The sequence below is a fragment of the Gopherus flavomarginatus genome, chromosome 17 (genome assembly GCF_025201925.1).
Source record: "Gopherus flavomarginatus isolate rGopFla2 chromosome 17, rGopFla2.mat.asm, whole genome shotgun sequence".
Taxonomy (NCBI): Eukaryota; Metazoa; Chordata; order Testudines; family Testudinidae; genus Gopherus; species Gopherus flavomarginatus.
In genome coordinates, this window is record NC_066633.1 from 25,970,572 (window position 1) to 26,254,848 (window position 284,277).

At 50.0% G+C, this 284,277-nt stretch overlaps 4 protein-coding genes and 7 non-coding genes across 34 annotated transcripts; 5 read left to right on the forward strand and 6 right to left on the reverse strand.

Annotated features, from left to right (window-relative positions):
- Positions 1-13,244: 13,244 nt before the first annotated feature.
- Positions 13,245-167,240, reverse strand: LOC127036060 (zinc finger protein 250-like). 9 transcript variants are annotated; one of them, XM_050926536.1, is made up of 6 exons: positions 150,360-150,476; positions 55,025-55,141; positions 32,874-32,956; positions 17,558-17,684; positions 14,685-14,801; positions 13,245-14,315 (listed from the first exon to the last, which is right to left on the reverse strand). In XM_050926536.1, the coding sequence occupies exons 3-6, from the start codon at positions 32,895-32,897 to the stop codon at positions 13,276-13,278; spliced, it is 1,308 nt and encodes a 435-aa protein (XP_050782493.1). In that variant the 5' UTR covers positions 32,898-32,956; positions 55,025-55,141; positions 150,360-150,476; the 3' UTR covers positions 13,245-13,275. The 9 variants fall into 9 exon arrangements, with proteins under 9 accessions (XP_050782493.1, XP_050782491.1, XP_050782494.1 ...); XM_050926534.1 differs by lacking the exon at positions 150,360-150,476 and adding an exon at positions 56,474-56,683; XM_050926537.1 differs by lacking the exon at positions 150,360-150,476 and adding an exon at positions 56,323-56,683 and having other exon boundaries at positions 32,874-32,925.
- Positions 56,965-76,457, forward strand: LOC127036080 (zinc finger protein 2-like). Of its 3 annotated transcripts, none has more exons than XM_050926595.1 (6): positions 56,965-57,225; positions 58,151-58,306; positions 69,461-69,543; positions 72,972-73,098; positions 75,566-75,672; positions 76,081-76,457. In XM_050926595.1, the coding sequence occupies exons 3-6, from the start codon at positions 69,529-69,531 to the stop codon at positions 76,093-76,095; spliced, it is 264 nt and encodes an 87-aa protein (XP_050782552.1). In that variant the 5' UTR covers positions 56,965-57,225; positions 58,151-58,306; positions 69,461-69,528; the 3' UTR covers positions 76,096-76,457. The 3 variants fall into 3 exon arrangements, with proteins under 3 accessions (XP_050782552.1, XP_050782553.1, XP_050782550.1); XM_050926596.1 differs by having other exon boundaries at positions 56,968-57,225; positions 76,037-76,457; XM_050926593.1 differs by having other exon boundaries at positions 56,968-57,225; positions 76,042-76,457.
- On the forward strand, positions 61,311-229,132 carry LOC127036058 (zinc finger protein OZF-like). Of its 4 annotated transcripts, XR_007770000.1 has the most exons (8): positions 61,311-61,365; positions 142,527-142,636; positions 181,509-181,635; positions 187,541-187,654; positions 188,016-189,197; positions 194,894-195,001; positions 199,934-200,022; positions 208,057-208,179. XR_007770000.1 is itself a non-coding variant. In XM_050926528.1 (5 exons), exons 2-5 carry the CDS (start codon positions 142,556-142,558, stop codon positions 189,140-189,142), a joined length of 1,449 nt encoding a protein of 482 aa, XP_050782485.1. In that variant the 5' UTR covers positions 61,311-61,365; positions 142,527-142,555; the 3' UTR covers positions 189,143-191,409. The 4 variants fall into 4 exon arrangements, 1 of the variants encoding a protein (XP_050782485.1); XR_007770001.1 differs by lacking the exons at positions 199,934-200,022; positions 208,057-208,179 and adding an exon at positions 228,393-229,132; XR_007769999.1 differs by lacking the exon at positions 194,894-195,001.
- On the reverse strand, positions 79,933-80,004 carry TRNAC-GCA (transfer RNA cysteine (anticodon GCA)). Its single transcript has one exon. It is a non-coding gene; the product is annotated as a tRNA-Cys (tRNA).
- On the forward strand, positions 96,019-96,100 carry TRNAS-AGA (transfer RNA serine (anticodon AGA)). Its single transcript has one exon. It is a non-coding gene; the product is annotated as a tRNA-Ser (tRNA).
- On the forward strand, positions 106,189-106,262 carry TRNAI-UAU (transfer RNA isoleucine (anticodon UAU)). The gene has a single exon. It is a non-coding gene; the product is annotated as a tRNA-Ile (tRNA).
- Positions 117,731-117,812, reverse strand: TRNAS-AGA (transfer RNA serine (anticodon AGA)). Its single transcript has one exon. It is a non-coding gene; the product is annotated as a tRNA-Ser (tRNA).
- TRNAC-GCA (transfer RNA cysteine (anticodon GCA)) lies at positions 119,354-119,425 on the forward strand. The gene has a single exon. It is a non-coding gene; the product is annotated as a tRNA-Cys (tRNA).
- On the reverse strand, positions 216,172-228,000 carry LOC127036062 (zinc finger protein OZF-like). 11 transcript variants are annotated; one of them, XM_050926545.1, is made up of 6 exons: positions 227,963-228,000; positions 226,213-227,029; positions 225,460-225,660; positions 224,661-224,787; positions 220,532-220,645; positions 216,172-220,169 (listed from the first exon to the last, which is right to left on the reverse strand). In XM_050926545.1, exon 6 carries the CDS (start codon positions 220,156-220,158, stop codon positions 218,788-218,790), a length of 1,371 nt encoding a protein of 456 aa, XP_050782502.1. In that variant the 5' UTR covers positions 220,159-220,169; positions 220,532-220,645; positions 224,661-224,787; positions 225,460-225,660; positions 226,213-227,029; positions 227,963-228,000; the 3' UTR covers positions 216,172-218,787. The 11 variants fall into 11 exon arrangements, with proteins under 11 accessions (XP_050782502.1, XP_050782501.1, XP_050782504.1 ...); XM_050926544.1 differs by lacking the exon at positions 227,963-228,000 and having other exon boundaries at positions 226,213-226,297; positions 226,934-227,446; XM_050926547.1 differs by lacking the exon at positions 227,963-228,000 and adding an exon at positions 222,034-222,143 and having other exon boundaries at positions 226,213-227,446.
- A 35,139-nt stretch (positions 229,133-264,271) lies between the features above and the next one.
- On the reverse strand, positions 264,272-264,353 carry TRNAL-CAA (transfer RNA leucine (anticodon CAA)). The gene has a single exon. It is a non-coding gene; the product is annotated as a tRNA-Leu (tRNA).
- Positions 264,354-266,210: 1,857 nt separating this feature from the next.
- Positions 266,211-266,284, reverse strand: TRNAT-UGU (transfer RNA threonine (anticodon UGU)). The gene has a single exon. It is a non-coding gene; the product is annotated as a tRNA-Thr (tRNA).
- Positions 266,285-284,277: the final 17,993 nt, after the last annotated feature.

Genomic DNA, 284,277 nt, shown 5'->3' on the forward strand with positions numbered 1-284,277 from the left:
GAACTAAAAAAGAGCCACTGGGGCTTAGCAACCATGTAAAAGAAGCAATGAGAGATAAAAAGGCATCTTTTAAAAAGTGGAAGTCAAATCCTAGTGAGGAAAATAGAAAGGCGCATTAACACTGCCAGCTTAAGTGCAAAAGTGTAATAAGAAAAGCCAAAAAGGAGTTTGAAGAATGGCTAGCCAAAAACTCAAAAGGTAATAAAATGTTTTTTAAGTATATCAGAAGCAGGAAGCCTGCTAAACAACTCGCCGGGCCCCTGGATGATCGAGATACAAAAGGAGCGCTTAAAGACGATGAAGTCATTGCGGAGAAACTGAATTGATTCTTTGCTTCAGTCTTCCCAGCTGAGGATGTTAGGGAGATTCCCAAACCTGAGCCGGCTTTTGTAGGTGACAAATCTGAGGAACCGTCACAGATTGAAGTGTCACTAGAGGAGGTTTTGGAATTAATCGATAAACTCAACATTAACAAGTCACCGGGACCAGATGGCATTCACCCAAGAGTTCTGAAAGAACTGAAATGTGAAGTTGCGGAACTATTAACTAAGGTTTGTAACCTGTCCTTTAAATCGGCTTCGGTACCCAATGACTGGAAGTTAGCTAATGTAACACCAATATTTAAAATGGGCTCCAGAGGTGATCCCAGCCATTACAGATAGGTAAGTCTAACATCAGTATCGGGCAAGTTCGTTGAAACTATAGTAAAGAATAAAATTGTCAGACGCATAGAAGAACATAATTTGTTGGACAAAAGTCAACTTGGTTTCTGTAAAGGGAAATCGCGTCTTACTGATTAAAGTTCTTTGAAGGGGTCAACAAACATGCGGACAAGGGGGATCCAGTGGACATAGTATGCTTAAATTTCAGAAAGCCTTTGACAAGGTCCCTAACCAAAGGCTCTTACTAAGTTGCTATGGGATAAAAGGGAAGGTCCTTTCATGAATTGAGAACTAGTTAGAAGACAGGGAACAAAGGGTAGGAATAAATGGTAAATTATCAGAATGGAGAGGGGTAACTAGTGGTGTTCCCCAAGGGTCAGTCCTCAGACTAATCCTATTCAACTTATTCATAAATGATCTGGAGAAAGGGGTAAACAGTGAGGTGGCAAAGTTTGTAGATGATACTAAACTGCTCAAGATAGTTAAGACAAAAGCAGACTGTGACAAACTTCAGAAAGATCTCACAAACCTATGTGATTGGGCAACAAAATGGCAAATGAAATGTAATGTGGATAAATGTAAAGTAATGCACATTGGGAAAAAAATAACCCCAACTATACATACAATATGATGGTGTAGATGTGCAGACTCACTCCTGCGGCGCCTCTTGCTGGTCTCCCAGGGAATTAGCTCGATTTCCAGCTCTGGAGCACCCTCTGAAGGCTAGTGATCTGCCTGTCCTCCAGCCCCCATGTCTTCCTCTGGACTCTGGTGCCCTGTTAGCTGAGGGGCTGCCCTGTGCAACCCTCTGTACCTGTTGCCTTCTGCTAGGCTGCAGCCTGGGGCTTTCCTGGCTGGAGCTCCCCAACTCTTCTGCCTTTCCCCAGCCCTGCTCCACTCAGGTAATGGTCTCTAGCTCCCTACAGCCAGGCCCTTGTCCCTCTACAGGCAGAGGGAGACTGCTGAGCTCCTGGCTAACAGCCTCTTTATACAGGCCACAGTGGCCTGACTGGGACATAGACCACCTGCAGCCTCTTCCCAGTCAGCCCAGCTTAGCAGCTCCCAGCTACAGCCCCCTCCTGGACTGTTTCAAGCCCTTCAGGGCAGGAGCAGAGTCACCCCCTGCTACCGGGAGCGCTCTGTCTCCTTGGGCTGCCCTGCTGGCTGGAGCGTTCCCCCTTCTCTGGCTGCCTTGCTGGCTGGAGCACCTTCTCCCCTCCTGGACCACTGCTGCTGCTGCTGACTGGAGTGTTCCCCTCCTGGACTGCTGCTGCTGAGCGAGGGGTGGGGGGGCCTTGCTGGCCAGCCCCCACTCCTCCACCTCTGGAGGGAGAAGCCAGGACCCCCCACCCAACCGCTGCTACCACCTGTGCGGGGTCCTTCCTGCCTGGCCACCTGGGTTGCTGGCGGAGGAGCTGCTGCTGCTGTGTTTGCCTGCGGAGCTGCTGGAGCCTGGAGGAAAGCGAGGACTGAGAGGATCACCGGCTGCTGGGGGAGCAAACAGGACTCTGAAGACTGCCGTGGAGGGGGCCTTTCAGGACTGAGTAACTCTCTGACGGTGCTCTAGAGGTGGGGGTGTAGACTGTGTTTGTGGGGGCACAGGGGGTGTGGCGTGGAGCCTGCCCCCTGGTCCGTGTTCCCCCCAACCCCCACCACCACCGCTGCCCCCTCCACCCCCCCCAGACTGCTTACCATCTGCCTCGGTCCCCACCTCTGGGACTCAGCTGCTTACCTGGCCAGCCATGCCCTTTTGTCACCGTTTGGGCCTCCAGCAGCAGCCAGCCAAACCTTTTTGCCCTTGCACGAGTGCTCATGGGTGCACGCCCGCCCACCTGACTTCTTCCCCTCCGCGACAGGCCCCCTAGCCTTTCCCCTTGTTGCCTTCCCCATTGCCCCTTGTAGCCTTTTGCCCACCCCCTCCCCAGCTTTAGTTTGTTTGCCTGCCCCGCTCGTCTCCCTTTGCAGCCTTGTTTGTCCTGCCTCAGCCCTCCAACTAGCCCCAGCCCCTTGGTCCCTCTGCCCCACTCCCAGCCTTGTTGTGCCCCTTCCCTACGGCCCCTTCGCCCTGATCGGTCCCTCCCCTCGTGCACCTGTGCCCCTTTTGTGCGCTTGTGCCCCCTCATTTGTTTCCCCTCTTACACTGCACCCCCCAATTGCTTTTGTATCCCTCCCCTCCCCTAGTGCAGCTAGAGGAGCCGGCTTTTCCTTCCATGTCGGTGACTGACCCTCCCCCACGTCCTTCATAGTCCCCCTATCCGCCCCCCCACATTTCGGCACCCTCCTCCCCTTCCCACAGCCTAGCGGGGAGGAGTGGTTGACCTGCTTCCCCTCCCCTCCCTTTCTCCAGTGTTCCCCCTCCCTCCCTGCTCATCATGACGGGGGACGCAGTGGGTGGGACCCTTGGGACGACCCGTGCCCCCCCGTCCTGCCTGCTCCCTCGACCACCCCCCTGGTTTCTACCGCTGCCGCCGCTGCCGGACAACGTACCACCACTCTCGCTGAGGCGCCAGCAGTGGCGGGGGACAGGGTGTCCTCTGCTGCCGCCATGTCCCTCGCCCCCTCTGCTTCTGGGGGAGCCCCCCCAGCTGGCGGGAAGGGCCAGGGCAAGAAGAAGGGAAAGGGCCCCGCCAGGAAAACTAAGCCCTCCATGGCGGAGCCCGCCACCTCTGCTGCGGCCCCACCACCGGCCGCGGCGGCTCTCCCCGCTGTTTCCTCCACCAGCTCTGTGGGTGCCCCTCCCCCGGCCCCGAGGGCATACGCCAAAGTGGCGGCAGCCCCCCCGCCTGCCGCTACATCATCTCCCCAGCCCGCCGCCTCCGCTACCATCTACAGCGGCTGGGGCCCCTTCCCCACCTTGACCAGGAAACACGGTGTCCGTTGCTTCCTGGTGCCCACCTCGCCCCACGTGGAGACCTACGTGCAGGCGTTGGCGAGGGTGGTGGGGCCCACGGCCATCGTGGCGGCCTCCAAAATGTATGGCAAGGTTGTCTTTTTCCTTGCCTCGGAGGCCACTGCCCAGGAGGCGGTGGAGAAAGGCCTGGTGGTGGGGGGCGTGTTCGTCCCCCCCTGGAGCCGCTGGGTCCGTGTCGTCCTGACCTCTGTCCCCCCCCTTCCTCCCCAACGCCGCCCTGTTGCCCGCCCTCTCTACCCTGGGGAAGCCCATTTCTGTCATAAGCCCTCTCCCCTTGGGTTGCAAGGACCCCGCCCTCCGTCATGTCCTCTCGTTCCGCCGGCAGGTGCAGCTTCAACTGTGGCCGGCGGCGCGTGGCGGAGAGGCACTCGAGGGGTCCTTCCTGGTCCCCTATCAGGGGGCCCATTACCGGGTGCACTATTCGACGGGGGAGGCCCGGTGCTACCTCTGCCGGGGGACGGGGCACGTCCGGAGGGACTGCCCCTTGGCCCGTTTTGGAGGAGCGCCCGGGACCCCCGAGCCCTGGCAGGGTGCCGGCCCCGTCATTGCCGGTACCCCTGGCCGCCCGGTGCCCAGGGCTGCCCCTCCTCCTCCTCAGTCCATTACTGCTCCCACTCGGGCTGCAGGGGTACCTCCCTCGGCATGCCCAGAAGAGCGGGAGAGCCCCGTTGCCGCTGCCTGCACTCTGGCGGGGCCTATGGAGGAGGGTGTGGAAGGGGTACCGCAGGGTGTGGGAGAGGGCCCTCCCCAGGGGGTATCTTCCCTTCACTCCGGCTGTCCCACTAGTGCCCACCCATGTCCATGACCCACCAACCCTGCCCTCTGACCTGACCCCTGTTAACCAGCCCGTGAGCAACGCCATGGAGGGCTGGACCCAAGTCCAGGGTAGGCGGGGCAAGCGAAAGGCTCGAGCTCCGCTCCTACCACCTGATGCGGGAGCCCCCTGTAAGACCAGAAAGGGGGCCGCCGATGCCGAGCCTTCCGCCGTGCCCTCGGGGTCAGTCCGTCCGCCAGTGCCGGCCGGGGAAGCCGTGGCGGCACCAGAGGGTACCACCGTCCCTCCTCCGCAATCCCCTTCTGAGGGGGCCTTGGATGCAGTCCCCCCTGCTCCCTTGCCACCTGCGCCCCCTGCAACACTCGAGGCGATCATTGTCTCGGGCGCTAGTGGGGAGGACCCCGGGGTGGTGGGAGGCAAGCCCCCCTCCATATTAGAGGAGATCAAGGCCCTGGGTCTGACTCCGGTTACCCAGGGGAGGATGACCCTCCGCCAGCGGGCTTCGACCTAGCCGTTCTCACCCCGGCTCCCCTCTCCCCGTGTTCCCTCCTCCTGACTGCTGCGTTCCTCCCGCCTCTGAAGGTCCCCTGGACTCCCTGCCCTGCCTGGCCATGGATGGCACCCCGCTAACGGCCGCCGAGCCCGCTGGGGCGATGGCTGGTGCCTCGCAGCCGGGAGATGGGCTAACTGGGGTTTCCTTCGGTGGTGCGGGGCACCTGAGTTCCTTTCTGGGCGTGGGCCCCGCCAATGGTGTTCCATCTCCTGTTGCCGTAGCTAGGACGCCTACCGTTAAGCTTGAGCCCGGCATCACTGGGGACCCCCTCCCTACCCCCCTAACCCCCGCACCTGGCCGTGAGGAGCCACCTCCTGCCGGTTCAGCTCCAGTGGCCCAGGATCCATCTCTGTCCCTATCCCTGACCTCAGCCCCGCCCTTGTCCTTGACCCCGTCCCTGTCCCCTCCACCTCCCACGATGTTATTGCCGCCCCTGGGGCTGTCCCCTTCCCTTTCCCGGAGGATGACCCCCAGGGGGCGGCCTTTACATTTCACCATCCCGACCCCCTAGGGGCTGAACTCTTCCCTCCGCCGCCCCCCGTCAAGCTGGGGTCTGAGGCGGACCATGTGGCGCAAGCCCATCGGGCGCCACGTCACGGGTCTGCCCCTTGCCTTCCCGTCTCCATAGGCCCCAGGGCCGTGCCAGAGGCCCCACTGGTGGGTCACCGGGGGCCAGTGACCCCACCCCCCCATGCGCTGCGAGAGGAGCTGCAGGAGTTCCTGGACGATGTCAGGGGCTCCCGCAAAAAGGTACGGCTTGCTCTCCAGCGCTGGGGGGATTTCCACCAAATCCTCCGGGCCGTAAGGGCCCTCATGGGGGAGGGCAAGAGGACCGGGAAGCAGGGCGCCGCGTCTTACTACCGGGTCCGCAAATTCCGTGACACCTTGCTCACCTTCGGGGTGGGTCATGTCTTGCTGCACGGCCCAATGGGGGCCGTGGGCATCCCTGCCGGCGAGGATCCCCCCCCAGCTCTCCTCATGGCACTCGTCACCTTTGTCACGTTGAACACCTGGAGCTGTAGGGTGGGTTTCTGCAGGAGCCAGGTGCTCTCCTTCCTTCGGGGGGGGGGTACTCTGTGGTTTTCCTGTAGGAGACCCACACGGATCCGGCCGCCGAAGCCAGCTGGCGGCTGGAGTGGGGGGACGGGGTCTACTTCAGCCATCTCATGACCAGTAGTGCTGGAGTGGCTACCCTGTTCTCCCCCGACCTACGGCCGGAGGTGCTGGGGGTTGCCGAGGCTGTGCCGGGCCGCCTGTTGCACCTCCAGGTCCGCATGGACGGGCTCGTGGTCAACCTCGTGAACGACTATGCCCCGACATCGGCCCCGGAGCGGCGGCCGTTCTATCAGCAGGCGACTGCCTTCCTCGGCTCCTTGGATCCTCATGAGTGCCTGGTCCTGGGCAGGGACTTCAACATCATTCTAGAGGAGCGGGACCGCTCGGGGACCGAGCAGATCCCGGCCGCCGCGGACGTCCTCTGGGAGATCGTCAACCATCACTCCCTGGTGGACGTCTGGCGCGACCACCATCCGGACGATGTCTCCACGTTCACCTATGTCCGGGTGGGAACCCATCGGTTGTGCTACTCCTGGTTGGACCGCATCTACATGTCACGCTTCCACCTTTCACGGGCCCAGTCCTCCAGCGTCTGGCCGGCCCCTTTTTCCGACCACCACCTCGTTACTGTGACGGCCTCTCTCAGTGCGGAGAGGCCAGGGCCGGCCTACTGGCACTTCAACAACAGCTTGCTGGAGGATGTGGGATTCATGGCGTCCTTCCAGGAGTTCTGGCTGGCTGGCCTGGCGAGGGCAGCGGCGTGCCTTTCCCTCGGCACGGCGCTGGTAGGATGTGAGGAAGGTGCGCATCCGGCTCTTCTGCCGTGACTACACCCGGGGCGTCAGCTGACGGAGGGATGCGGCGATAGGGCAGTTGGAAAGGGAGGTCTTAGAGCTGGAGAGGTGTCTGGCCACCAGCCCCGAGGATACATCCCTTGGCGGAGTGTGCCAGGAGAGGCGGGAGGAGCTCCGGGTCCTTGAGGACCATCGGGCTCGGGGCGCCTTTGTTCGCTCCCGCATCCGCCTCCTTCGGGAGATGGATCGCGGCTCCCGCTTCTTCTACGCCCTGGAGAAATGGAGGAGGGCCAAGAAGCACATCACCTGCCTTCTGGCAGAGGACAGCACCCCCTTCACGGATCCGGCGGAGATGTGCGAGAGGGCTCAGACCTTCTACGCGCTCCTTTTCTCCCCGGATCCGACCGATCCTGCCGCTCGCAGAGTGCTTTGGGACGGGCTCCCGACGCTCAGCATGGGCAACCGGGACCGGCCAGAGCTGCCTCTCTCTCTGGCAGAGTTCTCGGACGCCCTCCGTCGCATGCCCACCAACAAGTCTCTGGGCACGGATGGGCTGAACTTGGGAGTTCTACTGCGTGTTCTGGGATGTCCTCGGCCCGGACCTGGCCAGCGTCTGGGCCGAGTCCTTGCAGGGCGGGGTCCTCCCTCTCTCGGGCAGGCGAGCCGTGCTCGCCTTATTGCCAAAGAAGGGGGACCTCCGCGATTTACAGAATTGGCGTCCCGTCTGGCTCCTCAGCACGGACTACAAAATCGTAGCCAAGGCCATCTCGCTGCGGCTAGGGGTTGTGCTGGAGGACGTGATCCACCCAGACTGGACCTACACTGTCCCGGGCTGTAGCATCTTTGATAACCTCTATCTGGCCTGGGATCTCTAGGAGCTTGGGTGCCGGGATGGTCTATCGTTCGCCCTCCTGTCCCTGGATCAGGACAAGACGTTCGACAGAGTGGACTATGGGTATCTCCTGGGCACTCTGTGAGCGTTCGGCTTCGGGTCCCAGTTTGTGGGTTTTCTCCGGGTGCTGTACGCTTCCGCAGAGTGTCTGGTCAGGCTCAACTGGACCTAACTGAGTCGGTCAGCTTCAGGCAGGGAATGCAGCAGGGGTGACCCCTCTCGGGCCAGCTGTACGCTCTGGCCATCGAGCCCTTCCTCTGTCTCCTCCGCTGGAGGTTGACGGGGTTGGTGCTTCGGGAACCGGAGCTGCGGCTGGTCCTGTTGGCGTACGCCGACGATGTGCTCCTTGTGGTCCAGGACCCGGGCGACTTGGCGCGGGTGGAGGCCTGCCAGGTGGTGTACTCGGTGGCCTCCTCCACCCGGGTCAACTGGGTCAAGCGTTCTGGCCTGGTGGTCGGGGACAGGTGGCAGGTGAGCCCCCTCCCCCCCGTGCTTCAGGCCATCTGGTGGAGCGCAGGTCCGCTGCTCAATCTTGGCGTTTACCTTTCTGCCACGCATCCGTCTCCATCGGAGAACTGGCAAGGTTTGCAGGACAGGGTGGTGGAGCGGCTCCGGAAATGGTCAGGACTCCTCCAGTGCCTTTCCCTTCGAGGGAGGGCACTGGTGCTCAATCAACTGGTCCTGTCCATGCTCTGGTACCGGCTCAACACCCTGGTCCCAGCCCCGGGCTTCTTGGCCGACCTCCGGAAGGTGGTTCTGGAGTTCTTTTGGCCAGGACTGCACTGGGTCTCTGCAGGGCTACTCCACCTGGCCCTGGAGAAGGGAGGGCAGGGCCTGAAGTGCCTGTGCACTCACGTCCACATCTTCCACCTCCAGGCACTGCAGAGGCTTCTTTATGGTGTGGGTAGTCCAGCGTGGAGAGCCCTGGTGCACGCCTTCCTGCGCCGCTTCCGAGGGCTCCGATACGACCGGCAGCACCTTTACCTCGAATCGAGGGGTCTTCTGCAAGACCTCTCCAGGCTGCCCGTCTTCTACCAGGACCATCTCCAGACCTGGAAGCTGTTCTCTGCGACCAGGTCCGTGGCGGCCACCGAGGGGGCAGATCTCCTTGCGGAGCCCCTGCTACACAATCCCCAGCTCCGTGTGCAGGTGGTGAAGTCCCTCGCGGTGCGCCAGAAGTTGGTCCTGGTGGAAGCTACCAGGGTCAGAGACCTCCTGGACTACAACCAGAGAGGCTGGCTGGATCCCCTGATGCTCGCTCAACGCATGTGGCTCTCCAGACCTTGCACTCCCTGGCGCGTACTCCAGGAGGTGGAGGCCGCTTTGCCGCCTGCTGCTCGGGCCTACCTCGACCGGGTCCTGCGGGAGGTCACACCCTGCCCACCCCCTATCCCAGGCCCTCCGGACCTTTTCATCGGGCCTCTGCCCCGTAGGCCCGACTGCCCCCCCCCGCCCCTTCTCCGCAAGCTGGCTGCACGACCTTCAGCCGGTCCGTTTCCAAACCACGCCAAGGAAACAACTCTATACGCTCGTGCTCCACATCCTTCACTTCCTCACCCTCGTGTCCCACCCCGATACAAAGTGGCGGGACCTCCTGCCATCTCTGGAGGGTGAGGAGCCCCGGTGGGCCAGCCTATACTGTACCCTGGTCCCGTGGCCTGCCGGGGATATCAGTTGGTGGCTCCTTCATGGGGCTGTGAGCACGGGTGTGTACTTGGCGCGGTTTACACCTGTCCCAGACACCTGCCCCTTCTGCAGCGTGACGGAGACCCTGGCGCACGTCTACTTGGAGTGTGCCAGGTTGCAGCCCCTATACCGGTTCCTCACTAATCTCCTGTTGTGTTTTTGGCTGCACTTTTCCCCTCATCTCCTTCTCTACTCACTCCCTATCGTGGCCCCACGAAGTCACGTGATCTCCTGGTCAACCTCTTCCTCGCCCTGGCTAAAATGGCCATCTACACGACCAAGGAGAGGTTGGCCGATGGAGACTCCGGTGACTGTGGGGCTTGTTTCCGATCCATGGTCCGTTCATGTGTCCGGGCGGAGTTCCTTTGGGCGGCGTCCACTGGTTCCCTTGACATCTTCAAGGAGCAGTGGGTGCTGTCCGGGATTCTCTGCTCGGTGTCCCTGTCTTCCCTTCTTATGACCCTTTGACCGCACTCCTGTCCCTGTTCTTTTATTAGTTGTCCCCCATAATCAGTGGGTTCTGTGGTCCTGTGGGTCCTCCCCTTAGGCTGGCGGGGGATCCTTTAGCATTGGGTGGGCTTCCGCCCATCCAGTTCCCAGAAACTCAATAGATACACCCAACAAAGTCTGTTTACCTATGTGTCTAATAATTGGGCTCTACAATTTCACCCAATTTGCCTGGTATTGAAGTTAGCTTTAGTGGCCTGCAATTGCCAGCTGCGTCTCTGGAGCCTTTTTTATACACTGCTCCAGCCAGGGACTAAAGGCAGCCCCAGACTTTACCTTTCTCCCTTCTGGGAAATCAAGTTCAAGTTCTACAAGGAGCTAAAGAAGCCTCAACTCTGCATCTGAATTAATATCACATTTCCCACTAATTGACAGAAACAAATGTTATTTCAATCCCAGGTGAGTCCACTTCAGTCATTCCTCTGCCCCATTCCTTCACCCTCCTGCCTTAGCTTAGGGCATTGTGCCATCCTGTGGGAGTTTCATTTCCCTTCTCAGTTTCACACAGAAACACAATTTCCTTTGCCATTCAATGAACAGCAAAACCTTTCTGTGTCTCCAGTCTGAGCCAGGGCATTCAATTCCATTGAAACCTTCTCTCTTGCAATGGCAACGGTCAGACAGAGGGGACGTGGCCACCTTCAGCCCTTAGAAGGCTAAGAAGGCTGAGATATTCACTCTCCTCTTTCTTCAAGCTGCTGTTGTTAGTCCATAAAACATGTACCATGGAATAAAAAGCTGAGTTTACTCCAGGGTGAGGTAAGAAAGGAGCCACCAACTCCCCGAAAAATCTCTGTGCCCCAGGGAGAACCTGCCCCTGCTATTGGAATCACTGATGTGCTTCAGCTACAATAGGGAAAGTATCTGCTCTCATGGGGATATAGCTCAGTGGTAGAGTGTTTGACTGCAGCTCAGGAGGTCCCTGCTTCAAATCCAAGTGTCCTCTAATACGCCTCTTATTTTTATTTTTGAACAAAGGGAAAACATTTTCATTTCCATTCTCCATTATGTTCAGGAGCTGACGAGCAAAGGCAACTTGGTGCAGGCTAAAGTCACCAGCAGTTTGGCTCTTTCACATTCAACCAGTGGCTGAGCCCCCAGGACAAGGCATGAGAAGACAGTGGCTGTGAGCAGGAAAATAGCCACCAAGAAGCTGGCTAAAGCTGTCAAGATCCTCAGGAAGGTCACCATGCTCATGTCTAGAATGTACTGACTGCAGCGGGGACCAAAAAGGCAGAGTTCTAAACTGCCAAGCCCCAGAAGGTGATCAAAATCCTACCTAAAATCAAGACAGGATAAGACTAATGTCATCTCCAAAGCCAGGGCTAAGAAGGTAACGCTGAGAAAGAAGTGAAGAGATTTCCACTGGGATGACTCCTGGTCCCCATAATGGCTCTTTTATGAATCACCATGGACCACCCAAAGAGATCCAAGTCCTGCAGGACAAACAGCCCCATGGACAGTATAATGAAGTGGTGGCAGTGGGGGGAAGCGTATCTCTTCCAGAGGGGAAGTGCTGTGTTTTGTGTAACACCTGCCAGGTGAGTGATGCACTGACAGGGCAGCTGCCCATAGCTCCCACATGAGCTCCTTCTCTTCGATCTGCTTCTGCTGTTATTTCAGAACCAGCACTAGTGGGAGTGTGTCCCTGTCACTTCACCAGCTGTAGAACAGGCTCTGTCTGCACCCCAGCTCTGATTAATCCCACTTTTTAATGTATTCCTACTGCGATACTTTCCTCATTCTTTGCCTAATTCTATCATTCCAGTCAGAGACTGAATATGGGGAGGAATGGACTAATTTGTGTGACATTTGGTAAGTTGCCATAGTATGTGATTGAAAACTCTGCTGGAGGTGGGCAGGAGCGTTACACACACAAAATAGCTAAGCTTTACCAAACTACCTGCTACACATTCAAACCTTCCTGTACACACACATTAGAAATCGGGGCTCTGAGAAATGACAACTTTCCTTTAACACAGATCATTGTTTTCTGTACTTCCAGAGGCAGTGAAATAGAAGCACATTACCTTTCAACAGCTGCTATTTCATATCAGCAGCAGAGCCCCAGTCAATTTACCACCCATAGAGCTGATTGTTTCTAACTGCAGGGTTAGCCAGACCATTCAGTAACATTATCGCTCTGTTTACAAAGCCTTTGGTTAGTGACGAATCATGAGACTTATCCCTTCCTGCTGTAATTCCACTGACTCCAGTGTTCTCTTTCCCCAGTTCTGGTTCCAAGAAAAGAAACAAATTAAAACAACCTTCAGAACTAACATGCTGTGGGAAAGTGGAAATGTTGATAGCTCAAATAATTCAGTTTCTTCTGTGTCTTGTGTGTGTCTATCTGCTTTGTGTGTGCGATCGGTGGGGCTTTTTGTTTGCTCTTGGCAGGTTCAACCCTGTCAGATTTGCCAGAGAAAACAGACACCCTGGCCTTCCAGGTTGGGGTTAGGCAAAGGAATAACAACCCTGTCCCATAGAAAACAAAAAATGTTACAGAAACAGTGGTAGGAACAGTGCTAGAGAAACTGGTAAATAATCACAATGCCCAGGCTTGAAGTAATCGGAAATACGGAAAAAAGCAAAGCTCAGGGGAGATTTGGGGTTTATTCTCTGAGCTTAGCCATGTGCTATAGTACAGGGAGCACTTTTGGAAGTCTCCCATCCCATAACTGGGGAAAGGAAAAGGATTCTTAGGTTCTAGCATGGATTGAAGGAGAATAGTGATGTGGAATAAGGGAATCCCTCTGACTTACCCTAACTACGTCTGTTGTTACAATGGGTGAAATGACATTTCTCCCTGCCCTGTTTCTGCTCTTTGTTATAGTTCAATATATTTTAAGCGCAGAAAATGATAATAAAAATATCTGTTCTCCAGCACAACCTGAAGCAACAACAGAACAACTAGGAATGAAACAATTTGTTCCCCAAGGGAGAACTCGATGACTAACAATTGCTTTGAAATGGGGGAACAGGATAACCGTGATGCTCAGGGTTTGTTTAGACTAGGAAAAGTGATGGAGTTTAGGTCAGGTCACGGGGAAAGCTAATGCCAACCACTGCACCTGGGCTGCATCTGCACTACAACTTTTTATACCAATATCACTAACTTGAGGAGCCAACGCCATGTACAGTCCTAGTGGATGGAAGGCATAGGTAGTTTTTGCCTCAGTGTACCCTGTTGGGATCAAACCTCTCTCCCCCCCCGGAGGTGATGAACATTCCTGCCTGGAAGGACACACACTCCTATGATTCAAAAGGAAAGGAATTGATAGAAAAGATCATAGGACTGACCCCAAAGAAGGATGAGCTGCAAAAGGCAGAAGCAGGCAACTCATCTGGGGGAGTTGAGAGACCACGGTGAAGATGATGCAAAAATCACTATGTGGGAATTAGCAAATGTGATTTTTAAAAAAAAAATTTTTTGGCCAACCTAGTCAAGGTATTTAATACAATTCTCTCTCATGTGGATTTTCTGATGTCTAATGAGGCTTGAGCGTGGATTGAAGCTTTTCCCGCACTCAGAGCATGTGTAGGGCTTCTCCCCTGTGTGGATTCTCTGATGTAAGATGAGGTCTGAACGATTAAAGAAACATTTCCCACACTCAGAGCAACCATAAGGTTTCTCACCTGTGTGGATTGTCTGATGTCTGATAAGGTGTGAGCTCTTACTGAAGCTCTTCCCACACTCAGAGCATGTGTAGGGCCTTTCTCCTGTGTGGATTCTCTGATGTGTGATGAGGGTAGAGCGGTGATTGAAGCTTTTCCCACACTCAGAGCACGTGTAGGGTGTCTCTCCTGTGTGGATTCTCTCATGTGTGATAAGGGTAGAGCGGTGATTGAAGCTTTTCCCGCACTCAGTGCACGTGTAGGGTGTCTCTCCTGTGTGGATTCTCTCATGTGTGATAAGGTTTGAGCTCCGATTGAAGCTTTTCCCACACTCACTGCACGTGTAGGGTGTCTCTCCTGTGTGTATTCTCTGATGTCTGATAAGGTGTGAGCTCCGACTGAAGCTTTTCCCGCACTCAGAGCATGTGTAGGGCTTCTCCCCTGTGTGGATTCTCTGATGTAAGATGAGGTCTGAACGATTAAAGAAACATTTCCCACACTCAGAGCAACCATAAGGTTTCTCACCTGTGTGGATTGTCTGATGTCTGATAAGGCGTGAGCTCTTATTGAAGCTTTTCCCACACTCATGGCACCTGTAGTGTGTCTCTTCCAAGTTGATTCTGTAGCTTGTTATAAGGTCTGAGAGGCTACTAAAGTTTTCCTCTGGCCTCCCCTGAGTCTCATAGGCTTTTGTTTTTTCTGAGAGTGCACAACTCCTGGAAACATTCCCTTTGGATCTTCCTGATAAAGTTCCATGTGGTTCTCCTTGCTCAGCATCTTCCTGATGGGGTTTCTCCTCCTCATTCTGACTCACCATCTCATCACCTGATGGGAGATAGAGAGAATCCAGACATAGATCACTACCTGCACCGGAAAGAAAGAAAATCTCAGAGAGAGGAATGGAAAAAGGGATGAACAATCCAAAATATGTGTGGGAGAGATCAAACCTATCAGGAGCTTATTTTCCCCAAAACCTTCCCCAGAGGACAGAGGAAGGGATCAGTTTTGGTCTGCATCTCATGAGAACACTCAGGAGAAAGTGAGATTGGGGAGCGACCTGCTGCCAGTTGTCAGTCAGAACAGGAGGGAAGCCATGAGTGACATCTGCCATAATGATTACACATCTGCAGGGAACAATCCTGAACTTGGAGAGCTCACAGGGTCTTTGTAGGGCATCTCAAATGTTTCCTGAATTCCCACACAGTTGTTGAGTTGGTTTAACCAAGTCCTCACCTGGGAAGGCAGCTCTTGGAAGCACTTCCTTCTCAGAGCCCTGGAGGTTTGGGACCCATGGCTCTTCCCCTCGTTCCAGCTGTGAGATCACATCAGGTTTGGAAATTGGAAACCCTACTGCAGGCAAAGAAAAACAGGGAGGTCAGTGGAATTTGTGGGATACTTGTCACAAAGAACAGTCCATGGTTTTAATTCCCAGCTCATTTTTAAGCAGTATCATCCCAAGGCCAGCTTCCTTGGCTCAAAGTAGCAGGAGAGTTATGATTATAATAAATCATATTCATTACCTTAGCGCCTAAGGAGCAACTAACAGTGGGTCCCCATTGTGCTAGGACAAGTAATAGTAGATGGCCCATTCCCTGAAGAATTTACAATCTAAATACACAAGACAGACACAGAATGGGGGAAGGGATAGAACCCACTGTTAGAATACAGATATTCAGGCCAGCCTGTAAAGCCTATAGTTTAAGAACTTAGGGGTATTTTTATCACTTTGCTACTTATAGGAGTATGAAAACAAAGAATCAAAATCACTGTCTGTATTTGTAAGGGCCTTCTCTTACTGTGACAGTCTCAGGCCTTGTTCTTAGGCTAAGGCCTTTGGCTAAGCAGCAGGGGCAGCCATAAGCTGGGAAGTGAAGAGTCACATCCTCACATCCCAAACCAGTCACACTGAAATAAGGTGCTATTGGGCTGTTAGGAAGATGATCCGGTATTGATAGTGCCCATCACCACCAGATAAAGAAACAGATCTCAAGATGGTTAAAGAAAACAGGCCTTGGCTACACTGGAACTTTACAGCGCTGCAACTTTCGTGCTCAGGGGTGTGAAAAAACACCCCCCTGAGCGCTGCAAGATACAGCGCTGTAAAGCCCCAGTGTAATCAGTGCCACAGCGCGGGGAGCACGGCTCCCAGCGCTGCAAGGTACACCTGTAGAAGATGTGGTTTATGTGCAGCGCTGGGAGAGCTCTCTCCCAGCGCTGGCGCTCCGACCACACTCACACTTGAAATTTCAAGTGTAGCCATACCCTAAATTTGATAGCAGCCTGTTTGGCAAGAAATCACTTCTCAATGCTTGTGGCTGTGAAACCCTCATTTTTGTGTTGTTTTATCTTTACGGCCACCACTTTACAATGTTAATCAGTCTGGTTCTCTAATTGGTTTTGTCTGCTGTATAAATTTTTTGCTAGGTGTAAGTTAATTGGGGTAGGGGCATACAATTGGTTAGAGAATTATGTTTCACTGTGTTAGGATTGGTTAATTAAATTTCAGTACAATGACTGGTTAAGCAAAGGTACAGCTGAGAATATTACTATATAAACTGAGTCAAACAGGAGGGGGAATAAGAACAGGGAACTAGGACACAGGGAAAATGCTCTGCGGTGTCAGAGCTGGTAAGGGGGACACGCCGCTGAAGACCCCAGGCGCCCTGAATCCTCTGGGCAGCCCTGGGTGACAGTCATTCCCTTGTCTCTGTCGGGTATTCCATTAATGTAGGTTACTCCCAGCCAGTCATTAATGACCCATTCATATCACCCCATGACAGCTACGTGACAAAACACCTCATATCTCCTGCTCTGTATAATCATAGCAATACCAATCACAGCAGGAAACTGAGGTGTGTATTGGCATCATACAAACATCACCAAAAGTCCCACCTCTATCTCAGACACACTGCTCACCGCCCCTGGAGAGAAAGCAAAGCACAGGAACTGGACGTTAGTCCAGCAAACACAGTGGAGGACAAGCTGCAATCCTCACACACTGGTCAAAAAGGAGAGGCATGTGGGTCCCTACCCATAGAGAGGGGCTGGCTAGAGGCCTGATACCTGGGGGGCCATTGCTTGAGCAGACCATGGAGGCAGGTCAAAGGCTTAGCTATCCCAGAACTGTGACATTGCAAAAGCACATTTTGGGGCATTAGGAAATCTAGTGACTCAGGTGTAATGGGAGGGAGAATTAAACTCCCCCAGTGTGAGGAGAAGGCTGGGGAATTAAACACTAAAATTCAGGAGCAACAGCCTCTAATGCTTCCGAAAAAGGAGAACGTAAGAAATAAGAACTGGGCTACGCAACCTCAGGAGGGACAGGCTCAAAAATCCAAGGAGCCTGGAGGGAAGACAGCTTGTGGCTGTTGCAGAAGGGGAGAGGGGGGACAAGACTCTCTCCAAGCTCTCACTCTTCTCAACCCCAACCTGATTTTATGACCTATGACCTAGTCTCACATCTTGTGGGCAATTTTATACTCGCTAGCGGTAAGATGTCAGAGTATTGCTTATTAGCTTGGAACATGCATGGAGGGGCAAGGAGGTGAACATAAAGAAATGGGTTCTTAAGGGCAGGTCAACACTACAGCCGGGATTGACGCTCTTAGATCGATCTGGCTGTGGTCGATTTAGTGATACGATTTAGTAAACGTAGCCTAAGCTTGCTACAGTTCAGGGCCTTATATTAAGTTGAGGCTTTGTGAGAGTGGTTATGCTGAAGTCTGGGATTTACCTGAGGTTTGGGTAGGAATTCAGGGTTAAAGGTCTGAGATCCCTCACAGCTCCAGATCCCTAAACCTCTCCTCCCTCCCAATGACCCACCCAGCCCACTTCCTGGGTGCCCTTCCTCTAAACTCCCCTCTCCTTCTTCCCATTACTCGCAGCCGGCACCACCTCCTGGCACCTTGGGAGCTTTTTGTGTTCCCTCCTCGTGTCTCATTACCTCGTCTCTCCCTGCTGCTTCCTAGCGTATGGGAGATAAGGAAAAAAAGGGGGGCAAAGAAACTTGTCAAAACGCGGATGATGAATAAAAGTATAAAGTTATTACTGCTCAGGTTCTTTAGAGACCCCACAGCTTCTAATAACCAGGGGACAGAACTCCTTACCCAGCGAGGTCACCGTCTCATAGTTTTCCTGCATGACATCCCTGTGGAGGGTTCTCTGAACAGAGTCCAGCAGAGCCCATTCATCCTTGGTGAAATACACAGCCACCTCCTCGAAAGTCACTGGCCCCTGAAAGAGAAAGAGTCCAACACTCAGGACCTGCTGCCGCACTCACAGTCCCACTATTCACAGAACAGCAGCACCAGGGAAATGGAAGCTCCGGGAGGCACATGTTAACAGAGTACCACCTCACCTTCCTAGAGCAGCCAGGAGGCATCAGAGGGTGGAAAGAGAGAAAGTTTGTGTCTCCCAGCTGACAGACGGAGGCAGGGTCATCACATTTATCACATAGCTACTAGCCAGAGCTTAATATAAGAGATGGGGCTGTCTCTGGACCCTGCTGGTGGCTCCCTGGTAGGAATCCCAACACTCTCCAAATAAAATATGTGGAAGAAAGGGGAAGTCAATAGTAAAGAATCTAAGTTCGAAGGTCAGAACTGTAGAAAGTTGGCAAGGGAAGCTATCAGAAATCAATGATCAACCAACGAAAATAAGAAGGAAGTTTTTAAAAGTACAAAATTAATCCTAACAATGGTAATGGTAAATTACTACATGGAAAAGGCAGAATTATCAACAATCATGCAGAAGAGGTAAAAGTGTTCAATAAATATTTCTCTCCTGGATTTGGAGAAAAACAGATGATGTATCATAAGATGTTGACGCTGACAGTCTTTCTATTCCAAAAGTAACTCATGAGAATGTTAAACAGCAGCTATTAAAGTTGGATATGTTTATATCAGTGGGTCCAGATAACTAGAGTTTTGAAAGATCTGCTGGAGGAGCGTGGTGGACTGTTAATGTTGATTTTAATTAGGACTTGGAACACTTGGGAAATTCCAGAAGACTGGAATAAAGCTAATGCTGTGCCAATATTTAAAAAGTATAAAAGAGATGACGCAGCTAATTACAAGTGTGTCAGTCTGAAATCGATATTGGGCAAGAGAATGGATTTCATTAATAAAGAAAGGAGGGTAATATAATTAGTACCCATTAAAGGTTTAGACACAATAGATCCTATCAAACTAACTGGATATCCTGATTGGATGAGATCAAAAGTTTGGTTGCAGCAAATAGTACTGGTGTAATATACGTAGGCATATGAGTTGGTTCAGCACAATATTTTGACTAGAAAGATACAAAATACACACAGCATACATTAAATAGATGAAAAACTGGGATTTTAAATAAGGAACCATGGTCAAGTGGATTTCTTTCTAGCGGGTTCCTGCAAGGATTGGATCTTGGCCTTGTGCTATTTAACATTCTTATCAATGACCTGGAAGAGAATATAAAATCATCACTGATAATGTTTGCAGTTGCCACCAAGACTTGGGGTGGGGGTAACTAATGAAGTGTCAGTAGGTTCAGGTTTCAGCACTGGGAGTCTGGGAAGTTGTCCCAGCCCTGGCTGCACGGTTATTTCCTGTTCCACAAAGAGGGGAAGTTTCATTCCCAACACCTGTGCCTTGAAATTAGGACCTATCTGACACTATAGCCCATATTCAGCATAGTGGCAGGATTATAATATGATTAGGACATGAGGCATTTTGTACAAGATGAGTCATGTGCGGTGTCACTGGAAAAGTTATGATTTGCTGAATATGATTATGCTACCTGTGTGCATGCATCATGTTTGTATCTGAAGTTATGGATATTGACTCTGTATCTGTCTTTCAAATGTGATTACTCTGGGTAACACTCACAATGAGCCTTTCAGGTACAACAACGAAGAAGCCAGACAGTGCTGATGATTCATCAACAAATACATGTGACCAGACCACATGACAATGAACTTCATTTTGGTACCTCTATTTTTCCACAAACTGGACTGGGAAATGAGCTTGGAACAAAGGGCTCCTGCCATATGGAAAAGCTACATAAGGTGGGGTGTGACATCATCTCTTGGCCTCATTCCCCACACAAGAGAACTCCTGGAAACACCTGAGGAACAAAGACTGCAGTGGGAGAAGTGCTGGTCGCAGGGTAAAGGGATTTCTAGCTTGTGTATGAAACTTGGTGGACTGCTTCTATCATCAGTCTGGGTGAAAAATTGCTAATTCAAATTCTATCCAGATAGTATGTTAGGCTTGGTGTGAGTTTTTGGTTATTTGCTAAGTAATCTGCTTTGATCTGTTTGCAAACACTTATCGCTGGGAAAGAACATAAGAACATAAGAACAGCCGTACTGAGTCAGACCAAAGGTCCATCTAGCCCAGTATCTGTCTACCGACAGTGGCCACTGCCAGGTGCCCCAGAGGGAGTGAAGCTAACAGGCAGTGATCAAGTGATCTCTCTCCTGCCATCCATCTCCATCCTCTGATGAACAGAGGCTATGGACACCATTCTTTACCCTTCCAGGCTAATAGCCATTTATGGACTTAAACACCATGAATTTATCCAGTTCCCTTTTACACATTGTTATAGTCCCAGCCTTCACAACCTCCTCAGGCAAGGAGTTCTGCAGGTTGACTGTGCGCTGCGTGAAGAACTTCCTTTTATTTGTTTTAAACCTGTTACCTATTAATTTCATTTGGTGACCCCTAGTTCTTGTATTATGGGAATAAGTAAATAACTTTTCCTTATCAACTTTCTCCTCATCACTCATGATTTGATATATCTCTATCATATCCTGCCTTAGTCTCTTCTTTTCCAAGCTGAAGAGGCCTAGCCTCTTTAATCTTTCCTCATATGGGACCCTCTCCAAACCCCTAATCATTTTAGTTGCCCTTTTCTGAACCTTTTCTAGCGCTAGAGTATCTTTTTTGAGGTGAGGAGACCACATCTGTACACAGCATTCGAGATGTGGGTGTACCATGGATTTATATAAGGGCAATAATATATTCTCAGTCTTATTCTCTATCCCCTTTTTAATGATTCCTAACATCCTGTTTGCTTTTTTGACCGCCTCTGCGCACTGCGTGGACATCTTCAGAGAACTATTCACGATGACGCCAAGATCTTTTCCCTGACTCGTTGTATCTAAATTAGCCCCCATCATATTGTATGTATAGTTGGGGTTATTTTTTCCAATGTGCATTACTTTACATTTATCCACAGTAAATTTCATTTGCCATTTTCTTGCCTAATCACTTAGTTTTGTGAGATCTTTTTGAAGTTCTTCACAATCTGCTTTGGTCTTAACTATCTTGAGTAGTTTAGTATCATCTGCAGACTTGGCCACCTCACTGTTTACCCCTTTCTCCAGATCATTTATGAATAAATTTAATAGGATTGGTCCTAGGACTGACCCTTGGGGAACACCACTAATTACCCCTCTCCATTCTGAGAATTTACCATTAATTCCTACCCTTTGTTCCCTGTCTTTTAACCAGTTCTCAATCCACAAAAGGACCTTCCCTTTTATCCCATGACAGCTTAATTTATGTAAGAGCCTTTGGTGAGGGACCTTATCAAAGGCTTTCTGGAAATCTAAGTACATTATGTCCACTGGATCCCCCTTGTCCACGTTTGTTGACCCCTTCAAAGAACTCTAATAGATTAGTAAGACACGATTTCCCTTTACAGAAACCATGTTGACTATTGCTCAACAGTTTATATTTTTCTTTGTGTCTGACAATTTTATTCTTCACTATTGTTTCGACTAATTTGCCCAGTACCGATGTTAGACTTACCGGTCTGTAATTGCCGGAATCACCTCTACAGCCCTTTTTAAATATTGGCGTTACATTAGCTAACTTTCAGTCATTGGGCACTGAAGCCGATTTAAAGGACAGGTTACAAACCATAGTTAATAGTTCCGCAACTTCATATTTGAGTTCTTTCAGAACTCTTGGGTGAATGCCATCTGGTCCCGGTGACTTGTTAATGTTGAGTTTATCAATTAATTCCAAAACCTCCTCTAGTGACACTTCAATCTGTGACAGTTCCTCAGATTTGTCACCTACAAAAGCCGGCTCAGGTTTGGGAATCTCCCTAACATCCTCAGCCATGAAGACTGAAGCAAAGAATCCATTTAGTTTCTCCACAATGACTTTATCGTCTTTAAGCGCTCCTTTTGTATTATGATTGTCAAGGGGCTCCACTGGTTGTTTAGCAGGCTTCCTGCTTCTGATGTACTTAAAAAACATTTTATTACCACCTTTGGAGTTTTTGGCTAGCTGTTCTTCAAACTCCTCTTTGGCTTTTCTTATTACACTTTTGCACTTAAGCTGGCACTGTTTGTGCTCCTTTCTGTTTGCCTCACTAGGATTTGACTTCCACTTTTTAAAGGAAGTCTTTTTATCTCTCACTGCTTCTTTTACATGGTTGTTGAGCCACGGTGGCTCTTTTTCAGTTCTTTTACTGTGTTTCTTAATTTGGGGTATACATTGAAGTTGGGCCTCTATTATGGTGTCTTTAAAAAGCACCCATGCAGTTTGCAGAGATTTCACTTTAGTCACTGTACCTTTTAACTTTTGTTTAACGAACCCCCTCATTTTTGTATAGTTCCCTCTTTTGAAATTAAATGCCACAGTGTTGGGCGGTTGAGATGTTCTTCCCCCCACAGGGATGTTGAATGCTATTGTATTATGGTCACTATTTCCAAGCGGTTCAGCTATAGTTGCCTCTTGGACCAGCTCCTGTGCTCCACTCAGGATTAAATCTAGTGTTGCCTCTCCCCTTGCGGTTTCCCGTACCAGCTGCTCCATGAAGCAGTCATTTAAAGTATCAAGAAATGTTATCTCTGCATTTCGTCCTGAAGTGAAATGTTCCCAGTCAATATGGGGATAATTGAAATCTCCCACTATTATTGGGTTCTTAATTTTGACAGCATCTCTAATTTCCCTTAGCATTTCATCATCACTATTACTATCCTGGACAGGTGGTCGATAATAGATCCCTAATGTTATATTTTTATTAGAGCATGACATTTCTATCCATAGAGATTCTATGGAACATGTGGATTCGCTTTGCGAACAGGGGCTGCTAACAGGGAGTTTCGCAAAGGAGTTCTCCAGGTGAAGGAGGAGCAAATACAGCATCTGTGGGGTAAGTGACTGTCTGTAGTGTGTGTGTGTTTGGGAGTTACTTGCTGTGAGCTGTGTCTGAGCCTGTGTTTGTCTGTCTGCCTGTCTGTCTGTTTGTTTGTTTGAAGGATCGTGTGCTGTGGCTGGCAGTTGGAGGCCGTGAGCGTCAAAGGAAAGTTTGAAAGCTCGAAGCCTCTGTTAATTGGCTGAGCCTTAAGCAGTGGGCTGAGCATTAACTCAGGCCAGGGCTTTATAAAGCCGCGCACAAGTGATCAAGGAGCTTTGCAAACAGGGGCTGCTAACAGGGAGTTTCGCAAGGGAGTTCTCCAGGTGAAGGAGGAGCAAATACAGCATCTGTGGGACCGTGTACTGTGGCTGGCAGTTGGAGGCCGTGAGCTTGAAAGGCAAGTTTGAAAGCTCGAAGCCTCTGGTAATTGGCTGAGCCTAAATCAGTGGGTGGGGCATTAACTCAGGCCAGGGCTTTATAAAGCTGCGCACAAGCGACCAGGGAGCTTTGCAAACAGGGGCTGCTAACAGGGAGTTTGGAAAGGGAGTGGGAAGGGGGTGGGGTCCCTTGTCGGTCCTACCTGTTCCCCTGTAATCCTCTTAAAACTTATACTCCAAACCATATTCCAAAACCCCTTTCTTTAAACCACCAATGCAGGCAGAAGCCCAGCAGCAGAGTGAGAGCTATCCAGTTTATTGCGCTGAGTGTAGCATGTATGATTACCTGCCTTGTGGGTGGGTGGTGTATGTGTGCAGTCAGTGCAAGGAGCTCCTGGCCCTCAGAGACCGCATACGGGCTTTGGAGGCCAGGGTGGCGGAACTGGAGGAGCTAAGAGAGGCAGAGAGCTATATTGATGAGGCTTTCCAGGACACTGTAGAATTGTCCCACCTCCGCTCAGACAGCCTCTGTGCTATTGAGGAGGAAGAAAGGCCCAGGAAAGCAGAGCAGTCAATGGGAGCAGAGGGAAACCTTCCCACAGTTGGGACCCTCCTTCCAGATGGTGCTGAGGTTGCCTCTCACACTGAGGTTACCTCTCCGGGGGAGGGAACTCCAGTTGCTAGGAAAAGGCAGGTGTTAATAATGGGAGATTCGATGATTAGAAACATAGATAGCTGGGTTTGTAATGACTGGGAGAACAGTATGGTGACTTGCCTGCCTGGTGCGAAGGTTGCGGATCTCTCGAGGCATCTAGACAGACTTATGTGTAGTGCTGGGGAGGAGCCGGTGGTCGTGGTACCTGTAGGTACCAATGACATAGGGAAGGGTAGAAGAGATGTCCTGGAAGCAAAATTCAGGCTACTAGGGAAGAGACTGAAATCCAGGACCTCTATGGTGGCATTCTCAGAAATGCTCCCAGTTCCACACACAGGGCCAGGTAGGCAGCCAGAGCTTCAGAGTCTTAATGCGTGGATGAGACGATGGCATAGAGAGGAGGGATTTACATTCATTAGGAAATGGGGAAACTTTTGGGATGGGGGGAGCCTATACAGCAGAGATGGGCTCCACCTAAACCAAAGTGGAACCAGACTGCTGGCACTAAACATTAAAAAGGTTGTAGAGCAGTTTTTAAACTAGGAGATGGGGGAAAGCTGACAGCTGCAGAGGAGCATGTGGATCAGACACAGATATCTCTTAGAAGAGAGTCTGATGATAGGGAATCTCCAGGTTATAGTCAGGAACAGAGGACGGAAGAGGATAATGTAAGGGCCGGATCAGATGATAAACAGTCACGTAAAAAAGAATCTGGCACATCAGAAAAGAGCAGACCAATAAACAGGGACAAGTTTTTAAAGTGCCTGTACACAAATGCTAGAAGTCTAAATAATAAGATGGGTGCACTAGAGTGCCTTGTGATAAAGGAGGATATTGATATAATAGGCATCACAGAAACCTGGTGGACTGAGAGCAATCAATGGGACACAATCATTCCGGGGTAAAAATATATCGGAAGGACAGAACAGGTCGTGCAGGGGGAAGAGTGGCACTATATGTGAAATTGCCTGTTTGTCTTCTCTCTCCCCTTGAGTGGCTTAGGTAACACACTCAGGTAACTTAGCTGTATGCATGGCACCACCTGCTGTCGTGTTGGGTGATAACAGGCCCTGGAGAGGCTGGCTGAATCTCCAGCAAAGCAGCGTGAGAAGGGCCAGCCCAGCTTGAGGGTTAGAGGGCACAGCGGTTCCCAGAAGCCCTCCAGACTGCATCCCAGGGTGACAACCCATCACACCCTAGAGTACACAAGTCTCAGTGGGTTTGTCACATCCTGTCCCCTGCCTTTCTCCACCCAAGTTATTTCCTGCCTCCCACCACCTCTAGCAGCTCCCATCAGTGGTAAGCTCCAGCCAGTTCCATGAACCGGTTGTTAAATTTAGAAGCCTTTTTAGAACCGGTTGTTCCAGGACAACCGGTTCTAAAAAAGTTTTTAAATTTAACAAAGGCTCGGGCAGCTGTCCACCCAGCCCCCGGCCCCAGCTCACCTCCCCCTCTCTTGTGAACGTTCCGTCCTCCTTCTCCTCCCCCTCCCCTGCTTCCCGCAAATCAAAAGCCTGAAACAAGCAGCAGGTAGGTAAGCCGGGCCGGGCGGGGGGGATGGCGCGCGTGGCTCAGTCTGGCTCCACCTGAGTGGCTCCCCCTGGCCCCGGCTGAGCGCTCCAGCCGGGTCCCAGCCAAGTACCTCTGACTCGGGCTGGTCCCGGCCGAGCGGCTCCGACCCGGCCCAGCACGGGCCCCGCAGCACTGGTCCTGGCTGAGCAGCACCAGCCCGGCTCGGGAAAGCCGGGTCCTGCGGCGCCAGTCGCGGTCCCGGCAGAGCTGACCCAGTCCTGGCCCCAGGCAGTGTGGTAAGGGGGCAGGGAGGGGGTGTTCGGTGGATTGTGGGGGGGTGGATAGAGGTTGGGGCTGTCAGAGGGCAGGGAACAAGGGGGTTGAATGGGGGCAAGGGTCCTGGGGGGCAGTCAGGAAGGAGCAGGGGTTGGATGAGGTGATGAGGGGCAGTCAGGGACAGAGAGAAGGGGTGGTTGGATAGGGCAGAGTTCCAGGGGGGCATCAAGAATGAGAGGAGGGGTTTGATGGGGCGGCAGAGGGCAGTCAGGGGACAGGGAAGGGGGGGATGGGTCAGGGGTCCCCAAAGGGGTGGTGTCAAGGAGCATGGGAGGGTTGGATGAGGGATGACCCCCGGGGGGGGCATGACCCCCTCGTGAGGTGAGGAGGAGGGAACCTGTTGTTAATATTTTGGCAGCTCATCACTGGCTACCACCCTCCTACACATTTACTGCTTCTCTCCCTCCAAGCAGAAAAGACGGTTACTCACCTTTGTAACTGTTGTTCTTCGAGATGTGTTGCTCATATCCATCCCAGTTAGGTGTGTGCGCGCCGCGTGCACATTTGTCGGAAGATTTTTTACCCTAGCAACACTCGGTGGGCCGCCAGGGCGCCCCCTGGAGTGGTGCCACTATGGTGCCGGATATATACCCCTGCCGGCTCCTCCGCTCCTCAGTTCCTTCTTGCCGGCTACTCCGAGAGTGGGGAAGGAGGGTGGGTGTGGAATGGATATGAGCAACACATCTCAAAGAACAACAGTTACAAAGGTGAGTAACCGTCTTTTCTTCTTTGAGTGCTTGCTCATATCGATTCCAATTAGGTAATTCCCAAGCCTTACCTAGGCAGTGGGGTCGGAGCAAGACGTTGCGGAATGTAAGATCGCTGAGCCAAAGACGGCATTGTCTCTAGACTGCTTGAACAGTGCATAGTGGGATGCAAAAGTATGGACGGAAGACCAGGTAGCTGCGCGACATATTTCCTGGATGGGAACGTGGGCCAGGAAAGCGGCAGACGAGGCTTGAGCCCGGGTAGAGTGGGCGGTGAGATGGCCAGTCGGAACGCGGGCCAAGTCATAGCATGTCCGGATACAGGATGTCATCCAGGATGAGAGTCTCTGGGAAGAGATAGGCATGCCTTTCATGCGCTCCGCAACCGCTACAAATAGCTGAGGTGAGCATCTGAAGAGTTCGGTCCTCTGGATGTAAAAGGCGAGGGCCCGGCGGACATCCAGGGTACATAGCTGTTGTTCCTGGCGCAATGTATGCGGCTTCGGTAAGAAGACTGGTAGAAAAATGTCTTGATTAATGTGGAAGTCAGAGACCATCTTGGGAAGGAAAGCCGGGTGCGGTCGCAGCTGTACCTTGTCCTTGTGGAATATCGTATATGGGGGATCTACCATCAAAGCACGAAGCTCCGATACTCGTCTGGCTGAGGTGATAGTGACAAGGAAGGCTGTCTTCCAGGATAGGTACAGCAGTGAGCATGTGTCTAATGGTTCAAAGGGAGAGCCCGTGAGCCTAGCTAATACAAGGTTGAGATCCCAGGTAGGGGAAGGGCGCTTAACCTGAGGGTAAAGCCGCTCCAAGCCCTTAAGGAATCTGGAAACTATAGGGTGAGAGAAGGTCGAATGGCCAGATTCCCCAGGATGGAAGGTGGAAATCGCAGCCAAATGGACCCTTATCGAAGAGAGTGCCAGGCCCTGCTCCTTGAGGTACCATAAGTAGTCCAAGATAATGAGGACCAATACGCCTTCGGGAATAAAGTTATGCTGAGAGCACCAATGGGAGAAGTGCTTCCACTTAGCGAGATATGTCGCCCACGTGGAAGGCTTTCTGCTTCCCAGTAGGACCTGTTGCACCGGGGTGGAACAGAGCAGTTTGGATTGGTTTAACCAGACAGCAGCCATGCTGTCAGGTGGAGGGACTGCAGGTTCGGGTGGTGAAGTCTGCCGAAGTCCTGTGTTATGAGGTCTGGGCAGAGTGGCAGAGGTATCGGGTCCGCTAGAGATAGGTCGAGCAGCATGGTGTACCAGTGCTGCCTCGGCCACACCAGAGCGATCAGGATTAGCCGGGCTCTGTCCCTGTGGAGCTTGAGCAGGACTCTGTGGACTAGGGGAAAGGGCGGAAAGGCATAAAGTAGACGACCTTCTCAGGGAATTAGGAACGCATCCGAGAGGGAGCCTGGGGAGCGACCCTGCAGGGAGCAGAACACCTGGCATTTCCTGTTCTCTCAGGAGGCAAAGAGGTCTATCTGGGGAAAGCTCCACTTCTGGAATACTGAAAAGAGGATGTCCGGACGGATGGACCACTCGTGGGACAGGAAGGACCCGCTCAGGTGATCCGCAACAGAGTTCTGGACTCCCGGGAGAAAGGAGGCTACCAGGTCTATCGAGTGGGCTATGCAGAAGTCCCACAGTCGCATCACCTCTTGACAAAGGGGGGAAGATCGCGTCCCTCCCTGCTTGTTTATGTAATACATGGCCGTTGTGTTGTCTGTGAATACTGCAACACAACAGCCCTGTAGGTGATGCTGGAAGGTCTGGCACGCCAGTCGGACCACTCTCAGTTTGCAGACATTGATGTGAAGCGCCAGCTCCTGCAAGGACCAAAGGCCTTGGGTGCAAAGGTGCCCTAAGTGAGCGCCCCAGCCGAGAGAGGAAGCGTCTGTTGTCAGGGACACAGAAGGCTGCGATGGATGGAACGGATGACCAGCACACACCAGGGAGGGTGTCAGCCACCAGTCAAGGGAGCCCAGAACACTTGGTGGAACCGTGATTATCATGTCTATGGCATCCCTGCGTGGATGATAGACTGAGGCGAGCCAAGTCTGAAGAGGACACATGCGCAGTCTCGTGTGCTTTGTAACGAAGGTGCATGCAGCCATGTGACCGAGGAGGCTGAGGCAGGTGCGGACAGAGGTTGCTGGGAAGCTTTCTAGTCATTGTGTAAGGGAGACTATAGCCTGAAACCACAGTGGGGGCAAGCTAGCCGTTGCAAGATTGGAGTCCAGCGTGGCCCCTATGAATTCTATCCTCTGCGTAGGTAGCAGAATGGATTTGTTCAGATTGATTATCAGGCCTAGACGGTTGAATAGGGCCTTGATGACGTTTACATGAGCGGTGACCTGAGCCTCAGAGGTCCCTCGAATAAGCCAGTCATCGAGGTATGGGAAGACATGTATTCGACGATGACGAAGGGAGGCAGCGACTACCGCCATACACTTCGTGAATACCCGAGGGGCCGAGAAGAGGCCAAAGAGAAGGACCGCAAATTGGGAATGTTGATGATTCACCACAAAGCGTAGGTACTGTCTGCGTGGAGGATAAATCGCGATGTGGAAATATGCATCCCTCATGTCGAGAGCAGCGTACCAATCTCCGGGATCCAGGGAAGGGATGATGGTTCCAAGGGATACCATGCAAAACTTGAACTCTCTCATGAATTTGTTCAGTCCTCGCAGGTTCAGGATAGGCCAGAGGCCCCCTTTTGCCTTGGGAATTAGGAAATATCTGGAATAGAACCCCTTGCCCCTTAATTCCTCTGGAACCTCCTCTATAGCTCCCATCGCAAGGAGCCTCAAAACCTCCTGGATGAGGAGTTGCTCGTGAGAGGGGTCCCTGAAGAGGGACGAGAAGGGAGGGTGGGAAGGTGGGGTTGAAACAAACTGAAGATGGTAGCCACACTCCACCGTATGGAGGACCCAATGTCCGAAGTTAGCTGGGACCACGCAGGGAGGAATGCGGCAAGGCGGTTGGCGAACTGAAAAGGATCCTGGGAGGTCATTGGTACAGTGCTCTCGGGCGCACCCGCAAAAGTTTGGCTTCGGTCCCGCTAGTGGCTTAGTGGGACCGGAATTGTTACCCCCTGAGGTCCAGACTGTTGTCTGTGAGAGGTACGACCTCGCCTTCTGGTGAAGTCTTGCCTTGGCCAAGGCGGGGGGTAGGGGCGCTGAGGTTGCGACCAGAAAGATCGTCTTTGACTCTGCGGCGTATGCATTTCCAGCGAACACATAATTAAGTGATTGTTCTTCAGACTCTGTAGCCGAGGGTCCGTCTTCTGGAAGAAGAGGCCCTGGCCATCAAAAGGTATGTCCTGTGTAGTGTGCTGAAGTTCAGGTGGAAGGTCTGACACTTGCAGCCACGATATACGCTGCATGGCAATTCCAGAGGTGACGGTTCTAGCTGCTGAATCGGCGGCATCCAGCGAGGCCTGTAGGGAGGTTCGCGCAACTTTCTTCCCTTCCTCCAGGAGAGCTGTGAATTCCTGGCGGGAGTCCTGCGGGACGAGCTCTGCAAACTTCCCTACTGCCTCCCAGGTGTTGTAACCGTACCTACTCAGGAGGGCTTGCTGGTTCGCCACCCTGAGTTGGAGGCCTCCCGCGGAATAGATCTTTCTCCTCAACAAATCCATATGCCTGGCCTCCCTTGATTTAGGAGCAGAGGCTTGCTGGCCATGGCGCTCCCGTTCATTGACGGACTGTATCACCAATGAACAAGGAGGAGGGTGTATATACAGGTACTCGTACCCTTTGGAGGGTACCATGTATTTACGTTCAACCCCTCTGGCTGCGGGCGGTACAGATGCCGGGGATTGCCAGATGGTATCCGCTCTAGCCTGGATCGAGCGGATGAAGGGGAGGGCCACCCTGGTTGGAGCCTCCGCCGACAGTATACTGACAACCCGGTCATCCACCTCAGGAACTTCCTCTACGGGCAAGTTGATATTGAGGGCGACGCGGTGCAGAAGATCCTGGTGTGACCTGAGGTCGATTGGGGGCGGTCCAGATGTAGACGTCCCCGCCACCGCTTCATCCGAGGAAGAAGAGGATGAAACCCCAGGGACAAGCAGGTCTTGGATCGACTCCTGGTCTTGGGGGATGTCCTGAGGCAGCGGATCTTGTGGGTCTGGTAAGTGGGCTGGAGATTCCTCTGTACCCGCCGGGGGAGGTCTGCTCACTGTGGTCTCTGGCGCCCGATGTTCAGAAGGGCCGGAGCGTGATGGTATATGCGTATCACTTTGGGTTTGGTGGTAGGCCCAAGGTGTCCAAAAGGGCCACTGATGAGGTCCCTGGTAGTTATCCGAATCCCCATATGATGCAGTGTCTGCATGGGAAGAGATCGATGGATGACGAGACGGCCACGGGGGGGGCGGAGACCATTTGATGTGGGTCTCTGCGTCTGCTCGAACCGTCCCTACGCGGTGCCGGAGAACGGTACCGAGAGTCGTGATGGTGCCGAGAGTGGGATCAGGACCTGCAACCAGCGCGGTGCCGGGAGGTCGACCGGTGCCTGGAATCGCCGTGCTGAGATCGCCTGCAAGAAGTACAGTGCCGCGAGTGGTGCCGAGATCTGGAACGGTGCCGATAGTACCTGGACGGCAACCGGGACCTCGAACGGTGCTGCGAGTACGACTGATACCTCGATGGGGAACGGTACCGGGACTGTGAGCGGCTGTGGGACCGGGATCGATGACGGGACCGGGAGTGCCTGTGGGACCTGGATTGGGACCGGTGGCGTTCTGTGGTACCGAGCGAGGAAGGTCTCATGAGGGCCGGCTTGGCTATGGACTGAGGAACCCGCACCGGCAGCGCCGGGGGTTGAGGCAGCTCAGGCTCCGTCAAGGCAATCAAGTCCTGTGCCGTGGAGAACGTCTCCAGAGTGGAGGGCACGATAAGCTCAACCACGGCACGTGCCGGGGAGCTGGTAAGCACCGGACTCGACGGCTCTTGTGAGGCCGGAATCAACAGTGCAGAGGATGTCGGTGCCGCGGCAGTTGACGGTGCCGGGAGATCCGACTTGGCTAAGCGCTCAGACTGCGGTGTAGACATAGCAGCTGCAGGAGGCTTGTGCTTCTTGCTCCATGGTGAGAGCTGTAGAACTGATGTGAATGAAATTATTTTTAGTTATTCACTGTATCATTGTAACTTCTGTTCACCATTTCATTACAATTGCCATTTTGCCTACATTGTAACTTCTGTGCACTATTGTAATTCAAAACTCATTTTAAAATACTTACTCCATTTTGTGGAAGGCTTGTGCTGCAGCCCCCATTTTTGCAAGTCATGCTGTAATATTATTAGTCTAGTTTAAATGTGTGAATGAGGTATGTATGGGTGATAGAATCAACCTCCAGCGCCAAGCCCGTCCTAATGAGATAAAGATCAAATACCAACGGCTGAAGACCTAGACAACAGCCCTAAGAAAAGTAAGAAGCATCCACCCTAAAAAGAAAAGGACAAAAGAAACAACAAAAGGAATATCAAAGCCAGGTCCGAGGCTGAAAGTCACGCCTGCAATTGACGGGTGATCCAGCACCAAACCCAGAGGCGACGTGACACAGAAGACCTATAGACTTTGAATCCAAACTAAAAGCCTATAAAAAGGAAGGGTGAGATGAAAGACTTTGGGTAACATTCTGCTATCAACATCAAGGGGCATCGGTGCGCGCCCGACAGAGACCCAGCTCCTCCTCGTGCTCAGCTTTCCTGGCCAGTTCGCTGCCACAAGCTACGATCCCAAGCTGCGAACTCAAGCCATGAACTCAAGCTACAATCAGGACTGGTAACTATCCAGCAGCTGCAGAACATTTGGGGTGTATGTGTGTGTGTGTGTGTGTATGTATAAGCATTGAGGTATTTGCTAGTAGTTATAGATCAATAATAAATGTGGCATCTTTGTCTTGACCCCTAAAACGATCCTGTGTGGGTTTGTCTGTACAACAGAGCGAACGGTGCCGGGTAGGAGCTTGGGCCGGTGATGGTTGATGTTGAGGAGCCTTCACTGTTGGCGTGCGCTCTGGTGCTGAGGAGGCACTTGTTCCCGGTGCCACTGGCGGTGCCGAAGACTGGGGAGTCAACGCCGCCTCCATCAGAAGTTGTTTTAGGCGAATGTCTCGCTTTTTTTTAGTCCGGGGCTTGAACGCCTTACAGATGTGGCACTTGTCCGTAAGACGGGATTCACCCAAGCACTTAAGGCAGGAGTCACGAGGGTCTCCTGTGGGCACCGGCCTATGACAGGCCGAGCACGGTTTGAAGCCCGATGAACCAGGCATGGGCCCCGGTACCGGGCAAGGGGAAGGGGCTAACCCCCGATCCCTCTTAACTATCTACAATAACTACTACAGAACTAATAACTAACACTAACTATACTTGAAGAAATTGAACTATATACACAATTACAATAGAAATGAGGGAATTGCTACGGAGGTGGAGATCAGCTAAGCTGCGCTCCACTGTTCCAACAACCGACACGGGCAGTAAGAAGGAACTGGAGCGGAGGGGCCGGCAGGGGTATCTATCCGGCACCATAGCGGCGCCACTCCAGGGGGCACCCTGCTGGCCCACCGAGCGTTGCTAGGGTAAAAAATCTCCAACAAACGTGCACGTGGCGCGTGCACACCTAACTGGAATGGATATGAGCAAGCACTCGAAGAAGAACCCACTATCAGCTCCCTGAGAATCCCTTACCTGAGCCAGCTCCATTGAAGCCATTTCCTTCCCCCTAGGAGGATGGGATGATCTGGAGCAAAACGTGGATGTTAATCTGTAGCCTGCCAGTGGGAGAAGGGCAATGTGAGAGAATTCAGACAGGGTTTCTCTCCTTTCCATATGTCGATTCCCCCCAGGATTTTCCCCTGCTAATGGACAATCTAGGTTCTGCCACACTTTGAAGCACAGAGTGACCTTATCCCAGTACAGATCTAGCCCCCTCCTACCAGGCTGTAACCCTCTGACACATGGTGAAACCCTCCCCTCAGCAGAGTTTCTCTGTTACACTTATCAAGTTTGCGGGCGATACCAAGCTGGGAGGGGTTGCAAGGACTTTGGAGGATAGAACTGAAATTCAGAATCATCCAGACAAACTGGAGAAATGGTCTGAAGTAAATAGGATGAAATTCAATAACGACAAATGCAAAGTACACCGCTTAGGAAGGATCAATCAGTTGCACACATACAAAATGGGAAATAACTGCCTAGGAAGGAGTGCTGTGGAAAGGGATCTGGGGGTCATAGTGGATCACAAGCTAAATAGGAGTCAACAGTATTGCAAAAAAGCAAGTATCATTTGGGGATGTATTAGCAGGAGTATTGTAAGCAAGACAGGAGAAGAAATTCTTCTGCTCTACTCCATGCTGATTAGGTCTCAACTGGACTAGTGTGTCCAGTTCTGGGGGCCACATTTCAAGAAAGATGTGGACAAATTAGAGAAAGTCCAGAGAAGAACAACAAAAATGATTCAAGGTCTAGAAAACATGACCTATGAGGGAAGATTGAAAAAAACTGGGGAAAACTCAGAGGGGACACAATAACTGTTTTCAAGTACAAAGAAGGTTGCTACAAAGATGCCAGAGAAAAATTGTTCTTCTTAACCTCTGAGGATAGGACAAGAAGCAATGGACTTTAATTACAGCAAGGGTGGTTTAGGATGGAGATTAGGAAAAAAACTTCCTAACTGTCAGAGTGGTTAAGCACTGGACTAAATTGTCTAGAGAGGTTGTGGAATCTCCATCACTGGGGATATTTAAGAGCAGGCTGGACAAACACCTGTCTGGGATTGTCTAGATAATATTGAGTCCTGCCTTGAGTGCAAGGTGTAGTAAGTGAAGGCCCTGATAAAGGCCCAGCATGAGGCCTGAGCTAAAGTAATGGTCAAGACTTTGCTATCGTAAAGCAAAGTTAGGCGGTGAGCAAGAGGCAGGCCATGCTCACAGAAGCTGGCAAGAAAAGGGCTGATGTTGCATAAACATATATCCACCTAGTGTATTAAAGTATAAACATGGTACCAGAACACCCTGTGCTGGAACATTCCACAGATAATAAGGAACAGGCTGACCCATCCCAATGACAAGGCCAAAAGGGTAATATGATGGATAGAGTTGTTTTGTTCGAACCAACAGGTACAAGGTGAGAGGCGGCACCTTATTACGTAGAGGCGTTGTACCTTGCTACGTAGAGGGGTTGCACCTCATACGTCAGGAGTGATGTGTAACTTGTTTGTACCTGTGTATAAGAATGTATCCCTGGGGCGGTGTCTTGGTCCGGCCAAGGGGGCAGTGGAAAGTCCCGCCACTGACTGAGTCAAGTCCATTGACTGGGGGCACATACTCGTAGTATGTCCTGTAGAGTAAAAATCTAAAGGGAACTATCATTTTGTCCCATACGGCAATAAACCTGGCCAACGTGCCTTCGTACCTTACTAGACTCTGTGGTCATTGGGGGTTCTCTTCGGGTCTGTCGTGTCAGCTATCTTCGAAGAGCTGGGACAGCACACAGAGGGAACACATGCACGCAGCCGAGAGATATCAACATTGAACAGAGAGGGCACCACACCGGTAGGCATCTGACAACACTTGTGACTCTGACCGCTGATCTCGTGAGTAAGCGAGCTGTCCGCTGTAGGAATCGCGATCTAACATGGCAGAAAATCTCGAGCTAGGGAACCCCCTGTCCCCTCCCTTATGATCCCCATGGAGTTTGAGAACTCTTGGACCCGCTGGATTGCCAGTAAAGGGGGTCCATATGAATTTAAAAAAGAGAGTGGGGAGACTTGCACTGGCATATGTACAGCGATGGTAGAAACCGAGGCTCTGAAAAATAGTAATAAAAGTAAAAAAGCAAGAATTTTGCAACTTATGTCTATGGCAGTAAGATGGCTTAGACAGTATGCTGGCCAAACAAGTAACAGAAAAAACAGGGGAAGTAGAAGATGCAACCCGGGCAGTCGAGCACTGGAAAGCCCAAGCTCTTTTAGCAGGGCAACAGGCAGTCCAGACTCATGATATGCTTGAGCAAGTAAAGCAGGAAGATAAAAAATTGGAGACAGCTGTAGTAAACCTGCAGAAGCAAAAAGTGCCATCCCCTGGTGTTCAAAGTACCTCAAGTGCTGTTACGGTGCCTGAGGAATGGGGACAGAAATGGAAACATGTGGCTCTTGCCAAATTAAAAGATGGAACATGGGACAGTTGGGATGGGCATTGCAATGGGGACATGTGGAATGACCCTGTTGAGCCATCCTTTCTTGACCCATGGGCAGGGGCTACCACACCGCAACCGCCACCTTATGATGTGAGCCAGGTTCTGGGCAAGCCCTCCCCAAAACCTAGATTAATTCCAGTAAAAACAGGAGAAATGGGTGAAAAAGGGACAGAAAGCCCCACTGAAAATCCTATTCCCCACTTTACCCTTGATGCTACCCCACATACAGATAGTCCCCCTGCATTAAAGTTATGGAATGAGGTGGGAACTACAATAAAAAAATTAACTGATCGGTTAAGGGAGCCATGGCCCTGCCGTAACTATGCAGAAAGGGAAAGGAATCAGGAACATAAAATTACATATACCCCTCATTCACCACGCCTGAGTGGCTTAACAGTCAGGCTCGACACTTTAAAGATTAATGAACTAACTGCATTAACCAGAGCTGTTGGACCTCCCCCCTCTGAAAATTTCAATGAGTTTATGGCATGGCTCCATAAAGGCTCGCAATTACTCAAAGCAGTAGGAATTGACATGTTGCAGGAACCACTTCTGGTGCAAACCCTTCTGAGACCCCTCAACTGTCATACCCTCGGTTTTGATGATGATGTTCCGCAGATGCTTAAATGCGTGGCTCAGAAGCACCTTAAGTTATCCAGTGAGTTGGCAGCCCTTAAAGGAATTGCAAGATAGCCAGGGGAAGCTCCAGCCAAGCTGGCTGACAGGATTCAAACTTATACTAGATTAACAGCAGGGTTTGCTAACTTGGAAGATTTGAAGCAGCTTGTTCTGGAGGCGCTGCCTCCTGGTGTGTTAGACTGGATGAATGCTTGGTGTGAGAATGGAGGTAAAGAGATACCTTGGGACGAATGGATTGCAAAGGTAGAGATGGCAGTGAAGCAGCAGGAAGGAACTCCTGTTAATGAGCTGCGTACTCAGTTAGGACAGTGGAAAACAGAGGGTCCTGGATACTCCCCCCGTGGTCGTGGCCAGGGTTGGAGAGGTCGTGGACTAAATAGAGGTGGAGGTAATAGAGAGAGTGCGTGGGTACCTTCTGGAGTTCTAAAACAGGAAAATTTGAACCTGAAAGGGGAGATTGAGAGACTGCAGGCACAGCTGCAGGCGTGTATGATTGGCAAGGAGTCTCAACAGGAAAAAGATAAGATAGCAACGAAGGTAGCTAGGGCGACGGTCCTGACATCAGTAGCGATTGGGTCGTTTAATCCTGATACAGTGGCATAGGACAGCCCTATCCACGACTCGGAATGCGTTTTTCAGCAACCCATGACAATAAATGTCTGGGGGCGCCCCCATTTAAGCATTCGAGTCGGGGAGGGGCTAATAGATTTTTTATTGGATACGGGGGCTGGAATTCCTATAGTAAAAGATGACTTTAATGCATATCCAGTTGGACAGTCGGTGCAAATACGGGGAATATCTGGAACTAACCCAACGTATAATGTTAAAACCCTTCCCCTCCAGTTTGGGATGCATACCGTTCACGAGAAGTGCGCTATTGCAGGGAGAGAGAATCTAATTGGGGCAGAAACTATTAAACGACTGGGATTAATCTTGGATTTTCCAAACATGCATTAGACAAACTCTCACTGTAACGCAAGGCACAAATGATATTAATCTGATCTCTGTGAGATTGGCTACACAGACGGTAAAAGCAATAAAGCCTAAACAACCACCTCCCACACCAAAAGGCTGGGAGAGCTGGTGGACTGAAATTCAAACCGTCTGGGCAGCGGATTCCCTAGACATGGGCAAAATGCAGACCTCTGTTACATTAGAGGGAGACATACCTCCATTCATAAAACAATACCCAATACCCCAGGAAGCAAAAGAATCACTAAGACAAGTGATAACGGAATTGGAAAAACGAAACTTAATCAGAAGGTGTTCAGCACCTAACGCGGCACCAATTTGGCCAGTTAAAAAACCTGTTGGAACATGGAGGTTAACTATTGACTATCGGGGGCTAAACAAAACTGCTAAGCGGGAGGCACCCGTAGTGGCAGCTTATCCTGAACTGTTGGAGGTGGTAACCTCTGACATGAAGTGGTTCTCAGTCCTTGATGTGGCAAATGGCTTTTGGAGTTTATCCTTAGACCCAGAGTCTCAATATCGAACATCTTTTGTATTCCAAGCTATGCAATATTGCTGGAATGTTTTGCCAGTGGGGTACTGTGACGCATCAACAATCTTCCATACTGTAGTGAGAAATATGTTGGAGAAAGAGGGGTTACTACAAACGGGAAGAATTGTTCAGTATGCAGATGACATTTTAATAGTCAGTAAAACAGAGCAGGAACATGAAGAGTTAATGCGGCAGCTGCTAACTAGCTGTCAAGCTTATGGCTTAAAACTTAACCCCTCTAAGTCTCAGATTAAACAGATAGAAGTGAAGTGCAGTATCTGGGAATTCAGCTCAGTTCGGAGGGAAGGTCTGTGGATAAGGAAAGAGTAAAATGCATTGTTAACCTGCCTATGCCGGTAGACACCAAATCTTTGCAGTCCTTTTTGGGACTCACTAACTTTTGCAGAGAATTTATGGTTGGATATGCAGAAAAGGCAAGTCCCCTGTATGAGGTACTAAAAAGACCATAGTGGACCTGGACAGAGGAGGCAAGTAATGCATGGGAAAGTCTAAAACAGGGATTAATGGAGGCACCTACCTTGGCCGCCCCTAACAATTTCCCCTTTATACTATATCCTAGTGTTAAGAATTTCTGTATCGTTAGCATGCTTATCCAGGATATGGGTGCTGGGGAAAGACCCATTGCGTATTATAGCAGGGCTCTAACTAGTCCAGAGAGTAAACTGGGGGTTTGTGAGCAAACTGCCCTTGCTGCTTACTGGATGCTACAAAAATCCCAGGCAATTGTTGGAGCAAGCAAGGTGATTGTAAAAAGTCACCATGCACTGGGGAAGTTACTCAGTCAGGAAAATCTGTCTAAAGGACACATGAGAGTTGATAGAACCATTCAATGGGTCTTTGCTCTCATGTCAAAGAATGTTCAATTAGTTCCACTAAAAGAACCAGAGACATCTGTATGGGGACTGACTGTAAATGGTCAGGAACACGTACATGAGCCTCAAAGGGAAGCGAAGGCGCATCCTGTGTTTAAGGCAGCGCCAACTGACCAAGTGATTGGGAAAACCATTTGGTTTGTGGACGGCAGCTCGTACTATGAGGAAGGAGAACGAGTCACTGGCTTTGCAGGGATTTGTTTAAATGGGAAGGAACCGAGCAGCGAGTTCGTCCAGTATAAATTGGCTAAAGGAGGAACACAGGTTGCAGAGGCGTCAGTGGTTTTGGAAGTTTTGAATAGAATGAAGGGCAAGCAATCTGAGCTCATAATAGGAACTGACTCTGATTATGTGTATAAGGGCACCACTATTTACCTCCCATGGTGGCAAAGTATAGGGTTTACAGGAACTGATGGTTCGGAAATTAAGCACAAAACCCTATGGCAGCAAATAGAAACATTAACAAGACATTATACAAAAATCCGAATGGTTAAAATAAAAGCCCATAGGAAAAAAGGGCCCTTGCAGTGGAGAAATGAACAAGTAGATACACTGGCTAAGGAGGCAGCCCTTACTGTCACACTGTGGGAACCAATGCCTGTGGCAGTAACCACTAGAGCACAGGCAAAATTAAAACAGGAAAATGAAGCAAACCACCAGAAAGAGGTACAAGGTTTACAAGAACTTCAGGCAAAAGATGATTCAACCCAGCAATGGATAACTGAATGCCCCTCACAGTGGCGGGGTGTCTCCTTAAAGAAAGAGGGAGAGCTTATCTTGGCTAAACCAGACAATGACTGGGTTCTGGTAATCCCACAACAAATAAAGTACCTTCTGTTAAGATGGGTACACGGGTCACTTGTGGGAGGTCACCCATAACTCGAGGAGGCACTGGAAAAGCTTAAAAAACTGGGATGGTGGCCGGAAATGAGGGAGGATTTGAAGTTGTATATTCATGGCTGTTTAACATGTGCTAAGCAGGATCCGGCTAGACGGAAAAGATGAGGAGAATTAAAGCATCAAGCCTTAAAGGGACCCCTGCAACGATTACAGGTGGATTTTGTGGGGCCCCTACCTATTACCCCCAGAAAACATAGATTTTTGTTCGTAATTGTAGATAGCTTCAGTAAGTGGGTAGAAGCATTTCCTACCAAACAGGAGGCTAGTTGGACTGCAGCAAAAGTATTAGTAACTGAGATTTTTCCACAGTGGGGGCAGCCACATAGCATTGATTCTGATAATGGCCCTGCTTTTATAGGACAAGTGTATCGTGATATGGGTACCTGGGCTGGTATTCCCCTACCGCTACACATTCCCTACCACCCACAAGCAGGGGGACAGGTGGAAAGGATGAATAAATCTCTAAAAGTTGAACTGTCTAAAGTATGCAATGACTTAGGAACAAACTGGGACGTGGTACTCCCATGGGTCCTTATGAGGATCCGTAGCCGGCCAAACCGCATGACAGGATTTAGCCCATATGAAATTCTTTTTGGAAGACCAATGCCAGGTTGGGAAAATTTATTGTATCCCCCAGAATGGGAAACTCTTACAGCATTGGCCACCACAACTTGGATGAATAGCTTTAAGTATTGGTTGGGTACTGTCCAGGGAGCGGCTGCAGAACAGCAAGCAATGGAACAGCAAAAAATGAGTCAGGCATTTGATGGACATAGTGATATCGAACAATGGAAAATCGGAGATCAGCTGATGGCCAAAGTAGAACTGCCTCCCAAGAAAAAGTTTCCTAAGAAAGTATCAGAGGGGTAAGCCGTGTTAGTCTGGATCTGTAAAAGCAGCAAAGAATCCTGTGGCACCTTATAGACTAACAGACATATTGGAGCATGAGCTTTCGTAGGTGAATACCCACCTTGTCAGATGCATCTGACGAAGTAGGTATTCACCTACGAAAGCTCATGCTCCAAAACCTCTGTTAGTCTATAAGTTGTCACAGGATTCTTTGCTGCTTTTCCTAAGAAAGAATGGTCTGGGCTCTGGCTCATTTTAGATAAATTGGGGCCCTGTCTGTACTTGGTCGACATAGACGAACAGCCACTATGGAAGCATGCCATGCAATTAAAGGAATATAAGGGTTAAATATGCATGTTACATGTCTGTGCTTGCTTTACAGAAAAATACATAGGATAAGTGAAAAAGGTAAGTACCACAGAAACCTTCCAATTAAACAATGGAAGTTTTACAAGCTTTAATCTTAGAGCTCCATCTGCACCCCGCTTATTGTTGTATGTTGCTTGGGGGCAATTGAAATGCTTTGAATTGTCCAGACCTTATCCGGTCAGACAATTAAGTGCAAGAGGTCAGTTTACTTGGGGTATTGGTAATATGATCACCATCTGGTGGAACAACAAGGACACTTCCGTGTGGATACTGGACCAAGTAGGAAAACAACCGTTGTGGATGTTAGCGCCAGGCATCTCATGGATTAATAATGTATCCACCGCCCCTTTAGGAACAAGATTCCTGTTCTTAAATCCACTAAGTGATCAGATCAAACTGGCTTTGTTAGATAGGGATTATACCAAGGAGGAGCCAATGGAAAAGAAACAAAAGTGGCTGATGTAAATGGTCCTATATTAGATACTATGGCTATGAAGTATTGTTGCTATAAAAACAAACAAACAAACAAACAAAAAAAACATAACAACACCTTTCGTGTACCCATAAGAGAGAGGCGAGTGTTGCTTTGTATTTTTACAGGTTAAGATGCCAACATGAATACGGACCCTGGCAGGCATTTTGGTGATAGCCCAAGACTCAAACGGACAGGTCGATGTCATCAGGCTCAATCGAACACATTCGGTTACCAGGACCTTCTGGATCAAGACAGCAAATAACTCTGATGGATGGGAGATAGCAAGTCAGCAGCACCCTATGGGGACTGTGTTAAAGTTGGTGTGTGAAACTGAGGGAAAGCGACAAATGGAAAACATCCTCAGGGTGTCGCCCTTTGCAATTCTGATGGCGTGGGGATGGACAGTTAAGAACGGTAGCCAAATTCAACGTGTTTCTGTCCCAGAGCTTGAGAATGCGCAAAGACGAATTGAAAAGGAACTGACCTTAAGTAAAGAGACACAGGGGGAGTATGCATGCTGTTGGAAGGTTGATGTTGTTGTTAATTGTAAACCCATTGATATTACTGCCCTTCCTCATCCAACTTCCAACAACGATTTTCCCAGTATTGCACAACACCATGAACATAATATAAACAAGGAAAGGAAGCGAGCAACTCCAGATATGGAGCGCGCTCTAGTGGCACCAAAGCTAATTATGGAGGGATATCTTACAGGAATGGTGAGGGAGGATCTTACTCTAACATGCATTATACAGCCACACCTGCTTGAGACCAATACAGTCTATTTGGACTGGTTTCGAGCAATAAACCCAGTAATCAGTTACATTGAAGGACAGCTAAAAACATATGGGGACTGGCTAGGTAGGGTGGAATTTACAAATGTGCAAAATAAGTGGAGTGCATCAATCCGCATTCGCAATATACAACTAAGAGATGCAGGTACATACACAGGGACTTGGTCTATAACCCCGAGTACCAGTAAATGCATTTACCATGTGCAGGTCTGTAAGGATGCCTGTCCCACAAGAGCCCCCACGCCACCTCCTTCCATTCCTCCACACATTGATACTACCCCGAAGAAGGGATGCCCAATTACACAACCATGGCCTATATCAGGGATCTTCCTACACCCCACTGCGGAATATATGGTGAAGAATGTAGGATGGCTTTACATTCTACTAAAACTGGATTTTGCAGGTATGGCCATGCCAGAGCAATGTCCCAGTCGTTATAAGAATTGGTTTAACTCTGAAATGCAGATTCAGTTACAACTCTGGAAGGGCTCTCAAATTATCCCACAACAGAATAGAGACAGAAGAGATACATTGGGAACAGCCCTGGGAGGTTCTAGCCTTGGCATGTCCCTATGGAACTCGGCAGATATTGAAAATCTTAATTTGAAAATCAACACCATGGTGGATGGAATAGGCAAGGCAGTTAAAACAGGGGGACGTATTAGTAGTCTATTACTGGACCAGCATGCAATCACTATTGATAATATGCATTTAATTGTACAAGGGTTTAAACACCTAAATGCTACCATTTTGTCTCTTATCAACAGTATACAAAACAATGATGTTTCACTGGCAGTGGCCTGTATGGCCTATGGCAATAGGGTAATAGATATAGTACAGCAAAGTTTTCTGCAGTTGCAGCTTCAAAATTGGCCACGTATCTTAGACCTTGCAGCCATAAAAAAAATACAACAGGGCATAACCCATATGGTGCCTATCTTTCTACAATTTGCTAAATTTGATAAGATTCCAAGACGGGATCAGGAGGAGGGTAAAAGCATACACCTCATGATGGCAGTGCCTAGATGGGTACAAGAGCCAGTTAAGGTATACTATGCAAACAGTGTGGGGACGCTGGTAAATAAGACATATGTGCAACACTACCCCACTGTGCGCCTGGTAGCTGAAACTGGCTCAGAAATCAATCAAACGTGTTGCACAAAACATCATGGATGGTGGCTGTGTGAGTGCTATGCCAAAACTGACATTAATGTCACTAGGAAAGGCTGGCCACGACTAGTACAAAAGGAATTGGTTACTGAGGTAGTGCGAATTCAGGACATGGCCTCTGCCACAGGATATCACAATTTCTCCATAGATGGCAATGTCTGCCCCACAAGTGAGGCAGGATTCTGTGTGCCTGTGACAAGCACTATTCAAATAGGAGCCCATGCCTTTTGGCCAACAAGAAAGGGTAATGCTGTCACTGAAACGGTCATCCTACATGAATGCCTACAAAACTTATTAATTGATCTGTTCCCCCCGTGTGAAATTTTTACAACTAGGTATACATGAATTAGTAGCAAGAACTAAGGAATCCCTAATACCTATAACTCAATTGATCCAACAGAAAATAAGTGAAATTGATACGATGCAAAGAGAGGAGGAAACACCCTGGTGGGCAATCCCAGAGGATGTGATTTTACATTAAGTGGTCCGCACTCTGAATGTACTCCTAATGGGGATCCAGGCCCTAACTGTTATAGTTTTAATAGGAATGTGCTGCTATATGATCCGTCAAACAAAGAAAGCTAAGCTACAAGGTCGAGTAAATAAGGGAATGGAAATGGCAATCAACACTGCTGTGGTACACCCGAACAATCATTTCATAGAGGATTTAAGGCACACTGACTAACAAATATGTTATGACAAGATACATACATACGTACATTACAAATATATAGAACATATATTCCATAAGTTACATTTATATCCTTGGTATAGTTTCTATATCCTCACAAAGCCCTCAGTAAGACAACAGATAGGCTACTGACCCCAGCGTACGTATGGTCCTGGGCCTAACATTCCCAGGCCTACCATAAGGGATTAAAAAATAATTGGATAATAAAATCTGTCTATCAGTCGTATGAGGGAATGTGCAGACTAGAAAGACAGATGGGGCATTAGTGTATGGATGGTAAAATAAGGTAACCACATAACACCATTTAGCCCACTGGGTTATCCTTAGTCCATGCATTATGCTTTTCCAGGACGATGGGTAAACATCCTCCCCATAAAAAGACAAAAAGTGGGGGAATGCAGTAAGTGAAGACCCTGATAAAGGCCCAGCATGAGGCCTGAGCTAACGTAATGGTCAAGACTTTGCTACCATAAAGCAAAGTTAGGCGGTGAGCAAGAGGCAGGCCATGCTCACAGAAGCTGGCAAGAAAAGGGCTGATGTTGCATAAACATATATCCACCTAGTGTATTAAAGTATAAACACGGTACCAGAACACCCTATGCTGGAACATTCCACAGATAATAAGGAACAGGCTGACCCATCCCAATGACAAGGCCAAAAGGGTAATATGATGGATAGAGTTGTTTTGTTCGAACCAACAGGTACAAGGTGAGAGGCGGCACCTTACTACGTAGAAGAGTTGTACCTTGCTACGTGGAGGGGTTGCACCTCATACGTCAGGAGTGATGTGTAACTTGTTTGTACCTGTGTATAAGGATGTATCCCTGGGGCGGTGTCTTGGTCCGGCCGAGGGGGAAATGGAAAGTCCCACCACTGACTGAGCCAAGTCCATTGACTGGGGGCACATATTCGTAGTATGTCCTCTAGAGTAAAAATCTAGAGGGAACTATTATTGTGTCCAATACGGCAATAAACCTGGCCGAAGTGCCTTCGTACCTTACTAGACTCTGTGGTCATTGGGGGTTCTCTTCGGGTCTGCTGTGTCAACTAACTGCACAGAGCTGGGACAGCACACAGAAGGAACACACGCACACAGCCGAGAGATATCAACATTGAACAGAGCAGAGCACCACACTGGTAGGCATCTGACAACACAAGGGACTGGCCTAGATGACCTCTCGAGGTCCCTTCCAGTTCTATAATTCTATGAACCAAAGGCCAGAGAAGAGCAGAATCAAAGGACTCACTCGGGGGAATTCTCCCTGTCACTGTTCCCAAGGCAGCTCTCTCAGGTTTACAAAGCTGTTTGATGCTCCAGCCTTTATACAGTCTCTCCTAGGAGTGCCCCTTTTATGGGCTGGGCCTAGTTTTAGCTTTGGGAAGTGTGACTCCAGGGGCTCTGAGACTGGGTCTTCTTGCCTCAGCAGATCTTGTTTCTTTCTGTGGCTCCCCAGTGAGTCCAAATGAGTAGATACTCCTGACAAACTGTGAACATAAGAGCTGCCCACTGCATCAGACCAATGGTCCATCTAGCTCAGTGGCCAATGCCAGGTGCTTCAGAGGGAATGAACACAACAGGTAATCATCAAATGATCCACCCCGTCACCCACTCCCAGCTTCTGGCAAACAGAGGCTAGAGACACCATCCCTGCCCATCCTGCCTGTGATACTGGCAGATGAGGTGTTAGCTCTTGCAAAAGTCCCAGTCTTCATTGAACAGGAACAAACGCATAGCTGGAATCAGTCTGACTCACCTGCGTTAGTATTAGAGATTAGGATTATAAGAATGCGTTTACACTTTATTGAATGCTTTATTGAGTTGCTGCCTGGGTTAATATCTGACTAGTTGCATTGTGAGCCTCTGTGGCTCTGTAAATCACCAGACAGGAGAGAGACTTTACCTAGGCGAAGTGCTGACTGGCAACCGAATGCATTACATCCTGCCTGGCAGGAAAGGTTCATCAACACCAGAAAGACTATTATGCGATGTTAAAGATGACAAAAGACTGTTGTTGTGCTCTTGATTTCCCATTAGTTGAGTTTGCAGCTCAGAGCACATGGCAGGAAGGGGATAAAAAACCCCATACAGAAGGAACTGATTATCTGTATGCTGCTTGGACTCTGGGGTGTGGGGGTAGTGGGAAGTTTCTAGGCATAAGCAAGACATCCCCACCTAAGGAGCCTGGGTTAGTCCTAGGGAAGATATAGGGCTTGCTTATTACAGAAGCTTCTATTACCTTTTGAAATTTAAGACTGTAACTTGTCTCCATCTATAGGATTACCTGCTTTAACTTCGTAAACAACTCTTGTTTCCTTTTAAATAAGTCTTAATACAGGTTATTACAGGAGTGGCTACAAGTATTATCTTTGTTGTGAGATCTAAGACTCAACTGACCTCAGTAAGTGACTGGTTCGTTGGGACAAGGTCAGGCTTGACAAAGCACTGGCTGGGATGATTTAGTTGAGGGTTGGTCCTGCTTTGAGCAGGGGGTTGGACTAGATGACCTCCTGAGGTTCCTTCCAGCCCTGATATTCTATGATTCTATGACTGGCAGTAACCTGAACATTGCTGTGATTCGTGGGGTAAGGCAGTGGTTCTCAACCAGGGGTCCTGGGCCAGCTGGGGTCCACTAGCAGATTCAGGGCGGGGGCCAAGCAAGACCAGCATTAGACTCACTGAGGCCCAGGGCAGAAAGCTTAAGTCCCAGCACATGGGGCTGAAGTCCAGGGCCTGAGCCCCTACCTGGGGCTGAAGCCAAAGCCTAAGCAATGTAGATTTGTGGGACCCCTGTGGCATGGTACTCCGAGAGAGGAAGAAAGTGCCCTGAGGACTCAGCCAGAAGGTTGAGCCCTGACACACTACTGGCTTAGAGGGTCTCTGCCAGTCAGGAAGGGCCAGCAGCGAGGGAAGACTGGCAACTGATGGTTGGAGGGGTGAAGAGGTTTGGGGTATGGTGGGGGAAGAAGCCTCTGGGACTGGATAACCTGGGGCTGGGCAGTCTCCATAGGGGACACTTGCTCCTCCTGTGCCTTTTCCACCCCCTCTTGTGAGTACAGAATGACCACCCTGTCCCCACCCCCAGAGCCAGCCGTGTCTCAGGACTCTCCCAAGTTGCACCCACTAACTCTCTCCCCATTTGGGGTAGAGCTCGGGGCAACAAATTACCACCAAGATGAACCCAGCTGAATACTGCCTGCTCTGGTGTCACAGAGGCCTCTGGTGGGTGAAAGGCAGAACTGCAGCACTTCTCAGGCAGGCAGAACGTATCTTCTTCAAGCCAAAAAAAGTAATTCTGTGCTGGACGTGAATTCTGTGCATACGCAGCAATGCAGAATCCCCACGAGTAACTCACACCTGGCACAAACATAACCTGCTCACTCCCATCTCTTCTCCCTATGTGTCGAGTCCCAGAGCTGCTGCCGTCATTAATGCACACAGGCTTTCACTCCTGTTAGTGCTGGCAAGACCCAATCCAGTGACAGGACTGAATCTTTATTTTCCTATCACATGGGAGAGTGTTAGCTGAGGGGGATGTGAGATGGGGAGGGGGTACAAAGGGGAAAGTTGTTGTACCCATGTTGGTCCCAGGATAGCAAAAAGGTATTTTTAATTGGTTCTAAAAAAATTACCTCACACACCTTGTCTCTCCAAGAGATCTGAAAGTGGCACAAGGAGACAAACAGGAAGACAGAGCTCAGGACTCTAAACCAAACATTGCAAACCCCTGGAAGAAACTACATTTCCCTTCTGCCCCTGGGTATGTTTGTATCCTATATGAGGGAAAACCCCATTCCCCTCACAGCAGCAAAGGGAGACTGCAGCCAGCCCCAGATGGTCTTTCCCAATCCTAGCATGTTTGTTGTGACAAAGTTTGTGTGTGGTGGGTACACAGGCTGGGTACAGCTGGACTGATCTGCAGATTGGAAAGTCAGGGCGACTCTAGCACAGCTTGGGGGCTGTGGGCAGGGGGAGCAGTTCTGGAGCTGGGCCTCTGTCCTCTCTAGCTCCCATGGCACATGGCTCTGGCAGCATCAAGTGGGTCCATCACTGCAGGGGAAGGTTGGGGTAATGTCTGAGATCAGGGTGAGAACTGGAGGGGGGGTCCATGCTCAGGAATGGGGGATGGAATTCACCTCCCCACCTCTCTGCAGAGCTCAGCAACTAGGGATTTATCCAGTGAAGTGAATTTCACTCTGGGTGACTGAGTCAGCCACGGAAAGATCCTTGGGCCATCGGTTCCACACTGGCCACAGGAGTTTACTAGTTCTCCCTCCCCAGACGGCTGGAGGCAGCCAGGGATAATTAGTGGGTTATGGGAATTAGAAGATGAAAATTCACTAAGAACAAAGATATTTGTGTGTTTATTATTAAATCCCCAGACACCCACCAATCCCCGTCCTCCTTCCGATGAGCTATAAATATCTAAGGGGCTCAGCTACTGATCCTGCAGTCAGTTCCTGCCCTTCCCCACTTTCTACAGCAGCACTTTTAACACCAGGGCAGGGAAACATGTAAATACTTTGAATCAAATTCCAGAAGCTGCTGAGCATGGAGAAGTTAAATGAAACCAAGGTTCCGTCTCTCCAAGGACCTGGCCCCTAGTGCAAAATAACAGACACTCCCCAGAAATCTGAAATGGTCACTTCATAACTGACAAAATGTTATTAATCTCTTCACTCCTGGGAATTACAAATAAGAGAAACAACCCAGTGAGGGTGATATCCTGAGGAAAAGATCTCATGTGTCTTTAGATCATACCGATTTGTAATCTGGAACTATATACACTAAAATGCCTAATTCACAGCCCTATGGCAATTGCCTGGTGTCACTACAGGGCAGAATTAAGGTTGGTGCCTCAGTTGTGAATTTCCATCCCCTAACATATTGCAATTGCTGTTAAGTGGGTTTGACAAAATTCATTTTGTGTATTTCTCTCTTTTAATTTCAACAGATAGCAATATCTATTTCTAAGCCCTTTTTTCTATGTTTACAATTTCAATGTTCAGAGTTGTGGGAAGTTGTGGGGGTCGTCAGACAACAATTGTTTCATAACAGTAACTGCTGAGCTTCCAAAAGCCAAATCATATAACTGTTCAAAGAGAAATTGTCAATGTCACACCCAAAATATACAGTGTAAATATCCTTAAATCAAACTCCACTTTCTCCAGAAGCATTTCTGTATATTACCTATACAAATATTTTTTTCATCTGTGTGTGTGTACAGTGAAATTAACATTTACTGCAATTTATTCACAAAAATCCAATCCTTTCAAGCATAATTCTAAGTAATGAAGTACTTGAATTCTTTCACTTCCTAGGCTGGAATGTTTCATTTCACGACAATTACACCCTCCCTGTGATGTATTTTACCCTCACTACTGTAACCTCCTCTTGATGTAGCTCCTGTCTACAAGCTCTGCTGAAGCCAGTGGCATGATCAGGTGACACACTGACATGAGCAGAGACACATGGGGGAGGGTGGAGGACGAGGTAACATGGAGGCTACCAGAGTTGAACGTGGGCAGTAAGAGTAAAAGCCCTCTCAGCCTCTCCTCTCTCCCACCTCCCAGAGTCAGTAATTCTGAGAAATCTTTCCCTGAAATCTAAATAGTTCCAATATATGAGACAGTGACTAACGCAGGTACCTTAGGGGCTGCAGCGCCAACCCCCTGCCTGGATGAGGAGGGTGATCAATTGCAGTAGAAATGGGTTAGGCTGGGAGAGAGCACAGCTATGTGGGACTGGGAGCTGAGTTGACCAAGAGGCCAGAACTCATGGAGGGGTTGGGAGAAGAAGTCAACAGGATTGGGTAGAGGCATTTCAGTGTATTTTCTTCGTTAACCATTCTGACATGTATTTAATTTAGAAACTTTTCATTCCCATCTAAACACCTTGGAGCTAAGCTGGGTTGATGCATTTCCACTTACAGTGGTACAGTTGTAATTAGGTGCTTAATCAGATGCTTATGCAACACAAAGCAGTCAATAATGGGTGTGCTTTCATTCATTAACTTTACTGTGTTCTGTGCATCGCTTTTAAAAAAAGATGGTATGAGGGAGTGTCAAAATTTTAGGCATTAAGAAATGGTAAGTAGGTGTCAGTTTATTTCTCATACGTTTCTCTCATAATTTTAATGTCAGTTTTGAATCACTATTAATACCATGTTGTTTTAACAGCAGTAGGGTTCATTTGTATAATTGTTTGCAAGATTTCATTGGATATTCTGAACCAGCCGTCTTCACCTTTAAGACTGCAAGCCCTGGCCGGTGACATGTTCCTTAGAGAGCTAACACCTGACGAGCCCTTTCGCCCTAAAATGCGCATTTGGCTCTTTGACGTTGCGTTATCCACCCCACCAGAAAACGCTATAGGGAACCCGGTCATTACAGCCGACAGTCACTAGGTATAGTTCTACCAGCTATGGGCCAACATTCAAATGGTTCTGTTTGTTTATCTTTCATTCAACTTTGCAATTCTTAGATCCCATTTAAAAATTGGAAGTCAAATAACCAAAGCGAGTTAAGAAGAGAGCGGCATCGGGCATAGGTGGGGGTAAAACAATAAAGGGAAAGAACTGACTATGAAAACAGGAACATCGCAAACTATCAGAGCCTCAGACCCCCACCCAACTGGACCCACCCCAGCCAGGCATATCAAGCTGGGTCCCTGAAAAATTGCCCAGCCCGTCTGGCAGTGAACGCTGCGTGTTCCAGGCAGAGCTACGGTGTGTGCGTCTGCTCTGCTGACATGCTGCTTTGGTACGGAAGGCACCACAGCCACAGGGAGCAGAGACATGGACTCCTACAAAACACATTCCCAGATACACCTCCAATGCCGCATCCCCCGCTGCCTCCCCACTGCCTGCCATCCCCTCCCCTACCTCCACATAGCCATTCTCAGCCTATTCCTAACACTTCCTCCCAGCCTTCAGCACTATAAATAAATAAAATATGGTGTTACAAAAGGTAGGTTGTGCCAGAGAAACCTGATCTGGATGTCCGTCAGGTTTTTGATACAGTTCCACATGGGAAATTATTTGTTAAATTGGAGAATATGGGGATTAATATGAGAACCGAAAGGTCAATAAAGAATTGGTTAAAGGGGAGTCTACAAGGGGGTCGTACTGAACGGTGAGTTGTCAGGCTGGAGGGAGTTACTAGTGGAGTTCTCAGATCAGCCTTGGGACCAATCTTAACACTTTTATTAGTGACCTTGGCACAAGAAGTGGGAGTGGGACACAAAGCCGGGAGGGATTGCCAATATGGAGGAGGACAGGAAAATCATACAAGAAAATCTGCATGTCCTTGAAAGCTGGAGTAATAGAAATGGGATGAAAATGAATAGTGCACAAATTCTAGTTGTTAGTCCCCAAGTGCATAATTTTGCAATACGGTGGGGATTTGTCAACTGGAAGTGACAGAGGAGGAGACTGGTTGATCACAGGATAATTATGAGCTGCCAGTGTGATGCAGCCATGAAATAGGTTAATGCAGTCCTAGGATACATCAGGTGAGGTATTTCCAGCAGACACATGAAAGAGTTAGTAATGTTATACAAGGCATCGATGAGACCTCATCTGAAATACACCTCTACCTTCTGCCCTTAAAGTCTGTGAGTCTATAAACTGTGCCATGTGTTGCACAGACACCAATGGAGATCAGGGCCCCATCGTGCAGCACATGGCAGAGAACCTGACTGAGATCAGCACCCCCATTCTGCTGGGCACTGCACAGACAGAGTGGGACGGTCCTTGCCCCAAAGAGATCACAATCCAAGGAGACAATGGGTAGGAGGAAAACAGAGAGGGGTTGTGACTTCCCCAAGGTCACCAAGCAGGTCAGGGACAAAGCCAGGAACATACCCCGTTAACGCCAGAGCCACATCACCTACAGCTTGGAGAGGTCCCCAGACCCCACTGTATTAGGCTGCAGGAAGAGGTGGTTTGTCCATGGATGCACAGCCTGTCTTGGCAGGGCAGCTCAGCTGCGGTCCCTGCACACAGCTGGGTGTGTGTGTCATGGGTCAGGAGAAGTCAGTGTCCAGTCCTGTGTGGCTGTACTCCTGGCTCATACCTCCAGCACTCACTGCTGCCCCTCCCTTACCAGTTGCACTGTTCAGGCAGCCCCAGGCCTCTGCAAGGTCACTGCCCTTCCCACCCCACCACTTTAAACCTTCAAACAGGGACATGGTGCACCAGTGCCAGAGTGCACTAGTGTAAATTCTGTCTCTACTAAGGGTTTGCACCAGTGCCTAAAACACCAGTGTGGCAGAGACCTTCAGTGCCCAAAACAGCAGCACGGTGGCACTAGAACTGAGATCTAGTTCTAGCTCTGTCACAGACCTTGCACACATCAATGTTTCTCCTCCCAACTTTAGTCTCTTTACCCAGCTGCCCACTCACTGGGGTCTCCTCTCTCTCCACAGCTGCTCACCACTAAAATCTGTGTGCGTGTCATGAGAGCTGAGCTAGTTCAGCTCTGGAATAGTCTTACAAGCGGGGGCTGTGGAGTCTCCTTCCCCGGAATTTTTTAAGAATAGGCAGGACAAACCTCTGTCAGAGATAATCTACATATACTTGGTCCTGCCTCAGCAGAGAGAGCTGGACTTGATGACATCTTGAGGTCCTATCTAGCCCTACATTTCTGGGATGCTATGCAATATACACGTATAAAACAACATACATAGAAAAACCACACAACAACATGATGTCAGGCCATTCAAAAAACAACAACAAAATGAAAAACTACATTGCACTGCATAAAATGACACAACACTAAGGAGAAAAAAGCAACACAATGCAAACTAACACACCTTAGGACAAAAGTACACAATGCAAAATAGCTCAACTCAAACCAACATAACACAGGGTATGGCTACACTTGAAATTTCAAAGCGCTGCCGCTTTGTGTGAGTGTGGTCAGAGCGCCAGCACTGGGAGAGAGCTCTCCCAGCGCTGCACATAAACCACATCGTCTACGGGTGTAGCTTGCAGCGCTGCAGCACTGATTACATTGAGGCTTTACAGTGCTGTATCCTGCAGCGCTCAGCGGGGTGTTTTTTCACACCCCTAAGCGCGAAAGTTGCAGTGCTGTAAAGTGCCAGTGTAGCCAGGGCCACAGACACCAAACAAGCTGAGGCAAAACAGCGCACCATAAAACTATGCAACACAACATGGTGCATCATAGTTCCAAAAGGCACCATGCAAAACAGCTCAGCGTAGAACAGGGCTGTCATGGCTTAAACCCCCACTCTGAACCTTAGCGTCCAAAAGATGGGGTACCAGCATGAATTCAATTACCAGCATGAGCTCAATTACCAGCTTAGAACTTGTAGCGCTGCCACCAACCAGGAATTCCAGTGCCTGGTACATTCTGGTCCCTCCAAAACCTTGACCGGGGACCCCCAAGACCCAGTCCCTCTGGATCTTAACACAAGGAAAGTGAACCCTTTCCCTCACCGTTGCCTCTCCCAGGCTTCCCCTCCCTGGGTTACCCTGGAAGATCACTGTGATTCAAACTCCTTGAAGCTTAAAACAGAGAGGAAAATTCACCTTCCCCTCTCCTTCTCTCTCCCCCTCCCAGACTCTCCCTGAGAGAGAAAGTAATCCTAACACAGAGAGAAAATTAACCTCTCTCTCCCCCTTCCCTCCTTTCTCCCCACCAATTCCCTGGTGGATCCAGACCCAGCCCCCTAGGGTCTCACACCAGAATAAAAAAACAATCAGGTTCTTAAACAAGAAAAGCTTTTAATTAAAGAAAGAAAAACAGTAAAAATTATCTTTGTAAATTTAAGATGGAATATATTACAGGGTCTTTCAGCTATAGACACTGGGAATACCCTCCCAGCCTAAGTATACAAGTACAAATTAAAATCCTTCCAGCCAAATACAAATCTGAACTCCTTCCAGCCAAATATACATTTGCAAATAAAGAAAACAAACATAAGCCTAACTTGCCTGATTTACCTAGTACTTACTACTCTGAGCACATAAGAGCCTGTATCGGAGAGATTGGAGAGAAACCTGGTTGCACATCTGGTCACTCTCAGAACCCAGAGTGAACAACAACCAAACACTAACAGCACACACAAAAACTTCCCTCCCTCAAGATTTGAAAGTATCCTGTCCCCTGATTGGTCCTCTGGTCGGTCAGGTGACAGCCAGACTCACTGAACTTGTTAACCCTTTACAGGCAAAAGAGACATGAAGTACTCCTGTTCTATTAACCCTTAACTATCTGTTTATGACAAGGGCACAGCACAAAAGAGAATTATTTCAATGTAGGCCTGGAAGGGATCTTGAGAGGTCGTCTACTCCAGCCTCCTGTGCTGAGGCAGAACCAAGTATCCCTATACATTCCCAGACTGATGTATCTCTAACCTGGTCTTAAAAACCTCCAGTGAAGGAAATTCCACAGCCTCCCTTGGAAGCCAATGCTAGGCAAACACAGACCAAAACAACGCTGCACATACACACACTGGGCTTGGGGTTAAGGGGAGAGGCAAGAATTCAAACAATCTGGGTTCAGTTCCCAGATTCTCCATGCAAACGTGAGCAAATTACTTCAGCTCTCTGAGCTTCACTTTCCCCATCTGTAAAATGGAGAGTCGCTTCCCATCATTGGCATGTTTAGCCTTTGAGCCTTTTGTGACAAGGCCTGTCACTGTGGGCATGTCCACACTGCAGTCAGACACTGGCGGCTGGCCTGTGCCCGCTGACTTGGGCTCACATGGCTCAGGCTGTGGGGCTGTTTAATTGTGGTGTCCATGTTCCGGCTGGGGCTGCAGCCCAAGGTCTGGCACCCTCCCACCTCACAGGGTCCTACAGCCTGGCTCCAGCCCAAGCCCAGACATCTACACTGTAATTAAACAGCCCCTTCGCCTGAGCCCTGTGAGCCTGAGTCAGCTGGCATGGAAAGAGCTGGTGATTTTTGACAGCAGGGTAGAGATACTCTTGGTGTCTTTTCCACACCTGTCAGAATGGGGACTCGGATCTTGGTCAGTGTCTGTGCAGAGTCCTGCACAATAGGAAGCCTCATCTCAGTTGGGGACTCTGCAACTCCAAGCATTACAGGATCCCTGATTTTGTTTAGGGCCCCTGCAGCAACTGGCAAAATGTGGGGGCAGGATCTCTGTCAGGGTCTGTGCAGTGCCCAGTACAGTGGTGGGGTGTGATCTTCGTTAGGGTCAGTGCAATGCCAGACCCAACTGGGTCACAGATCTCAGTCGAGATCTCTGAAGTGCCCAGAACAATGGATGCAGTGGTTTGGGTCGCAGTCGTGCGCTCTCTGGCACAAGGGGGGCCGTGATCTCGGTGCAGGTCTCAGTTTTACCTGGCACAACAGTGGGGTCTGATCTCACCTGGGGTCTCTTCAGTGCCTGGCAAAGCAGGGCCCAGATCTCAGCTGGGGTCTCTTCAGTAGCTGGCAGAACAGAGCCATGCTCAGTACGATAAGAGCCCTGATCTCAGTCACATACCTGGAGAGAAAAGTGGGAAGATTTTTGAGAATTCATTATCAGTATTTCAGAACTGAGGAGAAAATGGGGCACAAACTAAATATTTGCCAATATAAGGGATAAGCATTAATATGTGGGGAGATTTTATGTCACCATTCAACAGTTCAAGAGAAAAGAGGGGAAACTGGAGGGGATTATACAGGGATATTGAATCAACAACAGAATGGGACAGATTCATCTTGCCTCACACTCACAGGGCCAGGAGGGAGCCCTGGGTGATGTCTTTTCACAGGGGAAAGGCTGGAGTCAGAAGGTCGCTGCCTGTGGGGAGGGGCTGGCGATGGGGTCTGGGAATATGACTAGCAGGTGATGGGGGGGAGGGGGAGGAGTAGCTAGACTAGGAAACCTGGGGCTGGGCCATCTCCATGGGGTACACTTGCTCCTCCCTCCCCTTCCTGGGCCTTTCCATGCCCTGTTGCCAGCAGAGAGGTGTCCCTGTCTCAGGCCCCCCCGAGCCTCTGCCCAGTTTAGAAATCACTCAGGGGAACCATTTCCCACCCACACAAGGACAAATCACTGCAGGTGAAAATGGGGGGAAACACCCCAAACCTGAGATCTGAACTGGCCATTGGCGAAGGGGAGAGAAAATGAGGCATAATCAGGCGAGAGGAACACGAAACTTCTCAAGGATTTGAAGGAAGGGGGGGCGTCACCCTAGGTGTTGCTCGTTGCTCTCTAGGGAGAAAGGGGGCAGGACGGGAGAGGAGGGGGGGTCCGCACAGGAAGGGGCAGCGCTAAATCCGAGGGGATCTCAGCCCCCCCCAATTTCTCTCCCCTCTCCTAGGGGGTCACGTGCTCTTCTCACACACACACACCCCCCCCCCGGCCATGTCCGGGCTGCACAGACATTTCCCACCCAGCCCTTTCCCAGCCCGGTCTCACCCCCCAGCCCCCACCCGGCCCCATGCAGGGACCCCAGTGGGACCGGGCTCCTCCCCCCAGCACCTCCCGTGGGGCCCCAAGGCAGAGCCTGGCCGGGCCCGGGGGGCGCTGGGCTCCTGCGGGGACAGCAGCTCCGAGCCCCCCGCGGGCGCTGCCCCCCCCAGGGAGCAGATCCCGGCGCTGCGAGATGCCGGGTCCCCCCCCCCGGACACTGGGGCAGAATCACCGCCCGGCCCCGGCCCCGGGGCTCGCTCCGGGACCTGGAGGCTGCAGCTCCGCAGCGGGGCGGGCAGAGCCCGGGGCGGCCCCAGGGCGGCTCCAGCGGGGCAGGGCCCGGGCCGGGCAGGAGGGGGTTAATGAAGGGCTCTCCCGCCGCGATCTGCGCATGCCCAGAGCCCCAACGGCACAAACCCTTCTCCGGCCCCGGGAGAGGCTCCAACGGCCCCGCGCGAGCCAGGCAGAGCCGGAGCGGCCCGCGCACGTTTGCAACTCGGCTCCGCCTCCCAGCGACGTCCCTTCCGCTCCGGGGACAGTCAGGAACTACATCTCCCAGCCTGCCTCGGGGCCGCTTCCGCCCTCTCCAGCCCAGGGAAGGAACGTGTCGGGGGCCAGCCTGACCCTTCCCCCACCGCTCATCCTTTGCCCTGGTCCCGCCCCCTCTCCCAGCCTGTCTGTCGTTACACCGGCAGCGGGGCTAGGGCCGGGGCCGGGAGCGCAGCGCGGGGACTGCTCCAGCCCTGCAGCCCGCGGGGCAGCGCGGGCCGGGCAGGTCCCGGGGGGGCGGGAACGCTCCTGCCGGGGGGGGGGGTCAGGGCTGGGGGGATGGTTATTACGTGGGGGTCCCAAGCCCCCCCCCTCAGCTCTGCCGCTCCCCGGGAAAAGGCGGCGGGGGGATCTGAGAGGCACCGGCTGGGAGAGGGGGCGGCGCCAGTGGAAAGGATGAGCGGTGGGGGGAGGGTCAGGATGGCCCCGGGGACCCTCCCTTCCCTGGGCTGGAGAGGGGAAGCGGCCCCGAGGCAGGCTGGGAGATGTAGTTCCTGACTCTCCTTGGAGCGGAAGTGACATCGGCGGGAGGCGGAGCTGCGCTACGAAGGAGCGTTGGGCAGTCCGGCTCTGCCTGGCTCGCGCGGGGCCGTTGGAGCCTCTCCCGGGGCCGGAGAAGGGTTTGTGCCGTTGGGGCTCTGGGCATGCGCAGATCGCGGCGGGAGAGCCCTTCATTAACCCCCTCCTGCCCGGCCCGGGCCCTGCCCCTCTGGAGCCGCCCTGGGGCCGCCCCGGGCTCTGCCCGCCCCGCTGCGGAGCTGCAGCCTCCAATGGCCAGTTCAGATCTCAGGTTTGGGGTGTTTCCCCCCATTTTCACCTGCAGTGATTTGTCCTTGTGCGGGTGGGAAATGGTTCGTTCCCCTGAGTGATTTCTGAACTGGGCAGAGGCTGGGGGGGGCCCTGAGACAAGGACACCTCTGGGCTGAGGGGGCCACTCTGCTGGCAACAGGGTGTGGGAAGGGCCAGGAAGGGGTGGGAGGAGCAAGTGTCCCTCATGGCCACGTTTGTGGGGAGCTCTGCATTTTAATTTAATTTTAAATGACGTTTCTTAAACATTTTAAAAACCTTATTTGCTTTACATGCAACAGTAATTTAGTTCTATATGATAGACTTATAGAAAGAGACTGTCTAAAAACATTAAAGTGTATGACTGGCACGCAAAACCTTAAATTAGCGTGACTAAATGAAGACTCGGCTCAGCACTTCTGAAAGGTTGCCGACCCCTGTACTAGTCCCATTCCCAGATCCCGCTGCCAGCCCATCCCCACAGCCAGTGACCTCACTCCAGCCCCACTCCTCTCCCTTGTGAAGGCCACATCACCCAGAGCTCCCTGCTGTCCATGTGAATGTGAGGCAAGAAGAATCCATCCCATTCTGTTGATTCAATACCACTGTATAATCCCCTCTTTTCTCTTGAGTGGTTGAATGGTGACATAAAATCTCCCCACATGATGCTTGTCCCTTATATTGGCAAATATTTAGTTTGTGCCCCATTTTCTTCTCAGTTCTGAAATACGGATATTGAATTCTCAAAAATCTTCCCAGTTTTCTCTCCAGGTGTGTGACTCAGATCAGGGCTCCTATCGTACTGAGCATGGCCCTCTTCTGCCAGATGCTGCAGAGACCCCAACTGAAATCTGGGCCTTGTTCTGCCAGGCGCTGAAGAGACCGCAAGTAAGATCAGACCCCACATTGTGCCAGGTAAAACTGCAACCCGGACCAAGATCACGCCCCCCCTTGTGCCAGGCAGCGCATGACGGTAACCCAAACTGATGCGTCCATTGTGCTGGGCTCTTCAGAGACCTTGACTGAGATCTGTGTCCCCGTTGGACCTTGCATTGCACTGACCCTGACCGAGATCACGCTCCAACACTGTACTGGGCACTGCACAGACCCTGACAGAGATCCTGCCCCCACATTTTGCCAGATGCTACAGGGACCCCAAACAAAATCAAGGATCCTGTAATGCCAGGAGTTGCAGAATCCCTGACTGAGGTCTGGGGAAGGGGCTGTTTAATTGCAGTGTAGATGTCTGGGCTCAGGCTGGAGCCAGGCTGTAGGACCCTGCGAGGTGGGAGGGTGCCAGACCTTGGGCTGCAGCCCCAGCCGGAACATGGACACCACAATTAAACAGCCCCGCAGCCTGAGCCGTCTGAGCCCAAGTCAGCGGGCACAGGCCAGCCGCCGGTGTCTGACTGCAGTGTCTACATGCCCACAGGGACAGAGAGGCCTTGCCACAAAAAGCTCAAAGGCTAAATAGGCCAATGGTAGGAGGCAACTCTCCATTTTACAGATGGGGAAACTGAAGCTCAGAGAGCTGAAGTAATTTGCTCACGTTTGCATGGAGAATTTGGGGCAAACTGGGAACTGAACCCAGATTGTTTCAGTTCTTGCCTCTCCCCTTAACCCTAAGCCCAGTGTGTGTGTGTGTGCAGCGTTGTTTTGGTCTGTGTTTGCCTTACATTGGCTTCCAAGGGAGGCTGTGGAATTTCCTTCACTGGAGGTTTTTAAGACCAGGTTAGAGATACACCAGTCTCGGAATGTCTAGGGGTACTTGGTCCTGCCTCAGCACAGCGGGCTGGAGTAGACGACCTCTCAAGATCCCTTCCAGGCCTACATTGAAATAATTCTCTTTTGTGCTATGCCCTGTTGTACGCTGAGCTGTTTTACATGGTGCCATTTGGAATTGGGATTGCACCATGCTATGTTGCATAGTTTTATGGTGCATTGTTTGCTTCAGCTTGTTTAGTGCCTGTGTTGTGTTGGTTTGAGTTAAGCTCTTTGCCATTGTGTACTTTGCCCTAGGCTGTGTTAGTTTGCATTGTGTTGTTTTCTTCTCCTTTGTATTGTCATTTTATGCTGTGGAGTATATTTTGTTGTTGTGGTTTTTTCTTAATTGCCTGACGTTATGTTGTGGTGTTCTTGTTTTTTTTCTGTATGGTTTGTATACGTATATATTTCATGGCATCCTAGAAATGTAGAGCTGGACAGAACCTTAAGCTGTCATCAAGTCCAGCTCTCCCTACTGAGGCAGGACCAAGTATATGTAGATTATCTCTGACAGAGGTTTGTCCTACCTGTTCTTAAAAACTTCTGGGGAAAGAGACTCCACAACCCCCCTTGTAAGACTATCCCAAAGCTGAACTACCTTAGCTCTGGTGACACCCACGCAGACTTTAGTGGTGAGCAGCTCTGGAGAGAGAGGAGACCCCAGTGAGTGGGCAGCTGGGTAAAGAGACTGAAGTTGAGAGAAGAAACACTGATGTGTCCAAGGTCACCCAGGCTGTTTGTGATGGAGCTAGAAATAGATCCCAGTTCTAGTGCCACCGTACTGCTGTTTTGGGCACTGAAGGTCTCTGCCACACTGGTGTTTTAGGCACTGGTGCAAACCGTTAGTATAGACAGAATTTACGCTAGTGCACTCTGGTACTGGCGCACCATGTCCTGGTTTGAAGCTTTGAGGTTAGGCGAGGCAGTAACCTTACTGAGGCCTGGGTCTGGCTGACCAGTGCAGCTGGTAAGGGAGGTGCAGCAGTGAGTGCCTGAGGTATGAGCCAGGAGCACAGCCTCACAGGGCTGGACACTGACTTCTCCTGACCCATGACACACACCCCACCTGTGTGCAGGGATTGCAGCTGAGCTGCCCTGCTAAGACAGCGTCTGCATCCATGGACAAACCACCTTTTCCTGCAGCCTAATACAATGGGGTCTGGGGACCTTCCCAAGCTGCCGGAGATGGGGCACTGGAGTTACTGGGGTCTTTTCCTGGCTCTGTCACTGACCTGCTTGGTGGCCTTGGGGAAGGCACAGCCTCTCTCTGTTTTCCCTCTTACTGATTGTGTACTTTAGGATTGTGATCTCTTTGGGGCAAGGACTGTCCCTCTCTGTCTGTGCAGTGCCCAGCAGAATGGGGGGCTGATCTCAGTCAGAATCTCTGCCATGAGCTGCACTATGGGGCCCTGATCTCCTTCAGTGTCTGTGCAACACAAAGCACAGTTTATAGACTCACAGACTTTAAAGGGCAGAAGGTAGAGGTGTATTTCAGATGAGGTCTCATCGGTGCCTTGTATAACAGTGCTAACCCTTTCATGTGTCTGCTGGAAATACCTCACCTGATGTATCCTAGGACTGCATTAACCTATTTCATGGCTGCATCACATTGGCAGCTCATAATTATCCTGTGATCAACCAATACACCTAGGTCTTTCTCCTCCTCTGTCACTTCCAATTGATAAATCCCCACCTTATTGCAAAATTATGCACTTGGGGACTAACAACTAGAATTTGTGCACTATTAATTTTCATCCCATTTCTATTACTCCAGCTTTCAAGGACATGCAGATTTTCTTGTATGATTTTCCTGTCCTCCTCCATATTGGCAATCCCTCCCGGCTTTGTGTCCCACTCCCACTTTTTGTGCCAAGATCACTAATAAAAGTGTTGAGTAAGATTGGTCCCAAGGCTGATCTGAGGAACTCCACTAGTAACTCCCTCCAGCCTGACAACTCACCGTTCAGTACGACCCCCTTGTAAACTCCCCTTTAACCAATTCTTTATTGACCTTTTGGTTCCCATATTAATCCCCATCTTCTCCAATTTAACGAATAGTTTCCCATGTGGAACTGTATCAAAAACCTGACTGACATCCAGATCAGGTTTCTCTGGCACAACCTACCTTTTGTAACACCATATATTATTTATTTATAGTGCTGAAGGCTGGGAGGAAGTGTTAGGAATAGGCTGAGAATGGCTATGTGGAGGTTGGGGAGGAGATGGCAGGCAGTGGGGAGGCAGCGGGGGATGCGGCATTGGAGGTGTATCTGGGAATGTGTTTTGTAGGAGTCCATGTCTCTGCTCCCTGTGGCCGTGGTGCATTCCGTACCAAAGCAGCATGTCAGCAGAGCAGACGCACACACCATAGCTCTGCCTGGAACACGCAGCGTTCACTGTCAGACGGGCTGGGCAATTTTTCAGGGACCCAGCTTGATATGTCTGGCTGGGGTGGGTTCAATTGGGCGGGGATCTGGGTCTCTGATAGTTTGCGATGTTCCGTTTTGCATAGTCAGTTCTTTCCATTTGTTGTTTTACCCCCACCTAAGCCCGATGCCGCTCTCTTCTTAACTCGCTTTGGTTATTTCACTTCCAATTTTTAAATGGGATCTAAGAATTGCAAAATTGAATGAAAGATAAACAAACAGAACTATATGAATGTTGGCCCATAGCTAGTAAAAATATACCTAGTGAAGGTCGGCTGTAATTTCCTGGTTACCTCTAGCATTTTCTGGTGGGGCAGATAAAGCAATGTCAAAGGGTACGTCCAGACTACCCGCCGTATCGGCGGGTTAAAATCGATTGCTCGGGGATCGATATATCGTGTCTAATCGAGACGCGATATATCGATCCCCGAGCGCGCTTATATCAATTCGGAACTCCATCAACCCCAACGGAGTTCCGGAATCGACACGGAGAGCCGCGAACATCGACCCCCGCGCCGTCTGGACGGGTGAGTAATCCGATCTTAGATATTCAACTTCAGCTACGTTATTCACGTAGCTGAAGTTGCGTATCTAAGATCGATTTCCCCCCCCTAGTCTGGACCAGCCCAAAGAGCCAAAAGCGCGTTTTAGGGCGAAAGGGCTCGTCAGGTGTTATCTCCCTAAGGAACATGTCACCGGCCAGGGTTAGCAGTCTTTCAGCAGAGGTGCGCTGGGTTGTGTTTAGGAATCTCAAAATAAAAGGTGAAGATGGCTGGTTCACAATATCCAATGAAATCTTACAAACAGTTATACAAATGAACCCTACTGCTGTTAAAACAACATGGTATTAATACTGATTCAAAACTGAGATTAAAATTATGAGAGAAATGCATGAGAAATAAACTGACACCTACTTACCATTTCTTAATGCCTAAAATGTTGACACTCCTTCACACCATCTTTTTTTAAAAGCGATGCACAGCACAGTCAAGTTAATGAACGAAAGCACACCCATCACTGACTGCTTTGTGTTGCATGAGCATCTGTTTAAACACCTAATTAAAACTGTACCACTGTAAGTGGAAATGCATCAACCCAGCTTAGCTCCAAGGTGTTTAGAGGGGAATGAAAAGTTTCTAAATTAAATACATGGCAGAATGGTTAATGGAGAAAATACACTGAAATGCCTCTACCCAATCCTTTTGACGACTTCTCCCAACCCCCCCCCCCCCATGAGTTCTGGCCTCTTCGTCAACTCAACTCCCAGTCCCACATCAACTGTGCCCTCCCCCAGCCTAACCCATTTCTACTGCAATTGATCACCCTCCTCATCCAGGCAGGGGGTTGGCGCTGCAGCCCCTAAGGTACCTGCGTTAATCACTGTCTGTCATACTGGGGTATTTAGATTTCAGGGAAAGATTTCTCAGAATTACTGACTTTGGGAGGTGGGAGAGAGGAGAGGCTGAGAGGGCGTTTGCTCTTAGGGCCACGTTCAACTCCGGTAGCCATTCTCCACCCTCCCCCATGTGTCTCTGCTCATGTCAGTGTGTCACCTGATCATAATGCCACTGGCTTCAGCAGAGCTCCCAGACAGGAGCTACATCACAAGGGGGTTACAGTACTGAGAGTAAAATACATCACAAGGAGGGAGTAATTATGCTGAAATGAAACATTCTACTCTAGGAAGTGAAAGAATTCAAGTACTTCATTACTTAGAATTATGCTTGAAAGGATTGGATTTTTATGAATGAATTGCAGTAAATGTTAATTTCACCGTACACACACACAGATGAAAAATGTTTATATGGGTAATATACAGAAATGCTCCTGGAGAAAATGGAGTTTGATTTAAGGATATTTACACTGTATATTTTGGGTGTGACATTGACAATTTCTCTTTGAACAGTTATATGATATGGAATCTCAACAGTTACTGTTATTAAGTAATTGTTGTCTGACGACTCCCATAAATTCCCACAGCTCTGAACATTGAAATTGTAAACATAGAAAAAAGGGCTTAAAAATAAATATTGCTATCTGTTGAAATTAAAAGAAAGAAATAGACAAAATGAATTTTGTCAAACCCACTTAACAGCAATTACAATATGCTAGGGGATGGAAATTCACAACTAAGGCACCCAACCTTAATTCTGCCCTGTAGTGACACCAGGCAATTGCCGTGAGGCTATGAATTAGGCATTTTAGTGTATATAGTTCCAGATTACAAATCGGTATGATCTAAAGACACATGAGATCTTTTCCTCAGGATATCACCGTCACTGGGTTATTTCTCTTATGGGTAATTCCCAGAAATGAACAGATTAATAACATTTTGTCAGTTATGAAGTGACCATTTCAGATTTCTGGGGAGTGTCTGTAATTTTGCACTAAGGGCCAGGTCCTTGGAGAGACGGAACCTTGGTTTCATTTTAACTTCTCCATGCTCAGCAGCTTCTGGAATTTGGTTCAAAGTATTTACATGTTTCCCTGCCCTGGTGTTAAAAGTGCTGCTGTAGAAAGTGGGGAAGGGCAGGAACTGACTGCAGGATCAGTAGCTGAGTCCCTTAGATATTTATAGCTCATCGGAAGGAGGACAGGGATTGGTGGGTGTCTGGGGATTTAATAATAAACACACAAATATCTTTGTTCTTAGTGAATTTTCATCTTCTAATTCCCATAACCCACTAATTATCCCTGGCTGCCCCTGGCCGTCTGGGGAGGGAGAACTAGTAAACTCCTGTGGCCAGTGTGGAACCGAAGGCCCAAGGATCTTTCCGTGGCTGACTCAGTCACCCAGAGTGAAATTCACTTCACTGGATAAATCCCTAGTTGCTGAGCTCTGCAGAGAGGTGCGGAGGTGAATTCCATCCCCCATTCCTGAGCATGGAGCCCCCTCCAGTTCTCACCCTGATCTCAGACACTACCCCAACCTTCCCCTGCAGTGATGGACCCACTTGATGCTGCCAGAGCCATGTGCCATAGGAGCTAGAGAGGACAGAGGCCCAGCTCCAGAACTGCTCCCCCTGCCCACAGCCCCCAAGCTGTGCTAGAGTCGCCCTGACTTTCCAATCTGCAGATCGGTGCAGCTGTACCCAGCCCATGCACCCACCACGCACAAACTGTCACAACAAACATGCTAGGATTGGGAAAGACCATCTGGGGCTGGCTGCAGTCTCCCTTTGCTGCTGTGAGGGGAATGGGGTGGTCCCTCATGTAGGATCCAAACATACCCAGGGGCAGAAGGGAAATGTAGTTTCTTCCAGGAGTTTGAATTGTTTGGTTTAGAGTCCTGAGCTCTGTCTTCCTGTTTGTCTCCTTGTGCCACTTTCAGATCTCTTGGAGAGACAAGGTGGGTGAGGTAATTTTTTTAGAACCAATTAAAAATACCTCTTTGCTATCCTGGGACCAACATGGGTACAACAGCTTTCCCCTTTGTATCCCCTCCCCATCTCACCTCCCCCTCAGCTGAGACTGTCCGATGTGATAGGAAAATAAGGTTTCAGTCCTGTCACTGGATTGAGTTTTGCCAGCACTAATGGGATTGAAAGCCTGTTTGCATTAATGACAGCAGCAGCGCTGGGACTCGACACATAGGGAGAAGAGATGGGAGTGAGCAGGTTATGTTTGTGCCAGGTGTGAGTTACTCATGTGGGAATTCTGCACCGCTGCGTATGCACAGAATTCACATCCAGCACAGAATTTTTTTGGCTTAAAGAAGATACGTTCTACCTGCCTGAGAAGTGCTGCAGTTCTGCCTTTCACCCACCAGAGGCCTCTGTGGCACCAGAACAAGCAGCATTCAGCTGGGTTCATCTTGGTGGTAATTTGTTGCCCCGAGCTCTACCCCAAATGGGGAGAGAGTTATTGGGTGCAACTTGGGAGAGTCCTGAGACACGGCTGGCTCTGGGGGTGGGGACAGGGTGGTCATTCTCTACTCACAAGAAGGTGTGGAAAGGGCACAGGAGGAGCAAGTGTCCCCTATGGAGACTGCCCAGCCCCAGGTTATCCAGTCCCAGACGCTTCTTCCCCCACCATATCCCAAACCTTTTCACCCCTCCAGCCATCAGTTGCCAGTCTTCCCTCGCTGCTGGCCCTTCCTGACTGGCAGAGACCCTCTAAGCCAGTAGTGTGTCAGGCCTCAACCTTCTGGCTGAGTCTTCAGGACACTTTCTTCCACTGTCGGGGTACCATGCCACAGGGTCCCCACAAATCTACGTTGCTTAGGCTTTGGCTTCAGCCCAGGTAGGGGCTCAGGCCCTGGACTTCAGCCCCATGCGCTGAGACTTAAGCTTTCTGCCCTGGGCCTCAGTGAGTCTAATGCTGGCCTTGCTTGGTGCCCGCACTGAAACCTGTTAGTGACCCCCAGCAGGCCCAGTGGTTGAGAACCACTGCCTTACCCTACGAATCACAGCAACGTTCAGGTTACTGCCAGTCATAGAATCATAGAATATCAGGGCTGGAAGGAACCTCAGGAGGTCATCTAGTCCAACCCCCTGCTCAAAGCAGGAGCAACCCCAGCTAAATCATCCCAACCAGGGCTTTGTCAAGCCTGACCTTGTCCCAAAGGACCAGTCACTTACTGAGGTCAGTTGAATCTTAGATCTCACAACAAAGACAATACTTGTAGCCAGTCCTGTAATAACCTGTATTAAGACTTACTTAAAAGGAAATGAGAGTTGTTTACAAAGTTAAAGCAGGTAATCCTATAGATGGAGACAAGTTACAGTCTTAAATTTCAAAAGGTATTAGAAGCTTCTGTAATAAGCAAGCCCTATATCTTCCTTAGGACTAACCCAGGCTAATCAGCTGGGAATCTCTTGCTTATGCCTAGAAACTTTGCCCCCCCACCCCCCAGAGTCCAAGCAGCATACAGATAATCAGTTCCTTCTGTATGGGGTTTTTCATCCCCTTCCTGCCATGTGCTCTGAGCTGCATACTCAGCTAATGGGAAGTCAAAAGCACAACAACAGTCTTTTGTCATCTTTAACATCGCATAATAGTCTATCTGGTGTTGATGAACCTTTCCTGTCAGGCAGGGTGTAATGCATTCGGTTGCCAGTCAGTACTTCACCTAGGTAAAGTCTCTCTCCTGTCTGGTGATTTACAGAGCCACAGAGGCTCACAATGCAACTAGTCAGATGTTAACCCAGGCAGCAACTCAATAAAGCATTCAATAAAGTGTAAACGCATTCTTATAATCCTAATACCTAATACTAACACAGGTGAGTCAGATTGATTCCAGCTATGTGTTTGTCCCTGTTCAATGAAGACATGAGGACTTTTGCAAGAGCTAACACCTCATCTGCCAGTGTCACAGGCAGGATGGGCAGGGATGGTGTCTCTAGCCTCTGTTTGCCAGAAGGTGGGAATGGTTGACGGAGTGGATCATTTGATGATTACCTGTTGTGTTCATTCCCTCTGAAGCACCTGGCATTGGCCACTGAGCTAAATGGACCATTGGTCTGATGCAGTGGGCAGCTCTTATGTTTTTATGTTCACAGTCTCTGTCAGGAGTATCTACTCATTTGGACTCACTGGGGGGCCACAGAAAGAAACAAGATGTGCTGAGGCAAGAAGGCCCAGTCTCAGAGCCCGAGAGGTCACGCTTCCCAAAAGCTAAAACTAGGCCCAGCCCATGAAAGGGGCACTGCCAGGAGAGACTGTATAAAGGCTGGAGCATCAAACAGCTTTGTAAACCTGAGAGCTGCCTTGGGAACAGTGACAGAGAGAATCCCCCCGAGTGAGTCCTTTGATTCTGCTCTTCTCTGGCCTTTGTTTCATAAAATTATAGAACTGGAAGGGACCTCGAGAGGTCATCCAGGCCAGTTCCCTGCACTCAAGGCAGGACTCCGTATTATCTAGACAATCCCTGACAGGTGTTTGTCCACCCGACTCTTAAATATCCCCAGTGATGGAGATACCACAACCTCCCTAGACAATTTCTTCCAGTGCTTAACCACTCTGACAGGAAGTTTTTTTCCTAATCTGAATCCTAAACCGCCCTTGCTGCAATTTAAGTCCATTGCTTCTTGTCCTATCCTCAGCGCTTAAGAAGAACAATTTTTCTCTGGCATCTTTGTAACAACCTTTTATGTACTTGAAAACTGTGATCGTGTCCCCTCTGAGTCTTCTCCAGACTAAACAAACCCAGTTTTTTCAATCTTCCCTCATAGGCCATGTTTTCTAGACCTGTAATCATTTTTGTTGCTCTTCTCTGGACTTTCTCCATTTTGTTCACATCTTTCCTGAAATGTGGCCCCCAGAACTGGACACACTAGTCCAGTTGAAACCTAATCAGCATGGAGTAGAGCAGAAGAATTTCTTCTCCTGTCTTGCTTACAATACTCCTGCTAATACATCCTCAAATGATACTTGCTTTTTTGCAGTACTGTTGACTCCTATTTAGCTTGTGATCCACTATGACCCCCAGATCCCTTTCCACAGCACTCCTTTCTAGGCAGTTATTTCCCATTTTGTATGTGTGCAACTGATTCTTCCTTCCTAAGGGGTGTACTTTGCATTTGTCGTTATTGAATTTCATCCTATTTACTTCAGACCATTTCTCCAGTTTGTCCAGGTGATTTTGAATTTCAGTTCTATCCTCCAAAGTACCTGCAATCCCTCCCAGCTTGGTATCGCCCGCAAACTTGAGAAGTGTAACAGAGAGACTCTGCTGCTGGGAGGCTTTCACCATGTGTCAGAGGGTTACAGCCTGGTAGGAGGGGGCTAGATCTGTACTGGGATAAGGTCACTCTGTGCTTCATAGTGTGGCAGAACCTCGAATGTCCATTAGCAGGGGAAAATCCTGAGGGGAATCGACATGTGGAAAGGAGAGAAACCCTGTGTCATAAACAGATAAGAAAAGTTAATAGCACAGAAGTGCTTCATATCTCGTTTGCCTGGAAAGGGTTAACAAGAACAGTGAGCCTGGCTGTCACCTGACCAGAGGACCAATCAGAGGACAGGATACTTTCAAATCTTGAGGGAGGGAAGTTTTTGTGTGTGCTGGTAGGTTTGGTGGTTGTTCACTCTGGGGGCTCAGACGTGCAACCAGGTTTCTCTCCAGTCTCTCCAATACAGGCTCTTATAAGTTCAGACTAGTAAGTACTAGGTAGATAAAGCGAGTTAGGCTTATGGTTGTTTTCTTTATTTGCAAATGTGCATTTGGTTGGAAGGAGTTAACACTGGTATTTTGCTGAAAAGATTTTAATTTGTACTTGTATACTTAGGCTGGGAGGGTATTCCCAGTGTCTATAGCTGAAAGACCCTGTACCTATTCCATTTTTTTAAATTTACAAAGATAATTTTTACTGTTTTTTTCTTTCTTTAATTAAAAGCTTTTCAAGTTTAAGAACCTAATTGTTTTTTTATTCTGATGAGACCCCAGGGGACTGGGTCTGGATTCACCAGGGAATTGGTGGGGAGAAAGGAGGGAAGAGGGAGAAAGAGGCTGATTTCTCTCTGTGCCAGGATTACTTTCTCTCAGGAAGAGCCTGGGAGGGGGAAAGAGAAGGAAGGAGGAAGGTGAATTGTCCTCTCTGTTTTGTGATTCAAGGAGTTTGAATCACAGTGATCTTCCAGGGTAACCCAGGGAGGGGAAGCCTGAGAGAGGCAACAGTGAGGGAAAGGGTTTACTTTCCTTGTGTTAAGATCCAGAGAGTCTGGGTTTTGGGGGTCCCCGGGCAAGGTTTTGTGAGGACCAGAGTGTACCAGGCACTGGAATTCCTGGTTGGTGGCACGCTACAGGTTCTAAGCTGGTGATTGAGCTTAGAGGAATTCATGCTGGTACCCCATCTCTTGGACGCTAAGGTTCAGAGTGGGGAATTGTACCATGACACCCTGTCTGAATTCTCTCACATTGCCTTTCTCACCCCGGCAGGCTACAGAATAACGTCCACGTTTTGCTCCAGATCATCCCATCCTCCCAGGGGGAAGGAATTGGCTGCAATGGAGCTGGCTCAGGTAAGGGATTCTCAGAGAGCTGGTGGTGGGTTCTGCTTGGAGGGAGAGAAGCAGTAAATGTGTAGGAGGGTGGGAGCCAGTGATGAGCTGCCAAAATATTAACAACAGGTTCCTTCCTCCTCACCTCATGAAGGGGTCATGCCCCCCCCGGGTGTCCTCCCCCATCCAACACCCCCATGCTCCTTCAAACCCCCCGGAGACCCCTGACCCATCCTCCCCCTTCCCTGTCCCCTGACTGCCCCCTGCGGCCCCGCCAAACCCCTCCTCTCATTCTTGATGCCCCTTTGGAACCGCTGCTCCATCCAACCACCCCTTCTCTCTGTCCCTGACTGCCCCCCCCACCTCATCCAACCCCTGCTCCTTCCTGACTGCCCCCTGGAATCCTTACACCCATTCAATTCCCTTGTTCCCTGCCCTCTGACCTCCCCGATCCCTATCCACCTCCCCTCCCCACAACCCACCAAACACCTCCCTGCTCCCTTACCACACTGCCTGGGGCCAGGACTGGGTCCGCTCTGCCGTGACCGCAACTGGTGCTGCAGGACCCGACTCCCCGAGCTGGGCTAGAGCCGCTCGGCTGGGACCGGTGCTGCGGGGCCCGAGCTAGGCCGGGTCGGAGCCGCTCGGCCGGGACCAGCCCGAGCCAGGGCTGGTCCAGCCCCTACCCCAGCCCGGCTTACCTGCCTGCTGCTTGTTTCAGGTTTCCTGCAAACATTTGATTTGTGGGAAGCAGGGGAGGGAGAGGAGAAGGAGGGTGGAGCGTTCACTGGAAAGGGGGAGGTGAGCTGGGGCCGGGTGGACAGCTGCCCGAGCCTTAGTTAAATTTAAAAGCTTTTTTCGAACCGGTTGTCCTGGAACAATTTAGCAACCGGTTCATGCGACCCGGCTGGAGCTCACCACTGGTGGGAGCTGCTAGAGGTGGTGGGAGGCAGGAAATAACTTGGGTGGAGAAAGGAAGGGGACAGGATGTGACAAACCTGCTGAGACTTGTGTACTCTAGGGTGTGATGGGTTGTCACCCCGGGGTGCAGTCTGGGGGGCTTCTGGGAACCCCTGTGCCCTCTAACCCTCAAGCGGGGCTGGCCCTTCTCACCCTGCTTTGCTGGAGATTCAGCCAGCCTCTCCAGGGCCTGTTATCACCCAACATGACAGCAGGTGGCGCCATGCAGCCAACTAAGCTACCTGAGTGCGTTACCTAAGCCACTCAAGGAGAGAGAGAAGACAACAGCCAATTTCCCAGCGATAAGTGTTAGTAAACAGATCAAAACAGATTACTTAGCAAATAACCAAAAACTCAAACCAAGCCTAACATACTATCTGGACAGAATTTGAATTAGCAATTTCTCACCCTTACTGATGCTACAAGCAGTCCACCAAGTTTCCATACACAAGCTAGAAATCCCTTTACCCTGGGATCAGTACTTCCCCCAGTTCAGTCTTTGTCCCTCAGGTGTTTCCAGGAGTTCTCTTGTGCGGGGAATGAGGCCAAGAGATGATGTCACACCCCATCTTATGTAGCTTTTCCATATGGCAGGAACCCTTTGTTCTAACCTCAGTTCCCAGTCCAGTTTGTGGAAAAATAGAGGTACCAAAATGAAGTTCATTGTCATGTGGTCTGGTCACATGCCCTAGAGTGCCCTGCTGAGTCATAGTAGCCATGACTCATAGGCTGGCTGGAACGTTCATAGGAGGGCTAAGCTCTTCTACAGTCCATTGTCTTTGTTGATGAGCCATCAGCACTGTCCGGCTTCTTCATGATTGTACCTGAAAGGCGCGTTGTGGCTGTTACCCAGAGTAAGCACATTTGAAAGACAGATACAGAGTCAATATCCATAACTTCAGATACAAACATGATCCATGCATACAGGTAGGATAATCATATTCAGCAAATCATAACTTTTCCAGTGACACCGCATGACTCATCTTGTACAAGATACCTCATGTCCTAATCATATTATAATCCTGCCACTATGGTGAATATGGGCTGTAGTGTCAGATAGGTCCTAATTTCAAGGCACAGGTGTTGGGAATGAAACTTCCCCTCTTTGTGGAACAGGAAATAACCCTGCAGCCAGGGCTGGGACAACTTCCCAGACTCCCAGTGCTGAAACCTGAACCTACTGACACTTCATTAGTTCCCCCACCCCCAGTCTTGGTGGCAACTGCAAACATTATCAGTGATGATTTTATATTCTCTTCCAGGTCGCTGATAGGAATGTTAAATAGCACAGGGCCAAGCTCCAATCCTTGTGGGAACCCGCTTGAGAGAAATCCACTTGACCATGGTTCCCTATTTAAAATCCCAGTTTTTAGTCTATTTAATGTATGCTGTGTGTATTTTGTATCTTTCTAGTCAAAATATAATGCTGAACCAACTCATTTGCCTACATATATTACATCCGTACTATTAGCTGCAACCAAACTTTTGATCTCATCCAATCAGGATATCCAGTTAGTTTGATAGGTTCTATTGTGTCTAAACCTTTTTAATGGGTACTAATTATATTACCCTCCTTTCTTTATTAATGAAATCCAGTATCGGCTGCTCCATTCTCTTGCCCAGTATTGATTTCAGACTGACACACTTGTAATTAGCTGCGTCATCTCTTATACTTTTTAAATATTGGCACAGCATTAGCTTTATTCCAGTCTTCTGGAATTTCCCAAGTGTTCCAAGTCCTAATTAAAATCAACATTAACAGTCCACCACGCTCCTCCAGCAGATCTTTCAAAACTCTAGTTATCTGGACCCACTGATTTAAACACATCTAAGTTTAATAGCTGCTGTTTAACGTCCTCGTGAGTTACTTTTGGAATGGAAAGACTGTCAGCGTCAACATCTTATGATATGAGTTACATCATCTCTTTGTCTCCAAATCCAGAAGAGAAATATTTATTGAACACTTTTACTTCTGCATGATTGTTGATAATTCTGCCATTTCCATCTAGTAATTTACCACTACCATTGTTAGGATTAATGTTGTCTTTTTAAAAACTTCTTTCTTATTTTCATTGGTTGATCATTGATTTCTGATAGCTTCCCTTGCCAACTTTCTATAATTTTGACCTTCTAACTTAGATTCTTTACTGTTGAGTTCTCCTTTCTTCCATATATTTTATTTGGAGAGTGTTGGGATTCCTATCAGGGAGCCAGCAGCAGGGTCTAGAGACAGCCCCTTCTCGTATATTAAGCTGTGGCTAGTAGCTTTGTGATAAATGTGTTGACCCTGCTTCCGTCTGTCAGCTGGGAGACACAAACTTTCTCTCTTTCTGCCCTCTGATGCCTCCTGGCTGCTCTAGGCAAGGTAAGGTGGGACTCTCTTAACATGTGCCTCCCGGAACTTCCATTTCCCTAGTGCTGCTGTTCTGTGAATACTGGGGTTGTGAGTGGGGCAGCAGGTCCTGAGTGTTGGACTCTTTCTCTTTCAGGGGCCAGTGACTTTCGAGGGGGTGGCTGTGTATTTCACCAGGGAGGAATGGGCTCTGCTGGACCCTGTTCAGAGAGCCCTCCACAGGGATGTCATGCAGGAGAACTATGAGACGGTGACCTCGCTGGGTAAGGAGTCCTGTCCCCTGGGTTATTAGAAGCTGTGGGGTCTCTAAAGAACCTGAGCAGTAATAACTTTATACTTTTATTCATCATCCAAGTTTTGACAAGTTTCTTTGTCCCCTTTTTTTTCCTTATTTCCCTTGCACTAGCAGGCAGCAGGGAGGGAGGAGGTAATGAGAGACGAGCAGGGAACACAAGAAGCTACCAAGGCGCCGGGAGATGGTGCCAGCTGCGAGTAATGGGAAGAAGGAGAGGGGAATGTGGAGGAAGGGCACCCAGGAAGTGGGCTGGGTGGGTCATTAGGAGGGAGGAGAGGTTTAGGGATCTAGAGCTGTGGAGGATCCCAGACCTTTAACCCTGAATCTCTACCCAAACCTCAGGTAAATCCCTGACTTCAGCATAACGACTCTCACAAAGCCTCAACTTAATATAAGGCCCTGAACTGTAGCAAGCTTAGGCTACGTTTACTAAATCGTATCACTAAATCGACCACAGCCAGATCGATCTCAGAGTGTCAATCCTGGCTGTAGGGTTGACCTGCCCTTAAGAACCCATTTCTTTATGTTCACTTCCTTGCCCTTTCACGCGTGTTCCAAGCTAATAAACAATACTCAAATCATGACATCTTACCTCTAGCGATTATAAAATTGCCCACAAAACGTGAGACTAGGTCATAGATCATAAAATCAGGTCGAGGTCAAGGAGAGTGAGAGTTTGGAGAGAGTTTTGTCCCCCCTCTCCCCATCTGCAGCAGCCACAAGCTGTCTTCCCTCCAGACTCCTTGGATCTTTGAGCCTGTCCCTCCTGAGGTTGCGTAGCCCAGTTGTTGTTTCTTACATTCTCCTTTTCCGGAAGCATTAGAGGCTGTTGCTCCTGAATTTTAGTGTTTAATTCCCCAGCCTTCTCCTCACTGGGGGAGTTTAATTCTCCCTCCCATTACACCTGAGTCACTGGATTTCCTGATTCCCCAAAATGTGCTTTTGCAATGTCACAATTCTGGGATAGCTGAGCCTTTGACCTGCCTCCATGGTCTGCTCAAGCAATGGCCCCTCAGGTATCAGGCCTCTAGCCAGCCCCTCTCTATGGGTAGGGACCCACATGCCTCTCCTTTTTGACCAGTGTGTGAGGATTGCAGCTTGTCCTCCACTGTGTTTGCTGGACTAACGTCCAGTTCCTGTGCTTTGCTTTCTCTCCAGGGGCGGTGAGCAATGTGTCTGAGATAGAGGTGGGACTTTTGGTGATACTTGTATGATGCCAATACACACCTCATTTCCTGCTGTGATTGGTGTTGCTATGATTATAAAGAGTAGGAGACGTGAGGTGTTTTGTCTCGTAGCTGTCATGGGGTAATATGAATGGGTCATTAATGACTGGCTGGGAGTAACCTACATCAATGGAATACCCGACAGAGACAAGGGAATGACTATCACCCAGGGCTGCCCAGAGGTTTCAGGGTGCTTGGGGTCTTCGGCGGTGTGTCGCCCTTATCCGCTCTGACACCGCAGAGTATTTACCCTGTGTCCCCGTTCCCTGTTCCTATTCCCCCTCCTGTTTGACTCAGTTTATATAGTAATATTCTCAGCTGTACCTTTGCTTAACCAATCATTGTACTGAAATTTCATTAACCAATCCTAACACATTGAAACGTAATTCTCTAACCAATTGTATCCCGCTACCCTAATTAACTTACACCTAGCAAAATTAATTATACAGCAGACAAAACCAATTAGAGAACCAGACTGATTAACATTGTAAAAGTGGTGGCCATAAAGATAAAACAATACAAAAATGAGGGTTTCACAACCACAAGTTTTCTTTAACCAGCTTAAGATCTGTTTCTTTATCTGGTGGTTATGGGCACTATCAGGACAGGATCATCTTCCTAACAGCCCAATAGCACCTTATTTCAGTGTGACTGTTTGGGATGTGAGGATGTGACCCTTTGCTTCCCAGCTTATGGCTGACCCTGCTGCTTAACCAAAGGCCTTAGCGTAAGAACAAGGCCTGAGACTGTCACAGTAAGAGAAGGCCCTTACAAATACAGACAGTGATTTTGATTCTTTGTTTTCATACTCCTGTAAGTAGCTAAGTGATAAAAATACACCTAAGTTCTTAAACTACAGGCTTTACAGGCAGGCCTGAATATCTCTATTCTAACAGTGGGTTCTATCCCTTCCCCCATTCTGTGTCTGTCTTGTGTATTTAGATTGTAAATTCTTCAGGGCATGGGCCCTCCACTATTCTGTGTTTGTACTTGTCCTCGCAGAATGGGGACCCACTGTTAGTGCTTAGGAGCAACTAAGGTAATGAATATGATTTATAATCATAACAACTCTCCTGGCACTTTTAGCCAAGGAAGCTGGCCTTGGGATGTTACTGCCTAAAAATGAGCTGGGGGTTAAAACCATGGACTATTCTTTGTGAGAAGTATCCCACAAATTCCTCTGACCTCCCTCATTTTCTTTGCCTTGAGTAGGGTCTCCAGTTTCCAAACCTGATGTGATCTCACAGCTGGAACGAGGGAAAGAGCCGTGGGTCCCAGACCTCCAGGGTTCTGAGAAAGAAGAGCTGCCTGCACAGGTGAGGACTTGGTTAAATCAACTCAACAACTGTGTGGGAATGCAGGAAACATTTGGGATATCCTACAAAGACCCTGTGAGCTCTCCAAGTTCAGGATTGTTCCCTGCAGATGTGGAATCATTATGGCAGATGTCACTCATGGCTTCCCTTCTATTGTGACTGACAACTGGCAGCAGGTCGCTCCCCGATCTCCCTTTCTCCTGAGTGTTCTCGTGAGATGCAGAACAAAACTGATCCCTTCCTCTCTCCTCTGGGGAAGGTTTTGGGGAAAGTCAGCTCCTGATAGGTTTGATCTCTCCCACACATATTTTGGATTGTTCATCCCTTTTTCCATTCCTCTCTCTGAGATTTTCTTTCTTTCCAGTGCAGGTAGTGATCTATGTCTGGATTCTCTCTATCTCCCATCAGGTGATGAGATGGTGAGTCAGAATGAGGAGGAGAAACCCCATCAGGAAGATGCTGAGCAAGGAGAACCACATGGAACTTTATCAGGAAGATCCAAAGGGAATGTTTTCTGGAGTTGTGCACTCTCAGAAAAAACAAAAGCCTGTGAGACTCAGAGGAGGGCAGAGGGAAACTTTAGTAGCTTCTCAGACCTTATAACAAGCTACAGAATCAACTTGGAAGAGACACACTACAGGTGCCATGAGTGTGGGAAAAGCTTCAGCTGGAGCTCACACCTTATCAGACATCAGACAATCCACACAGGTGAGAAACCTTATGGATGCTCTGAGTGTGGGAAATGCTTCATCGATAGTTCAGCCCTCATCTCACATCCGCGAATCCACACATGCTCAGAGTGCGGGAAAATCTTTGGTTGGAGCTCTACCTTGAACACACATCGTAGAATCCACACAGGAGAGAAGCCCTACACATGCGCCAAGTGTGGGAAAAGCTTGTCAGAGCTCTGCCCTGATCAGACATCGGAGAATCCACACAGGACAGAAGCCCTACACGTGAACTGAGTGCGGGAAAGCTTCAATCAGTGCTCACACCTTATCACACATCAGCGAATCCACACAGGAGAGGTACCTTAACGCGTGCACTGTGTGGGGAAACCTTCAATCAGTGCTCACACCTTATCACACATCAGCGAATCCACACAGGAGAGACACCCTACACATGCTCTGAGTGTGGGAAAGCCTTTAATCAGAGCTCAAACCTTACCAGACATAGGATAATCCACACAGGTGAGAAACCTTATGAGTGCTCTGAGTGTGGGAAATGTTTCTTTAATCATTCAGGGCTCATCTTACATCAGAGAATCCACTCAGGGGAGACACCGTACACATTTTCTGAGTGTGGGAAAAGCTTCAGGCAGAGCTCAAACATTTTCTCACATAGGAGAAGCCACATGGGAGAGAGTGCGGGAAAAGCTCTGAGTGCGGGAAAAGCTTCAATCAGCGCTCAAGCCTCATTAGACATCAGAAAATCCACGAGAGAGAATTGTAATAAATCCCCTGACTAGGGTTGGCCAAAGAATTTTTTTGTAAAAAAAATCACATTTGCTAATTCCCAAATAGTGATTTTTGCATCATCTTCACCATGGTCTCTCAGCTCCACCAGATAAGCTGCCTGCTTCTGCCTTTTGCAGCTCATCCTTCTTTGGGGTCAGTCCTATGATCTTTTCTATCAACGCCTTTCCTTTTGAGTCATAGGAGTGTGTGTCCTTCCAGCCAGGAATGTTCATCACCTCCAGGTGGGGGAGAGAGGTTTGATCCCAACAGGGTACACTGAGGCAAAAACTACCTGTGCCTTCCATCCACTAGGACTGTACATGGCGTTGGCTGCTCAAGTTAGTCATCTTGATGTAAAAAGTTGTAGTGCAGATGCAGCCCAGGTGCAGTGGTTGGCATTAGCTTTCCCCTTGTCCTGACCTAAACTCCATCACTTTTCCTAGTCTAAACAAACCCTGAGCATCACGGTTATCCTGTTCCCCCATTTCAAAGCCATTGTTATCATCGAGTTATCCCTTGGGGAACAAATTGTTTCTTTTCCAGTTGCTCTGATGTTGCTTCAGGTTATGCTGGAGATCAGATATTTTTATTATCATTTTCCACACTTAAAATATGTTGAACTATAACAAAGAGCAGGAACAGAGCAGAGATAGGGAAAAAAGTCATTTCACCCGTTGTAACAACCGACATAGTTAGGGTAAGTCAGAGGGATTCCCTTATTCCCCATCACTCTCCTCCTTCAATCCATGCTAGAACCTAAGAATCCTTTTCCTTTCCCCAATTGTGGGATGGGAGACTTCCAAAAGTGCTCCCTGTGCTGTAGCACATGGCTAAGCTCAGAGAATAAACCCCAAATCTTCCCTGAGCATTGCTTTTTGAATTCTGTATTTCCAATTACTTCAAGCCTGGGCATTGTGATTATTTAGTAGTTTCTCTAGCGCTGTTCCTACCACTGTTTGTGTAACATTTTTTGTTTTTTATGGGACAGGGTTGTTATTCCTTTGCCTAACCCCAACCTGGAAGGCCAGAGTGTCTGTTTTCTCTGGCCACTCCCCTCAGACAAATCTGACAGGATTGAACCTGCCAGGAGCAAACAAAAAGCCCCACCGGTCACACACACACACACAAAGCAGATAGACACACACAGGACACAGAAGAAACTGAATTATTTGAGCTATCAACATTTCCACTTTCCCACAGCATGTTAGTTCTGAAGGTTGTTTTAATTTGTTTCTGTTCTTGGAACCAGAACTGGGGAAAGAGAACACTGGAGTCAGTGGAATTACAGCAGGAAGGGATAAGTCTCATGATTCGTCACTAACCAAAGGATTTGTAAACAGAGCGATAATGTTACTGAATGGTCTGGCTAGCCCTGCAGTTAGAAACAATCAACTCTATGGGTGGTAAATTGACAGGGGCTCTGCTGCTGATCATGAAATAGCAGCTGTTGAAAGGTAATGTGCTTCTATTTCACTGCCTCTGGAAGTACAGAAAACAATGATCTGTGTTAAAGGAAAGTTGCCATTTCTCAGAGCCCCGATTTCTATTGTGTGTGTACAGGAAGGTTTGAATGTGTAGCAGGTAGTTTGGTAAAGCTTAGCTATTTTGTGTGTGTAACAGGCTCCTGCCCACCTCCAGCAGAGGTTTCAATCACATACTATGGCAACTTACCGAATGTCACACAAATTAGTCCATTCCTCCCCATTGTCAGTCTCTGACTGGAATGTTAGAATGAGGCAGAGAACGAGGAAAGTATCGCAGTAGGAATACATTAAAAAGTGGGATTAATCAGAGCTGGGGTGCAGACAGAGCCTGTTCTACAGCTGGTGAAGTGACAGGGACACACTCCCACTAGTGCAGGATCTGAAATAACAGCAGAAGCAGATCGAAGAGAATGAGCTCATGTGGGAGCTATGGGCAGCTGCCCTGTCAGTGCATCACTCACCTGGCAGGTGTTACACAAAACACAGCACTTCCCCTCTGGAAGAGAAACACTTCCCCCCACTGCCACCACTTCATTATACTGTCCATGAGGCTGTTTGTCCTGCAGGACTTGGATCTCTTTGGTTGGTCCATGGTGAATCATAAAAGAGTTATTATGGGGACCAGGAGTCATCCCAGTGGAAATCTCTTCACTTCTTTCTCAGTGTTACCTTCTTAGCCCTGGCTTTGGAGATGACATTAGCCTTATCCTGTCTTGATTTTAGGTAGGATTTTGATCACCTTCTGGGGCTTGGCAGCTTAGAACTTTTGAGGGCTTTTCTCTGCCTTTTTGGTCCCCGCTGCAGTCAGTACATGCTAGACATGGGCATGGTGACCTTCCTGAGGATCTTGACAGCTTTAACCAGCTTCTTGGGGGCTATTTTCCTGCTCACAGCCACTGTCTTCTTCTCATGTCTTGTCCTGGGGGCCCAGCCACTGGTTGAAAGGGAAGGAGCCAAAGTGCTGGTGACTTTAGCCTGCACCAAGTTGCCTTTGCTTGTCAGACTCCTGAACCCCAACTGGACGTGGCTCTTGTTCTTCTGCACAGCACAGCCATGGAGAAGAGGGATCTGCAAATGGACATTCCTATGATCCCTTTGTTTAATTGATGAAAACATAAACTAGACACTTAAAGGATTGGAAGTGATTTCAGCTGATGGTCAGGTTTGCTAGGTTTTTATGCATTTGGACAGTGAAATGTTGAGTGTTTACATTCATTTCAAGCATCCCCGTTTAGTGGAGCTCCTGAACATAATGGAGAATGGAAATGAAAATGTTTTCCCTTTGTTCAAAAATAGAAATAATAAATAAGAGGCTTCAGAGAGGGCACTTGGATTTGAAGCAAGGACCCCTTGATCTGCAGTCAAACACTCTACCACTGAGCTTTACCCCCATGAGAGCAGATACTTTCCCCATTGTAGCTGAAGCACATCAGTGACTCCAATAGCAGGGACAGGTTCTCTCTGGGGCACAGAGATTTTTCGGGGAGTTGGTGGCCCCTTTCTTTCCTCACTCTGGAGTAAACTCAGCTTTTTATTCCATGGTATATGTTTTATGGACTAACAGCAGCTTGAAGAAAGAGGAGAGTGAATATCTCACTCTCAGGGCTGAAGGTGACCATGTCCCCTCTGTCTGACCGTTGCCATTGCAGGAGAGAAGGTTTCAATGGAATTGAATGCCCTGGCTCAGACTAGAGGCACAGAAAGATTTTGCTGTTCATTGAACGGCAACGGAAATTGTGTCTCTGTGTGAAACTTAGGAGGGACATGAAATGGTCACAGGGTGGCCCAATGCTCTAAGCCAGGCCTGCACAACTCGTAAAACTGCAAGGACCACACTACTCCAAAGTAAACAGCTGAGGGCTGAAACCCCCGGGACCCGCGGAAACACCTCCTCTCCCCCGGCCCAGTGGAAACACTCTGCCCCAGCACTGCCCAGCCCTGCAGAAACAAACCCTCCTTCCCTAGTGCCGCCCCACCAGAACAGCTGTGGGCCAAAAAGGAAGGTTGGGGGTGGGGAGGTGATACTTGATTTTAAATCAACCAGGGGCTCCCAGCTGAAGAGGTGGCTGAGAGCTCTCAGGGTCAAATTAAAAGCCCCGGGCTCTGGCAGCTGGGGGAACCCGGAGCTTTGTGGGGCTGGGGCAGGGATTTAAAGGGCCCAGAGCTCCTGCTGCTAAGGGGAGCCTGAGTCCTTTAAATCCCAGCCCCAGCCCATCTGCTGGAGCCGCCACCAGGATTCAAAGGGCTCTGGGCTGCCCGTGGCAGCAGAGAGCCCTGAGCTCTTGAAATCTCAGCCACAGCCAAGAATCTCTGCGGGCAGCCCAGAGCCCTTTGAATCCCGGCCACGGCTGAGATTTAAAGGGCTCACGGCTCCCCGCAGCTGCGGGCAGCCCAGAGCCCTTTGAATCCCGGCCATGGCTGAGATTTAAAGGGCTCATGGCTCCCCGCAGCTGCGAGCAGCCCAGAGCCCTTTGAATCCTGGCCACGGCTGAGAGTTAAAGGGCTCTGGGCTCTCCATGGCTGTGGACAGCCCAGAGCCTTTGAATCCCATCTGCAGCTGGCAGGGCCGCCTTTTGGAAGTGCGGGACCCAATTCGAACATTTTCGGAGGGGCCCCAGCAGGGATGACTGAAAAAAAATATTAAAAAAAAGCCTTTCATTTCTTAGCAACCGGTTCCCTATAAAAAGTTCTGCCACAGTATGTATTTCTTGTACCAATAGGGTTACCATACGTCCGTATTTTCCTCCCGGATGGCGATTTAAGATCCAAAAAGCCTGACATGTCTGGGAAGGTACAGATGTATGTTAACCCTACCTAAAGTTCTTTTTTAAAAAGATGTGTCTGAACTAGAAATGAGCTCCGCCACTCCCTGAGGGTGTGTTAGGGTGCACGTGTGTGGGTCCCAGCTGCTCCCTGTCCACCTCATTGAAGCAGATATGCAGGGTTACTTCCCTGGGAACTGCAGGGCACCTTCCCTGGGAACTGCAGGGCACCAGTGGACATGGGGCTGGCTGGAGGTGAGGGGGAGGTGGCTGGAGGTAGGGTCTGGCTGCAGGCTGGGCAAGGCGTGTGGGGCAGGCTGGAGACGGGGTGTGGGGTGGGCTGGCTGGCTTCAGGCAGGGCCACAGGGGTGTGTGGCATGGGTTGGCAGGGCTGGAGACAAAGGAGTGCGGGACTTGCTGGCTTCAGGCAGGGGGGTGCGGCACGGGTTGGCTGGAGACAGGGTAGGGGGTGCAGGGCTGGCTGCAGACGGGTTGATGCAGGGCTAAAGGCAAGGCAGGGGGTGCGGGGCTGGCTGGAGACGGGCTGGCTGTGGGCAGCGGGTGCAGGGCTGGCTGTGGGCAGCGGGTGCAGGGCTGGCTGCGGGCAGCGGGTGCAGGGCTGGCTGTGGGCAGCGGGTGCAGGTATAGGGGGTACAGCACATCCTGTATGGTGAGTGCCCCCTCCTCCTGCCTCCCCCATCAGGGTAGCAGCAGCAGCCCGGGGCTCAGGGGCTATTTAAAGGACCTGGGGCTCCCCTGCTTCCACTGCCCCAGCCCTGTAATTAGCTGCGGGAGCCCTGGGGAAGTGCTGGGGCTCTGGGGGCTATTTAAAGGACCAGGGCAGCAACAGCATCTGGAGACCCCCACCCCCCCACTACCCCAGGGCTCTGGGGGCTATTTAAAGGGCCCGGGGCTTCCCTACTTCTACCACCCCAGCCCTGTAAATAGCCAAGGGAGCCCTGGGGCAGCTGGAGCCCCGGCCCTTTAAATAGCCCCCAGAGCCCTCCTCTACCCCAGGGCTCTGGGGGTATTTAAAGGGCCCGGGGCTCCCCTTCTTCTATGGCCCAGCCCTTTAAATAGCCACAGGAACCCTGGGAAAGTGGTGGGGCTCTGGTGGCTATTTAAAGGGCCGGGGCGATAGAAGTGACGGGACCTCAGACTTTTAAAATAGCCCCCAGAGCCCCACAGCCCTACCCCAGGGCTCCAGCAGTGGTGCTCTGGTGGCAATTTAAAGGGCCTGGGAGCCACAGGCATTTTAAATTGCCCCCTGGGGAAGCTGGGCCACCCTGGTACAGCGCACTGGCTTTTGCCAGTACACTGTACTGGGGCTTGGGCATGTGGCCCTTTTAGGATCGGGCTGATTCAGGGGAATTGGTTGAATTGGCCTAAAGCCGGCCCTGGCGGCTGAGATTTAAAGGGCTCTGGGCTCTCCGCGGTTGCGGACAGCTCAGAGCCTTTTGAATCCTGGCCACGGGCCGCACAGTGAGCCTCCGCGGGCCGCATGTTGTGCAGGCCTGCCCTAAGCTAAGGCAGGAGGGTGAAGGAATGGGGCTGAGGAATGACTGAAGTGGACTCATCTGGGATTGAAATTACATTTGTTTGCGTCGGGTAGTGAGAAATGTGACATTAATTCAGATACAGGTTGAGGCTTCTTTAGCTCCTTGTAGAACTTGAACTTGTTTTCCCAGAAGGGAGAACGGGAAAGTCTGGGGCTGCCTTTAGTCCCTGTCTGGAGCACTGTATAAAAAAGGCTCCAGAGACGCAGCTGGCAATTACAGTCCACTAAGGCTAACTTCAGTACCAGGCAAATTGGGTGAAATTGTAGATCCCAATTATTAGACACATAGGTAAAGAGACTTTGTTGGGTGTAGCGGGGTAGTTACCTCCTCTTGCCCTGCAGGGCTTGAAAAGCCCAGGAGAGGGCTGTGGCTGGGGCAAGAAGCCTGAGCTGATTGGGGAAAGTAGGCTCAGCTGTGGCCATGCCCAAGTCAGGCCAGCTGGCCCCTTTAAGAGGCTGTGAGCCAGAAGCCCAGTCAGTCTCTCTCTGCTTGTAGTGAGAGAAGGGCCTGGCTGCAGGGACCCAAGCAAGACATCTAGCTTGAGAGCAGGGCTGGGGAAGGGCCAGAGGAGCTGGGAGCTCTGACCTGGATAGCCCCAGGCTGCAGGCCTGACTATAGGCTGAATAGGTGCAGGGTTGCAATGGGGCAGCCCATGGGGAAGCAGAAGTGGCAGGTCCAAACCCCTTTGCCTGTGATGAGTGACTCATACCGCAGTCTGCCCCAGTGACTGGGAGCTAGATGAAGACTGGGCAGTAGCCAAGACTGAGGTGAAGTGGGGATAGTGGGTGGGGGTTCCCCTGGGAGGGGGAGACCCAGAACTGTAGGGGTACTGCCAGGGTAAAAGGGGTACCGGGGTCCTGGGAGGGACAGGGGGCCAGCTGCGGTAAGGCAGATCATTGGCCTGCGGAGGGCGCTCTGACGTCTGGAGAGCTGATTCCCAAGATGATCAGCAGGAGGCGCCACCAGGTGAGTCTGCCTCTGCTTACACTGGGGAAGAATGAACATGGTTTTTGTAAAGGAAAATCATGCCTCACAAATCTACTATAATTCTCTGAGAGAGTCAACAAGCATGTGGATAAAGGTGATCCCGTGGATATTATATACCTAGATTTTCAGAAAACCTTTGACAAGGTCGCTCCTCAAAGGCTCTGAAGCAAAATGGGATAAGATGGAAGGTCCTCTCTGGGATAGGTATGGTTCAAAGGCAAGAAAGAAAGGGTCTGATTTTCAGAATGAAGAGGTAAATAGTGGTGTCCCCCTGGGGTCTGTACTGGGTCCAGCACTGTTCAACATACTCCTAAGTGATCTGGAAAAAGGGGTAAACAGTGAGGTGGCAACATTTGCAGATGATACAAATCAACTCAAGTTAGTTAGTTCCAAAAGAGAGTGCAAAGTGTGACAAAGGGATCAAGACAGAAATATAATATTGCCTATTTATGAATCTATGGTATGCCCACATCTTGAATATTGGAGCTGGTCCCCCATCTCAAAGAGATATATCGAAATTGGGAAAGGTACAGAAAAGGGCAACCAAAATGATTAGGAGTCTTGAACAGCTTCTGTGTGCGGTGAGATTAATAAGACTGAGGGGAGTTTTCAGCGTGGAAAAGAGATGACGAAGGGGGGACTAGGATAGAGGTCTATAAAATGATGATGGGTTTGGAGAAAGTAAATAAGGAAGTATCAGAGGGGTAGCCGTGTTAGTCTGGATCTGTAAGGAAGTGTTATTTACTCCTCATAACACAAGAACTAGCGGTCACCCAATGAAATGAATAGACAGCAGGTTTAAAACAAACCAAAGAAAGTATTTCTTCACCCAACACACAGTCAACCTGGGGAAACTTTGCCAGAGGATGCTGTGAGGGCCAAGACTATAACACCAAAGAACTAGATAAATTGATGGAGGATAAGTCCATCATTGGCTATTAGCCAGGATGGGCAGGGATACAAAACCATGCTCTTGAAGTGTCCCTAGCCTCTGTTTACCGGAAGCTGGGAATGGGTGATGGGATGGATTGCTTGATGATTCCCTGTTCTGTCTATTCCCTCGCAGGCACCTGGCATTGGCCACTGTGGGAGGATAGGATTCTGGAGTGGCTGGACCATTGGTCTGATCCAGTATGGCTGTTCTTATGACCAATAGAGGGCAGTCCCCACCAGCAATATTTATATTTGGTGCACTGAAAGGGCTAACTTTGCAAAGGTGACCAAAATGATCAGTGAAAGTGTTTTGGAGAAAAACACTTAACAGAACAATGTAAATGAAAATTGGAAGCTATTGTTTAAGGAGCTTGTTAGATGGGGCATAAGCCACGTTGCATAATTAGCTGAGCTTGCAATGGCCTTCCACTCAACTCGCTGACATTTCTCCATCTGCGAATGTGGTACCCATTTTAAAATCTAGATCCAATCAATTACAACACATCAGGGAAGATTCTAGGCATCAATGATCTGTTCATTGGGTTGATGGAGGTAAACAAGACATTCCCATAAGGCTCCCTCCCTCCCTCTTCCCAAGAGTCATCCTCATCCTCTCTGCCCTTTCTGCTCCCGCATCCTCTGCGCACTTTCGAAGACAGATGCCTCGTGATGGCCTTTGCTCGTGGGGATGTCGCCTAGTGGTCAGGGGTTTGGTCCTTTGGGGCAGGAGGGTGCAGCAGATGGCAGGGGAGCCCAGGGCCTCCCATGGGCTCTGAGCCAGGCCACTCTGAGGGCAACACTTCCTACCACCCTGCTATTGTCCAAAGTTTTCAGTTTATCACAGGAAGCTCTGACGGGTGTCAGCTCACTGCTTGGCACCTCTTCGCTGCCGGGCATGGCAAGGCAGCTTTCTCCTTCTTGAGGCGGCAACTGTCTCAGTTACGCTGACAGATCTGGGTTGGTGACTTGTCAGTGGGTGGGGTCGAAGTGGGAACTCAGGAGCTTAGTGCCTGGGCCTCTACAGCATGAACTAAAGGCCACCTGGCTGCTAGCTAAGACTGTAGAGAAGACTCGTTTTCTGTCTCCTTCTAAGTGATCTTGGTGCCACTAGCTGGGACACACCACCACACCCTGGAGGTGTGTGGGTTACATACTTCTCCTGGCTGAGGAAGTGCATCCTGAGCTTCAGAGAGTTCCCAGTTGTAATCCCGGACGACCCCTGTAACAATGCGGCCTCTGGCAGGACACTACTGAGAGTATCAATTCAAGACAAATTGCTTGGAGCAGGGCAGTCACAGTCCTGCCTAGAATATGAGGCAAGTGTACTAGAGAACCAGAGAGCACAGCCGCTCTGTGTCAGAGCCCCAGAGATCCCGCAGAAATGATGAGCTGCATGCCATTCTAGGGGGTGCCCCTGCAACAACCCCACCTGTTGCTTCCCTCCTCCTCCAACCCTTCTGGGCTACCGTGGCAGTGTCCCCCCCATTTGTGTGATGAAGTAAAAAAGAATGCAGGAGTGAGAAACATCGACGACTTAGTGAGATAAAATGAGGAGGAGGTAGCCTCCAGCTGCTATGATAGTCCAGGCAGGACATTAAACAGTGCGGGGGGAGAGGAGCCCAGCCTCCCGCTGCTATGATAGTCCAGGCAGTACAGAGCTTTTCTTTATAGACTTGAAAGGGGGTGGGGGGCTTGAATTGAGCTCAGCCTCCAGTTGTTATGATGAAGACAGTTACCAGCCATTCTGTAACATCTGCCAGGAATGACCAGGGGTCATTCCCATTTTTACCGAGGCCAGCCAGGAGCACTCACAGGCTGATGGTGACAATGGATAGCAGCCATATTGTACCATCTGCCACTAGGAAGAGGATGCTGGTGTTCAGCGCTGCAGCACCCCGTCTACCAGCAGCATGCAGTAGACATAGGGTGACACTGAAAAAAGGCAAGAAACGTTTTTGTTCCCTTTTCTTTCGGGGGGCAGAAGGGTGTAAATTGATGACATATACCCTGAAACACCCGGGAAAATGTTTTTGACCTTCAGGCACTGGGAGCTCAGCCAAGAATGCAAATGCTTTTCAGAGACTGCGGGGATTGTGCGATAGCTGGAGTCCTCGGTACCCTCTCCCTCCCTCCATGAGCATCCATTTGATTCTTTGGCTTTCCATTACGCTTGTCACACAGCACTGTGCTGTGGACTCTGTATCATAGCCTGGAGATTTTTTCAAATGCTTTGACATTTCGTCTTCTGTAACGGAGCTCTGATAGAACAGATTTGTCTCCTCATACAGTGATCAGATCCAGTATCTCCCGTACGGTCCATGGTGGAGCTCTCTTTAGATTTGGGACTGCATCGCCACCCGTGCTGATCAGAGCTCCACGCTGGGCAAACAGGAAATGAAATTCAAAAGTCCGTGGGGCTTTTCCTGTCTACCTGACCAGTGCATCCAAGTTCAGATTGCTGTCCAGAGTGTTCACAATGGTGCACTGTGAGATACCACCCGGAGGCCAATACTGTCGATTTGCAGAGCAGTGCAGCAGAATGTCTAACATCTTCTCTTTGCTAAGATAATATTCGGGTTCAACTCCATCATAGCAAACAGAAGCTTCCTCCCCCTGGGCTGCTCTCCAGCACTGAACCTCCTGCACACAGACCATCTGAGACTTGCAAAGTGTTACCACCCCCTTGCCCTCAACCTGAGTTTTCCTTTTGAGTCTCTGCCTTCACTTACCCCTCACTAAGCCCTACAGTTCACTTGAACATACGCCCCCCCGGGTGCTGACAATCCCCATGGCAAGAACACGCCCTTGGTCACCTTTACCGACAAAGCCTACAACACTCTGCACAGAAATGAGGCAGAATTGGCCCCCAAGTTTCACATGCACCTCTCTGCGTAGCACAGCACAGCTCTGCCCAGCTGCTCCAACCAATCCTCCATCAGCCAGTCACAGCTACAGCTGACCCTGGGCACACAGCTGGAGGCATGCAGATAGATGCTGGGATTCCCGTCTGTGCTGTGTTCACAGATGGGAATCCCAGCAACTATGATTTTCTTAGGTGCCTCCTTCTGACACTTGTCAGAAGAAACGACCGGTTTCTTTTGGAAGCATTTGCATTGCAAGGCAGAGGCAGTCTTCTCTGTTTCCTCAAAAGATTGACCAAAAGGTGGGAAGAGCGGACACATTTGGCAAAGCACCACTGAGAGTTGCATCTCTAACCTCCACTTTACCTGGCAGGTGCCTTGGCCAGCTTAGACACAGTGCCGCTGTCTGGGACTTTTCTCCCAGCTGCTCCATTTTTCATCAGTGACAATCAAGAGGAAGGTGACATGACATCTGTGTGTGGACATCCCCAGCGAATCACAAGGACGTGGGGCACAGGCTCTTGTGTTGCAGCAATTGCAGTCAAAGCAACCACCATGCTAATACCAGTCATAGCAGGCTTTTCATCAACTTCATGCTTGTGATTTGATTCTGTCCAATGCTTCTCTCCAAAGAAGCCTTTTCCTTAGCAAGCAATGACTTGTATTGCCAAGGGAGGTCTCCTCTGCTTCCCAGAAAGACACAGGAAAATGTGAGCAAGGAGACAAAACCCATACAACAAGGCACCCCTGGGAGTTGAACCCAGGATCTCTTGTTTATTAGGTAGGTGCTTTAGCCAGCTAAGCCATGGTGCCTGCCTCAAGAAAGTGTTTGCAACTGTTCCATTTGATGGCTCAGGACAACACCTGCAAAGTCCAAAGTACAGATGTTCCCCATTTCCCTCAAGACTTGCAAGGAAGAACTGGCAGACCAAGCCAGGATGTGTCTCTTACGTCCTTATTATGTGTGAACAAAGAAATTGCATGTTGCTTCTGCCCAGCCAGGTGAGTTTGTTAGTATAATGGAAAAGTGAAGGGATAGAGCTAAAGTGTTACTAGCCTGGCACACACCGATGGGGAAACCTAGAGAAAGTGGTGCCAGCCCTTTGATGGGTCAGCTGGCAGAGCAGAGGACTGGAACCGGCACTCAGAAAGTTGTCCTTATGTCACCCTTGTGACTCCAGCTTGAGGGAGAGCTTTTTTTTCATCGCCTTGCTGAGAAAGAGCAAGAGAAGAATGAAAGGTCAAGTGGGCCAACTCGGTGCAGAAGCCCATGCTGTCTTTTCCTGCTGCATAGCCTGAAATGAGGGACGTGTAGCAGTTCAAGGAACTGCTGCACTTTCCGAAAATATCCCACCTGTGCACAAAGGGGGATAGAAGAGCCTGTTAGTCTAGCACACTCCCAACTGAACTACTTCAGCAGCTGCTAGGTTTCTTTTTGGCCTATTACTTTTCTGTCTGGGATGTTTTTGTCAGCTGTGGCACAGAAAAAGGAGGTCACTGCGAGCACCCCATGAAGACAAGATTCACTTTTGCCTTCCTCATGTCAGGGACTGTAACCCCCAGACGGCAAAGTTCGTTGTCTGACCGCGAGAGAGACAGGCAACACCAGCAAGGTTCGATCAAAAGCTCTTTATTGACAAGTGCATGCATCAATAGAGAGCAGCTTGTCTCCCGAGAGAACCAGACCGCTCTTTACATCTTAGTATAAGCCTATATAGACAGTTCCGTCACATCATAAATTATTCACTGGAGCAACCCACCCCCTTTTTTTACAACTAGAAACTAGACACCTTTAGTATACATGGATGCCTAAAGTTAGAAATGTAGGGGAATTAAAAACAAACAAAGAACAAAACCAGGGAGTGAAAACAAGAAGGCTGGGAAGCTAGGGCTCTTATCAGTTCTTCGAAGGAGCTGCCCTAACACAGCACATCTGGTACTATGCCAGGAATGCAGCTTCTCTCTTATCTCACTTTTTCCCACTGCTTGTGAGACATGCTGCTGCTTCTCAATGTTTTCCATTTAGGAATTACCCAAAAACCTCGGTTAGCCTGACTTTGGTCAGGTTGGCATGCTTGGTTTTGTCTGCAATATTTTTATTCAGGCCTAACACTCAGATGGTTGGGGAGAGCAAGGAGCAGCACTATGTGCTCCATGTGTCCTGGTCACTTTCCCCACCTGGGCTGTGCTGTGAGGGGAGCATCAGAAGCTGCTGTTCTCTGCCCTCCCCTTACGCAGCCTGGCTGAGGAAAGTGACCTGGATGCAGGGAGCTCAGACGATGTCGCTTCTTGCCCCACTCCCCCGCCCCTGCTAGGGAAGGCTGCTGTGTGCTGTCTTTATGGCTGCACTTTCAGTGATGCAGGTTTCTCTATCCCATTGTTCCAGGTGCATCCTACTAGATTGCCAGCGGCTTTTCAACTGCAATGTGGAGACTGTTTGTGTGTGGGGAGAGACAGTGTGTGCGTTGGGGAAGAGTGAGTGTGTTGAGGTAGGTAGGAGCGGATCATTATTATCCCTACTTGAAAGAGGGAGAAGCTAAGGCTGAGAAAGGAGAATTGACTTGTCTTAGGTCACACAGCCAGCCAGTGGCAGAGTTGGGAATAGGAACCCAGAGCCCTGATTTTCAAATTTACCGTCGGATCTTGAATTTCATCCATTCAATGACCTGAATCAAGTGCTCTCAGATGAGCTCCAGACCAACAACAGTGACAGTAATTATTCAGCAAGTATTTGAGGAGAACTGCAATGTTAGAATCATAAACTGCTCAGAGACTATTAATGCAGAGAAGCAGCAAAATTCATCAAACATAGAACTGGTTCTGACTTATTTACTTGGTCTTAAAAGAGAACAACAAGGACCAGAGTCTCCTCCCTGTCAATAACCCCCTGCTCAGGCAACCAGGGTAGAGACTGAGAACGAGAGGCTGAGGGTTCTCACCAGAGAGCCCAAAGGATGGCCCAGGTCCCTGGTAGGGATCACTGCCTGAGCACTATTTCAGCCCCACATATTTGGCTGGACTTTCCACAGTGAGAGCTGCAGAGCACTCCCCTGCAGCACGCACGCGTGCGCGCACACACACACACACACACGTCTCCTAGTGTTGGGAGGGGAACAGGAGAAAGGAAAAAAGCAAGAGACGAAGAGAAAGGAGGGAGGAAAAGGTGAAACAAAAAGGACAAACCCTAATGTCCCCAGTGATTCTAAGGGACAAAATCCCAGGTGCAGAATAAAATTCTGCCTCCTTAAGCTCGTGTTTTCTATTCCTAGAATTCAACTGTCACCAGATGGATCAGACTGAACAGGTTTCAAATTTCAAGGAGGCTCTTACCTTCTAAACAGGGACAACTGTTTTCTAGTAAAATCACTGCAAGAGAAGAAGAAAACTCGAAAGAGATTCCTCCTGGCGCTCATGTCTGTGAACCCGAATACTCTCTCAGTCCTCAAAGAGAGACCTGGAGAAGGAGACTTGCTGAAGCAAAGCCACAGGGGTCTCTGAGGTTTCCCTGGCCCCTTACCCCTGTCCTGCCTGGCTGATGTCAGCATCTCTCTGTGAGGTCACCACCTCCCCCACCACCTTTGACCAATAGTCTGAGGTCCTGCAAAAGGCCTTTATGATGTCACTGCCACACCCCTCCCTTGCTGTGCTAATGTCCTTCCCTGGCCAGACACTTTGGAGGTTTGAGCAACTCCCTGTGGATCACCCCACTCAAGGACCGTTCGTTCTAGGCAGCAAGCCGGCTAGACAGGAAAACATCAGACGCTGCTCCCAATGCTACACTCGGTTTTTCAGAAATGAGTTACCTTTATGGCCAGAAGAGACCATTAGAGCATCTAATCATATAATCATAGAATATCAGGGTTGGAAGTGACCTCAGGAGGTATCTAGTCCAATCCACTGCTCAAAGCAGGACCCATCCCCAACTAAATCATCCCAGCCAAGCCTTTGTCAAGCCTGACTTTGAAAACTTCTAAGGAAGGAGATTCCACCACCTTCCTAGGTAACCCATTCCAGTGCTTCGCCACCCTCCTAGTGAAAAAGTTTTTCCCTAATATCCAACCTAAACCTCCCCCACTGCAACTTGAGACCATTACTCCTTGTTCTGTCATCAGGTACCACTGAGAACAGTCTAAATCCATCCTCTTTGGAATCCCCTTTCAGGTACTTGAAAGCAGCTATCAAATCCCCCCTCATTCTTCTCTTCTGCAGACTAAAGAAGCCCAGTTCCCTCAGCCTTTCCTCATAAGTCATGTGCTCCAGCCCCCTAATCATTTTTTTTGTCCTCCGCTGGACTCTTTCCAATGTTCCCACATCCTTCTTGTAGTGTGGGGCCCAAAACTGGACACAGTACTCCAGATGAGGCCTCACCAGTGTCGAATAGAGGGGAATGATCACATCCCTCGATCTGCTGGCAATGACCTTACTTATACAGCCCAAAATGCTGTTATCCTTCTTGGCAACAAGGGCACCCTGCTAGCTTTTATCCAGATTCTCATCCACTGTAACCCTTAGGTCCTTTTCTGCAGAACTGCTGCCTAGCCATTCGGTCCCTAGTCTGTAACAGTGAATGGGATTCTTCCGTCCTAAGTGCTGGATTCTGCACTTGTTCTTGTTGAATCTCATCAGATTTCTTTTGCCCCAGTCCTCTAATTTGTCTAGGTTCCTCTGTATCCTATCCCTACCCTCCAGCGTATCTACCACTCCTCCCAGTTTAGTGTGATCTGCAAACTTGCTGAGAGTGCAGTCCACGCCATCCTCCAGATCATTAATGAAGATATCAAACAAAACCGGCCCCAAGACCGACACCTGGGGCACTTCACTTGAAACCGGTTGCCAACTAGACATGGAGCCATTGATCACTGCCCATTGAGTCTGACAATCTAGCCAGCTTTCTATCCACCTTACAGTCCATTCATCCAGCCCATACTACTTTAACTTGCTGGCAAGAACACTGTGGGAGACTGTATCAAAACCTTTGCTGAAGTCAAGGAATAAACACATCCACTGCTTTCCCCTCATCCACAGACCCAGTTATCTCCTCATAGAAGGCAATTAGGTTAACCAGGCATGACCTGCCCTTGGTGAATCCATGCTGACTGTTCCTGATCACTTTCCTCTCCTCTAAGTGCTTCAGAATTGATTCCTTGAGGACCTGTTCCATGATTTTTCCAGGGACTGAAGTGAGGCTGACTGGCCTGTAATTCCCCAGATCCTCCTTCTTCCCTCTTTAAAGATGGGCACCACAGTAGCCTTTTTCCAGCCATCTGGGACCTCCCCTGATCACCATGAGTTTTCAGAGATAATGGCCAATGGCTCTGCAATTACATCCGTCAGCTCCTTTAGCACCCTCGGATGCATTTCATCCAGCCCCATGGACTTGTGCTCATCCAGTTTTTCTAAATAATCCCGAACCACTTCTTTCTCCACAGAGGGCTGGTCACCTTCTCCCTATGCTGTGCTGCTCAGTGCATCAGTCTGGGAGCTGACCTTATTTGTGAAGGGAGAGGCAAAAAAATCATTGAGTCCATTAGCTTTTTCCACATCCTCTGTCCACTAAGTTACCTCCCCCATTCAGTAAGGGGCCCACACTTTCCTTGACTTTCTTCATGTTACTAACATACAAGAAGGGTTTCTTCAGGTTACTTTTGACATCTCTTGCTAGCTGCAACTCCACTGTGATTTGGCCTTCCTGATTTCACTCCTGCATGCCTGAGCAATATTTTTCTAATCCTCCCTGGTCATTTGTCCAATCTTCCACTTTTTGTAAGCTTCTTTTTTGTGTTTAAGATCAGCAAGGATTTCACTGTTAAGCCAAACTGGTCGCCTGCCATATTTACTATTCCTTCTACACATCTGGATGGTTTTTTCCTGCAACCTCAGTAAGGATTCTTTAATCCTGTAGAGGATTGGAACTGATTTCAGTGGAGGCACATGTTTGCTAGGTTTTTCTGCATTTGCACAGGAAAACATTGAATGTTTCCATTCATTTCAGGGATCCCTATTTAGTGGAACTCCTGAATGTAATGGAAATGCCATTATTTTTGTTGAAGGAAGAGGTTTGTAAGGGGTCACTTGATCTGCAGTCAAACACTCTACCACTGAGCTATACCCCGATCACGGCTGTAGAGGTAAGTCAGTGATCTTAAAGATTTCGAAGGACAGGCCCTGTCTCAGAAATCTCCTGTTCTCTTCCCAGACCACAGTGCTTTTAAAAATGGGGCTTGATTAAACTTATAGATACATGGAATCACCACAGCTTGCACACCCACCCACACAGCTTCCCCCAGTGACATAGCTACCACTTCTCGGGGAGATGGATTAACTACATGGACGAACGGCTCTCTTTCCTCTGCTTTGTTGGGGAAAAGACCACCACCCTATTGATTAGATCAGACAGCCTGAGGCTCTTTTATTGATATATCAGAGTACAAGTGTGCACACAGGGAGAGACAGCAGTTCCTCCATGCAGAAGGTAGGCTGCTCTGCCCTTTACAAATTTTGCCAAGCTTATAAAGATTAAAGCCGCAAAACGTCACACAGCAATACATCCTTATTTGATACTTACATTGCTAATTCTGCAAAACATAATTGATAATTTTCCTTATATGGCCTATATATTGCAACTTCAGCAGCATTCTGTCACAACCATCCTGTTATTGTTCTGTGGCGGTTATGTGGGCCTGACTGTTCTGTTACCCCTAGTTGCGGTTACCTTAGGCAAGCAAATTGTTGCCACACTATAATCACACAAAGCTGAAATGGCACCCAGGGGCCCCTTGTCCCAAGACCACTTCCCTATCCCAGACAGTATGTCTTTGTGGTCCGAGAGCGAGAAAAACAAGTTTTTTAAGGAAGTCAAATTAGTTCAGCCAAGGGCTTGGGCCTATAAAACCTTGATAACAGAAAAGCCCTGGTATATGGAGGGGATTTTTTATTTTCCCTATCAGCTTAGAGCATCTTCATTCTTTATGAATAGGTAGGAAAGAACCTCCTGAATGGACAGTAACCAATTTATCAAATATTGCTGGGTCTGCATTCGATATGGGTAACTGGTCATACTGGGCTGGATTAGTAGGAGCATTGCCAGCAGATCAAGGGAAGTGATTATTCCCCTCTGTTCGGCACTGGTGAGGCCACATCTGGAGCATTGCATCCAGTTTTTGCCCTCCCACTACAGAAACAAATTGGAGAGAGTCTAGGGGAGGGAAACAAAAATGATTAGGGGGCAGGGGACTTACGAGGAGAGGCTGAGGGCAGGGCCACCCAGAGGGGGGGCAAGTGAGGCAATTAGCCCCAGGCCCTGCAGGGCCCCCAAGAGAATATAGTATTCTAGAGTATTGCAACTTTTTTTTATGGAAGGGGCCCCCAAAATTGTTTTGCCTCAGGCCCCCTGAATCCTCTGGGTGGCCCTGCTCAGACCAAGGTGCTGTCCCCCCACTCCACCGCCTTGGCTCATTCTCCTCCCTCTGAGGCCCCACCTGTGCTCTGCCCTCACTCCCATTTGGCCACTTCCCACCCCTGCTCTTCCTCTTTGGCTGAGGCCTGCTGGTCCACCTTTTGCTTGCTCCTCTCCTCCCCGAAGGCCTCCTTGTGCCTCTCCACCCCCTACCCCAAGGTCTGCCTGCTGCACCCACCTCTCTGCCCTTCCCCTGAGACTCACACTGCCCAAACCTCTCTGCCCCCTCCCCAGCCCTGCCCACCACTTGCACCTCTCTGCCTCTCCCCTAAGACCTGCCCTGCCCAGCACTCACACCTCTCTACCCCCTCCCCTGACCTGCCCTGTCCACCACCCACACTTCTCTGCCCCGCCCATGAGACTGGCCCTGCCCATCACTTGCACCTCTCTGCCCCGCCCATAAGACCCGCCCTGTCCACCTCTTTCCTTGGTCATCTCTTGTTATTCCTTGAAACATCAAGGATGGAATAAAAACTGAGTTTACTCCAGGGTGCGGAAAGAAAGGAGCCACCAACCCCCTGACAAATCTCAGTGCCCCAGAGAAAACCTGCTCCCTGTTATCGCAATCACTGATGTGCTGGGGATATGATGGTAAATGAACTGTCTGAATGATCAAGGCAGGAAATGGACAACAATCTACAGGAACATCATTGACCACAAACACACTCTCCTCATGCGCCAGCCAGAAGGGAAATGAGCAGGAATTCTTGCTGTTCAACCATGGACACACTTACACAATGGCACAGCAGTGAGTGTGTTGTGGAAGCTGAGGGTCTGAGGGAACAATTGGAATTGATCACTCAGTGAGAACAGAGCTAGAGTGTAGTGGGAGACACATCTCAAGCAAGTAGTTGTGGCTGAGTGGTTAAGGCGATGGACTAGAAATCCATTGGGGTCTCCCTGCGCAGGTTCAAATCCTGCCAACTACGAAGGAGTTGTGGTCCTTTAGTTTCAACAGAGCTGGGTCTTGTCTCTCTCTCAAGCCATGTCTACACTATTGGGTAATGTGGCTTTAAAGTGTTTTAATTAAACAGTTGTTGCATGTCCACACTATGCCCCTTGTGTCATGAGAGCACATCCAGGCTAGAATCCTGGATGGCCACAGAGAGCAGTGCACTGTGGGTAGCTGTGCAACTGGCTGCAGGTGCTTTGGGAAGGGTTTGCAATGCCTCCTGGGCTGGTACAGCATCACATGATGCAGGCTTCTGTATCCCATTGTTCCATGGGAATCCTACTAGATTGCCAGCTGCTTTTCAACTGCAATGTGCCTGGTGGGGTAGAGAGAGAGAGTGTGTGTGTGTGTGGGAGAGAGACTGTGTTTGTGTGGGGAGAAGGAGTTTGTGTGTTGGGGAAGAGTGAGTGTGTGGGCACACTGTCTCTAAGTTCAGACAGCTGCTGCAAGCAACCAGTCCTGGGAGAGGGGGACAGCCCCCACTTCCCTCACTGGCTCAGCTCAGCACAGCAGCCTCTGTCACACACACACACTGCTGCCTGCTTAGCTCTGTGTCAGGGGTGCTGGAACAGGGGGGTTAGAGGGTCATGGCCCCACCACTCTTTACCGGCTGTTAGGACAAATGATGGAGTGGGGGGAAGGGTTGAGTCTTGGGGGGAAGAGGCATTCTGTGGGTGTGGGCTCGGGGAGGGGTGGTGTGAATGTGGGTCCTTGGGGAAGGGGTTTCATGGGGGTGCCACAGTTCAGACAACGGTGCCCCCCTCCACTGTAAGGAAGCTCCTGCTGCCCCTGCTCTGTGTTCGTAGTGCGGGAGAGAGCAGTGTTCCATGGCAGTGATTTGCTCTCCGGGGCTCCAGCAGGGGGGCTTGGGAGGCGATTTAAAGGGCCCGGGGCTCTGACCACTGCAGGGAGCCCTGGGCCCTTTAAATCACCAGCCTGGGGAAGCTGGGCTGGGCTGGCACAGCGTACTCACTCTTGCCAGTACCCCACACTGGAACACACCAGCTTACTTTCCCCTCTGGAAGGTCCTCACGCAGATCAATAACTGGCTAAAAGCTAGGAAACAAAGGGTAGGACTAAATAGTCAGTTTTCAGGATGCAAACAAGCAACTAGTGGTGTCTACACTGGGACTATTCAACATATTCATAAACGATCTGCTAAACAGCGAGGTGACAAAATTTGCAGATGATCCCAAACTACAGAGGATAGTTAAGTGCAAAGCAGCCTGTGAGGAGCTAAAAAAAGATTTCACAAAACTGTGTGAAAGAGCAACAAAACGGCAGAGGAAATTCAATGCTGATAAATGCAAAGTGATGCACATTGGCAAACATAATCCCAACTCTACATATAAAACGATGGGATGTCAAATAGTTGTTCCAACTCAAGTGAGAGATCTTGGAGTCACTGTAGATAGTTCTCTGCAAACATCCACTCAATGTGCAGCGGCCGGCAAAAAGCGAACAGAATGTTGGGAGTCATTAGGAAAGGGATAGATAATAAGAGAGAAAAATCTTATTGCCACTATATAAATCCATGGTATGTCTACATCTTGAATGCTGCATGCAGATATGGTCGCCGCATCTTAAAAAAGATGTATTGGAATTGAAAAAGGTTCAGAAAGGGATATGGAGTGTCTGCTATATGAGGAGAGAATAATAAGACTGGGACTTTTCAGCTTGGAGAAAAGATGACTAAGGGGGGATATGATAGAGGTCTATAAAATCATGACTGGTGTGGAGAAAGTAAATAAGGAAGTGTTACTTATTCCTTCTCATAACACAAGAACTAGGGGTCACCAAATGAAATTAATATGCAGCAAGTTTAAAACAAACAAAAGGAAGTATTTTTTCACACAACGCACAGTTAACCTGCGGAACTCCTTGCCAGAGGATGTTGTGAAGGCCAAGACTATAACAGGGTTCAAAAAAAGAGCTAAACTGATTCATGGAGGACATGCTCTAAGCCAGGATGGGCAGGGAAGGTGTCCCTAGTCTCTGTTTGCTAGGAGTGGGTGACAGGGGATAGATCACTTGATGATTCCCTGTTCTTTTCATTCTCTCTGGGGCACCTGGCTTTGGCTGCTATGGGAAGACAGGACACTGGGCCAGATGGACCCAGTCTGACCCAGTCTGGCCGTTCTTACGTCCTTATGCTCCTTTCATACAGATGCCTGGGATTCTGCCTCACAATGTGTCCCTGAGGTCTCAGCCAAAATGCCCAGACAGGCAAACACTCTGGGCTCCTGAAGCCTCTGCCCCCCACCTAGTGCCCTATGGCTCATCCCTGACCCTTGCTGCTGCTCCTTGCTATAGACTGTGAAAGGAGCGGAGGCAGCTCAGGAGCCTTATGAGGATGCAGATTTGAGGCTTTGGGAGAGACACATTGTCTGAAACATCAGAGTGCTGTAAACCATGCAGCCACCCCCTCAATCAGGGGCCTGTTTCAGCCCTCAGTCTGGGCTACCGCGATCCCTCCCCAAGAGCAGGGTGCCCACAGATTACAGCCTGAAAATAGGCATGTGACACTAATTCCTGTTCTCCCTGACAATGTCTGCCCTAGACCAAGTGGCATCCCAGGCAAGAAGTGTCTTCAGTGCCCCACCCCCATGTTAAACTTTTGAATATCTTATTTTTCATTGCACTTGTAGCTCAGTTCATGTTTTTGATGCACAGTTTGGATGCATGATTTTCTCTGTCATATCAGATGACAAATTTGCAGGCTAGGATCTGTAAACTAAATATGAGTCAACAGTGTGATGCTGTTGCAAAAAAAGCAAATGTGATTCTGGGATGCATTAACAGGTGTGTTATGAGCAAGACATGAGAAGTCATTCTTCCTCTCTACTCTGCGCTGGTCAGGCCTCAGCTGGAGTATTGTGTCCAGTTCTGGGCACCGCATTTCAAGAAAGATGTGGAAAAATTGGAGAGGGTCCAGAGAAGAGCAACAAGAATGATTAAAGGTCTTGAGAACATGACCTACGAAGGAAGGCTGAAGGAATTGGGTTTGTTTAGCTTGGAAAAGAGAAGACTAAAAGGGGACGTGATAGCAGTTTTCAGGTATCTAAAAGGGTGTCATCAGGAGGAGGGAGAAAACGTGTTCATCTTAGCCTCTAAGGATAGAACAAGAAGCAATAGGCTTAAACTGCAGCAAGGGAGGTTTAGGTTGGACATTAGGAAAAACTCCCTAACTGTCAGGGTAGTTAAACATTGGAATAAATTGCCTAGGGAGGTTGTGGAATCTCCATCTCTGGAGATATTTAAGAGTAGGTTAGATAAATGTCTATCAGGGATAGTCTAGACAGTATTTGGCCCTGCCATGAGGGCAGGGGACTGGACTCGATGACCTCTCAAGGTCCCTTCCAGTCCTAGAATCTATGAATCTATGAACCTGTATTTATTCATGCCATATATATAAGCATATAAAACAAATTCATTTCCTCTGAGCATATAGAATCTTTTTAATGTTAACAGTAACTGAAATGTACTAACACCTAGAAATGGAACTGTCACCAGCACAGGGTGGGCCAGTATTAAATAGTGTTACAGTAGGAGACAGCAGTAGGATATTACCCCAGGCCTTTAGTTCAAAGGTCGCTTTTCTTGCCTTTGCCTTCATGAACTGAAACACAACATTACAGAGATCCAAAGATTGGCCAATGGCATTTCCAAGTGCTAAAATAGCAAGCGATGTCGGTCTCTCATTGGCCATCATCGACTGTCGATATGGTTTAATGAGCTGGAGCTTCAAGGTGAGGGTGGCTTTGTCTACTGTCTTCCGTTGCGCTGCTGGGCACCAAGTCCCTGGCAGCCAATTTGTGAAGCTGGGAGAAGGAGGGGGGTGGCAAGTGGCAGCAGGACTTTTGCCTCTAGGGTCTAGCTGCCCAACTTCCTCTTCACACCACTGGGCCCCCATCACCTTCAGGAAACCCAGGAACTAAGGCAGAAATAGGACGAGGAAGCGAGTTAAGCCAAGCAAGGAAGGCAAAAGTGAATCTTGCCTTCATGGGCCGTTCGCAATGACGTCCTTTTTCTGTGCCACAGGTGACAACAACATCCCACACAGAAAAGCAGGAGGCCAAAAAGAAACCTAGCAGCTGCTGAAGTAGTTCAGTTGGGAGAGTGCTAGACTAAAGGTCTCTGGTTCATTCCAAGGCTTTGGCAGGCTCTTCTATCCCCCTTTGTGCAGGGGTGGGATGTTTTCTGAAAGTGCAACAGTGCCTTTAACTGCCACGAGTCCCTCATTTCAGGCTATGCATCCTGTGCCTGCCTCTTGGGGATGGCTACTTGCAGCCCAGGAGAAGAAGGGGGGTTCTGGGTGAAAGGAAAACAAGCAAAGTTGAGTCCAAGTGGAGATGGCTGCTCCTTTATGGACAACCTGGGGGAGTGACTGATGGCTTTAGAAGTGGGGATTGGGCTGGCTGTGAGCAACTGGGATCCAGGAAACTCCCATCTGCCCTTCTGAGGGCCAAACCAATGGAGATGCGGTTGGCTTCTGGGAGTCAGACCCCTGTGCCTGCCTGTTGGCATCCCAGGGATGGGTCCTTGCAGCCCAGGAGAAGAAGGCTTCTGGGGGGCAGGAAAAGCAGCAATGGCAAGGCTGAGTGGTCTCCTTTCTGGCTGAGATGGTGGGCTGTGGCGGGTTTGGGAGTTGCCTGTAAGCTATAAGTGGACTTGGTGCAGTGAAAACCGCTGCTCCATTCTGGCCGACCTGGGGGCGTCATTAATGACTTGGGAGTGGGGGCAGGGTGCTGGCTGTGAGCAAATGGGATCCAGGAAGCCACAACCTGCCCCCCAGGGGCTGAGTTTTCTTCTTCTCTCCTGCCATGGAGAGCCCGGCCTCAAGCCTGCCCAGCATGTGCTGCAGCTCGAGCATTAAGCCTTCCTGTGTGCATAACCTAACTATGGCCTAGTGTAATAAGGTGTAAAAAGTTTAGATTGTGAATTTATCTTTAATTTCCGTAGTAACTTACTTCGATCTTTTATGCATACCAATTATAAGCCTTAAATCTCCATCTGTCTGTAGTTAATAAATCTGTTTTATGCTGTACTTAGTGTATTTTGCCTGAAGTTCTTGGGAAATCTCAGCTCCATTACAAGGCTGATTCATGTACTATTCACAATGAGGGAGGGGTGAACCCTGCATAATAAACTCACACTGATCAGGCTTCTGGTTAAGGGAAGATGGTATGATTCAGGTGTGCAGGGATGCAGAGCTGGGAGGAATTGGATGGAGGCTCTTTATCGTTGGTTTTATGAGTGGCTAGGAGAAGCATTCATGTAACTCAGTTGGCTGTGTCCCTACCTGTGGATGTCTGTGTAAGTGCAATATCTGCCAGAGATTCTCAACTCCTCACAGCATCAGAGTGTGAGAGGGAGCCCAGGCCATGGGACAAAGGGCTCAGGGGTCCCACGGTTCAGGTTGCATCCTGGAGATCCCATCACAGACTTTCAACAACCACAGCAGATGTTCACTGCGACAGAGAGAGAGATGCCAAAATAGTGATCTCCAGTGCCTGCAGACATCAAACTATCAGGAATTCTGCGCACTGAGAGGACCCTGCTAGTGGAAAATGCCTTTGAAAAAGACCCTGCTGTCCCCAGCTGTGGTCGTACAGTGCTCAGTGCTCTGCGTTGTGGCCTCAAGAGCCATGGATGCAAGTTGAGTTACGATGACCTTCTCCTTGTCTCCACGTTTCTTAGGTGCCTCCTTCCAACACTTGTCAGAAAAAATGACCAGTTTCTTTTGGAAGCATTTGCACTGCACGGCAGAGGCAGTCTTCTCTGCTTCCTCAAAAGATTGACCAAAAGGTGGGAAGAGCAGACACATTTGGCAAGGCACCACTAGGTGCTCCATCTCTAACCTCCACTTTACCTGGCAGGTGCCTCTGGGACTTTTCTCCCAGCTGCTCCATTTTTCATCAGTGACAATCAAAAGGAAGATGACATGACATCTGTGTGTGGACATCCCCAGTGAAACACAAGGACGTGTGGTGCAGGGTTTCGTGTTGCAGCAATTGCAGTTGAAGCAACCACCATGCTAATGCCAGTCACAGCAGCCTTTTCATCAACTCCAGGCTTGTGATTTAATTCTTTCCAATGCTTCTTTCCAAAGAAGCCTTTTCCTTAGCAAGCAATTACTTGGATACCAAGGGAGGTCTCTTCTGTTTCCTGAAAAGACACAGGAAAATGTGAGCAGAGGAGACAAAACTCACACAACAAGGCACTACTAGGAGTTGAACCCAGGATCTCTTATTTCCTAAACAGGTGCTTTAGCCAGCTAAGCCATGGGGCCTGCCTCAAAAAAAAAGTACTTGCAACTATTCCATTTGATGGTCCAGGACAACACTTGCAAATTCCAAACTACAGACGTTCCCCATTTCCCTCAAGACTTGCAAGGAAGAACTGGCAGGCCAAGCCAGGATCTCCTGGTTACTAGGAAGACACTTCGGCCAGCTGTTCCCAAAGATCACTATCCAGAGACCTCTAAACAGCCACTGCAGATGTTCACCGGCAAAGAGATGCCAAAATAGAGTTCTCCACTGCCTACAGCCATCACACTACCAGGAGTTCTGTGCACAGAGAGGCCCCTGCTGGTGGGAAAAGGCTTTGGTAGAGACTCTTCTGACACCAGCTGTGCCCATATACGGTTTAGCACTTTGTGTTGTGGCTTCAGCATCCACAGATGCCAGTTGAGTTGGGGGACATGTTTCCTGTCTCCACATTTGTTTAATGGCTCCTTTCAACACTTGTCACCAAAAAGACCTGTTTCTTTTGCAAGCAATGTACAGCTAGGCAAAGGCAGCTTTCTCCATTTCCTCAGAAGATCACCAAGCTGTGGGGAGAGAAGACACATTCAGCCAAGCTGGATGCTGAATCTCCTCTTTATTCAGCAGGTGTCCGTGAAGGACGTAAATCTCCACCATGTAGAAGTCAAGAATAGGAGTTTATTACACACAGCGCTGGCAGAGTGTCACCTTGCTTATTAGGCTCAGAGACACTGCTAATTAATTACAATAGAATATATAGATTTTCCATGGGTGGAGGAAAGTGACAGCATAGGCAGTTCCAAACCCTGGGATAGGTTTTGCAGCAAGACAAGATAGCACAGTAGCCAATGGTTAACAGGTTACATAATGTCTCCACCATGGTCTCAAGTTAGCAAGTTAACATTTCAGTAATACTTTGATAAAATGTTAGTAGTATAAAATATATACGTTGAATTCTGATTTGGGGTCCATAGGAATGGAGCAACTCCTTTGATTGTCCAACAGGTACATTCCTAGGGGTTAAAGCAAAGAAACAGTGAAAGTATATGGCAATAAAGATTGTTTTCTGTGTGTCTGAAGGCAGGCATTGGTCCTTGGGAAGGGAGGTGGAAGGATGCCATATCTTATACTGACATGTGCCAACTTTTCATAAACTCAAGGCTGGATCTGTGGGAAGAATGTCTCCCTACAGAAGAGACTAACACAATAGGAACAGGGATTCTTTGTTCAATCTGCAACTCTGAATAAGACACAATGATTTAGTTCTTAGCTCCGACACCTGGCAATTTGCTGACCAGGCCTATCTTAGCAAGCAAGGCTTTCTGTTTACCCCAGCTTTCTCTTAGCTGGTCACTATTTGCTAGGCTTCTGGTCCCTTGACCATACTCTGTACTTTGGGTCTGGAAAAGAGCTGGCACAATCCATAGACCAGGTTGTTATATAAAATGCACATGGATTTTAACTCTTCACATACAGTAATGGCAAAGTTCTTGGTTCAGGCTTGTAACAGTGATGGAATAAACTGCAGGTTCAAATCAAGTCTCTGGAGTCCATCCACAGCTGGGATGGGTCATTCAGTCCTTCATACAGAGCTTCAGTTTCTAGCAAAGTCCCTCCAGGTATGAAGCAGGATTGGAGATGAGGCATCAGCCTTTTATAGTCTCTTGCCGTGTGGTCTTTGCTTTCTTTGTCCCAAGGACACTCTATTCAGCACTTGGCACAGAAAAACCTTGGAGTTCTGTCCATAGGCAGATCCCTGCATACCTTGCTGAGTCACAAGGCATATCTGCCTTCTCTCAGTGGGTCAGCTGTATAGCTGATGGTCCTTAATGGGCCATCAAGCAGGACAGGCAGAACTGACACCAACTTGTCTGGCTGGGGTGTTCCACGGAAGCAGAGCACAATTTTGAAATACAGACAGCATAAAGCCAATATTGATAACGTCAACTACTAAAATGATACATATCTAGAGATAGCATCATTATAATCCCCCAATCAGAACCTCTCCATAGACCCCTTACATGACAACCTTTCTACTATATTGGCTGCAAATATAGAACAGTGGTCGCAATGGTGATCTATACAGTTGCAGATTCTGTCAATAAAGTCACAGGAGGTGAGTCGGCATCAGTGAGACTGATATTGGAATACCACCTCCAGTTTTGATGTCCTCATTTGAAAAAGATACTGTGAAATTGGAGCTGGAGCAGCAAAAAGCCACCAAAATGTTCTGAGGGCTGGAGAAAAATGCCTTCTAGGGAGATATGGAAAGAGGTCCACCTGTTTAGCTTATCAAAAGAAGATTGAAAGGTGATTTCACTGAAGTGTTGAAGTGCCTTAATAGAGAGAAAAGATTGGGTATTAAAGGGCTCTTTAATTGAGCAGAGAAAGGCATAACAAGACTCAATGGTTGGAAGGTGAAAAGAGATAAATTCATATTACTACTAAGGCCCAAATATTCAATAGTGAGGATGATTCACCACAGGAACAAGCTACCAAGGAAAGTGGTGGATTCTCCATCTCCTGATGTCATTCAATGAAGACTAGATGCCTTTCCCCCAAAGTAGCTCTTATGTCATACAGGAGGCATGTGATATGAAGGGGGTCAGATTAGATGCTCTAATGATCTCTTCTGGCCATAAAGTTGACTAATTTCTAAAAAACTGAGTGTAGCACTGGGAGCAGAGTCTGAAGTTTTCCTGTCTAGCCGGCTTGCAGCCTAGAAAGAACGCTCCTTGAGTAGGGTGATCCACAGGGAGTAGCTCAAACCTCCAAAGTGCCTGGCCAGGGGCAGGACATTAGCACAGCAAGGGAGGGGTGTGGCAGTGACATCACAAAGGCCTTTTGCAGGACCTAAGACTATTGGTCAAAGATAGTGGGGAGGGGGTGACCTCACAGAGAGATGCTGACATCAGCCACGCAGGAGAGGAGCGAGGGGCCAGGGAAACGTTAGAGACCCCTGTGGCTTTGCTTCAGCAAGTCTCCTTCTCCAGGTCTCTCTTTGAGGACTGAGAGAGTATTCGGGTTCACGTCCGTGAGCGCCAGGAGGAACCTCTTTTGAGTTTTCTCCTTCCCTTTCAGTGATTTTACTAGAAAACAGCAGTCCTTGTTTAGAAGGTAGGAGCCTCCTCTAGGGAAGGGGTGTCATGGCGGTGTCACAGTTCAGATGCCAATGCCCCGCCGCTCCCACTGTAAGGAATTTCCCGCCACCTGCTCTGTGTTTGCAGGGCTGGAGAGAGCAGCATCCATGGCAGAGATTTGCTCCTGGCTGCAGGAGCAGAGCAGCAGGCTCAGCTGTCAGAACTTCCTGGAGCTATGAAAGGGGAGGGTCCCATGGCTCTGTAGCAGGAATGCAGGGCAGGCAAGTTCACAGAGGGCATTGTGGGATACTGGTGAAGGCCAGTTATGGTGATATAATGAACGGCAGCATCTACACTGGCACTCTGGCACTTTAAGTTTGCTGCAAAAAGCTCTAGGCCTCTCATCGAAATGGTTTTATTTTGTCACCAAAACAGGGCAGTTTTGTCACCAGACGTGGCATTGCAGTGTGTACACCAGCCACAATCTGCCGACCGAGGGAGAGTTGTGTGTTTTTCACACACCTGAGCAATATAATTCTGCTGAAATAACTTTGTAGTGCAGACCTGGCCAAAGATTCGCACACACGCACACAGAGCTTGCAAGGAAAACCTCACCTGCTCCTCTGCTTTGCAGAATCCAAACACAAGCAAAGCTTGTCAGGTCCTGGTGGAGATGGCAGGGAGTCAGGTGTGGTCAGAGGGTGTTTTAGCCATATGTAGGCACTATGGCTTAGCTGGCTAAAGCACTTGCCTTATAAGCAGGAGATCCTGGGTTCAACTCCCAGTGGTGGCTGAGGTAGTGGCTTTTGGGGAACCTGGTATTGGCTACTGTCAGAAGACAAGAGTCAGAGCTAGATGGGCCTTTGGTCTAGCCCAGTGTGGCTTTTCTTATAGTTTAAATTACACTCACAGGCACTGATAATAGAGTTACTGAAAGTTTGGGAGATAAGAGCTGATAAGACAGTGGTCCAGTCCCCTCACAGATGGCCCCCTCCCTCTGGGACAGGGGCAGGTCTGAGCTCTTACACCAAATGGCTCATTGTGGCTGCCAGAATCTGTGGACAGCTCATTAGGTTTGCACCGAGGGTTGAGTCCTGCTTTGTGCACCGGGTGTGAGAATGAAAATCCTAAACCACTCTATGAAATAACAAATATAGCAGGATGTGTCATTGTCCCTACCCCAAAGCAGACAGACCAATGGCGAAATGCCATGAGTCCATGGTAATACTCCACTGCCATTTTATCTTTTTGGCTTGCTAAACTCCCTCCCATCCTTGTGGGGTCCCAGACCCCAGTATTGAGCCTGAGCCGAGACGTCTACACTGCAAATTGACCACCCCATGGCCCAAGTCCCGGGAGCCTGAGCTGGCATGGGGCAGCCCTGGGTGTTTCACTGTAGTGTGGCCATAGCCTGGCATTATGTCTACGCTGCCATTAACACACCCAAGTCACTATTCTCAAACCCTGGGTCAGCTGATTCAGGCTTGTGCTTCAGGGTAATAAAATTACAGTGTAGACACTTGGGCTTGAGCCCAGCCTCCGAGACCCCACAAGGGGTGAGGGTCTCCGAGCCTGGGTTCCAGTCTGAGCCCAAATGTCTACATTGCAGTTTTTAGCCCCACAACCTGAGCCCCAGGAGCCCAAATCAGATCATCCAGGCCAGCTGGGCCACAGGGCTTTTATCTCAATATAGCTGCACTCTCAGGATATGTCTACATTGCAATGCAAGCCCAGGGTTAGCAGAAGTCATGTCAGTAGCCCCACCACGTAAACCTAAACCACGAGGAAAAGACCCACCCACAAGTAAGCTGGGCAGTGTCCTTTTCCCTATGGTTCATAAATCCAAAGTCCTTTAACATGAGCCATCCCCTCTCTGCAACCCACTCACAGCTGTTGTCCTTACTCAGCGCAAGCCCAGAGGTGCCTCTGTAGAGTTCATCTGCCATCCTGGGTGGAAAAGGGGAAAATAAGAAGGCACCGTACTCACTATGTTGTCTAGGGACTCACTCACCCCTCCACAGCCACCCTGGTCTAAAGTTGGTCTAACACATAAATTTTAGTATGAGGACCAAGGCCCCAGCCCACTTGGCTTTGGAACCCATGTCTCCTGCCTAGCAAGTGCTACTGAATTGAGGGTGAGTCCCTCCATTGGGGTCTGCCAAGCATAGTTCTGGTGCCCTCGATTCACACAACAAGGACAACAACCCTTTATTTCTCCTGCCCCAATAAACAGGAGACTGAGAATCCAACACCAGCCAAAAGTGATTATTTTGGCAAGCAACCCAACATACTGTAAAATCCACATGCAGACTCATACAAGAAACCTTGCAAGGAAATCTTCCTGAGGGGGTCTGAAGCACCTGCTGCTGGAGGGAAGGAGGGAGCTGTGGGTTGGGATTGAGGAGCAGCGTGAGGAGGAGGGGCCTGTGGGTTGGGATTGAGGGGCCCTGGGAATAGGAGGGGGCTGTGGGTTGGGACAGAGGAGAAGGGTGAAGAAGAGTAGGCTCTGGTTGGGAGTGAGGAGCAATGAGCATAGGAGGGACTGAGAGTTGGGACTGAGGGGCACTGGGCAAAGAGGGGACATAGGTTTAGGCTGAAGAGCATCCTCATTTGGAGATCCAGCAGGACAGGGGAAGGCAGCAGGTGATTCTAATTCCGTAGGGATATTTTGTGTGTATGTGTGTGCAGAGGAGGAACATGCTATATGCCCAGAGGCCTTTATTCCTCCAGCCTGCAAGGACAGAGGGGCTGTCAGGAAGTTGCCCCTTCAATCCCTCCCACACAAAGGCCCTTCTTAGGAAAGGCAAAATCCTGAAGAGAAAAAACAACATGAAATAGGACTCCAGAAAAACAGATTTTTAAGATACAGTGAGAAGTTTATCACCTGACCAGGGGCTTGAACTCTGGACCCTCAGATTAAGATCCTGTTGTGCTACCAACTGAGCTAGCCAAGCTCACAAAGTAGCAGCGTAAGCTGGTGCAGAAGAGAAACTAGTCAAGAAAACAAGAGCAGGAAACAATAGGGGAAACCTGCTGCTCTCTCTGGCCTGGTCAATGCTACAAGTTTGTATCCAATTTAGCAGCGTTACATCGCATTAACCCTGCACCCATCCACACAACGAAGCCCTTTATATCGATAGAAAGGGCTCTTAATACCGGTATCTGTACTCCTCCCCAACGAGGGGAGTAGTGCTGAAATTGGTATTGCCATGTCGGATTAAAGTTAGTATGGCTGCAATTCGACAGTATTGGCCTCCAGGTTCTATACCACAGTGCACCATTGTGACGGCTCTGGACAGCAATCTGAACTCGGATGCACTGGCCAGATAGACAGGAAAAGCCCCGAGAACTTTTGAATTACATTTCTTCTTTGCCCAACGTGGAGCGCCGATCAACACAGGTGACCACACAGCCACAGAATCAAAAAAGAGCTCCAGCATGGACCGTACGGGAGATACTGAAGCTGATCCCTGTATGGGAAGATGAATCTGTTCTATCAGAACTCTGTTCCAAAATACAAAATGCCAAAACATTTGAAAAAATCTCCAAGGCTATGATGGACAGAGGCCACAACAGGGACTCAACACAGTGCTGAAACTTAAGGAGCTGAGACAAGCTTACCAGAAAGCCAAAGAATGAAATGGACGCTCATGGAGGGAGGGGCGACTGACGACTGTAGCTATCCCACAGTTCCCGCACTCTCCGAAAACCATTTGAATTCTTGGCTGAGCTCCCAAAGCCTGAAGGGTCAAAAACATTGTCGCGGGTTGTTCAGGATATATGTCATTCTCTCCCCTCCCCCCCGTGAAAGCAAAGGGAAAAAAATCCTTTCTCACCTTTTTTCAATGTCACCGGATGTCACTGGATGCTGCTGGCAGACGTGGTGCTGCAGCCCTTCACAGCAGCATCCCCTTCCCTTCCCTTGCGGACGGCAGACGGTACAGTAGGACTGGTATCTTGTCATCCCATGAGTGCTCCTGGCTGGCCTTGGTGAGGTCGGCCAGGGGCGCCTGGGCAAAAATGAGAATAACTCCCAGGGCATTCTCTTCTAATGGAGATTCAGTCCTGCCTGGAATATCATAGCAGCTGGAGGCTGCCCTCCCTTCCCCCCTTTGAACTCTGCTTGCAGAGGCAATAAAGTCAGTGTTGTTTCAAATTCCTGCATTCTTTATTACTTCATCACACAGATGGGGGGACACTGCCATGGTAGCCCAGGAGGGGTGGGGGAGAAGGGAAGCAACGGGTGGGGTTGTTGCAGGGGCACCCCCTAGAATAGCATGCAGCTCATCATTTCTGTGGGATGTCTGGGGCTCTGACCTGGAGTGGCCATTTGCCTGTCTGGTTCTTTAGTAGGCTTGCCTGATAGTTTGGGCAGGACTGACTCTCCCTTTAGACAAAACTTAAAGAAGGGAATGACCAGCGGAGTCATTCCTATTTTTGTCCATGCGCCCCCAGCCGACTTCACTGAGGCCGGCCAGGAGCACCCATGACAGCAGCAGATGGTACAGTATAACTGGTAACGGTTATTTCCAACTTGCAAAGCAGCAGACGGTACAGTATGGCTGATCACCATCTTTGCTAACTTGCAAAAGGCAAGGGGATGCTGCTGTGTGGTGCTGCAGTACCGTGTCTGTCAGCACCGTCCAGTAGACATACTTTGACAGTGAAAAAAGGCTGAACGAGCTCCATGGTTGCCGTGCTATGCGTCTGCCAGGGCAATCCAGGGAAAAGGGCGCGAAATGATTGTCTGCCGTTGCTTTCACGGAGGGAGGACTGAGTGATAACATTTACTCAGACTCACCCATGACACTGTTTTTGCCTCATCAGGCATTGAGATCTCAACCCAGAATTCCAATGGGCAGGGGAGACTACAGGAACTATGGGATAGCTATGGGATAGCTACCCGCAATGCAACGCTCTGGAAATTGATGCTAGCCTTGGTACATGGATGCACACTGCTGAATTAATGTGCTTAGTGTGGTTGCGTGCCCTCAACTTTATAGAATCTGTTTCCAAAAACCGGTTTCTGTAAAATCAGAATAATCCTGTAGTGTAGACATACCCTGTGATTAACAACTTTGGTGGCTAATTGAAAGGCTGATGGTTCAAACCCAAGTGAAGATGGAGGTGTTCTTTTTTTAGTGATGAGAATCCAGTACATTTTATCAGGCAGAAAAACTCCTCAATGCTGGTCGAGCCTGATTTGACAAGCATAAGTGGCATGTAGGAGAAGCACTTCTGCTAGATATGTTGGTGGTGTAGTGGTGAGCATAGCTGCCCTCTAAGCAGTTGACTTGGGTTTGATTCCCAGCCAATCCAATGATGTGATGTTTTCTCCCCTGGGAATTGGTTTAATTTCAGTCACATTGTATCAATTTAGCGATGGAATGAGAGAATCACTGTCCCAAATCCCAGCAGGACATTAAACACTCAGTGGAGGAAGAAAGGGGCAGGACTATACAATGAGCTGTTGGAATCATCCTGGTATTACAATGTTTGGTTTATTTTTTAAAAAAAATTCCCTTTACTTCCCTCTCCCTTTTAGACGCAGACCCTTTAAGGTCAGAAGAGACCAGTGTGATCGTCTAGTCCGACCTGCTGCACCTTGCAGGCCAAAAGACCCCACCCACCCACTCCTGTAAGAGACCTGGGAGGGGAGGCAGCTCTGTGCACTGCCCCTACCCCAGGCACCGCATGGAGGCCCTCTGCTCCCTTCCCCCCATGGGTGTGCAGAGATGTGCCAGCAGCACTAAGGTGGCTCCCTGCCCATTCTACCTCCATCCCTCCGTGCCGCTCTCAGAAGTGGCCGGCATGTCCCAGCATCCCCTGGGGCAGGGGGGAGTGTCTCCATGTGCTGCCCCTGCCCCGAGTACCAACTCCACAGCTCCCATTGGCCAGGAACTGCAGCCAATGGCAGCTCTAGGGGCAGCGCCTGCAGGCAGCGGCTCACTGAGGCCCCCTGGCACGGCCCACCTAGGAGCTGCTGCCGGAGGGTTGTGTGTACCGGTCACTTTGGGAGCCGTACTGCCCGGGGTAAGTACCACCCCTCCTGCACCCCAAGCCCCTCCCCCAGGGCAGAGCCCACACCCCACACCCAAATCTCCTCCCAGAGCTTTGCTTGTCTTCTTTTCACCCAGAGCCATCCTTCTTCTCCTGGGCTGCAAGTAGCCATCCCTGGGAAGCCAAGAGGCAGGCACAGGATTCTACCTCCCAGCAGCCAACCGCACCTCCCCAGGCTTTGCAGAATGAATGGTGACACTCTACTAACCCCACTTAGCCACACTGAGGCACTTAGCTTCTGCCCTGCCTTCCTCAGCTTGACTTTCCTCTTTTGCCCCATTCCTGCCTCACTTCCTCCTTTGGAAAATCACTCAGAGGAGGCCAGCAGGAAGAGCCGGCCTCCGTAGGCCAACCTCCAAGGGCAGAGGAGACCAAGCCACAAGGCTTCAAAAGGTGACTGGCCTAGATCCTCTAGCTTTCCCCTGCTGATGCCAAGGCTTTTTCTCAGCTCATTTCACCACCCTCTGTCCTGCAAGGTTTGAGTTTATCGCAGGTGTTACCCAAAATTGGGCCAACTAGTAAGCGTAGAGAGGACTAATGACCCACCAGAGTTTGGCAGAAAGCAGCACGTTTATTATACTAACACCTAAGCTCTAAGGAAGGGGGGGGTCACACTCATACTCCCATACTCATGCTCCCAGGATTGGCTCGGCACTGGAGATGTCAGGATTCTGCAAGGCAAGTGTCCCACAGCGCAGTTATGGACCGTGCGATGAAGGTAAGTCTTCCTGAGGCATAATGAAATACAACTCAGAGAACCACTGGCCAGGCTGTCCGGGCAAAGGGCATTCACTGGAGGTACAAGCTTGTGAGTGACTCCTGATCACAAGGCCCCTTCCCCTTTTAAGGACCTGCTCCTCATGGCCTGCAACTAGAGATGACTTGACTGCATCTGGTTGCTCACACTCCACCTTGGGCAGTGTCCATGCTCTGGGTGTGTGAGTGCTGCCTAATTAGAGTCCCAGACACCTTGTCTACCTGGGAGCTCTTCTGCTCTTCAACCAGCCCATTCATCCCACAAGCATTCCAGGAAGGAGCTGGAGGGGGAGGGGGAAAGCCACTTCACAGGCATTCAGAAAGGGAGAGGAGACAAAGGTGGGAGCAGGGGAAGTATAACAGATGTTTTGAGCATAGATATTACTGCGGCTCCTTCAACAGCAGGGACAGGCCACTAGGAGCTGAGGAAAGGAAGCCATCATGTTTTTGCTTGGCTTCAAGCCAGGGACATTTTGTGTGTTAGGCAAACGTGATAACCACTACACTACAGAAACTCTGTCATAGGGCTCTGCCCCTCCCTTCATAAGAATATAAGAGTGGCCATATTGGGTCAGATCAAAAGTCCATCCAGTTCAGTATCCTGTCTGCCAACAGGTAATGATCATGTGATCTCTTTCCTGCCATCCATCTCCACCCTCTGACAAACAGAGGCTAGGGATACCATTCCTTAAACATCTTAGCTAATAGCCATTCATGGACTTAATCTCCATTAATTTATCTGCAAAAGGAACAGGAGTACTTGTGGAACCTTAGAGATTAACACATTTATTTGAGCGTAAGCTTTCCTGAGATAAAACCCACTTCACCAGATGCATGCAGTGGAAAATACAGTAGTAAGATATATATATATACACACAGAGAACATGAAAAAATGGGTGTTGCCATACGCACTATAACGAGAGTGAGCAGTTAAGGTGACCTATTATCAGCAGGAGAAAAAAACCTTTTGTAGTGATAATCAGGATGGCCCATTTCCAACAGTTGACAGGAAGATGTGAGTAACAGTAGGGGGACAAATAAACATGGAGAAATAGTTTTACTTTGTGTAATGACCCATCCACTCCCAGTCTTTATTCAAGCCTAATTTCATGGTGTCTAGTTTGCAAATTAATTCCAATTTAGCAGTCTCTTGTGGGAGTCTGTTTTTGAAGGTTTTTTGTTGTACTATTGCGACTTTTAGGTCTGTAAATGAGTGACCAGGGAAATTGAAGTGTTCTCTGACTGGTTTTTTAATGTTATAATTCTTCATGTCTGATTTGTGTCCATTTATTCTTTTATGTAGAGACTGTCTGGTTTGGCCAATGTACATGGCAGAGGGGCATTGCTGGCACATGATGGCATATATCACATTGGGAGACGTGCAAGTGAACGAGCCTTTGATAGTGTGGCTGATGTGATTAGGTTCTATGATGGTGTCCCCTGAATAGATATGTGGACAGAGTTGACAATGGGCTATATTGCAAGGATAGGTTCCTGGGTTAGTGTTTGTGTTGTATGGTTGCTGGTAAGTATTTGCTTCAGGTTGTGGGGCTGTCTGTAAGCAAGGACTGGCCTGTCTCCCAAGATCTGTGAGAGTGAGGGATCATTCTTCAGGATCGGTTGTAGATCCTTGATGATGCGCTGGAGAGGTCTTAGTTGGGGCCTGAAGGTGATGGCTAGTGGTGTTCTGTTCCTTTCTTTGTTGGGCCTATCCTGTAGTAGGTGACTTCTCGGTACTCTTCTGGCTCTGTCAATCTATTTCTTCACTTCAGCAGATGGGTATTATAGTTGTAAGAATGCTTGATAGAGATCTTGTGTGTGTTTGTCTCTGTCTGAGGGGGTGGAGCAAATGCGGTTGTATCTTAGAGCTTGGCTGTAGACAATGGATCGTGTGGTGTGGTCTGGATGGAAGCTAGAGGCATGTAGGTAAGTATAGCGGTCAGTAGGTTTCCAGTAGAGGGTGGTGTTTATGTGACCATCGCTTACTAGCACTGTAGTGTCCAGGAAGTGAATCTCTTGTGTGGACTGGTCCAGGCTGAGGTTGATGGTGGGATGGAAATTGTTGAAATCATGGTGGAATTCCTCAAGGGCTTCTTTTCCATGGGTCCAGATGATGAAGATGTCATAAGTTAGCACAAGTAGAGCAGGGGCGTTAGGGGACGAGAGCTGAGGAAGCGTTGTTCTAAGTCAGCCATAAAAATGTTGGCATTCTGTGGGGCCATGCGAGTACCCACAGCAGTGCCGCTGACTTGAAGGTATACATTGTCCCCAAATGTGAAATAGTTATGGGTGAGGACAAAGTCACAACGTTCAGCCACACGGTTTGCCATGACATTATCAGGGATACTGTTCCTGATGGCTTATAGTCCATCTTTATGTGGAACGTTGGTGTAGAGGGCTTCTACCTCCATAGTGGCCAGGATGGTGTTTTCTGGAAGATCACCAATAGATTGTAGTTTCCTCAGGAAGTCAGTGGCTCTCGAAGATAGCTGAGAGTGTTGGTAGCATAGGGCCTGAGGAGGAAGATTACATAGCCAGGCAATCCTGCTGTCAGGTTGACATTGCCTGAGATGATGGGGCGTCCAGGATTTCCAGGTTTATGGATCTTGGGTGGCAGATAGAATAACCCTGTTTGGGGTTCTAGACTATCTTATTGCCAAGGGCCGGAGAAACTTGGCCAACAGCAGGGGCTGCAGAACACTTCCCTAGTGTGGGGGTGACAGCACCTCCAGGATCCTGACATCCTAGCACTTTACACACCTTCCTGGAGCCTCCCAATGCCCCGCGACTGTGACCCCCACCCTACTGATGAGAAACAGGTCTGGGGAAGGGTTCAGAGTCACACCAAGTGTCAGATGTATGGATGGGACCCCATAGTCCTTCTTTACAGGCCCCTTTGCTAACCACTGCTGCACACTCCCTCCCACAGCTGGCAATTACAAGCAGGCTCTCATGGCCACTCCCCCTGCCTCTGAGAGGGAGTGTGCTCCGCTGGAGTGACTGAACCAGGGGATTGGGAGTCAGGACTCCTGAGTTCCATTGCTGGGTTTCCTATTGGTTCCACTGCTGGTTGTTTTCCTTTTCCTGGGGGACTTTGGGCAAGTTGTTCCTCTCTCTAGGGCTCTATCCCCAGCAGTCAAATGGGGGTTTCATACTTTCCCGCTATTGGAAAGTGCTGGGAGAATCCCCCAGCAAAAGCTGCTCTGACAGTGCTAAGCAGCATCTGACCATTCAAGGTCGGAGCGCAGTGCCTAGGAGGTGTGTTTGGCTCTGGGGTTTCACTTCAGCCCAGTCTAGAGAGAGGGGCCCAGCTATGGAGTTTGGCTCAAGAAGACCAAGTCTCCAATTTGTTAAGGGCGTTTTGAATTCCAATCCTGCGCTCCAAAGTGCTTGGTGTCAGTTGTAAATTTTAGAAGCATGCTCTCCACTGCATTTTCCAAATCATTCATGAAAATATTGAATAGTATCGGACCCCGGACTGATCCCTGCCGGACCCACTAGGTACACCCTCTCCGTTGGACAGCCAAACCTGGAGAAGGGCTCCTGGAGTCTGGGCTTTCAACCAGCTCTGCACCCACATTACGCTGATTGCAGCTTGACAGCATTTCCCTCGTTTGCTTGTGAGAATATCCTACGAGATTGTGTCAAAAGCCTTAGTAACACCAAGTTAGATCCCATCTACTGTTTACCCACCTCCACCAGGATCAGTTTGGAATGATTTGTTCTTGACAAATCCATGCTCACTAGTCCTAAGAACCAAATTATCCTGTAGGTGCTGCTGATACACTGATTGTTTAAGAATGTATCCCAGTATCTCTCCAGCTATGGCAGTGAGGCGAGCTAGTCTGTAAGTCCCAGGGGTCTCTTTGTTCCCCTTTTAGAGACAGGTCCTGTCTTGTTCATGGATGGGAAGATGTTCTTTTTCAGGGATCTCAGACAAGAACTGGGGCACAACACCTGGTTTGTTTAGGCCACAAAAACAGAGGCAGGAACCTCTTCTCTCCTGCTGGCAAAGAACCCCGGGTACTTAAAAGACAGGGACTCACATCCTTGAGTGGGCTTTAAAAAAGGCAGTGGTTAAAAAGTTTGGCCCCGACCATTTCTTGTTTCCACAGACTAGACATTTTAGCAAACTTTAGAATTCCTTGGTGCTAAAACACCGCGAAACTCCCCTTTCTCCTTCACAAAGGGCTTTAACGTCCCTTATCTCACCGAGGATCACGACTGCCCAGAGCTTGAGAATTGTCCCTGTTCCCATTGGACAGATGGGGAGGAGCCTGAGGTACAGAGAAGGGAAGTGACCTGTCACCAGATGGATCAGATTGAACAGGTTTCAAACCTCCAGGAGCATCTTACCTTCTAAACAGGGATGGCTGTTTTCTAGTAAAATCACTACAAGGGAAGAAGAAAACTCGAAAGAGGTACCTCCTGTCGCTCACCACCGTGAACCCGAATACTCTCTCAGTCCTCAAAGAGAGACCTGGAGAAGGAGACTTGCTGAAGCAAAGCCATAGGGGTCTCTGACGTTTCCCTGGCCCCTCTCCCGTGTCCTGCCTGGCTGATGTCAGCATCTCTCTGTGAGGTCACCACAGATGCTCCTAGCAAACAGAGACTAGGGACACTTGTCCTGCCCATCCTGGCTCAGAGCATGTCCTCCATTAATTGATTTAGAACTTTTTTTGAGCTCTGTTATCGTCTTGACCTTCACAACATCCTCTGGCAAGGAGTTCCGCAGGTTGACTGTGCGTTGTGTGAAAAAATACTTCCTTTTGTTTGTTTTAAACATGCTGCCTATTAATTTCATTTGGTGACCCCTAGTTCTTGTGTTATGAGAAAGAATAAGTAACACTTCCTTATTTACTTTCTCCACACCGGTCATGATTTTATAGACCTCTATCATATTTCCCCTTAGTCATCTTTCCTCCAAGCTGAAAAGTCCCAGTCTTATTATTCTCTTCTTATATGGGAGACACTCCATATTGTGAGGGAAGCAGGGGCTGATGTTGGGGCTGTCCCCCTCCCCCAGGACTGGTTGCTTGCAGCAGCTGTCTGAACTTAGAGACAGTGTGCCCACACACTCACTCAAACACTGTCTACCCCACCAGGCACATTGCAGTTGAAAAGCAGCTGGCAATCTAGTAGGATTCCCATGGAACCATGGGATACAGAAACCTGCATCATGTGATGCTGTACCAGCCCATGGGACATTGCAAACCCTTCCCAAAGCACCTGCAGCCAGTTGCGCAGCTACCCACAGTGCACTGCTCTCTGTGGCCATCCAAGAGTCTAGCCTGGATGTGCTCTCATGACACAAGGGGCATAGTGTGGACATGCAACAGCTGTTTAACTGAAACACTTTAAAGCCACATTACCCAATAGTGTAGACATGGCTTGAGAGAGAGACAAGACCCAGCTCTGTTGAAACTAAAGGACCACAATTTCCTCCATAGTTGGCAGGATTTGAACCTGCGCAGGGAGACCCCAATGGATTTCTGGTCCATCACCTTAACCACTCGGCCACAACTACTTGCTTGAGACATGGCTCTCACTACACTCTAGCTCTGTTCTCACTGAGTGATCAATTCCAGTTGTTTCCTCAGACCCTCAGCTTCCACAACACACACACTGCTGTGCCATTGTGTAAGTGTGTCCATGGCTGAACAGCAAGAATTCCTGCTCATTTCCCTTCTGGCTGGAGCATGAGGAGAGTGTGTTTGTGGTCAATGATGTTCCTGTAGATTGTTGTCCATTTCCTGCCTTGATCATTCAGACAGTTCATTTACCATCATATCCCCAGCACATCAGTGATTGCAATAGCAGGGGGCAGGTTTTCTCTGGGGCACTGAGCTTTGCCAGGGGGTTGGTGGTTCCTTTCCTTCCTCACCCTGGAGTAAACTCAGCTTTTTATTCCATCCTTGATGTTTCAAGGAATAACAAGAGATGACTGAGGAAAGAGGTGGACAGGACGGGTCTCAGGGGACGGGCAGAGAGGTGCAAGTGGTGGGCAGGGCCAATCTCATGGGCGGGGGAAAGAGGTGTGGGTGGTGGGCAGGGCTGGTCTTAGGGGAGGGGATAGAAAGGTATGAGTGCTGGGCAGGGCTGGTCTTAGGGGAGGGGGCAGAGAGGTTTGAGCAGGGTGAGTCTCAGGGGAAGGGCAGAGAGGTGGGGGCAGCAGGCAGACCTTGGGGTAGGGGCTGGAGAGGCACAAGGAGGCCTTCGGGGAGGAGAGGAGCGAGCAAAAGGTGGACCAGCAGGCCTCAGCCAAAGAGAAAGAGCAGGAGTGGGAATTGGCCAAATGGGAGTGAGAGCAGAGCACAGGTGGGGCCTCAGAGAGAGGAGAATGAGTCAAGGGAGTGGAGTGGGCAGGGCCGCCCAGAGAATTCAGGGGGCCTGAGGCAAAACAAATTTGGGGGCCCCTTCCATAAAAAAAAGTTGCAATACTCTAGAATACTATATTCTCATGGGATCCCTTCAGGGCCTGGGGTAAATTGCCCCACTTGCCCCCCCTCTGGGTGGCCCTGCCCTCAGCCTCTCCTCATAAGTCCCCTGCCCCCTAATCATTTTTGTTGCCCTCCCCTAGACTCTCTCCAGTTTGTTTCTGTAGTGGGAGGGCGAAAACTGGACGCAATGCTCCAGATGTGGCCTCACCAGTGCCGAATAGAGGGGAATAATCACTTCCCTCGATCTGTTGGCAATGCTCCTACTAATCCAGCCTAGTATGACCAGTTACCTATATTAAATGCAGACCCAGCAATATTTGATAAATTGGTTACTGTCCATTCAGGAGGTTCTTTCCTATCTATTCATAAAGAATGAAGATGCTCTAAGCAGAGGGGAGGGAGCTGCCCTGTCCGTGTAGTTAATCCATCTCCCCGAGAAGTGGTAGGTATGTCACTGGGGGAAGCAATGTGGGTGGATGTGCAAGCTGTGGTGTCTACATGTATCTATAAGTTTAATCAAACCCCATTTTTAAAAGCACAGTGGTCTGGGAAGAGAACAGGAGATTTCTGAGGCAGGGCCTGTCCTTCGAAATCTTTAAGATCACTGACTTACCACTACAGCAGTCATGGGGGTATAGCTCAGTAGCAGAGTGTTTAACTGCAAATCAAGTCATCCTTGGTTCAAATCCAAGTACCCCCTTACAAGCCTCTTCCTTCAAATAAAAAAATTGCATTTCTGTTATGTTCAGGAGTTCCACTGAATAGGGATCCCTGAAATGAATGCAAACACTTACTATTTTCCTGTGCAAATGCATACAAACCTAGCAAACATGTGCCTCCACAGAAATCAGTTCTAATCCTCTAAAGGATTAAAGAATCCTTATTGAGGTTGCAGGAAAAAACATCCTGATGTGTAGAAAGAATAGTAAATATGGCAGGCGACCAGCTTGGCTTAACAGTGAAATACTTGCTGATCTTAAACACAAAAAAGAAGCTTCCGAGAAGTGGAAGATTGGACAAATGACCAGGAAGGAGTATAAAAATATTGCTGAGGCATGCAGGAGTGAAATCAGGAAGGTCAAATCTCACTTGGAGTTGCAGCTAGCAAGAGATGTTAAGAGTAACAAGAAGGGTTTCTTCAGGTATGTTAGTAACATGAAGATAGTCAAGGAAAGTGTGGGCTCCTTACTGAATGAGGAAGGCAACCTAGTGACAGAGGACGTGGAAAAAGCTAATGTACTCAATGCTTTTTTTGCCCCTGCCTTCACAAATAAGGTCAGCTCCCAGACTGCTGCACTGGGCAGCACAGTATGGGGAGAAGGTGACCAGCCCTCTGTGGAGAAAGAAATGGTTTGGGACTATTTAGAAAAACTGGACACAAGCACATGTCCATGGGGCTGGATGCGCTGCATCTGAGGGTGCTAAAGGAGTTGGCGGATGTGATTGCAGGGCCACTGACCATTATCTTTGAAAACTCATGGTGATCGGGGGAGGTCCCGGATGGCTGGAAAAAGGCTACTGTGGTGCCCATCTTTAAAAAGGGAAGAAGGAGGATCCGGGGAACTACAGATCAGTCAGCCTCACCTCAGTCCCTGGAAAAATCATGGAGCAAGTCCTCAAGGAATCAATTCTGAAGCACTTAGAGGAGAGGAAAGTGATCAGGAACAATCAGCATGGATTCACCAAGGGCAAGTCATAGCTGACTAACCTAATTGCCTTCGATGAGGAGATAACTGGCTCTCTGGATGAGGGGAAGGCAGTGGATGTGTTTATTCCTTGACTTTAGCAAAGCTTTTGATACGGGCTCCCACAGTATTCTTGCCAGCAAGTTAAAGAAGTATGGGCTGGATGAATGGACTATAAGGTGGATAGAAAGCTGGCTAGATCGTCAGGCTCAACGGGTAGTGATTAACGACTCCATGTCTAGTTGGCAGCCTGTTTCAAGCAGAGTGCCCCAAGGGTCGGTCTTGGGGCCGGTTTTGTTCAATATCTTCATTGATGATCTGGAGGATGGCGTGGACTGCACTCTCAGCAAGTTTGCAGATGACACTAAACTGGGAGGAGTGGTAGATACGCTGGAGGGTAGGGATAGGATACAGAGGTACCTAGACAAATTAGAGGACTGGGGCAAAAGAAACCTGATGAGGTTCAACGAGGACAAGTGCAGAGTCCTGCACTAAGGACGGAAGAATCCCATTCACTGCTACAGACTAAGGACCAAATGGCTAGGTAGCAGTTCTGCAGAAAAGGACCTAGGGGTTACAGTAGACGAGAAGCTGGCTACGAGTCAAGAGTGTGCCCTCGTTGCCAAGAAGGCTAACTGCATTTTGGGCTGTGTAAGTAGGGGCATTGCCAGCAGATCGAGGGATGTGATCATTCCCCTCTATTCGACACTGGTGAAGCCTCATCTGGAGTACTGTGTCCAGTTTTGGGCCCCACACTACAAGAAGGATGTGGACAAATAGGAAAGAGTCCAGCAGAGGGTAGCAAAAATGATTAGGAGGCTGGAGCACATGACTTATGAGGAAAGGATGAGGGAACTGGGCTTGTATAGACTGCAGAAAAGAAGACTGAGGGGGGATTTGAAAGCTGCTTTCAAGTACCTGAAAGGGGGTTCCAAAAAGGATGGATCTAGACTGTTCTCAGTGGTACCTGATGACAGAACAAGGAGTAATGATCTCAATGGTCTCAAGTTGCAATGTGGGAGGTTTATGTTGGATATTAGGAAAAAACTTTTTCACTAGGAGGGTGGTGAAGCACTGGAATGGGTTCCCTAGCGAGGTGATGGAATCTCCTTCCTCAGAGCTTTTTACGGTCAGGTTTGACAAAGCCCTGGTTGGTATGATTTAGTTGGGGATTGGTCCTGCTTTGAGCAGTGGATTGGACTAGATGACCTCCTGAGGTCCCTTCCAACCCTGATATTCTATGATTATATGATTAGATGCTCTAATGGTCTCTTCTGGCCATAAAGTTGACTAATTTCTGAAAAACTGAGTGTAGCATTGACAGCAGCGTCTGATGCTTTCCTGTCTAGCTGGTTTGCTGCCTAGAACGAATGCTCCTTGAGTGGGATGATCCACAGGGAGTAGCTCAAACCTCCAAAGTTCCTGGCCAGGGGAAGGACATTAGCAGAGCAAGGGAGGGGTGTGGCGGTGACATCACTAAGGCCTTTTGCAGGACCTCAGACTATTGGTCATAGGTGGTGGGGAGGTGATGACCTCACAGAGAGATGCTGACATGAGCCAGGCAGGACAGGGGTAAGGGACCAGGGAAACCTCAGAGACCCCTGTGGCTTTGCTTCAGCAAGTCTCCTTCTCCAGGTCTCTCTTTGAGGACTGAGAGAGTATTCGGGTTCACGGACCTGAGCGCCAGGAGGAACCTCTTTCGAGTTTTCTCCTTCCCTTGTAGTGATTTTACTAGAAAACAGCCGTCCCTGTTTAGAAGGTAAGAGCCTCCTCGAAGTTTGAAACCTGTTCAGTCTGATCCATCCGGTGACAGTTGAATTCTAGCATGGAAAATATGAGCTTAAGGAGGCAGAATTTTTTGCACGCTTGGGTTTTTGTCCCTTAGAATCACTGGGGACATTGGAGTTTGTCCTTTTTGTTTCACCTTTTCCTCCACCCCTCTCTCCCTCCTTTCTCTTCTTCTCTTGCTTCTTTTGTCCTTTCTCCTGTTCCCCTCCCAACAACAGGAGGGGTGTGTGTGTGTGTTGCGGGGGAGTGCTCGGCAGCACACACTGTGGGAGGTCCACCCAAAAATGTGGGGCTGAAATAGTGCTCGGGCAGTGATCCCCACCAGTGACGTGGGCCATCCTTTGGGCTCCCTGGTGAGAACCCTCAGCTTCCTGTCCTGTCTCTTCCTTGATTGGCTGAGCAGGGGGTTATTGACAGGGAGGAGACTCAGGTCCTTGTTCTCTTTTAAGACCAAGTAAATAAGTCAGAACCAGTTCTATGTTTGATGAATTTTGCTGCTTCACTGCATTAATGGTCTTGAGCAGTTGATGATTCTCTCTAACTTTGCAGTTCTCCTCAAATACTTGCTGAATAATTACTGTGCACTGTTGTTGGTCTGGAGCTCATCTAAGAGCACTTGATTTAGATCATTCATTGTCTGAAATTCAAGATCCGATGGTTAGTTTGAAAATCAGGGCTCTTGGGTCCTGTTCCCAACAATGCTTCTGACTGGCTGTGTGACCTAAGACAAGTCAATTCTCCTTTCTCAGCCCTAGCTTCTCCCTCTTTCAAGTAGGGATAATAATGATCTGCTCCTAGCTACCTCAACACACTCACTCTTCCCCAACACACACACTGTCTTTCCCCACACACAGTCTCCACACTGCAGCTGAAAAGCAGCTGGCAATCTAGTTCGAGGCCCCTGGAACAACAGGATAGAGAAACCTGCATCACTAAAATTACAGCCATAAAGACTGCACACAGCAGCCTTCCTTAGCAGGGGCGGGGGCGTGGGGGGCAAGAAGCGAGATCATCCGAGCTCCCTGCATCCAGGTCACTTTCCTCAGCCGGGCTGCGTAAGGGGAGGGCAGAGAGCAGCAGCTTCTGATGCGCCCCTCACAGCACAGCCCAGGTGGGGAAAGTGACCAGGACGCATGGAGCACAAAGTGTTGCTCCTCTCTCCCCCGAACCCTCTATGGGGCCATGGAGGAGCATTGGGGCAGGGGAGAGCAGTGAGCACCTTTGCACTGCCACACGGTGCCCTTTGGCCCTCTGGAGCCCTGGGTGGCTGCCGGGGGGGCCCCACGTCTAAGGCCAGCCAGGCTCCCCAGCACGAACAGCAGAGAACACAGAGAGCCTGGCCACCCACTGAGCAGAGGTAGCCTGGGTGGCACGTAATGGAGGCTCAGGGAGGCTCAGCCTCCCCAAACCTTGCGTTGCTAAGGGGACAGTGGGGCCCATGACTAGGGGCTCTGGCCAAATTGGGTTCCCCTGGAAACGTCTCCCTCACGGTGGCCTCAGGGCTGTAGGAGCTACCACTCCCTGCTACGGCCCGGGGCTGCAGCAGGGGCACAGAGCTTCTCTGGTCTCAGGGCCGCAGCGGGGCAGGGGTAAAGGAGTGATAGGGTGGGGCCAGTGGGGGAAGGGGTGGAACAGAGGTGATAGTGGACGGGGCCATGGGTGAAAGGTGTGGAAGGGGGCAGAGCCACAGACAGAAGGGGGGGGCATGGTTCAAGTACTGGGGCCCCTGCACTTGTTCTCCCTTTCCCTGGGCTTTGGCATCACTAGCCCCTGCTTAGCGAGTAGTGTTCAGTGGTTCCCATAATGTGGGGTGTGATTCTAGGGGGACACAGAGGAAGATTCATGGCAGCACCTCAGGGCCCAAGCCAGCCCCCATAAAAGGCAGGGAGGGAGCACCACTCAGCACCACTCTGTCCCAGGTCTTCCCCAATCCTCAGCCTGAGACTCTGGCTCCCAGCCCGGCATCGACTCCTTTACTCCTGTCCACACCCCTCTCCCCAGCAAGCAACGGCCCCACTCCCAGCCCCGGTTCTCGCCCATGGCTTCCGAGAGGCCACAGACATAGCTAAGAGGGGGCAGTGTGAAATGTTTGGGGACCACTGGTTTAGGGACATGTTCTCAATCACTTCTATGCAGTGCAACAAAAGCTATTCCTCACCCACCTACCCGTCCATCAGGACGCACTAGGTATGTTCTGCTGCCCTTCACTCATGCAGGAAGGATAATAACATTTCATTCCACTCAATCCTAAAGTGATTTGTAAACCACCATCAACCCAAACTGGTCATTTTGGGGAAGCGGCCTGATCATGCTGCATAGCTAGGCAAAGTAGGTGTGTCTATGCAAACACGGTCTGTTCCTGAAGTCTTTCCCCAGCTCCTCACTAGATGTGAGGGGGGGAGCTCATTCAGACCCTGCTTACACTTAGTATTTAAAAACTCCTTAGTGTCCCTATCTCTGCTGGCCTTAGATTTCTCCTCCTGTCCATTTCCTAACAGCTCAGATGAGGTGGCCAAGTGGTTAAGGTGGCAGACTGCTCATCCATTGTGCTCTGCACGCATGGGTTCAAATCTCATCCTTAGCGGGTGCATTTGGCCTTCACACCTTCTTTAATAGACAACCATCTCCCCCTTTGGTACAACGAGAGATCAAACAATGTTGCTTCTAAGGATACGTCTTCACTACCCACTGTATCAGCGGGTAGCAATTGATTGCTTGGGGATTGATATATCATGTCTTGTCTAGACGCTATATATCGATCCTTGAACACGCTTATATTGATTCCGTAACTCCACCAACCTGAACGGAGTTGTAGAATCAACAAGGGGAGCCACGGACATCGATCCCACACCGTGAGGACGGTGAGTAATTCGATCTTAGATACTTCGACTTCAGCTACGTTATTCATGTAGCTGAAGTTGCGTATCTAAGATCGATTTTCCCCCTTAGTGTAGACCAGCCCTTACAAACAAAAGCCTTTTCAGAAACTCAGACCCCCCTCCCATTGCTTTAAATAAAATGTCTAAATCCCACATTTCTAAAAAAATTCTCTAGTCCTGTATTTCTTAGTTTTTATCACAAAAGGTAACAGACTCATAATCTCCCCCAAACACTCTGGGACCTCCCCAAATTATTAAAATACCCCCATCCTGAGCAAGGCCACAACAGTGAACCAGAGCTAGTGTCTAGGCCAAGCTGTTCTGAAGGAGGCAACTCAAATATTTTCTCTCTGCTTCCCTTGGCAAAGTCTGACTGAGAAAAAGAAAATCCCCCAAACTGAAAATTTTCTGCTGAAAAACCAGTACTAGTCTGTTTGGGGATTTTGGTTTGAATGCATTATTATTATTCTCTTCTGATTTATCTCAGTTCAGTGTTTCTCCTCCAGATGTGTTTCCAGGTGTTGAATTGTGGGAGAGAGAGTCCAATTCATAACGTTTCTACCCCCCTTTCATAGTTTCTTCCAACTTGCTAGGAAGTACCTTTGCTATGATGTGAGTCAGGCAGTGTCCATTGTCACTGTGCTATCTCGGAGAAGTCTGCATTGTACACGGTTCCTGGCATAGTCCTTGGGTGTGTGGATCCCTTTAATGGGCCAGCAGCGAGTCTGGCTCCTCCATTGTCACACCTGAAAGGCTGGTGGTGGGCTTTTCCCAACCTCATAACATATCTCAGTAATGCACACAGAGCAAACTTCATAACTTCCCAACCAATGCGAGCATACACAATCCAACACGATATTAGTAGATCAAGACTTTTGAAATACCACCTCACTAGGCAGACTTTGTACAAACCATGTCATCATTATATGAGAGTGGTGAATATGGGACCTCCAGGGTGCGGCTTTAAGCACAGCGTGCTGCACCTGGGCTTGCATTGCAATGGAGATGTACCCTTAGGGTCCATCTCTCCTGGGATAAAGATGGCAGCAGGGCTGGCCTGGGTCATCTGACTTGGCCCCATTGAGCTAAAGCTGAGAGGATAAAAACTGTGGTGAAGATATTTGTGTTCATACTGAAGCCTGGGTTTGGGAACCCTCACCCCTCGTGGGGTCTCAGAGGTTGGACTCAAGCCCATATGGCATATCTGCCTTCTCTCAATGGGTTGATTGGATAGCTGATGGTCCTTAATGGGCCATCAAGCAGGTTAAGCAGAACTGACACCAACAGTGGTCACAACGATGTTCTATGCAGTTACAGATTATGTCAATAACGTCACAGGAGGTGACACGGGATCAGTGAGCCTCCAATTTTGGCGTCCTCATTTGAAAAAGATGTTGTGAAATTGGAGCTGGGGCAGCAAAGAGCCACCAAATGTTCTGAGGGCTGGAAAAAAATGCCTTCTAGTGAGGTATTGAAAGGGCTCAACCTGTTTAGCTTATTAAAAGAAGATTGAAATGTGACTTCATTGAAGTGTTGAAGTGCCTTAATGGACAGAAAAGATTGGGTATTAAAGGGCTCTTTAATCGAGCAGAGAAAGGCATAACAAGACCCAATGGCTGGAAGGTGAAAAGAGACAAATTCATATTACAACTAAGGCATAAATATTCAACAGTGAGGATGATTCACCACAGGAACAAGCTACCAAGGAAAGTGATGGTTTCTCCATCTCTTGATGTCATTTCATGAAGACTAGATGCCTTTCCGGAATGTGTTTGCCCCATAAGTAGCTATTGTGTCAAACAGGAGGCCTGTGATATGCAGGGGGTCAGATTAGATGCTCTTATGGTCTCTTCTGGCCATAAAGTCGACTAATTTCTGAAAAACTGAGTGTAGCATTGGGAGCAGCGTCTGATGTTTTGCTGTCTAGCCGGCTTGCTTCCTTGAATGAACGCTCCTTGAGTGGGGTGATCCACAGGGAGTAGCTCAAACCTCCAAAGTGCCTGGCCAGGGGCAGGACATTGGCACAGCAAGGAAGGGGTGTGGCAGTGACATCACAAAGGCCTTTTGCAGGACCTAAGACTATTGGTCAAAAGTGGTGGGGGAGGTGGTGACCTCACAGACAGATGCTGACATCAGCCAGGCAGGACAGGGTCGAGGGGCCAGGGAAACGTCAGAGACACCTATGGCTTTGCTTCAGCAAGTCTCCTTCTCCAAATCTCTCTTTGAGGACTGAGAGAGTATTTGGGTTCACGGACATGAGCGCCAGGAGGAACCTCTTTCAAGTTTTCTCCTTCCCTTGTAGTGATTTTACTAGAAAACAGCCGTCCCTGTTTAGAAGGTAAGAGCCTCCTGGAGGTTTGAAACCTGTTCAGTCTGATCCATCTGGTGAGAGTTGAATTCTAGGCATGGAAAACACGAGCTTAAGGAGGCAGAATTTTATTCCACACCTGGGATTTTGTCCCTTAGAATCACTGGGGACATCAGGGTTTGTCCTTTTTGTTTCACCTCTTCCTCCATCCCTCCCTCCCCTTCTTCTCTTGCTTCCTTTGTCCTTTTACCTGTTCCCCTCCCAACAACAGGACGGGTGTGTGTGTGTGTTGTGAGGAAGTGCTCTGCAGCTCCCACTGTGGGAGGTCCACCCGAAAATGTGGGGCTGAAATAGTGCTCAGGCAGTGATCCGGGCCATCCTTTGGGCTCTCTGATGAGAACCTTCAGCCTCAGTCTCTACCCTGATTGGCTGAGCAGGGTGTTATTGACAGGGAGGAGACACAGATCCTTGTTGTTCTCTTTTAAGATCAAGTAAATAAGTCAGAACCAGTTCTATGTTTGATGAATTTTGCTGCTTCTCTGCATTAATTGTCTCTGAGCAGTTCATGATTCTCTCTAACATTGCAGTTCTCCTCAAATACTTGCTGAATAATTACTGTCACTGTTGTTGCTCTGGAGCTCATCTAAGAGCACTTTATTCAGGTCATTCAATGTCTGAAATTCAAGATCCAATGGTTAGTTTGAAAATCAGGGCTCTTGGGTCCTATTCCCAACTCTGCAACTGACTGGCTCTGTGACCTAAGACAAGTCAATTCTCCTTTCTCAGCCCTAGCTTCTCCCTCTTTCAAGTAGGGATAATAATGATCTGCTCGTACCTACCTCACGGTGGGTGGAGGATGGGGATCCATTGGAGAGTGTCACTAGGAGTAGGGCATAATATGAGGTGTCCTATCATGTTTACTCAGAGCAGATTAACACATAATAGAATAGCTGAAATAGTCTATCTGATTTGTATTTTTTTATTTTGAAATTGTTAAGAGCAGCAACGACTTAGCTCAGACCGAAGTATCTTATCTAATGTTTGAGATCCAAGTGTCTCCTCTTTGTGTGTGAGCAGACAATTTAACCCACCGTGATGAACAGGAGATGCTTTTGTTTTGCAAAACAATATTTTTGCAAAGAACTTTCATCTCACTTGTTATGATTTCGAGAAACAAACTGGATTAGCCTGAATGGGATTTTCTGACAGAAATGATTTCAATTAAATTTCTCCACCATCTCGATTCCTGGGCTCTATCTCTGCCTCTCTGGGGGTGGGGTTTGTTGTCTGTTAGAACAGGAGTCAGGACCGGTGGCTTCTCTTTCTGGCTCCACCACCGCCTTCCTGCGTAGGCGCTTGCGGAGGTCACTTCCCTTCTCTGGACCTCAGACTCCTCCCCATCTGTCCAATGGGAACAGGGACAGTTCTCGAACTCTGAGCAGTTGTGAGCCTGAGTGAGATAAGGGGCGTTAAAGCCCTCTGTGAAGGAGAAAGGGGAGTTTCACGCTGCTTAGCACCAAGGAATTCTACAGTTTGCTAAAATGTCTAGTCTGTGGAAATAAGAAATGGTCGGGGCCAATCTTTAACCAGTGCCTTTTTTAAAGCCCATTCAGGGATGTGAGTCCCTGTCTCTTAGGCGCCTGGGGTTCTTTGCCAGCAGGAGAGAAGAGGTTCCTACCTCCATTTTTGTGGCCTTAACAAACCAGGTGTTGTGCCTCAGTTCTCATCTGAGATCCCTGAAAAAGAACATCTTCCCATCCATGAACAAGACAGGACCTTTCTCTAAAAGAGGAACAAAGAGACCCCTGAGACTTACAGACTAGCTCGCCTCACTGCCATAGCTGGAGAGATACTGGGATACATTCTTAAACACTCAGTTTGTCAGCAGCACCTACAGGATAATTTGGTTCTTAGGACTAGTGAGCATGGATTTGTCAAGGACAAACCATTCCAAACCAATCCTCTTTCCTTCCTTGGCAGGGTTCCAGGCCTAGTGGAGGTGGGTAAACAGTAGATGGGATCTAGCTTGGTGTTACTAAGGCTTTTGACACAGTCCCGTAGGACATTCTCACAAGCAAACAAGGGAAAGGCGGTCGAGATGCAATCAGTGTAATGTGGGTACAGAGCTGGTTGAAAGCCCTGACTCCAGGAGCCCTTCTCCAGGTTTGGCTGTCCAACGGAGAGGGTGTACCTAGTGGGTTCAACAGGGATCAGTCTGCGGTCCGGTACTATTCAATATTTTCATGAATGATTTGGAAAATGCAGTGGAGAGCATGCTTCTAAAATTTGCAACTGACACCAAGCACTTAGGAGCACAGGATTGGAATTCAAAATGCCCTTAACAAATTGGAGACTTGGTCTTCTTGAGCCAAACTCCATGGCTGGGCCCCTCTCTCTAGACTGGGCTGAAGTGAAACCCCAGAGCCAAACACTCCTCCTCCTCCTGGGCAGTGCGCTCCGCCCTTGAATGGTCAGATGCTGCTTAGCACTGTCAGAGCAGCTTTTGCTGGGGGATTCTCCCAGCACTTTCCAATAGCGGGAAAGTATGAAATCCCCATTTGACTGCTGGGGACAGAGCCCTAGAGGGGGGAGGAACTTGCCCAAAGTCCCCCAGGAAAAGGAAAACAACCAGCAGTGGAACCAATAGGAAACCCAGCAATGGAACTCAGGAATCCTGGGGGTGTGCTAGGGTGACCAGATGTCCCGATTTTATAGGGACAGTCTGAATTTTGGGGTCTTTTTCTTATCTAGGATCCTATTACCCCCCACCCCCTGTCCCGATTTTTCACACTTGCTGTCTGGTCACCCTAGGGTGTGCACATGTGTGGGTCTGTCATGGTATAATCCCCACTCCGAATCTTAGCGTCCAAAAAGATGGGGTATCAGCATGAATTCCTCTAAGCTCAATTACCAGCTTAGAACCTGTAACGCTGTCACCAACCAGGAATTACAGTGCCTGGTACACTCTGGTCCCCCCAAAACCTGGCCCGGGGACCCCCGAGACCCAGACCCTCTGGATCTTAACACAAGGAAAGTAAACCCTTTTCTTCACCATTGCCTCTCCCAGGCTTCCCCTCCCTGGGTTACCCTGGAAGACCATTGTGATTCAAACCCCTTGAATCCTGAAACAGAGAGGAAAATGCACCTTCCCCCCTCCTTCTCTCTTCCTCTCCCAGATTCTTCCTGAGAGAAAGTAATCCTGGCACAGAGAGAAATCAGCCTCTCTCTCCCTCTTACCTCCTTTCTCCCCACCAATTCCCTGGTGAATCCAGGCCCAGTCCCCTGGGATCTCACCAGAATAAAAAAACAATTAGGTTCTTAAACAAGAAAAGCTTTTAATTAAAGAGAGAAAAACAGTAAAAATGATCTTGTAAATTTAAGATGGAATAGGTAGAGGGTTTTTCAGCTATAGATACTGGGAATATTCTCCCAGCCTAAGTATACAAGTACAAATTAAAATCCTTTCAGTAAAATACAAATTTGAACTCCTTCCAACCAAATACACAATTGCAAATAAAGAAAACAACCATAAGCTTAACTCGCTTTATCTACCTAGTACTCACTATTCTCAACTTAAAAGAGCCTGTATTGGAGAGATTGGAGAGAAACCTGATTGCACGTCTGCTCCCTCTGAGCCCCCAGAGTGAACAACAACCAAAACTAACAGCACACACAAAAACTTCCTTCCCTCAAGATTTGAAAGTGTCCTGTCCCCTGATTGGTCCTCTGGTCAGGTGACAGCCAGGCTCACTGTTCTTGTTAACCCTTTCCAGGCAAAGAGATATGAAGCACTTCTGTTCTATTAACTTTTCTCATCTGTTTATGACAGGGTCCCAGCTGCTCCCTGCCTTCTCATTGAAGCAGATGTGCAGGGTTACTGCCCTGGGAACTGCAGGGCACTAGTGGACATGGGGTTGGCTGGAGGTAGGGTCTGGCTGCAAGCAGGGCAAGGGGTGCGGGGCTGGCTGGCTTCAGGCAGGGGGGTGCATCAGGGGTTGGCTGGAGACAGGGCAGGGGGAGCTGGGCTGGTGCAGGCTGGTGGGGTGTGGGGGCTGGCTGGCTTTGGACAGGACCACAGGGGGGTGCGGCAGGAGCTGGCTGGAGACAGGGCAGGGGGTGTGTCGGGCTGGCTGTGGGGCTGGCTGCAGGCAGGGCAGGGAGGATGCGGCTGGTGTGGGCAGGGCAGAAGGTGCAGGGCTGGCTGGAGACAGAGGCTGGCTGTGGGCAGGGCAGGGCAGGGAGGGCAGGGCTGGCTCCAGGCAGGGCATGGGGCAGGGCCAGTGCAAGGATGTTTCACGCCCTAGGCGAAACTTCCACCTTGCGCCCTCCCCCCCGTGGCCCCACCCTGAGGTGCCCCACCCGTGGCAGCTCCCCCCCTCCACCCTGAGGCGTCCCACTTGTGGCAGTTGCCCCGCTCTGCCCTGTGGCACCCCCCTTCACCCCAGCTCACCCCTGCTCCGAGCATGAGCACCCTGAGCACGCCATGGCCGCTTCACTTCTCCTGCCTCCCAGGCTTGCGGCGCCTAAGCCTGCCAGGCAGTCAAGCACCCTCCTCTGAGCCACAGCAGCCCTGACAGTTGACAATAGAGGCACCTTAGCTCCTGAGTTCCTTCAATGTGTCCCGCTCCGGGGTCCAGCTCCAATCACCAGATACTCGGGGTATGTCTATACCACCTGCCGAATCGGTGGGCAGCGATCGATCCAGCGGGGGTCGATATATCGCGTCTAGTGTAGATGCAACACATCGAGTGCTCTCCCCTTGACTGCTGTACTCCAGCTCGGTGAGAGATGCAGGCAGAGTCTACAGGGAGCTGCAGCAGTCGACTCACCTAGACTGTGACATTGTAAGTATAATATAATATCTCACTGAAACGTGACAGGGCCAGAAAGAGTTAATTAACTCACCTCGCCGACTGACCTGACCCATGGGTGAACCTTAAGAACTGGTTAGCAAGATATGTAAATGAACAGAGCTTTGAAATGCAAGTCTGCAGTGTTAGAGGTAGAAGGGGAGGTGTTTGCTCAGGTCTTGTGATGTCAGCAAACAAGTCTTGTCTATTGCTATAGTTTTAATTCAAAGAGCAAAAAAGGAATATTAACATTTATGATGATACTTGAGTGAAATAGTATTATTGTCTATGTGTCTCTTTGATGGTTGTAGTAACCTGTATCTGAACTTTTTAATGGATAAATTACTCTGTGCTAATTGCCAGGATGTTTAGAAGGAGAGTTAAGCCTATTGTTTTCTCAGGCCGAAAGGCTGCTGGAAATTTATAAGAACCCTGGGACACGATCCTGCTTCATCTCAGATCTCCTTTAGGTTTCAAGAGGAGGAAACCTTAAGCCATAAAGATTGAGATCCCCAGTCATTGACTGGAGCCCCCCTGAATATGGACATTGCATTATAACCTATGGACTATTTCTAAAAGGATTTTTGGCTACTACAAGCTCATCTCTACTGTGTATCTGAACCTCAAGAATTGAATTCAAGTCTGTATGTATATTGATCTTTCAACCAACACACTCTTTCTTTTCTTTTCTAATAAATTTTAGCTTAGTTAATAAGAATTGGCTGTAGCGTGTATTTTGGGTGAGATCTAAGTTATAATTGAACCTGGTTATGTGGCTGATCCTTTGGGATCGGAAAAATCTTTTCTTTTATATGATGAAGTAAGATTTTCAGGAATCATCATCATATCTGACAGGTGTGTCTGGACGGAGGCCTGAGGCTGGGTACTTTAAGGGAACTGCGTGGTTTAAACTTTTAAGTAACCAGGGAGGTACTACAGAGCTGTTTTGTGCTGGCTTGGTAAATCTAAGTATTGAAATAACCACCAATGTTTGGGATTTGTGTGCCCTGTTTTGTTTGCAGTTCACCCTGATTGAGTGACTCAGCTGGCTCCCATGGGCAGCACCGTCACACGTACATCCAGGCTGTAAGGGTCCGGGGGATCTTAGGGGCCTTGGGGTGCACAGATACCTACGTCCAGGCCATAGGGGTCCCTGGGGGGCTTAGAGAGTTTTGGGAGGAACACAGATACCAATCTCCAGGCTCTAGGGGTCCCAGGGGGGCTTAGGGGGTTTGTGGGGGGCACATATTCCTACTTCCAGGCTGTAGTGGTACCAGGGGGGCTTAGGGGGTTAGTGGGGGGCATAGATACCTATGTCCAGGCTGGAGGCATCCTGGGAGTCTTAGGGGATTTTTGGGGGCCAAAGATACCTATATCCAGGCTGTAGGGATACCAGGGGGTTTTAGGGGTTCGGGTGGGCACAGATAAGTATGTCCAGGTTGTATTGGTCCCAAGGGAGATTAGAGGTTTCGTGAGGGGCATAGACATCTACATCCAGATTGTAGATGTCCTGGGGGGGTTAGGGGGGTTGTGGGGGTACAAATACCTACGTCCAGGTCTGTAGGGGTTCCTGGGGGCTTAGGGGGCTTCTGAGGGGCACATATACCTACGTGCACACTAGAGCGTCCCAGAGGGCTTATGGAGTCTATATGGGGCACAGATACCAATGTCCAGGCTGTATAGGTCCCTGGGGGGCTTAGGGAGGTTGTGGAGGGCACAGATACCTAAGTTCAGGCTGGAGGGGTCCCGGAGGGGCTTAGGGGGTGTCACGGAGTGTGGGGGAGTCCGGTCCTGCACCCCTGTTCCTGGGACACACAGTGACTCTCAGCCAGCCAATAAAACAGAAGGTTTATTGGACCACAGGAGCGAAGGATACAGCAGAGCTTGGAGGCACAAGCAGGACCCTGCAATCGAGTCCTTCTAGGGGTTCAGGAAACTTAGTTCCCAGTTTGGGATTCCCTGAATTCCCACCACCCAGTCCAAAACCGAAACTGAACTAACCCAACTCCCTCCAGCCAGCCCTTTCCTGTGTCCAGCTTCCCGGGCAAAGGTGCTGACTCCCTTCCCCCCTGCCTAGCTCAGGTTACAGGCTGAGCACGTGTCCGGTCCTAAAGTCACCCCCTGCTCTCCCATCCCCCACACAGACAGTCCCTTCTCCATCACAGTAATGCCCAGAGCATTTCCCTCACGGAGCAACAGTGACACCCTGTGGCCACGCAGGGTAAGACCCTATCTATTTCCTGACTGGAGACACAGTGACACCGTGTGGCCACACTGGGTAATGCACAGAGCATTTTTCTCATAGAGGAATAGTGACACCATGTGGCCATGCAGGGTAATGCACAGACCATCACACCTATGTAGAGGCTGTAGAGCTCCCTGGGGGGCTTAGGGGTTGTGGGGGGCACAGATAGCTACGTCCAGGCTGGAGGCGTTCCGGTGGGGATTAGGGGCTTCATGGGGGACACTAATATCTATGTCCGGGCTGGAGAGGTCCCTGGATGGCTTAGGGGGTTGTGGTGAGCACAGATACATACGTCCAGGCTGTATTGGTCCCTGGGGGTTTAGGGAGTTGGTGAGGGGCACAGAAATCTATGTATGGTCTGGAGAGGTCCCTGGGGGACTTAAAAGCAGCAAAGAATCCTGTGGCACCTTATAGACTAACCAATGTTTTGGAGCATGAGCTTTTGTGGGTGAATACCCACTTCGTCAGACTTAAGGGGTTGTGGTTGCGCAGATACCTACGTCCCGGTTGGAGGGGGACCTGGGGAGCTTAGGGTGTTTGTGTGGTGTACACACACCTACAACCAGGCTGGTGGGGGCCCTATGGGTCTTAGGGGCCTTGTGGGGGGCAGAGATACCTATGTCCAGGCTGGAGAAGTCCTGGGGAGGGCTTAGGGGGTTCCTGGAGGTCACAAATATCTACATCCAGGCTGGAGGAGTTCTGGGGGTATTAGGGAGTTGTGGGGGGGAGGCACAGATACCTATTTCGAGGCTGTAGGGGTCCCAGGGTTGCTTTGGGGCATTTAGGGGTACAGATACCTACGTCCATGCTGTAGGGGTTGCTGGGAGGATCAGTGGGTTCGTGAGGGTGCACAGATACCTATGTCCAGGATATAGGGATCCTGGGGGAGCTTAGGGGTTTGTGGGGGGCACAGATACCTTCATCCAGGCAAGAGGGGTCCTGGGGGCCTTAGGGGGTTCGTGCTGGGCACAGATACCTGTGTCTAGGCTGGAGGAGTTCCAGGGGGCTTAGGGGGGTTGTGGGGAGCTCAGATAACTATGTCGAGGCTGGAGGGGTCCCATCATGGCCTAGGGGGTTTGTGGGGGACACAGATACCTGTGTCTAGTCTGGAGGGGTTCCGGGGGGCTTAGGGGGGTTGTGGGGAGCTCAGATAACTATGTCGAGGCTGGAGGGGTCCCATCATGGCCTAGGGGGTTTGTGGGGAGCACAGATACCTGTGTCTAGGCTGGAGGGGTTTTGGGGGTCTTAGGAGGGTTGTGGGGGCACAGATACCAATGTCCATGCTGGAGGGGTCCCATCGTGGCTTAGGGGATTCATGGGGTCAGAGATACCTATGTCTAGGCTGGAGGGGTCCCGGGGGGATTAGGTGTGTTGGGGGAGAACAGATACCTATGTCCCAGTTGTAGGGGGCCCTGGGCAGCTTAGGCAGTTTGTGGGGGTCACAAATCGAAACATCCATGATGTAGGGGTCCCAAGGGTCTTTGTGGGGCTCTGGGAGTCACAGATACCTACCTACAGGCTGAAGGAGTCCTGTGGGTCTTAGGGGGTTTGTGGGGCATACAGATGTCTACATCTGGGCTTGTGGGTTCCCTAGGGAGCTTAGAGGTTTGTGGGGAGCACAGATACCTTTATCCAGGCTAGATGGGTCCCGGTGGGATTAGGGAATTGTGGGGGGCACAGATACCTATGTAAGCAGAAGCAGGATGAACTCTACCCTGACATCTGGTGGTGAATTATGGCGAGTGTGGAAAAGAATTTCAGGGGCTGATCGTGTTTGCATAGGCACACCCACCCCGCCTGACACGGCCACGGCAGCCTGGGATGGTTGCTTTGGCAGCTGTGGTATCCCCAGTTTATTTGTTGTTGGGGCGTGAGATGTGGAGTGTTGTCACCCTGAGTGTGTGGATGAGGAACTGTGAAACTGCTTTGAGACAGGGATTCTCACCATCAATTGAGTGGCACTCGCTAGACAAGGGAGTGGGCTCCTTGGGTGAGCCAGAAACACCCATTGCACCTTTTTCTTTTTTAAGAGTTGAATAGTAGAACTGATTTTTGATTCTCTTAAGAACTGAAGTTCCAGGTTCTTGAGCTGAAATCTCTAAAAAGCTGTGCTAGTTAGTGGGGGAGATTGAAGCTATACTGTGGAGCAGAATAGCTGATGGAGAGGAGCAGTTTGTGGGATGGTTGGAGTAGCCCATGGAGTGAGGTGAGTGGAGCAGTTTTTGGAGACAGCTGGAGCAGATCACAGGTCAGCTGGTGGAGCAGAGCAGCTGGTGGACAGAGCTGAGCAGTTCGTGGGGAAAGCGGAAGCAGAATCCCATGGAAAGGCAGGGCAGTTGGCAGTGGACCATGTAAGGTGCCCCTTTCTATCCAGGCTGGCAGGGGAAAAACCCTGCAGAGAGACTCTTGAACTCTGGGGCTCTGGGACTGTGGGTGATTTTGGGGTTGCTGGTCTCTTGATACATTTGAGGTATTGGACTTTGGAGTCTTGGGGTGATTTGGGGATTGCTGGACTCAAGAGCCCAGGGAAAAGGCCACGGCCTAGTTGAGGTGTTTTCCCAATTTAATGCTATATTGTTTGTCTCACATTATTAAACGTTTTCTGCTACACCCAGACTCTGTGCTTGTGAGAGGGGAAGTATTGCCTCTTTGAGGCACCTAGGGATGCGTATGTAAAATTTTGCCATGTCACTGGGTGGGGGCTCGAGCTGGTTTGCATTACGTTGTAGGGAAGGGACCCCTATGTATTGAACCCAGTCCTTGCTGCTATCAATTCAGCCTGGCAGAAGGGTTCCATCTACGTCCAGGCTGACAGGGTCCCTGGGGGGCTCAGGGGTTTGGTGGGGGGCACAGATACCTACGTCCAGGCTGCAGGGGTCCCTCAGAGTGTGAGGGAGTCCGGTCCTGCACCCCTCTTCCTGGGACACACAGTGACTCAGCCAGCCAGTAAAACAGAAGTTTTATTGGACAACAGGAGCGAAGGATACAGCAGAGCTTGGAGGCACAAGCAGGACCCTGCAATCGAGTCCTTCTAGGGGTTCAGGAAACTTAGTTCCCAGTTTGGGATTCCCTGAATTCCAACCACCCAGACCAAAACCGAAAGTGAACTAACCCAACTCCCTCCAGCCGGCCCTTTCCTGTGTCCAGCTTCCCGGGCAAAGGTGCTGACCCCCTTCCCCCCTGCCTAGCTCAGGTTACAGGCTTAGGTCCTGTCCCTCACCTAAAGTCACCCCCTGCTCTCCCATCCCCCACACAGACAGTCCCCACTCCATCACAGTAATGCCCAGAGCATTTCCCGCATGGAGCAACAGTGACACCATGTGGCCAAGCAGGGTAATGCACAGAGCATTTCTATCATGGAGCAACAGTGACATCGTGTGGCCACGACAGGTAATGCACCAACGAATTCCCTAACGGGGCAACAGTGACACCGTGTGGCCACGCAGGGTAATGCACAGAGCACCACACCTAGGTAGAGGCTGTAGAGATCCCTGGGGGGCTTAGGGCTCATGGGAGGTACCGATAGCTACGTCCAGGCTGGAGGCATTCCGTGGGGCTTAAGGGGGTTCGTAGGGTCACAGATACCTACGTCCAGGATGGTCGGGACTCTGGGGGAGTTAGGGGGGTTGTGGGGGGCATAGGTACTTGCGTCCAGGGTGTAGAGGTCCTGGTGGGGATTAGGGGCTCCGTGGAGGACACCAATACCTACGTCCAGGCTGGAGGGGTCCCTGGACGGCTTAGGGGGTAGTGGTGAGCACAGTGATCCCTGGGGGTATAGGGACTTGGTGAGGGGCACAGATACCTATGTATGTCCTGGAGGGGTCCCTGGGGGGGCTTAGTGGTATTGTAGGGGACACAGATACCTATGTCCAGGCTATAGGGATTCTGGGGGGGGGCTTACGGCATCTGGGGGGCACAGATACATACATCCAGGCTGGAGGGCCACGCAGGGTAAGGCACTATTGATTCCCTGAATGGAGATACAGTGACACTCAGGGGTTGTGGGGGGCACAGATACCTAAGTCCAGGCTGGAGTGGTCCAGGGGGGTCTTATGGGGTTCAAGGGGGCACAGATACTTATCTCTAGGCTCTAGGGGTCCCTGGTGGGCTTAGGGGGTTTTGGGGGCCTCAGATACCTAAGTCCATGCTGTAGGCATCCCTACAGGTGCTTATGGGTTCGTGGGGTGCACAGATACTTATGTCCAGGCTGGAGGGGCCCCAGGGGGTTGGGGTTTCGTAGGGGGCACAGATACGAAGCTCCAGGCTGTAGGAGTCCCAGGAGGGCTGTGGGAGTACAGATACCTACATCTAGGCTGGAGGGGTCCTGGGGGGGGTATAGGGTGTTTGTGGGGGGCACAGATACCTAGGTCCAGGCTGTCAGTGTCCCGGGGAGATTAGGCGGTTCACTGAGGGCTCAGATACATCCAGGCTGGATGTGTCCCGAGGAGCTTAGGGGGTTCGTGAGGTGTTCAGACACTTGTGTCCAGGCTGTAAGGATCCCTGGGGGCTTAGGGGGTTCGTGGGGGGTCACAGATAGGTATGTCCAGGCTGAAGGTGTCGCTGGGGCGTTTAGGGAGGTTGTGGGAGCACAAATACCTACGTCCAGGCTAAAGGGGTAATGGGGGTGCTTAGGGGATCGGGACGGACAGAGATACCTACATCCAGGGTCTAGGGGTCCGAGGGGATTGGGGGTTGAGGGGGGAACAGATACCTACGTCCTAGCTGGAGGGGTCCTGGCTGGTTTAGGAGGTTCGTTGGAGTCACAGATACCTACGTCCAGGCTGTAGGGGTTCCTGGGGCGTTAGGGGGCTTCTGGGGGTCACAGATACCTATGTGCAGACTGGAGGGGTCCCGGAGGGCTTAGGAGATTTATGGGGGGCACAGATACCAACGTCCTGGCTGTAAAGGTCCTTGGGGGGCTTTGCGGGTTTGTGGGGGGCACAGATACCTACGTCCAGGCTGCAGGAGTTCCTGTGGGGATTAGGGGATTTATGCGGGGCACAGATACCAACGTCCTGGCTGTAGATGTTCCTGGGGCGCATAGAGGGGCTGTGGTCGCACATAACCCTACATCCAGGCTGTTGGGGTCCCGGGGGGGATTAGGGGGTTCGTGGGGAGCTCAGATACCTACATCCAGGTTGGAGATGTCCCAGGAAGGATTAGGGAGTTTCTGGGGTGCACAGTCTCCTGGCTGTAGGGGTCCCTGTGGTCCTTACGGGTTCTTGGGGGGCAGAGATAACTATTGCCCATCTTTAGGGGTCACTGGGGAGGCTTAGATGGTTTGTGGGGGGCTCAAATACCTACGTCCAGGCTCTAGAGGTCCCTGGGGGGCTTATAGTATTCGTGGGTGGCACAGATACCTATGTCCAGGCTAGAGGGGTCGCTGGGGGGCTTAGGGGGGGTTGTGGGAGCACAGATACCTAACTTCAGGCTATAGGGGTCCTGGGGGTGCTTAGGGGTTGGGGCAGGCACAGATACCTACGTCCAGGCTGTAGCGGTCTTGCGGGGCTTAGGGGGTTTCTGGAGGTCACAGATACCTCCGTGCAGGCTAGACGGGTCCTGGGGGGATTAGGAGGTTTATGGGGTGCACAGATGACAACTTCCAGGCTGTACAGGTCCTTGGGGAGCTTAGGGGGTTGTGGGGCGCACAGATACCTATGTCAAGGCTGGAGGGGTCCCTGGAGGGCTTAGCGGTTCATGGGGGCACAGATACCTACGTCCAGATGAAGTTTTCCCTGGAGGCAGCCTGCGCGCAGCTGCGATCAGCTGTTTGCTGGGCAGGCTCTGCTCAACTGCTACCCCCTCCCTGCTCCTGCCGGAGCTGATGAGTCCCCCCCCCAAACAGCCTCAGGGGTCGGGGGCCGGGGGGGCGGGGCCAGCAGCAGCACAGCCCGCCCCGCTCCCTGGGGCTGCCCCGCACCTCTCGGGCTGATGGCTCTGCCATGGCATCCACGTGAATCGCTGATCCCTGCCCGCCAGGCTCGGCTCCAGCCACAGCAGCATCGGGTGCCCCAGGGAGCCCGGCTGGGCTGGGGCTGGGGCACGGGGCAGTGGTAGGTTGGGGGGAGGAGAAGCTCCAGATACTGGCAGGGGGCGGAGGGGAGAGGAGCCGAGCTGGAGTAGGGGAGGAGAAGCCCTGGACTGGGCTGGAGCCACGCTGGGGGGAGGAGAAGCCCCGGGCCCCTGCAGGATCTGCAGTGGGAGGGAGAGAGGGGGAGAAGCACCAAGCTGGGGCAAGGGAGGAGAAGCCACACAGGGTTGGGAGCAGAAGCCGAGACCCCAGCAGGAGCTGCACTGGGGGGGGATGGAGGGGGAGAGGAGCCACCCTGGGGCGGGGAGGAGAAGCCCTGGACCCTGGCAGAAGATACAGGGCTGAAGTCCCGGCTCGGGAGCCCCAGCCACCTTAGTGGCAGAAGTTGCAGGGCTGAAGCCCTGACCCCACTCTGTGTGCAGCTGCCCTGAGCCCCTCTCGCTCCCATCCCCCCTGTGGAGCTGGCTCCCACTCTCCGACTGTGGAGAAATTCAGCCCAAATCTCCCCATGTTGGGATCTCCATTTCCCCCATCGTCACCCAGCCATGAATGGATTTAGCCCAGGAGGCAGGCTCAGCTTTGGCCCCATTTGGCAGGTGGGCTCTAGGGCACAACGAGGTGCAGTGACCTTCCCAAGGCTAAGCAGGGAGTCTGTGGCAGAGCAGAGACTCAGACCCAGAACACCTGAGCCTGAGTCCTGTGCCTTAACCACAAGGCAACCTTCCCACCGAAGGAGAGGGAACCTCCTCTGCCACTTTGAGTGTGTGGGTGGGAGCAGCCATTGGACAGAGCTGCCAGGAGGTGGGGGGGGGGTTGGATAGTTGGGCCAGGTGATTAGCGGGTGGGGGGTTCTCTGGAGGGGGTGGTCATGGGACAAGGAGCAGGGGGGTTGGATGGATTGAAGGCTCAGGGGGTGCCTGGCGGGGGGTGGAGTGAGGTTGGGGCAGGCAGGGAGCAGAGGGACTTGGTTGGGTCGGGAGTTCTGGGGGTCCTGTCAGGGGGCAGGGAGGGGTTGGATGGGAGTGGGAGTCCTGGTGCTCTGTCTGGGAGTGGGGGTGTGGATAAGGGTCAGGGGGACAGGTAGGGGGTAGGGTCCTAGGAAGGCAGTTACAGTGGGGGGGGGCTCTCAGGAGGGGGAAGTCAGGGGACAAGGAGCCGGGAGGCTTAGATAGGGGGTTGGGTCCTGGAGGGCAGTTAGGGGCAGGGTCCCAGGAGGGGGCAGTCGGGGGACAAGGAGCAGGGGCAGTTCTGAGGGGGGCAGCCAGGGGGGCAGGAAGGGGGAGGCAGTGGATGGGGTGGGGCTCCCTGGGTGCACACCCTAATGAAATGTGCTGCATATGCCTATGGTCACGGGGGTGAGCTACTTGCATCCTTTTCCTCTTTGTGCCATTTCTTTCCGTCTCAAGACCTGATAACAATTCTCTCTAGTTCTTCCCCTTCTCTCTCCCCTCCCCACATGTGGCTAGAAAATCCAAGGAGATTCCCTCCTTTTCCCTACAATTATTGACTCTCTAGTCTCTTATTTTCTCCATAATTCTTAAATTCTCCTCAGATTTGGGATGTGAACTCAGCCCGTTTTATCTGAAGTAATTTGTCCTTAGTTGGGGCAATGACACAGGACAGCAAATTCCACCTAACGTGGGCGGTGGTTAGTAGGTGCTGGTTGGGGGAGCCCGCAGACATGGCTGCCTCTGGGGGGGAGATGGGGTGGCTGATCTCTGCCAGAAATAGGACATGACCGAACAGGAGGGGAAGGGAGGAGCCAGTGTCCCTGTGGAGTCTGCTCAGCCCTTTTGGTTCTGCTCCTTTCTAGTATTTTGTTCAGAGACTTTATTACTCAGGAGGCTGAAAAATCTCCTTGTGGGCTTAGCCTGGCAGGAGGGGCAGGTCTCCTCTGGAATAAAGAGATGGAGCATGTTCCCAGCATGGCAGAATCTAGGCTGTGTCTGTGCAGGGAAAGATCCTGTGGGATCGTGATGTGACATGAACTAAAGCCTGTTCTGAAATCTCCACAGTTGCCCTTCTCGCCCTGCCAGGCTGCAGGATGTCGTCCATGTTTCACTCCAGCTCATCCCATCCTCCCATGGGACAGGGAAGGGAAATGGCTGCCGAGGAGCCAGTTCAGGTAGGGATTATTGAGAGGGGTGGGAGGGTTCTGGTGGATTCCTGCTGGAAGGGAGGGACACCAAATACACAGGAGGTGGGAGGCTTGGGCAGTCTGGATTGGAGGTTGGAATAAACCAAAAAATTCCCAGGGTGGGGAATGAGAGGAGGCCAGAGTATAGCAAACCTGTTGGGACTGGTTTAATATGCGGCTTCCATTCTAGGAACAGATCCATGAGGTTAGAGGGTGGAAATGCTCTAATTTGTGGGACAGGAAACAACCCCTCTAGGTGGGGCTAGGAAAACGGACCAGACTCATAGTGCTGGAGCCCAACCTGATTAACCAGCAGCTGCTGTGAGATGTGAGGGGGCACCCACCAGTGAGGCTTGGGGTTGGGGGGGTTCTTAACCTTTTTCTTTCTAAGGCCCCCAACGTGCTATAAAAACTCCACGGCCCTGCGTATGTCTGGTTCTCTGCATATAAAAGCCAGGGCTGGCGTTACGGGTGGCAACCAGGGCAATTGCCTGGGGCCCCATGTGACAGGCCCCCCCCACCCTGCAAAGCTAATTGTTCAAGCTTTGGCTTCAGCCTCTGGTGGCAGGGCTTGTGACCCCACGCTTCGGGCCCAGGCAGTGAGGTTTGGGCTTTCTGCCCTGGGCCCAAGCGAGTCTAACACGGGCCCTGCTTGGAGGACCCCCTGAAACCTGTTCGCAGCCCCACAGAGGTCCAGGGACCCCTAGTTGAGAACCACGGCCTTAGGGGATGTGACCCTGCCCCATACCCAGCTCCAGGGCTGGCCTTAGAGAAAATGGCGTCCTGGGTGAACTTGTATTTTGGTGCCCCCCTCACCTCTGGCCCTCACAGGCTCCCCACCATCATGTCCAGACCCCGATGCCTCCCTCTAGTGCTTAATCTGTATTGAAAGAAGCGCCAGAGCTCGGCCCTGGCACAAATTCAGCACTGGCAGGGCGGCCTCACAGCAGCGGCTGCTGGCCGAGCGCCCAGCTCTGAAGGCAAAGCCACCGCCAGCAGCAGCGCAGAAGTGAGGGTGGCCTGGTGTGTGGTGTCTTGTGCAGCCTTTTATTTTATGTGAAGTGCAGTTTGTAATGCGGCATTACACCGCCGCGGGGTCGGCTCTGGTGGCGACAGTGTCAAGCTTAACAGAGTGAAAGTCGCCTCTGCTACTTGCTTCAAATGTACAGTCTCTAGGAACACACACAGAGCAAGGGTAGTGACCACACAGACATTCACCAGCACAAGGTCTGGTCGGTTTTACAAGTTTTATTAAAGTTACAGTTAAGGCTAGGAATAACCAAGCACATAGACATTCTATAAAGACCTGTGCAAAAATTACAACTCTAGTTCTACTCACACCTGAACAATAGTGCTGGTGTCTGATGAGTCTCTCGTCGATTGATCACCAGTAGAGGGATGGTTCCTGCTGGAGTTTCCCATAGGGAGCTTCATTTTCCCGCTCTGGCCCCCCTTTTCATAACGTGATTCTGATTGTACCTTATTAGCATTGACACACCACCTGTAGCCTGTGGTTAAGGCACATTTGGAAACAGAGGTGTCTTTACAGAATTTTTTAATTTAAAATTAATCTTCTGGCTAATTGTTCACCCTGTTACCACTTGGTACCTCTTCTCCCATCGTCTTAGGGCATCAAGTTATTCCTCGGCCATTTACTTCTGTCAGCGTTTCTTAGCTCCAAGGCCTAAAATAGCGAAGCTAAAATCTTGCAGGTCTCAGCCTACAGGCCTTGCGTTTCAACCCTATTTACTTAGATACCTAATACATGATTATTCTCTCTGCATACTGATCAATCGATTCTCTATTTAGCATATAGTGATTCTATATGACATAACGTGTTAGTTATTTATAGCACCACACAGTATATAAATGGTAAACTAAAATCACTGGCTGCCATTCCCACCCTTACTCCTACACTGCTGCTGTGGCTTGTGGTGCCCGGCGCTCTGCCTGCAGCCCAAGACGGGCTTTGTGCGCTCACACGGGAGCTGCCTCTTGCTGGAGTCCCAGATACCCTGCAGCTCTGTGGCTGCTCCTGGCTCACCAGGGGCCATTTCAGATTTTGGGCAGGGGGGCAACTTTAACTGTGATTCCAGGGGCTACTGATGCCCTGAAAACTGTAGGGCTTTTTGCAGAAAATAACTTAGAAATTCACAGACGAGCAGTGTATCTCATTGTTATATAAAGAAAGTTAAATATATACTGACTCCAATTACAACCACATATTTAATTTAAGAGTAAATTTAGAACAATCAGGAGATAATACAGCAAGATATTCCCATCCCAAGCCTTGAGGTATCAGTTCTAGAGCTTTAATGCAGGTGTCAGAAACACAAGTGTGATACTTTGCACCCTCTCTTTAGCAGAGATAAATAAATATAGAGAAAGGAAGCAGATTTTACTTAACAGACACACTCTGTGTTACTGCTGCCATCTCCTCTATTTTAGTCAATTGTTTTTCACTCCACTGAAAACATATTTACTTAATTTTCCATACGTGATTAAAGTTTTTTCTCTTTTATTAAGAACGGGAATTTATTTTCTAGTTATTTTGGCATTTATGTTTACTGATCACAATCATGTATGTGGCTCACTAGCATTTGACTCCATCTTTGCTGTTAGTATCGTACTTGGAACTGCATTTATCTTCATAGAAATGTTAAGTTACTTTCCAGATTTAACTGTACCATGAAGTTTGGGGGAGTCAGGGCCTTGCACCTCCCCCACTTCCTGCCATTCACTCTGACTCTCAGTCAGCCAGTAAAACAGAAGGTTTATTAGATGACAGGAACACAGTCCAAACCAGAGCTTGTAGGTACAGACAACAGGACCCCTTGGTCAGGTCCATCTTGTGGGGGTAGGAGGCCAACCCAGTTCTGGTCTCTCTCCATTTCCCCAGCCAGCTCCAAACCAAAAAACCCCCTCTAGCCGTCTCCTCCAGCCACATCCCCCGGCTCCTCCTCCAGCCTTTGTCCGGTTTCCATGGCAGAAGGTGTCACCTGGCCCCATCCTCCCCCGGGCTCAGGTTACATGCTCAGCTATTGTCCCTCAAGCGAAGTCACACCCTGATATCCCATCCCCAATGCAGACAGTCCCAGTAAAACTCCCCTGCAACATCCCCAGATCAATCCTCCCCATTCCCTGCTTCATCACAGACTAAAAATACAATCTGAAGATAAGTGATCTTCATCTGCACAGTGTCGGAAGTTTTGAGTTTAGCTAATTTTTTTCAATCAAGACCTGCTAAGGTAAGTACAAGCAAAATGTACAGTCTGTTGTTTGATAGTAGCATTTGATATAATGAATGACAAAGCACAATACGGTAATAACAGTAATAATGATAATTACTGCAGCCAGGAGAGGTGAGGCATTTTAGAACTCATTACTCAAAGAACTGAATTTAAGTATAAGACAGAAATAAAATGATGAAATGCACAGACCAGTTAAAAAGCTAAACTAACAGCACTGTCATCCTGACCAAATGTGAAAGAATAAAATTACAGAGACTATATGTACTTTGCACATTTTGACAGGAAGTAAAAGAAGTAATAAGAGTAATTGAAGTGTCTGTTGTGGGGGCGGGGGTGTGTTGGGGGAGGGTGAGACACAGCCCACTGTCATTTCCAGCACAGCGGCACTCACTAGTCCGAAGGCTCGTTCACACAGCAGCAGGGGCCAGCAGCTCCCACTCCTGACCCAGAGGCAGCAGCACAGAATCTTGTCCCCCCAACTCAGCTCAGCTGAGACCAGGCACAGAGGCAGGAGGGTGGGACCTCCCCGACATCAGCAACCCCCCCTGCGCAGCACACAGGAGGCTCCTGGGAGCAGCTTGGCAGGGGCAGCTCCAAGTGTGGGGAGGGGGCAAGGCTGCAGGAACAGTTGTAGGGCAGACAGCTGAAGAGAAGTGGGGGGAGGAGAGACAGGACACCCCTGCTGGAGGAACCCCCTCAGCAAGGCCCCCCTGGACTGTCATGTAGCCTGCCCCCCACTAAGTCTGGTCCTCTCCAGCTCTTCACAATGAGACCAGCACTGGGCTCCCTGCCAGCGAGCTCTCCCTGCACCCTGCTAGGGCCTCCATCTCCTGTATCCGTTTGTGGCTAGTAGGGGGGAGATGGATCTGCTGGGAGAGACAAGAGGCTCTCGCTTCGTCCCCTCACCCTGGCCTTTCCTGGCTGCTCTGAGCAGGGTGGGGGTGGGACTCCTGACCGTGAGCCACCCAGAGCTTCCATTTGATTGGCTTCTCTCCTCCATGAATAGTGGGGCAGCAGGTCCTGAGTGTTGGACTCTTGCTCTTTCAGGGGTCGGTGACCTTTGAGGAGATGGCTATGTATTTCACCAGGGAAGAGTGGGCTCTGCTGGGCCCCACTCAGAGGGCCCTCTACAGGAATGTCATGCAGGAGAACTATGAGACGGTGACCTCGCTGGGTAAGGAGTTCTGTCTCCTGGGTTATTAGAAGCTGTGGGGTCTCTGAAGAACCTGAGCAGTAATAACTTTATACCTTTATTCATCATCCAAGTTTCCTTGCCCCCCTTTTTTGCCTTATCTCCCACCCAGTAGAATCATTTCTAGACATTTGTCATCAGTCATTTTGAAATTGCGTTTAATGTATCCTTATTGGCTACATTAATAACTGTAGCTTTCATGCTGTTTTCTCATTTTAAGAGGAAAATATTCCACCTGTAGAATTCTAAATTGAGTAAATAGGTGTGTGACTGACACATGGCTTGTGTGACATTCAAATGAGCTCCTCTTCTGACAGAAGAGAGGATAATGTTGTCATTCAGGAGCCCAAAGGTGAAAGGAGAACAGAGCCATGTGAGACGAGGAGAAGGGGGGGAGTAGATAATTCTGGGGTGCCTGGACATGGGGAGGGTGTGTGCAGGATTAGAGGTAAGATGGAGCAAGGAAGGATGAGGTTGTGAGAGATGAGGAGGGAACAGAAGATGCTCTCAAGGCGCCAGGAGGTGGTGACAGCTGAGAGTAGTGGGAAGAAGGGGAGGGAAGAGTGGAGGAAGGGCACCCAGGAGGTGGGCTGGGTGGGTCAGTGGGAGGGAGGAGAGGTTTGGGGATCTAGAGCTGTGGGGGATCCCAGACCTTTAACCCCCAATCCCTACCCAAGCCTTGTTGTTTTAGAGCCTACACTCCAGTTTTCTTTCTGTTCAGTTTCACTTATATACATGTTTTCCCCAAATATTATTATTTTAACTCTTGACCTCCCTCTCCCACTCATTACGCCCTCCCCATATAACCTCCCCATCTCTATGCACAGCAACCCTGGCCACCGATCCTGAGTCCTTGCTGCATCCTCCCTCCCACAGCAGGGCCACTACCCAGGCACAAATGGGCACATTGTTGATGATGTCACAGGGTAGTGGTGTAGCCAGTGCAATTTTTACACTTATAAGATTACTTATTGGGGTACAACTTGCCATTGTACTGTTGTACAGACAGAACTACACAGGATCTTTTCAGGGGGCAAGACAAAGATGCCACATTTATTATGATAATTTGATTTATGACTAATAACTAATATCTTAATTTTTATACACACACATTATACCTAATACCTATACACACAGACAGACAGACACACACACACACACACACAAACACACATCCATCAGATGTTGTGCAGCTGCTGCATAGTTGCCAGTCCTGAAGATAGCTTAAGTTCATGGCTTGATTTTGCAGCTTGGGTTTATAGCTTGTGGTGGCTAACTGGCCAGGAAAGCCGGGCACAAGGACGATCTGGGTCTCTGTTGGACCTGCGCCGATGTTCTCCCATGTTGGCAGCAGAATGTTACCCAAAGTCTCTCATCTCACCCTTCTTTTTTATAGGCTTTCAGTTTGGATTCAAAGTCTATAGGTCTTGCTGTGTCAGGCTGCCTCTGGGTTTGGATTGATCACCCGTCAATTGCAGGCTTGACTTTCAGCCTTGAACCTGACTTTGATCTTCCTTCTGTTGTTCTTTTGTCCTTTTCTTTTTAGGGTGGATGCTTCTTACTTTGTTTAGGGCTGTTGTCTAGGTCTTCAGCCATTGGTATTTGAACTTTATCTCACCAGGACAGGCTGGGGCTGAAGGTTGATTTAATCATCCATACGTGCCTCAGTTACACATCTAAACTAAACTAATAAGATTACAGCAGGGTTTGCAAAAAAATGAAGGTTGGAGGAAGCTTTTACAAAATAGAGTGTGTTTTAAAATGGGGTTTGAATTACAATATGGAACAGAAGTTACAGTGTAGGCAAGTGTAGTGAATGGTGAACAGAAGTTACATTAATAAAGTGAACAATTAAAAACAATTTCATTTATCAGTTCTACAGTACATTGCTACTCAAAATTAATTGAGAAGATGGAATTTGGTGAAATACACAGGAACTTGATTTAATACAGACAGTTATAATTGATCCTTGTCTATGATTTAAATCTACATAATGTACCTGTCGCCAAATTGCCGCTGAATCCACGGGACCGGCAGACTTCCCGCAGACAAGCCGCAGAAGGCTGCCAGACTGCCACCCTCACAGGGACCACCAAGGCAGCCCCCAGGGCTTGCCATCCTGGGCATGCACTTGGATAAGGACTCACAAGCCTCTCCTTTTTGACCAGGGTTTGAGGATTGCAGCTTGTCCTCCACTTTGTTCACTGGACTAACATCCAGTTCCTGTGCTTTGCTTTCTCTTCAGGGGCTGTGAGCAGTGTGTGTTTGATAGAGGTGGGAATTTTGGTGATACTTGCATGATGCCAATACACACCTCAGTTTCCTTCTATGGTTGGTATTGCTATGATTAGAACGAGCAGGAGACATGAGGTGTTTTGTCACACACCTGTCACGGGGTGATATGAATGGGTCATTAAGGACTGGCTGGGACCAACCTATATCAATGGAATACCCGAGAGAGACAAGGGAATAATTGTCACCTGTGTATCTCAGCTTGGCTGAGTGAAGCATACATAGACTTATGTTTTTGGGAGCAGGAAGAACTGGGCTCGCAGATGCAGGGAGCTCTACCAGAGCGAAGACAAATGGACAGGCACAGTGAAAGGAAACCAAAACGTTTTCTTCAGCAGCCTGGCTCAAGAGCATTGGCCAGTATGGACTATATTGTCTTCTCTGCTTCTCTGTGCTAATCTAAGGACTTTCCAATGCTGTTTTTCAGTTGACTAATAAATCCTGCTATGTTTTAAAAGTCTGCCCAGTGTCACAGCAAAAACTTGCTCTGTGCATTGAATGAGGAACAGTCTCTGAACAGGAGAAAGCTAGAAGCCTCTGGTAATTGGCTGAGCCTTAACCAGTGGGCGGGGCATTCACTCAGGCCAGGGCTTTATAAAGCTGCGCACAAGCGACCAGGGAGCTTAGCGAACAGGAGCTGCTAACAGGGAGTTTTGCAAGGGGAGTAGGAAGGGAGGGGGGGTCCCTTGTCGGTCTCATCTGTGACCCATTGGTCCCCTGAACCTATAAACTGAGCCACATCCAAAACCTTTCTGTTTACAGCAGAGCAGAGCCGACAGGGAGCTGTGGACGGGAATTTGAGAGAGTTTGACAGAGGGAGGCTTACAATGGTGAGGAGGACCCGCAACACCTGTGCCAGCACTGCTTCTGTCTCCTCCACCTGCGCCTGTAGCCAGACAGAGCACCAAAGCATGGATGCTTTTACCCAGATTCTGGTGTGGGCTTGCAAAGACTGTAATTTGCAATTTCCACTTACTGATATCCAGGCTGGGGGTGGCATCCAATGTGAAAGGTGCCTACTGGTGGAATCTCTCAGGCAGCAAGGGGGAGAGCTATAGGAGGAGGTGGCTAGGCTGAGGAACATCCATATCCATGAGCATGTGGAGACAGCTGACGTAGCTGTCCCAGTTGACAGGACTACCGACACACCAGTGGAGGAGGAGACGCCTCAGGGTGTATCTGACACACCAGTGGAGGAGGAGGCTCAGGGTGGACACAGCCAGCTGGTTACTTCTAGCAGCAGGCAGTGCTCCACCGCTGCTGCGAACCCTCCTGCTGTGGTAAAAGATAACCGTTATGCTCTTCTTGATACAGGAGAGAAGGAATCACCCCCAACAGTTAAGGAGGTGAAGCCTTGTACCCCTAAGGCTGGGAGGTCTGCTGCCACCACTGATAAGAAACATAGGGTAGTGGTGGTTGGAGACTCTCTGCTGAGGGGGACAGAGACACCCATCTGTCGCCCTGACCGTTCATCTCGGGAGGTATGCTGCCTGCCAGGGGCCCGTATCCGAGATGTTACAGAGGCATTGTCGAGGATTATCCGGCCTTCTGACTACTACCCCATGCTACTCATCCATGTGGGCACAAATGATACTGCGAGGTGTGACACTGAGCAGATCAGGAGTGACTACAGGGCTCTGGGAGTACGGGTTAAGGAGTTTGGAGCACAGGTGGTATTCTCTTCGATTCTTCCTGTTGAAGGTAGGGGTCCGGGCAGAGACAGATGCATCATGGAGGTGAATGCCTGGCTGCGAAGATGGTGTCGCCAGGAGGGCTTTGGCTTCCTCGACCACGGGATGCTATTCAAGGAAGGACTGCTAGGAACAGATGGCGTTCACCTTTCGAAGAGGGGAAAGGCCTTATTTGCGCACAGACTGGCTAACCTAGTAAGGAGGGCTTTAAACTAGGTTCGACGGGGACAGGTGAGCAAAGCCCACAGGAAAGTGGGGAACAAGACCTGGGAGATGGGTTGGAAACAGGAGGGAGCATGGGCTATAATGGCAGAGAGGAAGGAGGGTCAGGGCAAAGCTGGTAGGCAAGATCAAACCAGTATCTTAGATGCCTATATACAAATGCAAGAAGTATGGGTAATAAGCAGGAGGAACTGGAAGTGCTAATAAATAAGTACAACTATGACATTATTGGCATTACTGAAACTTGGTGGGATAATACACACGACTGGAATGTTGGTGTGGATGGGTATAGTTTGCTCAGGAAGGATAGACAGGGGAAAAAGGGAGGAGGTGTTGCCTTATATATTAAAAATGTACACACTTGGACTGAGGTGGAGATGGACATAGGAGACGGAAGTGTGGAGAGTCTCTGGGTTAGGCTAAAAGGGGTAAAAAACACAAGTGATGTTGTGCTGGGAGTCTACTACAGGCCACCTAATCAGGTGGATGAGGTGGATGAGGCTTTTTTCAAACAACTAACAAAATCATCCAAAGCCCAAGATTTGGTGGTGATGGGGGACTTCAACTATCCAGATATATGTTGGGAAAATAACACCGCGGGGCACAGACTATCCAATAAGTTCCTGGACTGCATAGCAGACAACTTTTTATTTCAGAAAGTTGAAAAAGCTACTAGGGGGGAAGCTGTTCTAGACTTGATTTTAACAAATAGGGAGGAACTTGTTGAGAATTTGAAAGTAGAAGGAAGCTTGGGTGAAAGTGATCATGAAATCATAGAATTTGCAATTCTAAGGAAGGGTAGAAGGGAGTACAGCAGAATAGAGACAATGGATTTCAGGAAGGCGGATTTTGGTAAGCTCAGACAGCTGATAGGTAAGGTCCCATGGGAATTAAGACTGAGGGGAAAAACAACTGAGGAAAGTTGGCAGTTTTTCAAAGGGACACTATTAAGGGCCCAAAAGCAAGTTATTCCGATGGTTAGGAAAGATAGAAAATGTGGCAAAAGACCACCTTGGCTTACCCTTGAGATCTTGCGTGACCTACAAAATAAAAAGGCGTCATATAAAAAATGGAAACTAGGTCAGATCACGAAGGATGAATATAGGCAAATAACACAGGAATGCAGAGGCAAGATTAGAAAAGCAAAGGCACAGAATGAACTCAAACTAGCTATGGGACTAAAGGGAAACAAGAAGACTTTTTATCAATACATTAGAAGCAAGAGGAAGACTAAGGACAGGGTAGGCCCACTGCTCAATGAGGAGGGGGAAACAGTAACGGGAGACTTGGAAATGGCAGAGATGCTTAATGACTTCTTTGTTTCAGTCTTCACTGAGAAATCTGAAGGAATGTCTAGTATAGTGAATGCTTACAGGAAGAGGGTAGGTTTAGAAGAGAAAATAAAAAAAGAGCAAGTAAAAAATCACTTAGAAAAATTAGATGCCTGCAAGTCACCAGGGCCTGATGAAATGCATCCTAGAATACTCAAGGAGATAATAGAAGAGGTATCTGAGCCTCTAGCTATTATCTTTGGGAAATCATGGGAGACGGGGGAGATTCCAGAAGACTGGAAGGGGGCAAATATAGTGCCCATCTATAAAAAGGGAAATAAAAACAACCCAGGAAATTACAGACCAGTTAGTTTAACATCTGTGCCAGGGAAGATAATGGAGCAGGTAATCAAATAAATCATCTGCAAACACTTGGAAGGTGGTAAAGTGATAGGGAATAGCCAGCATGGATTTGTAAAGAACAAATCGTGTCAAACTAATCTGATAGCGTTCTTTGATAGGATAATGAGCCTTGTGGATAAGGGAGAAGCGGTGGATGTGATATACCTAGACTTTAGTAAGGCATTTGATACAGTCTCGCATGATATTCTTATAGATAAACTAGGAAAGTACAATTTAGATGGGGCTACTATAAGGTGGGTGCATAACTGGCTGGATAACCGTACTCAGAGAGTAGTTGTTAATGGCTCCCAATCCTGCTGGAAAGATATAACAAGTGGGGTTCCGCAGGGGTCTGTTTTGGGACCGGTTCTGTTCAATATCTTCATCAACGATTTAGATGTTGGCATAGAAAGTACGCTTATTAAGTTTGCGGACGATACCAAACTGAGAGGGATTGCAACTGCTTTGGAGGACAGGGTCAAAATTCAAAATGATCTGGACAAATTGGAGAAATGGTCTGAGGTAAACAGGATGAAGTTCAATAAAGATAAATGCAAAGTGCTCCACCTAGGAAGGAACAATCAGTTTCACACATACAGAATGGGAAGAGACTGTCTAGGAAGGAGTATGGCAGAGAGAGATCTAGGGGTCATAGTAGACCACAAGCTTAATATGAGTCAACAGTGTGATACTGTTGCAAAAAAAGCAAACATGATTCTGGGATGCATTAACAGATGTGTTGTAAACAAGACACGAGAAGTAATTCTTCCACTTTACTCTGCGCTGGTTAGGCCTCAACTGGAGTATTGTGTCCAGTTCTGGGCACCGCATTTCAAGAAAGATGTGGAGAAATTGGAGAGGGTCCAGAGAAGAGCAACAAGAATGATTAAAGGTCTTGAGAACATGACCTATGAAGGAAGGCTGAAGGAATTGGGTTTATTTAGTTTGGAAAAGAGAAGACTGAGAGGGGACATGATAGCAGTTTTCAGGTATCTAAAAGGGTGTCATCAGGAACAGCAAGAAAACTTGTTCACCTTAGCCTTCAATGATAGAACAAGAAGCAATGGGCTTAAACTGCAGCAAGGGAGATTTAGGTTGGACATTAGGAAAAAGTTCCTAACTGTCAGGGTAGTTAAACACTGGAATAGATTGCCTAGGGAAGTTGTGGAATCTCCATCTCTGGAGATATTTAAGAGTAGGTTAGATAAATGTCTATTAGGGATGGTCTAGACAGTATTTGGTCCTGCCATGAGGGCAGGGGACTGGACTCGATGACTTCTCGAGGTCCCTTCCAGTCCTAGATTCTATGAGTCTATAAGAGACCTGCTGGATAAAGAGCAGATTCAGAATCTAGCATCCAGTGCTGCCTTGCTGAACATATGTCCTCCTGTCACCTTTTGGTCAATCTTTTTTGTTAATGGAGAAGCCCAGCTCTGGCTAGCCATACACCTGCTTGCAAAAGAAATGGGTCTTTTTGCTGACAAGTGTCAAAAGGAGGCATCGGATAAACATGGAAACAAGGTCAAGGTCCCTGTAACTTTGCTGCTTTTACAGATGAAGACTAATATGGCTACCCCTCTGATACTTCACCCAACTAAGTGGCATGAATGCTCTATAAGCCACTCCTCAATTATACATAGAGAGACACCAGCAGATCTCCCCAGCCCTCAGCCTTGCACCGCAGAAATGTCCTGTCTTATACTGCTCAAAACCTCTTAAAAAGTGCAAGCACATTATTTAATTCAAAAAGAAAGTGAACATGCACTAGCCTTTTTAATCTGAGCAGCTTTCCCAATTACTTTGGACAATTTCACAAATGTAAAACATTAAAGTAAGTTTAATAACTACAGAAAGATAGATTTTAAGTGATTATAAGTGTTAGGCATAGAATTCAAAGTTGGTTACATAACAAATGAAAATAGAATCTCAGTGTGACGTTCTGTACCTTTGGGGGAGTGTGCTGTAACCCCCTTATTCCTCATTTTCATATAATCATCACCTTACATATAGAACTTGTCTTGTAAGGTATTGGGGAAAGGATATGATCTGCTGAAAGTCATTTCTCTACCCATAGATGTTTACCATTCATACATATGAAGTTATGAGAATTGTGCAGTGTGGTTGTCACTATGCTGTAAGGTGGGGGAGTCAGCCAAATATTAGCTCCCCAGTGACAACAGCAAGGAAAGTAACCAACGCCCTGACAGGGTGTCAAACAACCATCGACAGCCATTGTCCAGCAAGGGAGCTACAATGCAATGACTCACCTCCATGAGGACACCCCAGGGGAATTGCTCAGACTTGCTTGGAGAGACGCAGTGATGCTCACCTGACTCTGAAGGGGGGGGGGCAAACCCAAGAGGGAAGAAAGGACATGATAAAAGGAGAGACATTTGCCATGCTTTATCTCTCTCTGTCACCTACATCTACAGACACACCCACACCAAGCAACTGAAGCGCTCATGAAAGGGGAGAGCCTGGCTGAAAAGCCACCAGCCGGCCTGTGGTGAGAAGCATCTAAGTTTGTAAGGGCATGGAAAGGGTTAAGATCAGTTTAGAATGAATTTTGCTTTTATTTCACAAAAACAACGAGGAGTCCAGTGGCACCTTAAGGACTAACAGATTTATTTGGGCATAAGCGTTTGTGGGTAAAAAGCCCACTTCTTCAGATGCATGGAGTGAAAATTGCAGATAGAGGCATAAATATATATTGGAACATGAAGCGACAGGAGTTACCGTACAAGAGGAGAACCAATGTTGAAGGCTAATTCAGTCAGGGTGGATGTGGTCCAGTGCCAATAGTTGACGGGGAAGTGTCAATCCCAAGAGAGGGAAAATTGCTTTTGTCATGAGCCAGCCACTCCCAGTCCCTCTTCAAGCTCAAATTAATGGTGTTAAGTTTGCCAATCAATTGTAACTCTGCAATTTCTCTTTGAAGTCTGTTTTTGAAGTTTTTTTGAATGGCTACTTTGAATGATTACTTTAAAATATTGAATGTGAATGTATTATTGACTCCACAAGTCCCATATGGTCTCGTGGTCAGGATTCCTTGCTTTAAGCCAGGTGGCCTGGGTTCAATTCTCAGTGTGGGAACAGTCTAGAGCTGTTGCTCAGAGGGGAGGCAAGGAATGGGAAAGGATCCTAGCAGCAGGAGAGTTGGACAGTGTGGGGAGGGGATCCCAGAAGTGGGGGCGGGGGGCAGAGGTCTGAGAGGAGATCAGGGAAGGATCCCAGCTATGTGGGAAGTTGACATTCCGGAGAGCACAGGCCTGGCACAGGGGGTGGGAAGAGTGAGTGTGTCCCTCTAAACTCACCAACTGCAGACTAGGCAGGCTTGGAAGAATTACATATTTGTTAGTAAATGTCAATTTCTGTGTAAACACACAACCCAATGGCAAAATATTTCCATCAATAATCATCAAAATTGACAGATGGGCAAAGTAAGAAACATGCTGCTTGAGAATTTTCTAATCTATTCTTTTCTAATCCTATAGGGTTCCCTTCTGCCTTAGATGCCACCAGAGGGGTGTTTCATTTCCCTCCCCATTTTCACACAGAGAAACAATTTCCTTTGCATGGATCCATGAACAGCAAATCCTCCTTGTGTCTCTTGTCTGAGCCAGGGCATTCGATTCCATTGAAACCTTCTCTCCTGCAATGGCAATGGTCAGACAGAGGGGATGTGTCCACCTTCTTCCCTGGGCAGTGAGATATTCCCTCTCCTCTTCATGCTGCTGTTGTTATTCCATGAGTCATCAAGGATGGAATAAAAAGCTGAGTTTACTCCAGGGTGAGGAAAGAAAGGAGCCACCAACGCCCTCAAAAATCTCAGTGCCCAGAGAAAACCTGCCCCTGTTATTGGAATCACAGAGGTGCTGGTGATACGATGGGACAAGGGACTGTCTGAATTGAAAAGGCAGGAAATGAACAATCTACAATAACATCATTAACCACAAACACAATCTCATCATACTCCAGCCAGAAGGGAAATGGGCAGGAATTCTTGCTGTTCAGCCAGGGCCACACATACAGAGATGTACAGCAGTGAGTGTGCTGGGGAAGCTGCTCTGAGCAAACAATTGGAAATGACCTTTCAGTGAGAACAGAACCAGAGTGTAGAAAGGACCCTGTGTTAAGTGGTTGTGGCTGAGGCCTTAGGCAGCTGGGCTACAAAACCATGGGTGTCTTTCTGTGAAGGTTTGATCCTTGTCAGCTAGGCAAGGCTGGTGTGTGGTGTCTCCATGGCTGCACTTTCAGTGTCTGATCACCCCCAGTGCGACAGGGAGCCAAGTCTAGACATATTCAGGGGCTAAGGACAAGTCAACATTTCAAACATTGAGTCTATGTTGCTGCAGCTCAGTAATGGAGATGCTCTATGCCAGGGTTTCTCAAATGTCTTTCACTGCAACCCCCTTCTGCCATAAAAACTTCCTACATGGCCCTGGAAAGAGGGGCCAAGCACCAAGCCCCTCCACTTGGGGGGAGGGGAGGGAGTGTCAAAGACTGAGCCCCAGTGCGGGGAGGGCAATACCAAAACCTGAGGGATTCAGCCCTGGGTGGGAGGGCTCAGACTTTTGGCTTCAGCCCCAGGACCGAACAAGTCTAACGCCAGCCCTGGTGACCCCATTAAAACAGGGTCACAACCCACTTTGCGGTCCTGACCCACAGCTTGCGAACCGGAGCTCTATGCTGATGGGAGAGAGTTTTCCTGTTGGTGCAGTCAATCCACTTCCCAAAGATGTGGCAGCTATGCCAGTGGGAGAAGCTATATCGCTGCGTTTGCAAGCTGTGGTGTTTACCACATTTCAGAAGTTTAATCAAACCCCATTTTTAAAACCACCTGTGGTCTGGGAATGGCAAAGGAGCTCGATGAAGCAAGGTCTGTCCTTCAAAGTCCTGGAGATCACGATTCCATGCTACTGTTGTAATGGGGGTATAGCTCAGTGGTCTAGTATTTGATTGCAGATCAAGTGGTTGTTTGTTCAAAGCCAGGTGCCCTCTTGAAAAAAAGAAAAACATTTTCATTTCCATTCTCCATTATGTTCAGGAGCTCCACCATATGGGGATGCCTGAAATGAATGTAAGCACTCAACATTTCGCTGTCCAAATGCATAAAAACCTAGCAAACCTGTCCATCAGCAGAGAGCAGTTCCAAGCTTCTAAGTGTCTAGTTTATGTTTTCATCAATTAAACAAAGATATCATTCCCTGAAGCAGAGCACAAGTTTGAAATACGGGCAACATAGAGTCAATATTCATAACGTCAACTACAAAAATGAAACACATCTAGAGATAGCATCCTTATAACCAGTCAATCAGAACCTCTCCATAGACCCCTTAGACGACAACCTTTCTACAATATTGGCTGCAAATATAGAACAGTGGTCACAAGGGTGATCTATACAGTGTGATGGGGCAAGGCCAGATGGCTACAGTAAAGTACTGAGAAACAGGTACGTTAGCCCCAGGCTAAACAAATCCCTAGGACCTTGGTAACCAAATGGCAGTTGTTCCAGGTTAATCAAGGCACCTGGGACCAATTAAGATCTTTCTAGAAGGCAATGGAGATAGCTACGTTAATTAGAACACCTACAGCGAATCAAGGCAGGCTAATCAGGGCACCTGGGCTTAAAAAGGAGCTCACTCTAGTCAGGCAGGGAGGAACCAGAGGAGAAGGAGTGTGTGTGAGGAGTTGGGAGCAAGAGGGCAAAGAGCTGAGAGTGAGAGAGTGTACGGCTGGAGGATTGAGGAGGACAAGCGTTATCAGACACCAGGAGGAAGGTCCTGTAATGAGGATAAAGAAAGTGTTTGGAGGAGGCCATGAGGAAGTAGCCCAGGGGGTTGTAGCTGTCATGCAGCTGTTACAGGAGGCACTATAGACAGCTGCGATCCACAGGGCCCTGGGCTGGAACCCGGAGTAGAGGGCAGGCCTGGGTTTCCCACCCCCCCAAACCTCCCAACTCCTGATCAGACACAGGAGGAGCTGATCCAGACTGTGGGTTCCACAAGAGGGGAAGATCACTGAGGTGGACAAATCTGCCAATAAGCGCAGGACCCACCAAGGTAGAGGAGGAACTTTGTCACAACAGTTACAGATTATGTCAATAACGTCACAGGAGGTGACACAGCATCAGTGAGACTGATATTGGAAAACTGCCTCCAGTTTTGGTGTCCTCATTTGAAAAAGATGTTGTGAAATTGGAGCTGGGGCAGCAAAGAGCCACCAAGTGTTCTGAGGGCTGGAGAAAAATGCCTTCTAGTGAGCTATTGAAAGAGCTCAACCTGATTAGCTTATCAAGAGAAGATTGAAAGGTGACTTCGTTGAAGTGCTTTAATGGAGAGAAAAGATTGGATATTTAAGGGCTCTTGAGTCTAGCAGAGAAAGGCATAACAAGACCCAATGGCTGGAAGCTGAAAAGAGACAAACTCATATTACAACTAAGGCACAAATAGTCAACAGTGAGGATGATTCACCACAGGAACAAGCTACCAAGGAAAGTGGTGGATTCTCCATCTCCTGATGTCATTTAATGAAGACTAGATGCCTTTCTGGAATGTGTTTGGTCCAAAAGTAGCTATTGTGTCATACAGGAGGCCTGTGATATGCAAGGGGTCAGATTAGATGCTCTAACAGTCTATTCTGGCCATAAAGTCGACTAATTTCTGAAAAACTGAGTGTAGTGTTGGGAGCAGCATCTGATGTGTTACTGTCTAGCCAGCTTGCTTCCTAGAACAAACGCTCCTTGAGTGGGGTGATCCACAGGGAGTAGCTCAAATCTCCAAAGGGCCTGGCCGGGGGCAGGACATTAACACAGCAAGGGAGGGGTGTGGCAGTGACATCACAAAGGCCTTTTTCAGGACCTCAGACTATTGGTCCAAGGTGGTGGGGAGGTGCTAACCTCACAGAGAGATGCTGACATCAGCCAGGCAGGAGAGGGGGCGAGGGGCCAGGGAAACCTCAGAGACCCCTGTGGCTTTGCTTCAGCAAGTCTCCTTCTCCAGGTCTCTCTTTGAGGACTGAGAGAGTATTTGGGTTCACGTACATGAGCACCAGGAAGAACCTCTTTTGAGTTTTCTCCTTCCCTTTTTCTGATTTTACTAGAAAACAGATGTCCCTGTTTAGAAGGTAAGAGCCTCCTGGAGGTTTGAAACCTGTTCAGTCTGATCCATCCGGTGACAGTTGAATTCTAGGCATGGAAAACATGAGCTTAAGGAGGCAGAATTTTATTCTCCAACTGGGATTTTGTCCCTTAGAATCACTGGGGACATCAGGGTTTGTCCTTTTTGTTTCACCTTTTCCTCCCTCCCTCCCTCCCTCCCTCCTTTCTCTTCTTCTCTTGCTTCCTTTGTCCTTTTACCTGTTTCCCTCCCAAGACCAGGAGGGGTGTGTGTGTGTGTTTGTGTGTTGCAGGGGAGTGCTCTGCAGCTCCCACTGTGGGAGGTCCACCCAAAAATGTGGGGCTGAGATAGTGCTCAGGCAGTGACCCCACCAGTGACCTGGGCTATCCTTTGGGCTCCCTGGTGAGAACCCTCAGCCTCCCATCCTCAGTCTCTACCCTGAATGGCTGAGCAGGGGGTTATTGACAGGGAGGAGATTCAGGTCCTTGTTCTCTTTTAAGACCAAGTAAATAAGTCAGAACCAGTTCTCTGTTTGATGAATTTTGCTACTTCTCTGCATTAATGGTCTCTGAGCAGTTCATGATTCTCTCTAACATTGCAGTTCTCCTCAAATACTTGCTGAATAATTACTGTGCACTGTTAGTCTGGAGCTCAACTAAGAGCACTTTACTCAGATCATTCAATGTCTGAAATTCAAGATCCGATGATTAGATTGAAAATCAGGGCTCTTGGTTCCTATTCCCAACTCTGCCACTGGCTGGCTGTGTGACCTAAGACAGCTCAGTGCTCCTTTCTTAGCCTTAGCTTCTCCGTTTTTCAAGTAGAGATAATAATGATCTGCTCTTACCCACCTCACAGTGCGTGGAGGCAGGGTCGGCTCTAGGTTTTTTGCCGCCCCAAGCAAAACAAATTTTGGTTGCCCCCACCCCCGCCCTGGGCTCCCTGCCACACGCTCCTGCTGACCGAGCCCTGGGCTTCCCCCCACCGGCAGCCCCCTGCCACCCTAGCCCTAGGTACTCTCCCCCCACACACCCCATGCCAACAACATAGGTTTGTTCTCCCCAGTCCCCCCAGGCTGAGCTGCTCCCTTTTATACTCCATCTCCAGTCAGAGCATGCCCAGAGAGGGTGAGGGGGTGTGGCCTCTTCAGCCCACAGGACGCAGTTAACCCTAGCAGTGCCAGTGCAGGGTTGATACACCTCATCACAGACAGCATTTCCCAAATTTGGGGATTAGTCAGGAGATCTCTTCAGGAGTAACCTCCTGTAGGGACTAGGTCACAAATACCTTGGGAAACAAATACCTGGGCGTTTTCCTAGTTCCAAGTCACTTGCTGTGGAACTCTATCCCTGGATCATCTGAGACAATATTGACTTAAACAATTGAACTACTCTGTGACCCTGTGCACTTATTTCCGTCAGTTGCACCATTTGGGGTCAGCTGCTGTTCACCTTTTCAGAGTGGAGATTTAAAAACAGACTGTTTCTCTGATAATATATCCAGCAGCTTGGAGTATTCTCTCCTGTTGACTGAACTGCATTTGAATTTTCTCCATGTCATCATGCAGCGATAGGGGAAAAAACAAACCTAAAGTAAAAAATAATGGTCATTTGTCTGAAATTTCCCAATAAATCTTAGCTACAATCTGTCAAACTACGCTAACATGTAAGTATATGACCAAGGAGCCTTCATGAAAGATAGAAAACCCATATCACAGAGAGGTAGAAGACACGTTTAATTTAAAGTGAAATTCCAGACTAGGTTACATCTGATGTCTCAGAATCAGGGTGACAAATTCTCCCCTGATCCACTGAAACCTGCATCACCCAGCGCAGTCTCATTAGTGTTATTTACAGAAGTTTTAGCACCTTCATAACAGGTGGAAAAAAAAGCCGAGCTTCCCAGAAGTGGCTTTGCCAATAGAGGGAAAAGGGGATTTGAACAGTGCTTGGGATCTATTTGAAATCCCCTTCCAAGTCTGTGACACTTTCATCTCCTGCCAGAGTGACTCTGATTTAGGATCAAGGACGTCCAAGCACCATTCCCAAGCATGGGCAGCCAAGAACATGACCTCACCGGACACGTTGGGAAGTGAAGGAATACGAAGGGGTGAACTGTGCGCATGGCTCAGGCACAAGGTAACAGTTCTGGGGTGATGGGGAGGGACGGAATCTCTGAGTCGCCCCATCTCCTTCCAGTGTCACAGAGCCTGAAATGACCCTTATTTCCCTGACACTGCTCCAGCTCTTCATCATATTTAAATATATTTTACATGAGAAAAAAAGTCAACAGAATAACTGCTGTTCTGCACAATCCAGGGTAACATGAGAACAACTGGGAATCTGTCCTCAAAGAGGAACTTGACGTCTCTAACAATAACTTTGCACTGGGAGGAGGAGTACAAATGTGAATCTCCAGGTTTGTTCAGACAAGGAAATGTGACGGTGGTTACGTCAGATTAGGAGGAAATGTGCTAGATAATCCCACCCACTATCCATAGCCCATGTCTTTACTCCAAGAATAGCTGTCTTTTTACATCAGGAAAGTGAACTCAAGGTAGCTAACTCCATGGCAACCACAGTGATGAGACCCAGGTAGATTTTACCTCAACATAACTGGCTGAAGACACCCTCCATCTCCCCCATCTGGGGTGATGGACATTCCTGGTAGAAAGGACACCCACTCCCATGACTCGCAGGAGAATGGAGTTGATAGAAAGGACAACAGGATCCACCCCAAAGACGGGCGAGCTTCTAAAGTGGGCAACTCATGTGTGGGAGCTGAGAGACTACAGTGGGCAAAAGATGCAAACAGCCTTAACACTCACTACCTGGGAACTGTCAAAAGAATTGAAGAAAAAAATCTTCGACAGCTCTAGAGAAGGTTTTTATGAAGTTTATCTCCTTTACGGATTCTCTGATGTTTAGAAAGGCCTGAGCTATGAGTGAAGCTTTTCCCTCACTCACTGCATTCATAGGGTCTCTCTCCTGTGTGGATCCTCTGATGCATAGTAAGGTGTGAGCTCCAAGAGAAGCTTTTCCCACACTCACAGCATTCATAGGGTCGCTCTCCCGTGTGCATTGTCTGATGAGAGATAAGGGCTGATCTCTGAGTGAAGCTTAGCCCGCACTTGCAGCATTTGTAGGGTCACTCTCCCGTGTGGATTCTCTGATGAGAGTTAAGGGTATATCTCTGAGTGAAACATGTCCGGCACTCACAGCATTCATAGGGTCTCTCTCCTCTGTGTATTCGCTGATGCCTGCTGAGGGATGATTGAAGCTTTTCCCACACTCACAGCATTCGTAGGGTCTCTCTTTCGTGTGGATTATCTCATGTTGAATAAGGGCTGAGCGGTAATTGAAGTTTCTCCCACACTCACTACATGTATTCTCTCGCTTTTCCATGAGAATTTTCTCCTGGGACATAGTTTCCTTGAGGTCCCTGTGAGTTCCCTGACAATTAATGGGTTCATCCACTCTCTCCTCTGAGTGGTTTCCCTGCTCTCTCTCTCTGGTCTGTGGTAACTTTCATCAGCTTTTTCCTGTTCACGGGGACTGGACACGCTCCCTTTGGATCTTGGCAGTAACTCCCCATGCGCTTTGGTGAGCTCAGCATCTTCCTGGTGAGGATTCTGCTCCTTGCTCTCCATCACCACCCCATCACCTGCTAGAAGGGAGGAGAAATCTCAGAATTGGGGATGGAAAGGCAGAGAGCAAACCCAAGTAAGTGCTGGAGAGACAGAAAATAAAAATTAGGGACTGAATTCCCCCAAACTCATCCCCATAGGGTAGAGTGGAGGGGATCAATTCTGCTCCACACCCAGGACTGGCCTTTAGGGTGGCCATACGGGTGCCCCACCCAAGGGGATGCCAGGCGCAGGGTTTGGATTCCCATCTGCCCTGCTGCCGAGAGGCTCGCTGGGCTGCTGAAAGCGGCACAGGGAGGCAGATAAGCAGCTGCGTGGGGGAGTGGGAGAGACCCGAGTTGCAGGGGGCAGTTGGACGACCAGCCGTCAGAGCCAGGTGACTGCTCCAGAGCAGAGGGGCCCCTCCTCCGCCCTGCTCCACACAGTCCTTCACACACTCCCATCAACATACACACACTCCTTCATATCTTCCCTCAACACACACACTCAGTCCACCAACACACACATCAGGGCTCCCTGCATCCAGGTCACTTCCCCACCTGGGCTATGCTGAGACATCAAGAGCAGCTGCTCTCCTACCCTCCCCTTACACAGCCTGCAGGGAAAGTGACCTGGGTGCAGGAAGCCCTGAGGTTGCTCCTTGCTCCCCTCTCCCAGCCCCCCAGGGCTGCATAGGGCAGAGGAGCAGCAGTTCAGTGGGGGAGCGAGCAGCAATGCCAGCTGCTTTGTGCATCTAGGTCAGGTTCCCCACTTGGGTGCAGGAGGATACAAGAGTTAGGGGCAAAAGGGGCACAGTGCAGGGGTTGGGGGCTCAGGAAGGGGCAGGTGTTAAGGTGCAGGGGGCAGAGTTTGGGGTGAAGGGAGTATGCACCACGCAGGGGTTCAGGAGGGAGGTACAGGGGGTATGAGTGAAGGGGGCACAGTCCTGGGATTAGGGGCACATGAGGGAGGGGAAGGGGTTGAGGTGAAGGGGGCAGAGGAGGGGGCAGGTGTTGGGAGGGGGCAGAAGTTAGGAGTGAAGGAGGAGCAGGTATTTGGAGTAAAGGGGGCACAGTGCAGGGGCTGAGGGGAGGGAAGGGAGGGTGGGGAGCCTGGGGAGCCCATGAGGGACAGAGGGAATGGGGGGTGCCATGCCCATGGGAGCCGGGGCACCAAAATGCAAGTTTGTCCAGGGTGCCATTTCCCCAAGGCCGGCCCTGCTCACATCCCATCCAAACACTCAGTAGGAAGGGAGGCAGCTCCAGCCGAGGTGTCAATCACCATCTGTAGGAAGCCAGGAGTGAGATCTGCTGGAGACTGTCCTGAGCTCACAGAGTCTGTGTGGGGAATCCCAGCTGGTTCTCTCAGGCACTTATAGTTTCTGGGTTGATTTGATGGCTCCTCACCTGTCCAGGGACTTCTCAGGATCTTGCTTTCCTCTGAACCCTGGAGATCCAGGACCCACGGCTCTTCCCCTCCTTCCAGCTAGGAGATCACAGAGGGTTTGGAAACTGGAAACCCTGCTCAAGGGAAAGAAAACAAGGGAGGCAGGAGGATACTTTGCCCATCTCTGGTATAGATGGTGACAAAACTTAAACCCCTGCGAACCAGGAAATGAGAAGTTAATGTAAACGCCCCCCCCTCCAATGCAACCTTAACTTTGCCCCCAACCCTTAACCCTGCAGCTGGCAAGAACCACGGAGGATGGTTCTGTGTGGGCCGTGCAAAGGTTAACAAACTGCCACAGGGACTCAGGTATTCAGCTCAATGCAGCAGTAACGGGATGAATTCTATGGTCTGTGGTATAAAGGACGTCAGAGCACATGACCTAATAGTCACATCTGGCCTTCAAAGCTATGAACCCATAATCGATCCGAGGAAAGACTAAGAACATGTCACTGCCTGTGCTGTGTTCACAAACGGGAATCCCAGCATCTATCCGCATGCCTCCAGCTGTGTGCACTGGGCCAGCTGTAGCTGTGACTGGCTGATGGAGGGATGGGTTGGAGCAGCTGGGCAGAGCTGTGCCTGTGCTACGCAGAGAGGTGCATGTGAAACTTGAGGGGGCCCATTCTGCCTCATTTCGTGCTGAGTGTTGTAGTCTTTGTCAGCAAAGGTGCCCAAGGGTGTGTCCTTGCCATGGGGATTGTCAGCACCCTGGGGGCGTATGTTCGAGTGATCTGTGGGGCTTAGTGAGGGGTAAGCGAAGGCAGAGACTCACAAGGAAAACTCAGGTTGAGGGCAAAGGGGTGGTAACACTTTGCAAGTCTCAGCTGGTCTGTGTGCAGGAGGTTCAGTACTGGGGAGCAGCCCAGGGGGAGGAAGCTTCTGTTTGCAATGATGGAGATGAACCTGATTATCTTAGCAAAGAGAAGTTGTGAGACTTTCTGCTGGACTGCTCTGTTCCCAGAATGCTCTGTAACAGGGGAGGGCAGAGGGCTAGTGTGTGTGTCACTGGCATGTCGGGGTGCTGCTGAAATCGGGCAGAGCAGAGGTGGCATTGTGGGAGTGGTGTGAACCTTAACTTTTCATTTCCCCTTCTAAGAACCGAGGGGATGGGAATCTTTACCCAGCGAGGTCACATTCTCATAGTTCTCCCGCATGACATCTCTGTAAAGGGCTCTCCGAGTGGGGTCCAGCAGAGCCCCCTGTTCCCTGGTGATGTACACAGCCACCTCCTCAAAGGTCACCGGCCCCTTAAAGAGCGAGAGTCCAACACTCGGTACCTGCTGCCCCACTCACAGCCCCACTATTCATGGGGGAAAGGAGCCAATCAAATGGAAGCTCTGAGAGAGAAACAGTCGGCAGAGTCCTATCCCCACACTGCTGACAGCAGCCAGGGGCACCACGGTGAGAGAACAAAGAGAGACCCCTTGTCTCTGCCTGCAGATCCATCACACACCTACTAGCCAGAGGCTGATACAACCCCATGGTAGGAACCCAACACCCTCCCCACTGCCAGCAGCTGGATGTGAGGGGCCGGGACATCTTCCCTACAGCTCCCTGGTGGGTGCCCCCTTTCCATGTCACACTAGTCCCTGGCTAGCAGGCTGAGGGAAGTCTGGTCAGTTTTCCCAGCCCTGCCCAGGGGGTTGGTTTCTCTATTTCCTGCTTCACAAATTAGGGAATTTTCTCCCCAACATCCAAGTGTTTGTTCCTAGAATCTAGATCCACGTTAAACAAGTCCCAGCAGGTTTGTCACACTCTGTCCCCCTCCCTTTCCTCACCCAGGGTATTCCCTGCCCCCTCCAGCCCTAACTCCCCAGAAGTTGCCACCTCTTTAGTATTTCCTGTCCCTCTCCCTCCAGCAGGAACCCCCCAATAACCCAGACCTGAGCTGGCGCCACTGCAGCCAGAGAAGCCCACCCGGCCGGGCAAGGAGGGGTTAATGCCTTCCTGTGCCCTGCAACACCCCCCCCCGCCCCCCAGCTGCTCCAGCCCCTTCCTGTGCCCTGCAAACCCCCGGGCTGCAGCGCTCGCTGGGAGGTAGCGAGCTGCTACTCCAACCCCTGCCCTCCTCTGGGCTGAGGCGAGTTCCCGCTTCCCCGCGTGTCCCAACCCCCCTGCGTGGGGCCCGAGGGCAGGGCCAGGCCCGGGGAGGAGCCGCCGCTTCCTGTCCCCCGCCCCTTTGTGCCGGCAGCGGGGCCAAGGCCGGGGCTCGGAGCGCAGCGCGGGGGCTGCTCCAGCCCTGCAGCCCGCGGGGCAGCGCGGTGAGGCCGGGGGTAGCGCGGGGCGGGCGGGGACACGCGTGGGGCGGGGACGCTCCTGCCGGGGGGGTCAGGGCTGGGGGGATGGTTATTACGTGGGGGGTCCCACGCCCCCCCAGCTCTGCCGCTCCCCGTGAAAAGGCGGGGGGGGGTCTGAGAGGCACCGGCTGGCAGACGGGGCGGGGGCGGGGCAAAGGATGAGCGGTGGGGGGAGGGTCAGGCTGGCCCCTGACACGTCCCTTCCCTGGGCTGGAGCGGGCGGAAGCGCCCCCGAGGCAGGCTGGGAGATGTAGTTCCTGACTGTCCCCGGAGCGGAAGGGACGTCGCTGGGAGGCGGAGCCGAGTTGCAAACGTGCGCGGGCCGCTCCGGCTCTGCCTGGCTCGCGGGGCCGTTGGAGCCTCTCCCGGGGCCGGAGAAGGGTTTGTGCCGTTGGGGCTCTGGGCATGCGCAGATCGCGGCGGGAAAGCCCTTCATTAAGCCCCTCGTGCCCGGCCCGGGCCCTGCCCCGCTGGAGCCGCTCTGGGGCCGCCCCGGGCTCTGCCCGCCCCGCTGCGGAGCTGCAGCCTCCAGGTCCCGGAGCGAGCCCCGGGGGCGGGGCCGGGGCCGGGCGGTGACTCTGCCCCAGTGTCCGGGGAGGGGGGGACCCGGCATCTCGCAACGCCGGGATCTGCTCCCTTGGGGGGGGAGCGCCCGCGGGGGCTCGGAGCTGCTGTCCCCGCAGGAGCCCAGCGCCCCCCGGGCCCGGCCAGGCTCTGCCTTGGGGCCCGACGGGGGGGTGCTGGGGGGAGGGGCCCGGTCCCACTGGGGTCCCTGCATGGGGCCGGGTGGGGGCTGGGGGGTGAGACCGGGCTGGGAAAGGGGCGGGTGGGAAATGTCTGTGCAGCCTGGACCTGGGGGGGGGGGGTGTGAGAAGAGCAGGTGACCCCCAAGGAGCGGGGAGAGAAAGGGGGGGGCTGAGATCCCCTCGGATTTACAACTGCCCCCTCCTTTGGGCACGCCCCCTCTCCCATCCTGCCCCCTTTCTCCCTAGAGAGCAACGAGCAACACCCAGGGTGACCCCCCCCCTCCCTGAAATCCCTGAGAAGTTCCCTATTCCCCTCCCCCGATTGTGCCCCATTTTCTCTCCCCTTGGCCAGTGGCCAGTTCAGATCTCAGGTTTGGGGTGTTTCCCCCCATTTTCACCTGCAGTGATTTGTCCTTGTGTAGGTGGGAAATGGTTCCCCGGAGCGATTTCTGAACTGGGCAGAGGGTTAATGGGCAGAGGCTGGGTGGGCCCTGAGACAGGGACACCTCTGGGCTGGGCTGGGCTGGGGGGGCCCCTCTCTGCTGGCAACAGCGTGTGGAAAGGGCCAGGAAGGGGAGGGAGGAGCAAGTGTTCCCCATAGAAAGGGCCCAGCCCCAGGTTTCCCAGTCCAGCTACTCCTCCCCTTCCCCCCCATCACCTGCTAGTCACATTCCCAGACCCTATTGCCAGCCCCTCCCCACAGCCAGCGACCTTCTGACTGCAGCCCCACTCCTTTCCCCTGTGAAAAGACATCACCCAGGGCTCCCTCCTGGCCCTGTGAGTGTGAGGCAAGATGAATCTGTCCCATTCTGTTGTTGATTCAATATCCCTGAATAATTCCTCCAGTTTCCCCTCTTTTCCCTTGAACTGTTGAATGGTGACATAAAATCTCCCCACATGTTGATGCTTGTCCCTTATGTTGGCAAATGTTTAGTTTGTGCCCCATTTTCTTCTCAGTTCTGAAATACTAATATCAAATTCTCAAAAATCTTCCTGCTTTTCTCTTCAGGTGTGTGACTGAGATCAGGGCTCTTATCGTACTGAGCGTGGCCCTGTTCTGCCAGGTGCTGAAGAGACCCCAGCTGAGATCTGGGCCCTGTTCTGCCAGGCGCTGAAGAGACCCGAGCTGAGATCAGACCCCACTGTTGTGCCAGGTAAAACTGAGACCTGCACCGAGATCACGGCCCCCCTTGTGCCAGGCAGCGCATGATTGTGACCCAAACTGCTGCCTCCATTGTTCTGGGCACTTCAGAGACTTCGACTGAGATCTGTGTCCCCGTTGGACCTTGCATTGCACTGACCCTGTCGAAGATCACACCCCACCACTGTACTGGGCACTGCACAGACCCTGACAGAGATCCTGCCCCCACATTTTGCCAGTTGCTGCAGGGGCCCTAAACAAAATCAGGGATCCTGTAATGCTGGGAGTTGCAGAGTCCCCAACTGAGATGAGGCTTCCTGTTGTGCAGGGCTCTGCACAGACACTGACCAAGATCAGGGTCCCCATTATGACAGGTGCGGAAAAGACACCAAGGGTATCTCTACCCTGCTGTTAAAACCCCCCAGCTGGCTCATGTCAGCTGACTCAGACTCACAGGGCTCAGGCGAAGGGGCTGTTTAATTACAGTGTAGATGTCTGGGCTTGGGCTGTAGCCAGGCTGTAGCACCCTGTGTGGTGGGAGGATGCCAGACCTTGGGCTGCAGCCCCAGCCGGAACATGGACACCACAATTAAACAGCCCTGCAGCCTGAGACGTGTGAGCCCAAGTCAGCAGGCACAGGCCAGCCGCCGGCGTCTGACTACAGTGTCGAGATGCCCACAGTGATAGAGAGGCCTTGCCCCTAAAAGCTCAAAGGCTAAATAGGCCAATTGTGGGAGGGGACTCTCCATTTTACAGATGGGGAAACTGAAGCTCAGAGATCTCAAGTAATTTGCTCAAGTTTGCATGGAGAATTTGGGGGAAACTGGGAACTGAACCCAGATTGTTTCAGTTCTTGCCTCTCCCCTTAACCCCAAGCCCAGTGTGTGTGTGTACAGTGTTGTTTTGGCCTGTGTTTGCCTTGCATTGGCTTCCAAGGGAGGCTGTGGAATTTCCTTCACTGGAGGTTTTTAAGACCAGGTTAGAGATACACCAGTCTGGGAATGTCTAGGGGTACTTGGTTCTGCCTCAGCACAGGAGGCTGGAGTAGACGGCCTCTCAAGATCCCTTCCAGGCCTACATTGAAATAATTCTCTTTTGTGCTGTGCCCTTGTCCTAAACAGATAGTTAAGGATTAATAGAACAGAAGCACTTCATGTCTCTTTTGCCTGTAAAGGGTTAACAAGTTCAGGGATCCTGGCTGTCACCTGACCGACCAGAGGACCAATCAGGGGACAGGATACTTTCAAATCTTGAGGGAGGGAAGTTTTTGTGTGTGCTGTTAGAGTTTGGTGGTTGTTCTTTCTGGGTTCTGAGAGTGACCAGATGTGCAACCAGGTTTCTCTCCAATCTCTCCGAAACAGGCTCTTATGTGCTCAGAATAGTAAGTACTAGGTAGATCAGGCGAATTAGGCTTATATTTGTTTTCTTTATTTGCAAATGTGTATTTGGCTGGAAGGAGTTCAGATTTGTATTTGGCTGAAAGGATTTTAATTTGTACTTGTATACTTAGGCTGGGAGGGTATTCCCAGTGTCTATAGCTGAAAGACCCTGTAATATATTCCATCTTAAATTTACAAAGATAATTTTTACTGTTTTTCTTTCTTTAATTAAAAGCTTTTCTTGTTTAAGAACCTGATTGTTTGTTTTTTTATTCTGGTGTGAGACCCTATGGGGCTGGGGCTGGATCCACCAGGGAATTAGTGGGGAGAAAGGAGGGAAGGGGAAGAGAGAGGTTAATTTTCTCTCTGTGTTAGGATTACTTTCTCTCTCAGGGAGAGTCTGGGAGGGGGAGAGAGAAGGAGGAGGGAAGGTGAATTTTCCTCTCTGTTTTAAGCTTCAAGGAGTTTGAATCACAGTGATCTTCCAGGGTAACCCAGGGATGGGAAGCCTGGGAGAGGCAACGGTGAGGGAAAGGGTTCACTTTCCTTTTGTTAAGATCCAGAGGGACTGGGTCTTGGGGGTCCACGGGCAAGGTTTTGGGAGGACCGGAAAGTACCAGGCACTGGAATTCCTGGTTGGTGGCAGCGCTACAAGTTCTAAGCTGGTAATTGAGCTCATGCTGGTAATTGAATTCATGCTGGTACCCCATGTTTTGGACTCTGAGGTTCAGAGTGGGGGTTTAAGCCATGACGGCCCTGTTCTACGCTGAGCTGTTTTGCATGGTACCTTTTGGAACTATGATGCACCATGTTGTGTTGCATAGTTTTATGGTGCGCTGTTTTGCCTCAGCTTGTTTGGTGTCTGTGGCCATGGCTACACTGGCACTTTACAGTGCTGCAACTTTCGCGCTCAGGGGTGTGAAAAAACACCCCCCTGAGCGCTGCAAGATACAGCGCTGTAAAGCCTCAGTGTAATCAGTGCCGCAGCGCTGGGAGCGCCGCTCCCAGTGCTGCAAGCTACACCCGTAGAGGATGTGGTTTACGTGCAGCGCTGGGAGAGCTCTCTCCCAGTGCTGGCGCTCTGACCACACTCACACTTCAAAGCACTGCTGCGGCAGCGCTTTGAAATTCCAAGTGTAGCCATACCCTGTGTTATGTTGGTTTGAGTTGAGCTATTTTGCAATGTATACTTTTGTCCTAACGTGTGTTAGTTTGCATTGTGTTGCTTTCTTCTCCTTAGTGTTGTCATTTTATGCAGTGCAATGTAGTTTTTTGTTTTGATGTTTTTTGAATGGCCTGACATCATGTTGTTGTGTGGTTTTTCTATGTATGTTGTTTTATACGTATATATTGCATAACATCCTAGAAATGTAGGGCTAGATGATGACATCTTGAGGTCCTAAGTCCAGCTCTCTCTGCTGAGGCAGGACCAAGTATATGTTGATTATCTCTGACAGAGGTTTGTCCTACCTGTTCTTAAAAACTTCTGGGGAAAGAGACTCCACAGCCCCCGCTTGTAAGACTATTCCAGAGCTGAACTAGCTCAGCTCTGATGACACGCACACAGATTTTAGTGGTGAGCAGCTGTGGAGAGAGAGGAGACCCCAGTGAGTGGGCAGCTGGGTAAAGAGATAAAGTTGGGAGGAAAAACATTGATGTGTACAAGGTCTGTGACAGAGCTAGAACTAGATCTCAGTTCTAGTGCCACCGTGCTGCTGTTTTGGTCACTGAAGGTCTCTGCCACACTGGTGTTTTAGGCACTGGTGCAAACCCTTAGTAGAGACAGAATTTACAGTAGTGCATTTTGGCACTGGTGCACCATGTCCCTGTTTGAATGTTTGAAGTGGTGGGGTGGGAAGGGCAATGACCTTGCAGAGGCCTGGGGCTGCCTGAACAGTGCAGCTGGTAAGGGAGGGGCAGCAGTGAGTGCTGGAGGTATGAGCCAGGAGTACAGCCACACAGGACTGGACACTGAATTCTCCTGACCCATGACACACACACCCAGCTGTGTGCCGGGACCGCAGCTGAGCTGCCCTGCCAAGACAGCCTGTGCATACATGGACAAACCACCTCTTCCTGCAGCCTAATACAGTGAGGTCTGGGGACCTTTCCAAGCTGCTGGTGATGTGGCTCTGGCGTTAACGAGGTCTGTTCCTGGCTTTGTCCCTGACCTGCTTGGTGACCTTGGGGAAGTCACAGCCCCTCTCTGTTTTCCTCCTACCCATTGTCTCCTTGGATTGTGATCTCTTTGGGGCAAGGACTGTCCCGCTCTGTCTGTGCAGTGCCCAGCAGAATGGGGGTGCTGATTTCAGTCAGGTTCTCTGCTATGTGCTGCACGATGGGGCCCTGATCTCCATCAGTGTCTGTGCAACACAAGGCACAGTTTATAGACTCACAGACTTTAAGGGCAGAAGGTAGAGGTGTATTTCAGATGACGACTCATCGGTGCCTTTTATAACAGTACTAACTCTTTCATGTGTCTGCTGGAAATACCTCACCTGATGTATCCTAGGACTGCATTAACCTATTTCATGGCTGCATCACACTGGCAGCTCATAATTATCCTGTGATCAACCAGTCTCCTCCTCTGTCACTTCCAGTTGACAAATCCCCACCGTATTGCAAAATTATGCACTTGGGGACTAACAACTAGAATTTGTGCACTATTAATTTTCATCCTATTTCTATTACTCCAGCTTTCAAGGACATGCAGATTTTCTTGTATGATTTTCCATATTGGCAATCCCTCCTGGCTTTGTGTCCCACTCCCACTTCTTGTGCCAAGATCACTAATAAAAGTGTTGAGTAAGATCGGTCCCAAGACTGATCTGAGGAACTCCACTAGTAACTCCCTCCAGCCTGATAACTCACCGTTCAATATGACCCCCTTGTAGACTCCCCTTTAACCAATTCTTTATTGACCTTTCGGTTCTCATATTAATCCCCATCTTCTCCAATTTAACGAATAGTTTCCCATGTGGAACTGTATCAAAAACCTGACTGACATCCAGATCAGGTTTCTCTGGCACAATCTACCTGTTGTAACACCATATTTTATTTATTTATAGTGCTGAAGGCTGGGAGGAAGTGTTAGCAATAGGCTGAGAATGGCCATGTGGAGGTTGGGGAGGGGATGGCAGACAGTGGGGAGGCAGCCGGGGATGAGGCATTGGAGGTGTATCTGGGAATGTGTTTTGTAGGAGTCCATGTCTCTCCTCCCTGTGGCCGTGGTGCCTTCCGTACCAAAGCAGCATGTCAGCAGAGCAGACGCACACACCGTAGCTCTGCCTGGAACACGCAGCGTTCACTGTCAGACGGGCTGGGCAATTTTTCAAGAACCCAGCTTGTTATACCTGGCTGGAGTGGGTTCAGCTGGATGGGGGTCTGGGGCTCTGATAGTTTGAGATGTTCCTTTTTTCATAGTCAGTTCTTTCCATTTATTGTTTTACCCCCACCTATGCCCGATGCCACTCTCTTCTTAACTTGTTTCGATTATTTCACTTCCAGTTTTTAAATGGGATCTAAGAATTGCAAAGCTGATTGAAAGATAAACAAACAGAACCATTTGAATGTTGACCCGTAGCTGATAGAATTATACCTAGTGATGGTCGGCTGTAATGATCGGGTTCCCTATAGCGTTTTTGGTGGGGCGTGTTTTTAGGTCGAAAAGGCTCGTCAGGTGTTAGCTCTCTAAGGAACATGTCACCGGCCAGGGCTTGCAGTCTTTCAGGAGAGGTGCGCTGGGTTGTATTTAGGAATCTGAAAATAAAAGGTTAAGATGGCTGGTTCACAATATCCAATGAAATCTTGCAAACAATTATACAAATGGACCCTGCTGCTATTAAAAGAACATGGTATTAATAGTGATTCAAAACTGACATTAAAATGATGAGAGAAACGCATGAGAAATGAACTGACACCTACTTACCATTTCTTAATACCTAAAATTTTGACACTCCCTCATACCATCTTTTTTTAAAAGCGCTGCACAGCACACAGTCAAGTTAATGAATGAAAGCACACCCATTATTGACTGCTTTGTGTTGCATAAGCATCTGATTAAGCACCTAATTACAACTGTACCACTGTAAGTGGAAATGCATCAACCCAGTTTAGCTCCAAGGTGTTTAGATGGGAATGAAAAGTTTCTGAATTAAATACATGGCAGAATGGTTAATGGAGCAAATACACTGAAATGCCTCTATCCAGTCCTGTTGACTTCTCCTAAACCCTCCATGAGTTTTGGCCTCTTGGTCAACTTGGCTCCCAGTCTCACGTCAGCTGTGCCCTCTCCCAGCCTAACCCATTTTTACTGAAATTCTTCATCCTCCTCATCCAGGCAGGGGCCCTTAAGGTACCTGCATTAATCACAGTCCCTTGGAGTGGGGCTATTTAGATTTCAGAGAACGATTTCTCAGAATTACTGACTCTGGGAGGTGGGAGAGAGGAGAGGCTCAGAGGGGGTTTGTTCTTAGGGCCATGTTCAACCCTGGTTGGCTCCATGTTACCTCATCCTCCACCCTCCCCCATGTGTGTCTGCTCATGTGTCAGTGTGTCACTTGATCATAATGCCACTGGCCTCAGCAGAGCTCCCAGACAGGAGCTACATCACAAGAGGGTTATGGTACTGAGAGTAAAATACATCACAGGGATGGTGTAATTATCCTGAAATGAAACATTCCAGTCTAGAAAGTGAAAGAATTCAAGTACTTCATTACTTAAAATTATGCTTGAAATGATTAGATTTTTATGAATAAGTTGCAGTAAATGTTGATTTCACTGTACACACACACAGATGAAAAAATATTTGTATAGGTAATATACAGAAATGCTTCTGGAGAAAGTGAAATTTGATTTAAGGATATTTACACTGTAAATTTTGGGTGTGACATTGACAATTTCTCTTTGAACAGTAATATGATTTGGCTTTTGGAATCTCAGCAGTTACTATAATTAAATAATTGTTGTCTGACTACTCCCATAACTTCCCACAGCTCTGAACATTGAAATTGTAAACATTGAAAAAAGGACTTAAAAATTAATATTGCTATCTGTTGAAATTAAAAGAAAGAAATAGACAAAATGAATTTTGTCAAACCCACTTAACAGCAATTGCAATATGCTAGGGGATGGAAATTCACAACTAAGGCACCAACCTTAATTCTGCCCTATAGTGACACCAGTCAATCACCGTAGGGCTACGCATTAGGCATTTTAGTGTATAAAGTTCCACGTTACAAATGGATGTGATCTAAAGACACATGAGATCTTTTCCTCAGGATATCACCGTCACTGGGTTGTTTCTCTTATGGGTAATTCCCAGAAATGAACAGTTTAATAACATTTTGTCAGTTATGAAGTGACCATTTCAGATTTCTGGGGAATGTCTGTTATTTTGCAGTAGGGGCCAGGTCCTTGGAGAGACGGAACCTTGGTTTCATTTAACTTCTCCATGCTCAGCAGCTTCTGGAATTTGGTTCAAAGTATTTACATGTTTCCCTGCCCTGGTGTTAAAAGTGCTGCTGTAGAAAGTGGGGAAGGGCAGGAACTGACTGCAGGATCAGTAGCTGAGCCCCTTAGATATTTATAGCTCATCGGAAGGAGGACGGGGATTGGTGGGTGTCTGGGGATTTAATAATAAACACACAAATATCTTTGTTCTTAGTGAATTTTCATCTTCTAATTCCCATAACCCACTAATTATCCCTGGCTGCCCCCGTCCGTCTGGGGAGGGAGAACTAGTAAACTCCTGTGGCCAGTCTGGAACCGAAGGCACAAGGATCTTTCCGTGGCTGACTCAGTCACCCAGAGTGAAATTCACTTCACTGGATAAGGCCCTAGTTGCTGAGCTCTGCAGAGAGGTGGGGAGGTGAATTCCATCCCCCATTCTTGAGCATGGACCCCCCTCCAGTTCTCACCCTGATCTCAGACACTACCCCAACCTTCCCCTGCCCTGATGGACCCACTTGATGCTGCCACCATATCATAACCTTAGTCCCAGATTTGGACCTTAGCGTCCAAAATATGGGGGTTAGCATGAAAACCTCCAAGCTTAGTTACCAGCTTGGATCTGGTACCTGCTGCCACCACTGCTAAAGGTCCACTGAGCTGTGACCTCAATTCTACCATGTACTGGTCTTCAGGAATGCTGTACCCAAGACAGGCTCTTTCAAAATTTTCCAAGAAGGCCTCGGTGTCATCACCTGCCTTGTAGGTGGGAAATTTCCTGTGCTGTGGAGCAATAATTGGCGTCGGGTTGTTAGGTTGGCTGGCACATGCAGCCCAGCTTTTGCCAACTGCAGTTCATGTTTTCTCTGTTTTTCCTTCTCTTCATTCTCTTTTTGTTGTTTTTCCATTTCTCGGCGGTGGGCCAACTCTTCTTCTGCTTGTTTCCTTCGGTAGGCCACCTCTTCTTCTTCTAGTTTTCTTTTGTGTGCTGCCTCTTGGGCTGCCTGTTCTTTTTGGAAGGCTGCCAGTTTGATGCTTTCTTCCTTTTCTTTCATCTCCATCTCTTTTTGTTTTATTTCCAGTTGTCGCCTGTGTTCAGCTTTTTTGAATTGCTCTTCGGCCTCAATTTTTGCCTTAGAAGTCATGGTTCCTGTTTTCTTGTGTTGGGGTGCCCTCCGGTGTTTATCTTCTGAACTGCAGGTTCTCTGTTGCCTCCTGAAGTCTGCCTAGCAACAGTGCCTTTAGCTAATTTTCAATGTTAAGTAAACCTGAAAAACCACTTTATTTGCATTTATATAGTGCTGGTAATGACTCTCAATGGGAGTGCTATTGTGTGACAAAAGACCCTCAACAGTCTGTTAATGGCTTCTCGCTTAACATGCAAGCCACAAACTGTCAGAGAGAGCAGAAAAAAAAATTCTCTCTGGTTCCCTTTTAAAACCAACTGTTTCTCTCTCTGCCAAAAAGCCCTTAGCAGAGAAAAGAAAAATATAATATTCCTACTGGCTTCTGGATTCTGTCTATATCCCACCCTACCACCATATCATAACCTTAGTCCCAGATTTGGACCTTAGCGTCCAAAATATGGGGGTTAGCATGAAAACCTCCAAGCTTAGTTACCAGCTTGGACCTGGTACCTGCTGCCACCACCCAAAAAATTAGAGTGTTTTGGGGCACTCTGGTCCCCCTGAAAAACCTTCCCTGGGGACCCCAAGACCCAAATCCCTTGAGTCTCACAACAAAGGGAAATAATCCTTTTTCCCTTCCCCCCTCTCTGTTCCCAGTCCTGGAAACAAAAGTACTTTCCTATTCCCCCAGAGGGAATGCAAAATCAGGCTAGCAATCCAACACACAGATCTCCCCTTGATTTCTTCCTCCCACCAATTCCCTGGTGAGTACAGACTCAATTTCCCTGAAGTAAAGAAAAACTCCAACAGGTCTTAAAAGAAAGCTTTATATAAAAAAAGAGAGAAAAATACATACCAATGGTCTCTCTGTATTAAGATGATACAATACAGGGTCAATTGCTTAAAAGAATATTGAATAAACAGCCTTATTCAAAAAGAATACAAATCAAAGCACTCCAGCACTTATATTCATGCAAATACCAAAGAAAAGAAACCATATAACTTACTATCTGATCTCTTTGTCCTTACACTTAGAAACAGAAGACTAGAAAGTAGAAACTGCTTCTCCAAAGCTCAGAGAAAACAGGCAGACAGACAAAAGACTCAGACACTCAATTCCCTCCACCCAAAGTTGAAAAAATCCGGTTTCCTGATTGGTCCTCTGGTCAGGTGCTTCAGGTGAAAGAGACATTAACCCTTAGCTATCTGTTTATGACAGTCACCCAGAGTGAAATTCACTTCACTGGATAAGGCCCTAGTTGCTGAGCTCTGCAGAGAGGTGGGGAGGTGAATTCCATCCCCCATTCTTGAGCATGGACCCCCCTCCAGTTCTCACCCTGATCTCAGACACTACCCCAACCTTCCCCTGCCCTGATGGACCCACTTGATGCTGCCAGAGCCATGTGCCATGGGAGCTAGAGAGGACAGAGGCCCAGCTCCAGAACTGCTCCCCCTGCCCACAGCCCCCAAGCTGTGCTAGAGTCGCCCTGACTTTCCAATCTGCAGATCGGTCCAGCTGTACCCGGCCTGTGTACCCACCTACGCAAACTTTGTCACAACAAACGTGCTAGGATTGGGAAAGACCATCTGGGGCTGGCTGCAGTCTCCCTTTGCTGCTGTGAGGGGAATGGGGTGGTCCCTCATGTAGGATACAAACATACCCAGGGGCAGAAGGGAAATGTAGTTTCTTCCAGGGCTTTGCAATGTTTGGTTTAGAGTCCTGAGCTCTGTCTTCCTGTTTGTCTCCTTGTGCCACTTTCAGATCTCTTGGAGAGACAAGGTGGGTGAGGTAATTTTTTTAGAACCAATTAAAAATATCTCTTTGCTATCCTGGGACCTACATGGGTACAACAACTTTCCCCTTTGTAACCCCTCCCCATCTCACCTCCCCCTCAGCTGAGACTGTCCCATGTGATAGGAGAATAAGGGTCCAGTCCTGTCACTGGATTGGGTCTTGCTAGCACTAACAGGAGTAAAAGCCTGTGTGCATTAATGACAGCAGCAGCTCAGCTCTGGGACTCGACACATAGGGAGAATAGATGGGAGTGAGCAGGTTATGTTTGTGCCAGGTGTGAGTTGCTCGTGGGAATTCTGCACCACTGCGTATGCACAGAATTCACATCCAGCGCAGAATTACTTTTTTTGGCTTGAAGAAAATACATTCTACCTGAGAAGTGCTACAGTTCTGCCTTTCACCCACCAGAGGCCCCTGTGGCACCAGAACAAGCAGCATTCAGCTGGGTTCATCTTGGTGGTAATTTGTTGCCCCGAGCCCTACCCCAAATGGGGAGAGAGCTAGTGCGTGCAACTTGGGAGAGTCCTGAGACACGGCTGGCTCTGGGGGTGGGGACAGGGTGGTCATTCTCTACTCACAAGAAGGTGTGGAAAAGGCACAGGAGGAGCAAATGTCCACTATGGAGACTGCCCAGCCCCAGATTATCCAGTCCCAGACGCTTCTTCCCCCACCATATCCCAAACCTCTTCACCCCTCGAACCATCAGTTGCCAGTCTTCCCTCGCTGCTGGCCCTTCCTGACTGGCAGAGACCCTCTAAACCCGTAGTGTGTCAGGGCTCAACCTTCTGCCTGAGTCCTCCGGGCACTTTCTTCCACTTTAGCTTTCTGCCCTGGACCTCAGTGAGTCGAATGCTGGCCTTGCTTGGCGCCTGCCCTGAAACCTGCTAGTGGCCCCCAGCTGGCCCAGGTCCCCTGGTTCAGAACCACTGCCTTTTCCCATGAATCACAGCAATGTTCAGGTTACTGCCAGTCATAGAATCATAGAATATGAGGGTTGGAAGGAACCTCAGGAGGTCATCTAGTCCAACCCCCTGCTCAAAGCAGGACCAACCCTCAACTAAATCATCCCAGCCAGGGCTTTGTCAACCTGACCTTGTCCAAAGGACCAGTCACTTACTGAGGTCAATTGAATCTTAGATCTCACAACAAAGACAATACTTGTAGCCAGTCCTGTAATAACCTGTATTAAGACTAATGTAAAAGGAAACGAGAGTTGTTTACGAAGTTAAAGCAGGTAATCCTATAGATGCAGAGAAGTTACAGTCTTAAATTAAGCTTCTATAATAAGCAAGCCCTATATCTTCCTTAGGACTAACCCAGGCTAATCAGCTGGGGATCTCTTGCTTATGTCTTGAAACTTTGCCCCCCCCCCCCCCGAGTCCAAGCAGCATACAGATAATCAGTTCGTTCTGTATGGGGTTTTTTATCCCTTTCCTGCCATGTGCTCTGAGCTGCTAATGGGAAGTCAAGAGCACAACAACAGTCTTTTGTCATCTTTAACATTGCATAATAGTCTATCTGGTGTTGATGGACCTTTCCTGCCAAACAGGGTGTAATGCATTCGGTTGCCAATCAGCACTTCACCTAGGTAAAGTCTCTCTCCTGTCTGGTAATTTACAGAGCCACAGAGGCTCACAATGCAGTAGTCAGATATTAACCCAGGCAGCAACTCACAAGCATTCAATAAAGTGTAAACACATTCTTGTAGTCCTAATACCTGTTTTAACCATACTAACACAGGTGAGTCAGACTGATTCCACTGTGTGTTTGTCTCTGTTCAGTGAAGACATGGGGACTTTTGCAAGAGCTAACACCTCATCTGCCAGTGTCACAGGCAGGATGGGCAGGAATGGTGTCTCTAGCCTCTGTTTGCCAGAAGTTGGGAATGGGTGATGGGGTGGATCATTTGTTGGTTACCTGTTCTGTTCATTCCCTCTGTCGGAGAAAAACGCAGTTCTCGCTTTTTCTTTGGGTGCAGCAAAATCAAATACTTTATTATTTCTCAAGTAATTGCAATAGAGAGACGGAGTGCCCTAGGACACAGGGTTGCCTCAGTCCCGGACAGGTCTCTCAACAGGTAAACAATTACAGCAAGCACTTATATCTTTGTTACAGACAATAACAAGCAATAATACAGACAATAATGAGCAACAGCTGCATTTTGTTTATACATAGGCTATCCTGCTATCTTATTTTTCTCACCTCTAGGCACCAGTCTACGTATTTGATTATCAGTGCAAGGTCGTGACAAGAGGCTCTCGCTTCGTCCCCTCACCATGGCGTTTCCTGGCTGCTCTGAGCGGGGTGGGGGTTGGACTCTGACTGTGAGCCACCCAGAGCTTCCATTTGATTGGCTCTTCTCCCCCATGAGTGTGGGGCAGCAGGTCCTGAGTGTTGAACTCTTGCTCTTTCAGGGGCCGGTGACCTTCAAGGAGGTGGCTGTGTATTCTCCCAGAGAAGAGGGGGCTCTGCTGGACCCCACACAGAGAGCCCTCTACAGGGGTGTCATGCAGGAAAACTATGAGACGGTGACCTCGCTGGGTAAGGAGTTCTGTCCCCTGGGTTATTAGAAGCTGTGGGGTCTCTGAAGAACCTGAGCAGTAATAACTTTATACCTTTATTTATACCTTTATTCATCATCCAAGTTTTGACAAGTTTCCTTGCCCCCCTTTTTTTGCCTTATCTCCCACCCACTAGAATAATTTTTAGACATTTGTCATCAGTCATTTTGAAATTGCATTTAATGTATCCTTATTGGCTACATTAATAACTACATTAATAACTGTTTTTAAATTAATTAATAAAATTATAAATAAATGTTTTAAAAATTATTGAAAATTAAATCTTTTAAAAAGGAAAATATGCTGCCTGTAGAATTCTGAACTGAGTAAATAGGTGTGTGACTGACGCATGGCTTGTGTGACAGTCAGATGAGCTCCTCTTTCGATAGAAGTGAGTATAATGTTGCCATTCAAGAGCCCAACGGTGAAAGGAGACCAGAGCCGTGTGAGAGGAGGAGAGGAAGGGGAGAGTAGCTAATTCTGGGGTGCCAGGACATGGGGAGGGTGTGTGCAGGGTTAGAACTAAGAAGGAGCTAGTAAGAGACGAGGAGGGAACACAAGAAGCTCCCAAGATGGCGGGAGGTGGTGCCGGCTGAGAGTAATGGGACGAAGAGTCGGGGAGTGTGGAGGAAGGGCACCCAGGAAGTGGGCTGGGTGGATCAGTGGGAGGGAGGAGAGTTTTGGGGATCTAGAGCTGTGGAGGATCCCAGACCTTTAACCCTGAATCTCTACTCAAACCTTGTTGCTTTAGAGCCTGCACTCCAGTTTTCTTTCTGTTCAGTTTCACTTCATTATACGGTTCCTCCCCCAAATACTATTTTAACTCTTCACCACCCTCTCCCACTCATTACCTCCCACCCCATATAACCTCCCCATCTCTATGCACAGCGACCCCGGCCACTGATCCTGAGTGCTTGCTGCATTCCTCCCTCCGATAGCACTGCCACTACCCAGGCGCAAATATTGATATCATCACAGGGTGGTAGTGTAGCCCGTATAATTTTTACACCTATAAGATTACATGTTGGGATACAACTTGCCCTTGTACATGGCTCCTCAAAGTTAACTGAGAAGATGGAATTTGGTGAAACACACACAAACTTGATTTCATACGGACAGTTATAATTGAAATCATAGGCAAGGATCAATACACGTAACAATTAGACTAAGATCAGTATAGTAAAGAGGGTCTTGCACTGTGCATACTTTCAAGTTATGGACACCATTGGAAACAAAGATCAAGGGGCAAGGGAGGCCATCAGAAGGGAGGCCCTGCTTCAGTTTACACTGTCTCAGGGACCCGACAAAATGAAAGAAATGGTCACTTGGAGAGGTAATTTATCCACTTCCTTATGGTAATAGATTGGCTATATACCATATCTGCTCCTTTACTCTGATTACAGGAACGTCAATAGCTGCCCCAACCCATATGTGGCCTTTGGGAAGTCCATCATTTAGCATCAAGCCTTAATACTCTTGATTTACATCACTTAATTATTAATAATTCCAATATATAAATGTGTCCAACTGCTCAGATAGCGCATAGCAACCTAATTGCTAAAGCCTGCCCCAAACTTCCTTCTTTCAGAATCCTGTGGCGTATTGCACCTGTTTGTAGTTACTCCTTAGTCTGTCAAAATGAAGGTGCAAAATATCTGACCTGGGATTCTCTCCTTAGGCCTGTTCAGGTAAATCCCTGACTTCAGCATAACTTCTTCCACAAAGCCTCCACCTAATATAAGGCCCTTAACTGTAGAAAGCTTAATAACCCATTTATCTATGTTCACCTCCTTGCCTCTCCATGCATGTTCCAAGCTAATAAGCAATACTCAGATGTTTACCTCTAGCGAGCATAAAATTACCCAGATGACATGGGAGTAGGTCATAGATGATAAAATCAGGTCAGGGTCAATGGGAGTGAGAGTTTGGAGAGAGTCTTGTGTCCTCCTCTCCCCATCTGCAGCAGCCACAAGCTGTCTTCCCTCCAGACTCTTTGGATCTCTGGCCTGTCCCTTCTGAGGTTGTGTGGCCCAGTTCTTGTTTCTTACAGTCACCTTTTCTGGAAGAATTAGAGGCTGTTGCTCCTGAGTTTTAGTGTTTAATTCCCCAGCCTTCTCCACACACTGGGGGAGTTTAATTCTCCCTCCCATTACACCTGAGTCACTGGATTTCCTAATTCCCCAAAATGTGCTTTTGCAATGTCACAATTCAGGGGTAGCTAAGCCTTTCACCTGCCTCCATGATCTACTCAAGGAATGGCCCCTCAGCTATCAGGCCTCTAGCCAGCCCCTCTCTATGGGCAGGGACCCGCATGCCTCTCCTTTTTGACCAGTGTGTGAGGATTGCAGCTTGTCCTCCACTGTGTTTGCTGGACTAACGTCCAGTTCCTGTGCTTTGCTTTCTCTCCAGGGGCCGTGAGCAGTGTGTCTGAGATAGAGGTGGGACTTTTGGTGATACTTGTATGATGCCAATACACACCTCATTTCCTGCTGTGATTGGTATTGCTATGATTGTAAAGAGCAGGAAACGTGAGGTGTGTTGTCACATAGCTGTCATGGGGTGATATGACTGGGTCATTAAGGACTGGCTGGGACCAACCTGCATCAGTGGAATACCCAACAGAGACAAGGAAATAATTGTCACCTGTCCATGGGAGGATCTCCACTTAGCTGAGTGAAGCATCGATGGACTTGTTATGTTCTTGGGAAGAGGAAGAACTGGGCTTGCAGATGCAGGGAGTTCTACTGGAGCGAAGACAAATGGACAGGCAAAGTGAGAGGAAACAAAACAGTTTTCTACAGCAGCTTAGCTGAAGGGCATTGGTCAGTATGGACTATATTGTCGTCTTTGCTTCTCTGTGCTAATGAAAGGACTTTCCAGTGCCGTGTGTCGGTTGACTAATAAATCCTGCTATATTTTAAAAGTCTGCCCAGTGTCACAGCAAGAACTTTCTGAGGTGCATTGAAGCATGGCTGAGGAACAGTCTCTGAACCGGAGTGTAGTTCAGCTGGACCTGCTGGCAGAGCTCACAGGGTGAAATGGGAGTGTTGAAGCCAGAGGCTCAGTCTCAGGTGTTGAAGCTACATGGCCTGTCCTTGTGGAAGAGTGAGAGCCCTTGGGAGTCTGGCACACATAAGGGGCACCTCCCAAGGACTGTTTAAAAGCCAGGCACTGCACAGATCCTATGGATCCATGACAGTGTGCCAGAGGGTAAGCCTTATGGGGATAAGATATAAAACGAAGAAAAGGATCTAAGTGTGTATTTACCATGGCCCTCTCATCAGTCCTCGTGGGAATCCCCGATCTGTTCCAAAGTGTATCAAAACCTTCCTTAAAGATTTACTTCTTAGTTATCAGGTCATGTCAGTTTTGTTAGTGTTGTCCCTTCACCCTCCCGCTTCTCTGGTTCTTTTCACGCAGACAGCAAGCAGGAAATGACCAGAAATCTGAAACACGGAGAATGCAATGTTTATTGGGGTTAGTTTCCAAGCAAGCATATTCTGAAGCCCTTCACACCAGTTGGGCTTATCTCTATTTGTCAATAGAGACGGTTCCATAGTGTTCCATTCCCTGCTGTGACGCCGCAGATTGTCTACCCCGTGTCCCCTGTGACATTGCAAAGTGTGGGCCATTAATGTAAGTTTAGAATCTTGATGGCTCCCGTCAACTAGGACAATTGCTCTGTTTACTTGCAAGCCTGCCTGTGAGTCAGGCCGGGAAGAAGGGGCCTCACAGAACATGTGACCATGTCACCTGGTACTGGAATCCATCTTAAATCTGGTGCTTTTCCATTTAGAAGGAGACAGGGACCAAAGAGAAAAAAGATTCACGCCTTGTGCCAAAGGTGTGTAAAGGGGTGGAACAGAACAAAGGGGGCTGCAGTCATGAGATATCCCCTAGCTACCACCTGAGCTAGAACAAGGACTGTACCAGGGGAAAGGATTGGGCCCAGACTAGAAAGGAGTCTAGTCTGTGAAAGAAGCTTATTGGAACATCTCTGAGGGTGAGATTATCATCTGTATTCAGTTGCTAGTGTATTAGGTTTAGATTTGTGTGTTTTTGTTTTATTTCCCTTGGTAATTTATTTTGTTCTGTCTATTATTACTTGAACCACTTGAATTCTGCTTTTTATAGTTAATGAAATCGCTTTTGCTTATTAATTAACCCAGAGCAAGTAATTGGTACTGGGGGAGCAGACAGCTGTGCATATCTCTCTGTCAGTGTTAGAGAAGGTGGATACTTTATGAATTTACCCTGTAAAAGCTTTATACAGAGTAAAATGGATTTGTTTGGGGTTTGGATCCCATTGGGAACTGGGTACCTGCTGGAGAGAGGAGCACTTCTTAAACTGTTTTCAGTTAAGTCTGCAGCTTTGGGGAGACATGGTTCAGACCTGGGTCTATGTTGCAGCAGGCTGGCGTGTCTGGCTCAACAAGACAGTACTGAAATCCCAAGCTGGCAGGGAAAATGGGCTCAGGGGTAGTCTCAGCACATCAAGTGGCAGTCCCAAGGGGTTTCTGTGACCCAGCCTGTCACATTCCCCTTCCCAGCTCTGACGCCACAGACCATTTACCCTGTATCTCCCTTCCCATCTGTGATGCCAAAGAGCATTTACCCCGTGTGCCCCTTCCCATCTCTGACACCGTAGAACCTTGCCTGTGTCCCTGTTTTCCTTCCCCCCACTTAACAAACATGATTCCAATTTCCTTTCCCCCTCCTGTTTGACCCCAGTTTATATAGTAATAGTCTCAGCTACACCTAGCACAATTAATTGTATAGAAGAGAGAAACAATTAGAGAACCAGACACATAAACAACAGAAAAGTGGGGGCCATAAAGATAGAACAATACAGAAATGAGGGTTTCACAGCCGGAGCCATTGATAAGTGATTTCTTGCCAGACTGGATGCTGTCAAACTAAGTTTCCTTTATCCATCTTAAGAGCTGTTTCTTTATCTGTTGGTGTTGGGCACTATCTGGACAGGATTGTATTCCTAAGAGCCCAATACCACCTTATTCCAATGTGACTGGTTTGAGATGTCAGGATGTGACCCTTTGCTTCCCAGCTTATGGCTGCCCCTGCTGCTTAGACAAAGGCCTTAGCCCAGGGGTCTCTAACATGGAGTCTGTGGGTGCCATGGCACCCTCCAGGGCATCTATGTGCACCCATGTAGTGGCCGGCGGACAAGCATCCGCCGAAATGCCACTGAGAAGCAGCGTCATCAAGAGGCGTCGCCGCCAAAATGAAGCCGAAAATCAGTAGCATTTCGGCGGCGATGCCTCTTGATGTTGCCGCTTCTCGGCGGCATTTTGGCGGATGCTTGTCCGCCGGCCACAATCCTTGGTGGTTCATCGTCCTGTGCCCGCCAGACGAAAAAGCTTGGGGACCACTGCCTTAGCCTAAGATCAAGTCCTCAGACTAGTCTAGTGAGAGAAGGCCCACACGCAGGCGGACTGAGATTTTGATTCTTTCTTTTCATACTCCTGTAACTAGCTAAGTGATAAAAATACTTGTAAGTTCTTAAAAGTCTAGGCTTTACAGGCAGGCCTGAATATCTCCGTTCTAACAGTGAGTTCTATCCCTTCCTCCATTCTGTGTCTGTCTTGTCTATTTAGATTGTAAATTCTTCAGGGCGTGGGCCATCTACTATTCTCTGTTTGTATTTTGCCTAGCACAGTGGGGACCCACTATTAGTTGGTCCCTAGGCACTAAGGTAATGAATATGATTTATTATAAATATAACTCTCCTGGCACTTTGAGCCAAGGAAGCTGGCCTTGGGATGTTACTGCTTAAAAATGAGCTGGGCTTAAAAGGATGGAATATGTTTTGTAACAAGTATCCCACCAATTCCACTGACCTCCCTTCTTTTCTTTGCCCTGAATAGAGTTTCCAGTTTCCAAACCTAATGTCATTTTGCAGCTGGAACGAGGGAAAGAGCTGTGGGTCCCAGATCTCCAAGTCTTTGAGAAAGAAGAGCTCCCGAGAGCTGCCTACACAGGTGAGGAAGTGGTTAAACCAACTCAAGAACTGTCTGTGAATACAGGAAACATTTGGGATGCCCTACAAAGACCCTGTGAGCTCTCCCAAGTTCAGGATTGTTCCCTGCAGATGTGGAATCATTAGGTAGATGTCACTCATGGCTTACCACATATCCTGACTAACAACTGGCAGCAGGTCCCTCCCCAATCTCGGTTTCCCCTTAGAGTTCTGGTGAGATGCAGACCAAAACCAATCCCTTCCTCTCTCCTCTGGAGAGGGACTTGGGGAAAATCAGCTCCAGATAGGTTTGATCTCTCCCACCCATTTTGGATTGTTCATCCCTTTTTCCATTCCTCTCTCTGAGATTTCCTTTCTCTCAGGCGCAGGGAGTGATCTACGTCTGGATTCTCTCTGTCTCCCATCAGGTGATGGGATGGTGAGTGATAACGAGGAGGAGAAACCTCAGCAGGAAGATGCTGAGCAAGTAGAAGCACATGGGACATTATCAGGAAGATCCAAAGGGAATGTTTCCAGGATTTGTGCGCGCCTAGAAAAAGCAAAAGCCTGTGAGACTGAGCAGAGGTCAGAAGAAAACTTCAGTAGCTTCTCAGACCTTATTTCAAGTGAGAGAATCAATTCGGAAGACACACGTTACACATGCCATGAGTGCGGGAAATGCTTCAATTGGAGTTCATACCTTATCAGACATCAGATAATCCACACAGGAGAGACTCCCCACACATGTTCTGAGTGTGGGAAAAGCTTCAATCAGCGCTCAAACCTTATCACACATTGGAGAATCCACACAAGGGAGAAGCCCTACACGTGCACTGTGTGTGGGAAAGGCTTTAGTGAGCACTCAAACCTTATCACACATCAGAGAATCCACACAAGGGAGAAGCCCTACACGTGCACTGAATGTGGGAAAAGCTTCAAACAGCGCTCACACCTTATCACACATCAGAGAATCCACACAGGAGAGATGCCTTATAGGTGCACTGAGTGTGGGAAAATCTTCAAACAGAGCTCAAACCTTATCACACATCGGAGAATCCACACAGGAGAGACGCCATACACATGCTCTGAGTGCGGGAAAAGCTTCAATCAGCGCTCAAACCTTATCACACATCAGAGAATCCACACAGGCAAGACGCCCTACACGTGCTCTGAGTGCGGGAAAAGCTTCAAACAGCGCTCAGACCTTACCACACATTGGAGAATCCACACAGGAGAGACGCCCTACACATGTTCTGAGTGCGGGAAAGGCTTTAGTGAGTACTCAAATCTTATCAGACATCGGAGAATCCACACAAGGGAGAAGCCCTACATTTGCACTGAGTGCGGGAAAAGCTTCAAACAGCGCTCACACCTTATCACACATCAGAGAATCCACACAGGAGAGACGCCTTTCACATGCTCTGAGTGTGGGAAAAGCTTCAATCAGCGCTCAAACCTTATCACACATTGGAGAATCCACACAAGGGAGAAGCCCTTACACATGCTCTGAGGGAAAAGCTTCAATCAGCTCTCACACCTTATCAAACATCAGAGAATCAACATAGGTGAGAAACCTTATGCTGACCTGCACAACTCGTAAAGCGGTAAGGGCCACGTTACTCCAAAGAAAACAGCTGAGGGCCGAAACCTCCCAGCTCTGTAGAAACACCCCGCCCCAGGGCTGCCCAGCCCTGCGGAAGTAAACCCTCCCCCAGTGCCATCCCACCAGAACAGCGGTGGGCCAAAAAGGAAGGTTGGGGGAGGGGAGGTGATACTTTATTTCAGGGATCGGCAGCCTATGGCACGCGTGCCAAAGGTGGCATGCGATCCAATGTTTAATGGCACGTGGCTGCCTGCTGGGAGTCCGCATTCCATTAAAAATCCTGCCAATGCAGCAAGTTGCGGGGTCCGCAGTCCCAGGCCGGAGTGCTGGCCCGAGCGCAGCAAGCCGCTGCCACCTCCCCTGCCTTCCCCTAGAGCCTTGTCGCTGCACGCGCAGCGCTCTGGGGGCTGGGGCTAGGCACTCTTGTGGGGCAGCGTTTGGCTCTGTGGGGAGGGAAAGACGCTCCCAGCTCATCTGGAGCCCTGCTGTCGCATGTGCAGCGCTCTAAGGGTCAGGGTAGGGCTGGTCTACGCGCACAGGGGCGGCGGTGGCAGGGTTCCGGTTGAGTGGGGAGCCTCATAGTAAGGGGGTCAGGTCTGGGGCCAGCGGGGGGGGGGTTGGGTAAAGGGTGGGGGCAGTCAAGGGACAGGGAGAAGGGTGGGTCCTGGGGGAGCAGTTAGGGTGTGGGAAGGTCTCTGGAGGGGGTGGTCAGGAGACAAGGAGCTGTGAGGGGTTGGATGAGTCAGGAGTTCTGAGGGTTCCTGTCAGGAGGCAGGGGTGTGGAAAGGGGTTGGGGCAGGCAGGGAGCGTGGGGGGGGTTGTATGGGTCTGGAGTTCTGAGGGTCCTGTCAGGGGGTGGGGAGCAGTTAGATAGGCGTGGGAGTCCAAGGGTCTATCTGGGTGTGGGGGTGTGGATAAGGGTTTGGGCAGTCAGGGGACAGGTAGGGGGTAGGTTTCTAGGGGGGCAGTCAGGGGATAAGGGGCAGGGGTCCCAGGACGGGGTAGTCAGGACAAGGAGTGGGGGAGTTGGGGGTTCTGAGGGGCAGTGACTCAGCCCTCTGCCCTGAGCCCTGACCCCCTCCCCACACACTCAGCCCTCTGCGCTGAGTCCTGCATCTCCAGACACCCACAGGCCCCTGTCCTGAGCCCTGTACCACCCAGCCCTCTGTTGACTCCTTGACCCCCCCATGACCCCAGCCCTGACTGGCACCCCCACACATACCCAGCCCCCTACCCTGACACCTGCACCCCCTAATGCCCCCAGTCCTCTGCCCTGACTCTTGCACCCCCTACATCCTCAGCCCCCCCATCCCATGTACCCTGCACATCCCCACCCCCACCCTGAGCACCAAACGGAGCCCCTGCACCACCACTCACATTCCCACCTGCACCCCTCACACCACATGGGAGCTGCCCAGGTGAATGCCCCCACACCCAAACCTCCTGCCCCAAGCCTGATCCCCCCTCCTTCATTCTAGCTCCTGGTCAGACCCTTCTCCCTTAACCCTGGTCCACTCCCACCCTCAGCTCAGTGCAGAGAGAGGAAGAGAGTGGGCCAGAACCAGGGAGAAGGTAGGTCCCCACTGTATGGGACCTCAGACGGGCACCAGGCTGAGCGGGTCTGGCAGTTGGGATCCCGGCTGGCAGGAGCCGGCGTGTCATAAACGGATAGTTAAGAGTTAATAGAACAGAAGTACTTCATATCTCTTTTGCCTGTAAAGGGTTAACAAGATCAGTGAGCCAGGCTGTCACCTGACCAGAGGATCAATCAGGGGACAGGATACTTTCAAATCTTGAGGGTGGGAAGTTTGTGTGTGTGCTGTTAGTGTTTGGTTGTTGTTCACTCTGGGGGCTCAGAGGGACCAGACGTGCAACCAGGTTTCTCTCCAATCTCTCCAATACAGGCTCTTATAAGTTCAGAACAGTGAGTACTAGGCAGATAAGGCGAGTTAGGCTTATGTTTGTTTTCTTTATTTGCAAATGTGTATTTGGTTGGAAAGAGTTCAAATGTGTATTTTGCTGAAAGGATTTTGTTTTGTACTTGTATACTTAGGCTGGGAGGGTATTCCCAGTGTCTATAGCTGAAAGACCCTGTAACATATTCCATCTTAAATTTACAAAGATAATTTTTACCTTTGTTCTTTCTTTAATTAAAAGCTTTTCTTGTTTAAGAACCTGATTGTTTTTTTATTCTGGTGTGAGACTGGGTCTGGATTCACCAGGGAATTGGTGGGGAGAAAGGAGGGAAGGGGGGGAGAGAGGCTAATTTCTCTGTGTGTTAGGATTACTTTCTCTCTCAAGGAGACTCTGGGAGGGGGAGAGAGAAGGAGGGGGAAGGTAAATTTTCCTCTCTGTTTTAAGATTCAAGGAGTTTTAATCACAGTGATCTTCCAGGGTAACCCAGGGAGGGGAAGCCTGGGAGAGGCAACGGTGAGGGAAAGGGTTCCTTGTGTTAAGATCCAGAGGGTCTGGGTGTTGGGGGTCCCTGGGCAAGGTTTTGGGGGGACCAGAGTGTACCAGGCACTGGAATTCCTGGTTGGTGGCAGCGCTACAAGTACTAAACTGGTAATTGAGCTTAGAGGAATTCGTGCTGGTACCCCATCTTTTGGACGCTAAGGTTCAGAGTGGGAAATTATACCATGACACGGTGGATGGAACCCCTGAGCAGCTGTGGGCTGAGCCGCACAGCCTGCTGCCGGTCTGGGGTCCCGGACGCAAGCCCCACTCAGCCCACTGCCAGCCGAGGTGATCAGAACCCCAGACCAGCAGCAGGCTGAGTGGGCCGGTGGCGTAAGATCAACATTTTAATTTAATTTTCAATGAAGCTTCTTAAACATTTTGAAAACCTTGTTTATTTTACGATACAACACTAGTTTAGTTATATAATATATAGACTTGTAGAGATAGACCTTCTAAAAAACATTAAAGTGTATGACCGGCCCGCGAAACCCTAAATTAGAGTGAATAAATGAAGACTCGGCACAGCATGGGTGCAGGTGGGAATGTGACTCCTGTTTGGTGCTCAGGGTGGGGATGGGGATGGTGTGGGGTGCATGGCATGTGGGGGCGGGGCTGGGAAAGTAGGGTGTGCAAGAGTCAGGGCAGAGGGCTGGGGGCATGTGAGTGGGGTGCTGGTTTCATGGTAGGGGGGCTGAGTATGTGTGGGGGTGCCAGTCAGGGCTGGGGTCATGGGGGGGTCAAGGAGTCAACAGAGGGCTGGGGGGTACAGGGCTCAGGGCAGGGGCCTGGGGGTGTGTGGGGTGCAGGGCTCAGGACAGAGGGCTGGGGTGTGTGTGGGGGGGCTCGGCTCAGGGCAGAGGGCTGAGTGACTGCCCCTCCAAAAACCCCAACCCCCCCACTCCTTGTCCCGACTACCCCCTCCTGGGACCCCACCCCCTATTTAAGCCTCCCTGCCCCATATCTCCTGACTGCCTCCCTAGGACCCAACCCCCTCCTTATCTTCCCCTGACTGCCCCAACCCTTATCCACACCCCCACACCCAGACCGACCCCCCTGGACTCCCACGCCTATCTAATTGCTCCCCGCCCCCTGACAGGACCCCCAGAACTCTGGACCCATACACTTCCCCCCGGTCCTTGCCTGCCCCAACCCCTTTCCACACGCCTGCCTCCTGACAGCCCCCTGCAGAACTCCCGATTCATCCAAGCCCCCACAGCTCCTTGTCCCCTGACCACCACCCCCAGAGGACCCCCCCCCCACCCTAACTGCTCCCCTAGGACCCTCCTTGCTCCCTGTCCCCTGACTGCCCTGACCCCTATCCACCCCCAAACAGACCCCGGGACTCCCTTGCCCCATCCAACCCCCCTGCTCCCTGACTGCCCCTTCCGGAGACCCTCCCCCTAACCACCCGTGGGATCCCACCCACCCTTCTCCCTGTCCCTTGACTGCCCCCATCCCTTAACTAACCCCCCGCCCAGCCCCGGAGCCGGCCCCCTTACCATGAGGCTTCTCGCTCAGCCGGCCCCCTGCCTTCGCCGCAACCCCCCCCCGCAAACAGCCCTGCTCTGCCCTGCCCCTCAGAGCGCTGTGCGTGCTGCAGCAGGGCTCCGGGTGAGTGGGGAGCGTCTTTCCCTTCCCACGGAGCCAAACGCTGTCCCGTGGGAGCGCGCAGCCCCAGCGGGCAGCGGCAGGGCTCTGGGGGAAGGTAGGAGAGGGGCTGGCGGCTTGCTGCGCTCGGCCAGCGCTCTGGCGTTTGACCGCGGACCCCGGGGCTTGCCGCATCGGCAGGATTTTTAATGACATGTGGAGTCCCAGCAGGCAGCCGCGTGCCATCAACAATTGGCTCCCGTGCCATAGGTTGCTGACCCCTGTAATAAGCATTTCTTGTCAATTTTATCCTACTTTTTCTACAGCAGGTTACAGTGGATCAGTATATTTGATTTGGGAGAAATGAAGTAACAGCTGCCCAAATTGAGCTTGAGCACTCCTGAATTTTGAGGTGTTCAAATCTGGAAGGCAGATGCTGGGGGGGGGGGGCGGCTGTGGGCTCTGTGGGGGGGAGCATGGCAGCAATGTGTCTGGAGCTGCATGGAGCCAGACACGCTGGTCTAAGTGGCCCGGTAAGGGGGCTGGGGGTTGGAGAAGGGGTAGGAGTTTCTGGGGGGCAGTCAAGGGACAGGGACCAGGGGGGGTTGGATGGGGCGGAGGTTCGGGAGGGCAGTCAGGAGACAGGCAGCAGTTGGATAGGCACAGAAGTCCCAGGGGTTTATCGGGACAGGTAGCAGGTGGGGTCCTGGGGGAAAGTTGGGGGGGTGTCAGGAGGAAGCAGCTGGGGACAAGGAGAAGGGAGGATTAGATAGGGGCTGGGATTCCAAGGGGCAGTTAGGGGCAGGGGTCCTGAGAGAGGGGTATTAGGGGACAAGGACCAGCAGTGTTAGGAGGTGGCAGTTCTGGGGGGCAGTTGGGCAGGGGTCCGGGTAGGGGGCAATCAGCGGCCGTGGGCCAGGTTTCAAAGGGCTTTGGGCTGCCCGCAGAACGCCGTGTGCGGGGGAGAAGTCGGAGTTGCAGGGGCGGAAGGTCAGTGGGGCGCAGCGGGGGGTTGAACTGTCTCTGTGCTGCCAGGAAATTCCCGGGGGTGGGATGTGGTGAGTGGGGGAAGGGGGAGGAGTTAATTGAATCTTGTCCCTGTTTGTGCCACTTGCCTCTCACCCCTGATACAAATTCATGTTCCTCAATCCCAGCAACTTCTCCTTTCTTGGAGGAAAACTGTTGCCCTGAATTATTCTCCATCCTGGAGGTTGCAGCGGGTTAAATTTCCCAGTGTTGATCTTTCCCCTCTCCTTTGAGAACCATTTCTTCCCCCCTTTATCTCTGTTAAAATGTTTGCCGATGAAAGAGACCAGCCACATCTTTAATACATGTCAAAGCCAGAGGCCTCCCCCTGTTTGGGGATCAGTGGTTCCCAGCTGGTAACGGGAGAGTTGGCTGGACCCTTTTCTTTTCTCCAGCTGGCACAGGATGAGGAGGTCACTCTGAGTGCAGCGGGGTCCAGAAGTATCCCAAACCCCATGGCAAAGGGTCTGTGTGAGGGGTTGATTCCCCCTGTGCTAAGCTGTAGCCACCTCTGGGGTGGATCCATGGTGGCCATTATTTGCTAGTGACAGGCCACGGACATTTCTTACCTTTCTTGCCTTCCAGGCCTTCCATTGTCCTGTTAAAGAGGCATCCCCCAGGGCTCCCTCTGCCTGTGTGACTGGCCAGCAAGGGGTGGTGGTAACTTTCTATCCACTTCTCACACTCTGTGAGGTAACACTGTTGCAGGGGCGGCGAAGGTGTCTGTGTGGGGAGATTGCAGCTGAAGGGGGATTGTGGTAGGGGGAGGCCTCTGGGTGGCTGGGCAGGGGGTACCCTAGTCAGGTTGGTGGGTTGTGGAGGTTTGGGGTTTTCGGGGGTGGTGGTTCTGATGTGCCCATCCCTGAGGCTATGGGTCCTGGAGGTGGGTATCGCTGGGGGCCTGGTGGCTTCAGAACCGTGGGGGTGGGTGTCTCTTGGGGGGGGTGGGACAGGGGGTTAGAGGGAGCCTGATTCTGTGCCAGGGGCTCCGTTTGAGCTTCCCCCACTGGCTCCTGGGATCGTTGCAATGCCCAGTGCACAGAGCTGGGGAAGAGGATCTCTGGCACTAGGTCAGGGAATGCCAGGGAAGCAGAGTGAGGGGTCCCACTGTAAAGCATCAAGGGGTCTTGCTGGGTGGAGGAGGGGGTTCCAGACAAATGGCATGGCAGATCCTGCTGGCGGTGGTGTGTGTGGGGGTCCTAGGCAGGCAGTGAGGAACTGAGTTCCCAGTAGGTGGGTCTCTGGCTGCTGGAGGCTCTTGGTGGGGGGAACACTTTGGGATTCCCAACCTGACAGTCATGGTCTGGTGGGGATTCCCTGGCTGGTGGGGCTTTGAGGGGTATCTGGGGTCCCTGCCAGGGACTCTGGGGGTTGGATCCCAGGGAATATCTGGTGGGCCCCTGGCTGTGGGAACTTCTACTAACAATGATCCTTCTCTCTGAACAACTTGTGCCAAAGTCCTGGCTCCAAGCACTGCCTGGCATTCCCCAGTCACGTGCCCTGTCACTGTGCTAACTTTCTGTCCACTTATCAAACACTGTGAGTGTGAAATCAGATTTTGCTTTTCTCCTCTTTTGACGACTGCAGGAACTTTTGGTTCCGTTTAGAAAATTTGTGCCCCCACTCCTTGTTCTCGATCTGGGGGGGTGAGGGAGATGGGAAGGGGGTCAGAACTGCCACACAGTGGTCTTTTCCACAGCATTCTGGACTCATTCTTTCTGAACTCTGGTGTCATTGAGACCATTGTTAATCCAGAGTCACTGTATGGAAAGACAAGTAGTGACTCCAGATGGACAGTGGGGCAAATGAGATCAGCATTTCTCCCTGTGAGGAGGGGCTCTCATTAGCTGCTCTCCCCAGAGAGCTAAAGGAGGGAAGCTGCTCAGATGCTCTGTCCTTCTCTGCTCAGGATATTGGGGTTCAGTTTTCTGGGTCAGACGCTGCAGCCTCCATTGTGATCTGGGAGATCAGGCTTGGCAGCTGCTGTTCCCCCAGTGGGGCTCTGTGCTGGGAAGTGACCTTAATTAAAGCTTCTTCTCTGCCCGGCCCAGGGGATGACTTTCTCCAGCTGGTCCTACCCCCTAGGGCAGCCCTGGACCTTATTAATACTAATTTCTGAGCCAGACATTCCAAGTAACTGAAAGAAACGAAGGGAAAATGCTGGAGTCTGGCCTTAAAATGACTCCACACAAACAGACCCCCCTCATTTCTCGTCCCATTAGCAATTGCAGGATAAAATCCAGCCATGGGGGAGCAAACTACCCAGGAATAGGATTTTCCTACCAGATGGGCAGGGAGAGGGGACAGGGAAAAGGAGATAGAAGGAGAAAGAGACTGAAAGGGGCCATGGGAGAGAAGAGTTTGGAGAGAGATTTCCAGATCTCTAATCTGCCCAGAAAGATGTATTGCTGCACCCTGGGTAGAGTCACTTTTCTGTAGAAAAGATGAGAATCAGACAAGAGGAAAATCCAGTTCCTGACTCCATATTCCCCCTGCTGGGGTGTGCAGAGGTGTAGTGAGCGCCCTCCGACCAGAGGGGGCCCCGCTTGGAAGGGGGCCCCTAAAAGTGGCAAAAAAAATGTAAGGTATAACTAGGTAAGTGACATTTATTGACACTATTGCACAATCCATGTCGGTTTTACTGACAAAACCGTGAAGCCATTATGGTACATCATAATGCTATTGGCTACATCAGTTGTCTGTCGGTCAGTTTCGAATTTTAGTTGGACCCATTCAAAGAATGTGTATTTGGGTTCATAATGACGGTCGGTGGATAAATGTTATTAATTTAGTTGTTTAGTTTATCGTTTCCAACGCAGAAGCGTGCTTTGTGATGTCTAAGAGAATGTATAAGAGCGGAGCTAGTAAACAAAAGGCAGCAAAAGATGCCGAGAAGGAACTTGAGAAAATTCCAAAGTTGTCAACGTATTTTGCGCTGCAATCCAATGTACAGGTACAGGCACATGAAACGGACAGCGCTAGCAGTGACGAATCGTATCCAGAAGTGCTTCAAGTGAGGTCGAAGGTGAAGCCAGTTGTTCTACCAAACAAACTGTGACAGATATTCCAGCTGCTGCTGGGAAAGGAGTATCTGAATCTGAACTACTGACTGATGATCCAGGAGATTGGCCGTCTATAATATCGGACAGGCAAGTGTGTGACATTGTTGCACGTGACCTACCGCAGCAGAATGAAAGTTACGAATTTCCATTTAATGAGGAAAGACGGAGGTTCACAAGTACTCATTTCTATCGAACCATGGCAAATGGTGAGAAAATAAGACGTTCATGGTTAATGTACTCAGTTCAGAAAAATGGTTTGACCTTCGGTCAGGCATAGTAAACCATACATCTATTGACCAACTCGAATTGCAGGCTTTTCTGAAAGAAAGAGATTTCTGGAGAAATGTTGTCAAACGCATGGTTGATGCCGTTATTTTCTTATCCGAAAGAAACTTGGCATTTCAAGGAAGTAATGAAAAGCTCGGCGATCCTTCGAATGGCAACTTTTTGGGATTGTTTGAATTGCTTGCAAAGTATGATACTGTCCTCAGCAAACTTTTACAGAGGATTAAGAAGGCAGAAACACATGTTGAGTACCTCAGTCCACAGATCCAAAATGAGCTGATTCAACTTGTTGCCAGTAACATTCAAGAGGCCAACATAGCACAGCTTAAAAAAGCAAAATATTATTCAGTTATTTTGGACTGTACTCCCGATGTGTCACATGAAGAACAGATGTCTGTGGTGTTACGCTTTGTTGAATGCAACGGTGAAGATGGTGTCAATATTCGTGAAGCGTTTGTGGTTTTCTTAATGATCATGATACAACTGGCGAGGGCTTATTGGAAGCGTTTCTTGAAAAGGCAAACAACTTAGGAATAGACATTGCTGACATGAGAGGCCAAGCTTATGATAACGGTGCAAATATGAGAGGAAAGAATAAAGGAGTTCAAGCCCGCATGCTAGAAATAAATGACCATGCCTTGTATGTACCATGGGGAGCTCACACTTGGAATCTTGTGATCTCAGACGCGACAAAGTCATCGAAATATGCCGTTGACTTTTTCGGTCTTATTAACAGAATATACGTTATCTTTTCTTCTTCACCTTCACGTTGGGATATACTTCAAGAACATATGCTAATATCTGTTAAAGGGTTATCGGACACTCGTTGCTGTGAAGCCATTGCGTTATCACCTTGAAGAATTGTGCAATGCTTTGTCATCTTTGCGAGAATATGCACTCGAAAAGAAAGATGGCAATACAGCAACAGAAGCCGGTGCACTTTTAGACCATGTTACTACGTGGCCTTTTGTTCTGACTGTGTACACGTGGTACGATATACTATTTCACGTCAATAAAACCAGCAAATTAATTCAGTCACCAGATGTGTCAATTGACATACTGCAGGCAGAAGTCGGTGCTACAATGAAGTTTTTGGAAGACTATCAAAATACAGGATATAACTCTGTGGTCACAAATGCACGTGAAATAGCAGAGCATATGGGTATTGAGCAGGTGTTTCCAGAAATCAGGGTGCGACGTAAGAAGAGAATGTTTGATTACGAATGTGCTGATGATTCGAGCCGTCTTTCTGCCGAAGAAAAATTCAAATCGCAGTTCTTTCTTGTTCTCACTGATCAGGCCATATCTTCTGTTTCATCACGATTTGACCAACTCATGGAGTGGTATAAGTTGTTTGGATTTCTGTACAACACTAACAGCCTGAAGCAGTGTCACAGAGAAGATGAACTGGAAAATCACAGCAAAAATTTTGAAAGAAAAATGGGAGACATTGATGCCAACGAACTCATAAGGGAATTAAATCGTTTTATTTATGTCATCGAGAAAGAGAGAGGACTTGTCACGGCAAACAATTTTTTAACGTACATATACAAGAACAGCCTTCAGGAGATATATCCGAATCTTTGCATTTGCATGAGAATTCTTCTGACTACACCAGTTACTGTCGCTGGTGCTGAAAGGAGCTTCAGCAGAATGAAACTGATCAAGAATATCCTGCGCTCAACCATGACAGATGACAGGCTTTCTGCGCTTGCAGTTATCTCAGTCGAAAACAAGATTGCCAGATCTCTGGACTATGACGCATTGATTAACCAATTTGCGGAGAACAAGGCTTGAAAGAAGCGCTTTGCATAAATATGGAATACATGTACACTGTAGGCCTATGTATACATAATATGAACCCTGTATATTGTATAAAATAAATACCGTATTCCAGTTTCTGCATTGTAAGGGGCCCCGGACATATGTTCGGAGGGGGCCATGTTCTTTGTTGCTACGGCCCTGGGGGTGTGGCTGCCGTGGGGTCAGTGTCTGAGGGAATCCCCCACAGTGACTCCTTTGATTCTGCGTTTTTCTAGCCTTGTGTTCAGAGACTTTGTTATGGGATGGGGGGAGGGAGAAGGGAGGTTAAACATGTCTCTGTGAGCTTAGCTTGGCAGGAGAGGCCAGGTCTACACTGTACAAAGAGACCAAGCCTTTCTCAGCATGGCAGACTCTAGGGTGTCTGTCTGCAGGGAAAGGGCCCGGGGGAATCATGCTGTGAAATGAATTAAAGCCTGTTCTGAAACCTTCACAATTGCCCTTCTCACTCTGCCAGGCTGCGGAATAATGTCCATGTTTCGCTCCAGTTCATCCCGTCCTCTCGTTGGACAGGGGAGAGAAATGGCTGCAGAGGAGCCAGTTCAGGTAGGTATTATCAGGGGGTTGCTGGTGGGTTCCTCCAGGAGGGAGAGGGACAGCAAATACACCGGAGATGGGAAGGTTTGCACAGTCTGGTTTGCAGGAAATGCACAGGGTGGAGAAAGGGAGGAGGACAGGGGTGTGCTAAACCTGCTGGGAGTTAGTTAATAAGTGGCCTAGATTCTAGGAAGAGACCCAGGCGGTTTGGCGGTGGAAATGCTCTAGTCTGTGGAGCAGAAAATAACCCAGCTCCATGGGGCTGGGAAAACTGACCAGACTCATAGTGCTGGAGCCCGACCTGACTAACCAGCAGCTGCTGTGAGATATGAAGGGGGCACCCACCAGTGAGGCTGAGGGGAGATTCCCATCCCTTCATATCCAGCTCTTCAGAATGGGGAGGGTGTTGGGCTTCTTACCAGGGAACTGTCCCTGGACCCTGCTAGGGGCTCCATCTCCTGAATCAGTCTGTGACTAGTAGGTGTGTGATGGCCCTGCTGGGAGAGAGGAGGGGCTCTCTCTTTTTCCTCTCCCCGTGGTGTTTCCTGGATGCTCTGAGCAGGGTGGGGTTGGGACTCTGACTGCAATCCACCCAGAGTTTCTGTTTGTCTCCTGTCCCCCATGTATACGGGGGCTGTGAGTGGGGCAGCAGGTCCTGAGTGTTGGACTCTTGCTCTTTCAGGGGCCGGTGACCTTAGAGGAGGTGGCTGTGTATTTCACCAGGGAAGAGTGGGCTCTGCTGGACCCCACTGAGAGAGCCCTCTACAGGGATGTCATGCAGGAGAACTATGAGAATGTGACCTCGCTGGGTAAGGGTTCCTGTCCCCTCTGTTCTTGGAAGGGGAAAAGAAGAGAGATGGTTCATGCCAGCCCCCAGTGCCACCTCTACTCTGCCCTGTTTCAGAATCACCCCAATATGCCAGTGACACACACGCTACCAGAGACCCTCCCCTGCTGCAGAACACTTTGGGAAAAGAGCACAGGAGCCGTATCACACAGTGTCCTGTTTGCTCAAGTAAAACTGAGGGTTAGGTGCAGCATAATCAGCAGAAGCTTCCTACCCCTGACCTCTCAAACCCTGAGCCTTCTCCACCCAGACCACAATTATGCTTGGCATGTAACGAGCAGGCTGCTGGAGTCAGAGCTGCTGGTCCAGGGTTACTTATCACACAGACAGTCCGTGTGTCCTCGAATGCTGGCTGGGAGTATCCAGAGAAGGAAGTTCAGTGGCGGATTTAGCGTAAGTGGGGCCTTGTGCTCAGCTCCATTTTAGGGATCCCTCCTTGGGACACAGGCAAGAAAAAGAACATTCTCTCGTTTTCCTCCCACCCCCATTTTTCATTTTTTTTTCTTCATCCTCCTCCTATAGGTAATAGGAAGTAAATGAGGCTAAAGTGAGGTACCTTGATTGTTTTTGTAGTCTGAGTTTTCCACAGACCACTTGAAAATTGCTGAGCGTCTCATTGCACCACTTAATGATCTTTCCAAATATTGTTTGTACTGTTAGCTAGCTATTGTAAAGCACTTTGGATAAGAGCCCTTTATTAAAAAAAAAAAATTAAAAACGTTGGAGTGCAGGGTCTGGCCAGGAGTTAAGGTGTGGGAGGGGGCTCAGGGCTCGGGCAGGTGGTTGGGGTATGGAGCACTTACCTGGAACAGCTCCTGTTTCATGCTAGCAATGCAGGTGGGGATATGGGGGGCAGGAGTCAGGGTGGGCAGGAGTCAGGGTTGGGGATGTGTGAGGGGCATGGGGGTGTGGGGGAAGGGGTTATGGGTGGTGCAGGAATCAGGGAGGGCAGGGAAAAGATGGTTACTCACCTTTGTAACTGTTCTTCAAGATGTGTTGCTCATATCCATTCCAGTTAGGTGTGCGCGCTGCGCGTGCACGTTCGTCGGAAGATTTCTACCCTAGCAACTCCAGCGGGCCGGCAGGTCGCCCCCTAGAGTGGCGCCGCCATGGCGCCTGATATATACCCCTGCCGGCCCCTCCGCTTCTCAGTTCCTTCTTGCCAGCTACTCCAACAGTGGGGAAGGAGGGCGGGTGTGGAATGGACATGAGCAACACATCTCGAAGAACAACAGTTACAAAGGTGAGTAACCGTCTTTTCTTCTTCGAGTGATTGCTCATATCCATTCCAGTTAGGTGAATCCCAAGCCTTACCTAGGCGGTGGGGTCGGAGTGAGAAGTCACGGCATGGAGCACAGCGGAGCCGAAGGCCACGTTATCTCTGGACTGCTGGGCCAGGGCATAATGGGAAGTGAAAGTATGAACGGAGGACCAGGTCGCTGCCCTACAGATCTCCTGGATGGGCACATGGGCGAGGAAAGCCATCGATGAGGCTTGAGCCCTGGTAGAGTGCCCAGTCACGTGGCCCGGAGGCAAGTCATAACAGGCTCAGATACAGGACGTCACCCACGATGAGATTCTTTGAGATGAGATGGGCAACACTTTGACACGTTCCGCTACCGCCATAAAGAGCTGGGGGCATTTGCGGAATGGCTTGGTTCGCCCTATATAAAAGGCGAGCGCCCTACGGACGTCCAGTGAGTGCCCTACGGACATCCAGTGAGTGAAGCTGCTGCTCCCTGTGGGACGAATGGGGTTTCGGGAAAAAGACAGAGAGAAAGATCTCCTGGTTGACGTGGAAGGCCGAGACCACCTTGGGGAGAAAGGCTGCGTGCGGTCTCAGCTGCACCTTGTCCCTGTGGAACACAGTATACGGGGGATCTACCGTGAGAGCCCGGAGCTCCGACCCCCGTCTAGCGGAGGTGATGACCACCAGGAAGGCAGTCTTCCAGAAGAAGTAGAGAAGAGAGCAAGTTGCCAAAGGCTCAAAGGGAGGAGACATGAGCCGGGCCAGAACCAGGTTCAGGTCCCAGGTGGGCGCGGGGCGGTGAATCTGTGGGTAAAGACACTCCAGACCTTTAAGGAACCTAGTCACCATCGGGTGAGAAAACACCGAGCGGCCATCCCTTCCTAGGTGGAAATGGCCGCCAAGTGAACCCTTAGAGATGACACCGCCAGGCCCTGTTGTTTGAGGGACCAGAGGTAGTCAAGGATAGTAGAGATGGAGACTGCAGTGGGAAGGAAGTTCCGATTAGCACACCAGCACGTGAAGCGCTTCCATTTGGCCTAATACGTCGCTCTGGTGGAAGGCTTCCTGCTCTCCAGGAGCACCTGACGCACCGGGGTAGAGCAACGCATTTCAGGTCGAGTCAGCCACTCAGGAGCCACGCCGTGAGGGGCAGCAATTGAAGGTCCGAGTGACGGAGCCTGCCGTGGTCCTGAGTGATCAGGTCCAGGTGAAGAGGCAGGGGGACAGGGTCGGCCAGAGACAGGTCCAGCAACATGGAGTACCAATGTTGCCGGGGCCACGCTGGAGCTATCATGATCAAGTGGGCCCTGTCCCTGCGCACCTTCAGAAGGACCTTGTGGACGAGCGGGAACGGAGGGAATGCGTAGAACAGGTGTGTCGTCCACGTAATAAGGAATGCGTCCGCTACCGAACCCGGTTCGAGGCCTTGAAAAGAGCAGAACTTCTGGCACTTCCTGTTCCCTTGGGACGCGAAGAGGTCCATCCGGGGACATCCCTACCTCTGGAAGAGCGAAAGGGCGATGTCCGGGCGAAGGGACCACTCGTGGGAAAGGAAGGATCTGCTCAGATGATCCGCCAGTGTGTTCCGAACCCCGGGAAGGAAGGATGCGATGAGGTGAATGGAGTGGGCTATGCAGAAGTCCCAGAGCCTCACGGTCTCCTGACACAGGGAAGGAGACCTCATGCCGCCCTGCTTGTTTATATAATACATGGTCGTTGTGTTGTCGGTGAACACCGAGACACAGCGGCCCTGAAGTTGTTGACGGAACGTTTGGCAAGCAAGGCGGACCGCCCTCAATTCCCGTATGTTGATGTGGAGGGTCAGCTCTTGAGGTGACCGCCGGCCTTGGGTCCGCAGGGTTCCGAGATGGGCCCCCCAGCCTAGATCTGAGGCATCCGTTGTCAAGGACACCGAAGGCTGGGGCGGGTGGAACAGGAGCCCTGTGCACACCACAGACTGATCCAGCCACCACTGCAGGGAGCCTAATATGTCCTGGGGGACGGTGACAATCGTGTCCAGAGGGTGCCTGGCCGGACGATACTGAGTGATGAGCCAGGACTGGAGGGGCCTCATGCGAAGCCGCGCATACCCTGTGACAAACGTGCAGGCCGCCATGTGGCCCAATAGAGTCAGGCAAGTGCATATTGAGGTCAAGGCTGCTGCCTGCAGTCGTTGTATGATGACCCTCAAGGTTTGGAACCTTGATAGAGGAAGAACGGCTCTGGCCAGAGTAGAGTCCAGAAGGGCTCCAATAAACTCTATCCTCTGAGTGGGGATTAGTGTTGACTTTTCTACATTGAGGATTAGACCCAAGCTCGCGAAAAGTCTGTTGACCATGGGGACGTGGCTGAGGACTTGTGCCTCTGAGGATCCCCGGATCAGCCAGTTGTCGAGGTATGGAAATACATGTATGCGTCTGTGACAAAGGTGGGCGACGACTACAGCCATACACTTGGTGAACACCCGTGGGGCCGTAGAGAGGCCGAATGGGAGGACTGTGAATTGATAGTGGCGGCGGTTGACCACGAACCGAAGGAACCGTCTGTGGGGTGGGAAGATGGCTATATGAAAGTAGGCGTTTGCATGTCGAGGGCGGTGTACCAATCTCCAGGATCCAGGGTTGGGATAATGGTCCCCAAGGATACCATACGGAACTTCAACTTCACCACGTATCTGTTGAGTTCCCACAGGTCGAGGATAGGCCTGAGGCCTCCCTTGGCTTTGAGGATCAGAAAATAACGGGAATAAAACCCCTTGCCCTGTTCGCTCTCTGGGACCTCCTCTATGGCTCCTTTGGCGAGGAGTGTCCTCACCTCCTGAAGGAGGAGTTGCTCGTGAGAGGTGTCCCTGAAGAGGGACGAGGGAGGGGGGCGGGAGGGAGGGTGCGAAACAAACTGCAGATGGTATCCAAGTTGCAATGTGCGTAAGACCCATCAGTCGGATGTTAGCTGGGACCATGCAGGGAGGAAAAACGAAAGACGGTTGGAAAAGGGAGGGGACGGATCCGTGAGGGAAACTGGTGCAGCGCCCTTGGGCGCACCTTCAAAATGAAGGTTTCGGGCCGGAGGGAGCCTTGGAGGAGCTCTGGTTTTGTCCTCCTTGGTTGCCCGATTGTCTACGTCAGCCATTTCTACTTCGTCGTCTGGTGAAGTCTTGCCTCTGCCGAGGTTGGGGGTAGGGCCGGCATTGTTGTTGAAGCCGGAAGGGTCTGCGCTGGGTGATGGGTGTGTGCATCCCCAGTGAGCGCATAATGACCCTATTGTCTTTGAGGCTTTGTAGCCTGGGGTCAGTCTTGTCCGAGAACAGGCCCTGGCCTTCAAACGGGAGATCCTGGATGGTGTACTGGAGCTCCACAGGGAGGCCGGAGACCTGTTGCCAGGAAATGCGGCGCATGGTAACGCCAGAAGCTAGAGTCCTGGCGGCCAAATCTGCGGTGTCCAGAGATGCTTGTAGGGAAGTTCTCGCTACCTTCTTGCCCTCTTCAAGGATCGCAGTGAATTCCTGACGCGCATCTTGCGGAAGCAGCTCCTTAAATTTCTCCGCTGCCGCCCAGGTGTTGTAAGTGTAGCGGCTAAGGAGAGCCTGTTGACTGGACACCCGAAGCTGGAGGGCGCCCGCAGAATAGACCTTTTGGCCGAGCAGGTCCATGCGCCTCACTTCCTTAGACTTTGCTGCCGGGGCTTGTTGGCCATGGCGCTCCCTCTCCTTCACAGATTGTACGATGAGGGAGCACGGGGAGGGGGGGGAACATATAGATACTCGTACCCCTTCGAGGGCACCATGTATTTGCGCTCCACTCCGCATGCAGCTGGGGGAACGGACGCCAGTGATTATCAGATGGTATTGGCATTGGCCTGAATGGTGCGGATTAAAGGAAGGGTGACTTGAGTGGGTGTATCGGCAGATAATATGCTCACCACTGGATCCTCAATTTCTGAGACTTCCTCAGCCTGTAAGTTCATGTTCTGCACCACGCGCCTGACGAGGTCCTGATGCGCCCTGAGGTCAAGCGGAGGAGGGCTGGTGGATGTCGTTCCAGCCACTGCTTCATCCGGGGAGGATGATGAGGAAACACCCGGCAGGAGTGGATCTGCAGGAGGCTCTGCCTGGAGTACTGCATCCAACTCTGGAGGGAGATCAGGGTCCTGATGGTGAGACAACCCCTCCTCTGCAGCGGAAGGGGGAGGACGAGACAATGTGGCCTCCGGAGCTGTGTTCAGTTGCCGTCGAATGCGAGGGAATCTGCTGAGGGCCCAGGGAGTCCAGAAGGCCCACTGTTGTGGTCCATGTTCCTGAGGGGGGGGATCATGGAAGAGAGCAGTAGGCCTGTCAGTGTCCATGGCGTACACGCTGTCTGCTTGGGAGGAGACAGACGGCTGTCGGGACAGCCAGGGAGGAGCTGAACGGGACTGATAGGGGTCCCTCGCTCTAGACGGCGGAGACCTCCTTGGTGCTGGGGACCGGTGCCGGGAGTCATAGCGGTGCCAGGATCGAGACCGGGACCTGCCACCAGCGCGGTGCCGGGAGGTCGACCGGGATCTAGAACGCCGATGCTGGGAACGGCTTCTCGAATCTCGGCGCTGGTAGTGATGGCTTGAGCCAGAGCAGTGCCGGGAGTATTGGGACCGGCACCGCGAGTACGACCGGTACCGCCTCGGAGAGCAGTGCCGGGACTGCGAGCGGCGCCTTGATCGAGACCGCCCACGGGACCGGGAACGGTGCCGGGACCACGATGGGGATCAGTGCCTGCTCGGTGAATCCAGAGACGGCGCTCGCATGGCCACAGGCTTGCCTTTATATTGTAGAACCCACACCGGAGGCACTGGGGGTGAGGCAGCGTAGACTCAGTTAGTGCTATCAGGTTCCTAGCCGAGGAAAATATCTCAGGCTTCGAGGGGACCATTAGCTCAACCCCGGATCTTATGGGGGAGCTGTGAGGGACCGGACTCGACGGACCCCCCGGGCCCGGAGTCGACGGAATCCCTGGTAACGGTGCCGCGGCAGTAGTCGGTGCCAGGTGGTGCATTTGAGTCTGCTTGGCCGGAGTGGTGGACATCGAAGGTCTTGCGTTGGGGCCTGGTTCCGGGGAAGGTCAGTGCCGAGGTGTTTTCCCGGGCCCAGCACGGTCCAGTGCCGGAGCAGAGCCGGCACTCGGTGTTGAGGATGGAGGGTTAAGCGCTGCTTCCATGAGGAGAATCTTTAAGCACTGATCTCTCTCCTTCTTGGTCCTTGGCTTAAATGCCTTGCAGATGTGGCACTTCTCGGAAATATGCGATTACCCGAGGCACTTTAAGCAGGAGTCGTGGGGATTGCTCGTGGGCATCGGCTTCTTGCAGGCCGAGCACTGTTTGAACCCCGGCGAACTGGGCATGAGGCCGGCGCGGGGGAGGGCTAGAGCCCAAGCCCGCTAACTATATACAATAAGTAAATACAACTATCAACTAATATTCTATACTCTAACTACAACTAAATACAACTAGTAGAACAACGATACAATGGAGAGCTAGGGACGTGGAGGACAGCTATGCTGCGCTCCACAGTTCCAATGACCGACATGGCGGTAATAAGGAACTGAGGAGCGGACAGGCCAGCAGGGGTATATATCAGGCGCCATGGCGGCGCCACTCTAGGGGGTAACCTGCCGGCTCACTGGAGTTGCTAGGGTAAAAATCTTCCGACGAACGTGCACGCGCGGCGCGCACACCTAACTGGAATGGATATGAGCAATCACTCGAAGAAGAACTGGAGTGTGTTTGAGAGGGGTGAAAGAGTAAGGGCTGTGTGAGAGGGGGTGAATGTCTCTGTGTACTCTACCATTCATGGTGGGGAGTTTCATCTTTGATAACATTTCTTCCTGGGTTGGGGAGGGGAGAGAGAAGAGGCGTTTGTTCTGTTTCATTCCTCTCCATTTTCCTCTCCATTTTCTGTTCCTCCCTTCTCTTCCAGGGTCCTCCCTTCCATTTCAGACTGTGCAGTGACACTCTCCCCACACCCAGGACTCTGGAGCCACTGGAGGGAGGGAGAGGAATTATTTAAGCTTAGTACCAATGTGGACACAAGAACAAATGGGTATAAACTGGACACTATGAAGTTTAGACTTGAAATTAGATGAAGGTTTCTAACCATTAGAGGAGTGAAGTTCTGGAACAGCCTTCCAAGGGGAGTAGTGGGGGCAAAAGACATATCTGGCTTTAAAACTAAGCTTGATAAGTTTATGGAAGGGATGGTATGATGGAATAGCCTTATTTTGGCAATTAATTTTGGCAATTGATCTTTGATTATCAGCAGATAAGTATGCCCAGTGGTCTGTGATGGGATGTTAGATGGAATGGGATCTGAGTTACTGCAGAGAATTCTTTCCTGAGTGCTGGCTGGTGAGTCTTGCCCACATGCTCAGGGTTTAGCTGATCGCCATATTTGGGGTCGGGAAGGAATTTTCCTCCGGGGCAGATTGGCAGAGGCCCTGGAGGTTTTTCGCCTTCCTCTGCAGCGTGGGGCATGGGTCACTTCCACTGCACTTCTCTGCAGCTTGAGGTCTTCAAACCACAATTTGAAGACTTCAATAACTCAGATATAGGTTAGGGGTTTGTTATAGAAGTGGATGGGTAGGGTTCTGTGGCCTGTTTTGTGCAGGAGGTCAGACTACATGATCATAATGGTCCCTTCTGACCTTAAAGTCTATGAGTCTATGAGTATGATCCCATGAAATCCTCAATGATCAAGGGTCTTTTCCAACTTCCAGGAGACCCCAGCTTGACTCTAAAGGAAGCTCTCTTCCTTCCTGGGGATCCTCTCTCCCTTCATGGAGATCAAGGTCATGAAGGTCTCTGCCTGGCCTCCTGGGTCTGAATTAATGTCCCATTTCCCACTATCTGCTCGAAAGAAACAAATGTTTCAAACCCAGGTGAGAGGAGTTAATTCAGCTGGAATCCTTCACCCACATTCCTTAGGAGATACAGACTCTCTGTGACACAGGCTGACTGGGGTTCATCTCTGCATGTCCCCAGTGGGGAAGGAAAGACACTAAGGGTGAAGGAAGAAGACTGGCAGAAGGAGTCAAATGGGGCTAGACCAGAATAGAGGAGATTTGCTGCTTGTTAAAATGTAGTGGATTCTCATTGCTTAAAAGAAAACAAAACCCCATCAGCCTCTGCTGGGTTTGAACCATCAGCCTTTCACATAGCAGCCAAAGTGGTGAAGCACAGACACATGTAACCATCTGCAGCCCAAGTTTATCTCTTAAGGACATATAGTGGCACATGCAGGGGGAAATACAGCTGTGGGTGTGTGTTCAGGCCTCACCCAGAGCACTGGTTTTCATTAGCTGTGTAGGTTCCCACACTTGCTTTGCCCAATTCACATGGGAAGTGCCATATGAGGGTGATGAGAGTAAATTCTAAACTCTGAAATTCGGCAGTGGCCCATAGATTGGGATAAGGGGTTTGAAGAGAAAAAGCTCTAAGAGTATAAAACCGGACAGTGTCCACGGGCAGGTACGGTACAACGCCTGAACAGGGAGCCATGGAGGGGGGAAGGGTTTCACTCCCTCTGTTCAATGTCCTGAGAGGTATTTGAAGATGAAGATAACACCATGGCTAACAGTTGACTGGCACGTCCTGGGTTAAAGAAAGGAAGGGACTTGGGTTAATAGTCTGAAGATTTGTGTTACCGTCACTATCTGACCAGGGCCGGTGCTACTATTAAGGCAAACTAGGCGGTTGCCTAGGGTGCCAAGATTTGGGGGTGCCAAAAAGCAGTGCCCCCAATTTTTTTTTACACTGTTCTTCCCCAAGCGCACAGTTGCTGCTCCACTTCTCCCACCTCCCAGGTTTGCAGTACCAATCAGTTGTTTGGTGCCGCAAGCCTGGGAGGAGAATTAGAGCAGGGGTGGCATGCCCGGGGAGGAGGCAGATCAGAGGTGAGCTGGGGTGAGAAGGTGCAGCACGGCTCCGGGAGTCAGGGGAAGCTGCTGCAGGGGGGTGCTTCATGGCAGGGAGGGAGCTGCCACTGGTGGGCTCCTCAGGGCGGAGGGGGAGGCGAGGAGCTGCCGCAGGGCTGGGGGGGGGGGGAGCAGGATGGAAGTTTTGCCTTGAGTGCAAAACTTCCTTGCACCGGCCCTGTGTCTGACCCCCCTTCAGTTTGGAGCAGGTTTGTATGTTACTGTGTGGAACGCACAGACTCCTGGAGAGCAGGGGCAGCTGTTCCCATGGCAGAGAGCCTGGCCCTTAGGAGACTTTCTACACTTGCTGTTTTGAAGCAATTCAATAAAATAACGGTGGAGCTACAATGTCCAGTCCAAAATTTCAGCCCCCCTGGTGCAAAAATGCTATTTTAGGATCTAAATAGGAGGCTCCCGGCACTAGGACACCTGACCAGAGAGCTCAGTGGAGGGTGTAACAGCTGCTGACTCAGGGTCCTGGGCTAAATCCACTTGCAATTGGAAGTGTTTTGATTTATTTGATGGCTAATGAGCTCCAGCTACCAGGGGAGAAGCCCTGACAGTCACTGCCACTCTAGCTGCTGCTGGGGCAGTGGGGAGCCCCAGGGGGCCAGCTGCTGCTCCGGCCACCCCAGAAGTGCTGCCGGGGGCCACCAAGCTGTGGCTGCTCCTGCTGCCCTCGGAACCGCTGGTCAAGCGGTCCCCAAGGCCAGCCGCATTGGCTGCTGCTTGGGCGGTCCCCAGAGCCAGTTAATTGGGTGTCCTTGGAATCAACCACTGTGACAACTGCAGAAGTCGTGGAGGTTGCAGGAAGTCACAGAATCTGTCACTTCCAGCACCTCCATGACAGACATGGATCCCTTACAATGAGACAAAGCCCTCCCTGCTGTGACTGCAGTTCCTGGAAGGAAAGAAGAACAGAAAGTGACGAGAGAAGGAAAAAGAGAGACTCCTTGTCACCTCTCCCTGCTGCCTCCCCCCTTGTATTCTGTAACCCCAACTCACTGGATTCCCTTGCTGGTGCCATGGGGGTGACACTAGAGGCCTGGGGATTTGGGGGAGGGGAAGGGGGCTCTTCACTTCTCAACATTTCACACAAATTTGTCTTTGGGCTGAAATTTTTGCTGTGAGGCCTCTCAGTCAGAGCTGTAACCCACCCTCTGCAGTGGGGGTGTGTGTAAATTGCAGAGTAGGCAGAGAAGTTGCCCATAAAGGGTCATATTGTTCTGGTGACTGGTTCTGACCTGGATCGCACGTCCTCTGACACAGGATCATGTGCAGAACATGGAAGATCTGGCTTTCCTTAAATGCCGTAGAGTGTGAGTTCCTGGGCAAGGACAGGGGAGAGGGAGCAAGAGGAGAAAGGCAGAGACATTGGAGAAGAGACAGAACACAGAGACACAATAAATGATTGAAGCAGAACAGTCTCCCAACTTGATCCTGCTCATCACAGGTGTTCACAGACACAGGTAGTTGCAGGTTTTCCAGTATCAAGTCTGAATTTTGATTCTAACAATTTGAATTCAAATATCAAGGGGATTTCCACAGCCCTGATCTCGTCCCCCTCCCCTTTTTAGTATTAATTTTTATTTTGAAGTGTTTGGCTTAACCGTGATCTTCTCTTTCCCCATCTGTATTACAATTTGGGGTTTATGTTTATTTTGCCTCCCTTTTGTTTGTAACAGCAAAGGAATCTGCAGGAGCAAAAACTGCCTCTCAACTTTATTTCCCCATCATGCAGGAACATCATACAAACAGCTCACACAGCTGGAATCATAACACAGAAGGCCAGGGGATGGGAGATGCAGGTTTCCAAGTGTTCTGTCTTTCTCAGATGACACATTCCAGCTCCTTGTATGCCTCCATCCTGTAGGACCTGCTGGATTTTGACACATTTATTGTCTCATTCTATTGATAATGTGATTGTAACACAATATGAGTGAAATTAAACCACTTCTAGACAAGGAAATAACAGAAGAGAGATGCCATTATTGCATTGGCTGGGAATCAAACCCAGCTCAACTTATGCACAACACTATACCACCAACACATCTGGCAGGAGGAGCTTTGCTGCAGGCTCTGTGTGCTGGCAAGGGGGTGACATATCACCATAGAGTTAATGAGCAGGGTGGATGGGCTGGAAGCTCCCTGACAGCTGGGAGCAGAGTTAGGATCCCAGAGTGACTGAAAGGGGGCAAAGGTGAAAACAGATCTCACTGGGAGCTGGCCCCCCCGCCCCCAGGAGAGGGGAACTGAAGCTCAACTTCACTCATAGAAAAATCTTCCCTCAGAAGGAAGCGGACAGCTTGTTTTAAAGACAAGGCTTGTGTTTATTCCTGCTACATACGGAGGGGCTGGGTAGTGCTGATTCCAGCCCCCAGACTCTGGGAGGATAAGGAACAAATTCAGGCTGCCAGTGACCTGCAGGAGGGAGATGATCTTTTGACAGTGACAGATGCCTCATGCTAAAGGCCTTTGTCTACCCCCTTCCAGTGACTATTTGGTTCAGGAATGCAGCCACCACTCCTGGGTCTCTCCTGGGGAAATAATGATTCTGTGCAAAACACCAAAGCTTTTAACAGAAAGGAAGAAAAGGAAATGGCAACACGATGGGACTAGCACGTAAGGAATGAAACACAAGATGCTTCTCCCATGTGCATTGACTTTTAACCTTGGTTGTAGTGTTGTTGTATCCCTGTTGGTCCCAGGGGTCCTCTGGGGCGCCTGACATTGGTCATTTTCAGAAGGCTGGACAGTGGGCTAGATAAACTGGTCTGACTCAGTATGGCTGTTCTTATGTTCTAACTGCTGTTTATGAAAGAGACGGCCTTTCAGGCTACACAGAACTGAAGCAGGGTGCTGGGTTAGCTCCGAAGCTTGTCTCTTTCACCAACAGAGGTTGGTCCTCTACAAGCTCTTACCCTCACTCGCCTTGTCTCTCTTGGCCTCTGAAAAGTGTTTTCTCTCCACTCCCTTTGCAGAGAAGTTAAGTTTCCCTTTGGGCAACTATCAGGCTGAAGCAGTTGTATTGACTGTGACACTAGAATGGAAGCTTTATTATAATAAATAAATGAGTCTAAACCTGAGGTTCTGGTTTTCACATTGGTTTTTCTAACTTAGTTCCCAATTCTCTTCTAGAAAGGTCTCCAGGATGCCTGCCCAGCCCAGCAAAAGCGGGGGAGAAAGCCCACAATGCTGCTCTTTCAGGTAGTTGAAGGCTGCTATCAAATCCCCCCTCACTCAGTCAGTCAGTCCCCAGTCTGTGGCAGTGCATAGGATTCTTCCATCCTAAGTGCAGGACTCTGCACTTCTCCTTGTTGAACCTCCTCTGATTTCTTTTGGCCCAATCCTCCAATTTGTCTAGCTCACTCTGGACCCAAACCCTGTCCTCCAGCGCTTGGATTCTTTACATGCTTTCACAGAGCAAAGAGCATATGTTCCATGATTTCATAGGGCAGAATTTTGTGCTATCGGGAGTTTTCCCTATGTGAATTTGACAAGTGAAACAACATAGAGACACATTGTTACCTTTCTCAGGGTACTGAGGACTGTGTCTCCTTCTTACCCCTTGCCACAAGGAAGAGAGAGAGAGTTTTGCATTTGGCAGCTGGATGTTAGTGACCAAACTCACCAGCCTGCTGGAACTCAAGGACCCTCCTCTGAGCTACAGCAGCCACCATAACCCCTGAGTTCCTTCAATGTGTCCCCCTCTGGGGTCCAGCCTGGATCACCAGATACTCAGTGAGATCCCAGATCCTCTCTTCCCCAAGTATCCCAGGTTACTAGTTTTACTGTGGACCATTGCTACTGTATCTCACACAGCACTTGAGTACAGTTATCGAACAAGTAAAAAAAAAACTTAACAGATAGAGATTTAAACAAATGTGAGTGATGGAAACCAACTGTTACCAACTAAATAAAGGCAGAAAATGATAGAATAGAAAGGCCAGCACAAAAAACAGAGAGAGGAACAATAAGATACTAAAAGGACAATAGTTGGAACTCTCCATTTCTCTGTCTTTGGATTGATGAATACTAGAGCTGTAGCAACAGTTGAGGAACCAGGGTAAATTAAATCAAATTAACTTTTTAAGATTAGCTATCATTTCCTGTATGACTAACAAAACACAAAAACAAGACAACTTTCAGTTTTCCAAAATAATTCAGATTATCACACAGTCTCTTACTCTTTAATCAATAGCTTCACCTATAATTTCATTTTAATTGGTAACAAGAACATATTGTGGCAGAGCTCTGACCTTGCTCCCGTGGGTCCTGCACTTCTAGGCAGTTTATCCTAGCCTCAGTGGCTCACTGTGACCCTCCACGTAGCCCTTCTCTCTCTAGGGCCAGGGTTACAGTCTACTGAGCCCCTTTTCACCATAGGCCTGCAAGGAGGTTGCTGAGAGAACTCCCACAGTCTCTGTTCAGCCTCCTGTCCTGACAGGGGCCTGACTTCCCCTCCCAGGAGATGTTCCTGTAGTGGTGGGTTGGGGGGAACCCGGGCCCACCCTCTACTCCGGGTTCCGGCCCAGGGACCCTAATGGTAGCAGCTGTTGGCAGCCAACCTTTCACTGCCAGAGTTGCTGTGTTTCCCTGGGCCACTTCCCCACAGCTCTCCTGCTTCTCCCTTACCTTAGGGCTCCCTTGATGGTCTGAGGGTGTCTTCAGTAACCAGCCCTTCAGCCACACTTCCTCACCCCTGGCTCTTCTCTGTCTGACTGGAGTGAGCCCTTTTTATAGTATCAGCAGGGCCTTAATTAGAGTCAGGTGGTCACATTAACTGAATGACCTCACCTGACTCTTTGCAGGTTAATTAGAGTCAGGTGTTCTCATCAGCCTGGAGCAGCCCCTTCTCTGCTCAGTCAGGGGACAGAAAACTGTTCATCCAGTGGCCAGTTTATCTGCCTGCTGCTATACCAGCTGGCCTGGATCTAGCACAATATTCAAAGATCACAAATTCTTGTCATATATGTTTTCTTTTAATCCCCATTGCCAACAACTAAACCCTGGTTCTTATTGTGGTTTGTCCCAACGTAGGTCCCAACCACTTCTGCGAGTTCACATATCTCAGGATCTTCTGCCATATGTGTTGGTAGAAGGGGTCTTCTGTGTTGGAATATTTGCATCATGGAGAAAAATACCTCTCTTTTCACACTTTTTAATCTTTCAAAGTAGGAGGAGGTAGAGAAGTAATGTAAATGCATAAAGCACAAGAGAAACCTCTCTGGTCTACACTAAAGACATTTATCGGGATAACTATATTGCTTAGAGGTGTGAAAAATCCACACAGCTGAGCAACGTAGTTACACAGCCCTAACCCCCTGTGTAGATAGTGCTACTTGAGCGGGAGAGCTTCTCCTGCCAACAAAGCCACCGCTGCTTGCGGGGGCTGCATACTCAAGTCCGATGAGAGAAATCTCTCCCATTGGCTTAGAGCACCTGTAATAGCAGAGCTACAACAGCGCAGCTACATTGGTGCAGCTGTGCCAACATCAGCTTAATTGTGTAGCCACAGCGTCAGACACAAAACCATAGTATCAGGACTCAACATGTGGGTATCTAGAAGTCTGAAAATGGAGGCTGCCAAATTTGTTGCCTCATTGGTTACCATCATTTCTACAGCCTAAAAGCCTTTGTTACCCAATGAGGCAGCCAGTTTGGGATCCACAAGGAAGGAATGCCCTATGAAGCACTCTCTCTTTGCATCCAAACAGTGAAGGATGACTGTTCTCAGTCTAACCCTGGCATACTTTGGAAGTGTAATCAGTGACACTGAACTAGGAAGTGGAGTTGTACAAACAATTTTCCTTGGGTTACCATAGCTTCCTTTACTGGGGTGGAAACCAAGAACTGGGTGTGGACTCTTTCAACCTCAGCTCTTTCCAAACCGTTGGTCTTGGATAGGGTAAAGTTACACTTCTCGGAAGTAGAATCCTTTACAAAACCACTTCAAATCTCAGCAGTGTTAAAGAGGAATGGCTTCCTGAAACATGCCCAGCTTTTCTTTAACTCAGTGGCACAGGTCTAGGGAAGGGACTGGACAGAGGCCTGGATCAGAATCTTCGTTAGTTACCACAGCTGGACATTCTATTAAAAAAAGGCTATTTTTTCTGAAGATATTACATTTTCAATACTGGTTTTATTTTATAAACATCTTTAGAGCCTACAAAGGATAAATTCGACAAAAACTCCACTTCTATTTCCTCAACATCTGTGTCATGAAGGCCTGCATTTCCCATAGCATAGGATTAGCTAGGAGAGATCTTCTGTAGAGCCTGGATTACAAATGCTTTGGGAACCAAACACATGGCCATTTTGCCTAGTTCAAAACTACTTACCATGGAATTCTCTTCCCAGATCATCGGAGACAATATTGCCTTAAACAACTGAAATACACTGTGATCATATGCACTTCCTTCAGTTAGTTGGGGTTCTGCTGTTGTTCACCATTTCTGAGTGGAGATTTTAAATCACTGCTTGTAGCGAGGCGGTGTGGCTCCCCTCCTCCCCAGGGAGGGTCGAGCCCCGTCAGATGCCAAAAGGGGTGGGGCCACTGAGCGGTAGTCCTGCCCCTCAGAGGGTCAGGAGGCGCCCCGGAAGTATAAAAGCAGGCCCTCAGCCCTCAGTTGGAGCCCTGCCACCGTTGGGAGCAGACCTGCTAGAGGGTGCTCCTGACTGGGAAGCTGCGGAGGCCCAGAGCCGTTGCCCTGACTGGCCAGAACTTCCCCGCTACGACGAGGAGCTGCCCGAGCTGCCCCGCGCCCGCTACGATGAGTAGCTGCTGGAACTGCCCCGTCCCTGCTACTAGCCCGAGGAACCCCTGGAACAGGCCTGGCCGGACTTTCCTGAGGTACTACTGGATCTACCGCCCAGCCCTGGCCAGGAGGAGCCCATGCTACTAAGCTTCCCAGGGACTGATGGCCTCGATCAGGTAGGACCAGAAGGGGAGATAAGAAGTAGCCCGGGGGTAGCTGACCCCAGTCAGACTGCAAGTATGCCGGAACCCATGTCAGTGTGTTTCGGTCAGGATTCCCCACTGACCGGTAACGGCGTTAACCGCTGCTAGGGCCCCGGGCTGGAACGCAGTGGAGTGGGAGGGCCTGCATTCCCCCTGCCACCTTCAAGGGTGGCAGATTCCCCCTCCCCTGGCCTGAGGAGGCCATCCACGGTGGTTGTCACTCAGCCCCTGAGTCACAAGGGTCTGAACCATTGTAACTGTGGGTTTGGTGCCCTGCCCGAACCAAGGGCTGGGCTCCCTTTGACTGGGCCACTGCTCGGTCCCGTCTACAGGGCCCGAGTGGCCTGAACTGATAACTGCTCAGCCCCTGAGTCACAAGGGTCTGAACCATTGTAACTGTGGGTTTGGTGCCCCGCCCGAACCAAGGACTGGGCCCCCTTTGACTGTGCCTGTGTTCGGTCCTGCCTACAGGGCCCGAGCTGCCCAAACTGTTGACCGCTCAACCTCGAGGGCAGAGGTCCTCAGAAGACACGTAGCGAGGTGGTGTGGCTCCCCTCCTCCCCAGGGAGGGTCGAGCCCCGGCCGCGCACCATCACACTGCTATTTCTTCGTTAGCCTGTCCCGTAAATTAGAGAGTTCTCTCCTGTTGATAGAACTGCACTTCAACTTTTTCCATGTCATCATGGAGGGATGGGTAAAAAGCAAAGCTGAAATCATAAATGAGGACTATAGCAAAGGGTCATTGTCTTCAATTCTTCCATAAATCTGAGCTACATCCTATCAAACTGAACTAATATCCAATTGGGTGACCAAACAGCCTTCAGGAAAGATAGAAACCCACATCACAGAGAGAGAATACATTACAAAGAAAGTGTCAAGTGAAATTCCAGAGCAGGTTACATCTGATTATTCAGAACTGGGACAAGAGATTCTCCCACCACATTGTCCTCTGATCCATTCAAACCTGCTTCACTCAGCCCTGTCAGTTACGTTATTTACAATTTTTTTAGTATCCTAGGAGTCCCATAATGAGGGAAAAACAGCCCTCTTGCCAGAAGTGACTTTACGATAGATGGAACCTGGGATTTAAACTCTAAATGATCACACTGTATTTGGGATCCATTTGAATTCTCCTCCCAGGTCCTTTGACACTTTCATCTCCAGTCATTGCGACTCTGATATAGGATTAAAGAAGTCAAAACATCATCTACAAGCACAGACAATGGAGAATGCTTCATCACATGACACTTTGAGAAGTGGATGGATAGAATGTGATGAAGATAAACTCTGCATGGCTCAGGCAAAAGATAAAAGTTCTGCAGTGAAGGGGAAGGAGGGAATCTTTGAGTCACTCCATCTCCTTCCAGTGTCACAGAAGCAGAAATTATACTTTTTTCCTGCCCCAGCTCCTCTTCATTTACATCTAATTTGAAAAATTCCCAACATAACTGCTCTTCAGCACAACCCAGAGCAACGTGAGAACAACTGGCAATGATACAATCGGTATCACTGGTGACTCTAACAATAACTTTGCAATAGGAGGAAAGGTATAAATGTGACACGCCCTGGTTCCTCATAGGAAGGGCACACTCAAATTACTTTTGGGACAATAGAAAGGACAAATAGGTCCATCTCAAAAGAAGGCGAACTGCAAAAGGCAAAAATGGGCCACTCATCTGGACAAGCTGAGGATAATGGTGCTGCACACAGATCAAAGAGCTTTAAAAGTTACTATGTGGGAATTAGGAAAAGTATTAAAGAAAAAGTATTGATAGCCCTAGAGATTTTTACAATGTTGCTCTCCCTTGCAGATTCTCTGATGGCTAACATGGGCTGAGTGCCAAGAGAAGGTTTTCCCACACTCACTGCATTCATAGGGCCTGTCCCCCGTGTGGATTCTCTGATGCTCAGAAAGGACTGAACTCTTAGTGAAACATTTTCCACACTCACAGCATTTATAGGGCCTCTCCCCTGTGTGAATTCTTTGATGGGTAATAAGGTGTGAGCTGCGATTGAAGGTTTTCCCACACTCACGGCATTCATAGGGTCTTTCACTTGTGTGGATCCTCTGATGTCTAGAAAGGGCTGATCTGTGAGTGAAACTTTTCCTACACTTATGGCATTCATAGGGCCTCTCATCTGTGTGGATTCTCTGATGAACAGAAAGGGCTGATCTATGAGTGAAGGTTTTCCCACAATCACTGCATACATAGGGCCTGTCCCCTGTGTGAATTTTTTGATGGGTAATAAGGTTTGAGCTGCGGCTGAAGGTCTTCCCACACTCACTGCATTCATAGGGTCTTTCACCTGTGTGGATCCTCTGATGTCTACAAAGGGCTGATCTGTGGGTGAAGCTTTTCCTACACTCACGGCATTCGTAGGGCCTGTCCCCTGTGTGGATTCTCTGATGAACAGAAAGGGCTGATCTCTGAGTGAAGGTTTTCCCACACTCACTGCATACATAGGACCTGTCCCCTGTGTGGATTGTTTGATGACTAATAAGGTGCGAGCTGCGATTGAAGGTTTTCCCACAATCACTGCATACATAGGGCCTGTCCCCTGTGTGAATTCTTTGATGGGTAATAGGGTTTGAGCTGCGACTGAAGGTCTTCCCACACTCACTGCATTCATAGGGTCTTCCACTTGTGTGGATCCTCTGATGTCTAGAAAGGGCTGATCTGTGAGTGAAGCTTTTCCTACACTCACTGCATTCATAGGGCCTCTCATCTGTGTGGATTCTCTGATGCACAGAAAGGGTTGATATTTGAGAGAAGGTTTTCCCACACTCACGGCATTCGTAGGGCCTCTCCCCTGTGTGGATTCTCAGATGAACAGAAAGTCTTGATCTGTGAATGAAGTTTTTCTCACACTCAGTGCATGTATTTTTTCTCTTTCGCCTAAGGATTTCCTGTTGTGTTGTGGTTTCCATGAGGACCTTCTGAGTTCCCCAAAAGGAAATACATTTATCCAATTTCTCCCCTGGCTGGTTTCCTTGCTCTCTTTCTGGTCTGTGCTGAATCTCAAAGGAGTTTCCCTGCTCATTACTCCTGGACACATTCCTTTTCGATCTTTGCGATAATGCTCTGTGTTTATCCATTTGCTCAACATTTTCCTTCAGAGAATTCTGCTCCTCTTTCTCACATGCCATTGCATCACCTGCTGTGATAGAGACAGAAACCTCAAACAGGGATGGAAAGGGGAAGACGAAACCAAAACAAGTGCTGAAGACAGGTCAAATAAAAATCAGGAACTGAACACCCCCAAACTCTTCCCCTAAATAGGACAGAGGAGGGGGATGAATTCAGCCTTCACATCCCATCCAAATATGCAGGGGGAAGGGAGGAAGCTAATGCCTGGTGTCTGCTAGGATCTACAGGAAGCCATAAGCTTTATTTACCCTGAGGATACGACCCCTGCTAGGGACTATAATGAACTGAGAGACCTCCCAAGGGCTTTGTTGGGCATACCAGATGTTTCCTTTAGGCACTTACAGATTCTGAGTTGGTTTAATGTTTTCTCACCTGTGCGGGGAGCTCTCAGGATCTCTCTTTCCTCAGAGCCCTGGAGGTCTGGGACCCATGGCTCTTCCCCTTGTTCCAGCTGGGAGATCACATCATGTTAGAAAACTAGAAACCCTGCTCAGATGAAAGAAAACAAAGGAGTTCAATTGATTTCATAAGACTTGGTCATAAAAAACATTCCGTTTAGTTAACTTCAGTGCTTAGTGTGACCTGGCGGGCCAGAGGCAGTTCTCACTGAAAATGCCAAGATCAAGGCAGGCTGAAAAAGAGATCACCCACATGGGTTATCGAGAAGCTGAAAAAAGAAATCACACAGCCCCCTTTATTGCATCCCAGTTCTCTGACTCCCAATCAGCACCTAGATTCAGCACAGTGAAAGGTTATTTAAAAACTGCTCGCATAAACAAAAGGATCTTTTGACCCCAAAGGTCAGCCATGTTACCAGGTCAGTATAGGTTTGGATCTTACTGAAAATACCACACTGCCAGCCAATCCTTTAGCATCTAAACTAAAGGTTTAAACAAAATAAGATCATTCCAGAATGGACAAATCAGGTTCTTAGCAGTATTAGTGAGTTGCCAGTGTGAAAGTCTGTCTGGAACACATCCACAGCTTGGATGGGTCATTCAGTCCTTTGTTCCAGGGTTTAGGTTGTAGAGAAGTTGCTCCAGAGGCAGGAAGGGGGATTGACGACAAAATGGAGATGATGCAGCTCCGGTTTATATTCCTTTTGCTATGTGGCTTGTTCTTCCTGTGTTCCAAACACAAGATTCACAGCACATGGCATGGGAAAGCCTTGGAGGTCTCATTACACAGGCTTACGCGGGAATGTCTTGCTGACTCAATAGGTGTATCCCCTTGGTCCTTTCCATGGGCTCATTGTACAGCTGATGATCCTCAATGGGCCATCAAACAGGCTAGGCAGTGTTGATGCCAATATGTCTGGAGGTGTCACCCAGAAACACTGCACAAGTCTGGAAATACAGATATACCCTACATATCTATAACTCACAATACAAAGGTGATAGAAAGATAAAAACAAAATGATCATACTTGGAAAATCATAACATTTTCACTGACACCTTACATGGCATATCTAGCATGATTCATTGCAATTTTATCAGATTTTATTATTTTATTATTAATACCAAAGTGTCTCACAATTCCATAGAGTGTCACACTTGGTAAACCAGTGAATTCCCAGGACCAGTTCCCCAGGTCCATGAAGATGCTGAACACTATGCTTAGAGGGATTGAAATACCCACATATCTGCTGGGAACACACACACAGACACTGTGTCAGTCTATACCCCTGTGTTCACTCTTCTAGAAAATTATGATCAATTTTGTACACAGTATGGCTTGTGAGGTATCATTTGAAAACCCATAACCTACTGAATATTATCCTCCTGTTTAAAATGTGTAGTAACACTGTATGTAAAGTTATGAGATTTTACAGTATGATATTACTGAAAAATTTAACAGTTCTGGGGAACACTCACAGACCAGTTCCTCAGAGACAGCAAGGCAAACAGCTGGTCAAACAGCCATTCTCCTGCAGGGGGAAGGTGTGAAGAAGACATTTACATTCCATCACAGGGACCTCTTGAAGCTGTTGTGGAAAACGACCACAGGATTGATTTTGAATCAGCTCAGCCTGAGGCTCTTTTCTTGTTTACAAGCGCGCAGGGGGCGACAGCTATTGGAATCCTCTCCCCCTGAGCTAAAAATCACACAAGCCTTTTAAAGCTTAAAACCACAAATAGTGACACATAGGTTGCACATTAATTACCTTATTTGGAATATATTGCAAAATATAATGCAGGTCAAAAGCAAGCTGAACAATCAGTTTTCCATATTTGGCTGTTCCTGTTATTGTTATTCCTAGTCTAGTTTGTGGTTTGACTTTTCTAACACTTCCACTGTGGTTATGTTTCACAATCTCGGTTATTGCAAATCAGTGTGTTTGGGGACTTTCCACTTCACCTGCTTAGGCCCCTTCGGCACACAGAGCCATTGTTCCCCAATTTGGGGGATTTTCCATTCCACTTTGCCTTTCTCTGCCCTTTACACAGAGAAACAAGCTCAGCTAATACTTTACGCCTACTAGCTTGACCAAAGCTCCAAAGCTCTTTCTGTAGACTTTCCCGCACAATTCTCATATCTCCAACAGACAGCCTGTCACCATGACTGAGCTGAGAACTGAAGTGGTTTCTAGTACAAAGGACTGAATTCTAAAAAGAGGTGAGGAAAATGCTTGAGTCTCTCTCTCTCTCTCTCTCTGCCCTTTCCCTCTGCTCCTGACAACTCCTGAAGAAGCAGCAAAGAATCCTGTGGCACCTTATAGACTAACAGACCCACTTCCTCAGATGCATGTAGTGGAAATTTCCAGGGGCAGGTATATATATGCTAGCAAGCAAGCTAGAGATAACTGTGAATGGCTTGCCAACTACAGAACCAGTTTCTCCTCTCTTGGTTTTCACACCTCAACTGCTAGAACAGGGCCCCATCCTCCCTGATTGAACTGACCTCGTTATCTCTAGCTTGCTTGCTAGCATATATATACCTGCCCCTGGAAATTTCCACTACATGCATCTGAGGAAGTGGGTATTCACCCACGAAAGCTCATGCTCCAAAACGTCTGTTAGTCTATAAGGTGCCACAGGATTCTTTGCTGCTTTTACAGATCCAGACTAACACGGCTACCCCTCTGATACTTAACTCCTGAAGAGCTGAATGTGGGCGGCAGGGGTGGGTTAGGCCGAGACCTGGTGAAAGGAAAATCAGCCTGTCTCAGCACAGGGTGAGAGAAACATTTGCCTTGAATCCGTTTCAGCTTGTTAACTTAGACATTAGTTTGTGTTTTATCTTGCATTTCTTTTGTAAACAATTCTGAGCTCTATGCCTCATTATCTGTATCTTAAAATATTTTTTTTGATAGTTAACAATCTTGTTTTATTCTTTATCTAACCAGTGTGTTTGTATTAAAGTGTGTTGGAAACTCCATCTGGGATAACAAGGCTGGCACATGTCATTTTCCACTGATGAAATGACAGACTTCATATGAGCTTGCGTTGTTCAGGAGTGAGCTGGACAGGGAAAGATGCACATTTCTGGGGAAAGTCGGGGAGCAGAGAATTTTCTGGGGTTCTCCTGTGAGGTACTGTAATTTGTGAGTCACTGACTAGCAGCACTCAAAACTGTGTAGCTGGGAGTGAGTTACATGCTGGAGACTGTGTGTGAACTGCACAGGAGTGGCTGCTGTCACAGAAGAGCCGTGGAAAAGGCACCCCAGCTTGGGAACTGAAGGGACACAGCTGTTCAACAGTCCAGATTGCACTGTGCTTAATGTCACAGACACTCAATTTCAAAGTGTCTCCTAAAACACAGAGAAAGTAAATCTATGTCCCAGAAATCAAAGACTCCAGAGAGAGGGCAAGTCTCCCTGGTACTGCTTCTTGCTGACAGAGAGGTCCAGAGACAGAGACAATGAGAGAGTCTTGGGGAAGCTGGGAACAGTAACCATGGGCTGGTGGGGTTCGGTGGAGAAAGGGAACAGGAAGGGCAGGGATATCACTGAATTCAGGATCTCAGCAGTACTAGACATCAGGATAACACATACTGCAGCCCATTGGAAAACATATAATCCCAACTACACATACAGAATGATGGGGTCTAAATTAGCTGTTTCCACTCAAGAGAGAGATCTTGGAGTCACTGTGGATAGTTCTCTGCAAACATCCACTCAATCTGCAGCAGCAGTAAAAAAAGTGAACAGAATGTTGGGAATCATTAAGAAGGGGATAGATAATAAGACAGAAAATCTCCTATTGCCTCTATATAAATCCATGGTATGCCCTTATCTCAAATACTCCGTGCAGATATGGTCGTCCCATCTCAAAGAAGTTCACTTGAGCAAACAGGAGCTATTTGACACCGTGCGATATGGCTCCTGTGCTCTGTTCCCAAAGCGTGCTGCAGCAGGGAAGGGCCTGTGGCAGTGCGTGTGTGTCACTGGCATATTGGGGTGATGCTGAAACAGGGCAGAGTAGAAGTGGCATTGTGGGGTTGGCATGAACCTTATCTCTTCATTTCCTATTCCAAGAACAGAGGGGACGGGAATCCTTACCCAACGAGGTCACATTCTCATAGTTCTCCTGCATGACATCCCTGTAGAGGGCTCTCTCAGTGGGGTCCAGCAGAGCCCACTCTTCCCTGGTGAAATACACAGCCACCTCCTCAAAGGTCACCGGCCCCTGAAAAAGCAAGAGTCCAACACTCTGTACCTGATGTCCCACTCTCAGCCCCACTATTCATGGGGGACAGCAGCCAATCACAGTCAACAGAGTCCCACCCCCACCCTGCAAAGAGCATCCTGGAAACACCAGGTTAAGGGGACCAAGAGAGAGCCCCTTGTCTCTCCCAGCAGATCCATAACCCCCCTACTAGCCACAGAACGATACAGGAGATGGATCCCCTAGCAGGGTCCAGGGAAAGCTCCCTGGTAGGAAGCCCAATAACCTTCTCATCGTGAGGAGCTGGATATGAAGGGCGGGGCAGCTCCCCTAAACCTCACTGGTGGGTGCCTCCTTCATATCTCACAGCAGCCGCTGGTCAGTCAGGTCAGGCTCCAGCACTGGGAGTCTGGTCAGGTTGACTAGCTCCATGTAGGTGGGTTATTCTTGGTTTCACAGATTAGGGTATTTCCACCACCTAATCTCATGGGTCTGTTCCTAGAATCTAGGCCACTTAATAAACAACTCCCAGCAGGTTTATCTCAAGCTGTCCTCCTTCCTTCCCCACCCTGTGCATTTCCTGCCCCACTCCAACCTCCAAACCAGACTGTGCAAATCTTCGCATCTCTGGTGTATTTGCTGTCCCTCTCCCGCCCTGCAGGAACCCACCAGCAACCTCCCAATAATCCCTACCTTAACAGGCTCCTCTGCACCCATTTCTCTTCCCTCTCCCATGGGAGGATGGGATGAGCTGGAGCGAAACATGGACGTCATTCTCCAGCCTGTCTGGGGGAGAAGGGCAGTTGTGGGGGTTTCAGAACAGGCTTTAGTTAATTTCACAAGATGATTCTCCCAGGCCCTTCCCTGCAGACAGACATCCTAGATTCTGCCATGCTGGGAAAGAGATCAAGCATGTTATTACACTGTAGACCTGGCCCCTGCTGCCAGGCTAAGCCCACAGAGACATTTTTAATCTCCCTTCTCCCTCCCCTCACCCCATAACAAAGTCTCTGAACACAAGGCTAGAAAAGAGCAGAACCAAAGGAGTCACTGTGGGGGATTCCCTCGGACACTGACCCCACCGCAGCCACACCCCAGCAGGGGAATATGGAATCAGGAACTGGCTTTTCCTCTCTCTGATCCTTGTTTTGTTCACTGGAAAGTGGTTCTGCCCAGGGATGCAGCAATACATGTGTCTGGGTGGACTAGAGAGCTGGAAATCTCTCCCCCCAATTCATTTCTCTCACTGCCCCTTTCAGTCTCTCCTTCCCCTGTCCTCTCTCCCTGCCCCTCTGGTTGGGAACGTCCCATTCCTGGGGGCTTTGCTCTCCCATGGCTGGATTTGCTCCTGGCAATTGCTAATGGGAGGAGAAATGAGGAAGGACTGTTTGTGCAGAGTCACTTTCTTGCCAGACCCCAGCACTTTCCCTGAGGTCTTTCAGTTACCTGGAGTCTGTGGTAGAATTTGTATTAACAGGGCCCACGTCTCCCACAAGGGGCTAGTACGAGCTGGAGAAAGTCATCACGTTGGCTGGGCAGAAAAGAAACTTTAATTAAAGTCACTTCCCAGCACAGAACCCCGCTGGGGGAGCAGCAGCTGCTAAGCCTGGTCTCCCAGATCACAATGGAGGCTGCAGCGTCTGACCCAGAAAGTTGAACCCCAATATCCTGAGCAGAGGAGGACAGAGCATCTGAGCAGCTTTCCTCCTTTAGCTCTCTGGGGAGAGCAGCTAATGAGAGCTCCTCCTCACAGGGAGAATTGCTGATCTCATTTGCCCCACTGTCCATCTGGAGTCACTCCTTGTGTTTCCATACAGTGACTCTGGAGTAACATTGGTCTCAATGTTCAGAGTAGCAGCCGTGTTAGTCTGTATCCGCAAAAAGAACAGGAATACTTGTGGCACCTTAGAGACTAACAAATTTATTTCAGCATGAGCTTTCACTTCTTTGGATACAGAAAATTGGTCTCAATGAAACCAGATTTCAAAAAGAATTAGTCCAGAACGCTGTGGAAGAGACCATCATGTGGCAGTGCTGACCCCCTTCCCACCTCCCTCACCCCTTAGATCTAGGATAAGGGCTGGGAGGGAGGGAATGAATATTCCCAATGGAACAGAAAGTTCCTGCAGTTTTCAAGAGAGGAGAAAAGAAAAATCAGTGATTTCACCTCACAGTGTTTGACAAGTGGATAGAAAGTTATCACAGTAACTGGGTCTGGCCGGGGGCTGCCTGGCAGTGCTTGCAGTCAGGATTCTGGCACAAACTGATCAGGGAGAAGGATCATGGTTAGCAGCAGCCCCCAGACACCCCCCAGTACCCAGAGCCCAGACTCCCAGCCAGGGTCCCCAGACACCCCCACAAACCCAGCCAGGGTCTCACCAGATATTCCCTGGCACCCAGTCCGCAGAATCCCTGGCCAGGGATCCCAGATACCCCTCAAACCCCCACCAGCCACAATGAGAGCTGGACACTGGCAAAATCGAGAGAAAATGGGGCACAATCGGGGGAGGGGAACAGGGAACTTCTCAGGGATTTGAGGGAAGGGGGGGTCACCCTGGGTGTTGCTCGTTGCTCTCTAGGGAGAAAGGGGGCAGGATGGGAGAGGAGGGGGGGTCCCCACGGGAGGGGGCAGTGGTAAATCCGAGGGGATCTCAGCCCCCCACTTTCTCTCCCCGCTCCTCGGGGGGTCACCTGCTCTTCTCCCCTCGCCCCCCGGCCATGTCCGGGCTGCACAGACATTTCCCACCCGCCCCTTTCCCAGCCCCCCAGCTCGGTCTCACCCCCCCCAGTCCCCACCCGGCCCCATGCAGGGACCCCAGTGGGACTGGGCCCCTCCCCCCAGCACCCCCCGTCGGGCCCGAAGGCAGAGCCTGGCCGGGCCCGGGGGGCGCTGGGCTCCTGCGGGGACAGCAGCTCCGAGCCCCCCGCGGGCGCTGCCCCCGGAGCAGATCCCGGCGCTGCGAGATGCCGGGTCCCCCCCTCCCCGGACACTGGGGCAGAGTCACCGCCCGGCCCCGGCCCCGGCCCCGGGGCTCGCTCCGGGACCTGGAGGCTGCAGCTCCGCAGCGGGGCGCGCAGAGCCCGGGGTGGCCCCAGGGCGGCTCCAGCGGGGCAGGGCCCGGGCCGGGCACGAGGGGGTTAATGAAGGTCTCTCCCGCCGCGATCTGCGCATGCCCAGAGCCCCAACGGCACAAACCCTTCTCCGGCCCCGGGAGAGGCTCCAACGGCCCCGCGAGCCAGGCAGAGCCGGATTGCCCAACGCTCCTTCGTAGCACGGCTCCGCCTCCCGCCGATGTCACTTCCGGTCCAGGGAGAGTCAGGAACTACATCTCCCAGCCTGCCTCGGGGGCGCTTCCCCTCTCCAGCCCAGGGAAGGGGGGTCCCCGGGGCCAGCCTGAGCTTCCGCCCACCGCTCATCCTTTCCACTGGCCCCGCGTCCTCTCCCAGCCGGTGCCTCTCAGACCCCCCCCGCCTTTTCCCGGGGAGCGGCAGAGCTGGGGGGGCTTGGGACCCCCACGTAATAACCATCCCCCCAGCCCTGACCCCCCCGCAGGAGCGTGTCCCCGCCCCACGTGCGTCCCCGCCGTCCCAGGCCCTGCCGGTGTAATGATGGTTTCTTTATGCAGCAGAAACTGCAGCTAGTTGCAAAACGGGAATGCTGCGAGCACGTGTCAGTTCAGCGCTGGAGCTGGGACCCAGCACGTGTCAATCACCTGCCTCTAAAGCCTCTAAATCCTGGGGGCACAGCTCGCCGGGGCACAGCTTGGGAGCTGCACTGGGAATAGATCCTGCAGGAAACCCCTACCCCAATAGCAGAGTGGTGCAGGGGGAGCGTGCTGGGCCCATAACCCAGAGATTGCTGGATCGAAACCATCCTCCGTTAGCTTGGGTGCTCCCTGCATGTTCTCTGCACAGAAAAGAAGAACAAATTCTCTTACCCTTCCAGGGTGATTAAAGGAAGGCATAGAGCCCTGCCCCACAGAGTCCCCTCCTGGAAGGTGAGAGATGTGCAGTGACTGGGGCTCCAGCTCAGGGTTGCCAGGTTTATATCACTTTTGGTGATGCCCAGAACAGGTCCAAGTCCTGCCCCTGCCCCTCCCCCTCCCCCCACCTCTGCCTAAGGCTGTGGGAGGGAGTTAGGGTACATGAGGTGCAGGTTCTGGGATGGGTAGGGGAGGCGGTGGCAAGTTCTGGGAGGGAGTTTAGGTGCAGGAGGGGGTGTAAGCTCTGGGAGGGAGTTAGGGTACATGAGGTGCAGGTTCTGGGCTGGAGCAGCAGGTTGGGGTGCAGGAGGGGCAGTGGCAGACTCAGGGAGGGAGTTTGGGTACGTGCAGGGTGCAGGGTGTGGGCTAGGGCAGAGTGTTGGGGTGTGGCAGCTCCTGAAAGTGACCCGCACCCACATCTGGCAGCAACTTCTACATGAAGGAGGCCGAGGGGGATCTCCTGGGACCACTGCCCACAGGCACCACCCCTGCAGCTCCCATTGCCGCAGTTCCAATGGCAGAGTTGGCGCTTGGGACAGGGGCAGCATGTGAGAGGTGCACCCCACAGGAACGTGCCAGATGCTTCTGGGAGTGGTGCGCCGTGCAGAGCGAGGGTGGGCAGGAATCTGCTTTAGCCCCACTGTGCTGCAGGTAGTAATGGCAGGAGCCCCCAGGCCCTTTCAAATCGCCCGGGGCCAGCTGATCTGACTGTCTGAGAGGGAAGCCACAGGAGTGGTCATGCACTTCTGGGGAGTCTTTTGGGGGCTCCTGGAGTAGGCGGCAGAGAGATGCAGCCTCACCACCAAGTCTGTTTCCCTGGAGGAGAGAGGGGACTGCAGGGTGATATCCCACCTCTGTGCAGCCAGGAGCCTCTGCTCCCCTCTACCATGCTAGAGCCTCCACATTTATTTATTGACAAATAAAATTTGCAGAATTTAAAATATTGTGCACAGAATTTTTATTTTTTTGGTGCGGAATCTCCTCAGGAGTGAAACCGACTCAGGAAACCTCCTTGGATTGTCACTGCTTGGTTAACCACTCAGCCACCACACCAATGTACAGAGAGAGTGCCAAGCCTCACTGCTATGTGGGGCTGGGGGCTGGGGTTGGGTCACACAAATTCAGACTGTACGTTCCCCCAGCTACAAAGTGCCACTGATTTCCCATTTAAGACATTAGCCGTTACTGACAAGGTTTGTCCGTGTTCTTTTCTTTATCTCATGCTGCTAATTAGAAAGATCAGTATGGATTTTTTTTTCAAAATACACAACCCCCTAAACCTGCTTTTACAATCAGAATAATTGTGTCACCTTATTTTTGCCTGCCCCAGTACAGAAGAAGAGGCTTTTGTGGGTTTCCTGACTCAGAAGATGAAAATGAATGTGTGTTGGGCCGCACTGCTGTGAATTGTTGTCGAGCGGAACCCATTATTGGCATTGGTAGTGTAGACACGGCCTCAGACTCGGTGCTGGGGAGGGGAAGTCTTGCCTCTAGAGACACCCAGGGGTGGTGTGGGATTGTCCCAGGTTACTGGGTGGGGGCTCGAGCGGGCTCTGTGTTGTGTTGTTAAAAAGGATCTCCAAGATATTGAACCCTGGGCCATGTTGCTGCCGACTCCAACTGGCAAAAGGGTCACAGAAAGAAGCAGGGGGAGGGGAGAAGCACCAGTGAGTTTATGCAATTATTCAGTGAGGCAGAGGCCTGGCAGAAGGAACTACCTGTGCAAGCCCCCTTGCCAGAGAGGGGGATCTGTGATGTCCTCAGCACTGGAGATAAAGCCCAGGGATGGGGCAGAAAATGGAGCAGGGAAGATTTGTGAGCTGGGAACTCCTCTCCCTGGGTATTTCCCCTGCAGGCCTGTTTCAGTGTCTCTCTTTGCTCTTTCCCTGTGTAACCCAGTGGTTCTCACTGTCATAAACAGATAGCTAAGGGTTAATGTCTCTTTCACCTAAAGCACCTGACCAGAGGACCAATCAGGAAACCGGATTTTTTCAACTTTGGGTGGAGGGAATTGAGTGTCTGAGTCTTTTGTCTGTCTGCCTGCTTTCTCTGAGCTTTGGAGAAGCAGTTTCTACTTTCTAGTCTTCTGTTTCTAAGTGTAAGGACAAAGAGATCAGATAGTAAGTTATATGGTTTCTTTTCTTTGGTATTTGCATGAATATAAGTGCTGGAGTGCTTTGATTTGTATTCTTTTTGAATAAGGCTGTTTATTCAATATTCTTTTAAGCAATCGACCCTGTATTGTATCATCTTAATACAGAGAGACCATTTGTATGTATTTTTCTTTCTTTTTATATAAAGCTTTCTTTTAAGACCTGTTGGAGTTCTTTCTTTACTTCAGGGAAATTGAGTCTGTACTCACCAGGGAATTGGTGGGAGGAAGAAGCGGGGAGATCTGTGTGTTGGATTTGCTAGCCTGATTTTGCATTCCCTCTGGGGGAATAGGAAAGTACTTTTTTTGTTTCCAGGACTGGAAACAGAGAGGGGGAGTCACTCTGTGTAGTTTCACAGAGCTTGTGTCTGTGTATCTCTCCAGGAGCACCTGGAGGGGGGAAGAGAAAAAGGATTATTTCCCTTTGTTGTGAGACTCAAGGGATTTGGGTCTTGGGGTCCCCAGGGAAGGTTTTTTCAGAGGGACCAGAGTGCCCCAAAACACTCTAATTTTTTGGGTGGTGGCAGCAAGTAGCAGGTCCAAGCTGGTAACTAAGCTTGGAGGTTTTCATGCTAACCCCCATATTTTGGACGCTAAGGTCCAAATCTGGGACTAAGGTTATGATATGGTGTGCAGCGGTTAAGGGATAGACAGAATCCAGAAGCCAGTAGGAATATTATATTTTTCTCTTCTCTGCTAAGGGCTTTTTAGCAGAGAGAAACAGTTGGTTTTAAAAGGGAACCAGAGAGAATTTTTTTTTCTGCTCTCTCTGGCAGTTTGTGGCTTGCATGTTAAGCAAGAAGCCATTACCAGACTGTTAAGGGTCTTTTGTCATGCAATAGCCCTCCCATTAGGAGGCAAGTTCCAGCACTATATGCATGCAAATAAAGTGGTTTTTCAGGTTTACTTAACATTGAAGATTAGCTAAAGGCACTGTTGCTAGGCAGACTTCAGGAGGCAAGAGAACCTGCAGTTCAGAAGATAAACACCGGAGGGCACCCCAACACAAGAAAACAGGAACCATGACTTCTAAGGCAAAAATTGAGGCCGAAGAACAAATCAAAGAAGCTGAACACCGGCGAGAGATGGAAAAACACAAACAGGAACTGGAAATAAAACAAAAAGAGATGGAGATGAAAGAAAGAGAAGAACAAATCAAACAGGCAGCACACAAAAGAAAACTAGAGGAAGAAGAGTTCGCCCACCGAAGGAAACAAGAAGAAGAAGAGTTGGCCCACCGCCGAGAAATGGAAAAGCACTAAAAAGAAATGGAAAAACAACAAAAAGAAATGGAAAAACAACAAAAAGAAAATGAAGAGAAGGAAAAACAGAGAAAACATGAACTGGAGTTGGCAAAAGCTGGGCTGCATGTGCCAGCCAACCCTAACAACCCGGCGCCCATTATTGCTCCACAGCACAGGAAATTTCCCACCTACAAGGCAGGTGATGACACCGAGGCCTTCTTGGAAAATTTTGAAAGAGCCTGTCTTGGGTACAGCATTCCCGAAGACCAGTACATGGTAGAATTAAGGTCACAGCTCAGTGGACCTTTAGCAGAGGTGGCAGCTGAAATGCCTAAGCAGCAAATGAATGACTATAAACTTTTTCAAACCAAGGCCAGATACAGAATGGGGATAACCCCAGATCATGCCCGTCGGCGTTTCAGAACCCAAAGGTGGAAACCAGAGGTGTCATTTCCCAAACACGCCTACTACATTGCAAAAAACTATGAGGCCTGGATAACAGGAAACAACATTCAAACCTTGGAAGAACTGCACCTCCTCATACAAATGGAGCAGTTCTTGGATGGTGTTCCTGAAGACATCACACGGTACATACAAGATGGAAATCCCAAAGATATCGCTGAGGCGGGGGAAATTGGAGCCAAATGGATGGAACTGGCAGAAAGCAAGAAAGCTACTGTCAAGGGGAACGATTACCCCAGGGGGCACACAGACCATAAACCCTACAACCGAGGACAGCCAAAGACCCCACATACCACCCAAGTAAAGCCACAGATACCCTACCCTTCAACCTCACCAGTCTCCAGTAACTCACCTCGGCCCAGTGACCCATCAGATGGAAGATGCTTTAAGTGTAATGAACTGGGACATATCAAGGCCAACTGTCCCAAGAACACCATGCGAGTGCAATTCATTACACCACCATCACCCCAAAGATCCCCAGGCCCGGATGCCTCTCAAATACCCTTGGAGCGAAGGAAAAATTTGAGAGTGGGCGGAAAGAAGGTTACTGCGTGGAGAGACACGGGGGCACAAGTGTCAGCTATCCACCAATCCTTCGTTGACCCCAAATTCATCAACCCAAAGGCCAAAGTTACAATTTACCCCTTCATGTCACAAGCTGTAGACTTGCCTACAGCTCAACTGCCTGTCCAGTACAAAGGCTGGTCAGGAATGTGGACTTTTGCAGTCTATAACAATTATCCTATCCCCATGCTACTGGGGGAAGACTTGGCCAACCAGGTGAGGCGGGCCAAGAGAGTGGGAATGGTTACACGTAGCCAAACCAGGCAAGCTTCCAGACCCATTCCTGTTCCTGAGCCGTCCACAGAGGCCCCGTCTGTGTTACCAGAGACCCAGACAGAGGTAGTGGACCCGGATTCCATGCCTACCACTGACACAGCCACAGCATCTCCAGTCCCAGGCCCGGAACTGGAACAGCAACCAGCACCAGCAAGTGCAACTACATCTTCAAACTCAACGCCAGAGGGCGCCAGCGAGCCAAAACTGGCAGAAGCAACAGACAGCCATACCCAAAAGGCTCAGCCAGAGCCTGAAATACCCTCAGGTGCACCAGCGGAGAGCGGTTCACCAGCAACGGAAACAACCCCATCACCTACATCGCTTCCAAAGGGACCAAGCCCAAGTCCACAGTCTAAGGAAGAACTGGTGACCCCAGCCTCAAGGGAACAGTTCCAGGCTGAGCAGAAAGCGGATAACAGCCTTCAGAAAGCTTGGGCGGCGACACGGAGCACCCCACCGCCTCTCAGCTCTTCTAATCGATCCCGGTTTGTTATAAACCAAGGACTTTTATACAAGAAAATTCTTTCTGGTGGACACCGGGAAAAATGGCAGCCGCAAAAACAGTTGGTGGTTCCAACTAAGTACCGGGGGAAGCTCTTAAGCTTAGCCCATGATCATCCCAGTGGCCACGCTGGGGTAAACAGAACCAAGGACCGGTTGGGGAAGTCCTTCCACTGGGAGGGGATGGGCAAGAACGTTGCCAAGTATGTCCGGTCTTGTGAGGTATGCCAAAGAGTGGGAAAGCCTCAAGACCAGGTCAAGGCCCCTCTCCAGCCACTCCCCATAATTAAGGTCCCATTTCAGCGAGTAGCTGTGGATATTCTGGTCCCTTTCCCAAAAAAGACACCCAAAGGAAAGCAGTACGTACTGACTTTAGTGGACTTTGCTACCCGATGGCCGGAAGCAGTAGCTCTAGGCAACACCCGGGCTAACACTGTGTGCCTGGCCTTAACAGACATCTTTGCCAGGGTAGGTTGGCCCTCCGACATCCTTACAGATTCAGGGTCTAATTTCCTGGCAGGGACCATGGAAAAACTGTGGGAAACTCATGGGGTGAATCACTTGGTTGCCACCCCGTACCACCATCAAACCAATGGCCTGGTGAAAAGGTTCAATGAAACTTTGGGGGCCATAATACGAAAATTCATCAACGAATTCTCCAATAATTGGTACCTAGTGTTGCAGCAGTTGCTGTTTGCCTACAGGGCTGTACCACATCCCAGTTTAGGGTTTTCACCATTTGAACTTGTGTATGGTCACGAGGTTAAGGGGCCATTACAGTTGGTGAAGCAGCAATGGGAGGGGTTTACGCCTTCTCAAACTGACCATGCTGCACTAAAGTGGCTTCATACTGCCAAGGGGAACAACAAGAAACTTCTTCGTTGGAGTTTAGCTCTCCAAGATTTTGATTTTGAAATTCAGCACATCACAGGAGCTTCTAACAAAGTAGCTGATGCACTCTCCCGTGATAGTTTCCCACAATTCAGTAGTTAAAAAGTGTTCTTAAAATGTAGAAGTCTGTTAGTTATATACTTAGGAGTATATGTAAAGGTGTATGTGTTGTATTAATCTGTTTATTTTCAAGTTCTAGAAGGAAATCGCCGCCAGTGAGCTTCCCCACTGTCTGCAATTTGGGGGGCGTGTCATAAACAGATAGCTAAGGGTTAATGTCTCTTTCACCTAAAGCACCTGACCAGAGGACCAATCAGGAAACCGGATTTTTTCAACTTTGGGTGGAGGGAATTGAGTGTCTGAGTCTTTTGTCTGTCTGCCTGCTTTCTCTGAGCTTTGGAGAAGCAGTTTCTACTTTCTAGTCTTCTGTTTCTAAGTGTAAGGACAAAGAGATCAGATAGTAAGTTATATGGTTTCTTTTCTTTGGTATTTGCATGAATATAAGTGCTGGAGTGCTTTGATTTGTATTCTTTTTGAATAAGGCTGTTTATTCAATATTCTTTTAAGCAATCGACCCTGTATTGTATCATCTTAATACAGAGAGACCATTTGTATGTATTTTTCTTTCTTTTTATATAAAGCTTTCTTTTAAGACCTGTTGGAGTTCTTTCTTTACTTCAGGGAAATTGAGTCTGTACTCACCAGGGAATTGGTGGGAGGAAGAAGCGGGGAGATCTGTGTGTTGGATTTGCTAGCCTGATTTTGCATTCCCTCTGGGGGAATAGGAAAGTACTTTTTTTGTTTCCAGGACTGGAAACAGAGAGGGGGAGTCACTCTGTGTAGTTTCACAGAGCTTGTGTCTGTGTATCTCTCCAGGAGCACCTGGAGGGGGGAAGGGAAAAAGGATTATTTCCCTTTGTTGTGAGACTCAAGGGATTTGGGTCTTGGGGTCCCCAGGGAAGGTTTTTTCAGAGGGACCAGAGTGCCCCAAAACACTCTAATTTTTTGGGTGGTGGCAGCAAGTAGCAGGTCCAAGCTGGTAACTAAGCTTGGAGGTTTTCATGCTAACCCCCATATTTTGGACACTAAGGTCCAAATCTGGGACTAAGGTTATGATACTCACACTTTCTGAACTGTTGACCCCTTGCACAAAGCAAGGTGCTGAGTGCCACCCCCTGATCAATTCAAAACACATTTTTTCATATTTAACGTTATTTTAAATGCTTAATTTATAACCCGATTCTTTAGAATGAGTTTAACTTTTCTCACCACTTTTAAATTCAGCCTAGAACACACATCGATGGAATTATTGTTATACACAGAAAAGGGGTTTAAAATAGTTACTGTTTAACACTGGGGGTGTGAAGACATTTGTCAATATCACTTTTCACAGCAGATTTTGCTCCATTGCCACCCTCACTTCTGCTGCCTGCAGAGCTGGGCAGTTTGTGACCCCCACATAACAACCTCACCGCCCCCACAAGGGGCTGTAACCCCCAGTCTGAGAACTCCTGGGCTTACCCCTTCCTGCTCTGGCTGGGACACTTGACCCGTGTCCCATTCCTAGGGGGCTCGTGCTCTCCTGGAGCTGGATCAGCTGCTCCTGAGGGAAGCCAGAGCCGGGTGGGGGGATGTCAGCGGGGCCAGCAGCGCTGGGAGCCACAGACACAGGGGGGCAGAGATGGGCTGAGGAGAGGCCGCTTGTGCAGAGTCACTTCCCCGCCTGCCCCCAGTGCCCCCCCCCACTCCCGCCATCCCCTGGGGCCTGCCTTAATTCAGACAGTCCCTTTCCCATCATATCCCCAGCACATCAGTGATTGCGATAGCAGGGGGCAGGTTTTCTCTGGGGCACTGAGCTTTGCCAGGGGGTTAGTGGCTTCTTTCTTTCCTCATCCTGGAGGAAACTCAGCTTTTTATTTCATCCCTGATGTGTCATGGAATAATAACAGCAGCATGAAGAAAGACGTGGGCACAGCGGGTCTCTGGAGGGGCAGAGAAGCGTGGATGGCAGGCAGGATGGGTGTCACGGGAGGGGCAGAGAGGTGTGGGTGGTGGACTGGGCAGGGGACAAAGAGGTGTGGGTGGTGGGCAGAGCAGGTCTCGGGAGGGGCAGAGAGGTGTGGGTGGTGGGCAGGATGGGTGTCACGGGAGGGGCAGAGAGGTGCGAGTAGTGGGCAGAGCAGGTCTCGGGAGGGACAGAGAGGTGTGGGTGGCAGGCAAGAGGGATGTCATGGGACGGGCAGAGAGGTGTGGGTGATGGGCAGAGCAGGTCTCAGGGGAGGGGCAGAGAGGTGTGGGTGGTGGACAGGACAGGGGCCAAAGAGGTGTGGGTGTTGGGCAGAGCAGGTCTCGGGGAGGGGCAGAGAGGTGTGGGTGGTGAGCAGGGCAGGTCTCAGGGGAGGGGCAGAGAGGTGTGGGTGGTGGGCAGAGCAGGTCTCAGGGGAGGGGCAGAGAGGTGTGGGCGGTGGGCAGAGCAGGTCTCAGGGGAGGGGCAGAGAGGTGTGGGTGGTGAGCAGTGCAGGTCAGGGGAGGGGCAGAGAGGTGTGGGTGGTGAGCAGGGCAGGTCTCAGGGGAGGGGCAGAGAGGTGTGGGCGGTGGGCAGAGCAGGTCTCGGGGGGGGCAGAGAGGTGTGGGTGGTGAGCAGTGCAGGTCAGGGGAGGGGCAGAGAGGTGTGGGCGGTGGGCAGAGCATGTCTCAGGGGAGGGGCAGAGAGATGTGGGCGGTGGGCAGAGCAGGTCTCAGGGGAGGGGCAGAGAGGTGTGGGTGGTGAGCAGTGCAGGTCAGGGGAGGGGCAGAGAGGTGTGGGTGGTGAGCAGGGCAGGTCTCAGGGGAGGGGCAGAGAGGTGTGGGCGGTGGGCAGAGCAGGTCTCAGGGGAGGTGCAGAGAGGTGTGGGTTGTGAGCAGTGCAGGTCAGGGGAGGGGCAGAGAGGTGCGAGTAGTGGGCAGAGCAGGTCTCAGGGGAGGGGACAGAGAGCTGTGGGTGGTGGGCAGTACAGGTCTCAGGGGAGGGGCAGAAACGTTCAAGCAGTGGGCTGGGCTGAGCTGGGCAGGGGAGGGGAGGGGCAGAGAGGTGTGGGTGGCAGGCAGGATGGGTGTCACGGGAGGGGCAGAGAGGTGTGGATGGTGGACAGGACAGGGACCAAAGAGGTGTGGGTGGTGGGCAGAGCAGGTCTCAGGGGAGGGACAGAGAGGTGTGGGTGGTGGGCAGACCTTGGGGCAGAGGCTGTAGAGGCACGAGCAGCAGGCAAGGAGGCCTCAGGAGAGGAGAGGAGCGAGCAAGAGGTGGACTAGCTTCCAGGGAGCTTCCAGCGCTCATGCCCAGCCTCCCTACATGGAAGAGTCATGGGCCACCTGTTCTCTGGGTCTTCACTAACCAAGCCCCTCCCCCCCAAGCTATGTTGATGAGAGAAGCCCTCCTGTTCATACAATGCTATCTACATTGATATAACTGCATTGCTTGGGGATGTGTGAATTTTTTACACCCCTAGATAATGTAGTTACATCCGATTTGTAGCATAGACTTGTCCAAAGAGAGTCAGGTGTGGGCAGACACAGGGCTTTGCACAATAGCAGGCACCATGGCTTAGCTGGTTAAAGCACCTGTTTCAAAAGCAGGGGCTGCTGGATTCAGCTCCCAGGGATACCTTGCAGAGCGGCTGTTGGAGCACCTGGCATTAGCTACTGTCAGAAAACAAGGTACAGAGCTAGATGGACCATTGGGCTGACCCTGTGTGAATTTTCTTGTGGTTTAAATTACACTCACAGGCACTGATAACAGAGTTCCTGAAATTTTGGGTGTTAAGAGCTGGTAGGTCAGTGGTCCAGTCCCCACACAGATGACCCCCCTCCCTCTGGGGCAAGGGCAGGCCTGAGCTCTCACACCAAATGCCTCATTGTGGCTCCCAAAATCTGTGGGCAGCTCATGTAGTTTACACCCAGGGTTGAGACCCACTTTGTGTACCGTGTCTGGGAATGAAAATCCTATACCGCCCTTGGAAATAACAAATGCAGCAGGACGTGATTCTGTCCCTGCCCCAGAGCAGACAGACCAATGGAGAAATGCCATGAGTCCAGGGTAATACTTCACTGCAGTTTTACCATTTCCACTTGCTAAACTCCCTCCCAACCTTCTGGGCTCCTAGAGCAGGGGACTGAGCCTGAGCTGAGACACGGACACTGCAACTTTACTCCAGACCAAGCTGCGTGACCCTGATTAATATGACACAGGCCAGCCATGGGTGTTTCATTGCACTGGGGATGTAGCCTAATGTTATGTCTACACTGTGATTAAAACACCCAGGGCACCTGTCACAAAGCCTGGGTCAGCTGACTCAGGGTTATGGGGCTTGGGCTGCAAGACTATAACATTACAGTGCAGACATATGGACTTGAGCCCAACCTCTGAGACCCCAGCAAGGGTGAGGGTTTGTGAACCCAGGCTTCAGTGTGAATACAACTATCTGCACCACAGTTTTTAGTCCCTCAGCTTTAACTCCATGAGCCCAAGTCAGATGACCCAGGCCAGCTGTGCTGCCATTTTTATCCAAGGAGAGATGGACTCTAAGGGTACGTCTCCATTGCAATGTAAGCCCAGGTGTGGCATGCTATGCCCATATTCACCACTCTCATATAATGATGATACAGTTTGTACAAAGTCTGCCTGGTGAGGTATCATTTCAAAAGTCTTGATCTGTTGAAACTTAATATCATGTTGGATTGTGTGTGCTCACATTGGTTGGGAAATTCTCAAGTTTTGCTCTGTGTGTGTTACTGAGATATGTTATGAGATTGGGAATTGTCCACCACAAGCCTTTCAGGTGTGACAAGGGAGGAGCCAGACTCGCTGCTGGCCCATTGAAGGTATCCACACTCCCAAGGACTATCCCAGGAACCGTGTACAATGCAGACTTCTCCGAGATATCACGGAAACAATGGACACTGCTTGACTCACATCGTAGCAAAGGAACTTCCTAGCAAGTTGGAAGAAACTATGAAAGGGGGGTAGAGACATCATGACTTGGCCTCTCTCCCTCACAACTCAACAGCTGGAAACACACCTGGAGGACAAAGACTGAACTGAACGGATTCAGAAATCAGAAGAGAATAATAATAATACATTCAAACCAAATTCCCCTACCAATTTAGTTCTGGTTTTTCAGCAGAAAATTTTCAGTTTGAGGAATTTTGTTTTCTCAATCAGACTTTGCCAAGGGAAGCAGGGAGAAAATGTTTGAGTTGCCTCCTTCAGAACAGCTTGGCCTAAACACTAGCTCTGGTTCACTGTTCTGGCCTTACTCAGGATGCGGGTATTTTAATTATTTGGGCAGGTCCCAGGATGTATGGGGGAGATTATGAGGATGTTACCTTTTGAGATTAAAAAATCTGGGATTTAGACATTTAGTTTAAAACAAGGGAGGAGGTCTGAGTTTCTGAGAAGGCTTTTGTTTGCAAGAAGCAACATTGTTCTGTCTGTTATTGTACCAAAGGGGGAGATGGTTGTTGTCATGGCACAATTCCCCACTCTGGACCTTAGCGTCCAAAAGATGGGGTACCAGCATGAATTCCTCTAAGCTCAATTACCAGCTTAGAACCTGTAGCGCTGCCACCAACCAGGAATTCCAGTGCCTGGTACACTCTGGTCCTCACAAAACCTTGCCCGGGGACCCCCAAGACCCAGACCCTCTGGATCTTAACACAAGGAAAGTAAACCCTTTTCCTCACCGTTGCCTCTCCCAGGCTCCCCTCCCTTGGTTACCCTGGAAGATCACTGTGATTAAAACTCCTTGAATCACAAAACAGAGAGGACAATTCACCTTCCTCCCTCCTTCTCTCTCCCCCTCCCAGACTCTTCCTGAGAGAAAGTAATCCTGGCACAGAGAGAAATCAGCCTCTCTCTCCCCCTTCCCTCCTTTCTCCCCACCAATTCCCTGGTGAATCCAGACCCAGTCCCCTGGGGTCTCACCAGAATAAAAAAAAAATCAGGTTCTTAAACAAGAAAAACTTTTAATTAAAGAAAGAAAAAACAGTAAAAATTATCTTTGTAAATTAAAAAAAATGGAATAGGTACAGGGTCTTTCAGCTATAGACACTGGGAATACCCTCCCAGCCTAAGTATACAAGTACAAATTAAAATCCTTTCAGCCAAATACACATTTGAACTCCTTCCAGCCAAATACACATTTGGAAATAAAGAAAACAACCATAAGCCTAACTCGCTTTATCTACCTAGTACTCACTAGTCTGAACTTATAAGAGCCTGTATCGGAGAGAAACCTGGTTGCACGTCTGATCCCTCTGAGCCCCCAGAGTGAACAACAACCAAACCCTAACAGCACAGCACAAAAATTTCCCTCCCTCCAGATTTGAAAGTATCCTGTCCTCTGATTGGTCCTCTGGTCAGGTGACAGCCTGGCTCACTGAACTTGTTAACCCTTTCCAGGCAAAGAGATATGAAGCACTTCTGTTCTATTAACTCTTACTTATCTGTTTATGACAGTTGTCTATAAAGGGGAGGTGATGAGGATGGAATTTAAACCCATGCGTGCAGAGCACAATGGATTAGCAGTCCAGCACCTTAACCTCTTGGCCACCTCATCTGAGATATCAAGAAAGAGACAAGAGGAGAAATCTAAGTCCAGCAGAGATGAGGACACTAAGGAGTTTCTAAATACTAAGCAGAAGCAGGGGCTGAATGAGTTCCCCTCTCCCATCTAGTGACAAGCTTGGGGAAAGACTTCAGGAACAAACCGTGTTTGCATAGACACACCTACTCTGCCTACCTATGCAGCGTGATGGGGCCACTTTCCCAAAATGACCAGTTTCGACTGGTGGGTTAAAATCACTTAAGGATTGAATGGAATGAAATATTATCCTTCCTCCATGAGTGAAGGGCAGCAGAACATACCTAGTCAGTCTTGATGGAGGGATAGGTGGGTGAGGAATAGCTTTTATTGGACTTCGTAAAAGTGATTGAGAACATCATCTTAAAACAGTGGTCCCCAAACATTTCACACTGTGCCCTCTTATCCATGGCTGTGGACCCTCGGAAGCCGCAGTCAAGAGCCAAAGCTGGGAGTGGGGCTGTTGCTTGCTGGGGAGAGGGGTGCAGACAGGGCTAAGGGGGTCTACGCTGAACTGGGAGCCAGAGGCCCAGGGTGAGGGTGGGGTTGTGGAGGAGCTGGGACAGAACGGGGCTGAGTGGTGCTCCCTCCATGGGGCTGGCTCAGGCCCTGAGGTGCCCCCATGAATGTTCCTCTGTGTCCCCCTAGGAGTCATGACCCACGTTTTGGAGACCACTGAATCCTACTCGCTAATCAGGGGCTAGTGATGCCAAAGCCCAGGGAAAGGGAGAACAAGTGCAGGGCCCCCAGCACTGGAACCATGTGAAGGGGCTGCAGGAGAGGGTCATGGCTGGTGGCACAGGGAGTTAAGAGCAAAGTGGGCACGGGACGGGGCAGGAGTTGGGGTGAAGGAGATGCAAGGACTGGGAGTGCAGGAGCTAGTGGTAAAGGGGGAGTGGGGATCATCCAGGGGCAATGGCGAAGTGCCAAAGTACAAGCTTTGCCCAGGGCACCATTTTCCCTAATGCTGGTCTGAGCAAACAATTGGAAATGACCCTTCAGTGAGACCAGAACCATAGTGAAGAAAAGCCCCTTTGTTAAGTGGTTGTGGCTGAGTGCTTAGGGAGATGGCTTAAAAAACACTGGGCGTCTTTCTGTGGAGGTTTGATTCTTGCCTGCTAGGTAAGGCTGGTGTGTGGTGTCTTCATGGCTGTACTTTCAGTGTCTGATCACCCACAGTGCCACAGGGAGCCAAGTCTAGACATATTCAGAGGCTCTATGCCAGGGTTTATCAAACTTCCTTTCACTACAACCCCCTTCTGCCAAAAAACACTTACTACATAGCCCTGGAAAAAGGGACCAAGCCCCTCCCCACTGGGCAGAGGCGAGGAGACTAAGCCCTGCCCCAGTTGGGAGAAGGCAAAACCAGAGCTTGAGGGATTCAGCCCTGGGTGGTGGGGATCAGACTTTTGGCTTCAGTCCCAGGACCCAACAAGTCTAATGCCAGCCTTGGCGACTCCATTAAAACAGGGTTATGACCCACTTTGGGGTCCTGACTCACAGTTTGACAACCACTGCTCTATGCTGAGGGGAGAGAGTTTTTCTGTGGGTGTAGTTAATCCACTTCCCAAGAGGTGGCAGCTATGTCAGTGGAAGAAGCTATATCAGTGGGTGTGCAAGCTGTGGTGTTTACCACATTTAAGAAGTTTAATCAAACCCCATTTTTAAAACCACCTGTGGTCTGCGAATGGCAAAGGAGCTCGATGAAGCAGGGTCTGTCCTTCAAAGTCCTGGAGATCACAATTCCATGCTGCTGTTGTGGTGGGGGTTTAGCTCAGGGGTAGAGTGCTTGACTGCAGGTCAAGTGGTTCTTGGTCCAAACCCAAGTGCCCTGTTATAACCAACCTTCTTTCTTTTCTTTTTTAAAGAAAAAGAAAAACATTTTCATTTTCATTCTCCATTATGTTCAGGAGCTGCACTATACGGGGATGCTTGATATTAATGTAAACACTCAACATTTCACTGTCCAAATGCATAAAAAAACTAGCAAAGCTGTCCATCAACTGAAATCAGTTCCAATCCTCTAAGCGTCTAGTTTATGTTTTCATCAATTAAACAAAGGTTTCATATGAATGTGCATTTGCAGATCCCTCTTCTCCAGGAGCTATGCTGTGCAGAAGAACTAGAACCACATCCAGCTGCAGTTCAGGAGTCTGATGACCAAAGAGCCAACAAATGTTCTGAGGGCTGGAGAAAAATGCCTTCTAGTGAGCTACTGAAAGACCTCAACCTGTTTAGCTTATCAAAAGAAGATTGAAAGGTGACTTCACTGAAGTGTTGAATGGCCTTAATGGAGAGAAAAGATTGGGTATGAAAGGGCTCTTTAATCTAGCAGAGAAAGGCATAACAAGACCCAATGGCTGGAAGGTGAAAAGAGAAAAATTTATATTACAAATAAGAGATAAATATTCAACAGCGAGGATGATTCACCACAGGAACAAGCTACCAAGGAAAGTGATGGATTCGCCATCTCCTGATGTCATTTAAGGAAGACTAGATGCCTTTCCGGAATGTGTTTGCCCCAAAGGTAGCTCTAGTGTCATACAGGAGGCCTGTGATATGCAGGGAGTCAGATTAGATGCTCTAATGGTCTCTTCTGGCCATAAAGTTGACTAATTTCTAAAAAACTGAGCATAGCATTGGCAGCAGCAACCGATGTTTTCCTGTCTAGCCGGCTTGCTTCCTAGAACAAACGCTTCTTGATTGGGGTGATCCACAGGGAGTAGCTCAAACCTCCAAAGTGCCTGGCCAGGGGCAGGACATTAGCACAGCAAGGGAGGGGTCTAGCAGTGACATCACAAAGGCCTTTTGCAGGACCTCAGACTATTGGTCAAAGGTGGTGGGGAGGTGGTGACCTCACAGAGAGATGCTGACATCAGACAGGCAGGACAGGGGTGGGGGCCAAGGAAACCTCAGAGACCCCTGTGGCTTTGCTTCAGCAAGTCTCCTTCTCCAGGTCTCTCTTTGAGGACTGAGAGAGTATTTGTGTTCACGTATATGAGTGCCAGGAGGAACCTCTTTCCAGTTTTCTCCTTCCCTTGTAGTGATTTTACTAGAAAACAGCCGTCCCTGTTTAGAAGGTAAGAGCCTCCTGGAGGTTTGAAACCTGTTCAGTCTGATCCATCTGATGACAGTTGAATTCTAGGCATGGAAAACACGAGCTTAAGGAGGCAGAATTTTATTCCGCACCTGGGATTTTGTCCCATAGAATCGCTGAGGACATTAGGGTTTGTCCTTTTTTGTTTCACCTTTTCCTCCATCCATCCCTCCATCCTTTGTCTTTATCTCTTGCTTCTTTTGTCCTTTCGCCTGTTCCCCTCCCAACACCAGGAGCAGTGTGTGTGGGGGGGGGTAGTGTTGTGGGGGAGTGCTCAACAGCTCCCACTGTGGGAGCTCCACCCAAAAATATGAGGCTGAAATAGTGCTCGGGCAGTGATCCCCACCGGTGACCTGGGCCATCCTTTGGGCTCTCTGGTGAGAACTCTCAGCCTCCCATCCTCAGTCTCTACCGTGATTGGCTGAGCAGAGGGTTATTGACAGGGAGGAGAGTCAGGTCCTTGTTGTTCTCTTTTAAGACCAGGGAAATAAGTCATAAACAGTCATATGTTTGACAAATTTTGTTGCTTCTCTGCATTAATGATCTCTGAGCAGTTCATGATTCTCTCCAACATTGCAGTTCTCCTCAAATACTTGCTGAATAATTACTGTGCACTGTTGGTCTGGAGCTCATTTGAGAACACTTTACTCAAGTGATTCAGTGTTTGAAATTCAAGATCTGATGGTTAGTTTGAAAATCAGGGCGCTTGGGTCCTATTCCCAACTCTGCCACTGGCTGGCTGTGTGACCTAAGACAAGTCAATTCTCCTTTCTCAGCCTTAACTTCTCCCTCTTTCAAGTAGGGATAATAATGATCCGCTCCTACCTACCTCACAGTGGGTGGAGGATGAGGATCCACTGGAGACTGTCACTAGGAGTAGTGCATAATATGAGGTGTCCTATCACATTTACTCAGAGCAGATTATGACATAATAGAGTAGCTGAAATAGTCTATTTGATTTATATTTTTTTATTTTGAAATTGTTAAGAGCACCAACTACTTACCTCAGAATGAAACATCTTATCTAATGTTTGAGTTCTAAGTGTCTCCTCTTTGTGTGTGACGAGAAAATTTAACACACTGTGACAAACAGGAGATGCTTTTGTTTTGCAACAAAATATTTTTGCAAAGAACTTTCATCCCACTTGTTTTGATTTAGAGAAACAAACTGGTTTAGTCTGAAGGGGATTTTCTGACAGAAATGGTTTCAATGAAATTTCCCCACCATCTCGATTCCTGGGCTCTATCCCTGCCTCGGGGGGGGGGGGGGCGGGGTTTGTTTGCTGTTTGTTAGAACAGGAGTCAGGACTGGTGGCTTCCCTTTCTGGCTCTGCCACTGCCTTGCTGTGTAGGCCCTTGGGTAGATCACTTCCCTTCTCTGTACCTCAGGCTCCTCTCCATCTGTTCAATGGGAACAGGGACAATTCTCAAACTCTGGGCAGTCGTGAGCCTGATTGAGATAAGGGGTGATAAAGCCCTCTGTGAAGGAGAAAGGGGAGTTTCACGGTGTTTAACACCAAGGAATTCTAAAGTTTGCTAAAATGTCTAGTCTGTGTAAAAAAGAAATGGTCGGGGCCAAACTTTTTAACCACTGCCTTTTTTAAAGCCCGTTCAGGATGTGAGTCCCTGTCTCTTAGGTATCTGGGGTTCTTTGCCAGGAGGAGAGAAGAGGTTCCTGCCTCAATTTTTGTGGCCTTAAAAAACCAAGTGTTGTGCCCCAGTTCTTGTCTGAGATCCCTGAAAAAGAACATCTTCTCATCCATGAACAAGACAGGACCTATCTTTAAAAGGAGCACAAAGAGACCCCTGGGACTTACAGACTAGCTTGCCTCACTTCCACAGCTGGAGAGATATTGGAGTACATTCTTAAACAAGCAGTTTGTCAGCAGCACCTACAGGATAATTTGGTTCTTAGGACTAGTGAGCATTGATTTGTCAAGAGCAAATCATTCCAAACCAATCCTCTTTCCTTCTTCGGCAGGGTTCCAGGCCTAGTGGAGGTGGGTAAACAGTAGATGGGATCTATCTCGGTGTTACTAAGGCTTTTGACACAGTCCCGTAGGACAGTCTCACAAGCAAATGAGAGAAATGCGGTCTAGATGCAATCAGTGTGATGTGTTGCAGAGCTAGTTGAAAGCCCAAATTCCAAGAGCCCTTCTCCACATTTGGCTGTCCAACAGAGAGGGTGCACCTGTTGGGTCCGGTAGGGATCAGTCCGAGGTCTGGTACTATTCAATATTTTCATTACTGATTTGGAAAACGGAGTGGAGAGCATGCTTCTAAAATTTGCAAATGACACCAAGCACTTTGGAGCACAGGATTGGAATTCAAAATGCCCTTAACAAATTGGAGAATTGGTTTTTTTGAGCCAAACTCCATGGCTGGGCCCCTCTCTCTAGACTGGGCTGAAGTGAAATCCCAGAGCCAAACACTCCTCCTCCTGGGCAGTGCACTCGCCCTTGAATGGTCAGATGCTGCTTAGCACTGTCACAGCAGCTTTGGCTGGGGGATTCTCCCAGCACTTTCCAATAGCAGGAAAGTATGAAATCCCCAGCAATGGAACTCAGGAGTCCAGTCACTCCAGCCGAGGACACTCCCTCTCAAAGGCAGGGGGAGTGGCCATGAGGGTCTGCTTGTAATTGCCAGCTCTGGGAGGGAGTGTGGAGCAGTGGTTAGCGAAGAGGCCTGGAAAGAAGGACTGCTGGGTCCCATCCATCCTTCTGACACTTGGTGTGACCCTGAGCCAGTAGCTTCCCCTCCTCAGGCCTGTTTCTCATCAGAAGGGTTGGGGGCGCAGTCCCGACAGCCCAAGGGGCTTGGGAGGCTCCAGGAAAGTGTGTAAAGTGCTGGGATTTCAGGATCCCGGAGGCGCTGTAACCCCCTCACTAGGGTAATGTTCTACACCCCCTGCTGCTGGCCAAGTTTCTCCTTTCCCTGGCAATAAGACAGGCTCTTGTTTTCCCAGCCAGCCAATTGCCCAGTGTCATCACCTTGCCTGCTGGCTGGGCAGGGTAACTCCTCAGGTCACCACCCCCCTCTCCAGCCTGCCTTGGGCTTGGAAAGTGAGGAGAAGGGCGAGGGATGACACTGAACATCATCCATCGCTCCATCACCAGAGCAAGTGAGTGGCATTAGGGTTCCTCGGTGACGTCCCCTGTCTGTCTGGGGAGAGGCAGAAAGAAGGGGAGAGAATCTCTCCCAAAGGAGATTGGATTTGCAAAGAGCCCCCAGGAGCCCCTCACTCTCAGACCGGGGAAGGGCTTCTCCAGAGCCGTCTCCAGCGTGTTTGGCAAGATCCTAGCAAAGGGGCTCCCAGCCCTTCCCTTGTGGGAGACTGTTCCCCAGGCTGAGAGTCTCTGAGCTGGACCAGACCTGGGGAGCTGCTCAGCATAGAAATCAATGGGAAACGAGGGGGCCCTGGCCTTGCTATGCCTAGGGACTTTGAAGTGGGGAATGGTTTCCCAGGAGAAGTCTGGACTCCTGGGTTCTGTTCCTTCTCTAGCCTGGGCGGGGGGTGGGAGGGGGAGGTGTGAGTGTGTCCTGGGCTGGCAGGAGGGAGCTGCTTGTCCAAAGTGACCAGTGGTCTTTGTGACTGACCCCAGTGCTCGAAAAGGACGAGACTCCCCGGTTCTTGCAGCCCCAGGGATCACGAGGGGGAAGGTTGAGGGGGAGCAGATCATGCAATGAACTCCTGCCAGTGTGTGTAGCCTGCACTCCCTGCACCCCTGTGGGGGGAGGAGGAGCTGCTCTGGCTGGGGCAGGGATGAGGAGAGACCAAACAGGCTGGTTAGTGAGAGGCTGCCTTGACCCCAGACTCACACCTGCTCCCCACTCGGTTCCAGGATGGCCAAGGTCCTGAGGATTTTCAGGAGGAAGGCTCTGCAGGTGGCTCCAGAGCCTGAGGGAAGCAGCTGCCATCTTCCCCAGGAGCGGAGCAGCCCCTCCATCCCCACTGGCGGGGAAGGAGCTCCTGGCTGGGCCAGGAGGTGGAAGTGCCCAGCCTTCTGGAAGAGGAAACCTGCTCCCGGCGCAGGCGCCGAGGTGGGAGAGGCACCAGCCAGGCCAAAATGGAGCTGGGCCAGGATGCGGCTGGGCAGGCGGGACCCAGCCCAGGAGCAGAACCAGGGAGGGTGACTCCAAGGCTTGTTGTGTGGGCAGCAGTGGCCCCAGGAGCCCAGCCCCGATTTCCAGCAGGAGGCATTGCCCTGCCCGGTCAGTGGGGACCTTCCAGCCTTCCCAGGGCAGGAGGTGGAGGATCCCTCTCCCAGCCCCAGCAGCTCGACCCACTCCCCATAGGACAGCAGCAGCGCCTGGGACTTGGACAGCAGCGAGGCTGATGGACGCTTCTGCTTTGTTCCAGGTGAGGAGTCAGGCTGGGCTCAGGGAGGGGTGAGGAGGGGGCTGTGAACACTCCGGGCCCAGGCCCTCGAGCAGTGCTATGGGAGTGGGTCCCCAGCTCAGGTGTCTGGCCTGAGCCACTGAACCCCACTGACACTAGATGCTGCCACTTTAATCCTTGATGCTCCATTGGGTTGGGGAGGGTGTGTGGGAGGCACCTCCCAGGGAGTCCAGGACAGTGTGGGGGGTCTCTTTGCTAGGGACTCCTGAAGGAGTTGGGGGCTGATGACACTGAGGCTACTTGGAATCAAATACATTTGAGATACAAGTACACAGCCCATATTCATAACTTCAAATACAAAAATGGTACACACATACAGCCAGCATAATTATAACCAGCAAATCACAACCTTGTCATAGACACCTCACACGACAACCTTTGCACAATATTTGCTGCACATATATAACAGTGGTGGCAACAATGATCTCTATGGTCCCAGTTCATATTAATAACATCACAGAAGTCTATAGAGAAGTGGGAGGGAGGCGTCTTCCAGCCGGCGTGTCTCATCCGTTTCTCCCTTGCTGCTTGGGTCGAGGTGGGAAAGGAGCAAACGTCCCCTGCTGAAGGTTTTGCGCTCGGCCTTGAAGATTAAGCCCGAACCCTCAGCATGGCTAGGTCGGGGTTGTCCTGGGCTCTGGTGGGGGATGAGGAGAGGGCTCAGCTGGGAGAAGAGGCAGACGAGGGGATTTGGTCTCTGATATATAAGGGCTTTGTCAGTGGGAAGCTGTAGGTCACATGCTGGGGGTGACAGTGGGGTTTGAGCTGGGGCAGCAGCAGGGGAGCAACGTGTGTGTGTTGGGGGGGGAGTCACTTGGTAAAAATGAAACTGCCAAGTTGCCCCTTCTGCTGCAGCAAAAGCCTCTCATTTATCTCCTCAATTCCCCTCAACGAAAATCTCCACCTCTCCCCCGGCGCTGAGACACCCCCTCACTCCCATGGAGATTTATAATTGTTCTGACTCTTCCTTGGAGCTGTCCAAACAGTTTTCACAGAAAAATGATCAAGGACATTTCAAATGAGAAAATCAAAACAAACAAGAGAAACCCCCACCACACACAGTTTGGGTCCGAGTTTTTCTACTGAAATCTGGAGACAATAAAACTCATCCCTCTGTTGGCCAGAAACCAAAGCTAGACCTCCTCCGCTGTAGCTGTGACTTCTGCTACCAAACCACTAATGCGCTGACTCCTCTTGTGAGACATTTCTCTGCACAATACTGCTGCTAATCCAGTTACTGACTCCAGGAAACATTTTCCTTAGCCTGGTTCCATGTGTCACTGGTTTCTATAGCAAAAACCAGTCCCTGGCCCTGTGTTCCAGACATCCTCATTCACATCAAGCTTCAAGTTGAGAATCATTTCCCATTCCCGCTCTGTGGGAGGGGAGACTTTTAAACGCACTCTCTGTGCGAATGCACATGGCTAAGCAAAGAGAACAAACCCCAAATCCCCCCTGCGCTTTGGCAGCCAGCTTTGCGGTGGGAATTCTGTAGTTCAGATGACTTTAAGCCTGGACACTGTGATTCTTTACCAGTTTCTCTGGCATTGGGGCATTTTTGTGCTCATGGCTGTGTGGTTAAGGCGTTGGAGTTGAAATCCAATAGGGTTCCCCTGTGCAGGTTCAAATCCTGCTCACAGCGAGGCCTGTGTTTTAGCCAGTCTCTCACTCAGGCAATACCTCTGTACACCCCTCTGTGACACTCTCAATTCTCTCCCCACCCCAAGGAAATCCTCTTCTGCTCCTTTCATAGAGATCCCTGGGACACCACCTCACACTGTGTCCCTAAGGGGTCAGGGAAACTCTCAGCACCTGATGCCTCTGCCACTCACCTAGTGCCCCATAGATCAGCCGTAGCCCTGGTTCTGCTTCTCTCTCTAGAGTGCGAAAGAAGCCATGTCAGCGACTCCATGGGAGCTGTGGGGCTGCAGAACCAACAAGGAAAAAATAAGTGCTCAGCATCCACTGGCAGCCAGCTCTTCCCTGCCACTACCGGCCTTGCTGACAAGCTCCTCATCTTCCCCTTCAGCACCTCCCACTTGCCAGTGATCAGCTGTTCAGTGGGGTGCAGGAGGCGCTGGATGGGGAGGGGGAGGAAAAGGAATGGTGCAAGCTGGGAAAAGATGGGACAGGGGTGGGGGCTTGGGGGAAGAGGTGGGGGCAGGGCCTGAGGAGGATAGGGGATTTGTCCCAGACCCCGGATCCCTCTAGGGCCAGCCGTGAAGGGAAGCAGTGACTATCACAGTGACAATACAACTGACCAGCATTGCGGGGGAGACAGAGGGAGATCCGCATCCATCAGGTCTCTTCTCTCCCCCACGGTGAGCCAGACACTGCTCTCTCCTGGCTCTCACTCTAGCAGCTGGACGCCAAGGAGCCATTTCCCCACAGGAAGTGCATTGAGTGCCCCTGTGGTGCTGGGGACCAGGCGCTGCTGCTGCCTGTGGGGCTGGCAGGGGGGCTGATGTCTGCACAGACTCTCAGCTGCCGAGCCGAAGGGGGCACTTGGGACCTTACCAGACTGGCTCAGTGAAGACGGAGGGTTGACAGAGCAATCCAGATGCTCTCCAGAGCACAGAGCAGCATCCGCCCATGCAGCCAGGCAATGAGCATTTCCCACAGCCTGGAGCCGAGGGGGAGGTGGCAGCTGCTGTTCCAGCTGCTTGGGGACAGGCCCTGTCAGCCAACAGACACTTCTTACTCACCACAGCTAAGGGCATCGAGTTCCTCTGGTGGGGGTGTGGAGCAGCCGTTCGTTTTCCTGTTTGCACTCCTCTGCCGTGTGAAAATAGGGGAGGGGAGGCAGAAGCCCCACTTCCCTCCGGAAATGACGTCCAGTGAGGGAAGCCAGGACAACAAGGTGGGGTGGCAAGTGGTGGCCAGACTCTCACCGCCAGGGTCTAGTCTAGCTCAGGGTCCAGCTCAACTTCCTCCCCACGCTACTGGCCCCCAGTACCTTTCCACCACCAGGTCAACCCAGGCACTAGGGCAGGAACAGGGTGAGAAAGCAAGTCAAGCCGAGCAAGGCAGGCAAAGCAAGTCTTGTCTTCATGGGCCACTCACAATGACGTCCTTTTTGTGTGCAACTGCTGCAAAAATATCCTAGACAGAGAAGCAACAGGCCAAAATAAGCCCATATAGTTGCCAAAGTAGCTCAGTTGTGAGAGCATTTGATGGAAGCTGTAAAGATCCCTGCTTCAATCCCAGGCTTTGGAAGGTTTTTTTCATCCTCTTTGTGCAGGGGCAGCTTGTTCTCTGGCAGCACAGTGGTGTCTGCACCCCAGGTTAACAGGGCTGACCTGGGGCAAAGCAATTTTGGGGACCCCTTCCATTAAAAAAAAGTTGCAATACTGTATTCTCATTGGGTCCCTGCGGGGCCTAGGGCAAATTGCCCCACTTGCCTCCCCTTCTGGGTGGCACTGAAGGTGAGTCTCTGATATTGGGCTCTGCAGTAGGAAAACATAGAATGGGCTTCTGCTCCTAGTTGGCCCACCTGACCTTTAACAATGAGAGCTGTCTTTCCCAACATGGTAGGAAGAGAGCAAGGCAGGGTGACCCTCAGGAATGGTGCCAGAGGGCTGCTGGGCAGTGACAGGCAGGGACTGGGGATGAAAACTCCTCTGCACAGCTGAGCAAGGGCAGTACCAGGAAAGGGGCATCTGTGAAAATGGCCATGTGTAAGGTGGAAGGGATTTGGGGGCCCAGGAGGAGGTGCTTGATGTTCAGTGCCTTGGAGCAGCTGGACTTGGACATGGTGGGTGTTCAGGAATTGCACATTAACAACTCTAGGGTAGCTCAATAGGCAGAGGGTGATTGGAGGAAGGGCCCCCTGTCCAGAGAAGAATGATGGGCCTGGAGTTTTGTTTTTTACATTTGCGGTGCGAGTACAGAAGGTGGTGGAGCTCTGACCAGGGAGGGCATTACTGGTAGACTTTGTGCTCTGTGGCCCTGGTTACTGCTATATTAGTGTGTATGGTCTCCAGTTAAGCCATGAGAGGGAAGATCAAAGGCCCTCTTCCTCCGGACTGCATGATATTTGTTGTTGGGGGGAGGATTTTAATTGTGTCAGCCGGCCTGAGGACCGCTGGTCCCATTTTCCCAACCTTCAAAAGACACACTTTTACAATTATCACTACCTGGCACAGGTCTGTAGTGAGGTCAGCTTAGAGGAGCTCACTCCAGCCACAGGTGGGGTTCACCTTTCTGCGGGGACAGACCAGGACTCGCATTGACCAGATTTATGCTTAGCTTTTGTGTCTTTAGCATGTTGCTTCTCAGATTCTTTCTTGGCCTGACTTGTTAGACTTTGACACTTAACAGGCCAGAGTTTGTGCACCTTCCTATTATCCTCACTAGAGTTTGATTTCCAAATTTTGAGGAATGACTTTTTGCCTCTAACAACCTCCATTCCTCGGCCGTTTACCTAGAGTGGCTTTCTGCTGGTCGTCCTATTGTCATTTCTGATTTAGGGCAAACGTTTCATCTGAGCCTCTAATTGCAGTGTTTTTAAACGCTCTGCATGCTGCTGGCAGGCACCTAACACCTGTGACAGCAGCTCCTTTTAACTCCCATCTAACCATCTGTACTTATGCCGATAGGTCGACTTTAGGTCTTTAACTTTGAGCGGTAGCTGAGAAGATGGTAAATCAGACAGAAACCCATTCAACAAACCTCGTCATTTCCTTGTTATTCCCTGACTTCTTCATTCATCGCCTTTTCCTTATTTCCTGGCTGAGGCGGCGGCCTGCCAGGGAGCTCCCTGGCACTCAGGACTGGCACTAGTTTTTTAGTGCCCTAGGCGGACGGCCATTTCGCCGCCCTGCAAGCTGGTCCCGTGGCTCCGGTGGACCTGTCGCAGTCATGCCTGCGGAGAGGGTCCGCTGGTCCGCGGCTCCGGTGGACCTGCCACAGTCGTGCCTGAGGAGAGGGTCAGCTGGTCCGCGGCTCCGGTGGAGCTGCCGCAGCCGTGCCTGCAGGAGGTTCACCAGAGCTGAGGGAGCAGCGGACCATCCGCAGGAATGCCTGTGGCAGCTCCACTAGAGCCGCGGGACCAGGGGACCCTCCGCAGGCACGACTGCAGCAGATCCACCGGAGCCGCCTGCCACCACCCCCCAGCAAAATGCCGCCCCCCAATAATCCTGGCACCCTAGGCGATTGCCTAGGCCTCCTAAATGGAAGCGCCGGCCCTGCTGGCATCTCTGACTGCCTGGGCTGAAGGCAAGAGGCAGGCCTGGGCAGGGTGAGGGCCTCCTGTCCAGGCCTGAGGCCGCAGTACTTCCTCATCCCCTCTTCCCACCCACACTGGCAGCGGCTGCTGCGGGAGAACACGAGGGAGGCTCTCGGGGCGCTAGGCAGTGCTGTGTGGCTGTCGGGGAAAGAGCTGAGGCTCCCGACTCGACCTGTCATTGACTCACGTGGCTCTGCGCGCCATCAGCCAGGGCAGGCCAGGCTGCGGACATGACTTAGGCTTGGGCAGCATGGCCACGCTTTCCTGACGAGGCATGAGGGAGGCCAAGGACTTTGCACAGCGTACAGGGAAGTGGGAAGGAGGCATCTTTGAGCCGGTATGTCTCGTCCGCTTCTCCCTTACCGCTTGGGCAGAGGTGGGAAGGGAACGAAATGTTCCCAGCTGAAGGTTTTGCGCTCGGCCTTCAGGATTAAGTGCGAGCCTCCGGCATGGCTGCTCAGAGACGGGCTATTGCAGCGTGGCCCCCACACTCTTCCAGCCAGCAGGTGAACCCACTGTGTCCAATAGGGAGCCTTCAAGGCGGCAAAAGGGGAACATCACGGCTCCCCGCAGACCTTGAGGAGCCCACAAGGAGCCTTCAGTGGCATCCCTGGGGGAGCATAACCCCCGCTCCTTTCGATTAACAGCTGAACTGACTGACCCATGATACCACAGAGACACTTACCAGCCCCTGGTTTGCCAGGGCCACTGCCAGGCACCCTGCAGCGCTTCCTGCCAGTGCCAGAGCTCACCAGGCACTAGCCTGGAGCCAGGACCGCTAGGTGCTGCCGAAGAAAAGCTAGCAGAGGGACACAGTGGAAGCGTCCTGTGCCCATAACATAGAGGTGGATAAATCAAAACCCTCTTCTGCCAGCACCAGGCCTCCTTCTTCCTACACTGGGCCTGCAAGCGAGGGGGCAGCTGGCACAGCACCAAGAGTCTAACCTGTGAGGCAGGAGGTGGCTGACACCCGCAGCCTGCTGAGGAGCTCCCAGAAGTTATTAATGGACAGAGACTCAATGCCCTTACTAACAAGGATTCGGTGTTCATCGAGGCCAGTAAGGGGGTCACTATGTTGGCCTTATAACCCTGTGTGTCAGGTCACTGTGCAGCTTTGATCTAGAGCTCAGATCCCAACAACTGACCAGCCCTGCACACACACACACAATGCCACTCTCCACCACACACACTGCACATAGACACACATACCATGCCCCTGTCCACTGCTCACATACACACACACACACACCGTGCATGCTGCGCACTCATCAACTGCAACAAAAGAAACACAAACTACACACTCTGGAGACAGTTGGTTTGTTTCCAGGTTGCTTTTACTTACAAAGCTGCTGAAGTGTGATCTCTCTTCTTTTTCCTTGGGCAGAAACGCAATGGAGGGGAATCCACATCCCTGAACTGCCAGGTGACAGTGGCAGGAGAAAAATGCAGAGCACTGAAATTTGAAAACACTCATAAATAATTTTGTCAGGGACTCTAACCCAGACTGCAAAGTTCGTTGTCTGACCGCGAGAGAGACAGGCAACACCAGCAAGGTCCGATCAAAAGCTCTTTATTGACAAGTGCACGCATCAATAGAGAGCAGCTCGTCTCCAGAGAGAACCAGCCTGCTCTTTACATCTTAGTATAAGCCTATATAGGCAGTTCTGTCGTGTCATAAATTATTCACTGGCGCAACCCACCCCCTTCTTTTAACAACTAGAAACTAGACACCTTTAGTATACATGCATGCCTAGAATTAGAAATGTAGGGGAGTTAAAAACAAACAAAGAACAAAACCAGGGAGTGAAAACAAGGAGGCTGGAAAACTAGGGCTCTTATCAGTTCTTCGAAGGATCTGCCCTAACATAGCACATCCGTTACTATGCCAGGAATGCAGCTTCTCTCTTATCTCACTTTTTCCCACTGCTTGTGAGACATGCTGCTGCTTCTCAGTGTTTTCCACTCAGGAATTACCCACAAACCTCTGTTAGCCTGACTTTGGTCAGGTTGGCATACCTGGTTTTGTCTGCAATATCTTTATTCAGGCCTAACAATTTCACACTGTGGGTTGGGGTGCTCAAGAGGACCCAAGGTAAGGAACTAGGGGGATTAGGGGGAGAGGAGGGTGGTGTTACCAGGGTGCACTGTGGGACTGGGGGATTTAGAGACCCCAGCAAGGACAGGCAGTGGCTGAAAAGGGGAACCCAGCAGGTTGAGGGTTAGCAGAGATTGGAGATGAGGAACCTTACACCCTGGGGATGGACTGGGGGAGTAGGGGGATGGGAAAGTGGGGCCCAGCAATGGAGAAATGGGTTGGAGGCAATTGGGGGTGGGGCGCTGAGGACAGGGGTAGGAGGAGGGAGTTGGGGGAGGGCCCATGGGATGGGGAGGTGGGATGGGTGGGGGAAGGGGCCCCACAAGCAGAGGGAGGCACTAGGGGGAGGATGGGGAAATGGGGGGCCCAGGGACGAGGCTGAGGTGGATGTTAGTGAGGGAGCCTCAATGCTAGTGCAGTCTCGGCAGTTTCTTGCATGAGAGACACTGTCCCAAAGCAGGACTAATGCTTAGAGCTGGTGATCAGTGATTTCAGATCTGTTGGTCTGCAGCAAGACTCTACAGTGAGTCTTAATCAGCTCTGTTATTACACAGGGAAGAACAAAAGGGTCAAATGGTGCTTGGAAGCCTTAAGAAGAATCCACCCCACCAAGTACAACACTTGTCGCTACCTGCTCTCAACCCCACTGAGAATGTTTTGAGGTCACTCCTTGCCTTTATCATCCTAAGACTCTCAGAGCATCATAATTAGCAGGTGATCCAGTAGCACAATTGGTTCGCACACAGTATTTATAGGGCAGCGGTGAGAGGAACTAGTTAAGGGGTGCTCTAGTGGCACAATTGGTTAATGCATAGCCCTTATAGGGCAATGCTGAGAGGAGCTATGCTGAGGTTGTGAGTTCAAACCTCATCTAGAGCACTGGTTTTCATTAACCAAGTGGCATCACCCCCTCATTGGGCACTGTAGAATGTACAATTTCAGCCCAGAGGACACTGACGAAGGGGAGGGGTTTAAAATGCCCCCTTCACTTATTAGCTCCTCTCCAGAGTGCAGGTCAGAATCTACAATCCTTTCTCTAACTAACACCACAGCATGAAATAGGAACAGAGACAGGTTTGCTGTGGGAATTCTGTAGTTCAGATGACTTCATGCCTGGGCATTGAGCTTCTTTACCAGTTTCTCTGGCAGTGGGGGAGTTTTGCACTCATGGCTGAGTGGCTAAGGCATTGGAGTTGAAATCCAATAGGGTTCCCCCGCACAGGTTCTAATCCTGCTCTTAGAGCAGCCTGTGTTTTAGCCAGTCTCTCACCCAGGCAATACCTCTGTACAACCCCCTGAGACACTCTCAATTCTCCCCCCACCCCAAGTAAATCCTGTTCTGCTCCTTTCATAGAGATCCCTGTGTCCCTGAGGGGTCAGGAAAACTCTTAGCACCTGATGCCTCTGGCACTCACCTAGTGCCCCATAGATCAGCCATAGTCCTGGTTCTGCTCCTCTCTCTAGCCTGCGAAAGGAGCCAAGTCAGTGACTCCATGGGTGCTACAGGGCTGCAGAACTAACAGAGAAAAAAAAAGATGCCCAGCAGCCACCTCTGCCCCTGCACCTCCCACCTGCTAGCAGGCCTGGCCGACAAGCTCCTCCTCTTCTTCAGTGCCTCCCACTGGCCATTGATGGGGCGTGCTGGAAGAGTGAGGAGAGAAAGAAGTGGGGCAGGGTGGGGTAGGAAGAGATTTGATGGTTTGGGGGCAGGGCCTGTGGTGGAGCAGGCACTGAGCTCCGCCCGGAAACTCTCAAAGTCAGCGCCTCTGAGTGCAGAAGCCTTCCCTGAGTCTGAGCTGCCAGGATCCCTGCCGCAGAGCAGATGATTCTGTTCTCACTGAATTGTCACTTCATATTGTTTGCTCAGACCAGCTTCCCCAGCACACTCATGGCTGCGCATCAGTGTCAGTGTGTCCTTGGCTGAACAGCGAGAATTCCTGCCCATTTCCCTTCCGGCTGGAGCAGGATGAGAGTGTGTTTGTGTGAACGACATTGACATTCAGACAGTCTCTTTCCTAGTCAAATCTCCAGCACATCGTTCCAATAGCAGGGGGCAGGATTTCTCTGAGGCACTGAAATATTTCCAGGGGCTGGTGCATGAACTCAGCCTTGCATTTCACCCTCGATGTTTCATGGACGAACAACAGCAGCAGAAAGGAAGAGCCGAGCCAATATCTCCCTGTCAGGGATGCAGGTGCCACATCCCCTCTGTCTGCCCATCGCCACTGCAGGAGAGAAGGGTTCATTGGAATCGAGTGCCCTGGCTCAGACCAGAGACACAGGGAGGTTTTTCTGTTCATGGATCTGTGCAAAGGAAATTGTGTCTCTGTGTGAAATTGAGGTGAGAAATGAAACGTCCACATGGTGGCCAAATGCCCTAAGGAATGTGGGTGAAGGACTCAGGCTGGGAAATGATTTAACAAGGGTTTGTTTCAATTTATTGCCCTGATTAAAAACTATGGCTAAAATGCAGCCATGTTGTTAGTACTTGTACCTGTGTAGGGACACCCCAGTGGGTGTTAAGTCCATTGCCTTCACCAAGAGCAGTTGACTATTTTATCAAGGTACAAACTTCTTGTCAAGGCCTAGAATCCAGAGAAAACAATACACTGATGATAAGAAGAAGAACATAAAAAGATTTTGCAGCCACCATGGGCGTAACTATGATGTGTCGTGTTTCACTTTTTATATCTGGCGCCACCTCCTTTCCCTTTCGCCTTGTAGTTGACCAAGGGCAAAGCTGAATGTCTCTTCAGATACCAGGGAGTGTTTATGTCCATCCCTGCGAGCTACACAGGGGTTTGATGTTGCTGCTTTCAGGCCTCTGGCTCTGCCGGGATAAGGAACAATTCAGGCTGTCACTGAACTGAAGGAGGAAGATCAGTTCTTGACAGGGAGAGGGACGCCTCCTCTTAAACGTGTTTGTCTGGCTGGCAGTCCTGGTTCCCAGGTCTTGCCCATGGGGCTTCAGCAGTTTTGGGACCAGGTCACTCCCTTGGCCCCACCTGCTGCCCCCAGGTGCTCCCCTCCAGGGGCCCTGGCAGTGCAGTATCTGCCTGCTCACTCCAGTGGCTGCTGGCCCCTCCCCATGGCAGGGCGGGGCAGAGCTGTGCCTCTACGCGCTGCCCCCACTCCAAGCCCGTGCAGCCAATGGGACACTGTGGGGGTGATGCCTGGGGGCAGCAGCATGCGGAGGCCCCCCAGCCTGCCCCACCTTGGAGCCCCAGGTAAGCGCCGCACCACTGACTTCCTCCCAGAGCCTGCACCCCCTCCCTCCACACACCCCCTCCCACTTGCTCCAAACTCCCTCCCAGAGCCTTCACCCCCATCCCTCCTCCTATTCCCCCTACCCCTGTCCCAGCCCAGAGCCTGCACCCAGCACCCAAACTCCATCCCAGAGCCTGCACCCTAGAACCTCTCCCCCACCCAAACTCCCTCCCAGAGACCAGCCTCTCACCCCTTCTGCACCCCAACTCCCCCCAGAGCCTGCACCCCTCCTGCACCCCAATCCCCAGCCCCAACCCAGGGCCTGAACCCTAGACCTCCTCCCCCCATTTCCCTCCCAGAGCCTTAGGCAGATGGGGGGCAGAGTTTTGGGGGGCAGGTTCTGAGTGGTATGAGTGACATTATTGGCCCACTGCGAGGATTGGAGGACTGGCACTGGCCCTAAGGTAAACTGAGGTTGAGACCCTGCTTTAAGGGATTGGAGTAATGCTGGAGAGACTGACGGGCAGGGAACTGGGGAGCTGTGTGTGCTCCAAGGAGAGTTGTTGTTGTGCTCTGGTGACACAGAGCAGGGGTGAGGAGTTTGTAAGCTGTGGTGTTTGTATAGAGAGAAAGTTTAGTAACCCCTAGGTTAAAAACTGTTCCTGCTCTGAGCTATACATGACATTCTTTGTTGCAAGTATAGATCAGTGGGTGAATGTTTCCCTGCAGGATAATAGGTTCCTAGTTACATCCAAGTGATTCCCTTGAAAAAATTTTTTGAATGAAAATGGATTTCCAGACCCATCTCCAGTATGTTCAGGAGTTCGCTGAATGGGGATGGTTGAAATGAATTTAAACACTCAGCATTTTCCTGTGCAAATGTATAAAGATCTAGCAGAGCTGTCCAGCAGCTGAAATCAGTTCCAGTCCTTGGCGTCTCTGTATCTGAGGCATGTGCGACACCTCTGTGGTGATGACAGGTGAAAAAATGCTGGATTCAATGAAAGATGAGACCATAGTAGGGGAAAGTGAATGGCAGCACCACACAGGGTCATAACACTGAGACACAGGGCTTCACTGTCACTACTCCTGTGTTTTCTATCATTTATATCCTAAGGAACACACCCTCCTCCTCCCCGACACACTGTCACACACAACCTTCTCCCCTTGAGCCCAATCCAACCCTCCCCCTCTCCCACACACACTCCATGGGACACAGCCTCTCGATGACTCACCCAGATGGGGGCTTGTCTCTGCATCTCCCCAACAGAGGAGCAGAGAGCCGAAAGGGCCACAGGAGACCAATGGAGCTAGGCAGGAATAGAAAAGACTTTCCCCTCCCTTCTCTTGAGTCCCATTAATCTCACCCATGGGACATTCCTGCCCCGGGTGGGCTCAAAGCACCAACCTTCCCCTCAGCAACGGAAGGTGGGAACCAGCTCTATCACACAGAAGAAGGCTCCCCACCTCTGCTGCTGCCAGTTAGCAGCCATTAATATTGATTTGTTTTAGTTAGTGCAACCCCCTCAACCCCTAATCCATCCATGAATCAAGGAGGCAAGATCCTCAGCTGGGAACCAGAGGGGTAATGGGTTAGTGTACGGGACTTATAGTAGCCATGCTGAGTGGAGTGATGCTGAAGTTGTGAATTCAAACCTCACCTAAAGCACTAGCTTTCTTTAAGCAAATGGGTTCTGCCAATCAGTTTGCCCTACAGAAAATACAATTGCAGCTCAGAAGACACTGAGGTCCCCTTGCTTTACAGAGAGCAGGGCAGATTCCACAGATCTACCAGGCTCTGCTCTCCACCAGCCACCTGCCTCAGGGAGGGGTCAGGCAGAGCCCAGAGCACTGCCCCTGACTCCCGCTCAGTCTTTGCTCCCCAAACCACATGTGTGCTCACCCTCTTCTCTGTGAGACTCAAACCCTGCCTGACTTTCTATATGTTGATGTGGTTTTCGTCTGTAGTGTTGATGTGCATGTGAGTCCTGTGTGATTTTGGTGGATGCCTGGCATAGTTTTGGGTGCGTGTGTGTATGATTTTTGCATACCGATTGGTTTTTTGCTTAGTATTCTTTTGATATGTGGGTTTTGTGCTTTCTTGTTGTGGGTTTTTGCTGTGTTTTTTGGTGTGGATTTGTTCTTTCTATATTTTGTGTGGCTTTCCCTTTTGTGTATATGGCTCTGTGTGCTGTGTGGGTTTGTGTGGGTTTGGTTTTTGTTATGTCTGTGTGGGTCTGCGCAGTCTGTGATTTTCTCTTTCTCTCTGTGTGTTTGTCTCTCTGTTTGTATCTTCATGTGTAAATTCACTGGAATTTTTCAAAATCTCCACAGCTTTGCCAATTTTCACCAGGAATTTTTCTCCATTAACAAATTCTCACGTGTTCCCTACCAGTTGGTGACCATTGCCCCAGGGGCACGTCAGTCTCAGGGGCCTGATTTCCCATTGACCCTTCCCCCTTCTTTTGGGACTGGGAACTAGCCAACCAAAAACCCCACTAAGTTTTAGTAAAGGGCCAACAGTCCCTTACACGAGCCAGCCGCATGAGGGTCACCGATGGCCAGAGAAGGCAGTACAAGCTGGTTTCATGGTGTAATGGGCAGCACTCAGGACTTTGAATCTTGCAGTCTGAGTTCAAATGTCAGTGGGCTCTTGTGCTGGTTTGTGGTAAAGACCTGGAGCTCAAAGTGCTCAATTTTCCTGTCTCCAGTTTAAGAGTGAGTCTTTTCCCTCCGGCTGGGTGACTCACACAAACTAGAGCCAGGTCTTTGGTTGGGATGGCTGCAATGTATTGGGGTGTAGAAGTGGCTATGGCTGCCTGTAGTCCTGTGGTTTGACCTGGTGGTTGGCATTCTTGCTGCTTCTCCTGATGCCCACAAGTTTGGCCCTTGTGCTTGCTGCCACACTTTTCCTCTGGCCCACATGGCGCTTGAAGAAAGGAGTGCCAGGGCTGGGATTAATAGTCAGGGCTTGGCAGGAGGGAGATGGAGCCCAGCCTGGAGCCCCTCACACCTTCCCTCCTCCGGATACCTAGAGCAGAGGCGGCTGGTGCTGACAGCTCCAAGGGAAGGTTTATAAGCCACAGAGCAACAGAAGGCGGGGCTAGAGGAGGGGACAACCATGCCTATGAATGGCCAGCAGACAGCCACAAAGACCTCCAGCCAGGCTGCTTCCTGCCATGCCAAACACCCACTGAAAGCGACCCGCAGACCAGCATGTAGGGCAGCTGCTGATGCTCTGTGGCCAACATCAGAAATATATAAGAAAGCAGTGCCAGCCCCCTGGTGTGACCTCTGTCTGGTCCCACTCAGGTGCTCACTTTTGCAGTGGGGCAGGAGATTTTACCCCAAGAGGCTTTTCCCCAGCTAGCAAGAAGCAGAGAAACACCCAGGCTTCTAAGGTGCTATTTACCAAGCCCCCTCAAGCACAGGGACAGGCGCACACTTGGAAGAGGGAAACTGCTCTACACGCCAGCCCGAGCAGCCGCCCATTATCTTTGGTAAGTCGGGAATGGCAAAGGCTAGACTGGAAGCACCTGGGGCTCCTGCCCCAGCCTTTGTGACACCCAACCCCCAACTCCTTCCCGGGGCTCTAGCTGAAGCCAGAGCATTGGCCTGAGCGGCCAAGAAGAGGTTCCAGCCCTGAAGGAAGCGACAAAGGTAAAACTGCAGCAACACAACCATGAAGGGACTTGAACCCCCAATCTCCTGACCTGAAGTCAGACGCCTTATCCATTAGGCCACACAGTCAGCTGAGAAAAAGCCTCTCCAAGCACTTCTCTAGAAAAGGCAGACACTGTGTTTCTTGGGTCTTCTACTGAGTGGGGCTGAGACTCTCTGGGCACAAGAAGTAGAGTTCCCAGCGACACGTGAGAATTAATTCTATGGAGGAAGGTGTAGGACTTTGGCAGGGAGACTCAGGCATGGGGGATTGGGGTGCAGTGGATGGGCTGGCTGTCTAAGTGAGGAGATTTAGTGACCCTCAGGTGCAGGAGGGAGGAGGAATTGGCAGTGGCCGTGGAGAAGAAGAGGAGGGGTGGAGGCTCTTAGTAAGCCTAACTAGCTCAGTCAGTAGAGCATTAGGCTTTTAATGGGAGGGGCCAGGGTTTGAGCTGTTGTCCAGGGACTCAGCTTTTAAGTTGCCTTGTGTGCCAGGAGCCAAATGATTCCTGGTGGTGCCCAGAGCCATGTGTGGGACAGAGGCTGAGACTTGTGGCACCTGCTCTGCAGCAGGGATTCTGGCAGCTCAGACTCAGGGAAGGCTTCTGCGCTCAGAGCTGCTGACTTTGAGAGTTCCCAGGCAGAGCTCAATGCCTGCTCTACCTCAGGCCCTGCCCCCAAACCATCAAATCTCTTCCCATCCCACCCTGCCCCACTTCTTTCTCTCCTCACTCCTCCAGCACACCCCATCAATGGCCAGCGGGAGGCGCAGAAGGAGAAGAGGAGGAGCTTGTCAGCCAGGCCTGCTAGGTGGGAGGTGTAGGGGCAGAGGTGGCTGCTGGGCACCTTTTTTTTTCTCTCTGTTGGTTCTGCAGCCCTGTAGCACCTATGGAGTCGCTGACTTTGCTCCTTTCACACGCTAGAGAGAGGAGCAGAACCAGGGCTATGGCTGATCTATGGGGCACTAGGTGAGTGCCAGAGGCTTCAGGTGCTGAGAAGTGGTGTCCCAGGAATCTCTATGAAAGGAGCAGAACAGGATTTACTTGGGGTGGGGAGAGAATTGAGAGTGTCTCAGGGGGTTGTAGAGAGGTATTGCCGGGGTTAGAGAGTAGCTAAAACACAGGCCTCACTGCGAGCAGGATTTGAACCTGCACAAGGGGACCCTATTGGATATTGACTCCAACGCCTTAACCACTCAGCCATCACAGCTGTAAGCATAAAACTTCCCCACTGCCAGAGAAACTGGTAAAGAATCACAGTGCTGAGGCATGAAGTCATCTGAACTACAGAATTCCCACAGCAAACCTGACTCCCAAAACACAGGGGGGATTTGAGGTTTGTTCTCTTTGCTTAGCCATGTGCAGTCGCACAGAGAGCGCGTTTAAAAGTCTCCCCTCCCACAGAGCGGGAATGGGAAATGATTCTCAGCTTGAAGCCTGATGTGAATGAGGATGTTTGGACCACAGGGCCAGGGACTGGCCTTTGCTATAGAAACCAGTAACACACAGAACCAGGCTAAGGAAAATGTTTCCTGGAGTCAATAACTGGAATAGCAGCAGTATTGTGCAGAGAAATGTCTCACAAGAGGAGTCAGCGCATTAGTGGTTTGGTAGCAGAAGTCACAGATACAGCGGGGGAGGTCTGTGGATCTGGAGTGAGGGGCACTGGCAGAGCAGTGAGAGGGGAGCCCAGGGCTGGGATAACAGGGGCTCTGGGTCAGGACAAGCAGTTCTACACGGAGTGTTCAGAGGTGCCCTGTATCTGCCCTTTCTCTGCACCGTCCCTGCTCCCAGAATGCACCAGACTCTGGACTGAACTCTTCTCCTGCAGGCTGAGCTGGTTTCGTTTGCTGTGATCCTGTTGGATAGGGAGGGGGGGAAAGTGACAGTCCCAGCCCAGAGCCAATGCCCCCCTGTAACCCAGCACCATTGGCCCCGGATCCACCCAGCCTAGTAGAGAACTCGGCAGGGCAGGTCAGCCAGGAGCTGTACCCTGCCAGGCGCTCAGGGGCATCTACCCTGCAGCTGGGGCATCTACCCTGCAGCTGAGGGATCTCCCCAGCGTGCTCCATGGGAGCTCGCGCACTAATGAGTAGCGGCAGCAGCTGCGTGGTGGGTTGGGCTGGTGACCCGGGTCCATCTCCTGGGGTCGGCTGGGTTCATGCTCAGGCGACTGGCCCCAGTCACCAGCCGAGCCCCCCAGCCACACTGCTGCTGTTAGCGCACTAGCCTTGGGTGGAAGCTGCTGGTTGGCTGGACCCTGAGGGTGGATCAGGCACTAGGGGAAACCCTCCGGCCTGGAGATTCGTTGCCGAGATTCCTGGGAGCTGCCCATCCCCATGGCTTGTGTGGCTGCCCCCCGGGGTCCAGCAATGGCTCTCGAGGGCGACTCGCGTCACCTGAGGGGAGGTGATCCAGGCAGTGGGCAGCCGGGGGGTCTGACTTACTGATAAAATTGGTCTCTTCACTCCATGGTGCTCAGCGGCCTGGGTCAATACCGACACCTCCCAGGAACAGGTCGGGGTTGAGTGGGGTTAGAATTTCCCTCCAAAGCGATTTTAGGGTCTGATCCTGCAAGTCCCCCATGTACCCAGTACAGGATGGCTCCAGGCACCTCACTCGATCCAGTGCTGGCGTGTACAGCAGAGAATTGGAAGCGGCAATTCGGGGTGGTCATATAAAGAGACTAGAAATACAAGAAATGACTTTTGAAAGGAGAAAAGAAAAAGACGACATTCCCCAGCTGTTTAATAGGGCGAACTGCCCCTTGCAGGCTGCGAAGGGAAATCTCAGGGGTTGTGTTCACCTGTTCCCAGGGCTGTTTCCTCAAGACAGATTTGTGGGAGAAAGGAAATCACCACCGAGAGAGGAGTTGGGCTCAGTGTGGATTTTTGTGCTTTGGCAGGAAATTTAGGGAGGGAGTGGGTGAAGACTCCCCTCTGCTTTCAGGCTGAAGGAATCCTGGGTTTGGTCAGTCCATCCGGGGGGTCATATTGCTCCCAGGCAAGGAGAGGAACCTTGTCTTCTGACAGTAGCCAATAGCAGGTGCCCCAACATCCAGTCAATAAGGCACCACTGGGAGTTGAACCCAGGATCTCCTGTTTACAAAACAGACGCCTTAGCCAGCTAAACCATGGTGCCTGTGGGTGGCTAAAACACAGTGTTTGCCCACACCTGACTCCCTGCCATCACCACTAGGGCCTGACAAGCTTTGCTTGTGTTTGGATTCTGCAAAGCAGAGGAGCAGGTGACTTTTTCCTTACAAGTTGTGTTTGAGTGAATCTTTGGCCAGGTCTGCACTACAAAGTTGTTTCAGCAGAATTATATTTCTCAGGTATGTGAAAAACACGCTACACTACCTCGGTCAGCAGCTTGTGGCTGGTGTACACACTGCAATGCCACATCTGGCAACAAAACTGCCCTGTTTAGGTGACAAAATAAAACGAATTTGATGCGAGGTCTAGAGCTTTTTGCAGCAAACTTAAAGTGAGAGAGTGTCAGTGTGGACGCTGCTGTTCATTATATCACCATAACTGGCCTCCTCCAGTATCCCACAATGCCTGCCGTGAACTCATCTGCCCTGCATTCCTGCTACAAAGCCATGGGCCCCTCCCCTTTCATTGCTCTGGGAAGTTCTGACAGCTGAGCCTGCTGCTCTGCTCTGGCAGCCAGGAGCAAACCACTGCCGTGGAATGCTGCTCTCTCCCCCACTGTGAACACAGAGCAGGGTGGCAGGAACTTCCCTACATTGGGGGGGCACCGGCATCCGAACTGTGATGCCTTCATGACACCCCTTCCCTCGAGGAGGCTCTTACCTTCTAAACAGGGACAGCTGTTTTCTAGTAAGATCATTAAAAGGGCAGGAGAAAACTTGAAAAAGGTTCCTCCTGGTGCTCACATAAGTGAAGCCGAATACTCTCAGTCCTCAAAGAGAGACCTGGAGAAGGAGACTTGCTGAAGCAAAGCCACAGAGGCCTCTGAGGCTTCTCTGGCCCCTCGCCCCTGTTCTGCCAGGCTGATGTCAGCATCTCTCTGAGGTCACCACCTCCCCACCACCTTTGACCAATAGTCTGAGGTCCTGCAAAAGGCCTTTGTGATGTCACTGCCACACCCCTCTCTTGCTGTGCTAATGTCCTGCCCCAGACCTGGCATTTTGGAGGTTTGAGCTACTCCCTGTGGATCACTCCACTCAAGGAGCTTTCATTCTAGGAAGCAAGCCGGCTAGATAAGAAAACATCAGATGCTGCTCCCAATGCTACACTCAGTTTTTCAGAAATTAGTCAACTTTATGGCCAGAAAAGACCATTAGAGCATCTAATCTGACCCCCTGCATATCACACACCATCTACTTTTGACACACTATCTACTTTTGGGGCAAACACATTCCAGAAAGGCATCTAGTCTTCATTAAATGACATCGAGAGATGGTGAATCCACCACTTTCCTTGGTAGCTTGTTCCTGTGGTGAAACATCTGCACTCTTGAATTTTTGTGCCTTATTTGTAATAAGAATTTGTCTCTTTTCACCTTCCAGCATTGGGTCTTGTTATTCTTTTCTTTGCTAGATTAAAGAGCCCTTTCATACCCAATCTTTTCTTTCCATTAAGGCACTTCAACGCTTCAATGAAGTCACCTTTCAATCTTCTTTTGATAAGCTAAACAGGTTGAGCTCTTTCAATAGCTCACTAGAAGGCATTTTTCTCCAGCCCTCAGAACATTTGGTGGCTCTTTGCTGCCCCAGCTCCAATTTCACATCTTTTTCAAATGAGGACACCAAAACTGGAGGCCATATTCCAGTATCTGTCTCACTGATGCCATGTCACCTCCTGTGACGTTATTGACATAATCTGTAACTGCATGGATCACCGTTGCAACTACTGTTCTATATTTGCAGCCAATATGGTAGAAAGGTTGTTGTGTAAGGGGTCTATGGAGAGGTTCTGATTGGCTGATTATAATTACGCTATTGCTAGATCTGTATCAGTTTTGTAGTTGATGTTATGAATATTGGCTCTATACTGTCCTTATTTCAAACTTGTGCTATGCTTCCGGGAAACACCCCAGATAATTTGGTGTCATTTCTGCCTAGCCTGCTTGATGGCCCATTAAGGACCATCAGCTATACAATCGACCCATTGAGAGAAGGCAGATTCGCCTTGTGACTCAGGAAAGTTTGCAGGACCTGCCTATGGACAGAACTCAAGTTTTTCTATGCCAGGTGCTGGATAGAGTGTCCCTGGGACAAAGAAAGCAAAGACCACATGGCAAGCGACTATAAAAGGCTGATGCCTTGTCTCCATCTTGTCTTCAATCCTGCTTCATACCTCTGGAGGGGCTTTGCCACAAACTGAAGCTCTATACAAAGGACTGAATGACCCATCCCAGCTGTGGATGGACTTCAGAGACTTGATTTAAACCTGCAGTTTATTCCATGACTGCTACAAGCCTGAACCAAGAACTTTGCCATTACTGGATGTGTAGGGTTCAAATCCATGTGCATTTTATATAACAACCTGGTCTATGGATTGTGCCAGCTCTTTCCAGAACCAAAGTCCAGAGCATGGTCAAGGGACCAGAGGCCTAGCAAACAGTGATCAGCTAAGAGAAAGCTGGGGTAAACAGAAAGCCTTGCTTGCTAAGATAGGCCTGGTCAGCAAATTGCCAGGTGTTGGAGCTAAAAACTAAAGAATTGTGTCTTATTCAGAGTTGCAGATTGAACAAAGAATCCCTGTTTCTACTGTGTTAGTCTTTTCTGTAGGGAGATGTTCTTCCCACAGATTCAACCTTGAGTTTATGAGTAATTGTCACATGTCAGTATAAGATATGGCATCCTTCCACCTCTCTTCCCAGGGACCAATGCCTTGTCTTTATACACTCAGAAAACAATCTTTATTGCCATATACTTTCACTATTTCTTTGCTTTAACCCCTAGGAATGTACCTGGTGGACAATCAAAGGAGTTGCTCCATTCCTATGGACCCCAAATCAGAATTCAACATGTATATTTTATACTAATAACATTTTATCAAAGTATTCATTAACTGTTAACTTGCTAACTTGAGACCATGGGCGGAGACATTATATAACCTGTGAACCATTGGCTAATGTGCTATCTGGTCTTGCTGCAAAACCTATCCCTGGGTGTAGAACTGCCTACTCTGTCACTTTCCCCCGCCCATGGAAAATCTATATATTCTATTGTAACCAATTGATTGACAGTGTCTCCAAGCCTAATAAGCAAGGTGACACTCCATCAGCGCTGTGTGTAATGAACTCCTAAGCCTGACCTCTACATGGTGTGGATTTATGGCCTTCACTGGTGAAGCTAGTAGTTTATAAACCATAATAGCTTTACAAGTCGCTGTGCCTGTCTTCAGTATAAGTTATCATCAAGTTTATCATAAAAGTAAATTAAAGTTTATCAATTGTTATATAAGGTTATAGGTAGGTTAAGGTTAGTAAAATATAGTGAATCAGTGTATTAGCATTACATATAGAATTGTATTTGTTGGGGGTAGTTAAAGTACATGTAAAGTTGCTGGGCAATCAGTAATAGTAGTGTTGCATGTGCTTCTGACTATTCTCAATATTATTTACCTTTTATCTGTGCACTTATAGGAACAGGCAATTAATGCATAATATTCCTTGGACTTGTGCTTGACTCCAGCATAACTTGCCATTTGTATTAATCCTCACTCAGTGCTGGTCTTTAATTCTGTTTTTCTTATTCTGTCTGTGTTGCTCTATAGTCATAAGTCATTAAAAACCTTTCTGGCAGAATAATTAGCTGTTTCGTTTCTCTTTTATCAGAGGGTAGCCGTGTTAGTCTGGATCTGTAAAAGCAGCAAAGAATCCTGTGGCACCTTATAGACTAACAGACGTTTTGGAGCATGAGCTTTCGTGGGTGAATACCCACTTCCTCAGATGTTTCTCTTTTGCGGTCACTACTCAACCTCATTCCATCTGTGTTGGGAAGTAGCGATCACCCAGAGCCCCACTAGGGCCCTGACGGGAGCACCCCCCCAGGGCTCTGACGTGTGCCTCCTCCTTCCATTAATCTCCACAACCACATTCTAGACATGGGCATGGTGACCTCCCTGGGGATCTTGACAGCTTTAGCAGCTTCTCGGTGGCTATTTTCCTGCTCACAGCCACTGTCTTCTTCTCATGCCTTGTCCTGGGGGCCCAGCTGCTGGCTGACTGGGAAGGAGTCAAAGTGCTGGTGATTTTAGCCTGCACCAAGTTGCCTTTGCTCATCCGACTCCTGAACCCCAACTGGACGTGGTTCTTGTTCTTCTGCACAGAAGAGCCCCTGGAGAAGAGGGATCTGCAAATGTACATTCCTATGATCCCTTTGTTTAATTGATGAAAGCATAAACTAGACACTTAGAGGATTGGAACTGTTTTCAGCTGATGGACAGCTTCGCTAGGTTTTTATGCATTTGGACAGTGAAATGTTGAGTGTTTAAATTCATTTCAAGCATCCCCCTATGGTAGAGCTCCTGAACATAATGGAGAATGGAAATGAAAATGTTTTCTTTTAAAAAAATAAGAAGGAAGGTTTTAAGAGGGCAATTGGATTTGAACTAAGTGCCACTTGATCTGTAGTCAAGCATTCTACCCCTGAGATATACCCTCACAACAACAGAAGTATGGAATTGTGATCTCCAGGACTTTGAAGGACAGACCCTGCTTCATTGAGCTCCTTTGCCATTCCAAGAACACAGGTGGTTTTAAAAATGGGGTTTGATTAAACTTCTTAAATGTGGTAAACACCACAGCTTGCACACCCACCAATGTAGCTTCTCCCACTGACATAGCTGGCAGGTCTTGAGGAAGTTGATTATCTACACCAACAGACTGCTTTCTTTCCTCACCCTGGAGTAAACTCAGCTTTTAATTCCAAGGTTCATGTTTTATAGAATAACAACAGCAGTCTGAAGAAAGAAGACAGCGAATATCTCACTGTCAGAGGTGACGGTGGCTACAACCCCTCTGTCTGACCATCATCATTGCAGGAGAGAAAGGTTCAATGGAATTGAAGGCCTTGGCTCAGACTGGGGACACAGGGAGGTTTTCCTGTTCATGGATCTGTGCAAAGGAAATTGTGTCTCTGTGTGAAACTGAGGCAGGAAATGAAATGCCCACAGGGTGGTGCAATGCCCTAAGCTAAGGCAGGAGGGTGAAGGAATCAGGCTGAGGAATGACTGAAGTGGACTCACTTTTTGTTTCTGGTAGTCTAATCTCAGGTAGTGAGAAATGTGACATTAATTTAGATGTGGGGTTGAGGCTTCTTTAGCTGCTTGTAAAACTTGAACTTGATTTCCCAGAAAGGAGAAAGGGAACATCTGGGGCTGTCTTTAGTCCCTGGCTGGGGTCTCCTGGGCAGTGGAAAACATCCCTTATTTGAAGCTGCCAAGGGGATCATGCAGAGCTGAGATGTACCTCGGCTTGGATCAAAGGGGGATGTTGGATGGAATTTATCACACAACGCTCCCTGCTCCCCAGAGCCCCACAGGGAGAATCTAGAGAAGGGGGAGTCATTCCTCTGCTGTGCTCCCAGAAGAGCTGCTAGGACTCCTTCCTGCCAGCTACTCACCCCTGGATTCCTCCTCAGCTCCTGGGATCTTTCTGCTCCAAAGGCTCCAGAGGCCTGGGGTGGGGAGGGCGTCACTGCACAGTCTGAAACACAAGGGAGGATTCTGGAATTGAAGGAAGGAGCAGAAAATGGAGAGGAAAGAAACAGAGAGAAAACGCCTCATCTCTCTCCCCTCCCCCTCCCAGCAAGAAATGTTCTCAAGGACCACCATTGGGGAAATGGTGCCCTGGGCAAAACTTGTACTTAAGCACTTCCCCATTGCCCCTGGACAATCCCCCTCCTCCTTTACCGCTAGCTCCTGCACTCCCAACCCTTACACCTCCTTCACCCCAACTCCGGCCCCCTCCTGTGCCCTAACCCCTACACTGTGTCCCCTTTGCCCTTAACTCCTGCACTCCCCTCCTGTGCCACCAGCCACTGCCCCTCTCCTGCACCCCCTTCACCCCTAACCCCTGCACCCCCTCCTGCACCCACGTGGGGACACTGACCTGTGTGCATGGAGCAGCTCACATTGCTGCCCGCTCCTCCCTGGAAGGCTGCTCCTCTGGGCAGCCCTAGGAGCTGTGGGGGTGAGAAGCGACATCATCCAAGCTCCCTGCATCCAGGTAACTTTCTTCAGCCAGGCTGCATAAGGGGAGAGCAGAGAGCAGCAGCTTCTGATGCTCCCCTCACAGCACAGCCCAGGTGGGGAAAGTGATCAGGACACATGGAGCACATAGTGTTGCTCCTCTCTCCCCCAACCCTCTATGGGGCTACGGAGCAGCACTGGGGCAGAGGAGAGCATTGAGCACCTTTGCACTGGCACACAGTGCCCTTTGACCCCCTGCCAGGGGCCCCACCCCTAAGGCCGGCCAGGCTCCCCAGCACGAACAGCAGAGAACACAGGGAGACTGGCCACACACTGAGCAGTGGTAGCCTGGGCAGCTCGTAATGGAGGCTCAGGGACAGTGGAGCCCATGACTAGGGGCCCTGGAGAAATTAGGTCCCCCTGGAAAAGTCTCCCCCATGTCAGCCCCAGGGCTGGAGGAGCTCTCACTCCGTGCTACGGCCCGGGGGCTGCAACAGGGGCACAGAGCTTCTGTGGTCTCAGGGCCGCAGTGGGGCAGGGGTAAAGGAGTGACAGGGTGGGGCTAGTGGAGGAAGTGGTGGAACAGAGGTGACATAGTGGATGGGGCCGTGGGTGGAAGGTGTGGCAGGGGGCACAGCCACAGACAGAAGTGAGGGGCCTAGTTCCAGAGCTGGGGCCCCTGCACTTGTTCTCCCTTTCCCTGGGCTTTGGCATCACTAGCCCCTGCTTAACGTGTAGGGTTCAGTGGTCCCCAAAATGTGGAGCATGACTTCTAGGGGGACATAGAGGACATTTCATGGAGGCCTTAGGGACTGAGCCAGCCCCCATGGAGGGAGCAACACTCAACACCATTCTATCCCAGCTCTTCCCCAACCCCACCCTCGGCCTGGGCCCCTGACTTCCAGCCTGGCCTCGACCTCCTTACGCCTGTCCACACCCTCTCCCCAGCAAGCAACAGCCCCACTCCCAACCTTGGTTCTCAACTGTGGCTTCCGACGGGCCACAGCCATGGATAAGAGGGCACAGTGTGAAATGTTTGGGGACAACTGGTTTAGTATGATGTCCTCAATCACTTCTATGCAGTCCAATAAAATCTATTCCTCACCCACCTACCCCTCCATCAGGATGGACTAGGTATGTTCTGCTGCCCTTCACTCATGCAGGTAGGATAACAACATTTCATACCACTCAGTGCTAAAGTGATTTGTAACTCGCCACCAGCCAAAACCGGTCATTTTGGGGAAGCGGCCCCATCATGCTGCATAGCTAGGCAGATTAGGTGTTTCTATGCAAACACAGTCTGTTCCTGAAGCCTTTCCCGCAGCTGGTCACTAGGTGTGAGGGGGGAGCTCATTCAGCCCCTGCTTCTGCTTAATATTTAAAAACACCTTAGTGTCCCTATCTCTGCTGGCCTTAGATTTCTCCTCCTGTCCCTTTCTTGATAGCTCAGATGAGGTGGCTGAGTGGTTACAGTGATGGACCGTTCATCCATTGTGCTCTGCATGTGTGGGATTGAATCCCATCATCATCAGATGCATTTAGTCTTCACCCCTTCTTTATAGACAACCATCTCCCCCTTTGGTACAATGACAGATCAAACAATGTTGCTTCCTGAAAACAAAAACCTGCTCAGAAACCCCCTTGCTTTAAATAAAATGTCTGAACCTCAGATTTCTAAAAAAAAAAAATTCTCTAGTCCTGTATATCTTAGTTTTTAGTTTTTATCTCAAAAGGTAACAGCCTCATAATCTCCCCCAAATACCTTGGGACCTCCCCAAATTATTAAAATACCCCACTTCTCAGCAAGGCCACGACAGTGACCCACAGCTAGAGTGTCTAGGCCAAGCTGTTCTGAAGGAGGCAACTCAAACATTTTGTCTTGGCAAGGTCTGACTGGAATAACAAAATTCCCCAAACTGAAAATTTTCTGCTGAAAAACCAATACTAGCTATTTGGGGACTTTGGTTTGAACGTATTATTATCTTCTGATTTATGAATCAGTTTTGTCATCCAGGTGTGTTTCCAGCTGTTGAGTTGTGGGGGAGAGAGGCCAAGTCATAATGTCTCTACACCTCTTTAATAGTTTCTTACAACTTTCTAGAAAGCTCCTTTGCTGTGATGTGAGTCAAGCAGTGTCCATTGTTGCTGTGTTATCTCGGAAAAGTCTGCATTGTACATGGTTCCTGGGATAGTCCTTGGAGTGTAGCTATCTTTAATGGGCCAGCAGTGAGTCTGGCTCCTCCATTTTTGCACCTGAAAGGCTGGTGGGGGGGCATTTCCCAACCTCATAACATATTTCTGTAATGCACACAGAACAAACTTCATAACTTCCCAAGCCAATGTGAGCCCACAGAATGCAAGAAGACATTCAGGTTCAACAGATGAACAGTTCAAGATTTTTAAAATGATCCCTCAAAAGGCAGACTTTGTTCAAAACATATCATCACTATATGAGAGTGGTGAGTATGGGACTTCCAGAGTGCCACACCTGGGCTTACATTGCAATGGAAATGTACCCTTAGAGTCCATCTGTCCTGGGATAAAGATGGCAGCATGGCTGGCCTGGGTCATCTGACTTGGGCTCATGTAGCTAGAACTGAGAGGCTAAAAACTGTGGTGCAGATATTTGTGTTCACACTGAAGCCTGGGTTCAGAAACCCTCACCCCTTGTGGGGTCTCAGAGGTTGGCTTTGAGTCCATATGTCTGCACTGTAATTTTATAGTCTTGCAGTCCAAGTCCCATAACCCTGAGTCAGCTGACCTGGGCTTTGAGACAAGTGACCTGGGTGTTTTAATCATAGTGTAAACATAACACTAGGATAGGTCTAGGAGCCCGGAAGGCTGGGAGGGAGTTTAGCAAGCAAAAATGGTAAAACCGCAGGGAAGTATTACCCTGGACTCATGGCAGTTCTCCATTGGTTTGTCTGCTTTTGACGCAGGGATAATAACTGCCAGTGGTGCCCTGTTGAGTGGCTTTTGGGGTACCTGCTCTTGGCTGTTGTCAGAAGGACCTTTGGTCTAGCCCAGTGTGGGTTTTCTTATGGTTTAAATTACACACACAGGCTCTGATAACAGAATTACTGAACGTTTGGGAGTTAGGAGCTGGTAGGTCAGTGGTCCAGTCCCCTCATGGATGACCTCCTCCCTCTGGGACAGGGGCAGGTCTGAGCTCTCACACCAAATGCTCATTGTGGCTGCCAGAATGTGTGGGCAGCTCATTTAGTTTATGCCGAGGGTTGACTCCTGCTTTGTGCCCAGTGTCTGAGAATGAAAATCCTAAACCACCCTATGAAATAATGAATGCAGCAGGATGTGCTATTGTCCCTGCCCCAAAGCAGGCAGACCAATGGAGAAATGCCATTGAGTCCAGGGTAATACTTCATTGCGGTTTTACCTTTTTTGCTTGCTAAACTCCCTCCCAACTTTGAGGGGGCCCAGAGCCCAGCATTGAGCCTGAGCTGAGATATCTACACTGCAAATTTACAACCCCACAGCCAAAGTCTCGGGAGCCTGAGCTGGCATGGGGCAGCCCTGGGTGTTTCATTGGAGCATGGACATAGCGTAGTATTATGTTTGCACTGTCATAAACACACCCAAGTCACTATTCTCAAACCGTGGGTCAGTTGATTCAGGCTTGTGGGGCTTGTGCTGCAGGGTTATAAAATTACAGTGTAGACACTTGGGCTTGAGCCCAGCATCCAAGACCCCACAAGGGGTGAGGGTCTCCTAACCTGGGCTCTAGTCTGAGCCTAAATGTCTGCACTGCAGTTTTTAGCCTCACAACCTGAGTCCCAGGAGTCCAAGTCAGATGATCCAGGCCAGCCAGGCCACACTGCTTTTATTACATTATAGATGCCCTCTCAGGGTATGTCTACATTGCAATGTAAGCCCAGGGTTAGCAGTAGTCATGTCAGCAGCCTCAACGCATAAACATAAACCACGAGGAAAAGACCCACGCACAAATAAGCTGGGCAGTGTCCTTCTCCCTACGGTTCATAAGTCCAGCAACCAAAAGTCCTTTAACATGAGCCATCCCCTCTCTGCACCCCACTCACAGCTGTTGTCCTTAGTTAGTGCAAGCCCAGAGGTGCCTCTGTAGAGCTCACCTGCCATCCTAGGTGGAAAGAGGGGAAAATAAGAAGGCACTATTCTCACTATGTTGTCTAGGGACTCACTCATCCCTCCACAGCCACCCTGTCCTAACACTGATCTAATCCCTAAATTTTAGTATTAGGACCCAGGCACTGGCCCATTTGGCTTTCGAACCCCTGTCCCCTGCCTAGTAAGTGCTATTGAACTGAGAGTGAGTCCCTCAGTCGGGGTCTGCTGAGAAAATTTGCTGCCCTCAATTTACACAACAAGGATAACAACGCCCCAATAACAAGGAAACTGGGAATCCAACACCAGGCAAAAGTGATCATTTCGGCAAGCAATCCAACATATTTCCAACATACTGTAAAATCCACATGCAGACTCATACATGAAACCTTGCAAGAAAATCTTCTTGAGGGAGTCGGAAGCACCTGCTGCTGGAGGGAAGGAGGGAGCTGTGGGTTGGGATTGAGGGGCACTGGGAATAGGAGGGGGCTGTGGGTTGGGATTGAGGAGCAGCGTGAGGAGGAGTGGCCTTTGGGTTGGGATTGAGGGGGCTGTGGGTAGGGACACAGGAGAAGGGTGAAGAGGAGTAGGCTCTGGTTGGGAGTGAGAAGTAGTGTGCATAGGAGGGACTGAAGTTTGGGATTGAGGGGCACTGGGAAAAGAGGGGACATGGGTTCAGGCTGAAGAGCATCATCATTTGGGGATCCAGCAGGAAAGGGGAAAGCAGCAGGTGATTCTAATTCCTAGGGATATTTTATGTGTTTGTATGTGTGTGTGTGTGCAGGGAAGGAACATGCTATATGCCCAGAGGCCTTTATTCCTCCAGGCTGCAAGGACAGAGGGGCTGTCAGGAAGTTGCCCCTTCAAACCCACACTCAAAAAGGCCCTTCTGAGGAAAGGGAAAATCCTGAAGAGAAAAAGTTATGTCAAAGAGGACTCCAGAGAGACAGTTTAAGATCTTTGAGAGTAGTTTGTTACCTGATGAAGGACTTGAACCTTGGACCCTCAGATTAAAAGTCTGATGTTCTGCCAACTGAGCTTGCCAGACTCACAAAGCAAAAGAGCAACTTGGTGTGGAGGAGAACTAGTCAAGAAAATAAGAGTGGGAAACAGTAGGGAAAGCCTGCTGCTCTCTCTGGCCTGGTCAACACTACAAGTTTATATCTAATTTAGCAGCATTAAATCACATTAACCCTGCACCCGTCCACACAACGAAGCCCTTTATATCGATATAAAGGGCTCTTAATACCGATATCTGTACTCCTCCCCGACGAGGGGAGTAGTGCTGAAATCGGTATTTGCCATGTCGGATTAGGGTTAGTGTGGCCGCAATTCAGCGGTATTGGCCCCCTTTGAGCTCTGCTTGCAGAGGCAATAAAGTCAGTGTTGTTTCAAATTCCTGCATTCTTTATTACTTCATCACACAGACGGGGAGATAACTGCCACAGTAGCCCAGGAGGGATGGGGGAGGAGGAAAGCAACGGGTGGGGTTGTTGCAGGGGCAGCCCCTGGAATGGCATGCAGCTCATTATTTCTGCGGGATGTCTGGGGCTCTGACCTGGAGCGGCCGTTTGCCTCTCTGGTTCTTTAGTAGGCTTGCCTGATAGTTTAGACAGGACTGACTCTCCCTTTAGACAAAACTCAAAGAAGGGAATGACCTGGGGAGTCATTCCCATTATTGTCCATGCGTCCCTGCCTAACCTCACCAAGGCCGGCCAGGAGCACCCATGACAGCAGCAGACGGTACAGTATAACTGGTAACTGTCACTGTCAACTTGCAAAGCAGCAGACGGGACGGTATGGCTGGTAACCATCTTTGCAAACTTGAAAAGGCAAGGGGATGCTGCTGTGTAGTGCTGCAGTACCGCGTCTGTCAGCATCATCCAGTAGTCATATGGTGACGGTGAAAAAAGGCTGAACGGGCTCCATGGTTGTTGTGCTATGGCGTCTGCCCAGGCAAACCAGGGAAAAGGGCGCGAAATGATGGTCTGCCATTGCTTTCACAGAGGAAGGACTGAGTGACGACATTTACCCAGAATCACCCACAACACTGTTTTTGCCCCATCAGGCATTGGGACCTCAACCCAGAATTCCAATGGGTGGGAGAGACTGCAGAAACTATGGGATAACTATGGGATAGCTACCCACAGTGCAACGCTCCGGAAATTGACACTAGCCTCGGTATATGGACGCACACCGCCGAACTAATGTGCTTAGTGTGTCCACGTGCACTCGACTTTATACAATCTGTTTCCAAAAACTGGTTTCTGTAAAATCAGAATAATCCCTTAGTGTAGACATACCCTGTGATTAACAACTTTGGTGGCTAATTGAAAGGCTCATGGTTCAAACCCAAGTGAAGACGGAGGTGGTTTTTTTTAGTGATGAGAATCCAGTTCATTTTAACAGGCCGAAAATCTCCTCAATGCTTTTCTAGCCTCATTGGGCAAGCATAAGTAACAATTTCAACAGATTCATTGGTGGTGTAGTGGTGAGTATAGTTGCCTTCTAAGCAGTTGACCTGGGTTTGAATCCCAGCCAATACAGTGATGTGTTGTTTCCTCTGGTGGGGACTAGTTTAATTTCAGTCACATTGTATCAGTTTATCAATGGAATGAAAGAGTCAATAGTCTTCAGGTCATTCAACACACAATGGAGGAAGAAAAGGGTTGGATCATACAATGAGCAGGTGGAGTTATCCTGGTATTACAGTGTTTGGTTTACTTTTTTAAAAAACTTCCTTTACTTCCCTCTCCCTTTTAGACTTGGAGCCTTTAAGGTCAGAAGGGAGCAATGTGATCATCTAGTCCGACCTGCTGCACCTTACAGGCCAACCCCCCCCCCCTCCTGTAATAGACCCGGGAAGGGAGGCAGCTCTGTGCACTGCCCCTACCCCAGGCAGCACATGGACGACCTCTGCTCCCCTCCCCCAATGGGTGTGCAGAGATGTGCCAGCAGCACTAAGGTGGCTCCCTGCCCACTCTGCCTCTGTCCCTCCGTGTCACTCCCAGAAATGGCCAGCATGTCCCAGCATCCCCTGGGGCGGGGGGAATGTCTCCATTCATTGCCCCTGCCCCAAGTACCAACTCCGCAGCCCCCATTGGCCAGGAACTGCAGCCAATGGCAGCTCTAGGGGCAGCGCCTGCAGGCAGTGGCACACAGAGACCCCCCTGGCACGGCCCACCTAGGACCTGCTGCCGCAGGGTTGTGTGTACTAGTCACTTTGGGAGCTGCAGTGCCCAGGGTAAGCGCCACCCCTCCTGCACCCCAACCCGCTCCCCCAGCGCAGAGCCCGCATCTCACACCCAAATTTCCTCCCAGAGCTTTGCTTGTTTTCCTTTCACCCAGAACCATCCTTCTTCTCCTGGGATGCAAGTAGCCATTCCTGGGAAGCCAAGAGGTAGGCACAGGATTCTACCTCCCAGCAGCCAACCGCACCTCCCCAGGCTTTTCAGGATTTGCAGAACAAATGGGATTAGCTTCTGCCCTGCCTTCCTCAGCTCAACTTTCCTCTTTTTCCCCATTCCTGCCTCATTCCCTCCTTTGGCAAGTCACACAAAGGAAGCCAGCAGGAAGAGCCGGCCGCCATAGGCCAACCTCCAAGGGCAGAGGAGACCAAGCCACAAGGCTTCAAAAGGTGACTGGCCAAGGTACTCTAGCTTTCACCTGCTGATGCTAAGGCTTTTTCCCAGCTCATTTCACCACCCTCTGTCCTGCAGGGGTTGAGCTTATCGCAGCTGTTACCCAAAATTGGGCCAGCTAGTAAGTGTAGGGAGGACTAATGACCCACCAGAGTTTGGCAGAAAGCAGCAGGTTTATTATACTGACAGCTAAGTTCAAAAGAAGAAGCGAGGGTGTCACACTCACACTTGCATACTCATGTTCCCAGGACAGGCACAGCACTGGAGATGTCTGAATTCTGCAAGGTAAGTGTCCCACAGTGCAGCTATGGACGGTGCGAGGAAGGTAAGTCTTCCTGAGGCACAATGAAATACAATGCAGAGAACCACTGGCCCGGCGGTCCGGGCAAAGGGCATTCACTGGAGGTACAAGCTTGTGAGTGACTCCTGAGCACATGGCCCCTTCTCCTTTTAAGGACCTGCACCTAATGGCCTGCAACTAGAGATGACTTGGCTGCATCTGGTTGGTCACGCTCCACTTTGGGCAGTGTCCATGCTCTGGGTGTGTGAGTGCTGCCTAATTAGAGTCCCAGACTCCTTGTCTACCTGGAAGCTCTTCTGCTCTTCAACCAGCCCATTCATCCCACAAGCAGTCCAGGAGGGGGAGGGGGAAAACCACTTCACAGGTATTCAGAGAGGGAGAGGAGAGAAAAGCAGAAGGGAGGGAAGTATAACACACCTATTGAGCATACAGGTTATACACTGCATAGAAATCACTGCTGCTCCTACAACAGCAGGAGCTGGGGAAAGGAAGCCATCATGTTTCTGCCTGGTTTATAAACCAGGGACCTTTTGCATGTTAAGCAAACATGATAACCACTACACTACAGAAACTCTGTTGCAGTTTTCTGCTCCTCCCTTCATAAGAATATAAGAATGGCCATACTGGGTCAGGCCAAAGGTCCATCCAAGCCCGCATCATATCTGCCAACAGTGGCCAATGCCAGGTGCCCCAAAGGGACTGAACCTAACAGGTAATGATCAAGTGATCTCTCTCCTGCCACCCATCTGCACCCTCTGAGAAACAGAGGCTAAGGATACCATTCCTTACCCATCCTGGCTAATAGCCATTCATGGACTTAACCTCCATTAATTTATCTGCAAAAAGAACAAGGAGTAATTGTGGCACCTTAGAGACTAACAAATTTATTTGAGCATAAGATTTCATGGGCTAAAACCCACTTTATCGGATGCATGCAGTGGAAAATACAGCAGGAAGATATATAGATATAGATCTAGATACACACACACACACACACAGAGAACATGAAAAAATGGGTGTTGCCATACACACTATAACAAGACTGAGCAGTTAAGGTGAGCTATTATCAGCAGGAGAAAAAACCTTTTGTAGTGATAATCGGGATGGCCTATTTCCAACAGTTGACAGGAAGGTGTGAGTAACAGTAGGGGGACAAATAAACATGGGGAAATAGTTTTACTTTGTGTAATAACCCGTCCACTCCCAGGCTTTATTCAAGCCTAATTTAATGGTGTCCACTTTGCAAATTAATTCCAATTCAGCAGTCTCTTGTGGGAGTCTGTTGTTGAAGGCTTTTTGTTGTAATATTGCGACTTTTAGGTCTGTAATCAAGTGACCAGGACGATTGAAGTGTTCTCCGACTGGTTTTTGAATGTTATAATTCTTAATGTCTGATTTGTGTCCTTTTATGTAGAGACTGTCTGGTTTGGCCAATGTACATGGCAGAGGGGCATTGCTGGCACATGATGGCATATATCACATTGGTAGATATGCAGGTGAATGAGCCTCTGATACTGTGGCTGATGTGATTAGGTCCTATGATGGTGTCCCCTGAATAGATATGTGGACAGAGTTGACAACACGCTTTGTTCCAAGGATAGATTCCTGGGTTAGTGTTTATGTTGTTTGGTTGCTGGTAAGTATTTGCTTCAGGTTGGGGAGCTGTCTGTAAGCAAGGACTGGCCTGTCTCCCAAGATCTGTGATAGTGAGGGATCATCCTTCAGGATAGGTTGTAGATCCTTGATGATGCACTGGAGAGGTTTTAGTTGGGGGGCTGAAGGTGACGGCTAGTGGGGTTGTATTACTTTCTTCGTTGGACCTGTCCTGTGGTAGGTGACTTCTGTTTACTCTTCTGGCTCTGTCAATCTGTTTCTTCACTTCAGCAGGTGGGTAGTGTACTTGTAAGAATGCTTGATAGAGATCTTGTAGGTGTTTGTCTCTGTCTGAGGAGTTGGAGCAAATGTGGTTGTATCTTAGAGCTTGGCTGTAGACAATGGATTGTGTGATGTGGTCTGGGTGAAAGCTGGAGGCATGTAGGTAAGTATAGCGGTCAGTATGTTTCCAGTATAGGGTGGTGTTTATGTGACCATTGCTTATTAGCACTGTAGTGTCCAGGAAGTGGATCTCTTGTGTGGACTGGTCCAGGCTGACATTGTAGGTGGGATGGAAATTGTTGAAATTATGGTGGAATTCCTCAAGGGTTTTCTTTTCCATGAGTCCAGAAGATGAAGATGTCACCAGTGTAGGGCAAGTAGAGTGGGGGCATTAGGGGATGACAGCTGAGGAAGCATTGTTCTAAGTCAGCCATAAAAATGTTGGCATGCTACGTGGCAATGCGAGTACCCATAGCAGTGCCGCTGACTTGAAGGTATACATTGTCCCCAAATGTGAAATAGTTGTGGGTGAGGACAAAGTCACAAAGTTCAGCCACCAGGATAGCCGTGATATTATCGAGGATACTGTTCCTTACAGCTTGTAGTCCATCTTTGTGTGGAATGTTGGTGCAAAGGCCTTCTACCTCCGTACCAGCCAGGATGGTGTTTTCTGGAAGATCACCAATGGATTGTAGTTTCCTCAGGAAGTCAGCTGCATCTCGAAGATAGCTGGGAGTGCTGGTAGCATAGGGCCTGAGGAGGGAGTCTACACAGCCAGACTATCCTGCTGTCAGGGTGCCATTGCCTGAAATGATGGGGCATCCAGGATTTCCAGGTTTATGGATCTTGGATTGCAGACAGAATACCCCTGCTGCTTTTTTGGCCTGCTGCTTCTCTGTCTGGGATGTTTTTGTCAGCCCTGGCACACAAAAATGGCATCATTGTGAACGCCAACGAAGGCAAGATGAATTTTTGCCTGCCTTGCTCAGCTTGACTTACTTCCTCATCCCATTTCTGCCTTAGATCCTGGGTCACCTGGTGGCTGAAGATGGTCCATTGTCTCAAGCGGTGCCAGAGCCTGACATAGTGCCCCTGGGCAGCCTTTGCTCTGCACATGCCGGCCATGCACATTTGCAAATACTTTAAAGTGCCTGCTGGTAAGTTCTGGGGACAGTTGCTCACCTTCAGAGGAAGCTCCCTAAAATTGGCCTGTCTTACCCAGTGGTACATTGATCTCTGTTCAGACTGAGCCAAAATGGGGTGGGGGGAGCCTAGCTGCTGTGTCCGCCGCTGCTGTGAGGGCAGCCACTGTTGCGGATGAAGCCATCCTACAAGCACCTTCCACCAAGCCACCCACTGAAAATCCTGTAGGGTGTAAGGTGAGAGTAGAAGAACACTAGAGGTGGGGGCCTCCCTCTTCCCTCATCATCGGCCATCCCATACCCAGTGCTGCACCCAGTGGGGTAAAATAATACAGCCATATCCGAAGAGACAGTTGCGTTCTTTGTGGTTGCCCCACCATTTCCCTTGGTCCTGACCTGCCTTCCAGCTCAGCCACCACTGAAAATTGAAACACAAAAAAGGAGAGCCGTACAAGGCTTCAAAGCCCACCAAACCCAACCCCCCTTCTAATACGGCAGAAAAGCCACATGTCTCCTGACTAGGTAGGGACGTCCTATTGCCCCACAGGAAGTGGAAGGCCATGGCGTTCGGTCTCAGCAGCACTCATGGGGCAGGGGGAAACACATGGCTGAGGAAATTCCCCACAGCCAAAAGATAGGTCTTGAGCATCACAGCTTTGTAGGCTAATGACAAGGTCCACTTATGCCACTGGCTGAGCCTTTCCTCACAGGCCAGCAACCGCTTCTCCCAGTTTGCGTTCCCCACCTCGTCCCCAACCGAATGGTAGAAGGCCCAGCTCATCAACCTGTCCACTCTTGCAGCCCTCCTCTTCCACCCTGACTGATAGGGAGGAGTATTGAGCCTCCCTCCCTTAGGCCCTTCAGCATTCCTGGGGACATCAACACTGCCCAAGTGACTTTGGGCCAGTAG

Coding starts and splice junctions, on each gene's coding strand:
- LOC127036058 (XM_050926528.1), top strand. CDS start 142,556: ATGTCGTCCATGTTTCACTCCAGCTCATCCCATCCTCCCATGGGACAG. Junction 142,637..181,508: donor CTGCCGAGGAGCCAGTTCAG/GTAGGGATTATT, acceptor TTGCTCTTTCAG/GGGCCGGTGACCTTCAAGGA. Junction 181,636..187,540: donor TGAGACGGTGACCTCGCTGG/GTAAGGAGTTCT, acceptor TGCCCTGAATAG/AGTTTCCAGTTTCCAAACCT.
- LOC127036080 (XM_050926593.1), top strand. Junction 73,099..75,565: donor TGAGACGGTGACCTCGCTGG/GTAAGGAGTCCT, acceptor CTTTGCCTTGAG/TAGGGTCTCCAGTTTCCAAA. Junction 75,673..76,041: donor AAGAAGAGCTGCCTGCACAG/GTGAGGACTTGG, acceptor TTTCCAGTGCAG/GTAGTGATCTATGTCTGGAT.
- LOC127036060 (XM_050926531.1), bottom strand. CDS start 166,315: ATGCGGGAGAACTATGAGAATGTGACCTCGCTGG. Junction 32,957..166,281: donor TGAGAATGTGACCTCGCTGG/GTAAAGATTCCC, acceptor TCCCACTGGCAG/GCTACAGATTAACATCCACG. Junction 17,685..32,873: donor CTTCAATGGAGCTGGCTCAG/GTAAGGGATTCT, acceptor TTTCTCTTTCAG/GGGCCAGTGACTTTCGAGGA.
- LOC127036062 (XM_050926545.1), bottom strand. CDS start 220,158: ATGGCATGTGAGAAAGAGGAGCAGAATTCTCTGAAGGAAAATGTTGAG.